The sequence below is a fragment of the Lonchura striata genome, chromosome 4A (assembly GCF_050655825.1).
Source record: "Lonchura striata isolate lonStrDom1 chromosome 4A, ASM5065582v1, whole genome shotgun sequence".
NCBI classification, from domain to species: domain Eukaryota; kingdom Metazoa; phylum Chordata; class Aves; order Passeriformes; family Estrildidae; genus Lonchura; species Lonchura striata.
In genome coordinates this window covers 385,931-629,723 of record NC_140742.1, presented here as the reverse complement: position 1 = coordinate 629,723, position 243,793 = coordinate 385,931, and the positions used below count along the sequence as shown (strand labels likewise).

At 47.0% G+C, this 243,793-nt stretch overlaps 1 protein-coding gene and 2 long non-coding RNA genes across 4 annotated transcripts; all 3 read right to left on the bottom strand.

The window, feature by feature from the left end:
* Positions 1 to 11,958: 11,958 nt before the first annotated feature.
* On the bottom strand, positions 11,959 to 115,319 carry LOC110476876 (uncharacterized). The gene is made up of 15 exons (XR_014952465.1): positions 106,183 to 115,319; positions 99,794 to 99,927; positions 97,348 to 97,434; positions 93,503 to 93,683; positions 92,367 to 92,573; positions 92,002 to 92,145; positions 80,116 to 80,273; positions 77,168 to 77,282; positions 74,115 to 77,029; positions 72,649 to 72,811; positions 72,050 to 72,100; positions 69,052 to 69,197; positions 57,197 to 57,296; positions 16,069 to 16,208; positions 11,959 to 13,337 (listed from the first exon to the last, which is right to left on the bottom strand). It is a non-coding gene; the product is annotated as an uncharacterized LOC110476876 (long non-coding RNA).
* A 4,120-nt stretch (positions 115,320 to 119,439) lies between these two features.
* LOC146763255 (uncharacterized) lies at positions 119,440 to 125,612 on the bottom strand. Its single transcript, XR_014952464.1, has 3 exons — positions 123,644 to 125,612; positions 123,180 to 123,353; positions 119,440 to 122,480 (listed from the first exon to the last, which is right to left on the bottom strand). It is a non-coding gene; the product is annotated as an uncharacterized LOC146763255 (long non-coding RNA).
* A 38,325-nt stretch (positions 125,613 to 163,937) lies between these two features.
* Positions 163,938 to 167,764, bottom strand: ZIC3 (Zic family zinc finger 3). 2 transcript variants are annotated; one of them, XM_085570669.1, is made up of 3 exons: positions 166,641 to 167,764; positions 165,877 to 165,989; positions 163,938 to 164,989 (listed from the first exon to the last, which is right to left on the bottom strand). In XM_085570669.1, the coding sequence occupies exons 1-3, from the start codon at positions 167,680 to 167,682 to the stop codon at positions 164,807 to 164,809; spliced, it is 1,338 nt and encodes a 445-aa protein (XP_085426795.1). In that variant the 5' UTR covers positions 167,683 to 167,764; the 3' UTR covers positions 163,938 to 164,806. The 2 variants fall into 2 exon arrangements, with proteins under 2 accessions (XP_085426795.1, XP_021397825.2); XM_021542150.3 differs by having other exon boundaries at positions 165,826 to 165,989; positions 166,641 to 167,755.
* Between the last annotated feature and the right edge of the window lie 76,029 nt (positions 167,765 to 243,793).

Here is a 243,793-nt window from a genome sequence, read left to right as displayed (position 1 = left end):
TGTGCTGAGCCCGCTGGCTCTCCGCTGGGCTGGGCACTGCCAGGGCAGGCAGAGGGGCTGCCTCTCCACTCACCTCCTGCCCGTGCTCTTCCCAGTTGCCAAAACCAGTTTGCTGGGGTTTTTCACTCTCAGCGGGTACCACTGAGTGTCAGAAATTGAGCGCTTTGCTCCTTTGGTGGGTTTGTATGTGCGCTGGGGTTACAAATGCAATCCCTGTTCTGTGACCACACGTCACTGCACAAGTAGTAATACATAACTGTGCTGTGAGAGGGCTTTCCCTGACATGTGAAATTTATTTATTTATTGGTAGAAATCAAAACAAACCACTTTGAAGTGGAAATATTATTGTGCCCTTTAGATTTTACTTTGATGAAGCCTACAATACTATTCTTGTTAACCATCTGTTTAAACCTTAATTAAATGGTGTTGCCACATGAAAAGCAATCACATAATCCTCTATAATACAAGGTTCTGTAATTGTTCCAAAATAGAAATACTAAGTTTTAAAAATTATGTCTCCTCTATCACCAGGACTTGCTGGGGTTGTAAGTTACTTTTAATTTTATTTGAGGAAGTACAAGTTGTAATGACTCTTTGTGTGTTTATTATAAAATATTTCTGTGTTGCAAAGAGATCTGCAAATATGAATTGCTTTTTCTTTGATAAGTGAGTGGTTTCAAATTATTATATATTTTTTTAAGTCTTAGCAGAAGTGATACTCCACAACTGGACCATCTCCTTCTGCTTTTCCCAAATGCCAGCATTCTTCACCCCATGCAGTGGCTAACAGAGAAAGAGCCTGGAAAGGCTCATCCAAAGGGACAAAGACTATTCCCAGTCCTCTTACTCCACCTGCTTAAGCAGCTTCCTCCCACAAGGACTCATATTTAGGGACTTTCTCAGCAGAGGTGCACAGAAAACATTTTGAATAACTCAAAATAGGCTTCCAGTCTCTGGGGATGGAAGTAATTTGATTCTCAGCCTCTTCTTCAGAAACTGCAGCACAGAAATTTGAAGCCAACGTTAAAGACAGAGCTTACCGATTTAAGTGGTTTTGACTCCAGGTTTTATCTGCTTTTCTAGAAGTACCCCCAGGCAGAAAGGTTATTCCTTTATTCCACGGGAGAAGAAACAACATATCATTACCCTTCCTTCCATTTATTTCCTGGAAATAATTTATGCCAGTGAGTCACCACCTGCGAGCTTAATATAATCACACAATTTGCCACTTGGCCTTTTCCAAACAAAACTCAACTTTGTGCAACAACAAATCTGAAATACATTCTCGTCTCTATAAAAAAGCCCCCAGCTTTCTGAAGCCAAGCCAAAGTTATCTCTATTTGTCCTCCTCCTCTTCCAGGATTCTCATTTGAGGCTAACTTAAGAATTTTGAGTCAAACCTTGCTCTCACTTACACCCACCTAGAAACACTCCACCACGCCACAGCCTTGGCCAAAGCAGCAGGGCTCACAAAAGGAAAACCTGGGAGTTCTTGGTCTGGGGACTCGGCCGTGGCACACCGTGTGTGAGCTGGCCCTGGGGAGCAGGGAGGGAGAAAAGCACCTGAGAGCAGAACTGTCCCTCCCCACAGCCCCTGTGTGTCCCCAGGCCACAGGGCTCCTGTTGGACAGTGCCTGCTCTCCCTGGCAGCACCCAAGCCCAGGGCTCCTTCTGCTAAACAGAAGCAATTCTGTGGCATTTGCCTGAGGGATGCCAAGACAAACCGCGAGATGCCTCTGTGAAGAACACAGCTGCAGGGAAACCCCTGACAGCTGCATGTTGCTGCCTTCTGCAGCAGCGGAGCAACAAAACGAGGAGACCTCTCCCTCCCAGCTGCTCTGGGGGTGCTGTTTGCAGCCCAGAAATCTCCCAGCAGCGTCAGAAGGGAGCAAAGCATGGCCCATCTCTGGTCCCACCACCGTGCAGAGCTCCTCTCCACGTGCACAGGGAGCAATTCCTGCCTCCAGAGAGACTCAGCAGTGAGGATGGCCTCCGAGCCTCTGGCGAGCAAAGGCCAGGCAAGGAGGCTGTGCCAGGCCCTGAGTGAGCAGGCCGATGTCCCTGGTCTGCAGAGCAGCTCCTGGCACAGCCAGGACGGGTCCCTGCGGGTCCTGTGCCTCCTGCTGCCCTGAGGAGGTGCAGACACAGCCGGGGCGAGCAGGAGCGAGCTTTTCTACCTCAGCTCTGCGTGCAGGTGGAGGTTTGCACCCAGCATGACAACGTGCATGCTGAATTTCCACACCAAAAAGTAGCTGTTTGATGGAAACTGGAACTGCTGACAGCAGTGGCAATAAAAAGCCATCTTAGTCACTGAAATCACACACTGGCAGGCTCAGATCCTCACACTGAGCAAAGCAACCATGACTTGGAGCTTGCAATGGAAGCAACTCTGCTTCCTGGAATGGATTCGTTTTCTTCCTGGGATTAAGTCAGCACCCAGAACATGTGCTAGAAAAAGTCCAGTTTATGAGAACAAAGTGGTCACTTAGTAACACAGGATAATACTGTAACCCTGCTTTAAAGTGCATTTCTAAATGGAACCACTACAGTTGAGCCTTCAGAAAATGCAATATTTTCTCACTACAATGCCCTGGAATCACTGAGTTAACTTCAGCCATTATTGATATTCCAGTCCCATGCACACCAGCCTGTTCAAGCTGGCCTGGCACAAATTTTGAAGCATCATGCCCGAGCCAGGCTAGGGAAAAACACCCACTCCCCCCAGAGCTGCCCTGACAGCCAGGCAGCCACAGTGCTGTCTCAGCTGTCCCTGCTGCAATGCTGATCCCTCAACCTTGATGGTACATGGAATATGATTAAAAAAAAAAAAAAACAAAAACAACATACTGGTGTTTACAGAAAACCCTCTCCTCAAGGCACTGCTAAAACATCCAGACCTTAAGGACACTTTTAGGTCTAGGAAAAGCAGGGAAAATGTGTATTTTCAGCTGCAATAACCACAGCTGCACTGCAGAGTGCACTGCCAGCGCCCTCGGAGCAACAACGGGCTTGGGGCACTGCTCCCCACGTGAAACACACCTGAAACACACCTGAAACACACCCGAAACACACCCGAAACACACCCGAAACACACCTGAAACACACCTGAAACACACCCGAAACACCTGCTGGGACACTGCTCCCCACCTGAAACCTCTGCTGGGGCATTCCTCCTCACCTGCTGCCTCCAGGGGTGCCCGTCCTGGCAGCAGGCTCAGAGCAAAGGAAAAGTCATTTGGAAAAGCCTGTAATTAGCCCTGGAACGTTTTGGTACAGGATATTCTGACAGCCAGCCACACAGAGAGGCTGACAGAGAGCTCAGGTAAAACATGAGTGCATCTCCACTGCAGCACCACGAGCTGCCCTAAGGGCAAAGGCCACCCAGGAATGCCTGAGCCAAAAGAGCTGAGAAGAGGAAGGGGAAAATGAAGAAGGGGAAAATGTGAATTTATAGACAAGTTAATTCTTTTATTTTTTTAAAGATCTTCAGGTAGTGACTTGGAATTGCCTTTGCTGTGAATTTCTTTTTTTTGTACACTGACCCAGGGCAGACACTGAACACACGGCTTAGTTGTAATGAGGATTTGTTTGAAGACACTAAACAAGAAATTCTCATCATTATGAAACTGCTTCCATTCTGACACAGAGACAGCTTGCCTGAGACTTACCTCATAGAAAATGTAAGATTTATCAGCTGGGTTTGATCAGTATTTGCTGTTCTCATTACACACTGTAATCATGTGTGCAGATGCAATTCTAGCTGTGACAAACACTATTCAGACAAACACTAAAAAGGAAAATTTTCTAATAATTTTCATAATGGTTTCTAAAAAGCAGAAGCAAGAGAGACAGTGATGGAGAGGCTGGGATAAGTAGGGGAAGTCTGGCTGGTCTCCAGGACAGCATCCCAGTGTGTCTGTCACAGTCCACACTGCACGTGCAGACAGACAAGGCTGCTGCCATCAGAGGGTTAAAAATCAGCGGGGCTGGCTAAAAGTGAAAAAAATAATTCTCTCAAATAATAGTTACCAATTGGGATATTTAACATCCTTCCTCTCTCGTTTAAAAGAAATAAATAAAGCAGAGAAGCACGGCTGCCATGCTGCAAAGGCTCTGGGGAGGCAGGGGCGGGCAGAGGATGGAGCAGATCAATCTGCATCCCATTATCTCACCGGGAGGACTTGAAGGGACTACAGAACATTTCCATTAATCTTGTGTGCCACTGCTCCAAGTCACCCCAAACCACACCAGGACAAGATGAATCCAGGGACCAGAGGGGAGGGGAGATGGGCCAGATCCCACAGCCAGGTGTGGGAAGGGAAGGAGACTCAGTTCCCATGCCAGGTTCTCCCAAAGGTTTGCTGTGAGTGACAAAGGGGGCTGATGGATGAGAAAAGCACCTCTGGCTGCCCACCCTTCTGCAGGGCCAGGAGTCAGCCCTGGCTGGGCACAGCATCTCACCTTGCTGATTTAGCTGGCCACAGCCACAGCAGGTTTTGTTTTACAGCCACACTGAGGTCTGGGTGCTGTCAGCATCAGTGCAGCCCCTGGGAGGATGGGCTTGGCTGGGTCAGCAGGGCAGCATTTGGCCCCTCAATCCACAACAACACTAAACCTCAGCAGCATGAGCTACCGCTGCCCCAATTAAAAATAAATCAATCTGCACACACAGCCCCCAAAAATGAACTAACTGTGCCCCCTGGGCTGCATCCTGACTAAACCTGCCACGCTTTCAACACACAGTCTGCCTCTTTGTCTGCAGCTGCCACAGTGTGAACTGCCCCAGGTTTGTGCCTCAAGCCTTGCTTCTATCCCTGTGCCCTTGGCATTAGCACAGAGACGTAGGAAAGGTAGCAGTATTTGAGCTTTTTCAACCAGAAAATTTCTAGCTGTCCTAATTTGGGGCTGTGGGTAGTCAGCAGGAGGAGCTAGGAACAAAAAAAAAAAAAAAGAAAAAAAGCCCAAACAACCCAGTGGAAGAGTGCTACCCCATAAAACAACGCCTGTGTGATGCTTTCAGTTCAAATCCAGTCTGACATTAATACTTGTTTTTACTTCCCTAGAGGAAGCCAACATGCTGAGGGCTCACTGTATAATACAAATTTGGAGGTTTGTTCGTCAAGCTGGGTTGGACTTATAATGGGCCAGAAAACTGGCACAAGTAGTGAGCTGTAAATGTTTAACTCCAGTAATGTCAGGCCCCAGTGGCAAAGGCACCAAGGAGTCGCCTGGCCCAGAGACACCCAGGCTGTCCTGTACAGATGCTCTTGAAGGAAATGAGAGGAGTCAGAAACAAGCACACATGAAAGCAGGTTCCGATTCCTGGCATCATTTCACATCCCCAGCATTACAGGCTGGGGCTCTCTCCAGAATTCCTGCCATGTCCTTGCTGCTGGGGAGCTGAGCAGCATTTCATAAGCCACTTATTCAGGTAATGCTGTCCTCCTTTGTTGTGGAAAAGTTCTGGAAGGGAAGTCTCAGCACCCCTACACACACAGCCCCTGGCACTCTCCCCAGCTGCCCCCCAGCCTGCCCACGGGCAGTTTTTGTCCCCTCTTGACTATGAGGAACTCTATGGAGACACCCCAAAATGACCAGGCACCAGCTGCTCAGAGCTGGCCCGTGTGGGATCTCAGCACGTTCATTTCCACGGCATAAAATGCACCAAAGGCAAAAACTCATTTTTTGTTACAACTTGGATTTTCCTTTCTGGGGATTTTTTATCAGTAAAACCACAATTTTTAGTATTGACATGAAATCCAGACACAAGCCACAGTGAAGACAAAAGATCACAAGAATATGGCTTTCCTCATTCACTTGAAAGCAATGCAAAAGCACCAGTGGTAAAGTTTTCCACATCATTCCACTGGCACAATTAGCCAAAGTTTTAATGCTCCTCATTAACAGAAAGCAACAAACAGCTCATATGGAAATTGTACTCTAAGAGCTGCAAAATTAAGTTAAATCCGAATAACACTCTAACAAACAACTTCAAAAATCATGTTCATCCTTGCCACTGAAATAATTACTGCACCAACCAATGGGAAACTCCTTCCCCTCAGTAACCATGGAAATATTTAAAGGTTGCCAGAGCCCTGCAATTATGGATTTCCCAATAGTTCCCCTTGTGATGTGGGAACTCAGTGTATTGCACACGGAAAATCAGGGCTTCCTGCCACTGTGTGAAAATGCACTTTAATTATCAAACAGAAAGTGATAGCTGATCAAAGACAGAAACCAGAATCACTCAAAATCAATATAAGACTGCCACCAGCTTGTAGGATGGGTGTTATCTGCCTTGTTAGAATCACACAGAGCCACACACTGTGTCTATTAAAGGTTGTGAAGCCAGGCAATCCAATTCTTGTGAGTGCAAAGCTCTCAAGGTTCTGGATTTGGGCGAGGCTGTGGCAGCAGTGCCTCCGTGCAGCCCATCAGACCTTGCTGGAGCAGGCTCGGGGCAGGAGGCTCCAGCAAGACCCCTTGGGCCCTGCCCAGCTGTTGGGGCTGCTCCCCTGGGCACAGGGCATGGAGGAGAACGCCCCGAGGATGGCATGGGGACTGTGGGAGCTCCCAGGTGACAGGAGGTGACACCTGTGACCAGCACGGAGCCCCCAGCCTGTCCAGGGGAGCGCAGCCCGTGCCGGGCTCCTGCTCCTCATTTCCCCACCTCTCTGGTGCTCCCCTTCCTCTCTGGCACACACTGGCTCCAAGGCTCTTCTCCCACATCAAACCTCTCTCCTTCGTGGTCCCTGGTGCCGGCACATCCCCACCCTCTGGGCCCTGCAAGTGCCACCGTCTGCTTCAGATTCAGCCTCTCCACCCCCACATCAGCTCCTGCCACCAGCAAGCCTGGAAAAGCCACACAGGATCCCTTATTCCATCCAGAGAGAACCTTCAGAGGAAAACCCTGCCTTCCCTTTCAAGCAGCTTCACCTCCCCAGCACACAGAGCTCAGCCTCACAAAGGCAGCCCTCCCTCCCTCTGCTGCACGAGCAGGCTCCACACATTCTCGCAAGGAGATGATCAAACCAGGACTAACACAGGCACCTGACAAAAGAGGGTGCTGGAGGAGTCTGCTGCCATCAGAGGAGCAGCCCAGCCTCCCCAGTGCTGCACAGAGGAGAGGAGCTCCCCACCAGCTCAGCTCTCCCTGGCAGCACCGACCTAGCTCCAAAGCCTCCGTGGGGCACACGTGGTTTCTCAGCATTAAAATCTCCATCAGGCTCAGCAGCTGCTTTAGAAAGCAATGCCAATCTATGTATTATTTATCTTTGACACTTCAGATCGCTGGAGTTAAAAGCACTTCCCTCAATTTCCTCTTTTTTCTTGTGCTCCTATCATTATTCCTGGATCACTTTAAGTCTAATGGACTCTGCATGTGCCAAGTGAAAAAAAATCTCAAGCATGCTTGATATAAAAGTTGCCTCTCTGTCTTTATAGGAAACCATTGTTCCACAAATCCTTTAAGTGCTGGACTTTCTATCTCTAGGAATATTTCTGGAGGCAATAGTGCTGCATGTTAGGCAGTACATACAAGCAGCATTGATCCTCCAGCTGACAGTCCAATCTCTTTCCCAGCTTCCCTCCCCACAAAAAGCTCCTCAAACGTGACAGTGCTGAGTTACACAACAAAGGGAGAGCGCACATCTCCACAGAGGCATCTCTTCCCTTTCCTGCACAGCTTGCAGTGCCTGAGCCCTGCCTCTGACAGGTGTAAATCAGACTTGAGGGACCCCTGCCCCTGCACAGCCAGCACTTCAGTCACTGTTTCAGCCTTTTCCCCAAAAAGAACACACCAAACCCTTTCTGTCCCAAAGCTAATTCACTGTCTGGCTGATGTTCTTCTAAAACTTCAGAGGTGTATATCAAAGTCACCCTTGAGGGAATCTGCTTGTGAAGTGACCTTGCTGGTCTTTTTACTTTTTGTTGAGTCACCAGGAGACCCCCTTGGCCAGCACCAGCTTCTGCCCCCACAGGAAAGCACCACAAAGTTCACAGTTCCCATTTGTTCCCTGGGACACTAGAGACATGAGACACAAAAGGGTGAGCTGGTCAAGAGCTCTTCTTGCTCCACGATGTCCCCGACTTCACAACAAGGCTTCTCCTGGGGACAAACCTCGCAGAGACGAGGGAGACACGTGATTTGATATGGCAGCACATTCCCCAGGGCTTCCTAAGGGCTAGGATTGTCCAGAAGCTAAATCCTCCTGGAACCACTAAACACAGACCACCAGAGTTTGGAAACTTGGTGGATGCTGACTTACTTCATCTACTGTCTGGTCAAATCTTTCTGGACATCAGCAGACTGATAAGATGCTTGCCAGCAGTGTTATTCCATAAAATGTCCTGGAAACATGAAAATCCTAGGTTTCCTGCTGAAGTGAGATGGTCTCTGAATGTGCAGTGTCCTACACAGAGCAGCTCAGCCCTCAGCCTGCAGCTCTCACACCGTTGTTTGTGTTCATACTCCAGGAAATGAAAAGACTTTCGTGCTTGACAGGAAACAGTGATTAGAGAGCTGAAAGCAGCAGGGCTTGTAAATGTGGAATTAAACCTTTATTGAATTTGAGATTATTTTGCAGTAGGAAATCGCACAGGTCTTTCATTTAACGTGCTGATTACAGGTGACTCACCTTTCCAGACAAATCAGGGTTTAATCAAATTATGACAGCCTAAAGCAACAACATTGCTGAGCTGAAAATGTGGAAGAGGCTGTAAGGGACAGACCCAGTGCAGCATCTCCCACGGCACACAGTGACCTCACAGTTACCTGCTCATCCACCCTCTCAGGGTTATGGTCCAAAACCTGGATCCACTTAGAAATAACATAAATATGGCAAGTATTCCAAGAGAATAAATAAATAAATACATACCACACCTACTGCCTATCTCAAAGCTCTCTTTACACAAGCAGGAAAGGGGGCTTTGATGGTTTAAGTACGAGCACCTACTGCATTGCCATTACAATGCCACTGATTATGTGGGTAAAGAAACCCTGAGCACAGATAATTACATAATTACATAAAGTAACATTCCACAATGGGACTAGGAATGAATTCTTACACTGGATTGGTATTTAAGCCTTCAGGACCACAGGTACTTTTGTGTAAGCACCCGAATCCTCCCTTTGTTTCAGCAGGACAACTCGCAGGCTTTATAGGAAGCCTGTTGTGAAGGGTTTGCTTGCTTCAGTCCCAGCAAGTGTCACTTTAGTGCCGAGATCCCTCAAGTGGCCCGAGTGCCCTGGGCTGCAGTGCTGCCGTGCCTGTGCCAGCCCTGCTGGCACCTGGCAATCCCAGGCTGCTGCCACTGCCAGCACCCTGACAGGCGGTGCCGAGGCTGCCCAGCAGCGTGCTGAGCACCCAGACACAGGGACTGCCTGGGACAAAGCAGAAAGCCCTGCTCTCCTGCTCTCCTGCCAGGCTGCAGGCTCTTTGGCACGCTGCAGCCTCAGCAGCATGCTCTCCTGCCCGGAATGCAGCGCCAGCAGCTGAGCTGCAGCTCCACTCCTGCAGCCCTGCAGGTGCTTTGCTCTGGATCCTCATTCACACACATTTCTAAGTCAGATTTCCAGTTCTGATCCGCTACAAATACTCCTCTCCCACCAAAGCCACACGGTACAACTCGGGATGTACAATTAGTAAAAGAAGGAAATAGTTTTTCATGTTATATAAAAGAGAGAGAAAAGGAGTTTTCCTCAAAAGCATGGAAGGGACTAAGCCTGATAAAATTGAATCTAGAAGTAAACAAGTAAGCAAAATCTTGGGTACCAGTTCCCTGAAGACAAGGTAATGGAACTGCATAAAACTCATTCAAAGTGAATCAAAAACTGAAATAACATATTTCATTTAGTCTTGTACAGGAACACAGCCAAGTGTCACCAACTGCTGTGCCAGTAAGTTCTTTGAGAGGGTACACTGGCTACCAAGAATTCTTATTTTTCCCCTTTTCTTTTATCGACAGGGATCCTGGGCCTCGGGACAGCTGCAGAAGGGCAGATTTGGAGATAAAGTGTCATCTTGCTCTGACATCCTGTCACCAGTCCTTGGCGGCTGAAGGTGGTTGGGTCTTGCAGGATCCCACTTTGCAGCCATACAGTGGGACAGAGGAGCTCAGCCCTGGAAACAGCCTCAAGGGATTCTGCTGCTCCACAAACAGGAAAACACAACTGGCTCTCTGCATGAGCCTGGGTCCAGGAGCATAAGGGCAGATTTCTCCATGGGACTGACCCAATGAGCCCAGCAGAGCTAGAGCAGGAGCAGCCAGGAGCTACAAAGGGATGATGTGTACATCCGTTTCTTGGCTTAAAATAACATTTGAATCTTTCTGTGTTTTAGAATGATTGCTAAAGTTGTGGGGTTTGGATTTACTGGCAGTTTTATTTGCCTGTAGCAATATACCATTTAAAGACCAAGCTGTAAAGAAATGTATAAAAAAGCCCTTCTAGAATGTAAGGTAATTGGAAAAGCAATGTTCTCCTTACCAAGAAATAATTTTACAAATGGAACCCATATTTCTGTAAATAAACATCTGCCTTCTCATTAGCTTCACATCAACCTATACTGAAATATACATCAGAGGAGTCTGTCAAAGCAGTCACAAAGGAAAAGCAAGAGCAGAGTTTAAAAACAAAGCCTTCAAAAATCGTTATGCTTTTCAAGTCCAAGCAGTAAATAGGACAGAATGACAGGAGAATTGGCAACAGAATCTCACCACTTAAAAAAAAAATAAATTTTAAACATAAACCTTTTGTTTGGCCAACTGTCCACAAGTGGTTTGCAGGGAAAAGAGATAGACATGAGATTCTGACACACTGTAAAATCACATCCCTAAAAAACGCAATCAGGAGTCCCAAACCAACTGTCAGCCAGCAAACGAGCCCAGCAGACATGGCTGGGGGACCACAGAGCAGCCCGGGCTCCAAATGTTTTCCTTTCTGCTTCTTAGAGCAAAGCATGAGTCTGGCTTCTAAAAGAGCACAGGATCAATACCAAAGAGAACATAATTAGAAGATATTAAAAAAAAAAGATAAAAGAGTAGTGCTTGGAAGCAGAGCACAGTCTGTCCTTGCCAAGCAGGACTGCGAGTCGCTGCTGGGCCTGGTGGCAGCAGGTGACATTTCTGACATCCGTGTCTCGCTCCATGGGGCTCATGGCAGGGCACGGAGAGGGGCTGGCTCCGTCCCAGCCTGGAGATGAAGGAACACTCTTCTCACAGGGCTGATGTCCCTGCTCTGTGACATCCACATCCCTCCTGGCAATTCCCCTGTCGCTGCTGGAGTTCCCTCCTACCCAGGATCCTACTTTCCCTCTGGATGCTGGCTGGGGATCTCTGGAGCATGGTCAGATACACACTGCAATTTACACTAGGGGGAACTACTCCCCCTTAAGAATCAGATGGGAGGATATGGGGGATGCTCTGCTCTGCTTTCCAGGAAAAATGGCTTTTGGTGATCTGCCCCCACAGTGCCCCAAGCAGTTCCCTCTGGGTGGAAAAGCTTGCCAGAATAAACAGAGTGCTCCAGTCTGCTCCAAGAGGGACAGAGCACGAGCTCTGAAGGACTGCTCTGATGTCTGACATTCTGCATGGCCTGGCTGGGAGAGACCAGCACTGAACTGAAAGGTCTGCCCGAGTTAAAAACAAAACTAATTTTAAAAAGCACCCAAACCTTCCCTCTCTAGCCCCAGCTATTCAGAGCTTTCCTCATACAGCCCTGCCCACGGTGAAGGGGCTCGTGAAGAAGCCCTGGGGAGAGGAGCTGCTCCACTCCAAGGTGCAAAGCAGAGCAGAGCTCAGCCCAGCCCCGTGCACGCTCCTTGGGGCTGGAGAGCAGCTCCAGGCACAGCCAGAGGAGCAGCTGGCAGCCTCCTGCTGTCCCACGGGGTCCCTGTCCTATGGGGTCACTGTCCCACAAGGTCCCTGTCCTATGGAGTCCCTGTCCCACGGGGTCCCTGTCCCACGGGGTCCCTGTCCCACGGGGTCCCTGTCCCAGAGGGTCACTGTCCTATGGGGTCTCTGTGCCACGGGGTCCCAGCTCAGCAAACTGCAGGGAAAAATCCCAACTTCTCTTCTGAGCAGCATGTGCAGGTGGCTGTCAGACAGAAAGGAGGTTCATCCTGGGACGTGCTCTCCAAGATTGCTGCTCCTTTCCTCACAAACAACTATGGAATAAACACATTTCTCCTCCCTATATTTTTCCCCCTACTTGGAAGAAAAAGCAGAAAGGCTTTTGCAATAGAAAGAGTTCCTTCCCATTTTAGCAGCCCAATTTTTTAAATAAGAATGTTTCATGCCTATTTACCCTTTGGTGATCCTTTAGCAGCTGCTCTGTCTGTCCCTTGCTGCACTCACAGATCCCCTTCCATGAGTCCTGCTACACAATTTTTAGCTAGTGAGCTAAAACAGTTTTCCAATACCACACAAATTTGCCTTATTTTAATACTGTATTTACTTCCTTTGATTGCCACTGCTTATATTCTTTAAATTATCATTTTTTATGAGCTCTGTGCTGGCTCACAAAGGCTCAAACTCCACTTGGGGATGCACTGTTCGAGAGGAAGAGCAAACTTCAGCCCCACAGAGCGTCAGGAGGGGATGAATCATTGCACATACCAAAAATCAAAAACACAGCTCACATAAGACTCACAAGTGATGCATAAAAGATGGAGTTCAAATCCAAAATTGACTAAGTAATTTGTGTTGACGCAGTGTAGTGAGAGCAATCTGTTGCAGAGAAAGAAAGCAACAAAGCTCAGAGAATACTGGGGTGGCCTGAGCCAGGAGGGGAAGGAATGGCCACCCAAAGCCATCATCAATCCCATCTCCTGGAGCACCCCAGGGCTGAATTTATTCCTGCCAGCAGAGACAGCTTAGGCAACAAGCAGCTGTGGGAGACACTCGGTGTGCAGCATGCCCGATTACCTGGGTATTCAGCAAGGCCAGCTGTGCTGCTTAATCCTCTTTGCTGAATATTTTAAACGTTTAAACTGACTGGAGACCAAAAGCAGAAACAGCAAACCAATGAGCTTTCCTTCCTTAGGCCTAACCAAGGAATGAACAATATTTTTCTCACCTGGAAGATCAAGAACAGGATGCTTGGGAGTCCTGGTGGCAACTGGAAGCTGTGGAGAGCCTGGCCCCAGGCTCTGTGCTTCAGCTTTTCACAGATCTTCAGATGAAGCTGATGTTTTCCCACCAGGTGGTTTCATTAGTCCAGGCAGATTAAGCACAGCTTTGCAGAGTTACAACTGGATACCTTGCAACTTGTCCAGGATGAAATGTCACAGCACACCTGGAATCACCACTGCAGATGTGCATCTTCCTGCAAGCTGTTCCTGGCAAGGAGGTGATGGACAAAGCAAAAAGTGAAACCTCTTGTGCTGCTCGTGGCCAGCAATACATTTTTGTGGAGGCAGTGAAGTGTTTGCTTTACATTCACTCATTGTTTTACTGATTACATGCCAGAGCAGCTAAAATCTCAACCACTTCCCCAAAGAAAGACCTGACCTTCCGTACAATAACACTGGTCACACAGAGCTAAATTAGAAGAGGTGCAGCTGTTGGAAGAGCAATATAAAAATGCAGACACTGTTATGCCAGCTGCCCATCACACACCCTCCCAGGGAGGCAGGAAGGCAAAGAGCTGCTTACTATCCCTGTGAGCATGCCTGCAGCTGGAGGAAATCCCATATCATGCACTGATTAGATACACAAGGATTTGGGAGGGAAGTGAGAGGCATGGAAGGATTTTGATACATGGGCATTGTAAAATATTAGTGATATTAGGAGTGCATTCTTTGTCAGTATAAAGTACACAGCTCCTTTACATAACTACATGAAATACTCCATTATTCATATTTTTACAGCTAGATAAATATTTTAATCCCTGTTTACTGCCAGTAGCTTTAACAACTGCTTTCTGTAATCCTGTTATAAATCTCACTCATAATACATTATATCTGATGTAAATTCTGAGCTTTCCACTGGTACTTCCAGTGATTCCAGATCAGTCCTGGTGCTGGTCTTTTGAAGCCTCACTTGAGGTGACATTGTAGCCTGAGACTGCACCAGGATTTCAGGCAGAAGTATTGCCAAGAACAGGCACCAAACAGCCTGCACAGGCACCTCTGACTGCACAGCAACAAAACACTCGGAGCTCTTTAAAAGATGCCTTTGTCAGCCAGAAGGCATAAACGAGTCTAAGTTACCCAAAGAACTTTCTGCAGAGCTTTTAAGCAGGATTTCAATGACTTCAAAAGAAACTAATATACAAATACAGTGTGTTTACACTCTTGAGCTAATAAATTCATTCCTTCGAGCAGTGTGGCCCCAGCAGCAGCTCAGGACGACAGCAACAGGCGGCACCAGAGGCTCTGTCAGAGTTTCCCACTCCAGGACTGTCAGGACAAGCCTGTCCATCCACCCCATTACCCACAGGGAGCTGAAGAGCTTCAGTGTTTTCACAGCCTGCTCAAACCCCCCTGACCGATGGGGATCTGCAAGGAGAAAAGTGCTCCAGCCCCGGTGAACCACCCCAGTGGAGAACTTCTCTGCAGCCTGCAGGACACACACAGCTGGGACACCAGCAGGCTTCCCACAGGCACAGAGACTGACAGGAGCAAAGCTTGGGCAGCATCACATCCCCAGCTCCAAAGGACCTTTGTCTCCTTTTGTCCTGGCAGCAGCAGCTTTCCTTGAAAGGCTCCAGGAGAGACTCGAGGGCTGCTGTGGTTTAGGGGCTCTTTGTGCCCTTCCCGCACGGAAGCTGAGCTGGTCCCCTCTCACTTCTGCCACATTTCTGTAGGCATCTGAGACCACTCTCAGTTCTGCCACATTTCTGCAGGCATCTGAGACCACAAGGACCCTGGAAAGAACAGGATTCCTTGGGCTCTTCACAAGGTACCTGGAACCCCACAGTGGGGCTCCCTCAGCATCTCACTTGGTTGGCTTCCACATCCCCTCCTGAGGCTGCAAGGGGCTGCAGGCTCCTGGAACAGGCCTTGCTTGTGAAGCCACTCTCCACTCAGGTGTTGTAAATGCAGGAGAACCGGTGGGAAGGAATGATGGTGTCTGATCCACTTCAGAAGGCTGAATGATTTCTTTATTATAACTATACTATAATACATTAATATACTATTTAAAGGAGATACTAAAACTACAAACCTACTTTTCTAACTACCAAATCTAACTCCTCACAACTCGTATCCCTCTCTGAGAGCCCAGCCCCAGGTGGGTTGGATTGGCCACCAGGCTCAAAAAATCCTCACCAGAATCCAACCAAGCAATCACCCCAGGTAAACAATTCTCCAAACACATTCCCCATGGGAAAAACAAGGAGCAGAAATAGAAATGGTATTCTCTTTCTCTTCTGTGTTCCTCCATGAAAAATCCTGAGAGAGAGAGAGAGAGCACTGCCACACCCAGGCCAGCATTAGTCCCAGGATCCTGCCTCAGTTTGTCTCGGCGGAAGGAGCAGGGCTGGCGAGTCCCTGGCGTGGGGAGCTGTGCAGCTCCCAAGCTCCTGGCACCTGGAATGGTGAGGATGGCACCAGCAGCTGCTGCTTTTACTCCCAGAGCAGGGCAGAAAGTGCACGAGCCTCCACTGCAGGCTCTCTTTGGGCCTGGCTGTTGCTGTCAGTGAGCAGAGAGCTGGCAAAGCTTTGAAGCAGAGGCTGAGCACACATCATACATTGGTTATCTAATTCGTTACCATGAGTAAATTTAGACCTTCATCTTTTTGTTGTTAAGGTAAGATGGAGCCAACTGCAGAACTGGTTCTTTTGAGCCTACAGGAGTTTTCCCTGTGATACTAGGAAGAGCATTTGCACCCTGATACCCCAGAGTGGTGTCCCAAAGGCCACGTGTGCCACTGGAAGGGTCCCCATGGCACAGATACCCCTGGATCAGAGACTGGTAAAACTAGCACTGAATTAACAAACCATTTGCAATGCCTGTCAGGAGCAGAATAGCAATCTATAACATAACTGCCTCTAAAGATGAAATATTTTGGTTACATAAGAAACAAGAAAATAGAATAATTTTCTGTCATTTTGATGCTTCACTTACCACCGTGATGAATCGAAATAATTGCCTGGTCCAGCATTTAGTATGACACTAAATGCAGTGCTGGATCTATTGATCCTTTACATGAGCAGCTCTTTGAACCTCCAGCGAGAGCCTTCTTGCATCTCCTCACTTCTTGCATTCTAAATTGTAGGAAAAAAACAATTAAATGTAATTTTCTGCCAGGGGGGCTGCTTCTTCATGCGATTTTTTTAATTAATTCTTGCCACAGTGTTAGTGCTCAGGCTGGGTTCCTCTCATCATTTCAGTTACTGGTGGTGGTCTGGAGAAGTTTTTAGCACATGAAAAAATTTTCCATGAGGTTGGATGGAAAGACTGCTGAATTATTTAATGCCCCCAGCTCCAGAAAGCCTTTAGAGGGTTGGTGACCTCTGGCTGCTGGCAGACCAGCACCGAATCCTCTCCACTTGGGGTTTCTCCTGTGGAAAACGTGCTCCTGCAGGATCTCTGTGTCAGTGCCAGCTCCTGGCAGCCCTGGCTGTGCTCAGTGCCAGCAGAGGTGCCCGGAGAGGCCCCAGCCCAGCATCCCCAGCTCAGACATAATTTGGGTCCTCACCCCAAATTCCAGGAGGATCCTGCCTGCACTCCTCTGCACCATGAAGGCCTCTCTTATTCTAAATGTTTGAGCAGAGACGGACGTCTCCGAGTGTGGATTTTTGATGTGCTAGGACCTCATCAAAAACAAGAGATGAAAGTAAAATGATCTCTGAAAGCTTTGATTTTCCAAGTGTAATTTTCATAGCAATCACAGAGGGAGGAAACTGCTTGATTTGAAAATCTGATTTTGAGATAACTAAAATAATTGCCAAATAAACACAGTGAGAAATCGGCAAAGAATATTTCAAAAATCAGTGGCCAGAACCAGAGAAATGTGCCTCTAACAACACTGCAAGAGGAAGGTATTGATTGCATTAGCAGTGAATGATGTTGTGCAGCTGTACTGGTTTCACTCTAAATACCTTATAAAGTACTTACAATCCAGTCAGGCAATGTTCATGCTTTAATTTTTATCCAGCTCTGACTTTAAAATAGCTTTCCCTCAGAAAGAAAATGAAAATATTTCAGAAACATGGTTTGATATACAGAAATAGTAAGACAAAACTCCTGCTGGAGTTAAAAGCCCCAGTGTATTAAAACCACAGGGAAATCTCCTTTGAAGGACTTGATATCAAATCAAGGGTTGAGGCTCCTGTGGACATCTCAGTCAGGGGTGCTGGCTTGCTCTGCCACTTGGGGCCAGCTGGGTCAGCAGGGAAGACCTGCAGGTTGCAGTGAGGGAAAGAGCCCTCACCCAGACTAAGTGAGAGCACATCTCCTGGGAATTGCTTCAGGAGTCAAAGGCACATCAGCTGCTGTGCTACATGTTGGTCCTGACACTAAATTTTCCCAAAAATATAATTTTTCTCTTCTTACACATGCCCTGCCACCTCTGGTGCTGCTCTCTCCCCTCATTTCCTGCCTTTAAACCTTCCCTTCCCTCACCTGGAGTCAGCCCCCTGAGCAGCACCTCAGGAGGTGGGCAGGTCACAGGGCGGCACCTGTGCCCCTGAGCCACCGGTCACACCCAGGAGGAGTCACCCAGCCTCTGCCAACACAGCAGCTTGAGAAAAACAGGGAGAGCAGGGACAGAACCAGGGACAGAAGGGACAGAAGGGACAGAACCAGGGACAGAACCAGGGACGGAACCAGGGACGGAACCAGGGACAGTGCTTCCTGCCACCGGCCGCATAGGAAAGGGACAAATCTTTGGGTATTGGAGGCCCGGCACACGGGAGGGGGTGAAAGATGATGCAGCTGGACAGAAAATCGCTAAGCGTGAGCGATTCTCGGCAATATCCATCCTGCCCCTTGCTCCTCTCCGATTTCAGCAGCAGAACATCCATTTCTGGGCATTGCTCCACGGATGAGCAGGCTGTGGGAGCCTGTGCATCGTGCAGGAAGAACAGGGTCTGAAGGCAGCGTGCTGGCCACATCCATCCGCTGCACTCCCACTCCTGGCAGGTGGCAGGAGGCTGTTTGGCTCCGGGGTCCTTTCCAGAACCCCCAGCACACACTCATCCTCAGCCCCTCGGAGGCAGGAGCCTGCCCAGGATCCCCTCTGCCAGCAGATCTCACCTTAGCAGGCAGGTGAGCCCAACAGCCTTTCCTGCCAACGCCTGGAGCTGTGAGCAACCTCCCGTGACACAGCTGTGTGCCCTGGGAGCTCCCAGGGCTGCAGGGAGCAAGGGGAAGGCTCACAACAGTGACAAAATATTCTTGCCATAACAGCAGCCAAGCTGCCCAGTTTCCACAACACCCCAGTGCTGCAGAGGCAGAAGGGTCAACAAATAACCCCTGCAAAAAACAATAATGGAAGTTCTTTATTTTCAATGACACAACAGAAAGTGAGAAGACTTTCCAATAAAGCAACAGAATCCTTAGGTTAACAGAGATTAACAGCAAAGAGGTTTATTAAGCGTGAATCATTTCCTCCTTATTGTCCTCAAACACATTAGAGTGTGCTTTTCTTTTTTCTAAGCCAAATGTGTATCTGGCATTATTAGTTTCCTCCTCCTCTCTCTCTCATTTGGTTTTTAATTAGAGCATAGAGGGGGAAATGCAGATTGGATATGAAGAAGAAGTGGGGAGAGAGAATAATAATTTGAGTGTTTCAATTATCACTGCCCAAGATGAGCCAGATTTCTGCGAGGGTCAGAGCAGCTCCAAGGCACAGCCAGCCCTGTACCCTCAGGGCTCTGCCTGCCTTTGTCCTGGTGCAAAGCCCTCCCAACCCTCGGCCTCACCTGGACCTGCAGGTGCTGCCCTCAGGGGGGTTCTGTGCAGGCTGGGTGTGCCCTCCTGGCAGCTGCCCATTGCCAGGGACCCTGGGCGTGCTGCAGGAGCCGTGCTCCAGCCCCTCACACCTGGGACTGCTGTGGGAGGCTGTTTGCTCTCCTGAGCTCTGGTCTCTCCTCACAGCCCTTTCTGGCTGTGGCTCCCCAGCCTGGGGATGAGTACACACCCCAGCCCCTTGCCCCTGGCTCGGCTGCACTCTCTGCACCACATCCCAAAATTCCAGGTGGGCCAGGGGCTTTCTGTGCCTCCTCTGCCCAGCCGTGCCCAGAGCAAGGGACTCAGCACGCTCAGGAATTGCACAGCACCTGTGAATTTGTCTCAGCTGTGGACTCAGAGCCACACAGCCCCTCAGTCACTCTGGGGCCTGTCTCTAATTGCACATAAGAGAAACCCAGACTGCCACAGAAGACGAGAACTTGTTGTTCCTTCACGTGTTTAAATCTCTCCCTGTTTTGGAGAAGCCTGAACACCTTGTCAATCCTATTAAATACAAGCTATACAAGTTCTGAGGCAACAGGCTTGCAGGAGGTAATTTATCTCAAGCACACAATTCATTTGAAATGGCATTAATATTTCTCCCCACGGGGAATGGTGCAGCTGTTCTCACCCACCAGTCCCTGTGTGCTCCCATCTCCCAGGGAGGAGCAGGATGTGACCTGGAGCTGTGCTGTGCCCCAGAGCCCAGTGCCCACTCCTTCCCCACACAGGTGAAGCTTTGCTGGCAAAACCCCAGAGCAGCAGGGTGACTTAAACTGCAAGCACTTGCAAAATATCTCACTGAACTTTAGGAAAAAGTAGAAAAGGGCTCAGGATTACAAAGAACATGTTTGGTTTTCCAATCTGCAAACAGAAGATTGGAAAACTTTTCCCTTGGTTGCTTTCCTGTTACCTCTGCAAGTGCCACATCCAGCTGGGAGCAGCAGGGACAGCTTTTCCCTGCTTAGCACACAGCTACAGGGTAGGAACTTTGTTGGTATCCCTGTTCCCTGCATGCAGGTGGGGAGGGAAAATGTGGCAGAGACAATGCAAACCTGCTCACTTTCCTTTCTGTCGGAGTAATGGAGACTTCTGACTTAAAAAAATAATAAAAAGGAAAAAACACAGAGTATTCCCTGGAAAGCAATAACTCACATCCTCCATTCTATGCAAGCTCCACATGCCAGAAAAGCTTAATGTCAGAGCTATAGGACACACCTTACCCCAAAGCTGATGCAAGAAGCAGAGAAGCAGGATTTCTGCTAACTCCAAGTCTTGGGAGAGTCCCCGAGTTCCTGATGGCTCAGGCAGTCAAAGGAAGAGCTGGGTTTGTGTTAGGAGCAAGGCTGTGAAACCTGATTTGTGCTTTCCCCAGCCTCAAACCCAGCTGAGTGGTGCATGAGCACAGCTGTGCTGTGATGTGCTGGAGGTGACAGCAGCACAGAGCTGAAAGGTGCCTCAAACACGGCCAAAGCCTGTGGTGTGAGAGGAGCAGCAAGCAAGGAGCAAGAGCCCAGAGCTCATAACCCCCTGACCCTGCTGGGTGCTGCAGGGAAGCAGGGCAAAGGGAGTGTCCTGCCCTTCATCCCCATCCCCATCCCCTCCACTCTCACAGCTAAGGCTGCCTTTGGAAGAAATTTCTAGTTTTAAAAACTAAATAGCTGCCCAAATCAGAAACCTGCTGCCCCCCTGAAGACTGAACTGGGTGGGAAGCTCCCACGGAGGGCCTGAGGGCACAGCAGGAGCACCCTGGCACACAGAGCTGATCTGTGGCACTGCTGTGTGCAGCTCAGCCAGGGAGGGCTCACTGCCAAGATGCTATCTTCCACCATCCCCTGCATGCTTATTGTCCCAACCCAATTTCATTTAGCCTTTTGACTTGTAAATGAACAAAGCCTGCAGAATTTGTGAACCAGAGTTTGCCCAGCAATAGCCCTCATTTTCTATGAGAAAAGGCTTAAAAGCAAACTGTAACATGATAGGAGGACCAAAAACCCAGACACTGCTGATGAGCAGGTGCAAAGGGAGAAGTCTGCAGCATTTGACAGACAAAAAGTCACTCATAGCATTATAGTCTGAGGAGTATGAAGGCACTTCAGAAATGCCAGAGCATGGTCTGGATGCATTGTTCTCTGGAGGTAGGTTTGATGCTTTTCTAAACAGAATAATTTTTCCATGTAGTATTTGGTACTAATGTGCAAAACAGAACCATCACACTGAGAGCTGAGTCTCAGCACTGAGAATTCCTCCTACCTGTGACCTTCTGGTATTCTGTAGGTGATGGAAGAATAAAAAAAATCAGAAAGCTCTCACCACCCCATGCTTTAGCCATGGACCCTCTCCTAAAACTCAGTCCCTAATCCCATTTATTCAACTTCCAGTCCAGCCAGTGCAGCATACATTCAAATATTGTTCTGCTTCACTGCTCTTATTCCAGCAGGGTCCACTCGTTCCAGCACCACTATGAAATGGAGAGACATGAACTCAAGTCCCTGTCCTGCAGATTTCCTGTGTGTCTGACATTTCCTCTCAGACACATCCCAGAGCCTCAGTTACACAGGCAGAGCAGAGACTGGCCCAAATTTCAAAGAATGGTTGTTATTTGGTACATGAGCATTTGCTTTACCCAGTGTGAGCTGGAGGGGGGTGGGAGACAAGGGGCTGCCAATGCATCTGCTGGTTGCATCCCACTGGGAAAAGCTACATATGGCACACTCTGATTTGAATAACTTAATCACAAAACAGATTCCTTTTCTAGTTGCAGGATGGGCTGTTCAAGACAACTGCTTTTCTCTTAAGGCTCCCAAGTCTCCTTTGGAGAAGCAGGGAATCACAGCCAGGAGCCTCAATCCCCAGATACGTAATTATGCACGGGGAAGGGGCTGCTCTGAGGCAGAATTGCACACGGGCTCACAGTCACTCTCCTGAGCATCCCAGCACAGCCTAGTGCCAGCACTCACCCCACCTTCGAGTGCCCCAGACCAGCTGGATGGGGAAAAACACTGCTCTGAGCTCAGCTGCCCACAGCTGCCTCTGCCCAGACAGCCTATGGTCCTTCATGAGCTCCTTCTGGATGGGTTTTCTCTTCCATTCCTGTGACTGTAAGTGTGCCCCCACTGTCCCCTGTGCAGGGCCTGCCCCTCTCACAGCCCAGGAGGGGCCAGCCTGCCCATCTGCAGCCCAGTCTGGGCATGGGGCTCAGAACCCAGCCTCCTCTGGGGATGGAGCTGGGCATTCCTGCCAGCACAGCCAGCACACCCAGCACGGCCGGCACACCGGACACACCCAGCACAGCCAGCATGGCTAGCCCTGCCCGCTGCCCGCAGGGATGCCCAGGGATGCTCAGAAGTGCCCAGGGATGCTCAGGGATGCCCAGGAACACTCAGGGATGTTCAGGGATGCTGCCCACGGGGGCTCCCAGCAGCAGCAGCAGCCCAGCTCTGACACATGGCCCTGCTGCCTCCCTGGAGCCGAGACAGTGATCTCATGCTCCAGACTCCATGATGCAAGTGCTGAGTGAACCCAGCCCCACGCTGTCAGTGCAGCAGTTAAACACTTCACTGGCACTGCAATTCACAGTGCATGGCTGCACTGGTGTGCTGCACACCATGGGCAATGCAGGAGCCCAGCTCTGCAGAAACTGCACCTGAGCAGCGACTGCAGAGCGCAGTTCGAAGCTCAGGCCCGACTGTCTGTAGAATTTTGTGGATTTCTGCAGAACAAAACCAAGTGCTGTTCCAGGGAAACACGCCAGTTACCTGGCATCCTGCGCTGAGCATACACTTGGAGGTGAGGAATGAAGCTCCTGCTAAAGCTGATCTACAGCTCCAGTTTTTACTGAGCCACCCTGCAAAAGGCAGCAGCAGTAAGGACTGACCTCTTCTGGTGACTCTTCCTCTGAGCAGCATCTCCTCCAGCGAGGTCAGCCCTCTCTGGAGCAGGGGACAGAGGCAAGCTGTGCTTTGCTGGGCCAAAGCCCTTCATGCTCAGCCCGGGCTGATCTGCTGCGCTACAAACCCGGCCAGTGGCTCCAGCGCCTGTGTCGGTGGGAGAGGTGCCTGTGGGAGCTAACACTGCAACTATCATTACAGAAATGTTCAAAAGGAGCAGAGAATTTTAGCACCAGCATTAAAAAAAGCCAACAGCCTATCTTTTCTCTCTAGAGTTCACACAATGAGAAAATATCGTGGTTGCATGTATTAATACTCAGGACAAGCCCAAATGCGATCTGGTCTGAACTCCTATTTGAATTACCTTTGGTCACCTTCAGCTGGCTCAGAAATTGATTGATTTGGGGATTCTTAATAGGGAGGAAAAGAGGCACTGATTTCATTAAAAGCTTCAGTTTGCTTTCTATTTAAACTTTCTATGCCTTCATTTTTAAAATAACATTCCCAAAAATTACTTTTCCCTAAATAAAGTGTTGGGGTTTTTTGCTTGGTATCAATCACTGTCTTGTTATATCACTAGGGTTAAAATCTAGTGCTTCATTCTTGGTTTGAGACAGTGGTCTGCTGTCATTTCTAAAGAGAAATGTTCTCTTTATGGAAAGAGCCCTGATAACAGCTCAGCAAAGACAGTTGGTACCTACCTGGCTGCACATGGAATTACAGCACCACATCCCCCATAAGCACAGCGGCTGACTTTGCTGGCCATCAGCAACTCCTGGGACTTTCCCCTAAATCCTATTATTCTGGCAGAGAAAAAATTTGAGAGGGAAGTTTTCAGCAGCACGGCATGTGCATAAACACAGCTGGCAGAGGCACCCAGCCTGCAGCCCTTGCTGTGGAGCAGTGACCGTGGGGACAGTGCCCACCCTGCCCAGCCCCTCTGCAGAGCAGCAGCTCGCCCCGGGCCCCAGCACGCACCCCAGGGACCCTCCACCACCTGTGGGCACTCAGCCCCAGCAGGGCTGGTAAAACGCTGCCAGTGACGGGGATGGGAGGGGAAGATGCACAGCACCGAGACAGCAAGAAGCAAATCTTGAACTGAGGTTTTTCCAGAGAGAGGAGCCTCAAGGAACCCTCCAAGGAATCTCTGCTGCTGTACTTCCTGAGGGGCTGGGAGCCCGCAGAGGGGCTGGGAGCTGCACAGCAGCCAGGCTCCCAGGAGACCCCGGTGTGCTCTGAACCCAGCCCTGCTCTGCTTGAGGCACTGGGCTCTGCTGGGCAGAACTGCCCACCCAAACCAGCCCTGCCACTGCTGGGAGCCTCACCCACTCCTCTCGGGGACACGGGGAGCCCAGCAGGGCTCAGAGCGTGGGGAGTGCAAGCAGGGACCAAAGCTTCCAGCAGACAGAGTTCATACTCAATACTTACTGAGCAGTAAGCTCTTTTCTTTAAGGAAAAGAACTCCTAGGAGAAGGATGCCTCTACCTCTCCCATATATTATCTTGTAAAGCACTACAGACATTCACACAAATTTATTTCTCTACATTAAACTCCTCAAGACATTGCTTAAGGGGAAAAAATCCACACAAGTAAAATGGTTACATTCATACATTAAACATAATGCAACACAATGCACGTATGAGATGCCTGTGAAATATTTATGTGCACATTTATTTTCTTGTAAATACCTTCTCCATTAAGATTCTGGCTTGATCCTTTGTATAAGATGCCATTTTTCCTGTGAAGTGCAGGCACTGGAGAATGGCAAATATAATTTTTCTCTCAGTTGAGAGGATGACGATGATGCCCAATACATCAATGAAATTCCAGTCTGTGTTAGCATCACTGATGGAAAAGGAAATTGGATTCTACTGGCTAAGCCATTGTTAATGATTTCACTTCATAAATACACTTAGGCTTCATTATAACTTCTTGCTATTGGAAATGGTTTAAGCTTTGGGGAAAATATTCCTGGAAGAATTAATTACCAGCATGGCAACTTCTAATATTTAAATTTGTTTATTTTTTGCAGGTAAGAGACCTCAAACCCAGGCTTGGCTGGACATCAAACCGGTGCCATTGCCTCAACCTCCCTGCAGCAAATGGGGCAAGTTTTCATGGGCTGAATTCCCATCTATGGAAGGGCTCAGTGCTCTGTAATTTCCCAGAATGAAACTCTGGATTTTCTTCATTAGTCCTGAATAGCGTGAGCTCGGGCTGCACCACAGCTCCTGATTACAATGTGGTTTTGAAGCAAAGCCCTCAGGGCAGCACCTGTGCCCGCAGGACAGGGGTGGCAGTGTGACACCACAGCAGAGATCTGTCCCAGCACGGGTTATTCTTCCTCCCTGCTGTCCTTCCCTGCTCTGACCCGAAGCCTCCACGGCTGCTCCTCCTCCCAGCTGCCCAGGCTGACTGGTGGCAGAGCAAGTTCTGTGCTCAGATGGCAGCAGCAAGTTCTGCACTTGTGCTGAGAGCTCCATCTCTGTGCTGAGAGCTCCATCGCCACCCCGAGAGCCCCATCTCTGCCCCCTGTTAAACAGGGGGGAAATCAAGGGTGGCTGAGCAGGGAGTCAGAGCCTCTGCACGCCTCCCACCAGACATCCCACACGGGGCAGATCCTCTGCTCCCCTCTGCTCACAGCCCGAAGCTCCTCCAAGCCCCAGGGCACGGTCCCTGGAGGGCTGAGATCTCCCTGGAAGAGTTATCCAGCCCAAACTCCAGCCTGGCAGGAGTGCAAGCCCCTCTAGTCAACTGGAAAATGTTAAATAACCAGACAAGACACTAAGGTAAATTCAGTACTAGCTGGAAAATTGAATTGCCCAGCAATATGTTTTATAAACAAATATTGACCTCCTAAGGCATTGCTCTGGTCAGAGCCTCTTGAGACTCCTTGGGTTTGCACCAGAGCCTGGCAAGGGTCAGGCTCCATGCTGGAAGTGCTTGAAGGGAAAAGTGGGGAATATATGGTGCAGAATTTCCCAGCACAAAATAAAGTTTCATGTTTTCTACCCAGCTCCACAGGAGAATTTTCAGTATTATGCATTAGTTGAATTTTAGAGTGGTCCAAGTAAATAGATCACAAATAGCAAAGGAAATGTGTTTCAATAACACAGGTGTCCACATGAATATATGCATGAACCCTGACACATATTTTTATTTTGCTAAGAATTGAAAAGTTGCCCTCTGGCATCTCTCATTGTTGTTTGCTGTAAATCTCAGATGAAAACACAAACAGGAAAGGACACAAAACTCATTGGTAATCCTGAGGAAACACTGCATCAGCCCAAGAGGCCAAGATTACCCAAGTCTGCCCAAAGCATCCTTGTGCCAATAATTAAGCAGCAGCTGGACAGCTCAGAATTGTGGGGTGACATTCAAACTGGACATCCCAGAGAGAGACAACTCAGAGTCCGAGTAAATGCACTGTATTTGTGCAGCTGAATCCACGTGTGCATCCCCATCAGCACCTGCCTTAGCCTCTCTCCTTGTCCCTGTCACCTTGGTCATCTCCCCCTTCTCAGCCTCTCTCAACCTAACAGAGGGAGCTGCAAGGTTTATAGGCCATGTCCATATTATATGGTCATTTCTGTCATATTTTGCTCTAGATAATCTCTAATCTGCTTCTTTTGACATTCCCTGCATTGTGTCTGCATTAAACAGAATATGGCACCAGAGAAAGTGAAAAAGATGGTATTTTAAAAGACAACAATGACGAAACTATTTGTTTGACAATGCAGAAAGGAACAGAGTTCTAAGTTTCCCCAAAGAATTTCAACTGCTTTGATTACAGAACAGCATCTGGATTCCCCATGGAACCATTGATCTGATGGGAATGTCAGATGCAAAGACACACCCAGATACACACGACTCTGCACTCAGCCCAATTCAGCCCCTTAGAGCTGGGGAGTCCTGGATGCTAAATCACTCCACAACACTGATCCATCAGACCAGCGGCTCCACTTGGCCACGGTTTCGTCCTGTTTGGGAATTCACAGCTCGGCATAGCTTGCCAGCCTGCCATTGGCACAAGAAATCCTGTATTTGTCTGAGCAATGGTCAAGAACCTCACCTTTACTGGAACAGAGTCTTGGGATGTGGCCAAGCAACTGGCTGTAGCTCCCAGGCCTTTCCAGACAAGAGGATGCTCGTCCTGCTGCACCCCATGCCTGCACTGCGCCTTCAGGGCCTGTTCCCACCGATGCAACCAGAGGTCAGGGGGTAGAAAAAGAAGGCAACTTACTCTTCATCACTTTCCACACCCCTCCTGAACTGCAGTGGAGCCGAGACAAAAAGCAATTTGAAATGCTTTAAAGCAAACGCAGTTTTAACTATGAGCCACACATTTTGGCCACAAACAGCACTGGAAAACCTAGTTCCTTGAGGTATCAGACCACAGCTAAAACTCCCCATGAAGTATCTGCAGAATAGCCTCACTACCTGTGTTTTGCTTCCTTCTCTGTTTTACAGCTCTTAACTCCTCTGCCAGTGATACTTGCTGAGATTAATTTTCAAGCAACAAAGAGCTAATGTGCTCTCTCCTCAGCTGGGCAACCACAGCTCCCTGGTCACGATGCCTGTTTCCTCTGCATCAGGGAACTGTGCTACAAGGAAGAAAAGTCCTGCTCTGCAAAGCAGCAGCAAAGGAAGAACTCGGGGAGCTTTACCAAATCAAACCAGCTTCAATTTCTGCTCTTAGAAAGCTTGTGTCCGCCAAGGTTGCTGTTTATTAAATAACTCACTCTGCTTGCTCCACAGAGCAGATGCTCCTTTTCAAACCCTGCATTTCCTGAAGATGGAACATCCTCACCTCTTACCCACCCTCCCACCCTTCCTGAGTTACTCAGGGAGCCCAGCCAGGCTTCCTACAATCACCACCGAGGTCCTGATACCTGCCCAGGCTGATTCCAAACCGGGTTGAGCCCTGGAGCTCCTGCAGCTGAGGGTACAGACAAACTGCCCCCGCTCACTGGGCTCTGCCGGGGAACGCTCCTGCCTCTGCCCACATGGATCCCTTGCCCCACTTGGCTGAACGAGCCCATCAGCATTACTGCCTCTGCTCAGGCAGCCCAGTGCAGCTGGAAAAGGGCTGAATGCTGGTGAGAGCTGCTGCGAGTGCCGGGCAGGAGGAGCTGGGTAGGTCTGAGGAAAAGCCTGTGAGCAAAGGGCAGAGAACCGGCCAGGACACGACCACCACGGGACAGCACTGCTGCCGTGCAGCGCCCCGACTAACAGAGCAAAGCCTCCTGCCACGTCACAACAGCAAGACTGCATTTCTTTTGCTTTTTTTCCTTTTGTTTAGTAAACTTTCTCCCCCGCAGAGGAGCAGCTCTCTGAAAATTCTGTGTGGCCGCCTCTCGCAGCACACACAGCACCAGCAGCCAGTAATGACCAGCCCTTTAATCCCAGCATGGGCAAGGGGCACGAGGGCAGCTGCGCAGGCTGGCTGTGGGAAGGAAGCCCAGACACAATGTCAAACAGCAAAGATCTGCACAAGCAATTTAGCAGTAGTTCAAACATCTCATTAATTTAATTTATAGGGAAAAGCTGTCAGCCTTAATTTTAGTTAAACACTGAATCACAGGTGAACCTTGTGCCTGTGAAAACTGCAGAGAAAAGCTGCTCCGTTTTCTCATCCAGCACCCAGTGCCCTTATTAACCCATGCCAGGAAGGTGGGAAAAAGCCAGCACAATAACTTCCTGGGAAGCCCAGAGTTTTCTAGGCAGTGGCACATCTGCAAGCTCTGTGTTTGCAGCAGAAGCACAACAGCAGCTGTGTTTCCACAAAGCCATGGCTGGTGGAGAAGCACAGCGGTCACAGCTGAAGGGTGGAAGCTGCTCTCCCTGTGCTGGCTGGAGGAGCAGGTTCTGCTGCACAGGCATTTGCACGTTGCAGGTTTTCCAGCTCCTCCTTCATGTGCAAGATCTGTCAGTTTGTACCTGCAGCACAGGTGGGGTTACAGGACCCCTAACACCTCCTGTGCTGCCCTGCTAACCCCTCTCCTCTAATTCGGATGGGGCTGGAGCGAGGGCTGCCCTTCTGCTTCTCTCCTTGCTAAAGGAGAGACAAGGCTCTGCACAAGAAGGCTCCCAGCCTGTTTTCTGGGGCAAGGCTAGCCAGCAGCTCCCAGGGACAGACAGGCTCTTACTGGAGAGCTGCCTGCAGCTGGGACTGGGAGAGACAGGAACTCGAGCACCTCCCTCTCCAAGCAGCTCTTGCCCAAACTCCCAGCAGGCTGGGTACATCCCCTGACAGCAGATTTCGTTTCTTCAAGCCTCTCCCTGAAAGTGAACCTGACCAGGGGGGATGAACAATAAACAGACTGTAAAAAAAGCAGTGCCAAGCTCTGGTGCCAAGCTCCTTTCCCAGGGCTGGCTCTGCAAGCAAACACCCTCCAGGATAAAACCAGGAAGGATGGCCCTGCCAGTGGGGGCTGTTAGCATTGAAGTGCTGCCAGCACAGAGGTTTCTGCAGCTGCCTGAACTCCCCAATGCTTTTTGGGCAAACCAGCTGGAACACAACCCCATCTGCAAAGTCTTAGAGGAGCCAGGTGTTTGTGCCCCTGCAATGTGACAGAAAACTATTCTTCCAAAATTTAAGAAAGCATGGCCTTTTCTCTTTGTGTTTGTAGGCCTGTGCTTTGGAAGCAAGGAGAAAACAGAACACATTTCTCAAAGCTGCTGTTACTGCCCCGGGTCAGGGCAGGCAGCTGCTTCGCTGGCATGAGCAGCCTGGTGCAGGGAGGGAGCGAGCCCCAGCACCAGCCTGGGGCATCCCCTGCCTGGTCCTGCCAGCTGCACACCCACTGCCCAGGGCAGTGCCCCCTCCACTGGTACTGAAATCTCTTCTGCATTTCAGCCGGGTGGGTTTTTCCCGGCCTCCTTACTCAGCGCTTTGTTTTAAGAGCTCATCCTCCACAGTAACTTCATAGGTTTCTATTCCTATTCAGGAGAGGGAAGGGAGAATCTAATAATATTGATGAATAACCAAGCTCTGCTAAGAAGTCTGCCTTTAATTTAAAAAATACCTGCTAGAAAAAGTAAAAAGTGTGCGTCACTGCAGACTGTAACAAACACAGTAAATGACAGATACGGGACCACGTTCCAGGCACATCATCAACATCAGGGAAAAACAGAGTATTGCAGCTTCAAAGAGCAGGGCAGCCTACAAAACAGATCACAGAAAGAGACACCCTGACAGGTGAGCCCTGCTGAAAAGCACATTTGGCCTTTCCTTTGAACAAACACCCACCCATTTCCTGGGCTTCTATTACGTGTGGAGATCCACCCACCGAAGCGTATTGGAACAAACAACAGTGGCAGGATGAGGCTTGCAATGACTTTTGGGCTGGTTGCCACATGTCTTTTCCATGTGATTCCTGCTGGTGACTGAGCCTTCCCATCGGAAAGCAGTTCAGTCCCTGCCCGACCAGCACAGCAGTAAACTCAGGCAGACCCAGGGCAGGCAGCACAAGGGGTTTGCAAAGAACTGCTCTGAAGCAAGAGGGGACCTGATAAAATGGTGATGGAAGGAAAGAGATGCTCAAAGGGATTTCATCAGAGTTCACGTGGGAAGAGGAGAAAAAAGGCAATAAGGGGAAACAATATTAAACTGCAACTGACACCTTTTGGTGTGACTGCAGAACTGGTTCTTTGTTATCACCAGGAGCAACATTCAGTGCTTGGACTACAGCAGGGAGCTAAAGGCAGCCAAACAGGCCGCTGGAGCTTTGAGAAAATACACAGATCACTGTGGCAGTGCAGGGACCAGAGCACGATGAGGAAGGAGCTCCCCTGGCCAGGTGAGCCCCAGGGCACTGCAGGGACTCCCCAGCACAAAGCAGAGCTGTGGCTCTTCTGCAGCAGCCCCTGCCCTAAAGGAGCTGCTCCTTTGGGTGCAAGAAGCACCAATTTCTGCCATTAACTGGATCAGGCACAAGGCAGCGGATGCAGGAGCTGACAGACGGGTTTCTCCTGCAAGTGCATGCCAGGAGACATAACTAACACGGAGAATGAAGAAATAAGAGACTGCATTTTTAAAAATTATTTCTACATTTCTGTTAAGTATTCCTCCTCCATCCTAAGTGGAGGGAAACTGTCCACCCACAAAGCCCCTCCTCGATCTCTGGCACTGCAGCAGCAGCAGGCATTTGCTGCACTTGTGTGTGGCAGATGGGCATTTATTGCCCTGGGCTGCTGGGAGCTGCTCCAGCCCTCCCAGCTGGGGCTGCTGGGCTGGAGCACTGGTTCCATGCTCTGTGTTCAGCCAGGGAAGGAGCCTGCTGCTGCCTCTCCCTGCTTCCACAACGAAGCACAGACCAGGAGAGGATTTCTGGGTGGGGGAGGACAGCTCTCCCAAGGTGGAGGAAATGCTAAAGGGAAAAAAGCAATTTCCACGAGGTGAACAGCAGCAGTGGAGGTTGAAGAACGCCAGTGAGGAATGCAGAGCTGTCAGAAAGGCACAGCTTCCTGAGGAAGAGCTGCCAGAGCTACCCACAGCTCAGGGAGCAGGGCACAGCCTGGGCAGGGGCAGCACGGCCAGCCTGGCCCCTGCAGCCCAGCTCAAACATCCCCCAGTGCCAACTGCAGCAGGCCTGGCATTCTCCAACATCAAGGGGAGAGACTGGAAAAAAATAAAAATCTCTGGCATAAAGGAAAGAATAAGAGAGTGATAAATAATACATAAAACAAGAAGCAGATAGTTCTTGTAGCCTTTTAAAATAACTCTTACGTGGGTATAATATACCATAAATATCAAAGCTGCAGTGCAGCCCTTATACGACAAGTTCACAGACTAGTCAGAAAACACTTTTTGAGATCTGAATCATGGCCACTTATATATTCACTTTTATTAGGCAAAAAAAAAAAAAAAAAAAAAAAAAAAAAAAAAGAGAGAAAAATTAATAGCATCTCTCAGCAGAAAGTTATTTCTAGTCTTCTACTTTGCAAAGGGAACTGTCATTTCACTATTATGGTGGGTGTAATGGCACATGCTGTACCGACCATATGTAATCAGAGAATTAAATGCTGGCTCAGATATGAAGACATAATGAAATACACACATTTTTTTAATGAGAAAAATGATTGAAAATAAAACCCAGTAGAGTGAAAAACACAGATGTCTCTGGCATGATAAAACTTCCTGGACATGTAGATCCTAAGTTGCCATTGTTGGAATTACTTAAGACTCTTTTAACTACAAGTTGCTACTGCCAACTTTTTCCCCAAAAAAGGTTTGTACGAGGTGTCAGGCAAGCCACTGTCGGTGGGGAGCTGGGGAGGCCTGGGACAACCTGCCTGTGACACTGGAGACTCGTGCACAGGTTGGTTTGGGGTGCAGCCCCCGCAGAGGGGATGCAGTGCAATCTCCAATCCCAGAGATTGGAGCTCTTTCATCAAGGAAGGTCCCACTGAAGCAGAGTGCTCCTGGCTGGTTACATCAATCCAAATTCAATCAGAGAGCCACATCAGACACAGCCCTAAGTGCCCAGCAGGAAACCTTGCGCTCTTGGGCTGCATTTCCTGGCTGATGAGAGAGGGTGCAGCAGGAGCTGGCAGGCAGGAGCTTGGATGCCCCAGTGCCCCTTCTGCCCCACCATCCCCCCGGGCACAGGCATGGCCCCAGCCATCCTGCCCTGCTGGGGCAAAGCTCTGCCAGTGCTGGGTGCTGGGTACCCTCTCCCCAGCCGAGCTCAGTGCTCAGGCACCCAGGGCCTCACGTCTCCATCCTCGCTCTGCCCTGCCCCTCGCAGCCCTGGCATCAGCCGGGCTGCTGGGAGGGCCAGGAGAGCCAAGGCTGGGGAGGGAGAGCAGCGATGGCACTGCCCCACAGCCTGGCACCTGCAGCAGGAGCTGCTGCAGAGAGCTCCTCAGCCCCAGGGCTCCGAGGTCATCCTGGCACTGCTGCCCAGGCTTGCTCTCTGCACCAGCCCCTGGCACTGCTCCCCACAGATCTGTTGTCTCACCTTCACCCTGGAGAAGAAGGGTAAAATACAAGTTACGTCCATTTCAAAAGGGCAGAGAGGAAATACAACAGTACCTATTTTTGGCTGCAGAACTCTGATTTCTAAGCTAGTCATAAAATTTTACCACTTCAAAGGGGTTCCTGGAGGGGTGTTCTTAGAGGAGCCTGAACTCGTGGCTAAAGCTGCCTCTGTCTACCTATCACAAGCCACACGTGGCTTCAAAGTGCCTCTGAAGCAATCTCCAGGACAATGTAATTCATAACTTCACATTAAATATTTATATGACACTACTCTGTACTCTTTTTGGTTTAATTTGTCATTAGAATTTATCCCAATGTATCAGCAAATTTCTTAACACTGCTGGTCCCCTTTAGTAGGAACCCTGAACTAAACAAACAAACAAACCAACCTGTCTGCACAGGCCACTTCATGGGACCCAAACTGCAAAATCCTGCCCTGACCATGCCAAGGAGCACGGGGAGCAGGAGTGGACTTTGGAGCTGAGATCAACTCAGCACACTCATTCCAGGCAGGAGAAGGATTTTTCAGAAATTTGATATAGAGAAGGACAAATGCAGTTTCCAAAAAGGAGATTCTGTTTTTGCAGTCTGAACTATTAGGTTGGATTTTTTTCCAGAACACTTATGATGTTTCAAGTTTAATAACAGCTTTTTTTAAGCTATAGGATTCAGTTTCCCGATTAAAATGGAAGGAAAACGTTAGAAATTACAGCATCACTGTCCAGTCAGACCTGGCACTTGGGTTTGTTGGTGTGAGTTGAAATGAAAAGCAGCACAAGACATTTTGGCAACTGCAAACCATTTTGCAGATTTGTGGTTTCAATAAAAACACTGTTGTGCAAGGCAATTTCAGTTTAATCTGTCTCTGACAGGCACAAGCACCACTGGGAACAGGACATGGACACTGTCTCACACACCCAGCAGTGTCATCTATAACTGGGAAATTCATCAGATGGGGAAAGACAGGAGCACACTCTGGTATTCCTGCTGGAGAACCTGCAGGCAGTGGGGAAAACCCTGCCCCGCTGTGGGTAGGGCCATTTGGGAAACTGAAGCCATCCACCAAGTTTAAGCACCATGTTTTCCGGAGAAAACTCTCTTTTCCTGGAGCATCAGACTGAAAATTCTTGAAAGGGAACTCTGAAGTGACAGAGCACTGCACAAAAAGCCCAGGTGAACGCAGGAAGAAGAGATGCTTGTGCAAAGCAGGGCGAGTGAAGGAGCTCGGCGCGAGGCAGGGGCGGACCGGGCTCCAGCTGCCTCTCAGGAGTCGGCAGGTGCCAGAGCTGGAGCCAACAGCTCGGGAGCGATGCTGGGCCAGGGCACAGGGCCGGCAGCCAGAGGCAGGGCTGCATTCGGCCTTGGAAGAGAATCTGCTTTTCCCCGTGCAGCTCCCTGCCCGTGGGAGGAAAACGAATGCCGAAGTTTCGGCAAACGCCCACCTCTAGCCTCCCATCCCCAAAAGGGAAAAACAAGCCAGCTGGGAAAAAAGCTCTGTGCTTGATGAGGTGTAGAGGCAGTTTCATGCAGACTAGCCGGTTAAGATAAATTCAATAAAGAGTCCCTTGTCTCTTCCACACCCTGTGTCGTTTGTGCCATATGTATTTATCCTTTGTATCTGAAGATGAACTTGTGGTGTTGAATTAATTACTCCAATTTAGTTTATCATTTCTAGAGTTCCCAAAGAATAGTCCCCATCACCCCTCTGTTCTGGCAGAGTCAGCAGCAGCTCTCTGCTAAGGATTTCCTGGTGAAGGTTTGAGTGGTTTGGAATAATTCCCATCACTCTGGATTTATATATGTTGTTGTAATCACACACATTTAATGATGTTGGATATTAAAACAGGAATTTAACATACTTGGAAGTTTCTTTAAAATTCAATTAGATACCATTAAAATATTTATATATTGGGTGCAAGTTTTCCTTCCCAAAGGGGTCTTTTTTACAAATGACTGTAACAGCAGTTGTGGGTCACAGCAGAGTCTGCTGCATTAATTTCAGGGCTTTTTAGCATTACCAAATTAAAATAGAAAATTATTGACTCAGAATGACACGAGTAACATCCAGACTGTTAGCATTCACAGCAGCGAACAAGCTGGGGCAGGTGGAAAAGCAAATTCAGAGTAAAACGGGGACCAAGTGCCATCTCGTGGCTCCACAGGCACGGCACAGTCACGGCCAGGGTGGATCTGAATGCTGAGGGCATCATTGCTGGGATTTAAAGAAATCACTCTGCTGCCATCCCTGCCGTGCTCTCCCTTTAGGAGGTGTAGATTTACAGCTTCCCTGGAGCTCTGGCTCCCTCCAGAAGTCCATAAAACTCTTCCCACCCAGTTCTTGCAGCATAAATTGTGCCCGTTTTGCCACAGGCAGCACAGGCTGGCACTGAGCGCTGAGCCAGGCAGGGGCTCTGCTGGGAGCAGGACCCTGCAGGGCTCCCTGAGCCAGGCTCCAGCCCAGGAAAATCAGAGTTTCTGCCCTGCACTGCTGCCCGGGTGATAGTCCAGGTACATAAAGCTTCTCAGGAAGAAATGTACTATCTATCACCTATGTTCTACTCTGTTCATCTGCAATGATTGCTTTTTAAAATATCTTCTTTTGGTGGACTCGCATGCAAGTCATCTCTCAGGCTAAGACTTCTGAGAGACGTACTGGGATGGTAAACATAGACCATCAGCTTTGAGAGCCAAGAAAGGTGACCTGTCTATTGCTACAGGCAAATCAAACTGGGAAAGAGTCCAAGGAGGAGCACAGAAGGGCTTTTAACCCAGATCAGCAAGCTCTCCCCTTTCTTCCTTGCAGAGATGGAGTCAGCCCAGACCCGAGATGTGTTTCAGCTGAGAGGAAAGGTGCTGTGGCACCCGTGTGCTCAGTTTCCAGAGCAGTCCAAGGGCTAAGTCCCACAGTTCCCCTGCCACATAACCCAGAATCATCCTTCAAAGCAGGGAAATTCTTTAATCCATTTTTTACAGGTAAGAGGCAGTCAGAACCAGTGAGGTGCTTTTAGGGAAGGCTCAGATGGAGTAATTACTGCTAAAATTCACCATCTTCACCTTAACCCTGCTGACTTCAGTTTCACCAGGTCCCTGGGGAACCCGTCGGGGCTGCCAGAGCAGTCCAGGTTTGAGCCAGGCACAGCCCAGGACCCCCAGAGCAGGGCAGTGTGTGCAGATATCCCCCTGCATGTCCCAGGGGCAGAGCGTGCCCAGCCCACGGGAGGCACTTCCCCGTTTCAAAACTTGATCAAGACTGCCACCTACTAACATGCAGCAGAAATTACTAAAACGTTTCATGTTTCCAGGCAGAAACTCACAGAACAGAAGACAAAAACCCCCTAGAACTGCACTTGTAAAGTTGTTTAACATGAAAATCTTTCTTTTTCTCTTAGTTTTGGATATGATACTCTGCTATACATAACTTAATAGTCCCCTTAAGGATGAATAAATTCCTCTTTTTTTCTCTTCTAGCTAGGACCCAGCTATGCATGAACCACTTACATAGTCATTCTTTGAATCTAAAAAACAAGCATTTTTGTAACTGAAAGATTTGGGGTTACCTGGAAAGGAGTTTTCCCACAGGAGAAATCAATGCAGACCTCTGGAGCCAAAGTGGATGCCCTGACCAGAGAACTATCCTTATTTTATCTTGTGGCCATGTGGAAAGAATTGGCTTCTTGTTAAGACAAGATACAGCTTTTGCATTTGGTGTTCAGCTGATGATCTTCAGCTGTCCTTGCTCAAGACTCTCCTTGCACCAGCTGAACCAGTGAAAACTCAGGTTTGCAGACTGGTATTTGGGTAATGCCTGGACCCACAAAGAGTTTATGGGAAACAAAACTCAGCTCTTGCACAGTGCAGACCTGGAGCTGCTGGAGAGGGTCCAGAGGAGGCCACGGAGCTGCTCCAGGGCTGGAGCCCCTCTGGAGCCAGGCTGGGAGAGCTGGGGGGGCTCACCTGGAGAGGAGAAGCTCCAGGGAGAGCTGGGGGGGCTCACCTGGACAGGAGAAGCTCCAGGGAGAGCTCCTACTGTTTTACACCTGAACTTTGATCTGTTGTCACTAAGTTTGCACTGGGTCACTGACAGCACGGGAGGAGCAGTGCCCAAACCAGACTCCATCAGCTTTACTCACAAGCACGCCACTGATTTTTCGTCTTGTTCTGCCATGTGGGACTGCAGAAGAGCACAGGGATTTTTAAAAGGGGCACTAGATTTTGTTCTGGTGGCATATGAAGGGTTCTGTACGCAGTCACTTAGAGGCAGCGTCCCTTGGTGCCAGCTGGGCTCGCTGCAGGTGTCAGCAGGGCTGCGTGGGCAGGGCACACACAGTGGGGAAGGCTCCGGAGCCCGGCAGATGCTGCTTTGTGTATGGAGTTTGTGCAAACGCCCACTTGGATGCGGCTCCTTTTATCCTGCACATACATGGGTCCCTCCACCTAAAGCCAGGCAACTGCAAAATCGCAGGCAAACACGACCCCGTGTTTTGGGGGAGCTGGCTGTGTTTGCTGGGGCTTCAAACAAAGCGGGTGCTGCTCCCCAGCTCCCCCAGCCAGCCTCTGCAGTACAGTTAAACACTTCAGCCCAGGCTGACACAGGGACAGAGCACAAAGCACTCAGAAGTCTCACTTTTGGGCCTGCAGCCGGTGGAGCAGAATTCCCAGAGGGGCAGGCATTCTCAGGGTGCCTGCAGAGCAAATTTCCGTGCTGTGCAGAGTTACCCCGGCTCCTCTGCGGGAGCTCCTCCACGCAGGGCAGGCAGAGCAGCCTCTGCCCTCCCGTAAGTGCCAAAGGTACACAAAAGGTGACCACTGCCAGAATTAAGAAGTTGAACTTTACATTTTTAACTGGATGCACCAGGGAAAACCGCAGCACCCGTGGACTCTGAAAGGATCTGGCCTGGCTAAAGGTGGAATACCTCGGTGAGAGTTTCCTAGACGGGTTAGTGAGAAATGAAGACACAAATTCAGGGAAAGGATGAATACAGCAACTGCCTTCATTTGCTCCAGTGTCCTGCATTTGACATGCTAAACTGAGTTACTGTAAAAACCTCCATCTTTAGTTAAACCTCACTATTTAATCTTACTATTACCATCCAATTATAACCACTAGTCAACACTAGAGGGATACCATACCTTTGCCCTCTTTCTACTGGCCTCAAAATAACACTTCAGAAAATAGAAAGCCGCAGCTTATTTTAAAGCTACTTCAAAAATAATAAATTTAATTGCACATTCATAACTGTATGGGTGTACAAACAAATGCATATTCACACATACACACTAATTCCTCTCACATGAGCAGGAGCTTTTCAGCTGACTTCAGTGGGGACAGATGACACCAATAAGGAAAAGCCACCCATTCACTGGGGAAGGAAAGCAGGAACTTTCTCTGGGACATCTTACTGCCCATTTTAGACATTTAGCAGTGCTCCCATATTTTGCCCATCCCACATGTTAAAGAACATATGAAACATTACCCACAGATGCACACTGAGAGGCTCTGACTGACCGAGACAACCTGAGAGAGAAGAGCACTTAAAGCAGACTAAAATCACTTTGAACAATGTGGGAAAACAGCTGAACAGCTGACCTAAGAGTCAATTCAAATGTCACTGCTGTCACTAGGAATTTCTCCAGTGACTTTGTAGCTTTCAATGAAGTCTCAAGCCTATGAAATGAGAAATGGAAGAGACATTTCTGGTTTGCAGAAACCCTCACATCAACTCCACCAGAAGCCTCCCACAAGACTTTGCCAGCAGCTGGTACTGCAACACAGACCATAAAAGAGACAGCATCCACCTAATTCCCAAGTATTTTCCTCAGCAGCCCTCTGTTTCCTAAAAATTTCTTCTCTTATCTCTTTGAACTTTTCTGAAGAGTTGTACTCAGTACTCATCCATGCTCCAGCAGTAGATGTAGTCCAACATGTTCATACCATTTATGCAGTAAAGGTTCTAGACCCTCTATTCCTTCACATGCAGACTGTCCCAAAGGCTGTGTACTCATTAAAAAGGAAAAAAATTCATTTATTTCAAATCCAGTTCTACATAATTCCAATTTAGTGCAATCTATATTCAAGCAAGCATTTAAATATTCTATTAAAATGGATCCATCATCAAATATCATGGAATCCAGCAAAATAATAGCTAGCATCTTAGTGCTAAGCCTCCATCAGAGGCACACCGGTGCCCTGATACCCCCTTCATTTATTTCCAATTCTGGCACCTGTAACCATGGCAACGTAGATGGAAACATTTCAAGCAGAACAGAACTGACAATCACAATAACAGTGCAGAATACCTGAGGTGGGGAGCAAAGAGGAGAGGCACAAGCAGGTAGTTGTTGAAATTAAAAGCTAATGACAAGAAACCAGCTGGAAACAAATGCTGGCTCACATGGCCATATTCTCTAGGCAGATGCATTTCTGCAAACCTGGTCTGTTCCGTCTTATTTGCTGTGGAAAGGGAGGTAAAAGAAATCTTTTTTCAGCAAAGAGTAAAAGTGTGAACTCTAAAAAGTAAGTTGCTGCAAATAGAAAACAAATGTTTATCCGTTGCATGAACATCCAGGAGTACTCAGCACTAACCCATGAAAAACAAGTATTTTTTCCAAAGGCAAACACTCACAAATGTGCTTCAGAGAAACACTATCCATCAAGAAAGAAAGAGAAGTCACCTTTTAAAGAGATTCTAAAAGAATAATTCCATTAGCCTACATCAAAGAACAGGTTTGAAATGAACATGAGTTAATAAACCATATATGTGTAAACTGGGATAACTTCCTAGACATTTAAGGGAACTAATTAGCATTTGAATGCTGTGAAGCAAGAAAGGGAAATTCTATCTTTAAACTGTAACAATCAAAACTAGAAATGAGATTGACCTGTGTGGGAGAGCCTAGCAGGATGCAGCTGCAAGGTTAGCTTCGAAGGTTTATGGGGCTAGAGCTGAAAAAACACAAAGATCAAGGCCATCACGAGTCCTGCAGGGAGGGCTGGGGGTTTTTATCTCTTACCCCGTGAAGCTGAATTTAGAGAACAGAATTAAAGAACAAGAGCTGGACTTGTATCAGCCTCCCTGTTGCAGCACCTCACAAGCCAAAGCTGTGAATCAAAACCACCAGGAATTCAGGCAGCAAGGCTCCCTGGGAAAAGGGAAGAAAAATAAGACAAGACAAAAGCAAAGTTGATATTGAACTAGAGAGTCAGGAGAAGGAGGCAGAGCATCTGGGGATTGCTGTGCAAGGAGCTGCAACCTCCAAGAAACCAACACGAGCTCTTTCACCAAACCTCACCCTGAGATCTCTGACTGCTGCCTAAGAGGCTTCACTCACACTCCAAAACTGCATATTTCATTTAGCCAGCTCCTTTTAGCTCCCTTTTTCCTTCATCAGAAGGAAACATAAAAATCCTGCAGCAGGTATTAGGTAGGATAAATCCCATCCTTGCATGGGAAAGAGTGGAGCAGGCAGAAGTGGCTGCAGGCTGTAAAAAGGGCTGAACCCATAAAACATGTCAATGCACACAGAAGTCGGAATTTCCAGGATCAGGCTCTGCAGCCAGTTGTCCCTTTTCAGTGGCATGTGCCTGAAGGAGGATGGAGAGTCTGGCACTCCCCCACTCCCTCTCCCTGGGCTGTGATGGAGGAGTGTGTGTGCTGTTCTCCTGCTGGGAGCAGCTGCATCCTCCCAGGGGATGCAGGAGGAGACCCCTGGGGCAGGGCACCGCTGGAGAACCAGGGGCAGCCACGGGGCCTTACACACACTGCACACTGCAGGGGGGGCACACACACTGCACACTGCAGAGGGGGCACACAGCAGAGCGGGCACACTGCACACTGCAGAGGGGGCACACACACTGCACACTGCAGAGGGGGCACACAGCAGAGCGGGCACACTGCACACTGCAGCCTGTACACTGCACACTGCAGCCTGCACACTGCAGCCTGCCCACTCTGTGCACTGCACACTGCAGCCTGCACACTGCAGAGCACTGCACACTGCAGCCTGTACACTGCACACTGCAGCCTGCCCACTCTGTGCAGCCTGCCCAGGCTCTCGGCTGTCCCACAAGGCTGCCCCCACAGGTGCCAAGGCCAGGGGGACACCGTGATCCCCTCGCCTCTGCTCAGCCCAGCCTTCCTCCCGGGGTCCCCAGACCCTGCTGAACTATTTGTGCTGTCACAGAATTTTCTTGCAATATCTATCCTGTCGTGAATTACAGACTTTTAAGTGCTGGAAAAGGTACGATGCCCCTTGGGATGCTCCTTCAATGGTTAATTAAGCTCGCTTTAAAGCCAGCCTCCTTTCTTTCTAATTTTCGCTGACTTTTTCCATTTCTAGTTACACGATCTTGTTATACTTTTAACACAGATATAACAGGTTTTCTATCTTTACTCGGGTGCTGACAGACCAAAATTTTCAGCTTTACATTTTTTCAAAGAATCTAGTTAATGTTCCAACAAAGAAACCTTTTCATTTCAATAAAGAAAACCTTTTCATTTCAAAATCCCATTAGATCACTTCTATAGAAAGATATCCATTTATTCTTAGACTCTAGGAACTACAGCAGTGAAACCATTTGCATCCAGTGTTCCTCTATTTTTGTACTCACTTTCACCTAAAAGCAAAAGTGTGAAAGTCTGAACTCGCTCTGGATTTTGATTTCACTTCACACCTTCAAAGCTAATTAATTATAATTTGGAGTGAAATGGCATGTTTAACAGCTATAATGAAAATGTTAATATACTGGCTTAAGGAATTCTGACCAGGATGCAAGCTGTCAATCAGATAATTATTTAGTTTATTTTTTAATTTTGCAGTGTCTGCCACCCCAATCTAGGAGAAAAAGTTCATATAATGAGAATAATACTCACTAACCTCAAATGATTTGGAGCCATGAAAGCAAAATGTTTTATCTCAAGTCTGACTTCCCAGAAAGTAAAAACAAGATAATATCTCAGAACAAAAGGTCCTTGAGAGTCGAAAATGGAACAGTGTTCATTGCCACTACTTCAATTTTTATTTTTCTCCCTTGTTTTCACATTGGCTGGGTCATCTGGAGCATATTCATTTTGGTGTGCACCCATACCCCCGGACCAAGATACAGCAGGGGGAGGGCACTGAAGCTGTGTCCCTGCTCCTGGAAATCCTCTGTGTCAGGAGAAAGCAGAAGGCAGCAAGCCCCACTGGCCCTGGCCCACTCCTGCAGCAGGGCTGCTGTAAAGGCAGGAGCAGAGCCAGGTTATGGCTTGGCAGCTGTCCTTCTGTTCTCCTTCTACCTGTGGAAATGTTTTATAGGTTTTTTTATTTTAAATTCATGCTTTATGATTTTGGAATTAGGGATGAATCCTATTAGGGAGACAAAAGGCTCCTTGTAGTTCATAGCTGTCTAATAGTGTGAGAGATAGAGACTATTATATTTGGTACAATATTTAGAGAAAATAATCCTCAAGCGCTAAAGATTTGAGGGATTAACAGTCTGAGTGACAGCTGAGCTCTATCCCTGGATTGTGCCACAAAACCATTTGCCTCCAAGTTGAACATGTTCCTCACTTTCACCCGAGTCAGCACAATTCCTGCTTTTATTGCACTCGGGTCCCCAGGGAAGATCAACAAACTCATAAATCCTTATTTCATGGTGGTTTTCAAAATTGTCATGTTATTTTCATTTCTGAGATTTGATATGCGCATTCCTCCCTTTGTGAAGAAAAAGACAAATCTCCTGTATAAAATATACTACATTTTTTAAGTTTCAAGATTTGATTAAAGAGATCTGAAACTGTCCATTTTCAATAGGAAATGATGTGAGGTGGGCACGCATGCAAACACGTCCACGCAGGATCATCCAGCCCTCCCCAGCACTGCTTGCAGAAGTGCTGGCTGGTGGCAGAGCTGACCTCGGTGTCCTCGCTCCCCAGCTCCCCCAGCAGAGCTGGGGCTGGCCCCGGGCTGCGGAGGGCAGAGCAGCTCCCCGCAGTGAGGGGCTGGGAGTGGGACAGAGGCCCCAGTGCTGGGAGGGCACTGCCACGGCTGTGCCATCAGAGCTGCCCAGCCCGGGAGAGGAGATGAGGAAGGAGAGGAGATTTCGTGGTTGCCATGGCAGTGGCAGCATGGGGCCATGGCGGGAGAGCAAGAAATATTCACTGAAAGCTTATTTGTGTGGTTCGTTACAAAAAAAATCTGTGAAGACAGCTAAAATAAATTTACAATTAATCTTTCCAAGATCTCCATACTTTGAAGACACAGAAACACACAAGTACCAGCACACTGGCAAAGTGCAGCTGTGCTCCAAGGTGTGTAACTTTGTAGAGACCAGTGAGGTTACAAGGTTTTGTCCAAAAGGATCTTAAATTAAATATCACAGTGTGAATGTGTTCCTTGCTGTTCAAACTTAAGAAATTACCAGAAGAGGAGAGTTGCTCCAAGGAGCAGTGTCAGCCAGGCAGCTGGCAGAAATCACCCGTGTTGTCCCAAGTGGGGACATTTACTGCCCTGCACAGACATCCTTGCAGGGAAGCTGTCCATGGCAGGATGGTTTTGCCATCTGTCTTCCCAGCTCCCAGGTTACTTCCAGGTTTTGGCAAGGTAACACCCACCTGCAGCTCCTGGGCCACAGGAAAGGGCTTGTGCAGAACATCCCACAGCACCAGGAGCAGCTGGGGACGGGGGCTGCCAGCTGCCCACAGCCAGCTTGCTGGTGTTTTGGGGGATACACAACCAGGAGATGCTTCCAGAGCAACAGCAGGGCGGGGACAACTGCATGAGATGCTACTGCAAAGGGACTCCTGTGGGCATGAAGAAGATCCAGCCTAAACAGAAAAGCCTCCAGAAGGATTGGGGATTCTCTTGTGAGCCGAGGAAGTACCAGAGCCTGTGGGTGACTCTCACTACTCACAGGCTACTTCCCTGCCCAGCATTTACAGGGCTCACTGCTCTTAGTTGTGGATCAAATCAGGATTTTGATGAATAAACCATAAAATTGGATGTCTTCAGGGTAGGACCAGAACTCAGAGCTGTCCTCTCTTGAGGCAGCATGAGCAGCCACGGCACAGAGCTGGGAAGGGGAGAACATCCAGCACTGCCTTCTGCCCAGTGCTCTGCACATCTTTGGGGTGTCTGTGCATTACCCATCCCCTGCAGCGTGAGCTGGGGGATTAAAACGTGCCCTCAGTCCCTGGCAATAGATAATGTTTTCTTTTCCTTCCTTAAAATCTTATTTCAGCCTTAATTAGCTCACTAGCCTGTTGTTCAAAAGCTGAGATTTCCTCTCTGGGTTTTCCCCTGCTTCAGTTCAAATCACATCTAAAGACAGAGCCATCCTTTCATGAACAGAACCATTTCTTTTGCTTGCATTGCCAGCATGGTTAGGCCCTTATCAAATCTCTTCCCCACTGTAACATTTCTTTTCAAGGTAGCTCACTAACCCTTACCTGTTTTTCACTCTTACCTGCAAATAGCAAAATACCATCAACTGGAGAAGATAATTCCTCACTTGTGAAAGTGTTATTTTTTTATTCTATGATATGGGCAATACAAATGTCACTCCAAGGCAGGTTGTATTAAGTAGTTTCATGTCACATGACACAGTGTGAATTGACACATGCTGTGCTGTTGTATGAGATCTGGGGTTACTTGTTTGAAGAGACTTTTTTCTTTTCTGTTTAGGAGAAGATGTTACGTACTATAGATATTACATGATCCGTCCATGAGCTAAAAAATAGACCCATATAAAGGTATAATTTGTGACATTCAGAGCAAAATAAAACCCGCAAATCATTGCTTACTTCTCATATAATACTGACAGTCAGCTTATTCCTTACAATTTATTAAAGAGAGCAAAAATAACGTGAAGAGACTACATCTGTTATTAAGTACAATTAATGTAGAAAAGTAAAACAGAAATCCCCGTGCCAAACTGGATTTGGATTCCAAATGTCAAACTAAGCCAGGGATCACCTTCATTTAGCAACTGGTAGTCACTCTGAAAAACCTCTTATAAGTTTCAGCATTGTATTATTTTTCAGCAAGCTATGGAAAAGCCAAGGACCATCTCTGAGAGACAGAACCAACCTCAGCTCCTCTGGAATTAGAGCGGCACATCCATGATTTCCCTGGCACATCCCAGCCCATTCTCACCCCAGCACATCCCACGTTCCCGGGACGCCTGGGTCTTACCGACAGCTACAGAGCCCGTGCAGAAGCTGGGAGTCTCAGGCTGCCATAAATTCAAAGCACCGGCACTGGAACCTCTGTGCCGCGCCCCAGCTGCTGGATTGCCGCAAAGCAATCCAAAGAACCCTCGGACTGGAAACCCCTCCGAGATCGCCCAGCGCAGCCCCGGACAGAGCCGCGGCTCTCGGGCGAGCGCCCGGCCAGGGCGGAGGAGCGGCGGCCCCGGGACGGCTCCGGCCCCGGGGCGGCTCCGGGCTCTGCTTTAACCCCGGACAGCCCCGGGCTCTGCTTTAGCCCCGGACAGCCCCGGGCTCTGCTTTAACCCCGGACAGCCCCGGGCTCTGCTTTAACCCCGGACAGCCCCGGGCTCTGCTTTAGCCCCGGACAGCCCCGGGCTCTGCTTTAGCCCCGGACAGCCCCGGGCTCTACTTTAACCCCGGACAGCCCCGGGCTCTGCTTTAACCCCGGACAGCCCCGGGCTCTGCTTTAGCCCCGGACAGCCCCGGGCTCTGCTTTAGCCCCGGACAGCCCCGGGCTCTGCTTTAACCCCGGACACTCCGGGCTCTGCTTTAGCCCCGGACAGCTCCGGGCTCTGCTTTAACCCCGGACAGCCCCGGGCTCTGCTTTAGCCCCGGACAGCCCCGGGCTCTGCTTTAACCCCGGGTACCTCCGGGCTCTGCTTTAACCCCGGACAGCCCCGGGCTCTGCCCTCTCGCCCCGGTACCTCCGGGCTCTGCTTTAACCCCGGGTACCTCCGGGCTCTTCTCTCGCCCCGGTACCTCCGGGCTCTGCTTTAACCCCGGGCAGCCCCGGGCTCTGCTTTAGCCCCGGACAGCCCCGGGCTCTGCTTTAGCCCCGGACACTCCGGGCTCTTCTCTCGCCCCGGTACCTCCGGGCTCTGCTTTAACCCCGGGCAGCTCCGGGCTCTGCCCTCTCGCCCCGGTACCTCCGGGCTCTGCCCTCTCTCCCCGGGTACCTCCGGGCTCTGCTTTAACCCCGGGTACCTCCGGGCTCTGCCCTCTCGCCCCGGGCTCTCGGCTGTGCCGGGCTGCCCTGCAGAACAGGGCGAGCCCCGCGCTCCCTCACAGCACCCATCCCTGACATCCCGCCCAGCTGGGCTCGGGCCGTTGCATTTGCAAGCAAAACAAACTCTTACTTTCTCAATATTGGCTCCTTTATTGCCGCCTCTTATAGCTGACAACACGGGAAGAACTTCATAAAGAAAGTCTCATGATAGCAGTTATTTATTATGCAAATGCTCCCTGCCATGGCAACATTGCATGCAGTAGTTTGCTTTATTTGCCCTGATACATGCATATTCAAATTAGGGCTGCATACATTGTGGCTACACATTACAAAGATTTTGTTTTCCTTGACACTTACAGGAGAACTGCAATTAATACAGCCTGTTTAAGCAGACAGCACACAATTAGTTATCATCCATTTTCAGACTGGAACTCTAGACTAAAAAACATGGAGCTGGCTTCTTATTCAAAAGGAAAATACATCCAAACTACGGGTTTTCAAAGACACATTTAACTCACAATGGCCAGGATACTCACTTGGCCCTTAATGTGAAATGGAGTGTTAATTTTTCTCTGTCACCTCTTAATTGCTTCCTTATTATACCGTTCAAGCAGTTAATTGCTAGACTGAGTGAAAAAGTGGTTTCAAGGGAAAGGAAATGCCACAGCATGAAAGAAAAAAAAAAAAATAGAAGCAACACACTAGTGTAATTTGGCCTGATATAATGTTAGTTGCGGTATTGCCTTTAATGGTAACTAAAAAAATTAACAGGAAAAGCTAAACAGTTTTCTATTGCCAAACAGGCAGGAGCCATGTCAGGAGATTTGGCGATCAGCAGTTCCTGGGATCACACTCAGGGACTCCGTCTATTCCACGGACATGACGTTTGTACTCGGGAGATTTCTTTCTGCTCCACCCCTCACAGTAAGGAGCCTTTATCTATAAGTTCGTAGTGCGGGCCCTGCTTCTCAGGTCCACCTCTCTCGCTGTGCTCACTGACGTCCCCGAGCTGCCCAGAGCATCCCGAGCTGCCCAGAGCATCCCCGAGCTGCCCAGAGCATCCCCGTGCCTGCCCAGAGCATCCCCGTGCCTGCCCAGAGCATCCCCGTGCCTGCCCAGAGCATCCCCGAGCTGCCCAGAGAAGCTGCCCAAAACATCCCCGAGCTGCCCAGAGCATCCCCGTGCCTGCCCAGAGCATCCCTGGCATGCCCAGAGCGTCCCGAGCTGCCCAGAGGAGCTGCCCGGCTCCCCGTGCCTGCAGGCTGGAGGACCCACCCGCAGCCCCCCAGGGCCGCTGTCCGCCGCTGCTCTCGGAGCTCTCCAGAGCCTCCTGAGCAATCCCGCGCAGCAGACCTGAAGAAAGAACCTTCAGCCATTCCCCTGCCGGCCCCGCAAGCGCCCGCAGCTGCAAGGACTCGGCGGCAGCGGTGCAGCACAGCTGGCAGCGGTGCAGAACCGCTGGCAGCGGTGCAGCACAGCTGGCAGCGGTGCAGAACCGCTGGCAGCGGTGCAGCACAGCTGGCAGCGGTGCAGCACAGCTGGCAGCCGGCTCCCCTCCGTGCCCAGCCCAGCCCCGCGGGCACCGAGGCCGCTCCCGGGCACCCGAGGCACAGGGAACGGCCGCGCTGGTGCCACACGGGGACAGCAGGTCCCCCGGAGGCAAAGGCGAGAACCACAGGCCTTTATTTAAACTGCAAGTGACTGCAGGCTCTAGGGGCAATCTTTGCATGACAGTGCTAGAATTCGTGATCAGTAGTTTTCCTCCCTCCTCTAATTTTTATTAGAGAATAGGAATTATTAATGGAGGAAGGAGACAGGACATAAAAAGCAGATACCAAAGATACTGTTGCATGGTAGATTTAAATATGCACATTAATTCATAAACCAAGTGAGTTAAATATTAATTTTGAATTAATTTCCTAAATGTGACTTCCCAGTGGACAATAGTAAAGAGATGATCCAGTTATCAACTTGTGCTTATTAGCATTCAAACATGCTGATTAACTCATTAGTAAGACTACATTTAAAGTCATCCCTTTTGTTTCCTTCTGTAAACTGTTGGTCTTTCATTTATTGGAGGAGGAAAATACATTTATTTAGGACTGAAGAGGTGAGCCAAATCTGACTAACAAACTTTATAGGACATAAAAAACATCCCCTTTCATTATACAGGAGTTCATGAAGCGGCACTGTCATCTGCTGAATCGGGTGGGTGAAAAGCATGTGCCTGATGGTGTTGCAGTTTCACTGGGAGAAAATCCCGAGTAGGACATATCAAAGCAAAAATCAGCTTTCAGCCAGACAGATCTCAGCACTGCACAGAGTACTCCAAAGCAACATCCCTGAGGTCAGCCTGAGAGGCTGGTTCGTGCAGCTCTCCCCGTGTCCTGGGCTGCTCGTGGCTCCCGTGGCACACCGAAAACATCCCACTGAACCTGGCACAAAAATACCCCCCTGAACTTGGCACAGAAACACCCCCCTGAACTCGGCACTGAAACACCCCCCTGAATGTGTGGCACAGAAACAACCCCTGAACTCAGCCCAAAACCACCCACCGAACGTTTGGCACCATTTGGCACGTGTGATTTCCCAGAGCTGAGACACGAGGTTTGGGCACAAAGGGAGGAGCAGGAGTGAGCTGCAAACCTTCACCGCCCGCAGCTGCCACCTCCAGGGCAGACGAGCACGACAGCCCGGACAGAGCTGCAGGACCAGGCCCTGGTGACACCGCTGCCACCTCGCCCCTGGTGACACCGCTGCCACCTCGCCCCTGGTGACACCGCTGCCACCTCGCCAGCAGAGCCCAGGCACCACTTCCAGTCCACAGAAAAAGTGAACAAGGCCAAGTTTGTTTGCAGGACTTCATCGCTCTCGGTTCGGGCGCACCGCTGTGCTGGAAGGGCGAGGAGCCCCAGCAGAGCCCCAGCAGAGCTGGCTGACATGCGGGGAATAGTTGCAGAGGGTGTTTGCCACTGCACAAACTTTCTGGCACGTTTTAGTCACAGACAGAAACCCCAGCAGAAACCTCAGTTCATCATCCCCACGTAGCCAGCAGTGGAGAAGGGACCTGTCCTTGGGAGCCAGAGTCCACCTGTGGTGGGAATGACTGACCAGCTCCCACAAAGCTGAATTAACAACAGCACCAACTCCATTCAACAGGCAGAGTCAAAATTTTCTCAACTCAGACATCAGGAAAAAGTTTCAAAACTGGATATTATTTTAATAATTATTTCAGTGTTTCTTTAGTATTTTATTTTACTATCCCCCTTAGAAATTGCATAATAAAGCTTTGCAGTGCCCAGAGATTTTCACTTCTTTTCACAGAGTAATGCTGTGTCTTGGCCACATCTCAGTGTCTTCATTGCCTACCTGTTTATCCAGCCTTCACTTCCACATAATACATACACTTCACAAGCTAAACTTATTTTATTCTGTTCACTACTCTTGTGGAATATTTAATAATAGAATGCTGAGGCATAGAATAAATTAAATATTCTACCACAGATAACACAGGCCATCTCTCTCCTCTGGCCTTCTGATGTCTTTGTGTTTAAACACACAAAGGAGAAATTGTTAAAACCTCCTTGAAACACAACAAGAAATATCTCTCTCCCACTGGTATAATCAACAAGTCTTTAAATTTCAGTCTGAACACACCAAAAGGTCTCATTTTGCAGAATTCCTGACACCTTTCTGTGAAAACATTTGATGTCCATACAATACCTAAGTATATGTATATATTACCCCCTATGCAGCACCTTGCTGTTATTATAGTATGGTAGCAATCTCTTTCTATATTTCTGCCATTTTAGAGGGCATAAATAGGTTTTCTGAAGAGGATATAATTAAATTGAACAACCCGATGTCTTATTTTCATACAAATCCATTTTATTAAACTGTCTGTTTCCATTCTTGTATATTAAGATTTTTACCTAAATCTCTCTCATTTTTCTCTTTAACTTCCAATTTGTCTTTGTTTAAGGATACTGACAATGTCCTATGTAGCCTTGAAATCAATTTAGTGAGACAGTCTCTTTGTATAACAATTTTTCAATCTGCTACATTTGCATTTCTATACCTTCTTTTAATTCACAAAGAACAGCATGTCTTACCCAAAGGAAACGGGAAAACTGAGCTCCAAGAATATTAAAATCTTCTACAAATTGGTCAAACGATTTTAAATGCCCATCCTTAAACAAATCTTTAATACAGATGGACCCTTTTTGTTGCTAGGTTCTAAAGGCTCATTTTTAATACAAGTGGAAGGTCCTCATTATAACACAATAGAGTTAAGGGAGACAATTTCTCATACCAGCCCATGAATTTATGCACTTTCCCCACATTTTACAGACTGGGAAATAGTTGTTAACATAATCTTTTTCTGTCACACCATTTTAATGTATATTTTATGTCTGTGTTATCTCTCAAGTTCAAGTTCTGCATATATAGATCCTTGGGAAATTGCCCTTGTCAGGTCCTTATCACTTAGAGTTCTGATGTGTTAATCCCACTCTCCTGTCACAATTCTCACAGATCTGCTGCATCCTATTGGAGAAAGGTTTTCATTTAGCTTCCCTATACCTTCAACTCTACTACAATCTTTATCAGCAAAAGAAATAGTGTCCATTTCTCTTTACAAAGTTTACATTTCAACTAAGTAAATAAAAGAGTAAAATAATAGTCACTCACATAAAAGAAAACAGTGAAGTATTAGAAAGGGCTAAAATGTTAAACTGAAGTTTGCTCTGCAGGATTTGGAGCATGAGAGATTTAGATTGCACGAGGCAGAACCACTCAGCTAAACCCTCTGATCTCCCCAAACACAGCCAGAGTGTTTAGAGAGCATCAGTCTGAGCAGGACTCTGAGGCTTCTCTCTGATATGAGGAGGAGATGCCTCTCCCAGTCAGAGAGCTGCAGGACAGCTCTCATTTAATAATCATGATAAATGATAACTAATCATTTAGGATGAATTAACCTCACTGAACACTGGGCTGTGGAAAACCCAGATGTCTGAGCTTTTTGACTGTGATTTCTCTGTTTTCATGGAGACACACAGCAGGGCTCCCACCTAATACAGGTGAGATGAATTTCTCTCTGGAGGTGAGGACCTGAATCACGAGCTTAGACAAAGTGCCAGACTCTTAGCTAGCTAAGCAAAAGTGGAAAAAACCCTTTGTCCCATGGGTTTGCTTCCATTCATAAGTCCATCACTTCTGTGTGACCACCTGTGGCATGTGTACTGTCTGAATAAATAAGGCACATCCTGAGAACAAAGGAACAGCCTTGAACTCTGCTCAGTTAGTCACTGTGTATCACAGGTAAAGCTACAGACCAGGTTTGTGTAACAGTCCTGCTGCCTGGACCCAAAGCTGCAGAGCTACCATACCTCAGTGAAGGTGAGATGTGCAGCTCTTCTCCTCTAAAAGCAGCAAAACATCAGCAAATCCATGGCAGATGGGAAGTGGAAACACCAACAAGGCACCAGTAAAAAGCACTGAGAGGGCAGTGGTGCCTGAGGAAGCTGCTTTGACACCTTCCTGCCAGAGGCTCTCCCTGCCTGCACACTGAGCATCTCCCAGCAGAGAAGAGACCCAGGGGTGCTGCTCTGCCAGCCCCAGGGCACGGAGCCCAGGGGCTCAGCACGGCTGCCCCGGGGTGCCCAGCTCCCAGGGACACGCTGCCCTGCCCCCAGCACCACTGCCAACACAAGCGGGCAGAAGAGCACAAAACCATTTAAAAGCCACACAATTCTACATGCAACTTGCTTATTTCCCTCCTCTCCATCTCTCCCCCTCAGAAAAGCTGAATATCTTCTTTGAGTGGTGTTTGTCCGACCTATTCCCACAGGTTTTTCCATCACAAAAACACCACAACTTCCTGTCTGTATTTTAACACTTTGCTTTCCTTCCACTCATCACCAGCCTTGCCTTCTGGCTTCCATTAGGCTGTCAGATTTTACTTCCCCACTCCAGCCCTGATGATTCTGCAGTATGACCAAACTAAACAACTGGGGCAAAATCCATTCCACTACTGTTCTGCTAAAGCCTACGGATTTACTTTAGGATTGAATTTGCTCTTCTTATGTGACAAATGGGGGATTCAGAAGGAGATAAAAGAAGAATGAAAAGCAAAACCAACCTTGATGGTCATATTTTCTTTAATCCACGAGGGCCACTAGATGAATGCATGCAGCCAGCCTGACAGTGCTGCCTGCATTTAAACACGGGTGGGTGTAAATATAGGTGAGGGCACTAATCAGCCAGGTGGCTACATGTTACCCTGAACACAAGCAATTAACTACCAGGGCAATTTTCTCCCAGAGGTTAGTTATTTCATAGCCAATTAACCAGGCAGCTTCACCCCACTTTGAACTGTGTGTAGAGTAAGAGCCATGTCTGCATCTGGACCTTCAATAGATTCCCTGTAGCTTTAGCCATCAGCCCTATTCATCTTTTTCTAAAGTAGTTACAGCATCCACCTGCCTTTCAGTATTTAACTCCTTCATTTGTAAAGAAGCAAGCAGAACATTTGAACAAAAAGATATTTTTATCTTTATAATAGGCAAGGCAATTTTAGCAGTATATGTCTATGAAACTCAGCATTCAGCCTTGTGTAGTGTCTTCACACAGTGAAGTGAAAAATCAGTGAATGCACTTTATTAAACATACACAGTGTCTTTGGACAGAGAAATCTGTGTTCCTCCGTGTTCAGCATGTGGCAGGTCCAGGGAAGACTGAGTGCTCAGGTGGAGAATACATCCAGTTAACACAAGCTAACGCTGCACTCTCTTGATGTAAAGCATTAATAATATAATTACACCTTAAATATTAATAGAATATGCAGAATAGCTCTGAACAGATAGTATCACAGGCTGTGCATGTAAGCAATATCAGATTGTGCTCCCAGCAGAAACATGACAGCGTGACAGACCTGGGTGGGCACACCCTGGGCAGCCCTGGGTAGGTGAATCCCGGAGGGAAGGGGAATCCCAGAGGGTAGGTGTATTCCAGAGGGCAGGTGAATCCCGGAGGGCAGGGGAGCCCCGGAGGGCAGGGGAGCCCCGGGCAGGTGAATCCCGGAGGGCAGGGGAGCCCCGGGCAGGTGCAGGGATGGAATCAGCTCCGTCCCTGCCCTGCTCTGCCGCCGGAGCTCTCCTGTACCCTCAGGTACCGCACCGTGTCCTCGCAGCCCACACCCCGCACAGGAGCAGAGCAGGGCTGGCACTCCGATTGTCGCGGTGGTTATTCCCGTGAAGTGTGTCCCGCTGGATGAGGTCCTGCCAGGGCGGCACCAGCCCCACTCCCGGTCACAGGAGCTCCCTGTGCCAGCTGTGCCCCACCAGGACCTGCCCAGCTCGTCGCAGCCCAGCTGCAGCCCCAGGGACCCCGCAGCCCGGGAGAACACGAACCTTCCCCGGCTCGGTCCCGCTCCACCCGGAGCAGCCAGGGCCGCTTCCATGTCCCGGTGCTGCGATCGCAGACGCATCCCGGACCCGGGAGCTCAGCCTGAACCTCTCCTCAGTGACAAGTAAACAGCCGAGCGTGGAGTTACAAGAACTACAAGGTCCCTAACTGTTGTGAAATTCTCTGAGCCTTCCTTTGCATTCTTTCCTGGAGATTGCAGTGTAAGAGAAATCTCAGGTACTTTAAGAAGAAAAATCTACCCTGTGAAACAACACATTAGACAAAGACCCACATTCTCCTTCCATAAAGGGATTAAGAGATATGATGGAAAAGGAAGTATCCCTTGGACTTTGCCATTTCTAGGTTGCCAAGTTCTTGATGAAATAATCATAAAAGCAGAACACAAACATAATTCTGAATAAAATCAAATAAAATAGTAAAAACACAAAAAAATGAGCAGCGTTTCAATAGCTGCTTTTCCCTCTGGACACATTAATAAATTGAAAGAGATATTTAAGTGAAATTTCTCTATTTATGGTCACGATTATCAGAAAAGAGATGGTTATAATTTGGCTGCATCAATTCCCATCTAACCCTGCTATTCTCTGTGTATCTCTCAGTAACAAGACTGTCATTTTAAGTTTTATTTATTTACCAGACAACCACAGTATTGTCTGACATGTAATAGAATATTTCCATAAATTTTATTTGCTAAAAAATAGCAACATAAAACGTAAGGTTTTTATTCTGCTACAATAAGTAGCAAAATATCAAAACTAATCAAACCCATGCTGACAATTAGGTAGATAAAAGTCTGACAATTCTGTCCACTACAGCTACAATTATTTACCTAAGAAATTTATCAAATGCACAGTAAGTTACCATTTAAGTTTAGGCAGAGAATTGGAAAATATATGCAAGCTATACAGTTTACATTTTAAACTTAGCTGTTCCTAGAATGCAGAGGAAATGAAGGCTCAAATTCATGACCCTCCCACACTGCAGATTGAAAAAATATGTTGTATCAAACATCCACATAAATTATAAAAGCCCCTTTAAAATGTCAAGTATAGATCCTACTGTGCTTAGGATGTCAGCACACCTCTAAAAATATGGAGTGATGAGGCATGGATACAATTTATAGCGGAAATCAAGCACGCTTTTCAACTTGCACGCACAAAAAAAATGTGATAAATCAAATAAATCTTCCCCTTTTCAAATTGAAGTTGAACTGCGACTGTATTGAGTTCACACAAATTCTCCAGATTAGTGATATCTGATTACAGTATTTAGGGATCCACAGCTGTAATGACATATTGCCTTTTTTTGTTGGGTTGTTTTTCTTTTTCTTTTTTTTTTTTCTTTTTTCTTTTTTTTTTTTTTTTTTTTGACAGTAGGATTACAAAATTTAATCCTGCAGTTTTAGAAGAAAAATTCATTAGTTGAAATCATCGGTTCAGCCATTTGCATTAAATGGTGCTGAATAGAAAACGTTTATTAGATCAGATGGGACACCCCTGATCTTTGTAACAATCAGTAAACCAACACTTTTGGGCTGAGCCTGCAAAGATAAATACCTTGGCACTCTCTCATTGCAAACAGAAAAATCTGGTTTTCTACGTCCTAATGTGGGACTAAATCTGCAGTGTTCCCTCTTGGTTAGTAACAAATTCCCAGAGAGCTATTTTTTTTAAATGAGCAACAAATATTTATAAAATCATATAGTTTATGCTGAAAACTTGAGGAACGAAAAGGAAGAGTGGGATGGGATAAAACACAGCGCTGTGAATTAGCACAAGTGAACGTGCAGTGTGGTTTCCACGCAGAGGAAATCCGTGGACTTCCCCAGCGAAAGGCAAAAAGCCTTTGCTCTGTGGCCGTCTTGCAAACGGCTTCAGCTGCAACAGCTCCAAAGAAGGAGGCAGGTTAAGGGAGAAATCATCGGGAATAATGCGGTTCTCAGGCACTAATCCCGGCTTTTCATGGCCGCGGCTCCGCCGTGCGCTGCCGGGAGCCGCTGCCCGGAGCCGCTGCCGGTTCTCAGCTCGCCCCGAGCTCTCCCCTCGGAAGGAGCCGCCCGGGATGTGGGGGAGCGGCCTGGGATGTGCGGGAGCCGCCCGGGATGTGCGGGAGCGGCCTGGGATGTGCGGGAGCCGCCCGGGATGTGCGGGAGCTGGGATGTGCGGGAATTGCCCGGGCTGTGCGGGAATTGCCCGGGCTGTGCGGGAGCGGCCCGGGCTGTGCGGGAGCCGCCCGGGATGTGCGGGAGCGGCCCGGGATGTGCGGGAATTGCCCGGGATGCGCGGGAGCAGCCCGGGATGTGCGGGAACCGCCCGGGATGTGCGGGAATTGCCCGGGATGCGCGGGAGCAGCCCGGGATGTGCGGGAGCCGCCCGGGATGTGCGGGAATTGCCCGGGATGCGCGGGAGCAGCCCGGGATGTGCGGGAGCTGGGATGTGCGAGAGCCGCCCGGGATGTGCGGGAGCAGCCCGGGATGTGCGGGAATTGCCCGGGATGTGCGGGAACCGCCCGGGATGTGCGGGAACCGCCCGGGATGTGCGGGAATTGCCCGGGATGCGCGGGAGCAGCCCGGGATGTGCGGGAGCTGGGATGTGCGGGAACCGCCCGGGATGTGCGGGAATTGCCCGGGATGTGCGGGAACCGCCCGGGATGTGCGGGAACCGCCCGGGATGTGCGGGAGCGGCCCGGGCTGTGCCCGCGAGGTGGCAGCCTGGGATGGGATCTGCCTGCGCCGCTCCGCCTCCGCACGGCCCCTCTCCAACGACAGAGCCCCAGGTAGCAGAGGTGACATTTGCTTTACATTATGATACACACTAATTAATCATTAGCGATCCCAAAAGTATGTCGACTAAAAATGCTTTGCTATGGCTCATCACAGTAGGGGCTTTCAATATTGATACTGTTAGGCACACATGTGCTCCGCGGCTGGTTGTTATATACCCATGGATTTAGTGTTTCGGGCTACAGAATATCTTTTAAGTGCTGCTAATTATTGTTTGCTAAAATGCCTTTCAGTCGGTAATGAACTTAACGTCTTGTACTTTCTGCGATAAACTCTGGAGGTCACAAAACGATCTGACTGGGAGATTAAATGGGAGCTTTACAAGCCAAAGCTGCTGCAAAACCGACTGGAACTTTCTGTGGCATAGCCCAGGCTTTTTGGAGGGGCTGGTATTTTTGCAGCCGTGTTTCAGTCGCTGTGCCAACAGCCGGGGGCCAGCCCCCTTCAGCCCCACAAGCCCTGGCACGGCCGAACAGTGCCACAGCACGGGGCACTGCAGACACCAGGGTTCTGGAAAAGGTGATGCCTGACTGCACCTCACATGTGACCAAAGCTTTGTGTCACTACAGCGGGGACACTCGGTTCACCTCTGCTCCCAGGGATGCAGCTGGAAAACAGGAGGTGATGAGGAGTGTAGGGAAGCTCACGTTAATAAAGCTGGACAGGAAGGTCAGGAGATCCGAAAGCACCAGCAGCTCTCAGTCCAGCCTCACAACTTTCAACCCTACATTAAAGTACCCAGGACAGACAGAAAAAGGAGGCAAAGGGATGGACCTTGGTTTCAACTGAGTATAAGATGGGAATTTTTGGAAAAGTAAGTGCAGACCTTCTCCCTGGGAACCCTCTTCAGTGGCTGCAAAGCTGCTGAGCGGTCTCGTTTCTTCAGCTCATCACTGCTGCCCAGAACAGCCCAAACCCAAACATCCCTGACAGGTCCTGCCTCAGCACTCCCGCTCTCAGCAGGTCCATCTCCAGTCATCCTAAACAAACACCCTCTCTAGAGAGAAGGATACGTGCTCTTACCTTAGTGTCATGGTTTGGGAGTACTTCAGCAGATTCTTTTAAATGGTAGAGGATGTCCAGGTGCACACCAATGAAGGGAATCACAAATGGTCATGATGTTCTGTAAACCAAAAAATCCCGAGTTCTAAAACAGTAACAAAAGCCCTTGTTTTAAAGAGAGCCAACCAAAAATCACATTCCATGTTGGATGACACCATTCAAAGCATCTCTGGGGGTCACCTTACCCCAGGCTCTTACAAGAGAATATTCTGAGTTGGAAGGGACCCACAAAAAACCTCAAGTCCAACTCTTAAGGGAATGACCCATATGGGTGGGAATCAAACCTGCCACCCTGGTGTTTTTTAACATTGTGCTCTTGCCTGAGCTAATCTCAGGGTCTGCATTGGATGGCAGCTAAGCTGTCTAGAAAATTCTGTTCTAAGCAAAAAAAAAACCAAGCCTTTGAATCTGCTGGTGCTGCAAGACAAATATTGAAAGGTGAGCACAGGCTTGTGCAAGGTTATGAACTGGATGTCGATGATGCTTCTCCTCAGGGAAGTGAAGATGGAGCAACCAACAAACATTTGTTCCAGGACTTTTCTCTACCGTGCACCACCCCTGTGTCAGAGGGACTCATGCCAGCCCAGACTCAATTGTTCCCACCTCCACCAATGCTCTGGTGGGCCCACACTCATCTCTGCTCTCTCCTGTAAAAGCTTTGGCTCTCATCCCAAAATCCTGTTCCTAATGTGAACAATTTGTTGGCGCAAGTCAAGGCTAGGTCAGCATTTAACAGCTAAAGAATGGCAAAACCATTATTGGTCTAATGGGTCAGGAAATTAGTCCTGTTCAAGTAATGTAACTATATTAAAAACACAGAAAATAAAATAAAAAGGATAACGGGGAAGTGAGAGAGAGGCCAAAAAAGAAAAAAAGGGAATTACGAGTTCTGTGTGATTTCAGGACCTGAGATTTTAACAAAAATATCAAATACCACTAAAGTTTTGATACACCTGTGACAGTGGAGATTTACAGTTTACTTGACTTCTTTCACTTTTAGTCCCACTAATGCAGTTTGGAGATTATATAGAATAAATAACCAAGATTATAAAAAAATAGGACTTGTGGGATTCAAAGTCCCTGGATTCACAGTAAAGCCCTTCCCATGGACAGGTGATTTCTGAAGGGGTGAGGCACCATCACCTGCAGGACCTGCAGAAATCCTGGTCCTGCACTCTGATGTTCCAGGGCTCCAGATGTTTGCAGCCCTGCAGACACCAGCTCCCACCCATGTTTTTTCTGAGCAGAATTTGCTACAAGAGCATGGAGGAAAATTTCTTCTTTCCCCATGTGGCCACTGTCAGGGCCACAGTGTCCACAAAGCTCTGTAGCCCTCAGACACATCTGCATTCAGCCACTTAGATCTGCTTGTAATGTTTCTTCTTAACTAGCAACCCTCTAAAGATTTTCTAATTCAACAACGAAGTACTCAATATTTTGGCAGTTACTGTGCATTCCAACACACTTTGCCCCTCTTATTGTCAGTTCTTCAAAAGTGAAGAGAAAGAGGTAGTCAATGTAGAGCATTTTAACTGCTACACCAGTAGGCTTTCAAGCTCTGTTTTAAAACTTTAGAATTAAACCCTGCTCTATTCTCTCCCTCTCTCATGCCAACCATAACACTTATTTAAAATTCCTTCTTTTCCTGACGTATTACAAGTCTGAAAGCTCCCATGGCAGTTTAAACCTTGGCATCTTTTCAGCAGCCCCCTGATTTATGAGCTTAGGGTTTCTACATTCTAGCTGCTTTACACTGAGGCTTGAAAATGTAGCAAGAAAATAAAAAATAAATAAAAGAGAGAGCTGACTTCTAGCAGCGGGATAGTACTCCTCAAGACGTGCCGATTTAGTTCCCCTCTTACTTGTGAAACAAATGGTGTTTTATGCTTAACACAATCAGGACCATTCTCTATCTGTTGCTTTCTAACCTTCCCCACCTGTGTGAAACCCAGCCAGAGCTTAATGAACATACTTGGAGCTGTCTGGACTGAATTAGTCCCAGTAGGAGTCACCCTTCAGGTACTCCACAGTCTCTCACGGCCGTGTAACTGCAAAGGAATACAAGAAACCTTTACTCTGGGGCTAATTAAATAAAGGTTTGCCTCTGCTAAGTGCATTTTTTCCCTTCCAAAAGCAAGTAATGTCTCATGTGCTGAACTATTTTGGAAGCATTTGCAATTATCTTGAAAATTTGGGAAGACGATTTTGGCATGAAAATGGGGGCAGAATGTGATTTTAAGCAACATTTGTCTTCCGGTTTTAAACCTTCTTTACTTCTACCTATCAAATTATTACAATAATTACCTTGCAAATATAAGGCATTACCAAAATAATGTTTTTTTCAAAATTCACATACAAAATTTTTGTTTTTACTATTCACACCTTAAATTTGCATTTTTCCACTTGAAATTCTAGAAAAATTATCTTTTTGGCAGCAGATTATTTGAAATGAAATTACAAGCTGGCTACTTTGACCATATTTCACATCCCAGACAGTAAATATTTAAAATGTTATGAAGACATGCTAAAGTGATTTCCTTCATGCTAATTATCAGTTGTAGAATATTGTTGTAGAGAAGTAATTCAGCAGCTTGAGATTGCTTCCAAAGTACCTATGGTGGGATCTCTAAGTTGGTTTATACACTGAAATTTCAGCTGCTGGCTTTTGTTCTTCTGTCTGATGTATGAGACAACTCCATATGGTTTCCAACCTGAATAGCACAAAATTTCCCTTAAATTAATTGGAGTGTTGATATGAAGCAGGCATATTTTGTTTTCCAGTCTAGCTTAGACCAAGAATGAGATCTCACTGGGTTGCAACCAAGTGGATGGCCAAGCATCCTCAGGAACGTTCACAAAAAACCCCAAATTATCCGAGTTGTCCATCTGCAATTCCCTGATGATGAGGTTGGGCTGTGAATCCTCCCCACGGTGTCCAGCAGCACAGCGATGAGTCCAATCTTCTGCACACACCACGGGGGCTCCAGCACACTGAGGAAGCCTCAGTGCTCAGCTAAAACAGGGATCCGGAGCGTTAAAATTCCCTGTTTATCATCAAGAAACACAAAATGCTTCCTCCTGCTCTTCACCATGAAGCACCATCAGGACTGTTTGCTGAACTTCTTCTCAAAAAGAGCCATGCCAGCTCCTTGCCTTGGAGATAAAGACACCAAACTTATGCCATGGCAGCGTCTGCTCTGGGGCAGAGAGGATGCTGAAAACTGTATGACCACAGCCCAAAATATTCTTCCTTGTTTGGGAAAGCAGAGGATGATGCAGGGGGTACTCCACAGAGGATGCTGAATCAGATCAGAACATTTAACAAAACCTGACAAAGCACAAGGGCGTTATTTAAAGTAGGAAATGGGCAAGCCAAGCATACAAGGCAGAGAGAGGCATGCAGTCAGCTGTGTGTCAGTAACAGGATCTGAGATGTTTGTCTGTCTCCAGGAATCGAGACACCCACGGGAAGGATCTGTACCAGCCCTAAATTAAGATACAGAACTGGGAAAGAGACAGTCTTCTCCATGGTCACTCTACCCAGAAATTCCAGTCCTTGGTCTTCTCTACCCAACCAAACCCCCAAACTCTACCTGCAGAATCAGCTCTCCTACTCAACCCGGCCATGATGAGCAAATGCAGTTTTAGAGAAGTGCACTGGATGAGGGCAACATTCATTGGGCTGTAGAGCCCTTTGAGGAACTGCTCCATTTGGATTATAAATCAAGATAACTGTTGGAAGTTACCTTTCTTGCTTAAAAAAATACCAACAAAGTGCCCCTTTTCCAGTGAAAATGACATGCAAAGTTGAAGAACTCACTCTAGCTGAATCACTAAGTATAAAGGGGCACAGTGTAATTAAGTTCAGTGTCCTTGTGGGAGGGAATGCAACAAAACCTAGCACTGTGACATTAAGCTTTAGAAAGGGGATTTAAAAAAAAAAAAAAAAAAAAAGGGGGGGAAAAAAAAAAAAAAGAAAAAGAGGAAGCCGGTCAAAAAGGCCCTGAAGTCAGAAGTGAGGAAATTAAAATCCTTCAACTCAGCATGGAGGCTACTTAAGCAACCATAATAGAGTCCCAGAAGGAATGCACAGCTTTTCAAAGAAACACGGAAGGCAAGAAAAATAAAATTAGCATGGGAAAACAGCAAGGTTCAAGAGGTTATTTAAGCCAAACAGGTAGAATTCAAAAAGAAGTGAAAACCTATCTGAAGGGAAGGAACACAACTCATGGAAGGTTCTCCCCATCATGAAAAAATTGTTCAAAATTGTGGTGACTGAGAAATGGTTTGGGCTGAGGGAAGGGGGGGTGTGTGAGAGAGAGAGAGAGAAAGAAGGAGAAAATAATTAATGAAAGTAAAAATGAATAACTGGAAAAACTGATTTCCAGGATACTCCAATGGGTAATAACAGTGTATAAGGTGATTGCAAAGAAAAATTAGTTATTTTTCATCAGCGTGTAGGCCACTGTGATACAAACTGCCCCAGGCAATGGAGTCTAGGACAGACAGAAGGGTTAAAAAATAAAGGAGTGGAAGAAAAAAATGAATTGGAACCCAAGAGATCCCTGAAGCCAACTGGAGCAGGCGACTGCTCCCTAGGGTGGTGCAGCTGGGTGCTAATCACAAAGTGTGATTTCCATGAGCCCACATGGAAAATGGAGAAATTCCTGCACTCAGGCACTCTTTCTACCTCTTCCATGCTGCACCAAAAGCCTCTTGATGTCTTGTGCAAAGCAGAGTGACCTGTGGAAGTGTGAGGAGCCCTGCAAGCTGCGGGAATGCCTCCAGGACGGAATGGTGACCCCAGCTGGGCTCCAGCTCCTGTCCCTCCCAGCTGCACCCAGCCTGCAGCACAAACACACTGCTCAGCCTCAGTTACCTGTGTGGTCCTTTAGGTAATTGTCCTCTGCATCATTCAACGGGAGAACACAGCATTTACTGGATTACTGGCTCTGCACTGCCTTAAAGACACAGCTCAGTGCCCTGGGAGCCAGCTGCACTGTTGCAAAGCAACAAGCAAATATTCCTCTTCTCCCTCCCTTTTTGAGCTCCACAAGAAGGTACTTTAAAAGAAAACAGAAATTGTGGTGCTACAATAAAAATGGAATATATTTTACATCTTTTATGCAATATATTTGGTGACCCAGTCACAGAACCAGAGGTGGCCATGGCTCGTTAGAGTGCCTTGTACAGGCTCCAGGTGAAAACGGTAAATTATCTTTCCATAGGCAAAACAAGGGTGTTTGGGGCATGGGGGGTGTTCATGGTCAAATATTTATTTCTACAATACTGAAGGACTGACTCAGCGTGTGCCCAGCTGCAGCACATGGCAAAATCCTGTGTGCTTTCTGCTCTTCAGAAGGCACACGCCCTGAAAGACACAGGAAAAGAAGGGAGCAGAGTAGGAAGTGGCCACAAGCCAAGAGGCGCCAGCACCTGGGGCAGGGAGAGGATGGCAGCTCACACTGCAGAGCCCTGCACAACCAGTACAGGTGACATCCTCCAGCCAAGCAGCAGGAGAGCCCCTGTGCCTGGCTGGGATACACCAGAGCACCCAGAGCATCACGCTAAGACAGAGAAAGAAGCAGGAACACAGAGAAAGTGGAGGAGATGGAAAACAGCCCCCTCCAGTGTTTTGGAACTGGATGCTCTGAGAACCTTCCCTTTGAGCAAACTGCCAGTCAGGACAGAGCTGTCCTGGGATGGGGATCACCACACAAGGGGTTGCATGTTGTTAGTACACACATTTACGCAGTTGCTGTTTCATGGTCCAAATGGTGGCTTTGCATGAAAACCACTTCGATGCTTGCATGTGCACATGGACCCAAGGACAAGGAACCACACTGGCATTCACGGATAATGACAAAGGGCCCCAGTACAAAGGCACAGAGACCAGCTGGTGTTGAGGACGACAAACCTGACTGCCTGATAACCCTCTAGAGAGAGCTGCAGGTTACCTGTCCAGCTCCAGGTCAAAGAGAGCAGCCTGACTGACTTCGTAAGCTGTGGTAGATCCATGTTAGGGCGCTAAAGGAGGGCAAAAATGACAAACAGTTTATCTGGGAGACAAGGCATGTCCTCCGCCAGTGCATGCAACTTCACATCCCCTCATGTCATCTTCCACTGATAAATACTCAGACACGGGTACTGTCTGAATGAGGAACTGTCTGGGCTGACATTTTCACATAAGAGCAAATGGGTTTAATAAGGACTCACACAAAGAAAATTTGGAGCTCTGTGTGGCTAAAGCAAGCTGTCTTTGACAAATATTCCTGGCTACCACTGCAGCACATGTTGAGCACAAAAATGCAGCAGCTCAGGCAAAAGGTCCCTCCAGCCCAGCTTGTCCCAGGAGCAGCCAACAAGAGATGTGCTGCACAAGGGCACAGCCACAGCGAGAGCACTGGGAGGTTTCACGCAGAGCACTCCTCCAAGACTATTCCTGGGGAACTCCAGTGGCAGAGTTTCCAGCTGTGGGAGGGTTTTTCTCCCAGCTTTTCCAAAGAAGACAGGTATCCCTCAGTCCCATCTACTGTCTGTAGTTCCAGCAGTCACCAACACAGCCCTAACCCCCAGGGTATCACCAAACAGCAGCAGAACCAAGCCTCAGATTGACCCAGCTCACACCTCAGTGTCCTGTGCTTTTGTCAGTGGCATTTCTGCTCTGCTGGTTGTAGGCTAAACTTTACTCATGTTTACACCACATAAAAGAACTAAAGGAAATTACACTGGAATTATATAACTGTCAGAAAGCAAAGTTTAGTTCTAGATTACATTAATTTTTTTATCAATCACATAACTTGCTATCAGCTAATAAACTCATTCTGTCTATACTTATCCAGAGCCAGGAGCAGGCAAAGGTTATTGCAAAGTATCACTGAAAATCTGTTTGTCCAGCTTTGGGTTGGCTGATTTCCACGAGGAATGCGTTTAGTTAATTGAAAAGGTTTTGCTTAAAGTTTGCCAGCAAGAGATCACAGAGTTCTAGGCAACACATACTGTGAGTATGAACTCCGTTCAACCTTTGAAATACCTCTGTGAAGGCAGGAAATTGAAATATTGTGCTATATTGGCAACTAAAGAGTCATTTATCATCCATGCTAAGTTTGGAGCACAGTGGACTGATTTTTAAACTCTGAGGGTCCTGATTAACAATTGCAAGGTGTGTTTATATAATCCAGATTATGTACTGAAATATGCTTTCAAGAAGAATATGAGATAATCAGCAGCTGTATCCACCCTCCTATTTGCCTAAGATCAAATTTGGCCTGTGCTCAGAGGCACAAACACTATATTAAAACACAGCGGAGTTAGACACCTACTGACAACAGCAAGGAAACTCACAGTTAAGGGGGAAAGCACGCCATATGTTCTGCAGTACCTAGGCACAACAGGGAGCATTCAGCTCATCATTAAAGAGGCACCCAGTTGTGCCTAGGTACTGGAGAACATATGGAACACTTCCCTGCTCATGTCTGAATTTCCTTACTATTGTCAGCTTATGGATCAAGCTTGACTTTTTACTTTTTTTTTATACAGGCTGCAGGGGACTATTTTTTGTTTTAAATATAGAGTTGGGGGATTTTTAAAAGTAGTTGTTTAGTTTGTGATATACCATTTTAAATTGATAATAACAGCCCCACAGACTGATAATTATTACAAAGCTGATTATTATTACAATACATAAATTATTGAAGTCAGTTTTCAAGAAGAGTTCAGGATCACTGAAACCATAACTTGTAAAAATGAAGCAGGGATTCGCTCAGGGAGTTTCTGGACAGACACCTATAGAAGCTTACAACAGGCAGGACTAATTGGCCTTACTGTATCTGAAAAGCAGTGGTTTTATTCTATACTTCAGCCCTTCCCTCTAAGCTGTCTCAAGGTTTTAACTGCTTAAGACAATGCAATCAATCTATTGCATCACAACATTTATATTTTAATTAGCAGACTGTTAGGAGTCCCCAGCTGGAATTGCCAGGCACCATGCTTCGTAGTGTACATCTATTTATGAGATCCAAAGGGCTTATAGTCAAAGCTGCTAAGGAGCTAAAAGAGAAAAGATAATGGTTATTGCTCTCATTTCAGAGCTAAGCAAGAATGGACTGCGACTGGGATAAGCTGAACTGTGCAACACCTTCCACCTTGAGCATCCAGGATGCAACTTTCTTATTATTATTGCATTTTAAAAAGTAATATCATCATAAAGATAGAATCAAATCAAATTATATGGTATGTCAATTATTTTTAAGAAATCACATAGAGATCTGGTATCAGAAATTACTCCAGTCTCATTAAAACGCATATCACTTTGGTTCTCTCATTCAAAATACACTGAGGAGAAGAGGGGAGGAGTGGGGTTTGTACAAACACTAAGTCCTGTCAGATCTGAATTACTGTATGATCTCACATACGTACTGGATAACCATAGTTCTCATTTTCCTAAAAAACAATGTGAAAAAGTAAGTTCATCTCCTTGCTTTGCCTCCCAAACAACCCTCTCTTCCTGTCTCAATATCAGACTGTTCTTTCAGTAAAATAACAATAATAACGATTTTTTAAAATTTGGTATTTCGGAAATGTAAGAGTTTTCCATTTTTCCCCACTTTGCTCAGAAAGAGACAATTCTGCAGACTGAGTAGGCCACCTGTTTCCTGGCCCTATGGGGTGCCCAGTGTACTCTAAGCACTGCTGCTTACGCTGTTTTTACAATTTAGGACAAAACAGTGACATGAAAAAAGTCCTGCCCAGCCAAAGAGGAAGCTGCCCAGGCCCCTGGCTGCACTGCTGCCAGCTGGACTCCTCGGGGTCTCTCCAGAGCCTGCGGCACCCTGGGGTGGAGGCCGAGGAGAGGAGGATGAGGAGGGGGCCTGCCCTGCCCTGGTGCCTCTCCCCTCTGTGCCCCGGCAGGTCCCAGAGCAGTGCCTTGCAGAAGGGGCATTTGGGGGGCTCGCCCTGCCCTGACCCCCATGGGGCTCACCCCGTTTGGCAGGAGGCAGTGAGTGAAAGCCAGGGGAGAAAAGTCTCTGGTGCCTGACAGAGCCACTGCGGGGGCAGCAGGAGCTGTCCTGGCTGGAACCATCAGCAGCCAGGAGAATGCAAAGGGAGAGATTTCCCCAGGACACTGCCCGGCCTCTTCCTCCTCAGCAAAGGCAGGCTAGGACCTTGCATGTGCTGCTTTCAGCAAGCCTGGACTAAACCTGAGCGAAATTCACCCCACCTCCCCTGGTCTGCTTAAATCTATGAGAGCTGTACTCTCAACTCAATCCATGCAGAGAATGAAGGTAACAATGAGATTTAAATCAAAACAATGAAACAGCTCAGTCACAGTATTGAAACTCATTTAGGCTCCCCCTTCAATCCTTAAATCACCTTCCTCCCCCTCTAATAGACTATTAAAATGCTGTTATGATCTGGAAACAAAGTTAATTCATATTTGTAAAGGTAGTTTTAAGCAGTCTAACAGGTTAAACAAGAAGACTATACATATATATACTAAGCTCAGTGAGTTACCTGACTGTGCTGACATTGTCAGGGCTGTGAGGATCCCCGGCAAGCTCAACTATTTCATGAATTTGCATAAAAGTTAGGGTAGAAGATTTGTGAGAAGAACACTTGCCATAAGCAGAAGAGACAAAGGAAAGTGCAGAGAGCAGTGTTATTACACTCAATTTTCTCTGCCAGCCTGCTCAGCGCTCCTGGGAAGCAATGCCTTTCCCTTTTTTTATGTCCTTGAGAGAATGGATACAATACAATTCAGATTTTAATAGTCTGTTGACCTTGACTACTCAGTTATTGTCTTCCAGAAGTTCACAAGAACCCTCCACTGAAGAGCTGTGGAGCAAACAGGTTCCCCTTCAGTCCTGGGGACTGGCAGAGTTCCCCAGGGAGCTGCAGCCACTGCTGTGCCCAGGGCACAGGACAGAAGGGCTGAGGGGCAGCTGGGGAAGCACAAAGGCCCGTGCCCTCTGCTGCTGAAGGTTTGTCTGGATCTCAAGAACCAGCTCCACCAACCTCTCCTCCTCAGCAGTTTGCTCTGACACAGCCTCGGGTGGCAGAGAGTGATGTGATGTGATGTGATGTTCCTCACCCTTCACTCTGGCACTCATAGCTAGAACTGGGTTTTAAAGAGCAAAGGAGGCTGACAGGACCCCTCACAAGAGCTCTACCTTCTTTAATCCTATTTCAGAAAGTAACAAAACTCACTAATGACTCCAAACCATGGAGATGTTCCAATCACTACCTTTTTTACTCCATTTCTGTACCATTTTAAAGCGTCAGTAAACCCTTCCTGAATGCCTGCAATGCCCATGTCAAGACCTATGTCTGTCTCTACAGAAGCACAAGCCAGCACTGGTCCAGCTCTGTGGCTGGATCCCATCTCTGCACCAGGCAAACAAACAGTCTGGAGCCCGGGCTGCACACCCAGAAACATCACAGCTGCCAGGGAATCCATTCACAGTGATTAAAAGGTTGTGGTCACTCTGCAGAAAACCGTGCAAACCTGGGATCGAGCCCGCTGTGCTGAGAAGTGCCAGAGGCTCCTGGCAGCGAGCACAGCGCAGGGGACGGGAGCTGCAGTGTTCACAGGGCAGGGGATGGGAGCTGCAGCGTCCTGCTCCGCGAGGAGCACACAGCTCCTGCCCCAGTGCCACCGGCCTGGCTGCTGCAGGGAGCAGGAGCAGCTTGTCCTGGCCTCCAATTAGGCAGACAGAAGTTACATCAAGTAACAGGGCACAGAAATGCGACCTCTTGTCTGATGAGCTTTTCCAAACTGCCGGTCATCTGGAAAGGGTGTGTGCAGGCAAGGGTCACAAGTTTAGCAAGGGCTACACCAGCAGCAAGGCGAGGCAATAAACTATAATGCAACAAGTGCAGATATTAGCTCTGTCTACATTTGAAATCCTGAAACAAATTTGCTAAAGATTTAGGGCTTCATTAAGGTCAAAAGGGTTATGCTGTAGTTGATAGGCACATTTGTTTTATTAATTGAGTCATAAGTTCTGGCAGTCTGAAAATAGATTGCAAAACACGCATCAGCTGCTTTTGATTGCCATGAGAGATCTGAAAACCTGCCAGTAAGTCTGTTTGCAGCTCTTAAAAATTCTGGCTTAAAACCTGTTTTAAACTATTAACAATTACTTTTTTTTTTAAGCATGCAAAGAGGGAGGGCAAGATAGAGAAAGAGAAGCACATGTTTTCTTCAGGCTCAGAGCACAAGAGTTACTGATGGAAGTATCCTCCTCTCAAGGCTGATTATTTTTTAGACAGCCCAAGCTCTCCCATTCCCTGGAGTCCCCAGCCTTGGTGTTTATCATCTCATGCAGCTCTCAGTGTGTTTTAGAATGAAGAACATTTGGCGAGCATCCTGCTGGAAAAGAAATGTGCAAGCAAAAGAGGAAGATGTCCCATCTGCATGCCTTGTTTTAAATCTGTTGAGCATACAGGACAGGAATACCAAAAGGAAGCAGTGCAAAGCACTCGCTGAGATCTGCCCCAAATACGTGTCAAAGCGCCACACCAAAATACAGAGCAGCTGTTTTCCTTGCACAGTCCCAAGCCCAGAGTGATCATGTCACAACTCTGAGAAGGTTTCAGCCATGCAGAGAGCATTTCATACGTGAGTTACTTAAGCTTCAAACCCAGTGAGCCTCTCTTATTACCCCACCACAGCACTGGGATGATTTGTCAGCTGCTCTCCTAAAAGCTGCCATAGCCAAAAGTGGCTGGAAGCCTGGCAGAGCTGCTCAGTTTGCCCTCCCCTGACAGAGCCTTGACTCATTACAGTTCATGCCATGACATAAAAGGTTACTGACTTGGCACCTTCAATCCCCCAACTGCAGACTCAGCCTTTGAAAGCTGCTCTCCCAGCCCTGTGCTGCTGTTTGCTTCTTCTGCGTCCACATCTCATTTCAGTTCTCCTGCCGTTCGCTCTTTTTGTCTTTAGCAGGCCAAGTAGCTCCTATAGGAAGACAAAAGTTGGTTTGCAAATTAATGCAAATTACTTTTTGGAAATAGACTTAAATTTTGGTTCCCCGATCTCAGCACAGCTTCAGGATGCTCTGGGTTCATACAGAGCTTGCATCTGGTGCTGGCCTGAGCAAGAACCAGGCAAGAGAACCATGCACACCAGCTCTTGCCTCTGGCACCTCATAAATGACTTCACACTGCATCTGGAAGTGCACTATCTTCCAGCACATCTGCCAATCTCACAATACAATAAAACCAGCCATCAGGTACCTCGGGTACGCCAACATAAGCTGCTCCTTTTTTAGCATTTTTACTTATTCTCACAGCCCTTGCAAGCAGCAGTGAGCTGCTCCCTCCTGACGCTCCTCTGATCACACAGAGCTGAGGCACAGGAAGGCAGAAGAGAACAGGCAGCAGCCAGCTCCTCATGCAGCCAGAGCGCTCTCAGGAGCTGGGACACGGCTCCTGGGGGGCAAAATCCACGCTCAGCTCCTTGTGCCCCTTTCCAGAGGGACCAACTCACTCCCTGAGCAACTTGTAAATAAGAGTGGAAGATGTGAGCACGGGAAATCTGGTTGGAAGCCAGAGCCTGGGGTGTCCCTTGCTAAGGACTGTGACACACCCTACAGGAACCCACAGCTCACGGGTTTATTTAGCCAAAAACAAGGTTACTGCCTTGTGAACAGGACGCACCCTCAGGCTACCCCAGCTGTCCCCACAGGACAGCCAGGCTTCGCTGAGCCAGACTGGAAGGATGGGATTGCCCTGGGGAACCCCCAGGATTTTGGGTCCGTCCAAGATGGTGCCTTCTCCTGAGCACCATCCCACATGTGCACACACCACCTCTGCTGCCAGGGGCTGCCCAGAGCAGCACCCAGTAAGACATGGACCACATAAACAACTGCTAAAAACACACATTTAGCCCTGTCAATCGCTCAGGCTTTAAAGTCTTTTTCTGTTATGGATGCAAGTCAATGCTAAATTCAGAATTTTCTATCTAGGGGTGACAGATGTTATGGTTCACCTCTTCGGGGGTTTTTTAAACACACTGAGTTTTGATAGCACTGCTCTAACCCAAACCATGCCTTTCTTTTCATTTGGGGTCTCCAGTCATCTAGTCATGGCTCTCTTGAGTAGATGATTGGAGAAAGAATCATGAATCAAGAATTGGAAAGTCAATGAAAGAACTCTTGCAACTGGAAATTCAAGTCAGGTTATGAGAAAGTACAAAAACATTGAATATCAGGTTTGGCTTAAAACAAGGAAGACCAGGAGAGGACATGTGCAGCTATTTCAATTCATAAAAACCTTTGTGGGACTCCTGAGTTCTCACTTCTCCCTTGATATTAGGGCCCAAAGCCACTCCATCTCTTCAGGCTGCTGTGCAGGGCAGGATGCACAGTAAGTGGGACATTAGGAGGGATTTATTTATATTACACAAAAATGATGCTGCTTTCTCAAAGACTAGAACCAGTGTACTTTGTATAAAGTCTGGTGGCAGGTAGCAGGCTGAAGGACAAGCACTGGCATCAGCAGATGAGCATTTGGGACTCTCAGCAAGCTCTCCAGGGAACAGGGTCTGCTTGGCCTGCCCTGTGCCCAACAGCCCCCTTTGGAAGTAATTTGGATGTTTAAATGGCATTTGAAAGTGGCTTTGCATTTTTTAACAATTCCTGCCAAATTGCACATATTTATTTCAAGCCTGCCCAGTGTTTGCTATTTACAAATACTGCCATATATTTAAAAGCCAGAATCACTCCCAATTAGCTCAAGTGTTTAAGAAAATCATCATATATTCTGGATGATGAAAGATCACAGAAGGAGGTCTCCTAATGGATGGCAGGTGTGGGAATGAAAGCATCTAAAGACTGCGAGCCAAAATCTAAGAAGTCACAGAATATCATAATTCACTTTAAACTGCACCTAGGTCACAAAGTTAAACAAGACCTTTGGCTCAGAAAATATTTAAAACTACCACAATTTTTATAACAGAAAAACAAACAAAAACTCCCAAAATTCTGATTCTTTATAAGAAGATATGCACATGGAGGATAAATAAATAATAAATATAAAATTAATAAACACAAGATTGAAAACCACAGATATTTTTGCCTCTGCTTTCAGGCAGCTATAAAGAGTCTTGATAAGCTCTAGATCCACAAAGATATCCTCAAGTTTTGTTAGAAAACACTGAAAACCGGGCAGGTTAACACATAATTGAAAGTTTGCTTCCCGTATGCATTGTAGTAACAAAATTACTTCTAAGATCTCCAAACACATATGATAATGCAAAATAATATCTGTCACAAAAATAGTAAAATCAACAGTTTAGCTGGATGAAACTCTCCCGCTTGGACTCTCATTCAAAGGACAATGATCTGTGTTTTGGATAAGCTGTATTTACAGCTCAGGTTATTGCACTGCAAGGTGGTGCTCACAGGCACCCGGTGAAGGCTGCACTGAGGTACCACAGCAAGATGTCTTTTCTTCCAAACTCCCACGTCGAGTGCAAGCAGTACATTTTCTGTTTGTAAATGTTCACAGTTACTGTGAAAGCGGGGGAAATTAAAACTTGCAGATGCTTGGGCAATCAGAAACAATTCCCAAATGAGGTATGAAGGCAGAGACAGGGATGGGGAAATGCTCGGTCGCTCCAGAAGCCAGGGCAGGGCAGGAGGACGCAGAGGATGGGCAGCCCTAGCCTGAGGAAGAAGAAGATGGGCAGCCCTGGCCCCAGCAGGGTGCTGAGGGCTCTCAGCTCTGACCTCCCTAACAGCACCCTCCTTCCCCTCCAGCCCTGTGCAGTGGCAATTATAATTATCCAGGCAGATAATTGCCTCTCACCAGTTCCAGGGGCACGTTCCATGCCAATGTTCTGTGCCCGACTGTCCGTACCTAAGGCACAAATGCAAAAGGAGGATTCATAAATATACTTTTTATTTCCTAAGAGCTGCACCACAAATTCCACAATGCATTCATCTCATACAATCTCAGGGTATTTGTCAAACAAGATAATACTAACCAGAGCCAAAAATGGTATGAAAAACCACTGGTAGAAGGAGATATGACTCACATTTCTAGTAGTGGATCAGTTGCACTGGAATATGTTTTTGATCAGAACTTGGTACCAAAGCTACTGTGGCTGCTGATCACACAGAGATAGTGCTGTATTTTAGTATGTTTTTGAGAAAAAAACACCATTTCAAAGGGAGTTTTCTTTCTCCATAGGAAAAAAATCAAAGCAGCCCCAGACACAGTCACCTCCCTCTCCAACACCCGAGCTCCTGCATGACACAGTTCTCCCCTTGCTGCTTGCTCTGCTGAGCTCATTTTGGGTAAGGCAGGAGTAGGGCAAGGCAAAAGCACCCGAAGGGCAGCCAGAGCAGAGCCCTGAGCAGCTCCTGGGGACCTGAGGCTGCAGGACCCCTGACATCCTCACTCACCGAGCAGCACGGCGTGATCCCAAAGGGAGCAGGGCGTCTCCTCTTGGTTTTCACACAAACTTTATTAGCTCCCACTCCTCAAAAAGGAGCCTATGGGCACATTAAGCCACCTGCAGTATAGCTTGTTTCGATTAATTTGCATTCCTTCAGTCATCCTCTGCAACTAAGTAATTTTAAAAAGAGAAAGACAAAACAAAACCTGTGTTGTGTGTTAGATTCTAGAAGCACTTCTCACCACAGCAGAATCAATAAAGCAAAAAATCTGTCATTTCAATTTCCACAACACAGATAGAAATCTCTGAAGTTTTGGATATTTTTCCCCAACCAAAATGTTTATGTACTGATCAGAGGAGGTCCAAGTTATGCTGTGAGAAGCCATGGTATGTGGCTTCAGGCAGATCTGAAGAGGTGAGGGATACAATCAGCAGGTGAAACCCCAGAGTTGTTCACCTCTAGGACTATCTTTAGCCTGGCATATTGATTTCTGTTTCAAAAGAATTTAAAAGCTGTGAGTACAATTTTCAACTGACAAATATAAAATGAAACTGTTTCATTTTTGTTTTATATTAGACCATCTTATCTGTCTTTTGAGTATTTGTTTCTCTCTTTAAAAATAGTGTTTTGCAGTTGTGATGGGTATAAAGATTATTTCTAAATAAGAATGGACTGGGGGCAGATCACAAGCACTTCTGCTGCCACTCATTGCTGTCCTCAAGCAGAGTCACCAGATTTTTCCATGCCACATCTGCTGAAAAGATGCTCCCAGGGGGAGCACAGCAGTAGATTTAGAGTCACACCAGCCTTGATTTGCAAATTCTAGTATAAACCAGAGACACATGAGAGCATGTTAAAAGATCCCTTTTCTTTAAGGGGGAAAAATTAAAATAGTAGAGTGGCTGGTCAGAACATCCACAGTAATGTTTTCAAGTCAAATGAAAAAAAAAAAAACACATTAGAAATAAAAGTGCTCAGGGTTCCTAATTTGCAGTTTGTAATAAGCCAAGAGGGGCATTCAGCATTGGCCCTGAGAAATGCTCTTCCCAACCTTTAGGACAAATCCTTCTAGCCCTGCTACACAGAATCAGGCTTCAGAGGTCACACACCTCCCAACAGTTCCCCCAGATCTTTGAATCAACAGCAAATCCACTGAAAAAAAAAACCACTTCACTGACTTCAATACCTAAATAAGGCCCAGAAGCCCAGCTCTGAAAACCTTTGAAATAAATCGTGGCAGTGAACTTCAGCCCACACCCAGCTGACATCTGAACCACTGAAAAACGAGTCCAATTACACCCAGCTCGGCAGCCAGACAAGGCAGCTGTAAGAATGTATTGGCCTTTTGCTGCCACATCCAAACCACCTGAAGGGGAGGTCAGCAGCCCTTAAATCAGAGGAAGCACTTCCAGTTCTCAATAAGTCAGAGATGCAGCTGAAATTTCAGCCTTGAAACAAAATATTTGTCTTACCTGGGGGTCACCTTGGCTGAAGAGCAGCAGTTGCAGGAACAGTATTATGTCACCTGGAGGCTGTGGCAGGGTTTGATGTTCTCAGTCTCTGCTCAGGAGATGGATTGAGGCATTAGCAGCACACCCAGGCAGAGCACCAGCCCGCTCCCATCCCAGCACAGCCCGTGCAAGCTGCCTTCCCACCCAGCTCCCATCTACCAGGGTGTGCTAAGAGTTCATCCTTCGGCTGTTTGCCAGTCAAACAAAGATTCCCTTTGATTCTAAATTACTTACAGTCTTCAATTAGACTGAAACAACTGACTAGAACAGATTTTATAAGCAACATCGTGGCATTAATACACTGACTAAATAAAATAAATGAAAGAAAGCATCTTGGTTTGGCTACTAAGAGAGAATCTGTCTGCAGCAGCATTTGCAAAGTACTTTATTTCTTCTCCTTTGGAACTGATGCACCCTTTCAGGAGCTGTAAGGTTGAGAAGCACACACCATCACAGTCGTTTTGCCATTAGTGTGCCCCGTGCCGAGAACAACAGCGATTATCACCTTAGTGGAAGGTGCTCTGCCGGTGTTAGATTTGCTCTGACCTCTGCCATGGACAAAAGATGTCAGATGGAGAACTCTGGCTATTGTGTCACCCAAGCAGAAAAGGCCCAGGAGCCTTTTCAAACACACTGGTGTAAAGCAGAGGAATTCCTGTCTCTTCCCCCTTGCTGTGTCACTCTAGAACGGGCTAAGCAAAAGGTCTTGCAGGATATTTCTTGGGCATTTTCCTAGCCCTGACAGGAGTATCATGATGAGCTCCACTCAGTTCTTCACCAATCTCTCTTCAAACCCTCCAAAAATGAAGTACACATATAGATGCTGCCAAATCAGCCACGTCACATCTAGTGAGGACTCCAATCCAGCTGGGCAGTGCCCAAATCCTAACCCTTAAATTCCACTTCAAAGAAACCAGGATTCACATCAGAAAGCATGCACAAAAAGTACATTAAGTGAAAGGATCTGCACACCATTTTCCTTTGCTCAGCACCACAAATTACACCAGCCCCAGCAGTTTCTGTCCAACTCTGCAACACTTACTATTTGCACAAACAGATCTCTACCACAAAAGTCTTACAGTCAAACAATTGCAGCGAATCTCTTAAAGCCCCAGAAGCCCAAGACTGCAGGAGCACAGAGAAAGCCACCACCATGCTCATCCTCATCTCATGCTGCAAGCAGACCAAGTGCAGACCTCAGTGTGCTGGAAACGCCTCCCTGGGAAGGCTGATTACCTTAACTCACTGATGGTATAAATATCATTATCTGCAATTCAATCAAAAAGCAATCAAGGCCTGTTTATTAGTGTATTTTAAAAAGGCATTCGGAGCATAGGTTGGGCACTTATTGAATTTAACTAGTAAATAAGATTACAAGAATCAAATAACTGCTCTTGGGAAACAGCACTTTGTGGCAAGGAGTGATTTACAATCATTACCAATTTGAAAAAGAATGAAAAGATAAAAGGAAAACATCAGTGGGAAAAGGAGCAGCAAGCCATTTATTTTCGCTTTTTTAAGAGGATTTGCTATCAGTGTGCAAACACCACGGCGGATCCCAGGATGGCAGTATTTCTCATTGCAGATGTGTGCCACAGGACTGGTCTCCTCAGTCTCCAAAACTGCTTCTAATATTCTTCTTGTTTGGATTGTAACTTGACCCATACCTTCCATTCATGTTTTGTTCACATATACCTTTTATGCTGGATGACTTTACTTGTCTTCATCACCTTGGCAAGTCAAAAGGGAAACATTTTTAAAAGCTGTGGCATTACTCAAGCTGTGAGGTGGGAAACCCAAGAGAAGCAACATCTTAAAACATTCTGCACAGGGCCAAGTAAAAAGTCAATAAGGAAATACCATAGGCTGTTTTTAACTTGCTGAAAGTGTGAGACAGCTGTTAATTTCCTGATCACTCATGTGGAAATGGTAAAAATAATTAAGAGCAAAGACTAATCACCAAATCAAAGCAAATACTAAATAAGCAAACTTGCTTTCTAGCCTCAAATCCAGCGTGCAAATGAGAAGTGGTATTCAAAGGTTTAGTCTTTTGATAATTTAAAAGTACATTAAAAGAAAAGAAAGATCCAGTCTATGGCTGCATCATGTTAGAACATCAGCAGCGGGAGTTATGAGAACAGCTGGATTCACATGGTCAAGTCTGGAATAAAAAACAGAGAATGACTTTAAAGTCAGAAATAAGTAGGGTATGAAAATAGAAAGTGTACAAGGGAAAAGCAAATTCTGCCCTTTGCTCATATCGTATCCTGCAAAAATGCCACTGCTGCTTCTGAGCTGGCGGTGTTGTGATGCCAGTGAGGAGTGCGAGGTCCTGGCTGGCCCCTGAAGCCTTGTGCCCAATTTGCTGTCCTCACTCAGAGCTGGGTTGGTTTTAGAGCTGCCCAGGAGGCACTAAAGCTAGAGATGAGGAGAATCCAGGACCCCCTCTTTGGCAGGGAGGTGTGCAGTCCGTGTGGGAAGAGCAGAGGTGGGACGGGCACGGTGCTGAGCCAAGGAGACAGGCACAATGCCAGGCAGCTCCAGTATGTGCCCCCTCCTTTTCTGCTCGTGCCCATGGCTGTTCTTTACTACAAATGCCCAGGTCTGCCTCGGGCAGGACTGATCCCACCCTCCCTGTGCAGGCAGCCCCAAAGGGCTCCACTCCAGTGCACCAGCAGCACTGGAGTGGAGCCCTTTTCTCAGGCACATAGAAAATGGGTGTTTCTCCTCCAGATTGTCCCAGACTCTGCAAGGGAGCATCTGACAGACAAAGAAGAGAGAACTGGGATCTTACCTATTTTTATAAATGGATTGGAGGAGGAAAGGACAAGGCCAGACTCTTCTCCATGGTGTCCAGTGAAAGAGACAGGCAGTATCTTTCAAACACAGCAATGTCCAAAATACAGCAAATGTCATTTAAACATAAGAAACCTTTATGTAAGAGTGATTGATCACTGGAACAGAACACCTAAAAAAGAGGACTCTCCTCATCCTTGGAGATATTCACAACTCACCTGGACACGATCCTGGGCAACCTGCTCCAATTTACCCTCCTCTGAGCAGGGATGTTGGATGAGATGATCTCCAGAGACCTCTTCCAACATCAAATATTCTTCTACCTGAATGCAACTGCATTAAAGTAAAAGAAAAAAAAAACCTCAAACTCTAGCTTAGTAATAGAAAAACAAAAATGCAATTCAGCAGGCATCACTTTATTCAGGATATTTTTTTTGGAACAGCACGCATTTTACTGCACGCTTGGGAAGTTCTCTAGAAAAGCAACAAAAGTTATCTTCCCAAGCATGTGATTAGAAAGCCAGATATTAACCCAAATATTAACCCAAATGCTTCCTACTGGGAAGCTTACATGTTTAAGTAGATGAGACTGGGGAAATAAGGCTCTTCCAAACTTTGGGATGAAACTTTCCAAGTTTAGGTTGGCATCCACTTTTTGGCATTTGAACCTAGTTTAATTACTGATTCCAAAGGACAGTTTCTAAATATTCATCATTTGGCCACATCCCCACCATCTCTATTCTTTCTTTCTCTCTATCTCATAGATACCATCTCATATCTATCCCAAAAGCTATGAGAAACAGCTTTTGGTTAAAAACAAAGATAAAAAATTCTGATGGTTAATTAAGAACATCATGGAAGTTTTATGTAAATAGGTTCTTTTTGTATCCTATAAAATGAGGGGAAATTGTGTTTTTTGTTATTTCTATCTACGAATTCCTATTGCTTTTTTCAGCCCATCCTAGAAGACCAGAGACCACATGGATCCTGTTTTCCTGCAAAAGACAGTGGGCTCTTTTTGTTAAAGCAGGCACTAAAAGCTGCTACTTTTTTAAACAAACAAAATTCCAAAACAAACAAACAAACCCCAAAAACTCAACAAAAACACCACCAAATAACCCCACCCCATCTCAGATAACAATCTTAGACATAGAAATTTCTGTGAATAAGGTAATAGAGAGACGTGGCTGTGGAAAATAAGTCAAATTGTTTGCTTGACTTCAACCAGGTCCAAGGTTAATAAACTGAGAGCAATATTTCATTTCTCTCAGCCTACTCTCACTTTGAGAAAAGAGGCTTTTCATGCATATCATCAGGATGGCACAAACACCAGGGAGAACGACATGGGAAATAATACAGCAAAGTTTTGAGTGATGTCACTACACAGAAAAATTTTTATCTGGAAAAGTGATTGAGGAATTCCAGCAACAGCCCAAGTTCACTTCAATGAATTCCAAAAATATTTGTATAATTTTTAACACATTTTGAAGAACAGCTACTACAAAGCAGACAATTGTACAAATGTGTTTGCATAGAAAGGATATTATTTTGAAAGATTTTGAGTTCTTTTAACAAGTAATCTAAATATTTTTAAATTATCATATATTCAGATGGCTCCAGTGAGCTCCATAACTTCTCCCAGGATTTGGCAGCTAAAGACCTGAGGCTCAGCTTCTCATGAACTCATCGCAAGAGTTTTATTCTTTTGTTAAAGTCAGGGTGCAAGAATATCCTTAAATAACTGTGACATCTGTAGGAAATACAGAAAGATATATTTCCATGTACTAAAATGAAGCATTGATAAATGGTTTAATGAATCAATTATATTTCAAAATGGACTTCTGTTTTGTTTTACATTTCCTTCCCTTGTAAACGGCGTGCCAACTCCAATCCTTCACTCAATAAATGATTACTAAATGAGTGCACAGTTACAGGCACGCTGGTCTCTATGACAGGCCATACTTAATCACCACAGAAATATATAATTACACCTGTCAACCTCATCTCATGCAACTGATTCAATAACTAACTATGTCAGCAGTGGGCTAAGCTTCAAGGTCTCACTGTGTGAAAATACTCATACATGGCTAAACATCTTGGTATTTTAATTGCCTGTCATAGTGCCAAGGTTCCTATATTGTACCTATTTCCACAGCAACAGGCTGGAATGAGTCAAACACATTTAATAACTGCAAAAAGGTGAATTTTTAAGCGTGCAGTTATTTTACAGCTCTCACAGACAGAGCAGGGTATTCTGAAGACATCTGGAGATGTGGTTGCATTTGAGAGAACAATTCAATTTGTGAAAAAAACTTCTGCGGGTGGACTGTACGTGCACACTGTGAAATAAAACTCATCAGAAAAATCAGAAAATTGTTTCTAATTACAGCCACGGGAGAGGTCAGCTCCTGCCTGGAAGTGTACACACACGCAGTGTGATGGGACATCTAATCTCAGCGCACCAGGAGCCACTGTGACAAACCAGCTCCATGGAGGCTGCAGGACTGAATGTGACGTTTTGTGCATGCAGCGCTGTGGGTGGCTGGCAGGGAGGTGCCCTGCAGGGCTGTGCCGTGCCCAGGGGCCAAGCCCAGGCCAGCCCAGCAGCAGGAGCAGCCCCAGCCCCGCTGCCCTCACTGCTCCTGGCACAGGGACACGACAGGGCAGCGTCCCTGGCGCCTGAGCTCGGGGCACAGCAGCACCAACACTGGTGACCAGAGCTGCCAGCACAGCCCCGCGCGGCTGAAACACAGGCAGATGCTGCCAGCTGATGGGAGAGACAATCAGCTCCTCAGGAAACAGATGTCAGGCAACAAAATATCTGGTAGAAAACAATAATGTGGAAAATGAGAAGGTAAAAAGGCAGAAGAACTGCCCCACGCATTGCTAATGGACAGTTCTGGAGGCTTCCACGATCTAGGACTTTAAAATCAACAAATGTAAATTCTGTTCACACTTTCCCTAGCACAGAAAAGCCCTCACCTGCGTGAAATTTCTATGCAAAAAGTTAAATTGCTTTCAAGCAATTTGTAAGCTCAAATATGCATGGAAAAAAAGTAAACAACATCACTGAGGAGATCCTTCTACCCACCAGCAAAGCCGCAGAACACAAGTGGGTGAGAATGCACAGATGTTTAATTAAAATGAAGTGACACATCTCCACAACCTTCCTTACTCTGTAGACTTGTCAGGCTATATCCTTCCCTTCTGATGAGTGGGCTTCTTCAATTCTTCTGTGTTTTGGCCGAGTTCAGCTTTATTTCTTAAATATCACCACAAACTGGAACTCTTAAACGTAAGAGAAAAGGTGCAACTCCAAAGTCGCTATAGAAAAAAGAAAAAGCAGTGGTAGTTTTCACCTACAAACAAATACTTATCAGTCAAATGATCAAGAAGAGCATAGCATGGCAGAAATATCCACCCTGACTTATTCCTGCATGATTTGATGTTGCATGATCACAGGAAGCGGATGGAGGGCAGATGTTAAAGCCTATACACAGGAAATACAGAATACAGAACACAAGAAAATAGGAAAATAAACCCACTTTGACTCTTGCTTTAATTTACTGTAAATAAAACACCTCCAAATGCAAAACAGATAAGTGGGAAACACCATTTTTTAAAAATGGGGTTATTATGGAACTCATCCCCAAAGACAGGATTTTATAAAACAAAAGAGAAATTAAACCCTGTAAAGACTAGCAGAACCTCCAGTTTTCCAACTTAGCTCTGAAAAGGAGAATAAGCCTGGTAGTGCCAGGGAAAGGAGCCTTTCTGTTGAAAACTGGAGCAGCAGAGCATTTATTCATAGCAACGTTCAATGGCCAGATTGAAGTGGGATTTCTCACATGAATCTTAAAACTTGGAGACATTTTCTGACCTTTTGGAAGGAGGTTCTTCCTAGGCACGTCTGGACCGGAACGGCCAGCAGGACACACAGAGGCACCCTCAGCTCCCCAGTGCTGACCCCGAGGAGCACACGGGGGAGAGGGAAGGCTGCAGATGCAGGGGGAGAGGGAAGGCTGCAGATGCAGGGGGAGAGGGAAGGCTGCAGATGCAGGGGCACAGCAGCACAGCTGTCCTGGGGGCACTGGGCACCTGGCCGAGCCCCAGCCGAGCCAGGCACAGGGGCTGCAGCACCCCTCTGCTCGGGGTGACAGGGGGTGCCTCCTGCCCCCCAGCACAGCCAGTACTGCCCGACACATAGGACAGCTTGTGGCTGAAGAATCCAGCAGGTTTTCAGCTGGACAGATCACCCTCACCCTGCTGGGGGGAGCAGCAGCTGCGCTGTCCCTGCTGAGGAGCGAGCCTCAACCACCACAGCCCAGAGGCAGGCACGAGTTCCCCTCCCTACATTTCAGGGGAGTGCAGCTGCCACCGCAGCCTCGCCACGCTTTCCTGGAGCTGTCCAGAACAGCAATCTAGCATATATTCCAGTTTATCCTTGGAGAGCTCAGCTGGCCAGAAGACTTCCCAAAGGATGTATTTGCCATATCCTTTCAAAGCTGAGAGGCCAGAGTAAGAATCAGCTCAAAGAATTTTACAAAGTCTTTTATACTCACCGTAGTACTTGAGAAACAGGAAGGGTATCAAAGCTCTAAGTGGTTCATAGCATAGATGATCCACAAAGTTTCATTCTAAAAGCCTTCCCTCCACGCACAGTTACTCTCTTCTCTACCCATTCATCCCCACAAAACTCCAAAGCAAAGGCACTCATAAAATCTTTATCCTTTTTCATATCTGCATTTGCAATGGAAGGTTTGCAGATTTGCAAGAATTGCTTTTCTGATCAACCTAATTTATTTTTGGTTTTGCTAATTAGGCTCATTTTTCCCTTGCAGCTAAAGTAAAGCAAAAGGAATAGCTACTGTTCCTTTATAAACAATGAAAATATAAAAAAACTGAAGTTCAAAATAACAATTATTAGAATTCAAGTAAAAGGTTTTTCCAAAGATAATTATACATTTCAGGCACTGTTCAGAGAGCAGTGAAGCTCGTGAGTGAACAGCTGAATGAAGCAGAGCCCAGAGCTGGGCTGGCACAGAAAGCTGCAGTAAGGCTGACAGCAGCTCAGGGCAGGCTCTGCCTGCCACGTCCTGGGCAGGGAGAGGCAGATAAGCTGCCTGATTTGCAGGAGCACAAAGCTAGGTTGCACCAGACAAGGAGCAGCCCCAAGAGCTGCAGCTGAATTTTCAAGCCTCAGACAAGGCCTAATTCAACTCCCATTAAAGTCAATGAAAGCCTCCCATTGATGACAGCAGTGGTTGGATCAGGGCCACACTGATGTTTACTGGAAGCCAGATACAAGGTCTGATTACTTTTATACTGCTACACATCAGATCCTTATTCACTCCATTATTTACAGGCTTGCAAACAAGCAAGAAATTCTGATCACACAGTCATAGAGACTCCATTTGCATCCTTGATTGGCATGATGAGAGCTCAGAGAAGGGTTTGAATATGTATTACACAGAGCAGCAGTGCACAGAACCTGCAGGATGCACTAAAGCAATCAGGCAGCATGAAGAAATTGAAATGGAATTCCTTGGAGAAAGGGATCATTAAGTGCTTAACAAGCATCACTCCGTTATATCTGTTTTAGTGATGTTAGCATAATTTTAATTGTTACCATCCAATCTGTTTTGATAGCCTTGGAGTTATCAAGATGCTAAACATTTTACGGTGACATTTGAACAATCAGGAAGATTAGCTGCAAAGCCCTCTACCCGGTAGCCCAGTGCCTGTGAACAGACAAAAAGGGGGATCTATTTTCTGTGTGGAACAAAGACAAGACAGGCAGATCAACACAATTAAATATTAAACAGAAGTAATTACATAGGCAGCTAAGTAATAACTCAAACACCCTGTATTTTATTATGCATTTCCAAGTAGCCAATTAAATTATACAACATTGTGAATGTGCCTGGCATATCCTGCTGCCTGGTAGGTCATTTAGCCAAGTTTTACTTCTAGTACAGAGAATCGGACTAAAATTTATTCTGAGCCAAGGAAGCATGCAAGATAGAGGGTTCTGCTTTGTCTCAAGCTGACAAAAAGCTGTTGTTCTTTCTAGGAAGTCCAGAAGTCCTCGAGTTCTGTCTAATGCTAAGGGGCAGGCTCAGAGCCACTCAAGGTGATAACTTAAGCTATGACACGTGTGGCAATTTGCAGCCTCAGCCTCACACCCAGAGATCAGGGGCCAGAGCAGCACACAGCAGCCCCTACCTGCATGGAGACACTCTTCAGAGCAGGGCTCAGTGCGTGCCAGGCACAGAATGTATCAGGGCTTCATGGAACTCCAAATGGGCTCGTTCACTTGCTCTAAAATTACACACCTGCTAAAAGTGTTTGCTGAATCAGGGCCACATAGGCTATTTGCAAGTGATCTGTAATTAAATGCAAACTAGTGCTCCCAGCAGAACAGTAGCAACTAATAATAATTATGATAAAGCTAAATATTATCCAGAAGAGAGGAAAAGGACGTAATTATTGCCAAATGAAATATGGCAACAGTAGGGTTTTAATATGCTTCTAAGAAAAGCTTGCAAAATCTTTGGCAGCATAAGACTGAGACTTCCATATGGATAAATAAGGATCCAGGCTGAAATCTGACAAGTTTTTGATTTCTTTAGGGAAAAACTTAGAACCTAGCAGCATATACTGCCCTTCAATCAAACAATACTGTGATCTAACCATTTCCACCTTAGCAGCTCATCTCTCTGATGAAACCGTAACTGTTTTTAGTTATTCAACTCATGTCCATAAATGGATATTGGAAAATAATCTCTCTCAGGAAAAATTGTATTCTTTACCTATGAGGAGAAAGAATAAACTTGAGATTTGGGGTTAATCTGATTAGTCAGGACATTGTCAAAATCAGGATGGCAGAGCTTAGAAGTGCCCTGTTAAGTCAGGGTCAGACTAAGGACCAGAGGATCTGGCTTCGTTCAGCTCATCGAGGTCAGGCACTGGCCTTTGTCGCAGTCCCACAAAGGCAGCAGCCCCTTCTGTGGGGACTGGCACAGGCAGTGCACAGGTAAAGAGCAGACACTCCCAGCCTGGGCACTCACCCAGCACCAGCTTCGCTCCTGACAGCAAACGCTCAGAAGCTGCCAGCTCAGTACTCATCAGGAAACCTGAGCTGCAAGCCTCATGCTAACTTGAAAACAGGAATCACAAAAGGGCCCCCATGCAAGGGCAAAGGTTCAGGGAGAGCTGCTGGTCCACACATTCCCCAAGATTCTTACAGGGAAATCTCTTCTATTGAGCAAATGCAGTCGCTCCTGTCCCTCCTTCAGATGGACATCAAGGGACTCTGCTGAGGTGACAGAACCTACTCTGTAGCCTGGCACCGCACCTCTCCACTGGTGATGGGGCCCTGAGGAAAGAAACTATCAAATGCTATGAAGATTGTCACTAAGAATTCCCTTTTTTCAAGTTCAGGCAGTGATGTTCCTTTCTTTTACAGTAACCGGTCAAAGTTCTGATTCCTGCTGCCAAAGGGAGGAGGGCAGTGTGATGAGTTGAGACCCCGGTAAATCCACCTGTGACACAACATTGCTTTCCAGCCCTCTGTGGGTATATTCAGGAAATTTACTGTAAGAGTTTTCAGGCAGTTTCACAGGCACTGACACTGGACATTTGACCAACACCAAAACACCAGTCAGTGTCTGACTTACAGGGCTAGGCTCCCTCAAAAACATGTGCTAAACATATTACTTATAAATAATTGAATTCAAAAGGGTAGCAAGAGCTTCATGAGCAAACACAGCTTTAGAATAATTAATAATTAAGAAAAATATATTTAAATTATGCTAATGTACTACAGGAGGACTCATCTTTGAACATCTAAGGAGAAAATTAACTACTAATTGGGCATGTTCCTTGATCTACCTAAAATAGTTCTGGGCTGCACCCCTGGCAGCAAACTGGAAGCACCAATAGCCTTGACAATAAGTGGAACTTCCAACAATATTTTTGTGCGTGTTTGAGGAAAAGAGTAAAATCTTTCAAAGGCTGAAATACAAGAATGTAGTGGAACATCAAGGCTAAAGATAAAGGATCTGGGATGCCATAGAGAACAGTAAAGCCCAGAGTTCCGAGAGAAGAGGTGCTCAGGCTCAGCTCCTGCAAATCTCATCCAAAGGGGGCAGAGACAGCACAGCCAGAAAAGAGCAGTTCTGGAGGGGAAGGCCACCACAGCCATTTCCTCAGAGACTCTCATAGCAAACCCTGACTGCGCTGACATCTGTGGAACCTGCCTGACGTTTTTCCTGACATATTCCTGGAGATGGAAGGAGAACCCAAGGGCTGTGCAGACCATTCTGCCACCCTAGGACAAGGAGTGCAGTGTTTCCTGCCTGCATCAGTAAGAGAAACTCAGGACCTGAAACTGCTTCCTGGATGTGTGGGTATTTTAGAAGCTTTTTCTTGAGTCATATTTCTTATAACAATTTTGCAGCTACTCCAAATCACAAACACTTGAGCAAAATCTCAAGAGTGCCATTCAAAAAATGAAACCTTTTTAATCTTTTCAGGGAGATAATCACCTTAAGTGGTTAATAACTTCATTGTTTTAGAGGAAAATGGTAAATACTTGTATCCTGAGAAAGCTTCAGAGCAAAAACACTAGCTAGAAAGAGTAAAACCAAAACCAAAAGAGTGAAATTATCCAGTCTTGGTGTGAAAAGCCTGAAACATTTTAAAGATTAAATAAGTATTTCATGTTATTATTTTTAGCTAAAGAAAAACAGCATTGTCCCTGTTAGACATTTCAATTTACTTAAAATAATTGTGCCTCAGTAGCTTACAAAGGAGTGATTACATACAATGTGACAATTGTATTACTTACTACCCTTGACATCACTTCAGTGAGGGTCACTCTAGTTAGATATTTTATTTGCTATAATGTCCATCTTCATCAAGCTATTTTTGAAGCAAAATGAAAAATCTTCAAATCTTTGTTTCTTTGTCTTTGTAAAAAGAGGGCCCTGTTCATTGTTCCCTTTAATACTTAGCAAATTTCCAGAGCAATTCACAAAACCCTTAAAAGAAAACGGCATGCAAGAGAAATTCAAAGTAACTCATTGAAATCATCCTTTTCTCACTTTCTTAGTCTTTTCCACTGTCAAATACCCTGCCTAAGTCCGGTCTCTGTCAGAGAGGCAAAGATGCTTTACTAACAGTATCCTCATAAATATTCTTTGCTTGAATGAATGAGATGAAGGATACTTGACATTTAAATGTTTCTTACAACTTCATTTAGAAAGCAACTCTCTGATATCAAAGCACGCCTCCATAGTTACACATGAAAAAATTACAACCTTCTTAGACTCCTCCCTAAGTGCCTCACCATCAGAGATTCATCACCATTTCCTTAAACGCACCGTGAACCAAGTTGTATTTGCCAGATCAGAACCACCCAGATCACACTGCTGGGAAGGACACCCCACTGAGCTTTGGTGTCTGTACCTTACCTCCAAACCCCAGCACAGCAGCAGCTTTCTGCCCTGCTCAGCCCGTGGGGAGCTGTAAATTGTGACACTACATGGGCTACTGGGGAGTGGAGGAAATATTTCAGTGAAGTCACACATCGGCCACCTCCTCTGCACTCTCAGGCTGACCTGCAGCACTGCTCACAGGAGCTGAGGAGAGACAGGGAAATTCAGAGGCCTCCCCACCCTGCACAGGTTCTCCAGAGCAGCAGAGCAAGTATGCTCCAGAGCAGCTTTCCAAGAAGTGTTTGTACATGTACCAGAGGCTGATACAGATTCCTACAAAACCTGAATTATCATTAACACTTTCATTAATTTATCTATAGATTGGAGGTCTTCCCAAGTACTCTGAGACAATGAAAAAAAATGTTAATGCACTGCATTAGTATTAATTGGTTGTTATCATTACTGTTAATAGTACAATGTGTCTTCCTGCTATGTATATTCCTGCTTCTCACATCAGCATGAAATAAGCTCCAGTATGGAAATGTCATTCTGCAGATCTCAGCACAGGCAGGCTGACCTCAGCTCTCAGGAATTAATGCAGAGCTTTAAAGAAAGTCACACCAGAAGCATATATTACTTTATGGGATTCTCTGTAAAATAACCTATCCCTCTTTGAGGCATGATTTAAAGACAGAGCCCACAGGACATAAATCACAGCTTCTAAAAATACAAACCCCTTTAGGACATCACTCCTTAATGGCATCAAAATCTTCACAGGAAAAGACACCTGCCCCAGTGACAGGGAATAATCACCTTCTCCAGAGCATGTGTTGGATGCCTGCTGGAGTTAGCAGGTTCACAGTGCCAAGCTCTCCTTTGGAAGAGAAGACAAGTTTCAAAATGCAAACCAAAAACCCGTATTTCCTCAAAAAAAAAAAAAAAAAAAAAAAGTAACTTTTGAAAAGGTTGAAGTGTATTATAAAGAAAAAGGTGCACAAAGGTCTCACACAACTCCCTGGAAAAGGCTGCCCCGTTTTTGCACCCCAATTAGCAATGCAGTCAAGCCAGGACATGGGAACTGGCTGCTAACAGCCATCGTCACTTAGTGGCTTTACTTCCCCAAACTACTGGTAAGAGACAGATTCAGAGTTAATTTTATGGAAGAGGACCTTCTCCAAGTTCCTTTTGATAATGCACTAGGTCATCAGGTCTCTGAAGCAATAAACAATTTTGATTTAATGTTAATTTTCTTTCCCTTCCTACCAAAGTAACAATGCCATCATACTTAGGCCATTTTCTCTGGTCAACAAGACTTTCCAGCCACCATGGAAGATGTTAAAATGTTGATACAGTTTCATCCCAAATTAGAATATCTACAGTTTACTCTATTTTTTAAAATTGACACTTTATCAGGCTTTTGATGAGCTTATAACACATTGCTTCAAAGTCTTTCTTTCCTCATCCCATCCACACTCTACTTAACATTAGAATAATTTTACAGAGTATAATCCATGTGCATCCACAGGGCACAGAAACAGAACACTGAGCAGAAAGAGCACAATTTGAAAAAATCCCCACAGATTTTGTCAAACCAAGATCATCTTACCACAAAATGCCTGACACAATACCAAAACCAAGCAGAGTGTTACATATATTAGTATAAGAACTGGACAACATGCAACTCAAACCAGAGAACAGATCTGGCAGAAGCTTTCTCCTTCCCTCCAAACTGACCTGGCTCACCAGGGCTCTGCTCTGTCCAGGTATGACAAATATTCACCTTTCAGTCACCTTTCAGTCACCTGGCCTCCAACACTTCCAGGGATGGCTCATCCACAGCTTCTGAGGCCAGCATGTTCCAGTGCCTCAGCACCATCACAGCTTCAAACTTCCCCTCCCCTTGCCCTTTACTGAAAGGCTTTCAATTCCAAAATAACGATCCAATTCTTAAAGAGAAAAAAAAATTACATTGTCCAGAAAAGAAAGCATCTCAGTTAGATGTGAAGGCAGATGCTCCCTGACTGAGGCTGGCCCAGGGCAGAAGCTTGTGCCTAGAGCCTGGCAGCTCTGACGATGAAAGGCAGAAAGGGAAGCTACTTGTAATACCTAGCTTGGACCATGAATGACATTCCTCTCCCTGCAAATTTCCCCACCCATTTGGCAAATGTTGCATTAGCAGATGTTCACGGACACTGCAAAGTAGGTGGCTTTTCCCATATATTTTTTATGCTTTTGTGTGGTGCTTTTTTCTGTTTCTTCATTTTTGCAATTAAACTGCTTGACTTCAGAAGTTATTGGCACACAAAGAGCACCAGAGATAACAAAGCCCAAAACAACCACATGAGGTAAAAACAAACAAATAAATAAAACTTGTTGTATTTTGATTTCCCAGCTGCAAGTGAGAAGGATATTGGTAATGCTTATGAAAACATAAATAAAGATAAGAACAGTCATCCAAAAATGTGTGTCTCAGAAAAAATACCCTAAAGATACTACTAAAATATTCTGGATAATAGGGAACTGCCAGGTTTTACCCATGAGCAGCACTAATCCTGGCAATGTATCCTGCCCTCAGCCATCCCAGAGGATGCTCCTCCTGTGCACAGAGCCAATGCATGCACAAAACTTCCTTTGGAAATGGCAGCCTGGTCCCAGCAGCAGTGAAATTACCCTGTCAGCAGGGCTTCTTCACTTGGGTGCAGTATCTCACTGACAAAGCTCTCATGCTCCACAATCCCACTCTGGTCTGATTGTCATAGTTTCAGAAATCTCTGCAATATGCTCCTGGAAGGGGCTTGACATAAAGCAAATGGAATCAAGCCTTGGATGGGGAATTGTCCCAGAAAGCATCCATTCTAGACATTGTACAATCCTGAACCAGATGCTTCTCAAAAATGCTTTCCTAGTGGCACAATTCACCTAATTTCCCAGTCTCATTTAAGATCTCACACTTCTTACAAAGTCTAGAGAAGAAGGCAGATGCCTTTGTGATATGTCAGGGGCTTTATTTGTCTTGTGGAAGCTTCCCTGCTGACTGCTGAATACTCACATGTATCCAAAAGTAGACCTTATCCCCTTTGATACAGGCTAAGAAGGGAAAAGAGGCCTCATGAGAAATAATTTCTTATGTGTGCCTTCCTCTCCTGCCAATATTCCAGCTACACTTGTCCCATTTTCCCTTGGACTAGGCAATAAAGACAACTGAAGTCTTCAACCTAACAACAGTGCCCTTATTTACTCACCATGATGCAAGAAAGGAATAAAAAGGAGGGAGAAAAGATGGGAGATGGTTGTTGGAACAACATCTGCTAGATCTAGGAACAGAGAGCATGTGCACAGAAATAAAGGCCAGATACTCATTTTCAACAACCAAATATGTAAGCATGGAAAAATCATCAGGATTTCACAAGTTAGGATTCTTCTGCACTTTTACACCTTGTTATTGTTACCTGACTAGGTGGTATCTCTGCAAGGAACAAGCCCAAGATGTGCCAGCATGGAGGTTAGGGACAAATGCTCTCTTTGCCTGCAGCAGGGCAGTCCAGCACCTGGCAGCAGCACAAGCACAGCTCAGAGTGTGTATGAGCACCCACCTAGGCTAGGGCTGGAGACAGCCTGAGTGACCTTTCCACAGAACTTCCCTTGCAAAATAAAATGTGGCAGCATCCTGGCTGGAAACTGCAGTGCCCGACACCCCTACTCAGATAACAGAGCACAGGTAACAGCTTGTCTCACCACCCTTCACCAAGGCCTGCAACAGACACAGTGCTTTTAAAGCACTTAGCACTGCCCCTCCAGACACCACTGCCACTCTAAAGCCCAGCACTCAGCTCAAGTTCACATAATTCCCTAAGAACTGTATCTAGCCTGCAGCAGAGAGCTACCAAAGAGAAAAGTTCTTAGCCATTCCCTGCTCCCACGCTCCCTCCTCAAATTAAAAGGCTGTGGCAAACATGGAATACAAACAAATTCCCCGTGTTCAGTGGCACACACCACATTTCTGTCCATTATTAGATGTGACAAACACGAGAGGGGGCAGAGCAAAGGGCAGGACACTCAGCGATCTTGTCATACAAAACTTCTCAAACATGCTCAGAGCAGTGTGGGATTACTCAAGGCTTCCCATGCAGTGGGTCAGCAACAGCAGACGTGCAGCAAACAGCTTCCAGGGAAACCAAGAGAGAGCAAGAGGGAAAAAAAGCCCTAGACACATCCTTTCAGGCACCTGGCACACATCAGTGTGTCTTTCAGGAACTGTTCACCACTTTGGTCTCCTTAATATCACATCGTTACACTAAAACCAGCCCACTGAGAGAGATTTTGTCAGGTGCAGAAAGAGGTCAGGCTAATGACAAGAATTTGGGGACAGAAAAACCTTCAGAAAAAGTTCTCCCAATCTTTTCCATCACATGTTCAAGATAAGAAAACTCTGCTGGCACATCCCATTGACATCCTGCTCCCCAGGGCACACTGCAAAATGGTTTGTGTTGGGGCATTTCAGCCCTCAGAAGACAGAAAGCAATTCCTGAAGCACTGCACTGCATGCAGCATCCCCCTCTACCAAACTGCCTTTCCTAGAAATGCTGCCCCAGGCCTGGTGAGTACATGGAAATGAAGTTTCACCACTCAAGAGGGAGGGAAGGCAGGCTCTCACTACCCCAAGCACACATGGCTTCTCCAGACCCAGGTAAGCACCTCACACTGTGCTGATGTGCCATTGTTTTGTTTTTCAAGCATCTTCAGAGAGCAGCTTTCCCTTGTGGCAGCTCTCCTCCACAGGCTCTGTTCTCTTGCAGACAGAAGGCTGCTGCCTTTTTGATCCGGAGGCTGAGCTGAGGGGGTTAGGGGAGGGGGATGCAGTAGGAATTCCTCCACCCTAATGCTATTGGTTTGCTTCTCAAGATGCTCAGCAGCACTGCACGGGATATCCTCTGTAGCAGAGGCTCTCTTTAAGATGATATCCTCACTTTCTTGTGTGGCCTTTATTCCCCTGTTTGCTTTCCTCGGAGGGTGAGAAGGCTGAAACCGATCCCGGAGCATCCCTGCCCCCAGGGCTGTTTTGTCCCGGCTCGCACATCAGCATCTCCATCCTCACAACTTTAACTTATGGAAACAGGTCAAACCACAAAAACTCACACCTACAGCTGGGCTGTATATAGATATCCAAGCAGACAGAAGCCACACCGAGCAATGAGTGGGAGGAAGTGGCCAGAGATGTTTGCAGACATTATTGCCTCTTTTAGACACCAAGCAGGGATCTAAATAGATCCAACAAATGCAGCTGAAGATCTGTGTGGCTTTACATGGGAATTTTGTGGTCATCAAAGCTTCAGATTACCATTTCAAGGGGAAAGCAAAGTAATTATTATAGTTTGTTACTAATTTGCAAACAGCCAATTTCCCACCATACATATTAAGAGTATCCTGAAGACTTGCACAGCCTCGAGAGGAATAAAAATCATATTATAGTAATAATACGGGCAAATTACATGTAAAACTGAGAGAAAATTATGTTTTCAAACACTGCATTAAAACCTATCAGGAATCAGCCTCCCACCCAGCCAAATGTCAGGAGGGAAGAAAAGACTAATTCAGCCCCATTTTATACCCACGTGAGCCAAAAGGATGCTGAATGAAAAGACCTCCTTGTACCAGCAGCACTGCACACTCCTGCAGTTCATCCCAAGTCTTGCAGCAGCTGGAGCTTCCAGGAAGCCTCAGAACCTGCAGGCACGTGACTCACCCAAATCTAGGCTCTGTACAAAAAAAGAACATGTACCATAAAAATAAGTTTCCAATTCGCAGTTGCAAATAAAACCTTGAAATAGGCAACACAGTTGGACCTAAAAGCTCGTAAACATGACAACACATGCAAAAAAAAAAAAAAATTAAAAATAAAAAACCCCATCCTCATGAATTTTCTGAGGTATAACTCATGAATTTTGAGCACTTAAGGCTGGCAAATGTATACAAACACCTTGTAAAGATGCACAGCACGTAGGTCTCAGAACTCCCACGTCAGAGATACCACTTGGACTCAAATAACCAGAAAGTGGCTCCTTTTCAGCATCCACCCTTGCACAAGTCATTGCCAACCCGTTAAGTGCTGCTGTTGGCAGTGCAGGCTCTGGTACAGGTCCCTGGTTGAGCTATTCCCAGCAGGCATGGCATCCCAGCCCTTTCCCTGGAGAAGGAAAAGAACCAGCCATTCACATAAGAACACAGGGCTTTACCAGGGAGCACCACTGGGAAAGCCCAACTGCACTCAGCAATACCACATTCCTGAGTTTTTCAAAATGCAGCCACCTTGGGGGACACCCAGATTCCTCCTCAAGTTTGATGAATAAGAGGAAGAGATGATAAAGGTCTGTTTTACACAGAGTTTCTGTTCCTAGCCTAGACTCTGTGTTTTCTAACAAAATCCCTTTTTGTGCTTTCCCCCTGCTGCCACTCCTGCAAGGAAGAGCTTCCAACAGCCATCCCTGAAGTGCTTCATTGTTTGTCTTCAAGCCAGCCTTCAAAGCCACCTGAGCCAGCATGCAAACAAACACCTTCCAGCACCTAAACAGCACCTTTCCTGAGAGACATCCACAGACCAGCCCCTTATCAGTCCCTCACACAGCCCCATCTACAAGCCCTTGTCTTGGGCTCCCCTTGGAAGTGGTCTGAGGATAAAACCATTTTGTTTTGTTCTAATGCATTCCCTGACACCCTGGAGCACAACTAAAGCTCTTTGGCCTCACAAAGCAAGTACCAAATTCTAAGAAAATGAACCCATTAAGAGTTAACCTGAATGTGTGTAGATCCCCTGCATGTGTTATTAATAGGAACTGAGAAACTCTCTTGATTTCTTCTGTTTTCACAGACACATTTTAGTTCCCCGACTGATCTATAACATGACTTCATAGAATCATAAAATGCTTTATGTTGGAAGGAACTTTAAAGGTCATCTCATTCCAACCCCCTGCCAAGGGCAGGGACACCTTCCACTATCCCAGTTGTTTAGAGCTCCATCCAACCTGGCCTTGGACACCCACAGGGAAGGGGCAGCTCCAGCTTCTCTGGGCAATCTGTCCCTCACAGGGAAGACTTTTTTCCAAAATTCCATCTTACCAGCCCTCTGGCAGCTGGAAGCCATTTCCTCTTGCCCCGTCACTTCTGAAAAGTCCCTCTCCAGCTCTTTCGTAGCCACTTTAGGCACTGGAAGAGGCTCCAGGAGACCCTGGAGCCTTCTTTTCTCCAGGTTCAACAATCCCAACTCTCTCAGGAGCTGGGACACATTACCATGACCTTTCTAAAAGAAAAGAAAGAAAATAAATCTGAAATCACAAAAATAAACCATCTGAGCCAAATACTATACACAAGTGAACTCCCCTGATACAGCTGGTTATTTATATTGATTTGTCTGCAGGAGTAGGACATGGCTGCAAGAAAATCCACATTTTATTTTGTCACCTCCCATGGAAAATTTTGCTTGCAGGGCCTTAGTTCATTATTCCCCTAACCACTTATGAGACCTAGCCCACCTCTCAACAGATTCATCTTCAGTCTTACAGAACTCTGTTAACTCCTCAGTGAACAATTCAGCCACCTGTGAAGCAGGGACAGTACCTTGGTCATGGCTGTTAGGAAGGTAAATTCATCTCCATTTGGGATATATTATTTAAGGATAAAACAAAAAAAAAAAAAAAAAACAGGGGAAAAATGCCACTGACCTCCTCCCTGTTTTTTTTATTCTCTTTTTAAGTGGTGGCAGGAAGATCTCAAAGTTTGTAAGAGTGATTAGAACTATGATGGTATACAGAACTAATAATGATGAGCAGTTTAAAACATATCCTATTCCTTCAGCTCAGAAAAAAATTATTATGACAAAAAAAAAAAAATACAGCAAAGTGAAAAAATGTCATCATTGAAATAAACCATGAAGATCCCAACATGGCAAGAAGCATACATTTGGAGATATCATTTATCCCCTAAAGCTAAGGCTACTGTATAATAAAGTTAAATTGCTTGCAATTCTTCCAAAAGACAACCTGTTTCTTGGAGGTATCATAACAGTTTGGGATCCTGCAGTTGCTATGGCAACTACTGCTGCATCCAACAACAAAGTATTGTGTGTAGTCACATAAATCTGCTTAAGTTATATCTGCCCCGAATTTCCAAAACTACACCAAGTTATGCACCCTTAAAAATAAAGGAACATAAACTGAAGAAACAAATTTCAACACTGAACACCAGTGCACAGAAAGCACCTTCTCCATAAACACTGTCTTTCAGGGCACAGTCATCATGTACATCTTATGTCAGATTCTTGTGAACCATTGGCAAATACATGTATTTATTCAAATAAACCAAAGTGTCTTAGGATGACGTCTCAGGACAAGAACACAAATGCATGACCTCTGTGCATGTTTTGACATTAGTCTGGTAACACAATAGGCTTTCCCTCTGGCATTTGGTATGCACTTGCTGAAAAAAAAAAAAAAAGCTTTAATAAAAAATAAAATGCCCTGAGATGTACCACTTTATCATTGTAGATCTTTCATCTCCTACCTCCGAGAACCACAACCTTCCAGGGAAAGCAGACTTTATTATTGTAGCCCAACCACACAGCAAACACGGTGCTTATGCCATGTAAATAATCTCACCAGTGCCAAGGCCCTCCATTTCCTTTTCCAGCCCATTGCTTTTCATAAAGGGCTTCCTGCAGGAACACAGATTATTTGCAGTTCGTTTGCATACTATGGGAGAAGCTCTAACACACTTCTTAAGTGCTTCATTTGCTCCAGTTGCTCGCTTTATCTCAGCAGGGATAGCCAGCATATGAGCCAAAGTCTTTCCCAGATGAGAGGTATCTGCCAGCAACCAGCTGACACTTTCTTCAGTTTAAAAGATTACCTGTTTTTTTGTGGTAATACCTAAGCACAGATCTACTCCAAAAAGACAGCAGCAGAAAACCAAACCATTTCTCAAAGGCAAAACAATAGAGATCACTCGGGAGTGAAGCTTGGAGACTGAAACAAGAATCACAATCTCTGCAATGCTACTGAGATTTGAACATTTAGTTCATTAAATCAGGGAAAGCCAACTCATCATTTCTGATTTCCCCACAAAATTCCTTTTATGTTTTGCAGTTAAGAGAAGCCGCATCATTCACCACAGGGGTTTCTAACAGCCTAAAACCATCTGTACTAAAACAGCCTGGACACGCTGGAGTCCCAGAGTCCCAGGCAGTGACACTGCAGACTTGAGGAAGGAGGACTCGTGGTCTCAGTGGTGACAGCACCTACTGCTCCTGCTCACAGGCCCAGAGGAGAGAGCAGAGCTTCCCCTGCCACCTCCCACCCGGATGCACAGCCACGTGGCAAAGTGCTCACAAACACACTTGTGTACGAAAGCAAGCGCTCTGTAGTTCTCAGATTTGAATTAAATGGCTTCACAATTTATGGAAGAGCAAGAGAACCCTTCTTGAGTATATATGACTGTTGGAGTTTATGTTTTTTGGAGTGGGTGTCTCCTTTCTGCACTGGGATTTTAGCTGTAGGAGCTGAAGGAGAATAGTGGAACTGTACTGAAGACACCTCTTCCCAGTTAACCAGCAGCCCAGGGAACAGACCAGTGAAGCCAGCGGCGAGCCCTGCCCTCCTGAAGGCACAGCTCCCTGGCACAGCCTGAGGCAGCGCTGCAGTGCTCCCTCTGACACACACAATGGAGAGGAGCTTCACCTTTTACTGCTCTTCCACCGCCAGCACACAACGAGATCAAAGACTGGGGTTTATTTTTACATTTTTATTACTTTTCCCACCCCTTTGCTACTACGCCGGCGGCATTTCCCACCCCCAGCACTGAGCCCTGGCTGACCCCACAGGGATGCTTATGCCCAGGAGGGCAGAGATACAGTTGCTATGGCAACACTACCTCCAAATTTTCTGGCCTCCATGCATGTAAGATATTAACCTTATCATTAATTGCCAGATGAATTTCAGGGTGGCACACAGAAAATGACTTTTAAGTAGATTTGCAGAGTAGTCATTCTGACAGGCAGCATTTCTGCACATCAGGGCTCTTCTCCTCATTACCCCACCACTTGACCCACAGTGCAGAGAAAGGTCCTTTCTCCCTCCACCAGCCAAAATCCTCACAGGAGTCTCTGCGAAAGCCTCCTGCTTTCCTCTGCCTCACAATCCCATCCAAAGCAGGGACCACCCTTCTCTGTGGCCAGCTGGAGGCACCATGCAGGGACAGGGTAGGCCCACACTGTCACCCCAATCCAGCCAGGACAAGCCTCTCACAGGATCACATCCTGCAGGAAATAAATCCCACCACACACAGGGCCTGCCCTGCTTAGCCCAAGAGTGCTTCCCCAAAAATCTGTTATTGCAGAGAGCTCTCACAACAGGCTGGCAAAGTAATAAACCAAATTCTTCTTCCTGCATAAGGATGCCATGGAAGGAGAGCTGTGACCTGTCCCCTTCAGCTCCTCACAAAGCAATATAAAACCAGCCTCAGCAGCACCTCACCCCCTCCCACCAAAGCCACTGGTCAGAGCTACTGCCCAAAACCACTACGAGAGCAAACAAACCACACACCTCCTGTTGATCCTAAACCTCCTGGAGCATGTGACCTCACCAAAAACTTCTTGTTTTCAACATTCCTCAGTATAGAACTTCAGAGATTAAACACCTACCCAGACCCCAGGGAGCACTGTGCAGAATTCCTTGGGCTTGTGGACTATAAAACCTGAAAATTGATTTTGCTGGCTCTGTAATTTTCTTGACCATTTCCAGGAGTGAGAATCAACCACTTACCTTTTCTTTTTTTACTTCAGCCACTTATTATGAGCACATGGGGGAAGGAGAGAAGTGGGAGGAATCTATTTTATTTCTCGGCCACTTAAACTTGTTTATTCTAGAAAATAGTATCCAAACACATTTTCCAAGAAAACAGCATGACACTACCTGCTATCAGCAGCAGGTATGGAGAGCTCTCTTCTCAGGAACTTTCCATGGGCTCGCAGAAAGACCAGCATCTACCAGGAAAGGAACCTGAACCAATATGAAAACAAGAATATGTAAGTTTATTCACAGTTACAATGACCAGTAAGTCCTCACTGAACCATTTAAGTCTGCAAGGTTAATGCAGTATTACATAAAAAGCATTTACATTCATTACTTCAGTGTATTCCATGTATTGTTGTATGCATAAAAATCCACATGTTCAACCAAAAAGACCATTCAGGAAACAGAATTCACAGACAAGACTGGGAATTCTCTATAAAAAATAAACATCTCAAGTGTGTTGAAGGTAGACAGGCCACACCAGCTTAAAATGTCCAGGTTCAAAGGTGACTCTCTAGAGCTCTCTCTGGGCACTGCCAGTTTTATTCTGAAGGAAACAGAGGACCAAATGGCAGAAGATACAGTGTGTAAGCTGGTTAATGTGGCTGCCTCTGTTCCCATGTTTGTCTGCCATCACAGTAGACATTTCCTACTTCTGGGTGTTCTGGACAATAAATATTTACAGGAAGGTCATTGGAACATGGCAAATCCTGACAGAAGGGCTGCATATCACCCCACAGGGGGATGGACCTAGCAGTACATGGGATGTGCAAGATGCCCTGAGAGGCAAGGATGAATTCCCAGAGCTCTGGCTGTCTCTCGAGCTCATTTGTCCAGCCTGCTGCTGTGCCCTGGCGTGGCAGCCTCTGTGCTGCCTGCACACAGAGCCAGCAGCTCTGCCATGCTGCCACACACAGCCTGTGCTGGCCCTTGGCTCCTCAGCCCGGCTCAGGAAGCCACCTGAGCACGACCAAGTGGAAGCAGCTCACTCTCCAGAAGGGAGCACAGGAGGGAGGGAGGGAAAGCGCCGGCATGTCCAAGGGCTTCCCTTCCACGGGTCCCTGCTGAGGCAGACAGGATTCAGCAGATCCCCAGCAGGACTGGGGCCCTTCCTCCCACAAATCTCCACAGTCAAAATGTTCTAAACCCTTTGTCTCACGTCTCTCTCACCCTTTGCCCCGTGCAGACACATGATCATAATCCTCTTTCTCTACCACCCTCCTTGTACATCAGTCTCCTCTTCCATCACAAACCTGTTCCAAGAATTGTCCTTCCTAAAACCCACGTGGCCCACAGGGAGAATGCTCTGGAGCTGACCCCAGAAAAAACCTGGGGCAATGAACATAGCTCTGCCTCCTTGCAGGGGCTACAGTTGTGATGTGTACTCTTTCCTTGTGGATATACCCACTAACCTGTTTGCCGTTTTACACAGCCATATAATAACCACCGCAAGGATTTTTCTACAATATCCTCTAAATCCTCTCACATCTGCCTCCTGCTGAAATACTGCCTGTCCATGCAGAGACACACACTTCCTCTGTCCTGTCCTACTGCTGTAGTCACTTGGACACACAGACTTCAGTTACCTGCAAAAATAGAGAAACAGGCACTCAGTCCTGTTTTAAATAATGAAATATAGATTGCCCAAAACCCCCACGTTTGAATGACAGTCTGAACAGTACTCCTTTCTCAGCCAGCCACTGCTTCCTCATCTGTAAAATGGAGCAATGGCACTTCCTGCATCTGAGCGACAGTGTTTGCAAACATTAAGAAACGACTCTGCAAAAGCCAAAAGGGAGTACTCTATTTGCATGCAAATTAATGTAAAAAATTAATCCTCACGTGGTTCCAAAAACACGATGCATACAAATATATTACTGCAAGCCTAAGAAATTTAACTTTAGAAATGTAGCCAGCTGTTTTCTACACTGACTGGGGGGAGGTGAGGAGAATCTGACAATGCACCTTCCTTTATTTAACTGTTAACTCTTTATTCTAAATCTAATATTGATCCTTAATTTTCTATCAGCGTTTTGACTGCAAGAGAGCAGGGGACGAGCAGGAGTGGCAAAGACAATCCATTTATTTCATCCTTTCTTCACTCCTGGGGTCAGCTACTCCCTCTCTGAATCAGTGCTAGACCTGCTTGAATAGCTGAGAATGAACCTTCCACAAAGTGTGGATTTACTTTTACTAAATCCTCTAAGTATTAAAGCTCTTCACACCATTTGGTCTTGAAGTGATGCAAGAGTGAGGTGTGGACACCAGTGACAATAAAGCACCATCTGGCAAAGTGAACTCCAGGCAAACAATGACAAGCACAAGTGAAAAGAATTGCAATGATTTCCACAAACATGTGAAATACTATAAACTGTGTGACTTAGCAGCTTCCTCCTCCTCACAAGTAAATAAACATGTCTGCAGAAGGCTGTTTGGTTCTGCCTTTTATATGAGCTGAGAATACACAGAGACGACCCTATTTGCATTCTGCTGTTAAAAAAATATATGCAGATTTGTGAGCAAGGGGGGGAAAAGGGCAAGAAAGAAAGAAAAAATAAGAACTAACCAGACTTCACTTTTTCTTGGTTCTTTACTGTCAGGGTGATGTACTGGAAGTCTTTATTTCTTTCAGCTTGGGCCCCTCAGTAGTTCATTCTCCTTCCAGCCTGTTCTCATGCCTTTCTTATCACCTGCTGAGGCCTTGATCATGGACAGAGCAGACAAGCAGCAGGGGACAATTAGAGAGGAGTTCAGACTTTGATCATTTGACCATATGTGAATACAACAGCTGACCACATGTTTTAAAAGACAACTAACTTAAAAGTATTAAAAAAATCACAAAGCAGGCATAGATACTTAAATTTACATTTTAATTATCTGGCACAATGGTGCATTCAACTTTGCAGAATATTGAATTTTTCTTCCTAAATGTACACATCTCCAAAAGGAAAATCAGCACTTTAGTGCTTCTCTGGAGCCTAAATAAGCACAGTATCATTAAAATAAGTACTTGGATGATTTAAAACATAAACAAACATATCTATCTAGTAACCTGCATTTTGTACTGACAAATAAATTCACAAATAATTTCTATCCTGACGACAGCCCAATTTAAATAGAATAACACTGTATTACTTTACCTCTAAAAATATCATGTATTTAATAGTACACAGACATATGGCCCTGCACTACTTACACAAGTGATTTTTTTCCCAGAACCTCTCTGTTAGCCTTTAAAACTTAATACAGAAATACAACACGATTTAAAAGCTCAGCTGTTGTAGGGATTTGGTTCTTATTGCTCAGCTGCCTGTTTTTTCTTTAAAATTTTTTTTTAAATCTTAATTTACTCAATTGTTCAATCTTTGCTAAATCTTTAAATTATCAAAGCAAAAGGTCCAGTTGCGAGCAGTTTAACCGCAGTCACCTGACCCCAAATACTTGGAAAATCACTGTTGGAAATTTCTGTATACAATAGAAGAGGTATCATCATTTGTGAAGATACAACATCCACTTATCTTCCGCACCGACCAGATAATTAACATATTCATGAAATGGCTATTTACTCTCAAATAGGAGGATAATAGAAAAATAACACTAATTGTTTTGACAGCAGTTTGTTTAGGAGTTATCTGAGGCAACAAATGGCTCTTTTGTAGTTGTGAAAAGGCAGAAATCCTCCTTTCTGTAAACACTTCTGTCTTCAGCTCTCCTTCCTCCCCAAAATTTGGATACTACCGAGGAAAAACTGTGGAATCAGTGAAAGGAGAAGGAGGATTTAAAAATTAAATGGTAGTTAGTTTTCTTTGGATAGCAATTGTTTGCATATTTTTATTATAATGGAAACCACAGAGTACAACAGCATTCTGGAAAATGCCGTGTTTTGCAGCGTACAAGAAGGGCTGTACCACATGCTGACTGAACAAAACAATGGTACTAATGGGCCATGAAGGGTGTGTACAAAATATTTGAAGAGGCTCAGGCTATTCCAACACACAGGCTTATTTTTGCTTCTCTGACTGGACCATAAAATGCCTTCTTGTTGGCCCAAGGTCCAAGGAAACCTCTCCAGTCCTGGAAGCTTATCAAAAGGAAAAAATAATCAGTGTGGGTTTTGTCTGCAGCCACTGGACCTTTCTTGCTTGCAATATTGGAAGACATTAAAGCTAATCAAATATGAATTATCAGCAAATTTGCCACTTGCTTTTCAGCCTGAGGCTAAGAGGTGAGCAGCTGAGGGTTTCTGGGCTTTCCCAGGTTACCCTGCAGAGAATTTGGAGTTGTTTTTAAAGCCAAAGTTCACCTCCTCAGCACCATACAATAGCTTCAGCCCTCCAAAGCAATTGTTCTCACTGAGAATCTTCCTGCACCTAAGGGCTCTCTGTAATAAAATATGGATGCAGTATTAATTAAATATAGATGCAATTTCCTCCTCCTTTCTCTCCTTAGCTGCTATCACGAGCACTAGTGAGGCGCCTAAGGAAAGCCCTGCTAACGGGAGCAGCTGCCACGCTAATTGGGCACCGTGCTCCATGGCCGGGCAGGCCAGCGAACAGCCCCGACTCCCCTCGCCTGCTCCAGCTCCGACATCTCCCCTCGCCTGCTCCAGCCCCGACATCTCCCCTCGCCTGCTCCAGCCCCGACATCTCCCCTCGCCTGCTCCAGCCCCGACTCCCCTCGCCTGCTCCAGCCCCGACTCCCCTCGCCTGCTCCAGCCCCGACTCCCCTCGCCTGCTCCAGCCCCGACTCCCCTCGCCTGCTCCAGCTCCTACTTCTCCCCTCGCCTGCTCCAGCCCCGACATCTCCCCTCGCCTGCTCCAGCCCCGACATCTCCCCTCGCCTGCTCCAACCCCGACATCTCCCCTCGCCTGCTCCAACCCCGACATCTCCCCTCGCCTGCTCCAGCCCCGACATCTCCCCTCGCCTGCTCCAGCCCCGACTCCCCTCGCCTGCTCCAGCCCCGACTCCCCTCGCCTGCTCCAGCCCCGACTCCCCTCGCCTGCCCGCAGCCCCGACTCCCCTCGCCTGCCCGCAGCCCCGACTCCCCTCGCCTGCTCCAGCCCCGACATCTCCCCTCGCCTGCTCCAGCCCTGACATCTCCCCTCGCCTGCTCCAGCCCCGACATCTCCCCTCGCCTGCTCCAGCCCCGACATCTCCCCTCGCCTGCCCACAGCCCCGACTCCCCTCGCCTGCCCACAGCCCCGACTCCCCTCGCCTGCTCCAGCCCCGACTCCCCTCGCCTGCTCCAGCCCCGACTCCCCTCGCCTGCTCCAGCCCCGACTTCTCTCCTTGCCTGCTCCAGCCCCGACTCCCCTCGCCTGCTCCAGCCCCGACATCTCCCCTCGCCTGCTCCAACCCCGACATCTCCCCTCGCCTGCTCCAGCCCCGACATCTCCCCTCGCCTGCCCACAGCCCCGCTCCATGCCGGGCCCAGCTCTGCCTTGGGCACAGGAGAAGGCCCCACCAGCAGGACAGGGTAACCCCGACCCCCAGCAGGCTTTGGCTGAGCTCCCCACGTGCCGCAAGCCTTGTCTCTGTGCTGAAGACACTGCTAATGGGTCACGTTTGCAAAGCACTTGGAGATGTACTTGGCAGCATTGCCATCTTTGGGAAAGGCTAAGGGAAAGGCACTGACAAGGAGCTGCCAGAAATTCCTGCCCCAACAGACAGTCTGCTCCCAGTGCTTCAGCTAAACAAAGCAAATCCTGAGCCCACGGTGCTGCTGGGCCCATCCCCACCTTGCAGCCACTGAAAAGAGGGGACCAACCCCCCGTCCAAGAACAGGAAACCCAGCGAGCAAGAGGGAAGGACCCTGCCACTAAAAGATCCTTTGCTTTCACTGGCAGACTAAGAGGATTCCAACCTCCCTCACCCGTCCTGGTTGGGCAATTTGACAGAAGCTTTGCATCTGAAGTTGCATCACAAAAATATTTTAAAACAACATTGAAGAATGAAGAGGCCAAAACAGGAACAGGACATGACTAGGACCTCATATTCCACTGGCTGCAAGACTCATGTATGAGAGGGGAGACCCATCTTCCCAGCACTGCACTGTGGCTCATGAACCATTTCTTGTGATACCATTTCCTGTACCATTGGAGAGCAGCCTTCCTCCACACCACCTGCTCCCAGTTTACCAATTACCATTTAATGCCCTCCATCTGTACAATGGCAGCACTGGTACTTCCTGACCTCACAGGTATGCCTGTGTGTCTGCATCTGTGAAGATAAATATATTAAAGATTGGGAAGCATTCAGGCCCTGGGCCAATGGGAGCCATATAAGTGCCAAAGAGACTAAGACAAATGAGGGCCATATAAATAGATGGCTGGAGAGCTGCAGTCCCGAGGCTACAGGCAAGAAAGGGGCAGAGGCAGAGACAAACCGTGGGAAAGAGCCCTGTTTGAAGTCTCTGACAGAGCACCCCAGTGCCAAGGAACACGGAGCAAAGCCCTGCTCCTCACACTGAGAGCTCCATCAGGAGGCACCCCAAGGAGGAAGAGGAAGGGCTGTCAAAATAAGCCCAGCTTTAGAGCAACAGCTGATAAGGGAGCCTGGTGACATGCAGGAGCCCTGCCATGGCTTCTGCAGAGGTGCCAGAGGTGTAAAATGGCTTTGGCTCCCAGCACAGGTCCTGGGCTCTCCTGGCACCACCCCCAGCTCTTGACACAGACAGTTCAGGCAAGGAAGCAGGGACTGAGCAAGCAGAGGAGTCCCCACTCGGTCCATGACACACGGACAGTCACCAGGAGCAGATCCACCCCTACCTGCCTCTGCATCCCCAAAACTCGGTGGACTTCAGTCTCCAGCTCTGTCAATCCCGCTGCGAAATGCACTTCATAAAGTGCCATAAATCATAAAACGCATCTCACCCTCAGATCCACTGCCTCTTCTGCAGCTACTGAGGAGGAAAAAAGGCACCTGGGAGAAATCTGGCCCACAAAGGTTCACAAAAGACTGCACACAGCGCCTTACTGGCAAAGAAAGAAAAAAGAACAGAGGAAAGGTAGAGACTGTAAGAGGTTACAGGGAAAAGCAGCAATATCCTTTGAGAGCTCCCTGAGCTTTTCTGCCTGGTAAGCTTTGGGGATCTCGCTCAGCTTTCAAGAAGGCAGCAGCATTTTTCAGGGGAAAAAACCCCGTAACATGGAAGGGACACAGATCCTAACCATCAATATAGTTATAAAGGAAATAGGAAGATTTTGCCACAGTGGGTCTGCAAAGCACCTCCCAAGACTCCAGCTGGTTAAGCCAGGGGAGAGACCAAGAGAATCTGCTCTCCATTTCTTCCATGGAAAAGAAGAAATCTTTACCAGGAGGATCTGTCTCCATTTCTTCCCTGGTACACCCATACACTGCTAAAGCAACACCTCCTCTTGGCTTTATTATTTAACATTTATTAAGGCAGCACCCAGAGGCCCTCCCAGATCCTCAGTAATGTACAAACACATAGATAGTTCTACCCCCCAAAGATATTTAAAAGCAAACCACAGAGCACAGCAAGGAAAAGGGAACAGGCAGAAGGGTAGGGACAGAAAATACCTCTTTAAATTCAGAGCAGCCAAGAGCAGAGTCACAGAGCTGATTAAAGGCTGTGGAGATGCATTTCAGTGAGAGAACTCTGTCTAATTAGCTTATCAAAGCCTAGGTTCATGCACACCTCTGCGGGAACCAAACTGTGAGAACAGTTTCCCAGTCTAGCAAAGGCCTAACAGAAACAGAAGTTAAACACAGCCTGACTGGGCTAGAAGTCGCTCAGCACAGGTGACAGCGAGGCAGACCCATCACTACAGGGTTTTAATAAAGGCAAAGCAAATGGTTTGGAAAAGCACCCTTATTCAAACAAATTCACTCATTTCAGGAAAATCCTGTTGCCTGTTTGGGAGAGGTGATCACAACAGAATTAAACAGCTTTCCCTGCACTACAAGGATTAATCAAATTGAAAAATATTGAATAGTGGGGTAAAGGATGACAAAAAAGTACTACAATGCAGCAACAATACATATTAGCTCCTGTTTATTTCACAGGGAGAAGGAAGAGATTTGTATATCTCTCCAGAGTCTTAAACTGCCCTAAGATAAAAATGAAGCCCTGCAAATATTCTATACAAGCAGACTGCAATATACTGATATTTAGTTTTTGCCTGAGGCTTTAAAGTTTGCAGCACTGCTATGATCCCTAAGTCTTCAGTTAAAACACTCCCTCCATTCTCAAAAAAAAAAAAAAAAAAGAAAAAAAAAAGGAAAAAGAAAATAAAAGGAAAGGGAAGAGATCGTAAGTCACTGAAATTGATATGGATGCAAAGCAGAGAAAGCTATTTCTAGGAAATTAATCTTCCCTTTTGCTCATCTCAAACAGACTGATGTAACAAAGCCAAAATTGCATACATCCACCCAGGATTATGGAGTAGTTTAGGAACCAGATAACCCAGAGATTTTTCCTGCAGGGACTCAAGGGTATCAGCTCTCAGCTCTATCCAAAATCGACCATAAATTTGAGGAGAAATTGAAACTTGGCTCTTTTCCCTATGTTTGCATTTTACAAAGAGAGGGGGGGAACGGGAGAGAAAAGCCCCAGCTTTTGGTGTTTGTTCCTTGCTGGTTTCACACTTTAGAAAGTTGGACTAAAAACAAGAGGGCAATGGGAGCTGTCAGGCTTCCATCATCGCGTCTCTGGCTCCTCCGAGTGACACACCGACAAGAAACTTCTGGTATTGTCCAAAGGAAAAAGGGGGGCAGAAGCTGCAAGCAGAGCTGAATCGGAGGGAACTGGCAAGTCCTGCCAGCAGGAGAGCCGCCCCCAGAGCGGAGGCTCCGGGCAGGGCCGGGAGCGGCTCCGGTGGCACAGCCGCCGCTAGAGGAGGGCAGAGCGCCACCGACACGAGGCCACGCTGCCCGCGGCTCTGCGAGACAGCACCGCCCCGGGCCCCGCAGGCACACCGCGCTCCCTCTTACCTTCTGTAGTTTCGTAACGCAGGGGTCTCCTCAGTATTCATGAGAGTCAGTAGGAGCTGAGGGAAATGACATGACACACACACCCCAAGACATCTCCAAATTTCATTTAAAACCTAAGGGATCCCAAACCCACGGACATCACTTTTAGTCATCACTAAAAATGTTAAATCATGATTCAGAGAATTTCAGCTGCAGAAATCAAGCATCTGACAGTCAGAGTTACCTATTTTTCTTTTTAAACAAAAGCTGAAATTTTTCATCCCTTCTACTCATTCCTATAATCCCCATAGAAAGTCTTCAAAATATGAGCTGAATACAGACTAAAAGTTGACAAACCAAGACAGCAGAACAGCCTTCAAAAAGACTCCAATTTAAACATAAAAGATAATCTTTCCAGTTTTAAAACCATCTCATCATTTTCATCACTAATTTTCAAGGGTTCAGGACTGCTTATTTTGTTGGCAAGTTTCTGGCATTGATGGAACAGAAAAAAAGCTATCCTTTGAAAAGACAGCAACACTGCAGAGCTCAGCCAGTTTCAGAGCCATGACTTGTTTACCTATTGAGCATTCTTAGAGCCTTAAAGGGGCAGAATGGTTTCGAGAGGCTTCAAGCCTACCTCTCTGAGCAGTACATTTCACTGCACCCCGCTCCATCCTGCTCAGCTGGAATTCCAGCTCTAGCCACGCATCAGCTCCAGCAGCCTGACAGACACACAGGCACAAGGCTCACCGTGGCTGCAGCATGCAGCTCTTCTCTGAGGACAACTGATGGTTTCAATCTCTGCAGGAGATGTTTGGATGGAGCTCCTGAATAAGGGCTACTGCAAGATGCACATCAAAAAACAGCTAGTCCTGGAGCTCCGCTGCAATCCCCAGAAAGGGAAAACTCCCATGGGAATGCCTTCAGAATTCAGCTGGAGAGAATGGGAGAACACGCATTGTCAAGTAATAGTCAACAGCATGAGTAGGCACTGTGCATTATGCCAGCTACAAGTCTAATTATTTATGTCTGTACACAAGACCCACACATACAAACACACACATGCAAATATACATTTAGGGAGAACAGATTTTACTTTTTGGCATTGCATGTCCTTCCACAGTATTTTTCCATTTAGGAAGCTAAGATACGATCTTCCTATTCTTTGTACAGCATGAGTTCTCTGTTTCAAACAAAGAACAAACAAACAAAGTCTGTCAGTTGTGAAAGCAAGTCCTTCTTCTGCAGCAAATATATCAACTCCAACCCACAGTATTAGACTGAAATTTCAGCAAAAAGCAAATAACACACATATTCTGATGCACAGTCTACCACAGGCAGTATGCTGCGGCCCTAAACAGAAAACCAAAACCAAACAAACAAACAAAAAAAAAATATTGATAAGGCAAAAAAACTTTTCAAAGCATTGACTTTTAAAATCATCTTAGAAAGTAAGTTCTTCCACAGCCTCCAGAGTGTTTTCTCACCTGCAATATCAATCACAGTACCTAGAACTCAAGAATTAGGATGTAGCAGAGCACTACTCTGGAGCATGACATTTTAACACAATGGTGGCCATTTCTGAGCTTAAAATAAGCAGTACTACTTAACAGTAAAATAAACTCTACAGGCTCTTCCAAATAGCTCCATCAACTTGGATTAAATAGCATACATTTCATGTGGCAAGAGGTACACCATATCCAGTGCTGAACTTAGCTATTTTAAAAATTAATTAGGCAATTATACACATGGGGAAACTGTTCTAGTAATTTAGCTGCTTAATCAAATCCCAGGTACCAAATTATGGACCTGATCCTGCAGTTCTTATTCAAGTCAAACTCCTATTGATGTCAGTGGGAGTTTTGCCTAATTAAAGATCAGGACATACACATGTGCAAGACTGCTTTTAAACTGCGGCTTTGAATTTATTCTTAGGAATATGAATATGGCTCTGAATCCCAAATCGTTGCCTACAAGTTTCTCATATGAGACTTCGGGTGTATTTATATATATTTTTCCTAAGTCTGGCTCAAATTAACTTCTAGGTAAGGTCTGGAGATTTAGCTAAAGAGTCTTACAGGGCCCAATGGCAAACTGACCTAGTTTTGCAATTTTATTTTAAAACCAATGAAATACTGCTACAAAACAGGGAGCAGGTTGCAGGCATATCACCTACAAATCACACACAGCTGCAGGAGCTGGGTTTGTGTTACTGCTTGAATCAGTGCAGTCCACACAAGATGTCTCCAAGGGGTCAGCTGAGCGTGTTCCCAAAAGAGTCTGTCCCAAACAAAGGTTCTGGCTGGTGTGCCCAAGTCTCTGCCAAACAAGCTGCAACATGAGTACGCGAGGAGGAGGATTTGGGGTGGAGGAGTAAGGGCAGTGTCCTCCCTCACGTTCTTCAGTCCCCACCATCCAGGAGCCCTTGTGAGGTGCCCCAGGCAGGGGCAGACTGGGCTCTGGGGTTGAGAGGGAACTGCCTTCACCCCTGGCTGCTCCTGCTGCTGTTGATCCTGAGGCATCAAAGCCAAGGCCTTTGGAGCGGCTGTACTGACAGACTGCTCATCCTGCCTCTGCAGATGCCTTGGTGATGTGTCAAGGGGCACACTGAAGCATCACAGGCTAGGAAAAGGTAAACCAAAATCAGTCAACAAGCAAGAAACCTGGTGGAGCAGAAGATTACTCAACACTGACAGTTGCCTGGTTAATATTAGATGCCTAAAGGGAAATGCCTGTCTGTCCAAAAAACATGGGAGTGGGCGTATACCCCAGATCCCTTTTGCTCAGTGGCAAGGAAGAGCAGGAAATGTTTTTTTTCCTTTTAAGCAAAATAGAAACAACACTTTTCAGCTGGCACTGGGTTGTCTGTGCACTTGCTAAGTTACGCCTTCAGAGAAGGAAGGACAAGACCTTGTGTGTGTCAGAAGATAGAAGGAAATCACAATTCTGTCTAATATACTGGAGCAATTGACCATGAAAAGGTTACACGTTAGGAAATAATTATCTCTAGACACAGCTACTGACAAGGTCAGTGTCCACAAGGATTATTTCCTGCTCACCCAGTGCCTGCTGCCTGCAAGGGAGGTGGGTCTCCCGATGCTCCCAGCGCCACGTTTCACTGATGCTAATGGCACTTGTGCACTGAGTGGCCCAGCAGCTGAAGCAGATAACCAGGAGTGAAGGGGTTAAGTGCCTGTCACAATAGAAACCTCTGGGGGCACTTGACCTTTTCACATTTTTTATTCAGGAATGAGCATCTTGTGCCTGTTGGAGGAAGTTCATCTACATTTGTCCTCATTCTTCACCCTGCTTGTGTATTGTCCCTTCCCTTCACTCAGTGCCCCCAGTGTCCCATTAAGTACCAAGCAACCTCAGTTGATGAATACGAATTTAGAGCAAAGATTGAGGGGGCACAAATACTTCACATTGATCAAGTGACTTACAAGGAATTTAAACATATTCAAGGCATATGTTTCTGCCAAATAGCTTCCTACACATATAATACTCACCTGTCAGTACTTTGGCATGAAGAGGAAGAAAATCACAGATAGTGAACAGAAGCACTATGCTACCTGGAGCAACAGTCTGACAAGAGCATTAAAGATGTTTAAATGCTAAAAAAAAGACTAAATCACAGCACTGACTTTCACATGCTAGGGAACGTGCCACAAGAGAAGGCGCAGTGCTACCTGCCCTTGGTCTTTCATTCAGCAGCTGAGACTGTGAATTGCTCTGTTCCAAGAGGGAGGGGTCTGCAAACCTCTGGTTGCAAATCAGTCAAGGGGGATAAATTCAGAATGAGTTTGTCACTGTCTATTTCATTTAGAGGCAGATATTCTAAAAAGGTGCAAGCAATATTCAAGACCTTGATCCTGCTGGGATCAAGGAGAGTTTTGCATTGGCTTAAATAAGAGCGGGCTCTAGTCTTAGAGCACGTGTGTCCAATTTGTTAATGTTTTGGGTTCAAATAAAAAACAAATCTCAAGTCTTCCCGGCATGGGAGTTTCAACCACATTCTTCCACTGGGGGAGAGCATCAGGGCTTAGACAAGAAAGAGTTTCTGAGTGATCTAAGTGAATGGTCCTGAGGAGACTGGCATTACTGTGAGCTTTGAACACAACTACAGAGGGTCTTTTATAGATGTACTCCAGAGGGGAGATCCTTAGATGGGTCCTTTAATGCCTACCCCCATATGCAATCCAGATGAAACTCTTTATCAGATGGGGCCCGTATCTGCTCCCATTAAAAGTTCTGCCACCGAATTCAGTGGGAGCAGATCTATTTGTCTTAGATGCTTATACAGCTTCCCTCATCTCAGTGCCTTAAAATAATTACCCTTCGTTCTTTTAAGTCTGAGGAATACTATTTTCTCCACTTTGCACACAGAGCACAGCCAGACCAGGTGACGTAGTTACATGTCACAGGCATATCCAGGTCAGGAAATGGTCTTAACTCCAAGTATCCCAAACCTTAGACCAAAGTACTATTCCACATCTTGTCGCCACCCTTCTCAAGTGGAGACATACAAGTCAGATTAGAAGAGCCAGTTTCCTTTTCTTGTTTGGACAAGGAGGAACAAACCCATGTGAGAAAACAACATTCAAGTATCTCTCACTTCTTTTTTCAAATAAGTTTTTCCAATTTGTCTTCTGCCACTAGTGGATGAACAGCAGTCAGCCCCTGGCTGCTGAACTATGCTGTAGTTCTAGAAAATATCCTTCACAACTTATATATCCCCACTGGCTGCTTTCCAGGACTCAGCAACCCATCCCAAGATAGAAGTAGTGCTCCAATAAACCAGTAGGTATAATACCAGCACTCTAGCAAAATTTCTGGGACCTTGAATCACTGTCCACTATGTGCCTGAGGTAGCAGGTAACTGCACTGTCACCAAACTGTCCTTGAAGCACATCCACAAAAGAGCTTTTGGGAAGATGCAGTGCAAAGTAGAAGGCAGGTCTTGGCCTAGAACAAGAATTAATTGAAGACACCTCAAGCTCACACAAGAATGTTTCCTGGCAGTGGATGCTGCAAAGTCCCTGAAGCGCTGGAACGCTTTCAGAAAGATCCATACCCCACTGGCAAGGGACAGGTGTGCTCCTGCAGCCACCACTCACTGTCAGTCTCCCCCCTCATCCCCAGGGATGTGTTCCAGGGCAGCACCAGCCAGCAGGGATGAGCACTGGTACTGCAGTACCTTGTTTGCTCCAGGCACTCTTGAACACCAGCCAAGCCAGCCCATGCCATGTGAGCACACCTGCACGTGGGAGGTGTCTCAGCAGCCTCCTAGAGAGGTAGCAGCATCCCCTTCCCCGGCAGCTTTGTGTCATCCCAGTCTACAAACCACCCAGCCCCTGGCTGCACCTGACAGCCACTTACCAGCATTCAGCCCATGGCTGCTTGAGGACTAAAAAGGGAAACACTGTGAAAGCAAAATCACCTCCCTGAATATTAGTTATTACTTACCTTCCTGATAGCCCCTAAAGGGCTCCAACTGGGCTTTACAACCATGCCCCAGAGTGAAGGTTGTTAGCACCAAAAGGAACTTGGGAAGCAGAGGGAGAAGAGGTCTCTGCGAGCACTCAAAGGAGAACCCAGGTTCCAATTTCCAGACTAATACCCTGCCCAATAGCTCCCTATCCATTTTCAAGAGTACTGACCCAAATACATAAATGAAAGCACGTGTGTGTTGTTTATTTCCAAGTATGAGTGGCATGGTTTCCCCTGGGCTCCATGTTTCTTGGAATTATTTGAACTGGAAACCAATCAGCCTGTATTCACTATTGATTTATTTTATCAAAATCTCTCATCCCTAAAGTAACAGTGCCTTTCCATGCCTCAGCCTGCTGTTTAGTGACACAGTAATCTAAAAGTTATTGATCACTTGGGTCTCTGCAGCCATAACATATCTTTCTAAGTGCCTTCATGTGGGACTATTTGCAACACAAGTACATAAACGGCAGTGCTGCTAATAAAATCAGCAAAGACATTAATAGAGATGTAACACTTGTGTTGTAACACAGCATGGACAAAGGTCAGTGGAGGCCAGCATCAAGAGGGAACAAGTAGGATCATTATGAGAGAAGTTTAATTTCTCTTTGAACACCAGAAAGGCCACAAACAAATTTTAGTCTAAACAGGAATCCCAGCCTGGACATGGACTGGTCAAACTACTCCTGACCTGAGCAGCGGAGTGTCAGTGCTGGAGACACCAAGATGGTCTCATTCTGCTACAGCAGCCACACTAGACTTCAGTCTACCTGTAGTTCCCAACATCCTGCATACCTTCTGCTTTCCTGCAGTAGCAGTCAGGGTCAGTGCACCCCAGGACACAGGACCAGAGCAAGGAAGGTGTGGACACCTCACGGGAGAGCTGCTGCAGAAGTGCCGAGCACTGCAGCTGCTGTTGCCTTGATGGATGTTGTCAGCTGCAGTTTTTTCACCTGCTTCGACAGAGTCATCAACGTCAGAGTCCCAGCTGATCTGAAGCCAGACAGCACAGCTTTCCAGTGGCCTGCCACAGTGCCACAAAGAAGGAGACCGTGTTATTTAGACCAGGTTCTGTTTCAACAGAAAGGTCAATAGGTACATCAAATTCAGCCAGGAACAAGGTCTCCAAGAAGGACACTCTAGTGCATTACCCCAGCTGAGACATTCTAGGAGCTACAAATTTAAACAAGAAACTTGTTGCCCACCCCAGAGATAAGGTGTCTGTACATCAATAGCTACCAGCATGTGCCACTTCACCCAGGCAAGCTACAGTGAACTGTGCCTTCCCTGCCTCCTCCAAAGAGAGCCAAGATGTGCTTATTTTATGTAGCACAATTCAGCTCTGCAGCCTGGCCTCTGTCTCACGTGGCAGTGCTGTCTTCATGACCAGAACAGAATTTCCCCCCCCACAAAATGAAATCAATCATGGGAACAGAACAGCTCTCCCTGACACCGCTAGGCAGTGAGCCTGCAGCCAGCCATGCTCAGGAACACGCTTCCAGAAGCAGCTTTCAGGAAACATTTGCAACCATTTAAATTTCCCACCCAAGAAGTTTTGCACTTGTCAATTTACCTTATGCCACAGGTTTTTAATTTAGTTGTATGGGAAGAAACTTTATATGCCTCAAATTTTATATGTTAATGCCAGATGTGAACACAATAGCATGTGTTCCCTGTCTGCCTGCTGCACTTCTTGGGAAAGGATGCTGTAATGCTGCAGCTCCTAATACTCACACAATCAGCAAAACACTTGCCCCTCTTCTTCAGCAATTCCCCCAGTGCCCTAGGGAATTCCAACTGGCAAGACAATCTGCTCACACATACTTTCCAGTTTTCTGAGCACAAAATATCCCTGGATGCAAAAGGATTAAAGACAAAAATTTGATTTGCTAATTACAAAATATAATAAGGAAACTGCTGAACATCATGCACTGTCTATTGCAACATGAGAATGCATTCCAGCTGCTTCCATGTATAGAGAGGGTGGAGATTATTGATCCAAAAAGCTTTTAAATCAATGAAGGTGGCAGAGCTCTTTCTACTACATAGACCTGAGACGGACGAATGTGAAAAGATGCAACTTCTTTTGATTATCATAGTTCTGCTTTAAAACTAGGAACTCTTTTGCACATTTTACTGTTTGGTTTGGTTGTTGTTTTTTTGTTTTTTTTTTTTTTCCCAGAAGTTAAATATTTTTGCAACTCTTATCAGTTCTTAAAGTGTAACTCAATACATGATACACGTGTTTGTCCTCCTGGACTTCCAGCACTCTTCCAAAAGCATCCCTGAAGACAAGGCATACAACTCCAAATTCTATGACTACTATGAGGCATAAAAAATAGCATTATCTGTTAATGGCATCAAAGAGTTTGCATTTGTTAAGCAGTGAACAATATTTTCTTGTTAGAACCACTGCCCAAACACTGCTGGCACTGGCACAGCCATCTTCCCTCAAAGCCTGGCCCAGAAGAGATGGCCAGGCATAAACTCTGCCTTGCTCAGGCTCAACTCTCATTTTCATCTTGACCCCTTAAGGAAGAACTACCTCTACACATTCCAGGGAAAGAAGACGTGTCCTGGGGACAGGCAGGACAGCTGAACAGGGAGAGAAGACATCTCTTCTGGACTCAATCTGTGTCTGCCACTGGGCACATGCTACTGCCTTAGCCTCCAACTTCACACTCTACAAACCAGTTCATTTCTAGGTCCACCCTAACTGGGACACCTGCCCAGTTGGGAAGCACATGTGTTTGCCCCAACCAGCCTGCTTTGAGCACTTGCTCAGCATTATAACCCTCAGCAAAGCAGGGGGAGAAGGGGCCCAGGGCAGCTCAGCATGGCAGTGCAGAAGCCACGATGAGGCCCATTTCAGTTTGATTTGTTGCGGCACTCTAGATGCAAGATGAAATCTGAGAGATGAAATCTGAGCAATTTCTTGCTTCTCTTCTTTCTGGACAGTTATTAACACTATAAAGAAGGCTGAACAGTGGGGCTTCCCAACTCCATTATTGTCAAGGCCTATTTCAAAGGCAGTGGCTGAAATGCCCAGTGCTGCCTTTGTTGATCCTGGTCTCAGGTCTCCATGTTCACTTCTGTCAAACCGCAAGGCTGAGCAAATTAAACATAAGCTTTCTCTGGAGGGGTGGAGGAGGGGGAAACAAGGACAAGCAGTCCCCCAGCCTATGTGCCCATTATGTTCGCCCACTCTCACATTCCTTGTGTAAAACCAGGGGAGCAGAAAAGCCACAGCAGTGCCAGCTCTCGTGCCCGAAGCCTTGCTGGGCACCACTGTGAAGCCAAGCCGTGGCTGGGCTGTAAGGGGGTGCTGCAGCCTGACCGGTCTGCCCTACCTGCCACCAGCCCTTCTGATCACACAGAATCACACAACACATGGGCTCTTTATTTTCCACCTGCAGGGAGGGGCTATTTGTCCCCAAGACCCGTAACAAGCTTATTACAGACCGTTTCAATTCGAATCGACTGTCAAGAAAAGGAAGTGGAGAAAACGCATTAATTAAACGGCTTTACTCATGCAGAAAAGCTGCCAGCATGAGCATTTTAAATTACCTGGGCACACCTAGTGGATTTGCATTCCCTTGGCACAGCTTTGCTCTGGCCCACAAAGCATCATCCACTCCATACCTCCATCTGAGCAAGGAACAAAAGAGACTGACAGCCCAGCACCACCTTCCCTGCTTGGGGGCCAGCGCCCTTCCCGAGGGATTTTGTGTCCGTTTATGCAGAAACCTTGCTCCTGCTAGATGCAGGGACAGGAAGTTCGGATTCTTCTATAAAACTAAAGACCGAGGCAAAAAGAGGCCTTCTAGAAACAAAGGAGGTGGACCAGTGCCAGCAGGGGGGTAACTGCATGCCATTGTTAAATATTAACATAAAATAAAGCAGTAGAAATGGATGTCCATCAACAGAATTAGAAGGAACTAAGAGAGTTTAAGAACAAAAGCTTTCCTTATTTAAATTACGGGAGATGAAAAACAACTGGGAACACAATTTATAGCACAAAGTACAAAGCTACAAGTCTGCTAAATGGAATTATATTTCAAAGTACGTTTTCCCCTACATTTTAAACTAAACATGTACAATTATTTTCACTAAAATAAAACTAATGACAATGTAGCCTTTAGATGTTCCATCCCTTTCCTCGATTGCTTTCATATTCAGTTCATCCCTTTACACTAACCAAAGAGTTTGATTCCCTCATTCAAATAAAGGTCAGCCTTCAGATAGAAGACTAAAGCTTGAAGAAAGAAAACCACTATGAGCAGATCTTTATTTTTAAAAATTACCTCTTACTCTTAAATTCATGGACTTTAGATTGCACTATTATATTTCTTTTTATCACTTCTCTGCACAAAGGAAGAGTGGAAAAGCAGCTGACTAATTAACTTCACTATTTGTCATGTTTGATTTGTACACTTAATCATGGCAGGGATGCTTAAGAGTAAAGATATTTAAAGGTATTCAAAAGTTTACGGTTTTGGAGGTTTTACCCTGCTTGGGAAAAAGAGCAACAGTGCTAAAGGGCAGCAGGGTCCAACACTAAGGCGATACCTGCATCCAGGCTGGCTTTGCAAAACCACCTTTTATTGCGCTTTTTGGCCACAACATCCTGCAGGTGCAAGGGCCCCTCAGCCGAGAGCCGGGTGGTTTCGCTCCGCTTCTGCCGAGCTGCTGCTGCTGCTCGGCTCCTCGGGCCGGGGCAGCAGCTCCATCCCGGCAGCCCGGGCACGGCCCCGCGGAGCCGCGGCCAGGAAAGAGTCCCGTTCCAGGGGCTCCCAGCACTGACCCCACACCGCAGCCGCCCGCAGAGCTGCCTCTGAAGCGGCCCCCTTCTCCCAGCTGAGCAGACCCTTGGATCAGCAGATCCAATTCCGCATCACAAAAGGCTTGTGGCCAGCCGAAGGTCACCGCTAATGGTCGCTGCTTAAGGCCAGGTAATATTCAAAAATTAGACCGGAGAGGTTTTCAGAAAAATCAGAATGCTGGCACAGCTAACTTTATCCCACCTTAACTTTTCCAGCAGGAAAAAAGTTCAAGACCTAATTCAAACATCAATACATTACATTTCTTAAAGTTTCCCTCTAGTACAATTTTTATACTTAAAATATATTTAAGAGCCAAATGAAACCTTTTTGTCTTGGTAAAAAAATAAACCTATTTCTTTCAAAACAAAATGTCTTGCAACTCCTTGCTGTGACAAACTTTTTCTGGTTTAGCTCATCTCAAAAATCTCAAAAAATATTACTGTTTCAGATGTCAAATAATTGCCAAATGAAAAAAATTAAAACAGCTACTTGGGCAGATCTTTTTAAAGCTAAGGACATATTTCAAGTGTTCTGGGCTGCAACAAACTATTAGTTTTAATTCACCTAAAAAAATTTACCAGTTCACCAAGAATTCACAGAAAAAAAGTACCAGCCCCTGCTAATGAGCTATAAAAAACACATGCACATATAAATTAGTTTATATTCTTCTGCCAACAGCCTGTACCAGATGTTTCAGAGAAAGACACAAGAAGCCTTGAAGTAGACAGATGTGAGATAATCTGCCTCCCACCATGGGTGTTTTCCTAATCCCTGAAAGCAGAAGCAGAAGTTGAGAATCCTTCCAAAAACATTGCAGCAGTTTCTGTTTGCATTAGCTGTTCTTGAAGACAAAGCTAGCAATGACAGCTTTTACAAGTTCTGTTTTCAGTTGCTTACAGTTTTGCAAAAGTTTGGACAACGTTTCATGCCAGGTACATTTTGGATTCAATTTTTCAATTCTCTTTTGATAGATTCTGCAAGAAATAATAACTTTTAAGAAAACAATTTGAGGAATATACATCATTCCACAGGCATTATAACAAACTCTTGCTGACTGCCTTAAGGCACAGATAGCTTCCCAACAGAATTGTCCCTTACATTTCAGCAGAGAGATTTCACTGGTGACAGGGATTTCACTGTGCCTTTTACTAATTTAAAATAAAGGGAAAAAAAAAAAAAAAGAAGGAAAAAAGAACCACGTTTGGCACATTTAAGATGGCACATTGGTGCCATCTTAATTGGTTCAGCCTACAAAAAGCTAAATGCTAAACAAACACCAGTTTTGTTTAAAGTAAGTCTTATTCCAGCCTATTTTAAACAGATTAGGAATTTATTAAGAACTTCGTTGAACCACTCCACACTGTCTTACAGTTTGAAAGTGGAAATATACATGCAGAAAATTCACAAGCAAGACCCATCTTGCCAGCATCTTTTGGTAAAGGCCAGATGTTCAGATGCTGAAGTATTTGCACCCACAAAATCTAAAGTTAACGCCTAAAGTTTAACTGCAAGAGAACAACACAAAGTGGTGCAAACATAGTTATTAGTGTCCTGAAAGAAAATAAATTAAAGAAAAAAGAAATCTAACTCCCAAGAGATACTTGCCAGAAGAGAGACCTTGTTAAGACATTTCTAATTGGTTATTTTTACAAAAATAACTATGAAGTATTCAGTATAATAATTCCAGATATAATGGGCTCAACAAAAAGGAGAGGTGCCTTTTTTAAAATAAATGTATTCTATTTGCTTTTTATTTGGTTTGTTTGAATATTAATTTCTTTCTAAAGTCAATTTTACAGAAGTTTTTTTATGGCTGAAAATCAGAATTCGCAACATGAACATATGAAAAGCTCTTTAAAGGACTGGATTCTTGCTGTATTTCTGCTACAGCCTGCAGCCTATACTCCAGAGAGACAGCAAAAATCTCACCATAACCAGGAATGCTTTATTAATAAATAAAAGCTTTCCTGTCATTGAAAAATATTTTCACCACAAAAAGTAACATATTTTCCATTCTAATGTTGAACATTCTCTTCAACACAGAGATGTTTTCCTCTGCGAGAGCCTTTAGCAAGATGCACACAGTGACACATCTGCTCAAGCACTGGGGAAACCACCACGGCCACCTTCATGTTGAGGCACTGCAGCACTTCTGCCCCAGGAGCTCCCATGGCCAGGATGGGACCAGTCCAGGTAAAACAGGTACTAGAACTCAAAAATGTTGAATTTTATTCATCTGGACAGGGCAGCAACTGCCTTGCCCTGCCTTCCCCTGACTGTGGCATTGAATCGTCTGTTCTGCATAGAGCATGAGCACATCTGGCCTGTGTCCTCCTGAAGGATTATTAAAGGACAGAGTCCAGAGCAGGTGAGCATGAGCACATTTGGCCTGTGTCCTCCTGAAGGATTATTAAAGGACAGAGTCCAGAGCAGGTGAGCATGAGCACATCTGGCCTGTGTCCTCCTGAAGGACTGGTAAAGGACAGAGCCCAAAGAAAGGAATGAGCTGAGCTGGGACTGACCAGGGGCATGGGCACTGCCAGGGAGTGAGGCCCAGAGCGAGGGAGGACATGGGTGCACATCCTGCACCAGCCGCTCCTGAATGCTCCCCCAAAAGCAGGGAACAACACATGGGCATGGATGAGCTCATGACTGGTTATCAGCCCTGTCACCTACACTGGTTATCATTCCAGTTACCCATCCCTGTTACCCACACTAGTCACCCATCCCGGTTACCCACCTGGGTTACCCATCCCAGTCCCCAGCCATGCCGCCCCCCAGAGCCGCTGCAGCGGAGGATGTGGCGATTGTCCAGCTGCAGGGGGGAGCACCCGCAAGCAGGAGGGGATCCCCGGGGGTGCCCAGGGAGGGAGGGGATCCCCATGGGTGCCCGGGGAAGGAGGGTATCCCCATTGGTGCCCAGGGAGGGAGAGGATCCCTGGGGGTGCCCGGGGAAGGAGGGGATCCCCGGGGTGCCCGGGGAAGGAATGAGTTTAACAGTGTCCAGAAGTGATGCCAACCCCACTATCACTGGCTGAAGCCGAGATGGCTCCTCTGAATTACCACCAATTTTCCACATGCCTTCTTTCAGGTGGGTACCTTTTTTTTAAACTCTTTTTCCCTGGCTACGTTTTAGAGTTTATTGCTGATTTTCCACTTTGTTGCTTAAAAAAACCCACAAACACTGTTACAAGACCATAGCTAAGCATCTGCAACTTATAAAACATTTAAAAGCTTTACATTTAACCTATCAATTGGCAATAAAACATACTCCAACACAAATCCACTATTTGAGACAGATGTTTGAAATATGAATGAATGTTTGAATATTCAGTTTTAAATACTCATGATAAAAGAAGCTGCAGAGACATGCCATTGATCTAATACTTGTTTGCACATTCCTTAGGGCTATGCATGAAGCATAATGGGATTTCTATGTTACTAAACAACAAAAGGTGTAAAAATGCCTTTTCAGTTGCAAACTTTGTTCATTTATTCCTGTGGCAAAAGAATGCAAATCTCAAGTCATTTTTTGTGCACTGACATCAAGTCTTTCTCACACAAAAAGTTCCTTAAAGAAACAAGAAGAAAGTTCAGAATAAAGTCATGCTTCCTCCCCCACATGTCCCTGCAAAAGAAAAAAAAAAGAAAAAAAAAAAAAAAAAAAAAAAGAAAAAAAGAAAAGAGAAAAGAGAGAAGGAAATGTCACTTAACCCAATTGTACCTGCCAGCTAAAAGCAAAGGCTAGTTAAGTGGGTGACTCTAAGCTATTAGGTATGTATGTCAGTAATAAACATGGGTTTGCAAGATCCAGGCTAAATATTTGTGTGGTTAAGCCTTCCATATTTCCACTGCAGGACTTTCTGCCCCAGCCCGGGGGTGAAGTGACAGAGCCTCTTCACAGATGCAGGTGGCAAAGCAGCTCTACATGAAGGCAAATGACAGCTGGTAACTTATAAACATGACCAAGAAGATACTCTTAAATAAAAGCACCATTCCCTGTTCATACCTCTAGTTTTGGTCTTTTCAGCCTTTCATGTGTAGAGTAGGAGAGGAGCTTTTATTTCCACAATGAAATTGAAGATATTTAAAATTAATACTAGAGCAGGAACTGAAAGAATGGGGTGGTGGGATGCATTTTCAAGGAGTGTAGGAAAACAGTGTTAATGTCAGAATCAATCCTTGAGCTATGAATAACTTAACTTCAAAGCTGATGCTAGCGTTGACTGAGCATCCTATGTCTTCCAGGAAGATAAAGCCACATATGTAGTCAAACCAATGTTTAATTCAGATTATGCAGAAAATTACAGAAACTTGACTGGAGCCAATTAACTAAGCTTTCACTGACTGATAAAAATGCCACTTCACATCCTTTCTGTGTACAGCAGGGAACAGTTTGAGAGTGCTACAATTCTGAACCACATTTGCTGACCAAACACACTTTTATGCTTAACACATCAACACCAGAATTTCAGTTATGACAGTTGATATTCTCTACCTTCCCAAATGGGAAGAATCTTTACCTCTACCAGGAACAAACCCTCATAAGCCTATATTGACTACGTAGAAGTACAGAGAATATTTTCCAGTGAAAAATATCATTTCTGTAGGAAAACCTTTGGAAAATGCGAGATACTTTGCTCAGGGACTGTGCAATGACTTCAAGGGCATGTCTGCTCCCAGGCTGACTACTGTCATTCAAGAAAGAGGCCAACTTAGGCCCTGTTCTTGCCCAGGGCCAGATTTTGGTTCACCTGTGATGCCCATGAGCCAGTCTGCCCAGGGCCCCACCAAACAAAGAACAAGGACAGCTGTCTCCCAGCTAATGTCCCTGTGAAACATCACACCTCAAGAACCTGCACTAAAAAGCTGAGCTGCCCTGACACAAAATGTTTATGATGACTCAGAAAAGTGCAATGAAACATGCCACACTTCAAAATTTAGTATTGTAACTCCATTGAGTCATGTATTTCCAAAATAACAGTTGCTGGCATTGTTAAGAGTGAACACAAAAGTATCCCTATGCAAGAATTTACAGTTAACCTACCTTAAACCTTTTGGGATCTGATTCCAAGACAGCCAAAAATTTTACAGGTAACTGATGAGGGACTATAAAAGGCTACAAGCTGGCACAGCTACACGGCAAGACAGACTGGTGACCATGCTGTGGGTGGCAATGATAGCATCTGAAGCCTGGAAAAACATCCCTTTATCCCTGCAAGGAAGAAGACAGAAAATTACACTATTGATTGAGTTCAGCTGCGAGTCTTCCAAAAGCCCTATTTCTACAGGGCTGGCCCCAGTGCTCCTTCCCAGTTCCTGAAAGATCTATTTTCTGTGTGCCAAAAGCAACTTCATCCCTGCCCTACACCTTGCCCACCCGTTTATGCAACTGCAAGTTCTTTGGGGTGAAAGAAGTGCAGGTGATGCCTCATATGGGGGTGGTGCCCCTTTAGGAGTGACAAATAGAAAGAAAAACTGTGCAGGAAGTAGCGAGAGCCTGAGAACCCTTGGAAAGAAGCAAAGTTGGGAGGCAGCTGTATCACCCTAAGTCTAAGCTCTGCCACTGGTATCACACAAATGGCATGCAAGCAATGATAGCTGCCTGCACTAAACTTCACAACAGACAGCCAGGAGTGGAGGGAGAGAACAACTGAGCTACTTCCCAAGAAATTCTGTGATTTTCCAGCTAACCATGCAGCTGTAAAACTTAAGAGTCCAGGCTGGATTATGCAATAAATCAATACTGTAGGCAGTCAACACATTTCAAAACACACTGCTGAGCTTTCTGTGGAACTTTGTCTTCTTTCACCCTCCTGTCCATTCTGTCACAAGTTTCAAGGCCTCACCGCTGCCAGTCTCGAGGGGCTGGCACTGGGCAGCACTCACTCCTCGGCCATGCAGATGCCCCGGTCCCCTCTCCTGGCACCGCAAGCCAAGAGAGACGGACAAAGAGGAGAGGAGCATTTCTTCAGAGCTCTTCCTGATGGTCAGCGTCTGACTCTGTCCGGGGGGATAAAAGGGGAGCGGATAAGTCTGTTGTTGTCAAGATGGAGAAGAATGCTTAAAAAGCCTTTGAAATAAGCAATTTCCCCTCTCATCAGTATCCTCTTGACTGCTAAGCTCCCTCCTTTGTCCCTCACCTGAATGGTGATCAGCAATGCATGATTGGCCAAGGGGCATCAGCAGAAGTGACAACACCAGCCAAAACCAGTGCGGGAAGGAAAGGCTGATCTCTAAAGCCCTCTCTGCCAGAATGGCAAAGCATGACAGCTTCATTTGTCCCACCTGTTTAGGCACAGGATATAGGATTTGGGGCCGCTCCTATTAGGCATCCCATCTCTGAAATGAATCAGAATCGAATGTGCAGGTGCCAGGAACCCCACTGCCAAACAAGCTTCCACCCTACAATCCTAAATTATATTTTTGCTTCTGTCCTCAAGGATGAGCGTGAATTGCCCTTCCACTCTGCTCGCTTGCTGTCCTCAAACATCCACACTGCAACCAAGGAGTTTCTTCTCTGCACAGTGTGCTGTACCTTCTGGTCACATTGGTCTTGTGTTTCACCCAGCTGGCACATGCCTAACAGCACCCTGAGCTAATACGGAGTTAAGGATCACCGAAAATCAGTTTCATTGCCATAGAAAAAGAGGGGAAAATTTATTCTTTAAAAAACTTCATTCCTCATTAGGGATAGCTCACCTGTGATACTTTAACATTGTTGTTGAACCTGACTGCATGAGGAAGAGTTCTCCAGAGTTGATTGCCATGTAGAGATTCTTCACTAATCCACCTCCATTCACAGAGCATAATCACCAGTGTGCTACCACATTATTTCTGAAGGGCCAGACTCCCATCTTTTAGAAGTTTTAGATGCTAGAAATAAAGTTTTAGAAAACAAGAAGGGAGTACAGAGAGTTTAAATAAAAGCAAGCAGAAATTAACAGGGTCGTTACTTTGTGTGTGTGGTCATTTTTCCTGGGGAAAAATTATATTGAGACAATTCTCTGAACAACAATGCCCTAACAAAGACATCGCATGTTCCACCATTTGCTCAAATAATTACACATCATTTAGATATTTGTCTTCTATCTCAAGGCATCACAAGGGAGTCTTAGCTTTTTGAGCACATGCAACTGCCATTAACAATAATGAGAGCTACTCACATATTCAGGATGGACAGTGCCTCTCTTGGGAATCTCTGCATTTGTCATACCTCATCTGGGGAAACAAGGGAAACGCAACAAAGGCAGACCCTAAGTCAAGGAGGATTCAGACACTGCCGTGCCATGATTGATTCTCAGCATTTCTCATCGGTGATTGCTCCCCCAGCTCCTCAGGAAACCTTACTGGGATGTTCCTCACCGTGCTCCAGAGCAGCACACCTGTCTCAAACTCCCCAGAGCTTCTCTAGCTCCAGGCTACACCACCAGGCAAACCCACATTAGCAATGAGTGAGAGTCATTTCCTGGAAATCCTGTTTCTCAAATTCACCTTGGTGGATTGGATGCAAATTTTCAGGTGGTGGATTTTTACTTTGGGCTTTTCCAAGTGTTGTGCCCACTAACAAGAACAGCACAGCAGCCAGCTGGGTTTGCTGGCAGCTTCTGTTAGGGCAGTGTCAATCAACATCATCCTCCTCCGTGGTGCTGGTGCCTTGAGAACTGACATATGCAAAGGAGAGCAGAAGTGTGAATCACACAAGTGTGGCAGCCAGGTCACACTGAGACTGTGCCAGCAGATATTTAACCCCTTCTTCTCCCCCTCCTCAGCCGTGTCACATCTGTAGCGTTCTGATCAAACTGCTCTTTGCAGCCATGCCCATGAGCAAAGTGCATTTCCACGTGCTGCAGGCTTTATTCCTGCTTGCAATTCAGCAGGAGGTCCAAGAGAGGACGATGGAGGCGTCACTGCTGAAGCAGAGGACTGGTCATCAGCGGCTTTGAGAGCTATAGCAAATTTTCCTGTTGGGAATTAAACCTTTTTCACTTTTGTTTCAGCCTCCAAAACAGCGACTGCACTACTCTCAACCCTCTGAAGGAATGCTGAGAAGGCAGCCATTCTTTCTGAAAGGCATTTTAAAAGCAGAAATGCTTGTTAGTTTTGTGTGTCTACATTAGCCCTTCTGTCATGTCCCTTCCCATGTCTCTCCAGTCCCCTGCCTTTGTTTCACACCCAAATGCTTTCAACTTCAGCTCACACCAGTGGGGCTGATAAGAGCACTCTCCCCTCAGCAATCAAGTCCAGCAGTAAAATTCATTTAGCTTAACCAAATCAACAGAATTTCAGTGGGACATTTTAAATAGCTTAAGTTACAGGCTCAACCTTACAAACTGTTATATAATTATCACAATTTTTCATTTTTATCAGTAGTCTCAGTGCCCAGTAGATAGAAACAACACTGACTTCCAGGGCTGCATCTCCCAAATCGAGGGCTGCTCAGAGCAAATCCCTCCCTCCAAATGCCTGCTGTAATAATGTGCAGCACTGCCTCATGTCCTAAGGAGTCCTTTGCTGACACAAACTGCTCATCTAAATATACCCGTTTTCCATGGCCAACGTGGTTAATAAATAGTGTTTCCTTTATTTGTACCATTCCATAGGCATTATGAAACCTGGCAAAGAACTTTCTCCAGAGCAAAGTTAAGCCAGTTCTGGTAAAGAACTTTCTCCAAAGCAAAGTTAAGCCAGATTCATGCTGCTCCAAAGTGCTGATTCAGCTTTCTGGTCGTTTATCACTCAGAGGAAGACACCGCTGTGCAACTGAAGAGAACAGTCCAGGACACTCCAAAGAAGAAACGCAGTATTCAAAAAAAAAAAACCAAAAAACAAAACAAAACAAAAAAAAAAAAAAAAAACCTTACCTTCTTTTTCACCTGTTATCACAAAATCAGAGCTTACTTAAAAAAAAATTATTTCAGAGGAAAACGGCGTCCAAGATCACAATGCCATATTGAATTCTTTCCCAAGCTCAATAAACTATGACTTATAAAACTTGTAAAATCTTTACTAGACTCAAGACAGCTCCACATGTGTCTGTGGCAAGAAGAATGGAACCTTTTGCTAAGCATGTGCTAAGCATTGCCTCTTGGCTGGAACAACTCTGCCCATCCCAACACAGGTCTCACGCTGCCGGCTGCAGTCTGGGGCTCTGAAGCTCTGCCCTGGTGCAGCCCCAGCGCTGGGTGCTCAGCCTTTGCCGGCAGCACTGCACGGGCACAGCTCCCAGGGACTGCAGCCCAGCCGGGCACTCTGCTCGTCCCGGGCGGGGAGCGCGCCGCTGCCGGGCACAGCGAGCACCGAGAGCATCTCCGGCTGCGCACGCTGCTCCGCCCGGCCGGAGCCCGGCACCCGCCGTCGTCTGCAGAACTTCCCGAGAGCAGTCACAGGAAGGAAACGTGCTTACTTGTGGCTGCATCAGCCATTAAACATATCCCACTTGATTCCCTGTAAAAGATTATTAAGAATGATCTCTCCTTAACCCAAAAGGCATTTGCTCTTTTGAAGCCATCCTACAACTCTTGATTCCCAAGAGCAGAAGCATCCTGTGTTAATACTATTTGGAATAATCTGCTAAAACATGGAAGTTACAAAAACTTTGCTTGCATTTGCTCAGAGCAGCTTTTTAGCTTTAAGGAGAAGCCGGTGATTTTGAGCTGCAGAGACGCAGAACAAAGTCACTGATGTTTCCGTAGTCTGCTGAGTTCCATCTCCAAGCACAACACTTTATAATAGCACAGGACTGGATCTGCTGAATGGGAAGTTTGCCCATCACACCTTTAAGACGTGCTGGTCCTGACTTGGACGTGGGAGGAAGTTGTACATCTAAGACCAGCTGAATGCCCCACTCTTTTATGACAATCTCTCCAGCTCAATTCTATTTCCTACTCTAAGACACTTAGGATCCTAAATATTTATTTTTAAAAGTCAGATGTGCCACAGAATGCTTCCCACTTCTTGTGAGCACAAGAGATGTTTTCTACCATTAAATACCTTTTTTAAAAAATTGTTTTTTCTTCTGACAGTCGACCCAATGCTATTTACAATAAATAGACATTTCCCCCGTTGCATCTCTGCACAGGCTTAACACTCTTAACTAGTTAACTGTTAACTAGTCTTATGGATTTGACTGATTTTTGGCAATAATTTCTTTCCCCACATTGTAAAACCTTATATTTTCTGAGGCTGTCCCTAACACTGTAAAATATTCTATAGAACCCAAGTAATTTACCTTGGAGTACAGCAATGCTCAAGATGGTCTGACTTGTCTTTAGCATGTGGTGCACTATAAACCATTAATATAGAAGCAATTCTCACTGTATATCACAAGCACTTTCCCTTGCTGGGGTGGATTTTTTGAAACTGGGAAGTCTTCTCAACAACCTACACAAGGAGAACCTTCAGGAAACTGAGCACTGTATCACCATATTTATCCTACACCTCCCTCAGCTCAGATGGAAAGAGGACAGAAAGACAAAAAAGAGTCTGCTTTCTCACAAGCCAAAAAAAGATCTCTCACATCTAAAAGAAAACAGTAGGGCAATCTGGGAACTCCAGTGCATTAGAAGATGAAAGATAAATTGTGTTCTGTGAATGTCACACATGTTGTTGTTATTATCTCTAAGAGGAGGACCCCATTGTGCTAAATACTACACATGCTCAAGCTAACAGGCTGTTCCTGTCCCAGAGGCCTCATAACCCAAGAGCAGCAGTATTGTTGCCTCCTTTGTATGAAGGGGAAGTGGGACACCAGAAGATTCAGTGACTTGAACAAGTTACTCAATGAAACAGCAGATCTGAGAACTGAACCCAGATCCAAGTCTCCTTGTCATGATTTAATCCTTACAGTGTTCAAAATCAATTTTAGTTAAGCAGCATCTAAGCTTCCAATTGGCACCCATGATTGTTTCTCCTTCTACAAAAATTTTGATTTATTGTTCATTCCTTCATTGATTTTAGATTCCTGTAAAACTCATCTTTAAGATATATGTCCAAAAGATACAACACAGCCACAAAATGGAACATTTCTACAAGCAGATTACTTCCACATTCAAATTCAGAGTACTGACATCTATCTTTAAACAGGCAGTTCAAAAAAAAAAAAAAATACACAGAAAGCCCCCATTACATGGAAGTACACACAGTAGCAGTATTGTCCTTCACAGGTGATCACGATTTTGTCCTATAACAATACTAAGAGAGTGATTATTATGCTGCCCATGAGTGCAACGTTAAGAACTGAGGTGCTCAAAACTGACTGAAAAATCAAGGTAGTACAAACCAGGAGATGGGTACCTAAAAAAACCCAACCCATTAGCTATCCAAGCCAGTGGCTTTAAATTCCTGCCTAATTTCATATATGAAATTACTGGTGAAATCACACGCTAAGTTACCTAAACATTTGTCTATTTAATATTTGCACCTAAATCGGTATTTCAAAAATCCTTAAAGTGTTTTCTTTTCTTGGGAAATAAGAGAAAAAGGTACTCTAAGTCTTAAAACAGAGTGAGGAGGGATGTATGTTTTTTGGAGGTGCACAGAACAATATTAGAAATTCTATACATAAAAATAATGTGAGAGCAAACTCACTAGTGTAGAGAAGCTGAAGAGATGCACACTGCGGAACTGTGACCTTTAGAAGAGTTAACTGGGTCTTATACAAGAGCTGAGGTAGAAGAATACATTTATAAGGCAACGAGAGAGACAGAAAGCTCCACCCTGGGGAGCCATGAAGTTTGTGCAGGGTGAAGAAAATTTCTAACGAAGTTGCAGCACTTTGGGACGGGAGAAGAGCGATCGTCTCGCCAAGCTGGATGGCTCTGCCGGGCTGGAATGTCCTCCCTCGCAATCCAAGGCTTGCGTCAAGTGCAGCAAGCTCTTCCAATTCTTTTAAAGACAGTGTTGGCAGAGTGAATTCTGCTCCCATCCAGTGGGCTTTGCAAGGCTCCGTGAGACAGCACTGGGGTTTGTTCTCAGGGTGATGAGACCGGGCTCTGGCCGCGTTCTGAGGGAGCTGCTCAGAAAAGCTCACAGTGCTGGAGGAAGGAGCAGAGGCCTCCAGCAGAGCAGATGCTCCTGGGCTAAGCTGGAGGTCACCACGGGGACCAGAGCAAAACTCTCACCACGTCTGAGAAAACAACACATTCAGCTCTTTAGAGAACTGAATTCGTCCTTCTGGAAGAGACACTGGGCAATGCCTCCTGTGCAGCTCATGGGATGAAATGGAGCAAGAGCTAAATCAATACCAGAAACTGAGATTACAGTGAACATCTTGGAAGTGCATGGCCGTGGACTGCTCTTCTCACCAGCAGCACCAAGCAATTCTCCTAACCCCAGTTTCAACTCACTGAACTCTATTTGTTCTTATTCTTTTCTTTGCCTCAAGAGTGCATTTATTTCCTCCTTTTTACAAAGAAAAAAGTACATAGGGCTACCTAATGTTGCCAGATGCTGTATTTGACAAACTGGGAATAGTAAAATTATGTTGAATTACTGAATCGGCTCAGAAAAATTTCCCTGTTTATGGCTGACATTTCAGCTTGGTCTCTTCAGACAGGTTTCTGGCTTTTCAGCAAGAAACCCTAAACCAAATATTTTCAAACACTACCTCAAGAAAATGAAATTTGCAGAGTTTTTCTTTGGAGAGGTCTTCTTTAAAAATAATTTTTAAAAACCCAAGCCAAAACAACAGCAAAAAAAAAGAAAAAAAAACACAAAAAAACCCCACAAAAACCCCCCAAAACCCCCAACAACAACACTAAGACCCCAAACAATCAAACCCATAAAGTTTGTTTTCTCCTCTTCAAAAAATAGACCATTTTCTTGTTAAATGGTTTCAAGGACTAGCAAAGTAGGGAAATTTCAAGTAACTCTAGACAGTAGTACTAGGAAAATCACCCTTCCCATGCAAATTTCTCTCCAATATCAGCAACCCCATATCTTTATCCTCCATTGAATGAAAGTACACGTGGAAATTAACAGAAATTTCTGCCAACATGTTCCCTTTCTCCAGGGAATGCTGCAGCAGCTCAAAATCTGCCTTCACTGCTGAAATGCTTCAGTTATTATTTGGAAAGCAACATGTAATTCCTTCATTGCCATGTTTGTGAGAAAGATCTCTCTCTCAATCTTCTCCTTGCCAATATATCATCCAGTGTTTAGGAGGGAAAATAAATAAAATAAGAGAAACATTGCATTCTCCCCAAGGAAAGTCAGATCTGGGACACTGAGAGGAAAAAATAATTGGTCCCATTATTATCATTGTGTCTAGCTTTACACTTAAGGGAGAAATATGTCTGAATAGCTGGTTCCATCAGCAATGCAGATAGAGGAGAAATTCCCACAGTGTGAGTAAGTCTTCACACGCTTAGGGAACGTGACCACACACAATACACATGGCAGTGGAGAAGAACAAAGCAGCCTCAGGAAGTGTCCCTGATTGTTTCGGCTGATTAGGGACATATGCCAACAAGCCTCGAGTTGTTGAGGGAAGCTTTGCAACTTGGGAAGGTCAAATTTACATAACACAATTAAAGATACCAAGTTGTTTGGGTCCATATAAAACTCACATTCAGAACAATGTAAGGTACAAGTTTAAGACAATTTAGTTGTTTCAGACCAGTTCAACCAAGGGAGAGCTTTATCATTCAGGTTGAATATGCAGGGAAGAGGTTAAAAGTTGGTTACTAATGTAAAAAGCTAATTTACATTAACACCATCCACTTGTTTTGGAATCAAACCACACAGACTTCAACTAGTTCCAGCAGTTTTAGAAAACGGCATTAAACCAGCATGAACATCAGGCCTTGAAACAAAAATACTGCCTATTACTTTTTTCAAAAGTCACCACACAGACCTAAATATTTTTGGATCAAACAAACCACCTGAAAAATAACTGCACTGCAGTTAGCAGGAATTTGCCAGGCTGGTGCTCTTCCAACAGAGAAGCCAGAACTGCCCATCCCAGGTGTGAAGGCTCAGTCTCCTCAGTCCCAAAGGCTTCCCTGAGCTCTGCAGAGGGGTGCAGTCTGCAGCTCTGCTGCGGATGGCATCACTCAGAGCATCACCTGGAGATCAGCACTGCAGCATCACCTCGGTGCGGGGCCAGCAGGGCCAGGGGATGCCTCGAGAACAGCACCTCCTCCAGGACTGCTCCTGCCCTCCTCCCCAGGCAGCCTGCCCAACAGAAAGGAACTACATTTCCCTGCAGATCGTTCAGACTTCTGCAGAGAAGCATTAAAAAGAGCCACGGTGGTTTAAAAAACCCAACAAGATAAACTAAACACGGTACTTGGAGAAAAATGTAAGGCTTCCTGTAAATTAAACTGAATCTTTTTACATAATAGATCGCTCACAGCTATTTGTAAGGAAGTGACAAAGCTGCTGCAGATCTTAAGACATTGTAGCGAGGTTCACAGATGCAGTTATGTAAATATTTTCTGACAACTCAGCTGCTACCGAAAACATTTTTGAAGTTATCAAAAAGAATTTAAAGTATTTTCCACTCTAGTCATTAAGGTTTTATTTGCAAAAAGGCAGTACTAGAAGTGTTAAGCAGAATGATCCCTTCTGCAGAAGGCACTTGGTCAGGCAGCAGCTGCCACACAGGGGGTCTGTGAGCCCAGCGCTGTGCTGGGGGACAGGAGGGAGGGACAGGAGAGTGTGACACTGGGGGGGACAGCAGGGATGGGGACAGCAGGATGTGACTTTGTGGGGACAGCAGGGATGGGGACAGCAGGGATGGGGACAGCAGGGTGTGACTTTGGGGGGACAGCAGGGCATCACTCTGGGGGTGCCCACAGCCCACACCCCCGGGTGATGCCTCCCTGCAGGCTGCTGCTGGGCCAGGATGGGTTCTCATTCTCTGAGGTGCCAGAGGTGACACGGTGCCAGCTCAGCTCCCAGGTGTGCTGAGGGAGCCCTGCAGTCAGCACCCAAAAACACAGACAGCAGCCAGACCTGTTTCTGGGCATTGCAAAGCAGGAATATTACACAGCCTGGCAGTGCTCTGTTAGTACATGTATTTTATCTACTGTCACAAATGCATCACCATTTAGCTGTAGTTGCTTTTGGAGCTTATTTGGCTTTTGAGACATTTGAACTGCATAAGATTTCTTCACTGTTAAGCAAATACAAGAAAACATCTATTAAGTTCAGACTATACCAGTTGGAAACAACTAAAAGCAGGCCATTAGAGGTTTGTTAACTCTCTAGTAATCCTCCAGGAATCATTAGTGGACTCACCAGCTCCTATTAGATTCTGTGTTTGAGTCTTGGGTTTGAGACAAAAAGCTTTGTGAAGACATGTCAACAGACAGCTTTCCCTACTGGGTGCACATCCAAGTCACCTCAAGCATGCAAGACATAATATTGTACTGCTAAAGTCAGCAGGAATTCACATTATTAAAACGAGCTCCACCAAATTCCGTTTCAGGTGGTAAAAGAACTTAGTGCTTGTGACTTGATACCACTTGTCTGGGTTTTGCCCAAATAACACCCTTTGAGGGGGAGTAGGGGCATTTAGGGGCACAGGATGGGACAAATCTTCATTTCTGAGGAAGATCAGGTGATAGCAAATTGCCAGGAGACCACATCTGAGGTACAGAAGCTGCTTGACAGCTCCTCAACCATGTAATTCATTCCTCTTCTCAGAGCTACACAGGGCAGATCTCACAGCACAACAGATCTTCAGGGCAGTCTGCTTTCAGAGATCAACACCACATTGCACTTAGGATGCTCAGAGAAGTGTAAAAGACAACTGGACATATTTACAGCACCATCTTCTGACCAAAGCACCCAATTTAAAAAAAAAAATCATATAGTAAAGAAAAAGAAATTACCATGTCTGTGTACTCACATATTAACCCCATTCATACCCCATTTCTGCAAGTTCTTGTTAGTCTGATAGAATTAATAAATGCCTTTTTGGCATTTATTAATAAAGTTGGTTTCTTTAAATTATGTGATTTTTCTGTTTGGTTAAGAAGTATTATAAATACCCTTCAACATATCAAGCAGGCCACACAGTCCTGGAGACATGAAACAGATTCTTCCCTCCAGAGGAAAAGACACATTTAAAATTAAGGAATGGTCCATACTGGAGCACACTCTCTCCTGACTATACAAAGGAGTGTAGGGAGTTTAACCCTACAAATACCCGCAGGTTTTCCTTCTGCTGTCTGGACACAGACATAAACCATGAATATAGAGTTTGAGAGCTCTAGCACTGCAGCTGTGGCACTTATTTTCTATAAAAGAACACCTTTATATGCTATAGACCATCAGTAGCAAAAACTGCAATGGACAGAACTCCAACTTCCCACACACAGCTGGGACAAAATGCTGCTCAAGTCCAGTACAAAACTCTGTGCCCCTGACTTCAGTGCTGCCTGGATTTCACACTAGTTCTGCAAGGGTTCTCATTTTTGGCTGGCAAGATTTCAACCCTTTTTAATTCCCAGAAGCTCAACCACAAATCCCTCTTCTCCTCCCACACAGCTGCACTGGAACTCCCCAAGCTCCTCCAGGCAGCAGAGCAAACATCCTTGGGAAGACACAGGGCTTTGCTGCAGGAGATCCCCACCTCCTCCGAGCATCTTTCAGCTTCAGAAAGCCCCATCTGGAAAAATCTTCAAACTGATTAATCAGAGACACCCCCTGAGCTTGGCCTTTCCCCTCCAGCTGTGTATCACTGCTCACAGCACTCACTCCTGGCTTTTCCTGCAATTCAGCCAAGGGAGCACAGCCCTGGCACGAGCAGGACGAAAGATCTGGAAGCATGGGCCAGAGTCTGGGCCAAAGCAAAGGACACAGCACTGGACTCAAGAATCTGCAACAGCCTCACGAAGTCACAGCACTGAGGTCTAACTTGGAGCCTGATCCTCCCCCAGTGGCTGTTTTTAAAGAAAGCAGACATTAAAAATAGGTAAAACAAAACTGCAGTGACAGAAACAAGATATATCAAGTACTGTCCAGCCAAAAAATTAAGAACCCTCCTTTCTGGTGTCCCCAGGTGGCTTCCACATACAGAGCTTATCCCAACCATCTGGCTATCAAACATGGAGACAAGACAGCAACAGCCTAAGGAAGGATAGATGTCAGAGAGCCACAAAGCAGCCTTTAACAGGGCAAATAAAAGGATGAATGCAGGCTTTTGAGAATGAAGTGTCACTGTGATTGGAAGGAGAAAGCAATTTAAAAACTCAGGGAGGTTTTCAAACTAGGAGCTTCAAAATACCAATATCCACAGACTCTGAGGATCCTTTGACAAACCTGCAGTCCCAGCAGTGTGAATGACTGGCATGTCAGGGGTCATGGGCACAGCACCAGCAGCAGGAGCAGGAACAAGCGAGCCTGAGAACGCAGTGCCACATCTGGTATAACATGACAGACACTGCACTGGTTTATAGCAGAGATCAGCTCATTCCAGCAGCAAACGCAGCATTAGCAGCAGGTCATGGAGCAGCTAAAGCCCCATGCTGCAGACTGGCCGTGTGTTTCACACACAGACACCCCAGGGCTGTGGAAACCCTCCCCCTTGGCCAGTCTGCCAGGGATCAGGGACTCTGTGCAGCTCAGTCTGGTAGAAAAACCAGAATTCCCAGGGCTTTTTTATTTCTGGCCAATCTCATTACTTTTTACTCATGGCGCAGTCAAGTCTAGAGAGGTTTCAGTCAGAAGCTGGAGCACTAAACACTGCATAGCCTTACACTTCCATAGGAAAAACCAGCCCTCGACCCGAGCACTCACGTCCCTCATATAAGACAGTCACAGAGTCACAAAATCTTTCCTGAAGCCTAGAGATTCCTTAGGGACAAGAAGATGAAATGAGTGTATAGTTCAAATGCACAGGCAGCACAAGCTGTGATACACAGAGCCAGCTCTTAACTATTTTGTCCTGATCAGGACAGGGCTCCCAGATCAACCCAGCATGAAGTTCCCTGGGCACCAGCAGGAATTCCTCACCCTGTAACAACACAGTGCCACCACGGGCTCCAGCCCCTCACTGCTCCTGTGCCACACCAAGGGCCATTCCTTGGCATGTCCCTGCTTCATCCTGAGCCACACACAGGAGAAAAAGGCAGCAGGTTTTCCACCCTTGGTGAACATTCTGTCCCTTGAGGGATTTCCACAAGGAATCTTATCTGCTGGTAAGGGTCAGCCAGCTTGGATCCCACCATGTACTGTTACTAACCATGTGAAAGATCCCCCAAAACTTCCTTTAAAGTATCTGCTTCACATGTGTTACACCTTAAGGCTCCCATCAGAGTCCAACATCCAGCAGGGAGCTGCCGTAACACTCACACAACAGGACAGCAGAAGTCACTCTGTTTGAAGCAAAAACAGGTCCCAATTACAAAGGGCTCCCAAAGCAGAGCATGCAGCAGTTCCCAGGGTCAGACAGTCCCAGCTCAGCCCGCAGGAGAGGGGTGACACCGCAGAGCCCCAGCAGGGACCCCGAAGAGGCCAGCACAGCACCACGAGCCCGCTGGGCTCCTGCGCTGGCCCGTGCCCTCCTGCTGCCCGGGCAGCCCCCTGTGCCCACGGAGAAGGTGATTAGCCCTTCCTGAGCCCTTTGCAGGCTGCTGCCATTGATGTGCCCCACAAATGTATTTCACTTCACTTGCCAAAAACATACAGCAGCTACAGAAGAGGAAGGTATCTTTCAATAGCTCCTAAAATGACTTTTGCTCCTTTCCCTAAAAAGCTGCAACACAAATTAGGGCAGAGATGGGCTGCTAAGGGAAGCTCCTTTGTCCCTGTTATGTTAGAAGAGAAAAATAATTGTTGGCTTTCCGTCAGCCAGCAGGAACAACTGCTGTGGTGCCATGCCAAAAGGATTTGCACCTCTCTGTACTTCTTTGTGGACAGCTATGATCTGCTGTTCTCCGAGTCAGTGTTTCTTTATTATGGCATGTATCAAAAGAGCACCATTGTTTAGAATATGCTCCTTATTTCACATTGGAAAGGGAAAATGATAGGAACACAGGGGCTCAAAGTTTGGAAGATAAAAAGGCAAACACAAAAAAGACAGTTGTCTTTGAGCTTACAAGCCTCTGACATGTCACAACTGTAAGCACTGAATCATCTCCTTGGTGTACCTTATGAACCACATTCACTTCAAAAATAAAAATAAAGCACCAGGATTCTTTATGTCTTGACAAAATGTGCAGTGCCTGGCATTGAGCAGTGTCACATTATTTCCCTTGCAGGTGACCTGGGAGGGGTTTTCAGAAAATTGATTTCTGTTTACTTTCATACGTTTCTTTACAATGGATAAATAAAGTCTGAAGGATCCTCACCTCCCTCAAAATCTCTTTCTGTTCTCACTCACTGCCCTCAAACTACTTTATTTCTCAGTAGCACCAGGAACTCTGAACAGAGAGCCATCCCTCTGTGTTGACTGGTATCATGCTGATATCGTGAATTTTACAAGTTTACAAGTTCACATATTGTGAATTTTACAAGTTTACAAGAAATAAGTGCTAGGAGCACCTAGCCCAAATGTACCTTACCCCCAAGCAACTCCCCCAGTCACACACTTGCATTCAAGCCAAGTCAGCTCTGCCATCCCTGCCCTGCAGCTGCATAACAAGGTGCACAGCTTATGCAGGTGCTGCTGGCACACAGAGCTTCATATCCACCCCCACATCCAACTTTTCAACAGCCTGGACTACCCCAGGCAGGGCACTAGGCACAGCACAAACCTCTTGGTTTTCACTGGGAGTGACAGAGCCAAAAGGCTCCTGCCTTTGCTTCCAAGCAAGAGACATTCCAGATGTGTTTAAGCTTCAGCAACACACTCAAATCCACTGACCAAGAAGCTGCCTGTCCATGCTGCCAGTACAGCTCTGGGCACAGCACAGGGGCACTGCTGCCCATCCATGCTGCCAGTACAGCTCTGGGCACAGCACAGGGGCACTGCTGCCCATCCATGCTGCCAGTACAGCTCTGGGCACAGCACAGGGGCACTGCTGCCCATCCATGCTGCCTGTACAGCTCTGGGCACAGGGGCACTGCTGCCTGTCCATGCTGCCAGCTCTCCTGCTCTGGGCACAGGGGCACTGCTGCCTGCCAGCACTGCCCAGCCCCAGCCCAGCAGTAGTGAGTGCAGAGCACAGCCCCAGCACAGCAGGCAGGAGCTGCAGCAGAGCAGGGCTGGGGCACTGCCCAGGGCTGCCCACGAAGCGTGGCAGGACTCCCCTGGGTGACCGGCTGAAGGAGTTCGGAGAGCCACAACAAAGCCCAGAGCACTAACTATCTAACTGGTAATTACTTTCTGGTGAAGACTGAAAAATGGGTCATTAAAACCATATTAAACTGTTTTCATTAATACAAAAACCTGATTTACATTTTTTTCCCACAGAGCCATTATGTTCCAAACGCGCTGCACGGATGATTTATTTAATCACAACCACATGGAATAGCAATTTTAAGGGCCTGTGACAATCACTTTTTTAACCAGAAAACCTGGCTTGCAATAATTGTCATGTTTTCTGTTAGCCACCCTTCCCACTGCTGTCACAAACCTCTCCTTTCCAAACACTGCCTTCCCAGTTGCACACAAAAGCAGCACAATCCACTGATACAATTAATAACACTGAATATTTAGGTCAATGTCAGTTCTATTAATTTTATCTCTTAAAGACTCACACATTTTCTAAACAAGTCTAGCCCTTTGGGGGGTTAAACTGTAATTTGCAGTCTGGTTGTGAGTCCCTATCACATAATAGATCAATTAGGTTGAACACTCTAGTATATTAATATTATTCACACATAGTAAAGGCAAATATGGCTAATTACTGTATTACAATATTGCCTACTTTTTGCAAATATGTATTAAGGAAAAGGGGAGTTTACTACATTGAACTATCAAATAAAAATATCTCGATATTAAACTGACAAGGAAGGTGAATGCTTGTATTAATCCATCTTATTTTACCTAAATTGATATCCATTGGAAAATCTCTTTGTCATTACTAATGTGCTGCATGTGTAGAAGAGGCTGTATCACACGAAGAACTCAGCATTTCCCTTCAAAGCATGGTTTGCATGTCACGGCATTCTGTGAAACAGTAGTGAGATTTCTTTAGCCATAACTATTAGCTTTGGTTTTGCACTTTCCAGTTATGAACTACCGGTAGGATTTCCATGACTCCAGAGAAATGCAGGTACTGATCCAAGTCTAATTTCTGTGCTTGTCCCTGCAAACTCGCATGGCCAGAGGGTTTGTCTCTGTGATTAAATTAATTGAATTCAGTTTTTAAACTACCCAGTTAATCAAGATTGGCACAACAGCTAACTGGCCAGGAAACAAGGAAGAGTCGTGGTCAGCATTAAGTTTACCAGAGGCAAGCTGAGGTGAGCCTGAGCAGGATTTGTCCTTGTCTGCTTTCACTAATTAGCAGGTAAGAGTTAATTCATCCATAGGCTCATCATAAAATGGGACAAAAAAAAAGTACTGTAAGAAGTCACCTAGTCTGCCTTGAGGCACCGTGAAAAATTAGTTTAGATGTGACTAAATATCCTAGCAGAAACCTAATTCTGTTCCTTGTTCTGCCACTGATCTGCTGTGTGAGCAAGGCAGCTCCTGTCTTCCCCGCTGTGGAGATTCCCTGGCCCCATCCCCTGCAGTTCCCACTCCAGACCCCAAAGGGAGGAATTCCCCTCCCTCCCTCCCTCGCCTGGCATGGCACAGTGGGGCTGATGGAGCTGCTGCTCTGGGCATCACTGCACTCAGATGCTACACACTATGAGGAGCAGAGGCAGAGCACAAATTAAGAGGACGGCTGTGCTTAGTGCTTCCCTAATGTTTTGCACATTTGAATTTTCCAGCAACAGCTCACAAGCTGTGAATTTGCTAAAGTGGAAACCAGGCCAATATAAATAAAGACAGAACTCTAAATGCTTGGGCTGCTGCAACAGAAGTCTTGTATGAAACACCTGACAAAAACATAGAGATTAATTTGCCCACGTAACAGATAGTAAATTCAACAAAAACATATTACTTTAAAAAAATAAAAGGAAAAAAATGTGTCATTTCTTCCACCCTGCTGCAGCATATAGAGCATCCTGGATCTCATGATCATTCCACAGGACACAGGTGAAAAACAGGTTCCTCAGCCTTTTTAAGAGCACACAAAATGTGTTTATGCTGAGCAGCTACTCACCCCAGGAGCCAGTTGCTCCGGGGCAGTCCCTCAGCACACGAAGCACGCTGGTGTGCGATTATTTACACCGTTCCACACACGTGCACACTCCCACGTACAGGAAAGAGGCTGAGCCATGGAGGATGCAGGAGCCAAAATGCTGATTTCCTGTCTTGGGCTGACATCACTGGTGTACTATTTGCTATTGGAAACCTCCTTGCTTAGAAGCATTTCCCAGACTTCTTGCATCTCTTCTCTGCAAAACTTGGGAAGACAGACTATTCTCAGGTGATCCACAAAATAAAATGCTCCATAATTGACTCTGCTAAGAGCTTACACAGCTGCATGAATTATAAATTATTATTTCTGCCTTGAAAAGTATTATTACATAGTCTGAGACTACCTTAGTCTTTTCCATGCCTAGAAATGTTCCCAGCTAGAGCTGCTTCACACATGTTGCTGTTTCATAAGCAAATCTCATTTCTTAAGTGGGTCATCAATACTTTGGGTTCCCCTTCTCACCTCATGGGCCCCTAACTTCAAATCCTCTCTAGAATTTTTTAACTGCCAAGTTGAAGGAATGCATAACCAGAAACATCCAGATGTTGTAAAGGATCCAGAACGAGAGTAACAATGGAGAAAAATTTCCTATTTGCTTACAACAGAATCAAATTATCTCTGTGCTCCATTTACCAAAGTCAATTATTGAATTAAATCTGTTCCTTTTGTTTAATAGGGCAATCTCAAAGCAAAATCAGTCTCTCAGTTCTAGGAAATCTGTGCAAAGGACCACTTTTTTTTTTTTCCCTTGGTTGGACCAAACTGTACTAATCAATAGTTTAATTGCATCATATGGAGCCAACACTTGGAATAATCATTTTGACAACAGCATGATCAGCAATAGGATTGTTCACTTCATAGTGCCAGAAGTTCCCAAGAAGCCAGACTCAAACAAGTCAAAAGAACAACACTTAAATATGCCTGGAGCGAGGAGGAGCTCTGCAGGAGAAGCTCAAACACGAACGTGAGGTATCTCCCCCTCCAGCTGCCATCTGGAGTGCACGGTCAGGGCTGAGCAAGGCAGAGGAGCTGGAGCAAACGGCTGGAGGAGCTGGAGCTGACTTATTTCCACCAGGGAAATTGCAATCAGCTCTGCCAGAATTACAATTTCAGACAATACCTGCTCTGCAGGGTACAACAAAGGCGTTCCAGAGCCACAGCCTGGATAAGGCTTCCTCATACCACAGTCAAAGAACTATTAAGCTTGCAAGTTTTTCCCTTGGCTATATTAATTTATCTATACTTCACCTATTTTCCTTCACTATTTTCAAATAAGGGGTTTTAAAGATTTGCCTTTGCTCTGTGCTGCATATTATTTTAAAGTACGCACCAATCATCAACAAAGCATAATTTTTAAGACTCCAAAGGATCCAGGCATATCAAAGGCAACTTGCACAGAATAAACAGGAGACAAATTTGGAGGTGTAAAGCAGCAGAAAAATTAACACTCAAAAATGAAAGTGTAACATAAGGGTTCATAAGGAACTGTAACAGTTAATACTCTCTCCCACCATTAAGCACATCAAGAGTGCTCTTTTCCTAATGAGTTAACCTCTTATTATTCAAGTTTAATGCGGACATATATTTGTTTAACCCTATGGCCTCAGGAGTCAGAATTTCCTGGTGTTAATTATATGGCATATATTCACTCTTTGCTAGCAATGTGAAATGACAATTTCTGCCAAATCTTGAAACCAGAAATCTCCAGCAAACCTCAGCCTGCCTGACAGAGAAATACACCTGAAGGCTGTAATACCCCTTGGTTCCTGTAGCCCAATACCTGCAGGGCAGTGGACAGCAAGCTTAGCACACCTCGTGCTCCCTAAAGCCAGCTTGGGCTCATGTCCATCCAAGAGGCACCAGAGAGAGCCCGGAGAGCAGGGCAGAGTTACCTTCCCTTTGGCAGGGAACACAAGTGAGCCAACAGATCACAAACAGTGCAGAAATTGCCCCTGGGAGTTTCCATTTTAACTCAAATGTGCGTGGAAGTGGCTGTGTGTGCACAGGACACTCTGCTCTAACAACCCCACCGAGCTTGAATTTGTGTTGTTTTGTTTGTTGTTTTGGTCTTTTTCTTCAGGAGGCTTTAGTAGGAGGAAGAGCAGAACCCATCCTGTAAGAGGATTTCCAGCAGAACCAGAGTGCTGCTTTAAGCACTCACCAGGGAATGGCTGTACAACCCCAAAGGACAGGAGAAAGGGTATGCACATATCAGACAGTGGAAGCTGGGGAACACATGGAGCCCCGCAGAAATCTCCTCCCCGAGCTTTTGCACATAAAAGCAGACATTGGTAAACACAAATACCTTCAGAGCCAATGTTACCCTGGTGGTTCATTGGTCTGTTTACTGATCATGCAGACCCAGAAGAGCATGAAGCCCATGATAGTAGCATGGCATATGAATTTACAGGACAATACAAAACAAATTGTAGCAGATCCCCAAAAGTCATCTCCTCCACAGCCTTTTGGACCACTTATTGTAATCCCAAAAGAGAAACATTAAGTCACATTTTCAGGGTGGAAGTAGACACACAAATATCCTAATTCATGATGCAAATCACTGTTTAAACAGAAGACAGGTGTCTTTGGTGCCACTGATTCAGCATCTCCCCTCCACCTTAATTCTCTGCTAGACCTGGGCACTCAAAAAGAAGGAGGCTATTTGCAGCAACACAGCAGTTAACAAGAGGCTGAATTTCCACTTCACAACATGTCTTGAAATGACAGCAAAAAAGAATGCTACAAAAACAGGAACTAAGTCCAAGTGCCATGAGTACACAACACCACAAACCCTGATCTCCTCTTGATCAGGAAAAAAGCTGTACTTAACTCTCTGGAAGTTAAACTACACCCTATGTCTTTCTTTGCCATTTTAGGCTGCAGACAGAATCACCCAGATGGCATTTAGCAATAGAAATTTATTTCTCTTCCAATAGATGGAAGGTGCACACACAAGCTCTTTTCAATCAAATCACGGAGGTGTTCCTAGGCCTGGAAAGGGAAGACTCCTCCAGAGTCCCACCAGCAGAGCAGCAAGTCCAGGGGGCACCTCCTTGGGAGGGTCACAAGAAGTCAGTGTCCTTCCACCCACACACAGATCAGCTGAGCCTACCATCACCCTACTACTGCCATCCTGCTTACTGCAGTAATAAATATATCAATAACTAACAGTAAGTTAAGGTGATCCGCCCTTTCTCTGGGGAGTTTGGTAACAAAACACGAAACCTCGCAGAGCCATTGTTCTCCCATTCCACAGACAGGGCACCCCATCACACCCAGCAGGGAAGTGCCTCCTCCAAGGGCCCTGAACAGCCCAGCAGCAGGAGAGGCCAATGCTGAACACACCAGGCTGCTCTTCACTTTGGGGGAAAAACACCAAGAGCCAGGGCTGCCTCTGCAGCCACCTTAGAGCAGTGATTGCTTCCAGAGCTCTCCTGTGAAAGATGCATGTCCCTTTTTGCTGTGTAAAGACAAGATTTTTGGGGTGGCAGACAAAGTCAAGCAAAAGGGGAAAGTGGTTATTTGTGAATAACCATGCAGCCATGCATGGCTTGTGAACCATGGTTAATTCAGTACCCACACGTGCTCATTAGAGCTATTCATGCGCCTACTGCAATCGGCTTGTTTACACACTTACCAATGACAACGTTCAGATTATTTCTTTAATTAAGAAAACCCCTTCATTCATTGGGACTATATCACCAAAACTCCTTTTCTGGGGGGAGAAAATTAGTATTTACAGGAAGACAAGGAGCTGAGCTAGTCACTACAGCTGTCAGTTGCTACACGGAGCTCATGCTTCAAGGATAAGGAGGCCCAGGGAACCAACACCAGATGCCTCCACCATAAGCAGCAGGAGACAGGAGTGTAATGAACCAGCTCTCAGTTATTGACCTGCAGGGAAGAAGCTTCACAGCAAATCCTGTGGCACTCACTCACTTCTGAAGGAATCTCCTGTCAGGAGCAGGCCCACAGCAGGTTTCTATCTGGCCCTGGTGCTCCTGGTCATTCCCGGTGCCCTACCAACGTGGAACCTCAGGGCCTTTGGGACCTCAGTGGCTGCGTCTCACAGCTCCCCCATACTCCCCACACCTCTCTGAGGGGACGTGTGCCAGACCTCATCACCAGGTGTGTCACAGCAGGGCCACTCTCCTGCTCCCACCAACCCCTCTGAGCTTGGTACTGGGCCCCAGCTCCCCCAGACCTGCTGCAGATGCTCCCCAGAGGGCTCGGCTCAGGACAGTGCCCTCCAGGAAAGCAGCAGCTGCAGGGCTGCCAAGGAGCTGCTGGGAGCCACCAGAGCCCTGCGGCCACGGGTGCTGCTGCCAGCCCCACACAGACACCTCAGCACCAGCACCGCTGGCCTGCCACCACAGCAGAGTTCAACAGCTGACCTCATTTTATCATGGCAATAAAACCATTCCTTACAGATCTTGTTAAGATACCAAGCTCACAACAAACCCACCTCCAAGTCAAAATTATCATCTGATTATCTCCAGTCCAGCCAGAGCAAGACTCAGCTGGAAATGAGCAACTGATTAACAACTGGTTAACTCCACCAGCATATCCCAACCTCCTCGAGTTCTATCAGTGGCAAGCCATGAGACATTATTTCCCAGGGGGGATTTTAACATTGTTACCATTTTATAGAGCTAAAAAAGACACATTAATAAAATGCATAATTGAAAGTTACCCCTTTTACTAAGAAGCTATACAATTTTTAAAATGTCTGTCCTAAGTATTTCCTGTATTCTACAGTTATAACTCTTTCCTCACACAAATTTTAAACTGACACATTAATCAGTGCATTTGCTTGTAGCTATTTCTGAATGCATTAAATTAATCTAAGTTACAGCATCTGACTACAAAGTATCCTACAGATTACTTCTATGAGTTTGCCAAATACTTCCCAAAATGCTGCATGAAATAAGTACCTAATAAAGAATATACTCTGAAAAAATAATATTTATCTATTTTTTCCAGCTCAATTCTTCTCTGCACTTTTTTCCATGCATATTTCCAATTTTCCAGTATTCATCTGAAAATCCACTTTTCCCCTTGTTTAAAATTAAACCCTCAGCTATTGACACAGAAGAGATTGGCTCACACTCTCAGCAGACTGTAATAATAAGTTGTTGAAAGAAGGAGCCTTGTAGGAGCCAGTGTGAACTCAGGCTCCCGGCACTCGGAGCAGGAATATGAGCAGGAATACTCCAGCCAGCCACCAGCAGCTCTTTGGTCTGTTTTTTCTCCACATTACCCATGGTATGTTCTACAAGCTAAAGAACAGAACAAACTAAATCACTTACTCCCTTTCCCCGATCCCTTTCATTTCAAATTTGTACTCCTCTTTGATGCTGACACAACTGTCAACAAACGGAGTAAATTTCCTTTGCAGCTTGGGCTCAACAGTAAAACATCCCCTGACTGAGCAAGCCTCTATTTGTCTCTAACAGAGCCACTACCCCGAAGACTATATCCCCAAGGAGTGAGCCAGAGCCCTCAGAACACCCTCTGGAGCAGACGACTCTCTATCACTGAGGATCACATCCATCTGCTGTAGAGCCAAGCGCTGTCAAAGCCTCTTTGCAGGTGCTGGCAGGTGCCAGAGTCACGCTGCACACATATCTGCACCAGTAGGTCAGTAAAGACACTGAAGAAGCCCAGCAGAGATGCCAGGTCTGCAGCTTGGCCCAGAGCAGATGCAGCACTGCCTTTCAGAGTCAGAGCTGACTTCAAGAAGCACCCTAGACCTTTAACTCCAGCCCCCACACAGATATTCTGAGTTATTTACATTTTAAGTATCTGTCCCAAAGTACCCATTCCTGGGATAAAGGCTTCGCCTTTGCATGCAGTTACACATATATGCTCCACTTAAAAATCATCAAGTAGGGGCAGAAAATCTAGGAAACCTTTCTTCCCCTCCGCAAAGCAGGAACTTTGCACTGAAGGTCAGCTGCTTGCTCAAATATGTGCTGCTGGCACCCAGCTCTCCAGATGCCAAGGTGCTGCTCCTGCAGGAAAAGGCAAGAGCTATGTGAAAAGACAACATACGCTGGCATTTTATTGGCAGAGCAGAACAAATATAACCCACACTCCACAACAGAGCAGCACAGAACAGTGCTGCTGCTGCTCAGTGCACTCCTCTCAACGCCAACAGTAGCTCAGCCATCCTCCAGGGTGGGATTAAGTCTCAGTTCTAGATAACTAGCTCAAGGGAAAAGCACTGAAAGCATGCATTGCAGCTGGAACCATAAGGCAGAAATCGAAAACTATGGGCCAAATTCTGCCACCTTTATTCAACCCTCTTTCCTCCACGTCAGGCAAGCACAATCTTGTCCATGAAACCTGTTTGCTGCCCAGCAGATCCTTGGTGCTGGACAGCCAGATTTAGCAGCCACGTTTAGACACAAAAGGGGATCAGTCTCCAGGCAGGAGCGCGCAAGGGCACGTCCAGCGAGGCAGCCCAGCTCTGATGACACTGATGAAGAAGGCACACTCGGAGGGGTGAACCAGCAGGAGACTGAACCAGTGGCACTGGCCATCAATGCCAAGGGCAGCAAGAAGAGTAGAGGCCAGCGAGCAGCCCAGCATGAGAAAGGTTAGCGGCTGTGGACACTTCAGTGCCCCAGATGTCAGAGCGGATCAGGGCCGGGGGTAGCGGGGCTGCTGGGTCCCAGGGCAGGGCTGATAACAATGCGGGGCACAGACAGCGCAAGGGCTGGTCATTAAAGCTTGAATAGGCAGAAAGGAAAAGGAATCTCCTAATCATTTCCTTCAGCCATCTCAGCTCCTCTCCCATCCTTTCCCCCCTCCTGGCCTTTTGAAGATGCTTGCTAATAAGTGTTAACGAGTTGCCTGACAAAGGAGGAGGGGGAGGGGGAAGACGCTACCAAGGAAGAAAAGGGACCAGACAGAGGTCTGTGCATGCCACGGCAGCTTCTGGATGCAAAGGATCCCCGGGACAGGACCCTCACTCCTGGCAGGCTCATTTCAAGCTCTGACCTCTCTGACTGAGCTTTTAAATTATTTTTATTTATTTATTTTTTCTGCATGCCACATGTCTCCTTCCCTTTCTTGCCGCCCATTTGAGAGATGCCTGCAGCTTGCACTCGCCAGCTCGCCACTATGTCAGTGCTACCATCTTCTTCAATTCCACCACTTGTTTTCTTTCTCCCTCCATTTCAGCCCTCTCCGACGTGAGCCACAACACAGCTGCACGCTCTGAAACACCCTGGGCTGCCCTGGTGATCCTGTCGTTCCTGCCACAAGAACTGTCCCAGAACCCTGGCAAAAGTCCCACAACACTCTGCATTTTCCAACCACCTCTAGAGCAGCTGCTCCTTCCACCTTGGAGGGTTCACCATCTCCTTCAGATTTAACCCTTACAGCCTCAAATGCAGGTACTCCCATTCTTGACAGCACTCTGCCACCACCCCAGAGCTCCCTGTGGACACAGGATGCCATAGCCCTCCACCCTCCAGGAGCCACAAATTCCCGGAGTAATCCACACCACTCCTGCTCTGGAGCAGCAGCTACAGAAGATGTAGGGGAAGGGAGAATCAGAACAAGTGTCTTTTTCCATAGGAGAGTTTCTCTCAGCTAGCTTCTGCAATAGCTCCATTCCACGGTGGCCAATCTGTCCTCTCAGCCAGGAGCTGCAGCAGCAAAAGGAGATGCCACAGAGCTCGAGGATCACCACCACACTGCTCTCACTGCAGAGAAGGGAGACCTTCACTGCAAAAGCAGCACCTCTTTGAGAAGCACTAGCAGGACTCTGAAGAAAGTGCAAAACAGAGTTTCTCTCACCTAAATCTGTAGGAACAGGCTGAGACACAACTCCTTACAACCAAAGGCCAAAAGAGCAAAGCTGCCTCTCAACAGACCCTTCTGCTGAGACAGTCTTTTCTACAGACCCCACCCCAAAGCAATCAGCTCATTTCTCCCAGCTGGCCCATCCCAACCTTCCTACAGATCACTACCTGCTGCACAGGCCTTGCTCTAGGGGCTCATTAACTCCTTCCCTGCCAGCCACTGGAGGCTTGTCTGGCTTGTGGCACATCCCCATCAGTATTTTTTCTTCCCAGTGCCTCTAGAATGGAAAAGGTCTTTCTCTGCCTCACACACATATGGGGCCTGTTCCACAGAAGGAGGTTGTCTGGCTGTTCACCTCATTTGGAAAATCACTGACCTCATTTATATTCCTAAATTCAAATCCAAGCTTCCAAACGTATGAAGTGGACCAAGTTGAAATCTCAGCCCTAAGGAATCTCCCTCACCAGCAGCTGTCCTTATTGACTACTGACCTCTTCCCATTTCTTGTGCCAGGAAAGAGAAGGCAAGGCAGCCTCCCCCCTGCTCTAACAGCATCACGAGGTATTGTGCCAGCTGAATCCAGCCTCAGTGGTGTTACAGACTAAATGAATTTAATCCATAACTTTGTTTCCCACAAAGCACTACTGAGACCCTCAACATATGGATATGTCTTAAGGAAGTGATTTTCTGAGAACAATAGGGAACTTGAAGAGACTGACAATGCCTCTTTAGTGGTTTGGCTAGCACAAGGAGGTTATCAAGTTGTCCCAGGGGAAAAAATAAAATAAAATAAAATAAAATAAAATAAAATAAAATAAAATAAAATAAAATAAAAACCAAAAAACAACCCACCAAAACAAAACTGAACTAGATACATAATTTCTGAATTGCCAGAAAACAATTGATTTAGTATCTAATCAGATAATTGTGGTTTTACTCATTCATCCTCAATTCATCAAGAAAAGCAGTTCATTAATCTAAAGAACCAGGCATAAAATTTTTATATTGACTACTCTGTTTTATTGCCAAGCCTACTGTATTATAGTTCAGTTTTATGTGCATTATAATAAAAAGCATGTGTGAATTCTCATCTTCTAAAATAGTTGTGCATCCGTGTGGTTTGAGTTAATGCTTTTGAAAACAGTCTCCACATGATGCTATCTGCAAATAGAATCTGACTATGATAAAACTTTAACTCTTAAGATGTGGTCTAATAATATATTGTGATAAAAAGAAATCCATTTTCAGAAAATGGACTTTGCCCATGTGCACAAAAATATTTTAAAAATATAAAACTTCTAAGGAGACGAAGATCAATTCACTGCAGCATAAATTTCACCTCCACCAAGGAGAAAACATACTTCAGGTACTACAGCATGGGGGAAAGAAGTGCAATCCCAGCCAGACTGAAAGGCTGCAGTGAGTACATCAGTAATTAATCCTCATATCTTACCCAAAAAGGAAAAAAAAATACATTTTGTCCCAGGTACAGGTTAATACTAATATCCAGTTGCTTGTGAGTACTATATACATGGAAACTGGAAACGTGCCGTTGGCAAATGGCAGACTTAATCTCTGTGTTCTTCATATATAATGAAGGCAGCAGTTGCAGGAGGATTATGCAACAAACATTTGTTCCCATTTTCCTGAGTCTGTTTATCAGCAGTAAATATCAGCAGCGGAGATAAGAATAATATCCACTTTGTATTTTTCAGGACACCATCAGAGAACAAGACCTCCTGCAAATAATGAAAAGAAGATGAGGGTAAATGAAGCTCTAAGTATTTGTGCAACATAACATTCACATTACTTACGTGCTGAGAAAGGCTGAGAAAGAATACTTTTGTCAAATTCTGGGTGGAATTTAACCATTTTTAGTTCCATATTTTTTACACCAGCTCTGTGCCCTTGGAAGATGTGTTAATGCACGAAGTGACACGCTTATAATACTCGACCTCTGTCATATAAATAGCAGTGATACACCATCTTCATTTGCTTCATGCTAACAGGTGCTACCAGCTCCAGCCTCCACCAAAGGTCAAGCACAGCTTTCTTAGAAACCCTGAGTTCTATTCTGCAAATATTTCTTTTTCTGCTGAGGTAGAATTGTTCAACAATCATGTCACAATATGGCTTATCATTAGAACAAATTACCCAGTCCATTAATTACACAGCTATCTTTCCATCAACTAATAAAAATACCCCAAATTACACACACATAATAGGTAACCTGTTGTTGCAGCACAGTCCAAATGAATGGTGATGTAAAAAACGGCAGTGTAACACCCCTGGCCCTCCTGAAATTAAACCGGGATGCTTTTGGCCAGTTAGTCTAAAGAAAACAGTGCTCTTCTTGGGTGACTGATCTTTAGTGACAATTGCTAAGTACTCTGAAGTTGCTGACCCTGCCCTGCAGGGACGAGAGCCCTGCTTGAATTAGTATTTGTGTCCAAGCAGGGGGACTGGCTGTTGCCTCCTGCCCCGGGTACAGAACCGGTACCGAATCATGACCCCGATGAGCTTCTTTGGCAGCAGCCCCTGAACACTGCAGCCACGGCCGTCCTTGAGCCAAACCTCTGCTCCTCAATGTTCTTCACATGTAAAACAGAGAATCCTCTCATTAAGAACCAGAACCTGGAGCTTCTCGTTCCCACGAGAGACACTTGGGCTTTTGGTCTGCACTGGATCACACCCTGAGGCTGCAGCTGTATTTAGAGGTATTACATCTTAGCAAACCATCCATTGCACAGTGACAGAAACTGCAGTTCCCAGTGACATCGTGTCAAAGCTTCAGTATGCTTCAAGTGACTCAAAATGACACTCAGCTATACAAAACATCTTCAGAACATTTCATTTTCATAAAAGAAATAGCTAGAACCATGCAATCTTTTGGGGGGGACTTCTTTGTTTGTTTCCAACTCTTAGACTTCATTATTCCACCCAAACAACTGCTAAAAGGAACCAAATGTTTCATATGGAAAGAGGCACAGAAAGCGAATTACAACCACTAGAAGAATGGGTACCTCATGAAAAATGAGTGTATGGTTCCCCCTGTGACAAGATATAAGAACTCCAGCAAGCCTGGAAGCCCTTCTGTCATGTCTGCTTACTTCCACTGCGTCTTGTGCCCGCCAAAACATGTTCCTCTTTCACACAAATGGGAAATCTTTACTCTTAAGTGAATCTAGGGCAGTATCTAATGACACAGCCAAGCAAGCCCGGCACTCCACCTTCCACAGACTTGCAGGAAGAGGCGCAGACAGACAAGATAAGTAGCTGAGACTCACCACCGTGCTACTGCATTAACTCTTCCTGACAAAGGCTGTGCTGGGTTTAACCAACTCGGAGCGGGCAGCAGGAAATGGGGCTGCCAGCATATGCCCTGAGGGATATAGCCAATGTCTGACAAAGACTGCAGCCCATACCAGATCTTTATTCATGGCACTGGAGCTTCCACAGAGGCAATGGAGAAGCAATACCTTTGCCGGATGTTTTCCATCTGGGCTCCCACTGCAAAGGCACACGAAGAAAACAGGCTATAGCCTATGATGGCTCCCATGTTTTTCCCCTTCCAGCCTCTCTGGCGGAATCCTGCTCTTATGGTTTGCTGTTCACAATTACGATACAAATTATTTGTGGGTGTGCAATTCAACCAGTCCACTGCAACACTTGTTTGAGAGGATTCAGTGCTGACAGAGCATTATTATGCAGAGCGGTTGGAGACCTGCATCATACCTGGGCAGTACAAATCAGCTCCATCAAATACCTGGTTTTGGATTGGTTAATAAGTCTATTCATCAAAGCAAGGGCCATCAGGAAGATTTAAGCATATCCATAAAACTAAGCATACATTTAAGAGCTTTACTGAATACATGTCCCTTGCAGCCTTGTGATTATCATGTATCTTTGCAGAAACAAAATGTTAATGAGTATTCCTCAGAATCTTTTTTGCTTCACATTAAAAATACTCTTTGTGCAAGTGTTCCCAGGAGAACAAGGAAGAGAGCGTGGAGATTTCACAGCTCTCTGAAGGCTTTTTATACAGCATTCATCCTATTTTATCCAACTCAATAGCAGCTTCTGCTGCAACCACAAGTATACGTCACCATCACTACTATCCCCTAAAAAGGCAGATATGGATTCACACTAAAAATGACTGTGTTGAAGACAAATTTGGCTGAGTATCGTCATGTAAAAGAGACAAAATAGACTGAGTGGGGATTGTAAAAGAAAAACAGTGGGTCACCAAGAGTACAGGCAGAGAATAAGAGCGGAAAGCCAAATGCCTTTAAATAAAGTCCAATGACAGTCTCAGATAGATATCACTTTTGAGCTGGTTTGGAGTGGGAACACAAAATGACTCCTGAGGTTTTGCTGACTGCAGTGTCCAGGAGCTGCTGCATCTTCTGGGTGAAGACACATAATTGCATCAAAGTAATTTCTGTTTTCCATCCTAAAAAGAAACAATCTACATGCCCCAGGTTTTGACTAACCACCTGATTTGATTCGAAGGCAGTGAGGCTCCAGAGCAGGCGGCCAGAGCAGCTGTTTTTGCTCAGGGAGCAGAAATTACATTATGACTGCAGTTAAAGACACTGAGGCCATAGAAAGTCTGTGTCTGGACTTCAGGTTCATGCTCACACTTCAACAGGCTCCAACACAAAGCTAAGGACATATGGTGTCCTTGACTCCAGCAAGTCAAGTTTCACTTGACAGTCAGTGCTGTGACACCATCCTCCGGCACTCAGCCACATCCTGGCACTTTGCAGCTCTTCTCAGACATTTGGGTCCCATAAACAAACAGCAACTTTTGTTAGCACTGGCTGTTGGAGGTCCCTGGGGAATGCCTTCCACCACCCTTCCCACGGTGAGCACCCTGCATTTTCCAGCCCCCCATTCAACAAGGCCTTGACTTCTAGGCTTTGGGCTTGAAATAATGTCCACAGCTTCCCACTAATTTCTCTGATAGTCACTTGGAGACATGCACCACCAAAGCAAACACTTTCCCAAATACTCCAAGGGCTTTGCATCATCTCCTGACAAGCATAAAGAATAGGGGAGTTTGAAGGTCAAACTGTGCCCTCAGAAAGAGTGACCACCTTGCTGTGATCATGCTGTGCAGGCAGCATCTCTCCACATCACTTCTCATCCAGTCCCAGTGGTGAAGCAGCAGATTCCCATTATTAGCAGCTCTCCAAAGTATAAGAGACAAATTGCAGCCTGGCAGTAATTATTAATGAGAAGAATATCTTTTACTATCAGATTTTTGTTTATGTGGCTAACAGGTTTTGAGTAATCTCTCAGCCAAAGGCATAGACACAGGTATTAATGCAGCACCAAAAAGCGCCTGTTCAAACCAGGCACAGCTCAGACCCTAAAGGGCACGGGCAAAGCCACCAGGCCTTGCTGCACAGAGCTGCTTCTTGCACCCAAGGACCCCAGGCAGCTCGAGCACAGCCAGCACTGGAGGGATTCTGCAGTGCTTGTTTGCTGTGTTCTGTCACTCCCAGAAGCCAGGGCTCGCACTTCCCCAGCCTGTCTCCTAACTGCGGGAGCACGGTGCCCTCCTGAGCCCTCCCCACCCTTCTCTCAATGCCCTAAACTGACTGATGGAATCAGATTTGTGGAGTGAACTCAGCTGCTTTTGATCTCTATTCAAGGTGCCATCAAGGGATCTTAATAGGTAGTATCTTAGCAAATGCTTTAAGGCCTGAAACCGTCATTAAAGAAACTCCTGATTCTCACACTTGTCTGAAAGAATAGAGGAGCAAGCGGGCTTCAAATGCCAGTTGACAGATGGGAAGACATATGGACTATAGGATTGCTGATCTAAAGAGTCAGAGCCATGGTCAGGCTGAGGAAACATACATCTTTATTTTGATGTTGACCTCAAAGGGAAGAGGTCTGAGCCAACAGAAAGGGGAAAGGGCAGAAAATATCACAAGTCTGAGGCCACGATTGCTTTGAACTTGAAGACAAATAACACTAAACGGTACCAAGTTGACAAAAAGGCTTCTTGACACTCCGTGTCTACAAATTTAGCAGTCTGACCCAAATAGCTGCTTGATGCATTTTCAGTAACGAGACGAGTAGGGATCAGTAATGCTGATGCAATCTCTTGTGGCACCCAAGAAGTTTGTCATTTCTTCCAGCTCCAGATATTCACACAGCTCTGGCATGGAGCAGGACAGAGGCACGAGAGGGCATTTTGGGTTAAAGCCCTCATTATCCTTCTGCCAGTCTTCGGAGCCACAGAGCAGTGGATTCCTGCAGAACACTTCTCATTGAGTCCTGTATTTGTTTCCCTATTGGCTCTCTATGGAAAAACGTACAACCACGTCCCAAGTCATTAACATTACACATAGCATTTTCTATAAAATTCCCCCTGGGACACTTAACTGTGTTCCTTTCCAGCACTGAAGAAAACGCTCAGGATAAAATTTAGACATTTGGAGCCTTCTGCTGAATTTAAATGGCTGCGCAAGGAAGCCATGAAACAAATGAAGGGACAGATATCCTATTTTCTTCCCAGAATAAAAAGCAGGGCCTTTTAGTTCACTGTCTTCCTTCATGTTGTCTTTTTATCACAAGTGTGCACTGATGACACTACTTTAATGCAGTCTGTTCCAAGAGATTAAATTGAATGTCTATGTAGAGTTTCAGGGCTCAGCAACATAGCATGGCAGCTTCGTTTCACATCTCTGGGACACTGGGCAGGCATAAAAATAATTGCAGACTCAGAAACGATCAAGGAATGTATCCTGGCTGCAACAGATGCTGTATTAAAAGGAAAGACAAAAGCCAAAGTGCATAATGAATTTTAAAAGATTTCTTTATCAAACATGTCATTTGTTTGAAGGACTGAATTGCTGGCATCAGATGTGGCAGATGAGCTTGTTACCAAAGTGAAACATGAGGACTGCTATGCAATGGCAATTGATGAGTCAATTGAAATCACTGATGTTGCTCAAAAGCTCATCTTCATTTAATATGTCAGTGGTCAGAAGTTAACCAAAGACCTTCTGGTTTTGTTGCCACACAAGCAAACCAAAGGCTACAAAACATGGTGTGCTAGCACTGAACCTCAGAGGCCCGAATATACTTAATGGGAGCTGACACTCCAACTACACTTGTCTGTGAAAAATAATTTCTGACAGAGCCCTAACAACTGAACTCGGGCTCGTGAGCATCAATGCCTTGTCCACCAAACCATTCTCTCAACTACATTAAAATCAAGATATTAAAATGGCATTAGATTACCAAGAAACACAGTTGTTTGTCTAAGGCTGACACCAATTATTTTGGTTTATTATTTCAGCACTCTCTTCATGTTTTTGATGGAAATAGTTTACTAAATACTTGGGTGCTTTGCTGGTTGATAAAAATACAACTAATTCTTGCAAAACAAAGAAAACTATTTTAAAATTCTTTCCTCCTCCAAAACAAAAAACAAAACAAGACAAAAACCCAAACAGAGAATAAAGCAAAAAAAAACCAAAAAAAAAAAAAAAACCAAACCCAGAACAAAACAACCCCCCTGCCCTCAGAAAAACCTCAAAACAACACAAAACCCCAAATATATTTCTTCCATCCTTCCTAGCCATTTTCTGGTTATCTGGACTAATTTCTTTGTCTTGATACAACAAGCCTAAATAATCTTGGAAAATCTTTATGAGTTGAATTATTCTACTGTAGAAATCCAGAAATATAAAGCAGAAAGTGTGACTTCATACAAACCAGGTTTCAAGACAAGCACCCATCTGGATTTTTCACTAGAGAAAAGAGCAAATGGACTGAGTGTAAAATCTCTCTCTGGGTCTTTGGGACATGTTTTGAAGATTTTAGCACAGACAGGCAAGTCTCCTCTGAGCTTGGTAAACAACCCTGGCCAAACTTGCTGAGCATACGCAGGCAGATTTAACTAGTCAGGAAGAGCTTTCAGCAGGGTTTGCTCTATGAGCTGCACAGGGACTGCTTTTTCTGCCCCAGCATTCCCACCTCCCCTGCTGGCAGGTCAAACGGGAATGAGAGGTTAGCAGCCTGGAGGGCTGGGGCTGGCACCCACAGGGCTGACCCGACAGCAGAAGTTGCTCTGTGCCTAAAGAGACAGAGAGCAGTGCTGTGCCTCTGCCCATGACCAGCATACAGTCTCAACCCAGCTGCAGCACCATGCCTGGTAAATGCTCTGGGATGTGTTAAAAATGAGGCTTTTCTAATAGGCTAAAGATGACAGACCTCAAGTTGTCATATATTAAAATGGTGCGTAAATTCCTTCCTCTGAGTAACCAATAATGGGACAAAAATCCTTGCCAACTCCAGTCCGTCCCTCCTGCCAAGGATTGTTTGAGCTCAGCTCATCCTGAGTGCCCCCATTGGGATCCAGATATAGATTAACGAAGTTTTGAAATGCACAAGGGCCACAATCATGCAAGGCTTGATCCAACCCCGACTGGAGTCCATGGAAAGGTCTGCATTGACGCAAGTGGATGGAGCACAGCACCACCGCTCCTGCTGCTAAGAAGCCAACCCCAGCCCCTTTGCCAGGGCAGCACTCACTTGTGGCCTGCAAGAATGGGGGCTAGTGGGAGCCACAGGGGAGCAGGAGGGCAACAACAGCTCCCTGAGGGCCACTCTGCCCCCGAGCCCGGTGGGCACGAAGCTGCTGGCAGGACGGCAGCCCGTTCTTTCCCCCGCACAGCTCAGGCCCAGCTCGCTGAGAGATTTGCCCCCATCCCCACGCCAGAGCCCCGGCACAGGAATGGCACCACGGGTGCCCACGCACTGCACCCACAGCAGCGTGGGAGCCAGCAGCATCCCTCACCCCAAGTGGTGCCCAGGCACTGCACCCACAGCAGCCCTGCAGCGTGGGAGCCAGCAGCATCCCTCAGACAAGTGGTGCCCAGGCACTGCATCCACAGCAGCCCTGCAGCGTGGGAGCCAGCAGCATGGAGCCTGCAGCGTCCCTTACCCCAAGCACCACACACTGCTTCCCGCAGGGCAAACCCTGTGCACGTCTCCAGAGAATCATACACTTTTGTGGGGGCTCTGCCTGAACAGCCTGCAAATGCAAAAGGCTCAGCTGGATGTATTCACACACAGGGACAAGGAGCAGCTCCTCACTGCTGCACCAGCCTGGCCGCTTTTCACTCCACTATTCCTCCTCCGCCAACCCGCATCTCTTTTGTTCCTCCGTTCCTCATTCCCACGTTTCTGTGCTGCCCTCCCACACATCCCCTGCGCTACCCAACAGCCTGCCCTTCTACACTCTTCTCCAAGTTTCCTTCTCAGCCATCAATTCTTTGGGATTTTCTGCAGTCAGAGGAGAAGGAATTGAAATTGGAAATACCAGCCCTGGGGCCCTCTCCCCTTAACAGTCTCTGGTACTGGTATAGAGCTCACAGAAGACAGTACCAAGCCAAGGGGGGCAGCATTCATGCATGCACTAGTCCCCAGCTTGGGGCCTTCTACTCTATAACAGCAATAAAAAACTGCCCATTCAAGTCCTTTGTCTCAAAGATTTCCATCCTGGCTACAGCAAGTGCAGATTTATTGGTGGGAGCAATTGCAGGAGGAATAGTAAACAGCGTGCGCGTGCGTGCGGATGCACCAGCGCATCAGGGCCGTGCCTCCACCAGAAACTCAGCACAGCCAACATTAAGTACGGGACTAATATAAAATGGGTTCTCATTTGGCACCTGATCTCACGAGATCCACAGCACAGTGAGAGCTGGTGGGGAGGCAGGGATGGGCAGGGACCCAAGAGCTGGCCGGGTCTGAGGAGTCAGGCACGGCCTCACCACGCACAGGGAGGCACGGCGTGGCCTCCGCTGGCTCCCAGCCTGCTCACACGCAGGCTGAGCTGCACCTGTGTGCACCACTGCCTGCCTCACCGCTGCTGAAAGGCGCAGCACAAACCAGAGTACAACCCACACCAAGAGCCTGCCACGGGCAGCGCCCAGGCTCCCACCCCAAACCTCCCGCCGCAGCCTTCCACCCCTTCCACAGACACACAGAACTCTTCCACGCTTGTTGACACCTCAAAATAATACGTTGCTAATGATGAAATCAGCAGCCCCATCTTTTGTTACTTCTGTTGGAATTTTGATGGAGAAAGGATGGTAGACCATGACTCCAAGCTCATTGAGTGACATCTTATATTTTCTAAACCATTCTCAGATTTTTCATAACATCCAGCAAGCAAGCTGCTGACAGATCAGGATGGTTGCCTGTTTGTTGGGCAAGAAAATTTTGCGATTCAGTAGAATACCAAATTTGGTAGAATGTCTTCCACTTTGGTAGAAGATATTACAAACAACTGTGCATTTTAACACGTTTTCACATTACACATCATTCATTCTGAGGGGGGGTGGTGATCGCTCTGTGCAGACAGCCAGCAACGCTTCCAAGAATGAAAATGTTCATTGAAAGATAATGAAAAACAGATATTTAGTAACATTTTCATTTTGCATGTTTAAATATTTATAACTATGTTCATAAAACCACATGTTTGCTCTCCTAATGCTCTAGTGATTTTGTTTATGAAATGCAGTATTTCTCCAATGCCCCTTCCTTGCGTCAGCCTCTCCATGGAGCATGATTTAGTCTCGTTGCTGTACTGACAACCAGTTTTTTGTAAAAGACTGGCCAAGATGAAGAAAACTAACAAAAAGAAGAAAATGCATTTTCGAGGCATTAATGTTTCACTAATACAAATGTGATTTTATACTTTGTAGGGGGCATTTATGGCAGTTTAATTTTTTCAGTGCAATTTATTGTCAATCTGGCAGGGAACTATTTCTTACTCTACAGCAAAATTACAAAATCTAGAAATATAAGTGTGATACAACTAAGGTACTGATATAAACTATTCTATAGTATTTTTTTTCCCCTAGCTTGGATGAAAACTAAATAACAACAAAGAACTTTGCTTGAATACTACAATTCCTCAGGTTTGTGTTACAAATTTCTGGAGTTTTGAGTTATAAATTTTTATAAAGCTGATCGAGTGGATGTAGTCTGAAATTGGGACTTTCAGAAGAGCACTCTGCAGTTTTCTCCTCTGTCCTCTGACTGCAGACATCATGACTTAGCTTACACCATGGTTTCGTGTTAAACACACAGAGGCTGCCAGAGCTCAGTCCCAGCAGCACCCCGTGCAGGACCCAGGAAGTTCTTTATCAAATCATAATTTTAAAAATGCCCCATGTCATCTCATAGTTTAAAAAAAGAGCTAATGTTTAAATTAAAAAATTATTCCTCTTTTTAAAAAAAATATTTCCAACCAGAGATTTTTTTTAGAGGGAACTCTTCTGAAATCAAGTCCTCAGCAACATAAAGTGAACACCAACGGAAAGGGGCTTTTTTATAACCTCAGCCCAGCATCCTTCCGAGAAGGTATGGGGAGTGTCTTCAAGGCACATTTTCAACTCCTTTGGTCTTTGCCTGCCTTCTTCTGCATCAGCAAAGAACAAAAAGGAAACAGAAAAAAAGTAGCAGATTGCAATGACACATTGGTATCTCATTTTAAAAACAAAATGAGTGCTGCAAAGCCATTAAAGTAAGACTTCTCCTTGTTGTATTATTTTAAAATACTCCTGTGGGTCAGGATTAAAAATTAAATATATATTTTACCACAGCAGTTTTGCTAATTTTTACAATGTTTGCAAAAGCCTCATTTTAAACATTGTAAGTCAAGCTCCAGAATCATGAAATTACACAAAAAATCAAGCTCACTTTAAAAGACTTTTTAAAGTAAGTTAAGTGCCCCTTTGGCCTTGAAGTTGCCACCGGGGGAAAAAAAGGCAGCAAATAAAATCTGCATAGTGAGGCTCTAAAAAATAGGAGACAAAGGGAAAAAATTGTCCATTTTCTTTTCTTTTACAATCTTGTAAAATTGAGAAAATCCATTTCAAGTGCACCTGGCATATGATTTTAAAACAATTATGATTCACAGAAAGTCCTTGCAGCATCTCCTTTTTAGTGAAAATAAAAATATTGCAGGGAAATGAAAATTCTGGGGAACATCTGCCTTCCTCACCAGGAGCCCTTGGACCAGTGAGCAACCAGAGACATCTCCTTGCAAACTCTGCACTCCACATGACTCAGAGAAACTTTAGTCACATCACCTACTGCATGAAGCTTTTTCTCTTAATCAAAGATCATATGTGACTCCAAATTAAAATGCTTCTGACAGTTAAGACCGAGTTTCACTGATCTCAACACAAGCTTTACATTTTTTCTTGAGTTTACCAATAATCCCTGAAAAGCTCAAGTCCATGGATTTAATAAATGCAAACAAAAGAAAAATGTTTATTTTCAGTATTGGAAACCCTAAAACCAATAGCATTCCACTAACACAGGTAAAAAAACAAACAGAAAAAAAATCAAAATAAGGACAAAAGCAAACAGAAAGAACAGCATCTTTCTCAGAACAAGAATTATGCTATGTACACTACAGAAAGCGGCAAAAATACTTTAAAAATAACAAACAACAGATCTTGCACTGAAATAACGTCTGAGTGGAGCTGGGATGAGTTGAAAGGCGGCAGAGATGAGTAATTAATTTTATGTCAGGCAAAGGCTGCGTGCCCGTGCCCGTGCCCGTGCCCGTGCCCTCCTCTCAAGCCGTTGCGGAGGGAGGGCATTTTTTGGGGGCTGCTCTCGGCTGCAGCCAGCCCCGGGCAGGAACCGGCGCTGCCGTTTCCACCCCGCCATGCCCCTGCCAGCCCCAGCTGCCAGGAGGGCACAGCAGCCCTTTCCCTGCCAGGAGGGCACAGCAGCCCTTTCCCTGCCAGGAGGGCACAGCAGCCCTCCCTGCCAGGAGGGCACAGGAGTCCCTTCCCTACCAGGAGGGCACAGCAGCCCTCCCTGCCAGGAGGGCACAGGAGTCCCTTCCCTACCAGGAGGGCACAGCAGCCCTCGCTGCCAGGAGGGCACAGGAGCCCTCGCTGCCAGGAGGGCACAGGAGCCCTCGCTGCCAGGAGGGCACAGCAGCCCTTTCCCTGCCAGGAGGGCACAGCAGCCCTCGCTGCCAGGAGGGCACAGCAGCCCTTTCCCTGCCAGGAGGGCACAGCAGCCCTTTCCCTGCCAGGAGGGCACAGCAGCCCTCGCTGCCAGGAGGGCACAGCAGCCCTTTCCCTGCCAGGAGGGCACAGGAGCCCTTTCCCTGCCAGGAGGGCACAGCAGCCCTCGCTGCCAGGCCCGCGCAGCGCGGGGAGCGCTGGCAGCCCGCGGCTGCCTGGCTCGGGCTGCACACACAAACCCTGCTCCTTCAGCAAACCCCACCGAGGCTGCATGTCCCTCCTGCCTCCCTGCACACAGCAGCGGGCAGCGGCCGGGAGGGCCGGGGGCTCTGCCAGCCCTCGCTCTGCCCTGCCCTGCCCGTGCCCAGAGCCTGCCAGGAGCCATTTTGTAGCTGCAGAAGCCCACAGGCCTAGGCTGGACTGCACCATGCTCTGAAACACCATAAAAGCAACAAAACGGCCCTAATTGTGCACGATCCTTGATGAGCCTCGGTCAGGCTCTGCAGCTTCCCCAGCCAGCAGCACCCACAGGGATTTCCCGTGGCTGCTCTCACTCTCCCAGGCCAGGATACCTCGTCCAGCGAGCACAGGAATGAATCCTGGGATTCATTCCTGGCATGCAGCGTGCAGGCTGCATCTCCCTCAAAAGAAACTCCATGTATCGCTCGTTTCAAAGTCGAGCCTTGACAATTTCAAAACTGCCGCTATTGAACAAGCTGCCAAAACAAAATCATTCAGCTAAACTATTTTTTTTCCTAGCTCTTTTTATTAAAGTTTCTTTTCACACAAAGATTTGAAATGCAGAAACATTACCAAAGTATCAGCTCAAAGAAAACGTAAGCAGCACACAACCTTCTTTTCTGAGAATAAAATTAGCATCTAAATATTAAAATATATCTGCACCTCTTCTGACAACTGCCTCTTCTGGACTCTGCAGAGGGGTTTTCCATGACTTGAACACAACAGATGTCTGTAAAGCCATCCTAAACCATCTCCTATCAGGTCTGCAGGGCAGGTTGTTGCTTTGCCATTCTCACTCACCACTGTAAGCTCTTACAAAAGCATTTTTACTGCCTACAGTTATGTTCAGGTGAGCAGGCATTAGCAAGACGGATTATATTTTTATCCCATACAAACAGCATAGAAAGGTTAACTAAATATCTTAGTTCAGGGGATGTACAGATCAGTCACTACAATACAAACTTTTTCCTTCTGCATGCTCCATTATAAAATTAGATTTCTCAAAGAATACAGGCTTTCTCTGGAGTTTCACCTCTTCAAATAAGGAGTGCATCTCTGCAGAAATATTTTCCTTACAGATGATCACAGTAACAAGCACAAATAACAGGGATGGTTTAGCAAAAAATTGTCAAAGTTACACTCAGTTTAAAAAACTGGTGTTAGGATATGATGCTTTTAATCTCAGAACATTATATTAAAAACAATAAAATGCAAACACACAATACTACAACCTATCCACTGCTTTGGAGCTTTACAGCAAACAGATTTGTTATAGAAACTTAATTTCTGATGCTGTAAAGCCGAGACACTTGAACACAACCTGATCAAAATGCCTTCGGGACTCTGCCTTCACACATTGTGCAGCCACTACATGCTAATGGCAGGCACAATGCTTGAAAACAAAAATTTTTTTTCAGAGGATTACACCAGACACAGAGACAGATATGCAAAAACAATGACACCAAAGGAATCAAAATGTTCATGGCTCATAAAGCATGGTAGGGATGGAATGGCTCCAGTTCATCGCCTGCCCCTGCTTAGATTCCTTCTAGCACAATGAATCAACATTACCCCTTTAAGAAAACCATCCCGAGTTGTGTTTATCTGGGGACAAATCCACTTAATCCCACTCACACAAGCAAGCACAGCAATTTCAAGAGAGCTGCTAGTCTAGGAGAGGCCAGCAGAATATATCCCCTGTTTGTGAACAGTCCTGGGATTCTTCTGGGGTGTGACACAAGTCCCATTTTCATAACACACTAGAAGATGAGCTAACAGGACACCTGCCCTGTCAGTACTGTCCTGCCCTCATCAGCTCTGTAACGTTTTTGTCCAAGCTGTAAGCACAGGTCAGCTTTGAAAATCATAAACTGTCTCTCCCCAACTCACAAAAGCAGCCTAAGACATCCAGGAGAGAGGATCTTTCCCATTCCAGAACTCTCTGTATCTCCTTGCAACTGGTGAGGGTAAGGAACAGGGACTTTTTACCTCTTTTTACAAAAAAACGTCTTATTTGTCCATGAAGGCTGAAGACCAGGCTGCAGGGTGAGACAGCCCTTCTCTGGCGTCACTCCCCAGTGTGAGCAGCAGCAGTCAGCAGGGCAGAGGCGCTGGCACCAGCACCCACCAGAGCACTGCTCCACCATCAGGAGGCATGGTCCTCCTGCCCCACCTCAGGTTGCTGAGCCCTGCGCTTTGCAGGCGTCTCAGAGCCAAGCAGGTCCCCAGCTCTTTCTATACCCACCCCGAATCCATGGCTTAACCTCATACCAGACACACACATAGAGCTGCACCTGCCCAACCCATGCCCCATTTTTGGAGGGCTGCAGACCAGCCTGGGGGACCCGGAACCTCAGTGGGGTGCAGGCCACAGTTGGCTCCACTCTTCTGCAAACTGGCTGCAAGCCCTGTCTGAATAGGGAGGCCCGAGGGTGGGGGACTGGATGTAACACCAGGGAAGGCAATGAGCCAGGATGCTGGTTTTAAGTCTCGGCTATAAAAATGGCAGGTCAGCGCTGCCAGTTGAAGGAAGCACCTGCGGGGGCAGGCAGGAGTGCAGCTTTGCCAGCAAGGCGCAAAGCCCCTGGGACCAGCCGGAGACGTTGTGGGGCCACAAGCAGCCCTGTACTGATCCTCCAGCGGGGCCGCTGCTCCAGGATGGGAGACGCTACATCTCTGGCCACGGCTCCCCAAGCCGGGACGCCCCACCACAGCACAGGCCCCACCCCGGGACGGCGTTTCGGCCCCACAGCAGCGGGACCCGTCCCGAGGCGCTCCCGCGGAGCCCTGCGCGCCCGCGCCTCCCCGGCTCCGAGCAAAGCAGTAACGAAACCGAGCCTACCGGCACCTTTTCCGAGCCTGGCGCGGTCCGGAGCAACGCAGACACGACCCAGGTGTGTGTCCGAGGCGAGCCCGGCGGCCCCCGGCGGCTCCGCGGCTCCTGGCCCGCCGCGGTGCGGAGCGGTCCCGCTCCGGCCGGCCGGAGCCGCGCCGGCAGCGCTCCGCGGCCAGCCAGAGAAAGACTTCACGGAAAAAGAGAAGCACACATCCACGTCTAGCCGGGACACCTCGAAGAGAACTATTTTAAGGGGCCAGTGGGGAGCTCGGGGGACGTTTTTGGTTCTTATTTTTTTGTTTTAGCTGTGCAGATGCAGAGGCTGCAAGCCACCTTTCTCCTGTCCTTTTCTGCCCAAGAAACCTTTCTTCTTTTTTTTTTTTTTCTCTACCTTTGGGGGAAGGAGAGGGTAAATTTGTTCAAATGTAAAATTTCAAAGCACGCAAGGTTGAGCGGGTTGCTCGCCCGAGCAGCCCGTGCCGCAATAGGAGGGGATGGACCACCCCTCGTCCTTCCGCTGTGCCCCAGTCAAGTTCAAGACGGGCTGGTCTGCGGTCTCCGCCGGTCAGCAAAGGAGCGGGGCCGCAGTGCGGTCCCTGCCTCGCCTGGGCTCAGCCCGCACTGCCGGAGGAGGCTGCGGAGCCGAGCGGCCGGGCTGGCCGCGCCCCGCCGGGCACCGGCCGTCGGCGCTCCCGCCGCTGCCCGGCCGGCCCGCCGGCCAGCCGCCGCCCTCCGGCCAACCGGAGCCCCGCCATGCGCCGGGAGGAGCCGTTTCACCGTCGCTCTGGTTGCTTGGGGCTCCTGTGCGACGCCGCGAAGTTTCTCGGGGGACATGTTCGATCTCGATGCCTCTTCTCTCCTGAAGACGGGAAGGTTTTTCCGCATCCTAGTCAGAAATAAAAACAGAACAAAACAAACCAGACGATAACGGAGACAATCCTGCCCGCCGCGAGGTCGCCCCGGGACCCCGCGGCAAGCAGCCCGCTGTCGGCGGGCCGGTCCGGCACGGGTGCGCAGCCCTACAGCCCGCGCTGCCCGGTACTCACCGGGTACTCACCGGGTACTCACCGGGCACTCACCGGGCACTCACCGTCGGGACCGCCCCGCTGCCCCCGTGGCTGCTCCAGCTCGCCGGCGCCGTGCCCCGACTTCGGCCCGCTCGGGAAGCCGCCGGGCGTGCAGGGCTGGGACAAAGGGGCAGCAGAGAGCGGCGGCGAGCAGGGCGCTTCCCCCGGCATCACCGGCTCCAAAACAACGGCCCGGCCCCGCTGGCAGCGCCATCCGGGCCCGCGACGGTACCCGCGACTCCCCATGCCCCGGAGGAAGTCAAAAACGGCTCTTTCCAAAACAATAAACTTTTAATGCTAAGGCAGTTATAACCAAAAGCTGTACAGAGTTGGATTTTTTTTGTTTGTATTTTTTTGTTAGAAAACAATTTTTTCTCCCCCATAAATATTGTTCAGTTCCCGGCACTTTGTATCAATAATTAAATTACGAACGATAAATATGGCATCATGGGTATGTATTTACAAAAAAAGTTATTACAAAAAGGCAACTGTTATACTAAACGTCACAATCTGGGCAGAATAAACACCACATCCTCATCCTGAAAAATACTGACCGACCCCATCAGACGAGAATACATTCACATGTGTAATGCTTGGAGAGAGAAGGAGAAAGAGAAGAGCAGAGAAAGAAGCAGCAAGAGAGCTAGAAAGGAAAGTTCAAGACATAACAGGACTTTGGCACGGTTTAAGACTGTAAGTTTAAACAATCACCACTAAGGCGAAGGAGAATTTTCATCCTCATGTCAACATCCCACCGAAAGAAAGAGAAAAAAAAAAAAAACAAATTAAGAAAAATAAAATAAGTTGGGAATTGGAGGAAGAGAGACTCAGGCAAGGGGGGGGAGTGAAAACCAAAGAAATGACTGAGACTGAAAAAAATTACAAAAAAAAAAAAATCTAATCCTGAGAAAAGGACATGGCTAGTCCAGCGTCTGGGCTTGCAAAGAAATAGTAATAATTATAATATAATAATAAAAGACCCCCCTCCACATCCTGGCAGTCAAGTAGGTGTAGCACTATGCGGTCATCGGTGTGGAAACTCTATTTCCGTGGGAGCGAGCTGCAGTTGGCTTGGTTTGTCCTTTTTTTTGCCTCGTTCCCTATGCATTTGGTCCAGTCTGTGGCCGGGCAGCAGCTGCCTTCACACATACCACTCATTAAAATTGGGGGGCAGTCCAGGGTTATGGCCGGGGTTACTCTGCAGGGCGGCCGGCGGCGTTTTAGTGGAGTCCTTACTGCCGGCGGAGCCCACCGCAGGCGGGGTGGAGGACTCGTACCCCGAACTGGCTGCAGGGGAAGAGTCCGACCCTTGGGATTCGTGCACCTAAAACCAAGAGGCAGAGATGGGAGCGAGCTCGGGTCCTCCAGCACCCCGCGGGCCTGCTCCTCCATGCCGGAGGGACACGTGGAGCAGTGGCCGGGCCCTGCCTGGCAGTGGGCAGCTCACTCCTGGGGCAGCGGGCAGCTCACTCCCGGCCGGCGGGCAGCTCATGCCCGGCAGTGGGCAGCTCATGCCCGGCAGTGGGCAGCTCACGCCCGGCCGGCAGGCAGCTCACGCCCAGCTGGCGGGCAGCTCATGCCCGGCAGTGGGCAGCTCACACCTGGCCAGTGGGCAGCTCACGCCCGGCCGGCAGGCAGCTCACGCCCGGCCGGCGGGCAGCTCACGCCCGGCCGGCGGGCAGCTCATGCCCGGCAGTGGGCAGCTCACGCCCGGCCGGCGGGCAGCTCACGCCCGGCCGGCGGGCAGCTCATGCCCGGCAGTGGGCAGCTCACGCCCGGCCGGCGGGCAGCTCACGCCCGGCCGGCCACTGAGCATCGGCAACAGACGCCTGCCGCGGCCCCCGGACACTGCTGCAGCGGCCTGGCCGGGGGGCTGCGGCATCCCAGCACGAGGGGCTGCAGCCACAAGCCGGGCTGCACTTGCACAGCCTGCCCGCACCGAGCCCCGCTCCACAAACCGGGCAGCGCCTGCACCAGCGGAAAAGAAACTGCGCCATTTCCTCGGGCTGTGCTCCAGCCACAGCCTAGACAGCGGGGACGGCTCGGGCCGTGCTCGGAACAAGGAGCTCAGCTCTGCTCCGGGGGAATGAGCCCTGAGCACACCAGCGACTGAGCATCACTGCTCAGGGAGGAAAGGGCTGGAGCACCGGCGTGATTTACCTTCATGTGTTTCCTAAGTGAGCTGGGGTGGGTGTAGGATTTGTCGCACACCTTGCAGATGTAGGGCTTGTCGGAGGTGTGGACGTGCATGTGTTTCTTCCTGTCACTGCTGTTGGCGAAGCGCCTGTCGCAGCCCTCAAACTCGCACTTGAAAGGCTTCTCACCTGTGAAATTTAGAGAGGGTGAAGGAGGGCCGTTCCTCTCTCCATCCTCACCCGCCTCCTCCAAGGACAGCATCTGCCCTGCTCGCCCCACCTTAGGGATGCACAAGCACCACAACAAATGAAGGGGAAGATGGACAGCAAGATTTGTTACGTGTCGGATAAATTTGGGTCAGGCTTTATGACTTTTAACTCACCTCCCGCCAGGCCCACGCTGGGCTCCAGCAGGGAAGGCAGCTGGGCGAGCTTGGGAAAGGAGAAGACCTGAGATAAATTCAGCGGCTCGGACAGCTTTACAAGACCTACTCGAGGATACAAGCCAAAGTACGTTTGCTTCCAGCCTTCCCCCTCTCTTCCCTCCACCCATGCAGGAGGGCTGAAGGAAAGTCGGGGCTGCAAATAAAAATACTTTGACAAAAGTATCGCCGATTTAATTAGAAGAGACGCCAATCAGGCCTAAAAATAAGAATAAAAAAGGAGCGGAAGTCACCGAAAACGAGGTTTCATTTGCATTTCTATGGTTCCCTCCGCTCCGGAGGCCGAGAGCGGAGGCAGCGCCGCGCAGCTCACACGCCGGCCGCCACCGGCCCGGCCCGTCCCGCAGCCCCGGAGCCCCCCGTCCCGGGCGGGGGAACACACGGACACGGGCCTTACCTGTGTGCGTCCGCTTGTGAATCTTGAGGTTCTCGGAGCGGGCAAAGATCTTGCCGCAGCCCGGGAAGGGACACGGGAAGGGCTTTTCCCCCGTGTGCACCCGAATGTGATTCACCAGTTTGTATTTCGCCTTGAAGGACTTGCCTTCCCGCGGACACTCGTCCCAGTAGCAGATGTGGTTGTTCTGCTCCGGCCCCCCGACGTGCTCCATAGTGACGTGGGTCACCAGCTCGTGCATGGTGCTGAAAGTCCTGTCGCAGCTCTTCTTGGGCCGGCTGAGCTGGCTCTCGTCGAGCCACTTGCAGGACAATTCTTGCTTGATGGGCTGGCGCATGTACCGAAAGAAAGCGCCGGGGCCGTGGTGGTGGTGGTGGTGGTGGTGGGCCGCCACGTTCATGCCCATATTCATATTCATGTGGTTGTAGTTGTGGAACTGGGCGCCGGCGTAAGGGTCCGTGCGGGGGCTGGAGACGGCCCGGTAGGGATCCGGCCGCCCGAAGAGGTCCCCGCGCAGCCCCAGGTGCATCTGCCCGTTGTCCACGTGCCCGTTGGGGGACGTGTGGCTCGGGCTCTGCTCGTGCAGCCCCGGGAAGAGCAGGTAGCCCGGGGTGTCCGGGATGCCGCCGGGGCCGTGCAAGCCGCCGGGAGAGCCGCCGAAGAGCCCGTGCTGCGCCGTGCCGGAGGCGGCGTCCGCGATGCCGGAGCCGCGGTTGCGGAACAGAAAGTCGCGGGTGGAGTTGAAGGCGGCGGCCCCGCCGTAGGAGGGCACCTGGCCGGCGTGGTGGTGGTGATGGTGGTGGTGGCCCAGGGCGCTGGCGTAGCCCGGCGCCTGCGGCGTGAACGCCGAGCTCTGCCCGGCGGCGAGGTCGTGCGGGGCCGCGTTCAGCTTGAAGGCGGCGGCGTGCGAAGAGTCCCCGAAGGGGCCCAGCCCCATGCCGCCGGCGGCGGCGTCGCGGCCCGGCATCTCGTGGTGGCGGGGCGCTGCGAAGCCGCCCACCCCCAGCGCCGGGAACTGCGGCCCTCCGTCCAGCAGCATCGTCATGGGCGCGGGGCCGTCGGCGCGGCGGCAGCCTGCCCGCCCCCCCCCCTCCTTCCGCCCGCCCCCAAAAAAGTACAAAACCACCCCAAAACGCACCCCCACTCCGCCCCCCGCTGCGGGCAGGCGCGGCCCCGGCCGCGGGCGGGCAGCGAGGCGAGCACCCCACGACCGACACAAAAGCAAAACAAAACCAAACCAAAAAACAACCAAAAAAAAAAAAAAAAAAAAAAAAAAGAAGAAGATAAAAACCCCAAAACCAAAACCCCAAAAGCCAAAGCAGCCACCCGCCCCCCGCGCCGCGCCGGTCGGGCCGGGCGGCGCAGCAGGGCAGGAGGCGCGGGGCGGCCGCGCTCCCGCTCGGCGCCGTCGGGGCACTGCCGGGCGCCCGAGCGCGCCTCGCACATAAACCGAGCCCGGGCCGCGCCGCGCCGCGCCAATGGGGGCCGCGCGCCGCCCGTCACCTGACCCGCCGCCCGCCGCCCCATTGGCGGCACCGCGCTTGATTGGCACGCGCCCCGCGCCGCCGCGGCCGCTGATTGGGCGCGCGCGCCCCGCAGGTAGAGCGGGGGTGGCCGGGGGGGCCCGGGCGGCGGGAGCGCCGCGGAGCCCGCGCCCGGCCCGGCGCGGCTCGGCGCGGCTCGGCCCGCCCTGTGCCGCCGTGGCCCGGCCCGGCCCGCCGTGGCCCGCCGTGGCCCGGCCCGGCCCGCCGTGGCCCGCTGTCTGCCGCCGTGTCCCGTCGTGTCCCGGCCCGGCCCGCCGTAGCCCGCTGTCTGCCGCCGTGTTCCGCCGTCTGCCGCCGTGTTCCGCCGTCTGCCGCCGTGTCTCGGCCCGGCCCGCCGTGTCCCGCCATGTCCCGGGACCCGTGTGTCCCGCCGTGTCCCGGTCCCGCCGTGTCCCTGTCCCGCCGTGTCCCGGTCCGGTCCCGCCGTCTCCCGGCCCGGACCCGTGTGTTCCGCCGTGTCCCGCCGTGTCCCAGTCCCGCCGTGTCCCGGTCCGGTCCCACCGCGTCTCGCTGCCCGTGCCCTGCCAGCGCCGCCCCACGCCGCGCGGGATGCTCGCCCTGGGCGGCGCGGCGGGGCGGCGTAAAGCCTCTGCAAAGCCGCCGCGTTGGTTCAAAAATAAAATTTAATTAAAAAAAAAAAAAAAAGGAAAGCTAAAGCCGAGGCTGTTTACAGTTTATTTCTGTATGCATACATTTATATATAATCATATATACTTTATATATCTGTTTCAGTTTTCTATTCATTTTTACCCTTACTGAGTAAACCCGAGAGCAGAGCCGCCCGCTCCTGCCTCTCCGCCTCGGTGCGCAGCGTGCCCGGGCCGGGGTCACCCCGCCGGCCGAGCCCAGCCCCTTTCCCCTGCCCCGTCCCCCACCCCCTGCCGACCCGCGGGGGGCGGCCGAGCAGCGCCCGCCACGGCGGCTCCGAGCCGCTTTCTTCCTGCTCTCGTTCATTCTTTCTCTTTCTTTCTCTCTTTCTCTCTCATTTTTTCCTTCTTCCTTTCTCACTTTCTCATTTTTTCCTTCTTCCGTTCTCTCTTTTTATCCCCTTTCTTTCTTTGTTTTTATTATTTTATTTTTTAATATTTTATTTTGCAAGGGAAATGTTCTGCCTTGGAATAATTATCAGTTGCAGACAGCGCTATAAATCCACTCATTTTCTGTTCTGGAAAGCATTTGCAAAGAACTATAGGGAGCAAGAGTGAAAATAAAAGGCAGAAAGAAAGATGGCTGTAATTGTAATATCCTGAGGTTTGCTGAGCCCCCAAGTCTGGCTATTGGGCAGGTCTCAGGCTCGCCGCCGGCTCTCTGCAGGAAACGTAAAATCTGATCAAGTTCAGAGACGCATTGAGAGCCCGCTTCAAGCAGCGCTTTATTACCGCGGCCCTTTCACATTCTTCCCCCCAATCAGCCCCGGGAAAGGCTTCGTCTTCTTTATTTTAAGGATTGCAGGGGGCGAGTAAAAGAAAAATTAAAAAAAAAAAATAAAAGTAAGAGAGGAAAAAAAAAAAAAAGAAGAAGAAAGAAAGGGGACAAAAAAAAAGCCACCGATATAAAATCTCCCCGAGAGATAACACCAGTGCCCGTCAAACACTCAAATTTCCCAGGCCACAGCCGCCAAGAACAGTCCCAAAGTTGGAAGGTGAGTCCGCCGCTGCCGTTAGTGCACGATGGCAACAGAGCAGAAGGAGGGAGCGCGGGGACCCACCGTGGCACCCACCGTGGCACCCACCGGGGCACCCACCGTGGCACCCACCGGGGCACCCACCGGGGCGGTCGGGGCCGCGTTCTTGCTCTCCCCGCTCCAGCCGCGGCTGCTCGCGGGCGGCGGGGGAGCCGGCGGGATCGCAGCCCTCGCCGCGGCTCGGCCGGGAGCCCGGGCGCCGGGAAGCCGGGACAGGGCCAGGGGTAGCCGGTCACATCGGCCCCCGGCGGCGACGCGGCGAGGCCCGCAGCCGCCTTGCTGCTCCGCTGAGGCTCTACCTGCCTGTCTCCGGAGGGCTGCGCCGGGGTCATTAATTATATTTACCTCCCGCACGTGTAGGGTTTTCTTTCTCGACAACAACCAACCCACAATAAAAATTAAAAAAAAAAAAAAAAAAAAAAAAGGAAAGAAAGAAAAAAAGGGAAAAAAAAAAAAAAAGGCCGTGGGGAAGGGGTTGGAACTTCAATTATTCCCGTCAGCTGAGCGTCGGGGAGGGCAGAGCCTCTGAAGTCGCCGACCTGGAGCGACCGAGGGCGACTGACCCCTGTTTGTGCAGAGGCCTCACGTGCGGCATTGTGTCCCCCGTGGGTGGGACGCGCCTCGCCGGGCCGGGCCGGGCCGGGCCGGGCCGGGCCAGTGGCGGTGGCGGAGCGGCGCTGCCCGCCCAGGTGCTCACACCACGCGGGGCTGCGGCTGCCCCGACCGGCGGGCGTGGGAAGGGAGGCGCGGGTGTGGGCTGGGAAACCCTCCGGCGTGGCGAGAAAGAGCGACTGTGGCTCCACAGAGGCAGAAGATTTAAAAAAAATAAATTTAAGTTGTTTTCCGCCTAAAAAAAAAATCTCATCGGCAATGGCGCGACGGCGGTGCTTCGAGAAAAATATCCCGAGGGGCTGGGATTGGGGAGAAAAACGAAATAATCGTAATTTTGGACGAGGAATATCCGTTTCGGGACGGCTTGCTGGCCACAGCCTGCCTAGCAGCTGTGTATGGCGGATTGGGCTACATCAATTAACCTATAAATCTTTTTATACGTTTCCCACTTCTACTCTGCCAACTTTGCCTGGGTGTGTGCACCCGGCAGCATCCGCACTGGTGTTCTGTCACTATTTGCACTCCGTCGCATCCTGACTGGAATTTGCCAGCTCGGGGAGCAAAAATTGTATAAAACGAGGTGGGGTTTTTTTGTTTGTTTGTTTGTTTTTTTTTTTTTAAAGGCATTGTCTGTGTAGCCTATGATCGTTTTTCCCTTGCTGAGCTTTCGGAATATGTGTGTATATATATATATATATGTGTGTGTGCGTGTGTGTGTGTGTGTGCGTGTGTGTGTGTGTGTGTGTGTGTGTGTGTGTATGTATGTATGTATATAAAAATATGTATTTTATACTTTATTTTATAAATTCAGTAATTTCCATTTTTATTCAGTGGTATTTCTGGCCAAACTCAATTCATTTTCCAGAAGTCGGGGTACCTCTCATCTCTTCCATTTAAAATCTATCTCAATTGCAAACATGCAAACAACAACAACCGTAAAAGTAGTCTCCAGGCTCCCTTTTCCCTCCGTGCTCCCAACGTGTGGGGAAGGCAAAGAAAGACCCCGTGCTTTACGTCAAGAACAAATATTGTGCAGTTCTCCCACCTTTTTGGGTTTTTTTGGGGTTTTTGTTTTTTTTTTTTTTTTAGTTTGTTTGTTTGTTTGTTTGGTTGGTTGGTTGGTTTTTAGATTTGTTTTGTATTGTTTTGTTTGTTTTTTGTTTTCCTTTTAAGTGTTTTTGGAACTTAAGAGCTGCAAAAATTTCAAATGCCCTGGGAAGCGTTGGGGGTCCCTCCGTGCCCAGAGCCCGCCGGGACCTCCCTGCCGGGCTTCCCGGGGATCCCGGGGATGAACGCGGCCCCGTCCCAGCACCCCGGCGCGGTCCGGAGAGCCTCGCCAGGAGGAGACCGCGAGGTCTCGGGCCTCCAGCGCAGGAGGAAAACGCGGTCCCCAGCGGGTGCCCACGCTTTATGGCACATTCCGCAGCGGGCCAGGGGCAGGTGAAGTTTCAGCAACGGCCCCAGGAGCTCCAGATCGGAGGCTCCGTGGATTTCCCTTGTGCCTTACACCGAGGATGCGAGGAAAAAGCAGAACAAACCCGGGATAACAGCAACAAAAGTCCCCTCGCGCTGAGCTGAGAGACGGCGGCGAGGGGAATATTCCATCCACCCTAAAGAGCTTTTAAACCGCGCTGTATCGCGGCTAAATGAATATCCTTAACAAGCGTAAAGACAAGTAGTTTTTCTCCTGCCATAAACATATTGCATCTCCGGTGTAATTATATGCAAACCAGGAGCGAACGAGACATTTCCATTGTAGCTGTCACTCAGCGGAGGGGGAAGCACATGTACATTTGAACTTCAGAGATCTGGGCTGGAGTAAACAGGTCTGAACTTCGGCAACGGGAGGGGGCGAGGAATATCAAAGGCCAGACGGAGGCAGGCAGAAAGACTGGAGTGGCGAGGAAACGTAGGTGCCAGCGGGCTCCCCTGCACCCCGTGGAGCCGGGCCGACACCGACGCTGGCAACCTCGCCCGGGCACCAGGGCTTGTTGCTCGTTTTGTGGTGATGGGGAGAAGTTTCCCCCCTAAAATGAAGATCACCGTTCAGCTGCGTGGAAAATATGCATCAGGCTCGGAAGCGAGTGGGAAAACCACGAGGACTGGTTCAAGTGCTGCAGAAGAAATTGTGTCCTGTCGCCCAAATGGGGCCAAGGCAAACCTAGGAGCAGGGAACAACGGGTGCCGCAGCCCTACGGGAAGCTGAGGAGGCTCCCTGCGCCTTGGGGTGCCCACACACCGGAGTCAGCCCAGGAAAGGCCACAGTCTGCAAGGGGGAAACACCCACCCCTCATCTCTCCCATCCCCTATCCCTCGCTAAGCCATCAGGAGGAGGAACAGTGCAGACCCGCGAGCGGACAGCGGGGCAAGCCGGGGCCTCGGCACCCCGGCCCGGCCGAGAGCATCCGTGCCCTCCGACCGCCCCCTTGAGAACCCCCCCGCGCCTCCGAGAAGCAGAGAGGGTGGGGGAAAGCGGCGAATATCTCAATCAGCGAGGAGGTGACCTGTGACCCGAAGGGTGGCTCTATTGTCCCGCTGTTGCGGGGGACACAGACTTTAGGCAGCCTTTCTGCGTGACTGAGCTCTGAGGGGCAACCGCAAGCCCAGGGCTCCGGGGAGGCATCCCGGCCTCGGGCGTCGCCGGGCCGGCATCATCCACCGGGGCAGGGCCGCCCCTTCCCCAGCGTGCCGAGGCCGCTGCCTTTTCGCCCCGGCTGTTCCCGAGCCCGCGCCCGGAGTACGCGGCCCTCTCCTGCCCTGGGCCTTTCTCCGCGAGCCGGGCGAGGCTGGGCAGACCCTCCCTGCCCAGTGGCGAGCACCGGTGAGACAGAGAGGCCCCGATGGGTGACCCTGGCCGTGCTGAGTTGGGGTTTGACGTGCAGAGATTATCCCAGGAGCCGCTGGGGATAAAGCCAGAGGAAGAATGAGGAGGGGCTGTCCCGGGAGGAGCCCTCGCCCCCATTCCTCAGCCCGCCGGCCCCACGGGCGGAGCGCTGCGGCGGGGCCGGGCGCGGGGCGGCGCTGCGGAGCGGCCGGGGCCGGCCTCGACGGCCGCCGGGACCCCCGGGGCTGCGGGCGCCGCCCCCGCCCCTGCCCGCGCACGGACGGGCCCCCCGAGCCCTGCCCGGGAGGACACGGGGCAGGCAGACGTGGGGCTCTGTCCCGGTACCAACCCCGCTGCCGCCGTGCTCGAGACCCGTCTCTCCCCGGGGCCTCGCAGCAGGTGTAAACACTGGCAACAAAGCTCCTTTCCGGGGGCAAACCGCCCCTTTTGAACCGGCACCTCTGGGGGCTCTAAACAGCGGTCTCTAGCTGCTGGGGTCAGCCCCGGGAAGATGCCGAGCTCCGAGGAAGCGTATTCAAGCCCATCCTGGCTACCCTGCTCAGCCTGCAGCAGGTCCCAGGCGGCTGCGGGGACAGCCGGGCTGTGTCGGGCTGCAGCGCTCTTCTCGTGGCCGGGAGCCCCAGGAGAGAACGTGGTGCTTCCTCTCGCTTCCAGCCCCTCTCCCTCAGCGCTGGGCGCAGCGGCGGCCCGGAGCTGCAGGGTCGGCAGCGGGAGTCACCGCTCCCTGCGGCCCCGGGCGGGGATCCGCCGCCGGCCGGGACTGCCCCGAGCGGGGCCGCTCGGTGCTCGGGCGGAGCCGGGGTCTGAGGGGCCGCAGGTGGGCCCGAGACCGGGGGTCGGGTCACGCTCATCGGCGGGCACACCGGTAGCGGGCACCGTGGGTGTCTCCCGCAGCCGGCATTCCATTAAGACGGGGACACGATTTCGCCAGCCCCGATGATGCGTTGGAACAAGGTGTTGAACGATTTAAAGTATTTTAAACAATTAAAACGACGATTTTCCGCTGCTCATCTTTTGCCATCCTCTCTCCGGCCGCATCGCCCAGGGACTCTCCCCCAACGGCCCAGGGTTTCCCCCAAGGTGTCGGGGAGAGGACCAAGCTCCCCTTCTCTCTCCGACCCAGGACACATCCCCGACGGTCCCCTTGGGTGCTCTGCTCATCCCTTTTATCTCCTGTGTTCTTTTCCTCCTGGGGACAGGCGGTGCCCCCGCACAGCTGTGGGTCTGACCCGCTCCTCCCTTCGCCCCTGCCTCACTCGTTTCGCCAACGAGGGCAGCACTCCGGCGGCCCCTCCAGCCCGGGCACCGTGCTCCCGGGGGAACCGGGCTCAGCCCTCGCTCGCTTCCCTCGGTTAAACAGCCCTGCAATAGGAGCCGCTTTCACCGGCAAAACCCGCTCGAAGCTTTGGGGCCAAGGCGGGTGAATCACAGCGGTGCGGAGTGGGGGGAGGGCTTCTGCCCCAGTGTCCGCCTCTGCCCGGGTCCGGCTTGGCACCGGGGTGGTTCATCCCCTGCCTGTGTCCGGGGGCTTCGGGGACAGCCAGCTCTGTTCTTGCTGCCGATATCCCCACCCAGACGTCCCCTCGCGGGTCTGACTCCCTCCCCTGTGTATTTTCGCTGTGGAATACCCCAGGCCCCGCTCTGCGGGACGCGGGAGCGCACCCCGGGCGCTGGGGGCAGCGACGGCCCCCGCGGTACGATCCACCCCCCTGTGAACGATGTCCTTGCCACGGGGTGAAAGACTCGAAGCCTTTTAAAGGACTTATATTCCCCTGGCCAGAGAATCAGTTCCGTACCGAGAACCTAGTCGGGCAGAGGCGGGGCAGATGGCGGTGGAAAGGTGCGTCAAGTGATCGAGCCCGGAGGGGGCAGTGCCGGTGGGAGGGAGGGCATGCGGCAATCTGGGCTTCGATGAGGACCGCACCAAAATCAAAATCTAAAAAAAGAAAAAAGAAAAAAAAAAGAAAACAGAAAGAAAGAAATAAAAGCGATCAAGAGACAGAAACAAGATAAATCCAAAACGCAACCAAGCAAAGGGAAAGCCCCATCGCAGCCCTTCAGCTGCGGCTCCCAGATGAAGGCAGCTCAGTGCCCTCGTTGCGTTTCAATTCCCTCGGCAGGGCTGCGAGCCCGCGGAGCCGGCGGGTGAGCGATGCGGACAGGCTGCGGGCAGGGCTGCCCGCCACACTCCACATCCTCTCAAGTTTTCAAAGCCAGGAAACAGCCATTTCCCGCTACCTTCGCCCGTTCCCCAATAGATTTCAAGGAGTCCACGTTTATTTTAAAAATTCTTCAGAGAGCCGTAGTAAATTGAGTTTGCTTGTAGCTACAAAGGAGAAAGTTAAGCATTTGTCTATGTTGTTGTATAGGCAGTCAGTTGTTTTAATTAAAGGGTGGGGATCCGTGATATATACACCAGATAAAAGCAAATGCACAGAATAAACTAATTAAAACATTGCGTTTGGAACACATTTTATTTCTTTTTTTGATCTTAGTTGTGTTTTAAAGAAATGTCACCGCACTATAAAGCAACCTTATTTCCCTTATAGTGTGCGGCGCTTTTCAAAGGCTAGTGTGATATATTTTAGAAAAGAAATCCCGCTGTGAAAGCTTGCGTGTCTTCTCTTTACCAAACTAAGCTCTTGTCAATCATGCCAAGGCTTAACCAATCACCAAGTCCCTTTTTGGAAAGCGGCTCATCCCGCTGTGCTTTTATATATCACACCGCAGCATGTTTAGATGCATTTTGACTATCACTTCAGGAGCGGTGACTGATGAGAGCGCAGTTACAGTACCGGCTTCCCCAAACGCCGGAGTTATTAACAATTTGCCTGGCTATTGTGTGCGTGTCTTTCTCTCCCTCCTCCCTTTTTCCTGTCTCGCGTTGCCTCTATTTGTCATGGACACGAGGATGCAGGGATATCGGGACCGGGGTGGTGGCGGGGGATGGCTTTCCGAGGTGCCCATCACCTGCCTGGGAAGGGGTGACAGGATGTTTCGTGGCTGCCCAGCCGCGGGGAGGGAGAACCGTCGCGGCTCGGGCTCTCCCCGCGGCACTGCGAAGAAGAATAGGGACCCCGCACCTTGTAACGTGCTCGGCCTTTCCGCGCCCGGCTGGGAGAGTCCCGGTGCGAAGTCGCCGGGCCCCGGAGCCGGCTGTCCCCGTCCCGCCGCTCCTGAGCCCCGCGGGAGCTCCGCAGCCGGCGGGGAAACGGCAGAGCACGGCCAGGTGTGTGTCGCGACATGAGCCACACCGACACGGATCGCGACAATACCGCCTTGTGTTTCCTCTCTCCTGTAACGCGGAGCCCCGAAATCGTTGCAGGGGCGCCGCGTTTACCTCTTGATCCCAGCAGCAAGGGAGGGAAAAAATAGACATTTCTTCTTTTTGCTAAATTTCTAGACCCTAATTGAAGACAAGTGGCAAATGGTTTTTATTAAAACCCGCCTCCAGTTCCGGGCGTTTCCAGACAAACTGTGCAAACCTCTCCGGCATTGCGCACGTACAGACACATCCAATATTTCTCTGTTCAGTAATGTATCAATATCATCTGGTTTTGTATTTCCAGGCTCAAATTTCAGGGACTCGGGTGTGCACAGATCTGCCCGGCGGGTCCTTTGATGTGACCATGGCAGACACCACGGAAAGGGGAGTCGGGAGGGACGGCCATCCCCGACGCCCCTCCGCTTTCCCAGACGACCTGAGCATAAAGACTGCCGATGCACAACGTATTTACAGAGATCCCCCACCTTCCTCCATCATTTTATTTCACAAGATTTCGCACTGCTCGTTTGCAGGAAAAGACTGCACCTTCTCCCCAGACTTTGGGGTCTCGCCACGGTCATTGCGCGGGTTTGGCTGTACCGGGAGACACGAAATTATTTTGTCGTTTGCCTTAAAAACGGGGCAGATGCGGGCATTTATTTTTATTTTATTTCTCGTTTAACTCTGAGGCGGCAGCGGCTCCTGCATTATATCCACCCTGAAAAGAGAATTACAGGTGCAAATGGACCTGTGGCTTACTGGTGCAGGGGAAAAAATTAAATATATATAATAAATATTTTATATTATTTCAATACCTGCCACTTTGATGCGGGGAGCCACCTCATGCCTTCCCATTTGCCCTTGCAGGAAGAAGCTCTCGGGCATCCTCAGGCATCCGCGCTGTTGCTCCGCATCCCGCGGAGCCCATACTGCTCCGCCGCAGCAGGGCCGGAGAACCCCATAAGCCCAGAGCCACCCCATCCCAGGACCCCGGGAACGGCGCTTGGTGGAAGTGAGGGGCCAGCAGGGAATGCTGCCGGCAATGCCACAGCCCCTCCTCATCCCGCAAAGGGGTCTGAGCAGTAATTAGCATTTCTTTTTTTTAATTTCCTCCACATCAGGCAGAGGAAAGGTGTCCCTTTTGTCCTACATTTCCGCCTTTCCCCCCAAAATTTGTCTCTTTGACGCTCCTCAAAACCGATGCTTTGAGCAGGTCTCAGCCCTTCCGGCCACAGTGTTGGGTCATGAGATGGGACCACGCAGAGCCCCACACATGTGCCAGAGCTGTTGTTGCATTTCTGGGAGACTCACGCTGTTCCTCCCTCCCCAAATCTCTTCCAGAGACTTTGTGCCCCATCATCCGAGTGCCAGAGGGCAGAATTGGAGCTGGGGCTCTCTGGGAGTTTGGGTAGGAGCTATGCTGAGAGAAGGGGGCTGCAGGGGGCTGCAGGGGCAGCTGGAGCCCAGTTTTTGGGGACAGGAGGCCACCTGGGTGGGCACGTGTCCCAGGGTGCTCTCACCCATTTAGGACACCAAGGGCCCCGGGAGTGAAGGGCAGTGCACTGATGTGGCACTTGGCAGGCTGGGGCTGAGGGACAGCTGCCCACGCTGAGCAGCAGCCCCGCTCGTGTGCCAGCACCAGTCCCAGCTCAGAGCCTGCCGTCACTTGCCTTGGATGGGAAATATTGCCATTGCTGCCACTCCCAGGGGCTCAGCACAGGCCTGGCAGAGGTGCTCTGCCTGCCCAGGGGAGCAGCCCTCCCAGAGCTTTGCTGGCAGAAGGAGAAGGGACACTGCGGCAAAAGCACCTGACGGAATGGCAGCAAAACAGATACAGGTGCAGGTGCCAGGAAAGCTTTAGCACCTGCACAAGCCTGCCAAAGACATAGTTATTGGGTCTCCAATACTGAAAAGATTCACTTCAAAACAGTTTTCAAATATTGCTGTTTCAAAATGCTTGATCCCTCCCCATCCATAGCTTTGCATTTCCTGAACCTTCACAGGGCAGAGATACACTTACTTGTCTTTACCTGGCTTTTCTTCTCTAAATAATTAATTTAGCAAATGTTTTTTTTTTTTTTTTAAAGGCAATCACCAAAAAAAAAAAAAAAAAGGAAACAAAGCCAAAAAACCCACCTAAAACCCAAAGGTAAAAATAAGCATGCAAAACTAACCCAAGACGTGGCAAGAAATAACACAAGATAACCTTTAGCCCAAAGCCCAAAGATCCAAGCAGTAAACACAACATTAAAATGAACCTCCCCAAATTCAGGAGGAAAAAAAACAAAATCCAGCTCATAGTCAGAACTAGAAAACCTTAGAAATGACCATTTTAACAGCTCCCTCCCATGCTGCCAGGAGGGCACTGTATGAGTGTCCTTTGCTACTGCTGTGGCCCCCTTCCTGCAGCATGCAAGGTGAGAGGTGGCCGAGAGGGAGACAGAGTGCACTGGGGTGGGTGTCCCCCTTGGTGTCCCCCAGCTCTGCAAAGTGCAAGGTGCTCACCCTAGACAGGGACACAGCACATTTGTGCTGCTGCAGTGCAGCATTTCACTTCCCAACAGCAGCAGAAGTATCGATTCCTCTAAAAGGTAGGATTTGGGCAGTAAGGTCTTTAGCACATTTTTCCACATGAGAAGTTTTCCACCTCTCCCCTGGTGCAAGGTTTGGGAAGAGAAGCAGCTCACAGCACGGCAGCTTTCCCAGCTGCCAGGAACTCACACTCTCCATCTTGGAGCAGCACCAGCCACCGCTGGTTACCTGTGAGTTACCCAAAACTCCCCATGCAGCACAGGCAGCTGCTCCAGCAGGGAAACTTTCACCGGGAGGGACACAGAAACGCCCAAAAGCAAAGCTTAAATACTTTTGAAAAAATCTCTGTGTCAAATACTTCAGAGAAAGCCTGATGATGCAAGTGCAGCAAAAGCAGGGACTGGAGTCATGCTGGAAGTGCAGCTGTCCCTTCGCTGTTCCAGCCAGCAGCATTCAGACAATGCTGCACTTTCCTACTGCACACAACCATCCCCTGCAAATCTCGTCCCATCACTTCCCAGCCCAGGCTTCATTTACTCCAGCCAGTGGTGCCCCTCAGCTGCTGGCAGCTGAGGCATCGCTGACGTGCTAACCTAGGAGCAGCACGGGCCTGATTTGGCTGCTCTCAGCCAGGCTGGGGGTCAGAGCTTAAACAAGAGTAAATCCCCCAACCCCACACTGCCATCGAGCTGGGATGATCTGTGCCCATTGGCTTTAACGAGGATTCAGCTGGAGGAAAGCAGGGAAAACATTGGACTGGTATCTAGAGAGATGGAAACAAGATTTCTAACTTTACACTGGAAATTATATCCATTTCTCATACAAATTTTGAATTTTCAATAGATTAATGTTAGATTGCCTTCTTTAGAAGTGTAGATTTTCTTGCTGAAATCATTTTACACACACTTTTAGACCGAAGATAGGAACCCAAAACTTTCCAAGTCTGTCTGTCTGCCTTGGACAGTGTCTTAAGGAACAGCATGGCCATGTTGGATTTTTTTTTCATGGGGTGAAATAAATTTGGGGTCCTCAAATCCTCACTAGGAAGATAATAATGTTGAAATAGTGCATGGCCTGAGCTCTCCAGCCATTCCCAACTTTTGCTGATATTGGTGGCAATTAGATGCATAAATACCTTTGGAAACAGGGTCCTGGGGCCCAGAGGATGAAGCTGAGTGTGCTTTAAGTCCCACTAAATCCCAGGCAAGAATGAATTTTTTGGAGGTGCAGATGTTGGCCTTATTTAGCCAATATTCTACAGATGCTGTTGTATAGTTCTGATACGTTTCTTCATAAATTCAGCATAATTCTGTATTTTTTATTGAACTCCAGAGAGCACACAGAAAGATTATTTGGGTTGGAAAGTTTTCAGGGTATGAAAGCAAATTATACTCAGAGCAACTGTGGTATCACTATAATAATATCTATAATTATAATAATTTCCACCTTGAGAATTCAGAGCTGCATAAAGCAGCAGCAAAAAAATTGGTGTTTAGAATAGAAACTTGGCACCAAGTTCTTTCTGCAGATGCTGCAAAAATCTGCACACAAATCTCACCACAGGACTAGTGCCATTGTTTTTAACGGATTACATTTTATTAGATTTTTGAAGAGTGTACACATCATAAAATGCATGCAGGAAGTACTGCGTATGTAAAACACAGCCACATTAATTATGAAAGCTAGTAAATGAATCATACATTACTGCAAATATATTATGCATTGCTTACATCTCTTTGCCGTGGCATGTTTGCACGATAGAAATAGAAACTAGAAAGGAAAGTTGGTAGGAAAAAATGAGAGAAAAATAACATCAGTTGAGGAGGCAAGAAGAAAGAGGAAAAACACAGAGGGAAGATGTGATACCAGCGTGACCTTATTTTTATATGAAGTCAAACTAATGACCCTTGTGAAGTTTGAGTACCTGCGTGCTGCAAACCTGTGAGCCAGGGAATTCACAGGGTGATTTCTCTGACAAAGATATGGGTGATTTTAATAAGAGAATCAAATGGTCTATCTCACACAGCATTTCTAGGGCTTGTGTATTTCTCTTTATCCTTCGCACAGTCATGTGCCTGGTTACAGATTTTAGCAGAGTTAGTGGTATATTGTATATGAGGAATGAACTGGCTTTTTATGATGATGACTTATTTCCTGCCAAATTTGCTTTAAGAAACCACTTCAGTTCCATGCACAAGACTTCATGTTGCTTTGATTTATTGCCCAGGATATAAACAGGGAGCTGTCTGGTTATAGAGGAATTCAGAGCAAAATTAAATTTTTCTCCTATAGGAATAGCACAACTATTTCATGCAGCCAAAGCCAAAACACATTATCTTGTCTGTAAGACTCTCACTGTATGTTCATATATATTAGATGGGGAGGAGATGCACACCATGAGTCTGCCGAGATAACACACACCCAGCTCAACTCGCAGCCAAATCACGGTGTGCTGTAGGCTGTGGATGCATCTCAGAAACTGCAGAGCAGGCCCCTCAAATATGGGAAAACACAAACTGGGAAAACACAAACCCTCTGGCAGCCCTGAGCTCCGTCCTGCACGCGCTGGGGCTCCTGCTGCCTCGGAGCCTGGGGAAGGGAAGGGAAGGGAAGGGAAGGGAAGGGAAGGGAAGGGAAGGGAAGGGAAGGGAAGGGAAGGGAAGGGAAGGGAAGGGAAGCTGCCTGCGTCCTCATCCCGCGGCTCCCGGCTCTCACCCGCCTCGCCCTGCTCTTGGCTCCCGACTTTTAACAGTGTTAAATGGCACTGAAACAGCCCACTCCCACCTGGCAGGGGACTGTTTCAGTACCATTTAACACTGTTTGGCTCATATTATTAAAATTGCAAGGAAAAATTCTGGGATGTTGGCTGCAGGAACCAGGTGGTGGTTAGCACACCATGCTAAGAGCAGTATGTGTCCTAGGGAGGCAGGGGTGTGGGCTGGCACTGGGCTCCATCCCTCCATCCCTCCATGCCTTGTGAGGCTCTGGTGCAAAACCAGAGCTCTGCTACCTTCTGTCTTATATTTCCACCACCCTAGAAGCCAGTAAGAAAAATAAAGCCTTTAGATGATTTCCACTTGCTCCAGGCAATCTAGAACGTTTGCCAAAGAATTACATAGAGGCAGTATTAAAAAACAAGGTTTTCTCTGAAGTCTTTTAGACACAGAGGTTGCAACCAACACCCTTTCTGGCAGGCAGGGAAACCAACCTACCATCAGGACCCCATTTTGTGACTTACAGAGACTGTCAGAAAAGATCGATAGTTGGCATGGTAACAAGCTCATTCCCCAAGAATAGAGCTCCTTTTTATTAAATTTGGCTGGCTATTGATCAGTTCCTGATCCACATATCAAAACATGACAAGCACTTAATGACTCACAGATTTTTATTGAGGCAAATAAAAAAATAATAATATCATGAGGCAGCTGGGGGCTGCTGTCTGCTTCGGAGGGCGGCTGCGGTCGGGTCTGGGCGCAGCGCAGGTTGCAGGGATGGAGAACGAGCACACGTGTGACCTACTCCTAGGGCAATTTTAAAACCTCCTTTGCCCTGCCATGGAGGTCTCTTAGAGCAACATCCCCACCAAGCAGCCTTGTGCTGCGTGGGATTTTATCCCTCTTCCCCACTTGCTCTCCATGTCTCGCTACCATCTGCTGACAGAGAGGCTCCCTCCCCACAGCTCCAAGCCTCCAAACCCAGTGGTTTCCCAAAGGATCCATTTTGGACCTTGGAAGCTTTCCCTCCCCAGCGGGTTCCTGGTTCCCAGCTCACCTGCAGCCTGCAGGCAGCACAGCTGCCTCACACTGCAAGGAGGCGACTGATGCACTCAGCCCATGCAGATTTGCTAATAGCAGGACAAATGTTTGTGTTAAACTTATTTATCTTGGTCCTCCCAAGCAAGGCTGTTTCCTCTGCATCCCTAAGCACATGGCCAGAGCCTGAGCAGCCGCTTGGCCGTTCCTCACAGCAGCCTGACATCCTGGGGGCTCACACAGCTCTCATTTGCCATTCCAGAGGAGAGGTAGCTCTGCTGTGGCACAGTATAAACCCCTCAGCCTTCCCACTGGAGGGATATAGTCCCTCAGCAAAATGATTCTCCTGTTCAAATTGCTTTAATGTGCATTTACATGAGAGATAATAACAGCTCCAAAGGCTTTTTCCAGACTATTAAATAATACTCACTTAACAGAGTGTCTGAATTCATGCTGAAATGACAGACTATAATAATCCAGTCATATCTATCCCGCACACACAGCTGACTATAGAGGCTTAGAAAAACTGCAAGAGGTATTTATTTGCATGATATGGTGTATGATAGCTAGTTTTTTCAGGTCATCTGCTGTGACTGGTCTGATACAGAGAACTTGCTGCAAGAGGTCTTTCTATCTCCCTCTATCAGATATTTTAAGATGAGAAAAAATGCATTTATTCCCAAGCCCTCCTTCACTGTGTGCATGGCACCAACATGGCAATGTGTGGCAATCCCTGATGCGGGTGTTGGTGCATTCTGATAATGTGTGTCCTCTTCAACCACAACAGTTCTGCTCTGCACTAGCAAAGCTGGGCACAGCCAAGTCCTTCTGGAATCACTGAGCTTAACACAGAGCAGCTTGTGGGCATCTTAAAACCTCCAGCAGATGAAGCATCATACAGCAATACCACCCTACATCCTCTACAGCCAGAAGTACTCATTCTGCTTTGCAGGTGGGAAGCAGAGCCCAGTTCGCCCACTTGCAGCCCCACCTGAACAGATCTCCACATTGCTGATGCTCAAGGATGTGCACACCCATACCAGTATAACCACTTCAATGTGCACTGCTCTAACCCACATTTCTGCAGGACCATCACTGTTCATCGCCTGGGCCTGCTGACACTGCTGGAGCAGCCGCCTGAAAGGTCACAAGAAGACAGGTCAGGCAGCAGTGGCTGTTTTTCCTCAGGCTTTCAAGAGAAAATAATGCCTAGAGAGCAGAGCAGCCCACTCTGTACATGCTGGCTGGGGATGACAGAGTGCCCCAGGTCTGCAAAGTCACAGACATCCTCTGCCTCAGAACAAAGGGTGAACTTTGTCATCACATTACTCATGTTTTTTTCCAGATGCTCAAGGAACAGGAAAAAATCAGGTTAAATCAGTAAGTGGACAAGAGAAATTCTCTTTGTCATCACCTTCCTCCAAGGGCAATTTTGTAGGAGAAAGAAGAGTGTTGCCTTGCCTTTATGAAATCTTAGCAAATCCTGCCAGCAATTCCACTGAAAGAGCATCATGTTCCCATTTGTTCTCTATTTTAGATTGCACTCCCCATCCTGTCCTGTGTGTTCAGCACAGAGAACATTTAAGAAAATTCCCTAAGCAGCAGCCTAACACCTACAGGCAAACACTGCCAGAGGGTATCTGGAAATATATCAAATCCATCATGTCACCTAGCTGCTCCTGAGATCTGGCTGTTAGGACTGGGCTGGAGTCAGGCAGTGGAGCAGCGGGCACTGTGTGCCTTGAGATCCAGCAGCTGAGCTTCCAGTAGAGCCTGGCAGCAGGAGGAGCATCCCAAACTGCGGGTGGCTCATCCCCACACAGGCCCCAGCTACCCTGAGCCAGCTCCTGCCCAGCTGCAGAGCCAAAATTCAGCCCAAGGAGGTAACTGATCCTCAGGTAGAGAGCTGCAAAACACGTTTCCCATTGACCGCTTATACCAAAGACCTTCAAAATTACGTCAGGAATGTCAGCGCTTCCTGCTTGCAAATCAACGTCCAATTATTCAAGCGGCCAGTAAAAATTCCAAAGGCAAGCTGTGGTGCATATCTGCAGGAATCAGCCACTTGCCACTTGGAGCTGCCGTGGATGGATTTAAAAGGCCTCTGCCCCGCTGCTGGAGCACGGCGCTGCCACGGCTCTCCGGCGCTTCGCTGGGCACTGCGAGGGGCAGGAAAACCCCACAGACCCACCCAGAGCATCCCCAAACCTCGGGGTGGGCAAACGCAGCCACGCCAGAGCAGAGCGGAGAGACTTAACAGCCTGGTCTTGTGCTAGGGCTTAGTTTAAGTTAGAAATAACATCTCTTTCTCATCTAGATCATATTAGGATTTTGAAAGGGCAGTCACGCAACTTCCCCCGGCAGTTATGGCAGAACCGTGCTCGGAAATGAATGGAGCTCGTGGAAGCATTCAGGACCGAACAATTGGATTTATAATTAGGTCTAAAAAGGGAAGAACACTGAATAAAAGCAGCACAGCCAATTTTAGAAGAAAAGGAAGTTCTGGATGGAATTCATTGGGGTAGAGCACTGAAGTGGAAATGGAAAGTGTTCAAAGATAAATGAGTTTAGGCCTAAGAGTTTGCTTGACATCTAGAAAATGTACTAGGAACACAGTGTCAAGAAAAGCTAACGTGAACAACAAAGAAACACAAGAAGTGAGAGAAGAGAGGAAAGAGCCATAAAACTTTGGGACAACAAAGAGTTGCAATTATAGAGGGAAATGTAATGAAGTGTAAAAAATCATAATGAAAGCAAAGATAGAGAATGAAAGGATGATTGCATATTTGCTTAATGCACATCGGAGAAGTGTCAAAGACATGGGGAACAAGAGGTCACTAAACAAGAAAATAAAGCCTCTGGAGGAAAGGCACTGAACTTTTTTCTTTAAATACAGACTTATTTGCTTGGGATTTACCACTTGAAGGCCAATGACAGAGGCAAGCAACAGAAATATTTTCCTAAGGGAGAGAAAAAAATTCCAAAGAAAATGAAGCTTCTTTTTTCTTAGGCAACTGATTCAGCAATGCAGTCTGACCCAAGGCAAAACACTGGGATCTAACAAGGGCTCAAAAATAGAGGGAAAACTTAGTCTACACAGCCCCTAAGTTAATATTTTTTTAACAACACCCTTTACTGTCACCAGGAGTCCTGTCTCAAAGTGACTCAGTTTTTGTAGGACCTCTGCATCGAGAGGGAGATCTCAGAACTCCTGTGTGGGATTTCTGTAATAGGATGAAATTGGTGCCCCAAAAACCTGCCACATCCCACTACAGCATTCCCCAGTAATATTACAGCAAGGGAGCTGCACACAACAGGCTAATGCCGTGGCCTACAAAACCTTTGTACCAGGTCCAGATCAGCAGTACAAAGTGGGATAAAAGCCATCCCGGATTCTCCTGTGGGGGTGTCCTCTGGGCTTCACTGCCTCCAGTACTTCTGTAGTACCAGAGTGTGCCAGCTACGGGGAAAGATGAGCTCTGCTCCTGAATGAAATAGTTACCCACCAATATATCCCTTTCCCAGCACGAGGTGCAGCTGTGGCTCTGCATTTGCAGATCTGTGGCTGGCTTTTGAGTCCAGCAGAAGGAAACAGCCCTTTCTATAGAACTCAGGGCTTCAATACCTTTTTCTGCCCTGAAATGAGCTGGGGGTTCTGCTCCATGGGGGATGCTGGGACAGTACAGCACCAAGGGATGGGACCAGCACCCTGCAGGCAGCTTCCCAAACCCATGGCATGGGAGGAGTCAGCAGCTAGTGGAGACCATGGATGTTCTCCAGCGGATGACTCCTTCACAAGCACCAAAGAGAAGCAGGGATTGGACACAAGGAATGACTCCTTACCTCATCCATATGTCCCAGTACTGTCTGTATGTCCCACCCATTGGTGCTTTCTCATCCCAGGTGAGGGACTGGGATCCCCAGGGAAGCACCAGGTGCTCCTGGACTGGCCCAAACCCACCCTCTCCTTTGGGATCTGCCAGTGCCCAGTGGGACCAGTGACCTCAGAAATGGGGCTGAGGAGGAGCTCACGGTCCAGGACACCCATGGAAGAAGGAGAAAAAGGAATGGAACAAGGCTGCCAAGTGCATTTTCCCTGAAAAACCCTATGAACAGCAGAGAGACACCCTGGGAATGGGATCCTACTGGTGCATTTATCAGCCAAACGATATCTAGACAATTAGTAGTTTTCTTTAATTTAGGACTAATTTTGTCCCACCAGTTTAAATTAAAGCCCCCAATAGGATAATTTCCTCATAATTGTAATTTTGTTACAAGCTTTTCATTAATCCAATCACAACTTCTATGATATTATTTGGCAGCTGATTGAGACTACAGGAACCACAGGGGTTCACACACATTGTCTCATTTCTGATAAAAAAAAAGAGTAAAATGAGTCCAATTAAAAATTCTTTTAGTACTGTCTAATATGTGAAACTCCCCTAAGTCAGGGCTGAAAAATCATCATTCCAGCCACGCAGCCCATCTGTGGGTGACAGCAGAAGCTACATGCTAATGTCAGCCATCCGTAGGTGTCTGCCTGTCTTTTGAGCTGTCTGTAGCAATAATATATTTAAGCAAAATTGCCAGGGTGGAAATATTCATGTTTGGAAATATTTGTCTACGGCTTTGGGGAATTTTCTCTGGAGTATTTTGGTTTGATCTCAAGGCTCTCTCAGCTCCCTGAAGTCTTACTCAAAGCATCCCAGGCCATGATGCAAATATTCAGCACAGAGCGATTCCCTGAAAATCTCATATTCATAGCAAGAAACGGAAAAGAGAGAAACCCAGTGGTGGAAGGGTCTTGTGGCAGTAATAACACACAGTGTTGTCAGATGGGGAAGCTTCTGACTGAGATGCGCTAATTTGGAGGGGAAAAAAAAAGAATAGAAAGCAGTGGGATTTTCAAGTGAATTCAAGTCTTAAAAATTGTATTTTCTTTAAGTCACATGCAATCACTCCTGACAGAATTTTTTCAGGCACGTTGAAGTGCATAAGAGAGGTGACAGAAATCCCTTGAAAAAAACACAACAAAGGAGTCAAAAGGAAAAATCAAAATTAATCTAGGCTGTATAATAGAAATATTAATGCCAAGGGTATCTGTTTCCTTCTTCTCTATGAGCAAGAGCCCCCAGGCGTGGAGGGGCAGCTTCAGCACTGGGGACAGGAGGATTCCCTCTCCCCTCTGTGTTCAAAGCTGTGGCTCGCCAGAAGCCACACCATCACCAAATTCCAAGACCAAAAACAATGGCCTGCATCTTGTGTTTCGGTCAGGCAAGACCCACCTGGAGACACCTGAGAGGGCAGCAGAGGTGCAGGCAGGGGAGGGCAAGAGCCAGTGGGGCATGGGGGAAGGGGATGACCAAGGAGGCACAATAGAAATGCAGGTTTTTCCCCCCAGCAAACAATATGCAATGGCAAAAGGAGGGGGACAGGCACCAGAACACTCCTGAAATTGGGCCAAACATGCAAAATGTTTCTGGAGGTTTAAAATAAAAAAAAAAGAAAGAGTGTCTTTCAATAAAAGAGATATTCTGTATGGACATGTCAAAGACAAAATGCTCCCACTTCCAACTTCAGTGCTGCATTTGCCTTTCAAATTGACATCAGCCCAAGTGAGAAAAAGAAAAAGGTTTAGAAGAACCCAGAGATGAGTCCCAATGCATGGTTTGTCCTGGATGAAACCCACTTGAGTTTGCCACACGGCCTTTGAGCAGGTCAGGCCAAGCTGCCCACCAGCGGGCCACGCAAGACCCCAGAGAAAAAAAACTCCTAATTTTCAAGTTATTGCCACCCCAGGCTGCTGAGAGGAGGAATGGGGCTGTGGGTTTTCCCCTCTGTACACAATTCACCTTTATTGAAAGAAGCTGGCATCTGCACCCTTCCATCACCCACAAACCCCTCGATTCCTAATTAGGTTCTCATTAAGACCCATACCTGCAGTGGCTAGATGCTAGCACAGTACAACTGGCAAGAGCTTCTAATCCTTTCCCAGCTTCACCTCATAGGCAGAAAACAGAGCTGAACAATGCTGGAATTCTGTGAAATAATTAAGCATTTGCTTCCTGTCCAGCTCAGGGATAAATCAAGACCCAGAAATTATTCCAAACATAAACAAGGAAATTTCTCTCAGAGATGTCCAACTGCTTCCACACAGGAGACCTAGAGTGTAAAGAGGGTAGAACAAGGGCATGTGAGGATTCCCATCTGTTTTCATTTCCCACATTTTCCTGTTCACACTCTCAGGATATTGAATCTTATTCCACTGAACAGCCCATCTGACAAATCTGACTCGTTCCAGTGGAAAGCAGTTCTGCCAGGAGAATGGAAGGTGAGCTGCCAGCTGTGGGGTATAGCTCTGCACTCCTGCAGGCCAGGCTCCAGCACGGTGGACAGCCCAAACCCCAGCCCAGCTGAGCACAGGGCAGCTGCCACACCCGAGCACAGCTGCACAGACCCTGAGGAGGTGGTGCTGCCCTCTAACGCCCCACTATGCTGAGCTGATGGGCGCAGGAATTACGGTTTTTCTATCTGAACAACATGTTTTTCTGGGATCTTTGTTTCTACTGCAGGTTAAACACATCAAGGCTTCCCTGCTCAGAAGTGAACATGGAGCAATTTCTGCCTTGAGAGAGGGTCAGGAGGGGTTACCTTCACACAGCAGCACTGCTCCTCTTCCCTGCTACCCCAGTGATCCAAGCAGATCTTTCCTTTTGTTGTAGCAGCTCTTCCTTTTCTGTCCTCAACTAGAAGGAATTAACTTCTACTGGGAGCAGCCAATGAGGTGCACATCAATAATTAGGGGTTCAGAGGCTTCATGCTACTGTTTCCCTACATCTCTGCCAACAAGTATAAAAAGTGCCCAAGAAGTGTTGAATTTCCTGCCATGCAGGGAGGCAACCAAGCCCCGTGTCAGAGGAAAGGAGTATCACGGTATAGATAAGGGGCAAACAGCCAGAGCAGTATGTGTGCCAGGCACCTAGACCTGAATACTGGGGATGTGTGTGATTTTTGGCTTGTGAGGTGCCACTGTGTGCTAGGATAGCTTAAAACCTGTGAGAATTTAATCCCAGCTAAGAGCAGGACAGCCACAGTGAGGTGCACGGGACTGTGCAGTTCTGCTGGATCAGAACCTGGGTGCAGAAAGAGGCAGCAGAGCTGGAAATGCAGGGTCAGAGCAGTTCAGCTCCATATTCAGAGGGGCTCCAGTCCTAGTCCCTGTTGAAATTAGTCTTTGCATGGATACTTACAGATAAATCCAGGACACTGCTTGTGTAACAATAACATTTTGCAGTATCTGGCATTTGCCGCTAGTTGAAGGTTAAGCAAACCATGCTTCAGTGGAGCATAAAATTGCTTTTCCTTTGGAACAAGCAGGGCATTGTAGTAATAGGCAAAACTGTACATTGTGTTAACGGCTGTATTTTCACATTATTGATTTACATTGTGTAATGCCATGCAAGACCTGCTTTCGATGATACGTGCATCTGTCAGATCACAATAACTGCAAAGGGCTTGGATCTGCTCGGAAAAATGAAGCGCTGGGGATGCCGGGGCAGATTCCCATCCATGTGCCCATCATGCCGAGGTGATGATTAGGGGGATGCTGTGGTAATGAGCAGGTCCCAAGTGTGCACTATGTAAATCAAGGCTGCCCGGGTCAGCTTCCACTCGCTGTGCACATCCAACTTTTTCAGCCTGCTTACTCTTGTGACAAGGAGAGCGTATGGAAATGCTTCCCTTGGCAGCTCCCTCGGCTGTTGGTGTTTCGAGGTATCCAAGGCAGATGGGCTGCATTTCTTTTCCCCTCTCCTTTCCAGCTATTTTCTGCAGGGGCCAGATCTGCAAAGCCCTGGCATAGGGCTGCCTACCAGCAGAGCAGGATGAGAGAGAGCCACCAATGAAGGCAAGGAGGGCTTTCACAGGAAACGTAATCACTAAACCTTAGAACAAGAGAATGAATAATCTGTGGCTATAGTGCTTTGAATTTAAGGGAGTTCACTTCAAAAACAGTGAAGTGTTGATATCAGTCGGAAACATTTTTTAAAACACTATGTAGTTACTGCAAAGCTTTTTTTTACGTTACTTGGCTCGGTGGTAAATTAGGTAAGCTTCCATTAATCTATCATATCTGACTTCATTGCTTACACTGTCTCCAAGTGCTGTATATTATAACAAGAAACAATAAAATAATATTTTTCTTCTGTTTTATTTGGTTATTTTAAAATTGATTGTCTCATTGCTCAAAGAGGAAGGACAGTCCCACATCCAGCTTGCCAGACTAAGAACTGATTCCAATTTTTTCCTTACTGATTTTCTGGCTTCAGGCAAGTCACATAGTCTCTTCACGCATTATCCCCTCCCAGCTGTAAAAAGACAGCCTTCCAGGGCCTGCAGAAGCCCACAGAACCCCAGAACAGAGAGACTGCCCTAAAATCAAACATCACTTAAATATTTGTCTAGGATGTATCAAATTTAACAATCAGAGGTTGGTTTTTTTTTTTTTTTTTTTTTTTTTTTTTTTTTTTTTTTGTCTCAGATGGTAGTGACAATTTGGAATATTAAAAAATTCATCTAAGAATCAGCTCTATCCAGATGGAGAGCCAAGGACATACCTGAGGTGAGGAACCTAGGGTGCTCAGACATTGCCAGCACCTTGACCTTCCATCCCCACAGTGACATGTTATGGCTTTAGACACCATCATGAGCCAGCAGGGTTGGGTCCAAAACGAGGGGAGAAGAGCAGTGAACCAGCACACACTGGCCATGCAGGGACTGCAGGAAAGGTGTTTCACTTTCCCTGAGTGTGCGCAGGGATCTCTGTGCTGTGATGGATGTGTTGATGTTTTCTGGTTGCCCTCCTCAGGCATGAAGCAGCTCAGCTCTGCCCCTTTGCCAGCACCTCACAGGGTAGATGTAATTCCAGGAAATTTCTTTTGACCCCAGCTAGCTACAGCAGCACAGGGACATTTTTAAAGCTCAGGCTGAAGCACTGCCTGTCTCCTGCCTGTCCCTGCCTCAATGCATTCGTACCCACTGTGTGCTTGTCACATTACTGAAATGGAAAACCAGAGTTAAATGAGAGCTTGTCTTTCAGTTCACCTTTCACTGGAAATTCGGCTGCTTTCTTTCCTTACATATTTCTTTTCCTTACTATCTCCAAGTCTTAATCTATTGTCTTTGTTTCAATTGAAAAAGTGGGGCACATTTTACCAAATTCTTATTTCACATAATCCAACATAAAATCAAAGATACAGCATTATCTTAGTTATTACTACCATGAACTGAAAAAAAATCTAAGCCAAGGAAAGTTTTCACTCTTTTATAATTGATTTTTTTTTTTTTTATTATTATTTACTCTGGTGCATTTGCATTGATTGATTTGAGGCTGCTCTATTCTCCAGACTTGCAAGTCACTAACAATCAAGACTTTAACAGTGCACATTGTTTAAAATGTTAGTGTCATCAACACCTCACAGAGACAGCGCAACTCTGAACTTGGGTCTCAGAAGGTAAAAATCTTTTCAGTTTGTCTTTAAATACTTGGATAAATCCCATTAGCTTTCTCCATACCATCAAAGCATTTGGAGAGCATAAAGCAACTGAATAGATAAAAAATGTATCTAAACACACTGTTGATCCCTACACAGAGATGTTGCTGACACTACTTTTGACCCTAGGAAAACATTTCACCAATTACTGATCAAATACAATACAGCTAAATTTCACTGCCAGCACATCATTTTGATAACGGGTATGGAAATTTTCCATTCAATAGCTATTCAGAAATAACTTAGAAAGATTGGTTTTCAGATTCTTCTGAGAATCCTAGAATAATCCTCTAAAACCACTGTGATGAGAATCCACCAACATTTTTCCCTTTGAAACAGGGTGTTCAGGGCAAGAGCACTGCCCATCCTGCAATGGATGTGTTCAGACAAAATATTTGAAGTCACTTTGTTGGCAAAGGACTGGGGGTTTCATACTCTTACATGACAGTCAAGAAAAGGAAGAGGCTTTAGCTCTCCTCCATCAGCTTGGCTTCTCAGGTGCACCTCAGTAACCCATCAAAATAAATTTTCTTCCTTTCTGACAAGGCAAACTTGCAACATTTTATCTCCGGAGTATGGAAGAAATGAAACAAACAAAATAAAGTACCTAAAATAAGCAATAACTACACTTTGCACTTCCCTGCTGCTCTGTGACAGCTGCTAAATGTGAACCAGGAGTATTTCAGATTGTTTCAATTTTATGACCTTTCTTGCTGCTTGGTATAAGGCTGAAAGGATTCACTCTTCTTTAGGGAAAGACACTGTTTTCTGATTTACTGTACTGATTTCATAGATGTAAAATTTGTTCTGACTGGAGGAGATGAAGCAGAGGGATTGTTGGATGATAAATATTTTCATTCTCTGAAGTGGTATTTAGATACCAGACATGAGCATAACAAAAGAGACCCCAACATGTCCAAAGCTTTCCTTTCCCCTTCAGCAGCAGAGTTTCTGCTCCATTATGAATTTCTGCTGCCCAGGTACCACAGAGCCCTTAGTCCAAGGAGAACTGAATTTCTCTATACTTTCATGTAAAGTGCTCTGCCCTTGTGTCCTCCTTGTCACCCCACAGCAGAGATGTTCCAGCTCCCCTGCCACACCCACCACAGTGGCTGTCCCCAAAGGGAGGCATGACCTGCCCATCTAAAGACAAGGGCAGCTACTGCCAGCAGAACCTTTCCTTCATCCCAGGACCAGGCTGCTTGTTTCCATAGGTAATTATGCAAGGGGTTAATTGGGAGCATTACAGCTTCCCCTGGGAAACTCAATTAAAGACCAGCTTTCCTCCCACAGGTGAGGACTGCAGACACACACCCAGACTGCTGGCATCACTGGTCTCTGTGGCAGTCCACTACCACCCCAGCATGGAGATGAAACAAAAGTGTCACCAGTGAAGCACCTGCCCAGGGAAAGGCTGCAGCACTACCAGGACCCACATGCTCCCAGTCCACGCTAAAATGGCAAAGCCATCTTCTCCCATCCCAAAACTGCAAGGTTCATACCCCAAGCAGTAGTGCATAGGGGTAAAAGAGGTAAACCAGCAAAACGCTGTCAGGAAAAACCTTTCTAACAGCTGCACACAAGTCAGTTTTCAGGCACAAGCAAATTCAGCCAAAAGAGCACAGGACAAGCATCCACCCAAACAGCCCTGTGCTGGCCGCCATAAACTCCCTACAGTTAGAGGAAGAACAAGCACCATAACCTGTTTCATAAGCAAAGCCATTTCCAAGCAGAGTGAATTGTTCACCAAACCTGCTCACAATAACACACTGAACCCCTGAGGACACAGAGAGAGGCTGCTGGCAGCTCAGGACTGCCCCTGGACAAGCCAAGTCTACCTGCACATCACTCAAAGCCAAGAGAGGGGCTAATTTGTGTATGTGCTATTTGCTCTGTGGCAAGGGGATCAGGAATGTTTTTGGGGCTGGAGAGGGCACACAGAGCCAGGCAGAGCTGAGAGAGGTGGCAGTGCTGAGACCCGAGATGGAGGGGCTGCATCCTCCTCTCCAGCTGCGGGGCTGAGCCCTCAGCAGTGAGAGAAGTTGGATGTGAGGAATATACAAGTCCCCCAGACCTTTGGGGTTTCCTTGCACAAGAGGAAGTGTGGCCTTCAGCAGCAGGACCTGAAAATCCTGGGCAACATTTCCAAGCCATGCTCCCAACCAGGCCAGAGGGGATGGGGCAGCCAAGGAGACCAACCTGCCCCAGCACCTGAGGAACCTTTAAACAGGTTAGGCAGCACTCAGGGCAGCCTTGCTGCTGGACTTTTTTTATATCAGCTTTACCTTCCAGACACAATCGTTGGCCTTTCCAGCTCAGTATTTAGCAACCTTCATTCATCCCCACTTTTCCCTTCCCTTACACTTCATTCCTTTTGTTGCTCTGTAATAAGACAGGCAACAGGGCACATATTTCTGCAGAACAAAGCATTATCATCCTAACTATAGTTTCCTAGTGTTTTTTTAACTTTTACCATTTTATTAAAAATAATTATCTGAGAAAAGCCATTTTTTTAAATCTCTACATTACTGCTCTAATTTCTATCTGAATCAAAGGAGGTATTTTCAGAGGCTATTTTATTAGTAAATAAATGTTGGAACAACTGCTCAGAAAGGATTCTGACAATCCTTTCCTAGCAGGTTTGGTCCTGCTACCTCTGAAGCGTGTAATGCTAATGATTTAATAAAATGTATGTGCAAACAAGGGCTTATTTTCAACAGCTTGTGTAAATGATGGACACATCCATACCAGGAGCATTGGCCTAATGGACCAAGGAGGAGATGGAATCGCAGCAGAATCAGGAGCCAAAGACTTTTCTTCGGCTGCCAGACTTGGCTCCCCTGACTCCTCTGAGGCATCTGGCTGCAGGCAGGTAAGACCATGAGGGTAACACAGCAAGGGATGATGATTTCCCAAGACAAAGATCCCAGCTGCATCCATTTGTACTGCAAACCTGCAAGACTCTGTTACTGGTGTAAACTGGAGGAAGACTGGCTCCACAGTCTCATTTGGCCCCAATGCTCCAAGTCTGATTTAAGCACAGACCACTACAGCTTGAAAAAGGCCTTCTGGAGTTTTTTGCATATGTACAATTCTTATCCCAAAGCTTCCCCCCGACTCCACTTCTCTCTTTACCCTACAGGCTTTTATTTAAAAGAGTACAGCCAGAGCATTGCAATTTTTTCATTTGAAAGAGATTTTTGAAATTTGTTTTATTTTTTACACTGTGAAAAACTTTAAAGTGTATCATATTCAGTCAATTGGCTTGTCACTTTTTTTTCAAACTTCCCCTCCACCACCTTTGTTAATTACCCACCATTTGAACAAGGGTCTTCTCCTGCCTTGATCCTGCCGTGAAATCATGATGCTATATTTGTCTTTCTAGCATCAAAGTCATTTCCATGGTCACCAACTGTGATGTCATAAACACATTTTTAATGGCTTGTTTACAGCAGGGAACAGAAGGAGAGAAGAGATTATGAGTGGAAGGAAACTCATATCGATACACAACAGTTTTAAGCACAACTGTGAGGCATAAGCATGAAGAAAACTTGAAGTAAAAAAAAAAATCTTTGCTGAAATAGCTTCTCTTTTGTAGTTCGTCCCAGCACAAAATTCCCTTTTAAAGTTATTAGTGAACAAGCAACCCCAATGGATTACTATTATGTCAGTCAGCTCAGAGTTGTGCAAGTTACTTTGTAAGACTGGAGGGAAGCAAATCCATGTTCCAGTCCATTTGGCTCCCTGCACAAACAAACACATACATCCCCAGAAACTCCTACAGAAGTGCTTGGGCAGGGCACAGGGCGATCTGAACACTGATGGCCCACAGTGGTACTTGTCTCAGGCCACAACAAGGATCAGAATTCCCCCAAGAGACATTTCAGTTGGACCAGAAGGTCCCTTTTTGTCCATTGATGCCACAAGTGGTCCTCCCTCAACATGGGAACTACCCCAGCAGTCATCATCCAGGACATAGGTTTCTTTCAGCAGAGAAGATGCCAGTTCCACCTTGAGCTTTTGGCTTCCAGAATAGCAGGAACCTTCAGGCTTTGTGACCCCACAGCACAGCCTAACTCCCCAAAAGGCCCAAAGCACTCCACTTCTGTCTGGGAGTTCACTGAGAGATCACTGGCTGATGATTTTGTGATAGCCCTTGGAGATCCCTGGCAGATGGAGATGGCTGTGGTCAGCCAGAGAGACCAGCACTGAGCACAGCTCTTTGGTGTTGGGATGGACCAGGCCCTGCTCAGTGGTGCCCAGCAGTAAGACAGGAGACAAGGCAGAGATATGCACAGGAATTTGCACCTGAGCATGAGGAAGAAATTCTTTCCACCACAGTGACTGAGCACTAGAACAGATTGCCCAGAGAGGTTTGCAGCCTCCCTCAACAGAGAGATTCAAGAACCCTCCAGATGCAGTCGTGTGCCATGTGCTCTGGGATGAGAGCAGGGAGGTGAGCCACTGTGGTCCCTTCCAACCTGACCCATTCTCTGCCTCTGTGAAACAAAAAAACTTGCTGCACTTTCTCAGGGGATGTCAGAAATGGCAAAAAAAGGGCTGACACACTCCTGGGTCAGCAGAGAGCTGCAAAAATCTCTGCTTGGAAAATATTTTCTATACTAGGGTCCCAGTTAGTTGCAGGGTTTCCTTGCCCTCCTGCCTGGACCACAGCCATGCCAGGATAGCCCCTGGGTGAGCCGAGCTCTGCACAGCCTGCATCTTCCTCCACACCCAGCCTCTTCCAAGCAAAGTCTTTGAGTGAAACTCATCCCAGAGCCTCTAGGAGGGAAGACTGGGGCTGCTTGAAGGTGTGGAGCCAACCATGGCACTCAGCTCTCTTAGAGACACGATGGCAAGGCAGCCCTGTACATGTGCTCCAAGGAGATTATCTCTCTCCCCTGCCCAAAGAAAACCCAAGAGTGAGAGGAGAAAACTCACTGCACAATGAACTTCCTAAATCCTCATCCCATGAGGAGAATGCTCTTTCCCCACACCAGTCCCAGAAGCTCTGCTGTAGGAAATCCTTTGCACCTCACACATGAGCGAGGGTACATCTCTCCATGAGCTCCTTTCCAGTGATCACCGCCCCTGGCACGCAGGAGCTGGGATTTCCCACACCCTATTCATTACCCAGGCGTGGAACAAGGGAGCCACCATTTTGCTGCAGTCCCACAGCAGGAATAAAATGGTGGCATAGATGAAAACTGCCAGATCAAATACAATCCAGTTGCCTGTCACCACCTGCAGCTCTTCTCTGCCTTATATGTAGCACTGAATTCTTAATCAGGTTAATATTTGATTTCTGGGTGCTTAAACAAACACCAAAAGAAAACCCACCACAAAAAAAACTCACAAAAAGGATATGATGCCATAACAGATGATTAATGCTGCAGCCACAAAGTGCCAAGATGTAAACTATGGATGTCAGTATTTACATTTCCCCCACAAAATGGCAAGTCTGCAGCTCTGGTGTTTTTTCACTACTGGCTCACCCAAAGCCACCAAGAACACGTAGCTTGACACATATTCAACATAAAAAGGCTCAATATCTTTTCTAGTAGCTTTTGGGAAATGTTACAGTGGCAGAGAAAGTCAGAAGTGTTCAATTAGCTGCCATTAAACAGCCCCCTCCCCATGTTACACCAAATTGCTGCTTAAATACTTTTCAGAAGGCATTCCTGGAGGATGAAAGGAAAGTAGGCTGGCATAGGGTTTCCAGGGAGGACAGTTACTGCAGATCAGACAGAAGAGAATTTGGTTTTTTGTTTGTTTGTTATTTGCACATATCCTCTGCTCATACACAGAGTAAAGCTATTCTAAAGCCAAGCCTAGGCTTAGGAGCAGTGCTTTTTCATTGCTTGATCTCCCAGACTACAGAAGTCCAGTCTTGTGAAAGAGCAGGTGCTGCCACTGCATAATAGTCCAAATTTAGCCTAAAATATAAATGGTGTCTCTACAACTCTAAATAGGGAAGCTGCTTCTGATGCATTGTGTCCCTGCTTCACGCTTTTCTGACACACAGAAATGCCAAATAAAGCCACAGATTTGAGCCCCTTGTGCCTGAGTAGGAGACTGGTTTGCAGATATTTGCCACTGCTTGCAAGACTAGGGCAGATTCTGACTGTATAGTGCATTTGCACAGAACAGTTCCAAGACACTAATGGAATTTTGGTTTTAGCATTAATCAGTGCTGAGGGAAAATCCACAGTAGAGGTGATCAGCTACAGGATGACAAGATGGACAAGGTGAAACTGCACCTTAATCTGTAGCACAGGCTGTGGAGATCTGGGTCCAGCTGAAGAGCCAGCAGGATCTCCCCAAGCTGGGCTGCACAGCCGCTCTGATCGGAATATCCAGGCTAGCACAAAACCCCTCTTTTTCTTCTACATGCTGCTGCCTTTGGCTCCCCCTAATTTTTGCTCCGCATCTTTTACATTGTTTCTTTGACATCCTTACATTGGACTAGAAGACTCCTAACTCAAGCTTCCTGACCCAGCCTTCCTTAAGGATTTCAGGAGAAGAAAAGAAAAAACTAATCTCAAACCAACAAAAGAAAGCTCTGGCACCAAGCAACCCTTCTACAAGAAACCACACACTTGGGTTATTGTCCCAAAATCCTTACCTCTCATCCCAGGGACACACATAATGCTTTTGGGAGCAAGTAAGAGCTGAAAGAGGCACAGCAGTCATTCAGGAGCAGGAAAAGTTGTCCCATTCTGCAGACAGCTGGACTTGCTTCCATTTTATTACTCACTTTAGTCTTGAACTTCCATATGCATCTACCTGCAAAGTGCTGGGGGAAAGGTGTGCTTTGAGGAGAGGCTTGAAGGAGAAGGCAATGGTGGAGAGAAGTGAAGAATGTCCCAGGAGGAGGCTATCAGTGATTAGACATCACCCACAAGTGAAATCAACTGCTCATCCTCAGCTTCTGTTTCCAAATGTGATGAAAACATGGGAAAAAGATACTATTTGTTAATGTTTGTTACAACAAAATACTAGAAATAATGTTTTTGAGCATTTGGTTTAGTAAATAGGATATTTGCTTAATCAAAAGAACCCAAAGTGTCAGTTTATTATTATATTGGATGTAAGATGGGATCATTAAAATTCTCCTGTATATTGAGCAGCACCAGAAAATGCCCCTCATTGGGCAGCTGGGCATTTCTACCACCCCCTGGAAGAGCAATTGGACAGGCAAAACTCAGTGGCAAAAACACCCCACGTTTTTGATTTCAAAGACAGAAGGATTAACACCCAAGTCATTAAACTAATAGCAACCATGAGGGAAAATATTTAATGTCTTTGCCTTGGCTTGCTGCATTTTTCTGAGAAAGCTGCAAAAGGAAATTTGTCAGAGGTAACAGCTTATGTTGCTCCTAGAGGCAGCCATCTGGGATGCTGAGATTAGTATTTTGGATTCCTATTATCTGAAACTCCACTGGCAGACTTTGCAAAAAGGTGTTTATAAATTCTGTAGTGTGGTTTAAGTAAAACTATTTAACCTAGGGACTAAGAAATATGTGTAATTACTGAAGGTGGATAATGCTCTTTCATTGCCATTCACCAAAATTAGTTTACCAGATATTATTCCTAAGAGGTATAATTAAAATCAACATAAAATCCAGAACACAGTGAAAATAAAACATTAGGAGATAATGTCTTTAAAATTACTAGTCCTCTGCACTGCAGTACGAGCATAATCACTCTGTGGCTAGCAGTGTTTGTTTTCCCAGTACAGGACTGCTTTGAGCTCCCAGGCCTCCCAGCTGAGCTGTTACTTTGCAGCCCATTGTAAGCAGCAGATATTTAATGACTCTCCAAAACAAACTCCTTCTCTAAATAGCAAATGAGAGAACTTCCCTGACTACAGGTTTTTGACACCACATTTGGTCTCTACTCCCTGAGTTCCCTTTGGAAGCAGGCTGGAAGACTCCATGGGTTTTGAGGTGGGTTCAAGTCTGGACCCATGTCCCTGCCATTAACTTCTGCCCTGGCAAAATGTCCAGGGATGAAAATGGGACTCCTGCCAGGGTTTTCTTCCCTGCTACTTAATGTTGAATCCCACATTGAAAAGCAGGAGAAGCATTTCAGAGCAGGTACTTGTACCAGATATTTAATCTTGTTTTCTGCTCCTACGGAAGACATAACTTGATGTTAGATGCCATCTCTCATTATAAATGTCTGGCCTTCCTTGTTAATGAAAGACTTTGTTTTCTTTTTGCAAATGTTATTAAGCAAAGAACAAACTGATTGTCTAAATTGATTAAGCAGATTCATTCCAGTGAAAAATTTATTATTTGTCTAGTTCATTTCATCAAATCAATTCAGAGGAAAAAGGCTCCATGGATTAAACTAATCACAAATATATATTTTAAAAGCCAGTCGTTTCTGGCAGGATACAGTTAGTGCAGTCAATCACTGAGAAAATAACTGAATTTGAAAGTAGCATTGCATTTCTTCTCAGAAGTGTGTTTGTTTTTTCTTTCAGAAAATTGGTGTTTTGGGGACAAATTCTTCCCCTGTTTGGTCCTATACATTCTGAACATGCTTCTGTGGGTGCCCAGGAGTCATTCTTGGGGAAAAAACTCAAAATACTTAGCTGGCATTTTTCATAAAACAACAATCATATACTAATTAGAAAGCTAGCGGTGATAGATTAATAAGAATTTCTGATTGCTTCAGTATAAACTCTTGAAAAACACCTATTCATAAAAATAAAATGTCATTAATTTATTAGGCTGAACACACACAATTCATAAGGCTCACTCACAACACAGATAAAGTTCCTGTATTTATTTTTTTGCAGGACACAGATGGAAAATCAAGCCCAGAATGCTAATATTCAATTCAGTTAAAAAGAAAGATCAACCACTGCATTTTTATTCCTCCAGCAAATTATAGACAAGCTTTGGACTTTTTGTGAATAGATATGTGTACACAGACACATATGTGTATTATAGATTTTTTCCCCACAAAAGTAACTTTGAAACCAACATTTAAAGAGTCTTTTGTTTATCATGTAGATCTTTGCGAAGATATTTGTCACAGAGGGCTTGCTAAAAGCCCCCAGGTCTCACTTAACAGATGATCTAATAAAAATAATTCTCTAACTTTTTCTTCTCTGTATCCTGTGAGCCCAGAGGTGCAGCAGCAGCATCACTGCTGAGATGCCCCCTCAGCATGGCCATAACTCTCACACCATTGCAAGAGTAAAACAAAGGTGTTGTGTACCCATTGTGTGTGCTACAGCCTGGAGACACCTCTACCACATTTCCATCTTGGTCTCAGCTTAGCAGGTCAAATATTTTCCTACCAGCTCTTTCTGTTCAGTCACACAGCTTTTTAATGATGCCAGTTTCAAGTAACTTCAAATTTACCCGTCTCTTGCTGAACTTTGTGAGAGCAGTTTTTGGCTGTACTCATGGCTCAGCACTCAGGCAAAGGTACACCAACAAACACTTGATAATTACAGCTCATTGGTCTCCCTTTCCTTTTTCAGTAACTTTTCTCTGAAAAGAAGGGGAAATATTACTTGTTGTGCCCACTGAGGGCTGAATTTGTGGGGCAGATGTTTGGTGGCGCAGTTGATGCCTTGTGCTTGCTGTCAAGTAGAATTTGGGGTCTTAAACAAAAAAGTTGTATAACAGCACAGAGAGCAAAGGCTAGAAACACTGGGGCATGAGCAATAGTTTAAAAGCATGCAGCACAGGCATTAGCAGCAAAATTCAGAAAGCTCACAGCTAAGAAGGAGAGATAAGCCTCATGTAAAGAACAGCATTGCAAGAAGAATTTAGTGCTTTGGAAAACACGACAGCAGCAGGTCTGAGGATGTCACCCCAGCCCTTCCTGCCCAAAGGGAGGTCTTCCACCCCCACCCCACCGGGCTGAGTGTTCCAGGTCTGCCAGCCCTAGGAAGGCTCAGGGAAAGGAACAATTCCCCCTTATGGCTTCGTGTGGAGCCCCAGGCCCTGTCTCCTCTCCCTGTGGGAGGACCCCCAGTCTCTCACCAAGCAGATCTGCAAAGCGCAGCAGAGGAGGGCTGGAGATGCTTAGATAAAACATAACCCATCAGGTTCACTGCAGGATTTCCTGCCAGGGCTCCAGGATGATCATGGAGATGACAGTCCCAGCAGCACCCACTGGTGCCCCCAAGCCCCCCCACACTGGGCACAGGACCCTTCCAACATCACCCACTGCTGTGCTCCCCATTGAGGCATTCAGGAGCTTGTTCTCTGGAAAAGCAAATGTTTTGATTACAGACTTTGACAAGCAAGCAAGCAATGAGAGTTGAGGAAACAAACAAGCACTCCCAATAACAGAAGTTTCCTTCAAAACCCTTGCTACTACTCTGGTGTGGATTTCCACTGTCATGTTCAGGTGTTTTCCCCGTCTTGTGCTGAGCTGGGGTCCACACTGACTGCTTCATGGTACCTGGTGCTCTGCTGTACCCTCGCTGTGCTGAGGGACTGCACTGGGGCACAGGGATGGGTGTGCCTGGGAGGTGTCCCTAGCACAGCTGGAACACCTGAAACAGAACACAGCCACAGTGGCCAGCGAGGCTCCCACTGGCTCCACATCCCAGCTTTCCAGGATGTGTCACAACAGTGACCAGGAACGTGCCATCTCATCACACCTATTATATCCTCTTGCACTGCATCCCCCTGGGTTCAAAGGATCCAGAGAAAATCAAACCTCAGTCCATTATTATCATTATGACTATTATTATTGTTATTTTATTTTTATGTTTCAAGTTTTTAAGCTGTTTCCACAATGTTACACAGCCTGACGTGATTTCAAAGGCAGTACCAGTTAGTCCTGGGCTCAGCACAGCTACTAAAGTGCAATGCCTCTAATTTGTGGGCTCAGAGTTAGCAAAGCAGCAGAACAGGGACAGATCAGCGACTGAGAAGTGAGAGCCTCACCTGTTTCTGAAACCAGACTGAAAAATCTGGCAAGAGATACCAAATAATTCCAGATGTAATGGACTGCTGACTGGAAGTGACAAAGTCAGAGGTAGAAGCCATTTCCTAGAGCAATACCGAAGCAGAGGGAGACAAGCAGCTGTCACACACCTGTCTAGGCTCCCTGGGACTCTGGACAGTGTCCCACAGCACATCAGTCCACCAGACCTGCCCCATGAAAGGCAAGAGGATGGGAGGATTCAGTCATAGGCTGCAGCTCACCATTCCCACTGCCAGGATGGCTGCTGCCAGAGATGCTGATGGGCCATAACAGGTATCTGATGCAATCCTGTGGGCTCCATTACTACAAAGTCAAGTCTGGTGTCAGTGGAGGAAAAGCAGATTTATTTGGGAATGTTTAAGTTACTGCCCTACCAGTTACCCAGTGACATCCATGATCAACTACTTAACTTCTCAGAGTGAAAAAAAATCTGCCTAAGTTATTTCATTTAAAACCTGTGTATTCACCATTCTGATTCTTTTTAGTATTCCAAGGAATAGAAAACACCTCTTGGGCACACTTGCCAGCTAAGCCAGCTTCCCTTTTCTTATGGCACTAAGAACCAGGGCACTCTTCTGGAAAGTGGGAGGGATGGAGCCCTTGGCAAGCAACACCCAGGTGTTCTGGGAGCTGTACACAGGGCAGAGAGGAGAAGCCAGCTCTGCCAGCTCCCAGTGCACTGCTAATAAACCTGCTGCCAGCTGGGAAGCAACACAAATTGGAACTGACAGAGAAATGTGACAAATTCATTATTAATAGCACAACTATTTTTTAATACGTAGAAGGCTGTACTAGATTAATAAAAACAGGCTTTTATATTCCTTCCTGACAGCAGTGATGCTGTGTGATCTTCAGAAAATCAAGTGCTACTGATGCTGGCTCTGGCTCTGGCTGGCATCGGGATGCTGTGGTGAATTCAGCAGGGACAGGATTTCTCTCCAGGACACTGCAACTCCTGCACACTGCAGAAGGTCACGCAGGCTGCCTCTGTGGCAGGCTGAAGCACTCACACAAAAGGTCAGCACATTGTGGAAACCCCCACACAGCTCCTCCTCGAGGGGCTCAAACCTCTTGGTGTTCATTAGAATCTGCCTTGTTTTATCTCAACCTATAGTGGGTTTTAAGGGAGATCTATTTTTTAAACAAAGAGCAACCCGTGGGGTGTATCAGAGACTTGCTCACCCACCAGAGTGGTGGGTTTGCAGAGCCCACCACTCTGCAAACAAAAACTACAGTACCACAGGTGGATTTCTGTTTCTCTCTCTCTCCACCTACAACACACAAACACGTCTGAACATCCACAAGCTCTCTAGCCACCTATATCTCAGTCTATATATATACATTTATAAACATACATATTTTTATTCTTACTGTGGGAATGTTTATCTCAGGTGTACAAATGCGACCCATCAGTGTGTAACATAAATACTTCATTTAACATCCCATTAGCATTTATTCCTTCTATCTCTGCTGGTTTTTTAACTTGTTCTCTTCAGAGGAAAGAAAGCCATGTCAGGAAAAAAGTATTTCAAGCAAATCTCAAACAGGAGGAGTTTAAGAAAAATGCATTCACTCACTCCTGTTTTTTCCACCTTTAAATCTAAGTATAGCTGCAGTGCACAGAGTACTTACAAATGACCCTATACAGTCTCAGAGGAAAATAGTTTAGTTCTTAAAAAAAAAAAAAAAAAAAATCTGATAACTGGCTGGGGTTTTTTTCAGCCTCCTTAGCATTTTCTGCCACTCTTGTGCATTTACCAGAGGCAGGTTCCATCAGCTTTTGCTGCTTTCCCCGCAGCCAGTACCAAAGGTCTCAGCATCCCCACACGGCATCCTGGCATTCCCGGCTGGGAGGACGGGGCAGGTTCCTGCCAGCCTCGCTCCAGACACGCGGCCACAGCCTGGAGCTCCCCGGGACAAAGCCAGGGCAGGGAAGGCGGCTCTTGGAAAACCAGATGTGACGCGGAGTTGCAGCAGACATTCCCCAGCCGTGCAAACGCCGCCGCGCAGAGCCCAGCCGCACTCCGCCGGCCCCGCTGCGGCGGGGGAGCCGCGCACCGCGGGGCTGCGGACGCGCTCGGCAGAGCGTGGCGGCTCCCGAGAGCAATCAGAGGCTTCCCAGGAGGGAGAGGAGCAATAAAGCATGTGGCAAGCTGTCACTGTGGGGGAAAAGGGGCAACTATGGCCCCTGCGAGAATTACAATTCGTGGGATTCAGCACCCGGCAAGTGCTGCCAGGCGGGAGCTGGGAACGCGAGGGGAGAAGTGTGCGGTGGGAAGGAGCCGCTGATGCGTGGTGTCTGTCACCTCTGTCACCTGCTGCCCCACCCCGGCCAATCCCCGGGCGGGCGGAGCGCTCCTGCGGCAGGGAGCCCGCAGAGGAGCCCCGCACACCTCGCGGGGATGCGCTCGGAGACAGCAAAGGCCGATTCCCAGAGTCTGCTCTGAGCCACCGACCCCTGACATGCAACAAACAGCAAATTCCGTACGTCCAAAGGAAAAGTTCCCACAGAAACTTCTTTCCTGACTGTTTAAGGAGAACGTAACGCAAAACAAGAAACATTTCAGGTAGGGATGGAAACACAAGAGGCTCCTACATCCCCACGGAGGTTCGAGTCTTATTCCCGGCTCCTGCCCCGTGTGCTCCAGCACCTCCGGGAGAGCGGCTGAGCGTGGCCCAAAGCAAGCTGGAAGATCTGACTGAAGCTGCAGTTTGCCTCTGCAGCACCCTGTCCATGTGCTCGCCGAGCCCACGCGGGGGTCCGGTGCAGCGGCCTGGACTGTGCCCGCAGGCCGTGGCAGTCAGGGCTGGACCCGGCGAGAGGGGACCCAGGACACGTCCCAGAGCGGGCGTCAGCCGCGCCGGAGCGCCGGGAGCGGGGCAGAGCAGCTCCCTGGGCCCGAGCAGCTGCAATAGAAGCCGGGCGGCGATGGCAGCCGCCTTGGGATCCCTGGAGCCGGAGGCGACCGCTGCTATTACCACACAAAAGCGATGCCGAGCAGCCGAGCAGGACAAAAGAGGTGGGGGGCAACCAGACAAGAGAAACGGGGGTGGAGCGAGACAAGAATGGAGAGGAGGAGGGGAGGGAGACACGCACACACACACAAAAATCAGAGAAAGGGAGCGACAAGGGGATAACAAGGGGGGAAGAGACCACATGGGGGAGGGCGTTCCTCACCTGGTCCGCTCCCTCCACGCTGCTCCTCTCACTCTCTGCTTGCCCTGTGCGAGGACGCCAGAGCAGAGAAGCAGAGCTTTGGGTTGAGCGCCCATATCCAAGAGGATTTTCCTCTTTGCCCATTTTTTGCATTGCTACTGAGGAGGCTGTGATCAGCAGACCTGTAAAGGGACCTGGAGTAACTGGGTGAGTTTCTCACCAACAGCCATATTCATCATTCCTATTCCAAAAAAATGCACCTTGGGTGATGCCATGGTCATCAGCATCTGCCTGCAAAACCAAAAGCTGGTCCCGGTTAATGCCGGGTCAGGGACAGGCATGGATCAGCTGACGTAAACAAACTACCTCTCTATTGACTCTCTCAACCCAGCCCCACTCCTCTCCTTTACGAGGACCCACCAAACCTGGGAGTCCCAGGAGCACTTCCCTCCTTCCTGCAGCCAAGCAGTCCTAGCAGCCTCACAGGTGTTTTGGGGACAGGGTGGCAGAATAACAATAAAACCCAGAAGAGGAAAGATCCACATTAGAAGATGCTGTAGAGCTAAAACACACATCAGCTTTTGTTTCCTGATAAGGCCTCTATAAATGACAGAGTAAATGACAGAACAAATTTAAAGCTCCCATCATTCTCAAGGATATTTGAAAAGCTCTCATGTTTCCAGTGTTTCATAAAACAAGAAAGTCAGAAATGGAAAACATGTTTTAAAAGTATGAACTTGCAGGGAATTCAATAAAAATGCACTTTTCTGACTGAAAAAGTATCTTTATCTTCAGGAATGAAAACTAATACTGGTGGCTAACATGTCTCAGGCTGGCAGCTCTGGCAGCTTCACGTTTGAGCTCCAGTGCCCCTCACACAGCACAGCAGCCAGCACTTCTCCCATCTCCCCCAGTCCAATATTCGTTTCAAAATGACTTTTTTTTGTTGTTGTTGTTGTTAATGTTCAAGACTGTATTATTTTTATTAGGATTTTTGTAGTTTTATATCTTTCTTTTTCCGGAGTACCAGCCCAATGACATTCACCTGCTAAAATAAAAAAATGTTACCACTTTTCCCTCTAAAGCCACTGCCACACTTCTGGCCATATTTCTGCTGGTTACCAAAGCCACCACGAGAGCTGCCATCACAGGAAGGCCCATTTCTAATCGCTGTGCTCTCTCATTGCTGCAGCACATGATTCCTCAATGCACATGGTCCAAACTTGATCCAGAACTGGACTGCTTCTCCTTGGACCACAGCTCTCCAGAGCAAACAAAATATCTGAAATGAACAAAAGCTGGCTGGAAGTAACTGAAAGTGAATGCTGACAGACATCTCCAGCTCTCCTTGTTTGACCCTCCCCACGCCTATGAGGAGAAGATTGATGAAAATAAGAGAGAATGGGGAAAGAGGGAAAAAAAGGAAGACGATTTATTGGAATGATCAGTAATGACTCACACACATGTTCAAAGCCTAAAACAAGGATCATGGATGAGTTAAACTTCGACTCCAGCTAGAGTTTGACTGGAATAAGGTTTTCATTTTCAAATACTAACTTGCATGTTGTTATTTTTTCATAGAGCTGGGCCCAACATCATCTCTGGCTTTCCAATAAGGCTTGAGCAGAAAATGTATGGGTGCAGGCATTAAAATGTTCACAACAGCTTAAAAATGTTTTGTTTTGTTTTGTTTTGCTTTAAAAATAAAAACAAAACAACCTAATAGAGTTGTTAGGCTTCAAATGTGCAAAGTGTTAACCTCCCCACAAAAGTGACTTGAAAGAAAGATTTTTGATCAGCACCAGTATTGAGATTAATTCAGTTCATATGGGTTGAGATAGCTGTGGGAGACAAAATATTTTAGAAAACTGTTGCCCAGGATCTTTTACAATTTCAATTTTCTTCCCCAACAGAATGATGAGGTCTAACCCACAGATGAGCTGCAAAACATCAGGCAGAAACCAGCAACAGGAAAAGAGGGAGACCAAGCCTCCTGCCTGCCACTGCACATATTCATATGTTGGGGCAACATATTTCAGGTGATGGGAAATCCTTTCATGAGCACAGATAACTCTCCAAATAGGCTCTGTAGTTTCAATTTGAATTTTTTTAATGGCTGCTTTTTGACTTCTGACACTGAGCATGATGGGAACAATACCAAAATGTAATTTGGGAGTTATAATACATGATGTGCTTTGAAATAGGAAAGAAGTCTCCATTCATTTGGATATAAGACCTGATCTGGGAAAGTGGAGATGGGTTGGGTATGGTAAATGTTGCCTCTGGGCTAATGCTGGAATCTGTCTCCTCTTTCACATTCTTTATCCATGCAGGATAACCTGGAACACAAAAAATTGAGTTTTCCCTTGCAGAGGTGTCTGGGAAGCAGTTTAGATACATGATTTCAAATGCAAAATTTTCTTTCCAGCCCAGGTCATCACATAGGAGCCAGTTCCTGAACAAAGTGGGGACAGTCTTCAAATCTTTCCCAAATTCTATCAGGATACCCTGAGTCTTTGTGATATGACCGAACATACATCATGCTTCCTCAAATTAATAATACGTCCCAGGAAAGACAGCTCTTGAATTCAGGCAATTTTTTTCCTTCTTCTTCTCTCTCTCTTCTCTCTCTCTCTCGCTCTCTCTCTCTCTCTCTCTCTCTCTCTTTTTATTTTTCCCTGTTGTCTTTCCGCTTCTCCTTTGGAAGGGGTGGGGGAGTCCAAGTGCAGCCCCCGAGCTGCCTGCCTGGCCACCCCTTGCCACCTCCCCGGCCAGCAGCCCTGAGCCCCGCGGCTGCCAGCGCCGTGTTTGTGTTACACAAGTGTCCCCTGAATGAGGAAAAATAACTAGAAGAAGCAAACATATGACTCTTCTCAGCACAAAGCCTCCCCACCTCCTCCTTGCTATTTTTTTTATTATTATTATTTTTCCTCCTCCTCTGGCGACATAAAAAGAGGCTGCGTCTGCCCCTGTTGAATGTAAATGCCTTTGAAGTGGAACTAATCATTTCAAGGATAGTTTGCGTTGTCCTAACAACGCAGTTGAATTGCGAAGCCCTTCTTTTTGTTGAAGATATGTTTTCTTTCTTTCAGCCCAACCTGATGATGATATACTGCTTTCACGCTCTGTCCTCTCGCATCGTAAATCTGCGCTGCCGTCTTCCCCGGCCCGAGCTCCCCAGGCCAGCGGGAGTCCGGCTGCGCTCCCCGGGGCCGGGCAGGGCCGGGAGGAGCCCGGCCGCGGAACCGCACCCGCAAAGCGGGGATTGCAGTCGCCGGGGAGGCACGGTAGCTGGCCCTGAACCATCTCCGTACATGCCTGTTCCTCCCCGGGCACCCCCCCGTTCATCACCTTCTGGGTACCCTCCATCCGCTCCCGACCAGCATCCTGCATCCCCAGCGGTGCACCCTTCCAGGCACCCTCCATACTCCGGGTACCCTTCACCCTCCCACCCAGTATCTCTCATACCCCTCTGGGCACCGCTCCATCCATCACCCTCTGGGCACCCTTCATTTTCCCACCCAGGCATCGCTTATCCCCATCCCCATCATGCATCCCTTCAGACTCTCCTCGCTTCCTCCCGCTCTGGGCACCTTTCATTCTCAGTCCCCGGCACCCCACATTACCCTGATGCTCCCCTTCAGGCACCCTCCATCCACATCGCTTCGGACGCCCTTAATCCTCCCCTCCACGCGTCCCGGATTCCCCGCGCTGCACCCTCCGTCCATCCCCCTCTGAATATCCCTCCTGGCCCCCCGGGCATACGCACTCCGCTCCGAGCATCCCTTCCCGGACCCTCCGGGCAGCCCCGGGCTGCCGCCGGCCCTGGCCCGCAGCTCCCGTTAATGCCGTTAGTGACAGAGGTCGGCTTTCAGTCGGGCTCTGACACCAGGGCTGCAGCGGGTGCCTCGGAAATTCGGGTCAAGCGGCGCGGGCTCGGGTTTCACGGTCAAGGCTACCGGGAGGCAACCTCGGAAATGCCCCCTGGATGGACGGACAGGCAGACGGATGCACCACGGGCAGTCAGCAGGCGGCTCCCCAGACCCCTGCCTGGACCACATCTTTTCTGAAGCACCTCCCTGCCCATCTGAGCTCTTCTGGGCTTGGAGACTTTGCCCAGCAGGTCCCATTCCTGCCCAGGATCTCTGTAGTGGGGCAAGTTCTGGGTTAATTCCCCCACAACAGGCATTGCAGTTAGACAAATTTTTTTGTTTTGGTTTATTTTTTGTTTTGTGGTTTTGTTTTGGTTTGTTGGTTTGCTTGTTTTAAGAACACAAAAACATATTTTATCTACTGCCTCCTATAAATTATTTACTACCAGGGCTGAGATAATTCCATTAAAGTCGCATGGTTTGCGTATACAAAATAGTTACCTGCGGACTCCTTTTGCCAAAAGCCACACAGTTGCCAGAGAGCAGGGAAGGATGGGGGCAAGAGGAGCTGAGGAGCTGACTGCAGGAGAAATGGGCCTCAGGAAGCAGCACAGGAATGGAAAGAAATGGCTCTGGCCCCTCCGTTTATGAGACCTTACAAGAACAGAAACAGCCACCTCCCAGGCAGGAGCTGGCAAAGGTCTGGGACCAGCCCAGGCTCATCCCTTCATTCTGCTGAGCTGCACCAAAGATGGCACAACACTGGCAACCAAAGGTGACAACACTGGCTACCAAATTCACCACAGGCTGTGCCTGTGTTTCCCAAGATGTGCCTGATTCCCCAGGAGAGCAGCAGGGTACCAGCAGCATTGCTTCTCACCTCTGCTGAGCTGTCCCCTTGAGAATCCCTGTCCCCACAGGCTCTGCCCTTCTGCAGAGCCACACTGGGATAGCATAAGGCACCGTGTCCCTCAGCATGGGCTGGTGAGGGGGCTTGGAGGTGGTTCCAAGCTCTCCCCCCGCCCCAGTGCCCCCTGAGGATGCTGCTCTCCCCTCTCCAGCTCCATCTGCCTATGGGACACCCAAGTCCAGAGGCTCAGCACCTCTGGCCAGTGCTCCCCCAGAGCTCTACTGGTGGGGACAGGGCTGCTCCAGCACCCACAGCCCACGGCCATCCCCGCGGGCCCTTTGCAGCAGGAGCAGCCTTCAACAACCTCTCAGGAGCTCAGCTCAGAGAAGATAAACACAGAAACCCGTGTATGCTCCCCAGGGGGGAGAGAGAAGCAAAACAGCGAGATAAATGAGAATTCCAGGTGAACATCAAGAAACTGTTTACCCTCAGAAAGTGGTACATTAGCAATCATTCTGTCTACAAGCATCTCCCTTAGACAAAACTCACAGATTTTCCTGTTTTATAGGGGAAGGTATGAAGATGAATGAGTCCATCTCTCTCCCCCTAGTATCTTTTGCCACCTCATGCAAGGGTGTTTGCTACAGAAGCAGCAGAGCACTTAGTCTTGTAGTTCTAAGTACTCAAAACACAAGTCTGAGAAAATCAAGGTGTAAAGAAGCTGGAAAGCAAACTGCCAACTCCAAACAGCCAGGGCTGTCTCTGGCTGAAATATGACATTTGTGCGGTACTGATGCTTCTGTATTTACATTAATAACTCAATCACACACCGGTACCCTTCCTGCATCTGAAGTTCTCTGCATTCCCCATCTGTTACCTTCTAGTCCACGAATCTCAATCCCTTCCAGGGAATGCAGAGCCTATGAAGAAAGGAGCAGAAATTGCCACTTGCTATTTCGCCATCAGAAGATGTAAAAATGTTTCTAATTGGTGAACTTGAATATTTAAGACTGGCTGTTTCATTTTATATTTCAGGAGCCTTCAATGCTTCTCATCGTGTTGGCATTGGGACAGCTCTGCTGAGATGGAAATAAAGGAATTATGTCCTTCTTGCATGGATTTGGTCACACTTTGTTGGCATTTTCCTGCTCAGATAGACTTTGCTCAAGAACATTAATACATTCTTCACACAGCACTTCATGTATAAAGCATGGCAAACCTGTTTTACTATATATTAAACCAAGGTGTTGTTGATTAGTGTGGATACACCAGGTTCTGGCCTCCCAGAAGGCAGGAGGCAGGAGAGGTCCTGCTACAGCAGTGGGGGGTTGTGAATTCTCTGGGCTTGACAGCAGCCTCAGAGCAGCTGAGCAGCAGATGCTCCAGCATTTCACCTTAGTAGGCAGACACAGCCCAGCCAGAAGTGCTTCTTGGTTGCGTGTCTCATCTCCCAGGACTTTCAGTGCTTTTAAAAGTCAGATTTAATAGCACTGTTTGTAGAGGAGACACTGAGCAGGCAGCCTTTCCAGCTCCTCTCAGACACGAATAGCCACACTCCAGGCCGAGATCTTCCCTCTAGAACAGCCCAAGGACGCAGACTCCATCCTCACCCATCTGCAGCTGCCTCTGCCTGAGGCACCAGGGAGTATGGGGGGTTCAGGTCTCCTGATTCATAAGCTAAGCTTGGAAATCACACAGCTCTTTCTGAAGAATGCATATACTTCACTAAAAATAACTTCTTGTTTCTCCAAATCACATTTTTGACCCCAAAAGTGGAGATTCTAATATATGGCCCAGATCCTTATGGTAACCCAAACAAACCTCAAAGATTGCCAATATCATAGAAGCATAGAATGGGTTGGAACAACTTTAAGGGTCATCTAATTCCCACCCCCTGTCATCAGCAGGGACACCTCCCCCTAGACCAGGCTGCTCCAAGCCCCGGTATCCAATCTGTCTTTGAACACTTCCAGAGATGGGGCAGCCACGCTTCTCTTGGCAAGCTACTCAAACAGAGTTTGAGCCAAGGTTTCCCCTGGCTATCAGCAGGTGTGCTGCAGAGTCACTGGTTCTGTTTGCACCAGCACCAGATCAAGTCCCAGTTTTCCTAAAACAATAAACTTAAAAAGCAGTTACTCAATATACCTCTGCTTTCATTTCAAAGAAACTTCATTTTTGTACATATTTTGAGTTCTTTAGCAACACTACCTTGGTAACCATAGAAATTTTTTATGACCACTGGCAAACCCACTACTTTTTAATTACTGTCCTACCCAGCTGCTAAGCAAGTGCTTTATGATATAACAACAACAACAACAACAACAACAACAACAACAAAAAAAGTGTGCAGGAGTTGCCAAAATATTTGAATAATTTTATTCCCTCTACATCTTGAAAATACACACAAAACAGCTCCTTTTACCATGCAAAATGGTGATGTAAAATATGCATATTTTTCACCACATGTGCTTTTGTTTTTCCTCTTTCCATATCATCTTTTCCAAAACTATCCTGCAGGGAGCTTGAAATTCTCACTCAGCTCTTCATCCACTCTTCCTTTATTAAGACAGGAACAGGCAGTGTACAAAAAAAAAAAAAATCCTCCCCAAAAAAGGAGAAAGCCTCAACTTGAAGTGTCCTGGGATAAATTTTAAAAGGTTTGTAAGACAAAAGAGTGCCAACAGCATGTAGCATGAGAAAGGCTTAATACTCAAAGAAACACCCTTCAAAATTAATACATCTGATGGAGCTGCAAAAGCCTCTTTAGTAGCAGCCTGCCTGCATTAACAATTTTGGACAGCCTGGTGCCTCTGAGACTCCACTGAGCAAGTGTTTCAGATACATTTTCTTTATGATGCTGCAGACTGTCAATCTTTACATAGCATCAAGAATAGATACTCTTAAGAAAATATTTTGTGAATAGCCATAAGTAAAACTAAAAACAAATAAGCCTAATTAAAAAAAAAAAAGAAGATTTGATTATTCTCCCTCCTTCCCTTCACCCCCTGCCCCCTCCTCCCCGTATTAAAATATGGCTGGATTCTGACCAGTGTTAGTGATCCAGGACACAACTCCACTGAGCATATGAGACTGTGAAATATCATTGCAGCAGGATATGAAAATATTGCCTGGGGGTTTTATGCTGAAAACGTTTAACTGGATCTCAAACCTTAAAGGATGATGTTCTTCCTCCCACCAGAATAGTTGCTGAGTCAAAGTAAAAAAAAAAAAAAAAAAAAAAAAAGCACTTTTTAAATGCAGTAGGAGAGTCCTATCTGAACTTGTATTAAATGACGATGTGTACACAGCGATGCAGCTCAGCTCTGCCTGCTCCTGGGGCAGCCTCCATCTCCCCGGCTGCAACTTTGGCTCCTCTACCTCTGCACCCTCCTGAAGCAGTGGTTTGCAGCACCAGCCTCTGGTGAGACACTTTAAATCTCATTCTTAATATTTTTTTTAATCTCTCTTTATTCAAACAGTCCCAGCTTGAGATAGCTTAATATATTACTACGCCTGTCAGAGAGATGGTGAGAATAATACGAGCAAAAAGGCCGGGCTGCTCCTGGCCGAGGCTGCGGCAGGGAGCACAAAGGAACTGGCGGGGGCGAGGGGGGCACGGCGGCATTTCCGCTCCTCTACCTACCTACGTGTCTAATCGCTGCTGAAAAAGCTGCGGCCGGGCTTGGACACAGGGCAGCTTTGAAGTGCTGAGCATTGGTTCCCCCTGCACCTCTGACAACGCCGGAGCCGCTCTGCCTACGCCGCACCCCCACCGGCATCCCCACACAGCATCTCCCTGGCTGCCCCAGCACCCCCTGACTGACTGCCCAGCATCCCTGCACCTTCACCCCCTGACTGCCCAGCATCCCTGCACCTTCACCCCCTGACTGCCCTGGCACCCCCTGACCGCCCCAGCATCCCTGCATCTTCATCCCCTGACTGCCCAGCATCCCTGCACCTTCACCCCCTGACTGCCCTGGCACCCTCTGACCACTCTGGCACTGATTCCCACAGCCCTTCCTGGGGCTGCCAGGGTCCCCACCTCTCCAGGCTTCTCCCCAGAAAGCAGCTGCTGAGGCTGGGCTGCTAAGCTCTTCTGCACCTTGCATGGGATGCAGAGATGCACCCACTGCAGGGTCACATCTCTGGGGAAGGAGAAGGGTCCCACAGCCAGGGGTTCTGCCCCACTGGGATACTGAGATGAGATTTGGGAATGCTACATGCCTGATGAGAGCATGCTGTGTGGCAGAATCCTAAGGGAGAGAGCTCAGGCAAGTCTGTGGCAGGGCAAGGAGGATAAACAGCGTCATGGGGCCCTGGGGCCATACTTGGCAGAATGAGAGGGGCTGTACTGGCCTCCCATGCCAGCGGCTGCTCAGAGACATTCCCTGTGGAGAAGTTACCTCCCCCACTGAAACCTTTCTGAGACATGCCAGGATGCTCTGCATTTTTTCATATAGGAAAAATTATTTTCCCTGTGTATCTCATATTTTAGCAGGCCCCACTGTTATCTTCAAAAGCACTACACCAGCTTACTCAAAGAAAGTTTCTGACCATATCCCAGCTTATTCTGAATCAACTGGGAAAAGCCTACATCCTCTAAAGTACCTCTAGAGGAATAATTCTGGGTCCTAGGTGAGCTGTAAAGGAGTAGCCAGGAGAAATGAGCCCAAACACCTCACCTGTGGCATACACAGAAGTTGTTTCCAGCTTTCTTGCTGCCAGGGGGTTTTGTGAACTAAAACCACCAAGACAAGAAAGTGATGGTGTTTGATGAAGGAACAGAGGCACCACGCACCTCACAGCAGTGACAGTGCTGGCAGCACTGGTGCCTACAGGAAAGGCTGCTCACGCTCCTCTCTGCACCCAAGCTCTGCCCTGGCTTCTGTCCGAAGGCTTCCCCAAGGTTTTTCACTGGGCATTACAAATTTCCAGCACAAACAACAAGCAGCAGCTTTGGACAGTGGACAGTCCAGTAACCTGAACCCAGTGCAAAGATCCCTCTTGATTTTTTTTTTTTATTTTTTCTTTTTTTTTTTTTCAAAAGAGATGTTTTAATAAAAAAACACTGTGCTTACTCAGGTACCCCCAGCAGAGAGCCAGGGTCTGGCCTTGTCTACAGCTTTCCCCATCCCTTCCCTCCTGGTCTCAGGAAGGACGCATGCAGGAGTGAGGTCAGGATCAGGCTATGAACTGTCAAAATTACAACTCACATAATTCTTCCACATAATTGCAAGCACTTTTGTACATGAGGAATGAGTGTCTGAGTTTACTGATGAAGTCACCCTGAATCACACCTGAGCATCATCTGCACAGGATTGCCTCAACATTCTCTGTATTTTATCATTTCTTTAATACTCTATGAGAATTATAAGCTAAAGAATTTACCAATTAAGGCAAATTATAGAAGCACATGTGGCTTAGTGTAAAAAATTTGCATCATGCTATTGCATGAAAATGTTTAATTAATCCACAGATTTTCCAAAATACTATTGTATTAAGAAAGAATTTGTGGCAATTCTGGTGGCTTCCTTAGTTTCCTGTTCCTGCTGAAATGAGAGCAGCAGCAAGGCTGGATTATGTGTCCCTCCACCCTGACAGCACAAACATGCACACATCACCCTTTCATTCTGCCTAGGTAGCCAATGTTTCGTGCTCTGGGATATACCTCCAACATCAGGAGGCTGAAGGAAAAAAAAAGCCACATCCCTGACTAATGTCTAGCATTGTCAATCTATTTTTTTCTTCTTCCCAATCAAAAAATTAGAAGCCAAATTCTTAAAGCACTCCTCATAAATACTTTCAAAGGTGAAACAAAGATCAAAGCAATATACAAAATAGCTCCCTAATTTTTCTTTGTTTTATTTGTTTTATTCAAGCATCAGAGGGGCATTGGGAGGCAGGCTGTAATGATTTTTAATGATTCTGTTATTCCAATGTATCCCAAATATTTCCCTGCATTTTATTTTTAATTGTTTTCTATTATGGGGCAACAAAGAGCCATTCGTTCTGCCTAGCAGAAACCTTAGTTTTGATTAAGCACTTCTGGTAACCATTTAGGGTGCTAAAATCTATCATTGCATTTAATTATCCTTGTTTTTTATAGTCTCCTTTATTGCTCATTAAATTACTAAAGATGCTTCTGCGGTTTGTTCTTGAGGAAGAATCCAGCAAGAAACATATGCTGGTGAAAGGTTGCTCAGATTTCCACAGCATCTGAAGCTGTCAGCATAAATTCACTGATTTTGTTTTATCAAAGGATAAGCAGCTGTTGTAAAACCCTGGCACTTTGGTCACCAAAGTAATAGTCACATAAAAGAGGCCTTTCAGGTACTGGGTGTGCTGAGCAGCATTATCCCAGAGTTCAAAACATTTGGACTACAATTCAAAGCTAAGCAAATCATTTTGGCTGTGAACACGGATGTGAAGGTATTTGTTTTCCCTGGGCCAAGCCATCTTGGCGCGTTTTGCAAATAACACTCTGAGATCTGCAACACCCCTGGGGGTGTGACCAGGAGTCCCCCGCCCTTCACCTCCGAGCTTCTGCCGAAGTACCCAGATGGGAGTGGGAGACCTTGAAGATGCCGAAGCACTGAAAATACTGCCCACTGTTCCCACACAACATGAAAAATGTTCCCAGAGGAGCAATAGCAGCGTTCTGATTGCACCACACCTGCAGATGCCTTGGACAAGCATCTCTTGTGCTGGTCCCATTGCCAGCTGTAGCCCCTGGCTGACCACAAAACACGGTTCTCAAACACCGCAGAAGAGGTGACCATTTGGGCAGAAACTCCATTGGAAAAGGACGAAGTCAATTTAGATCACTGTTACTCATTTGTAACTGTTTTCCCCCGACCTCCTCATGCTCACTGCTCCTTGCTTCCTCCTGGCTTGCTGGGGCGGAGCTCTGCCCCTTAGAGATGCTGTGGATGGGCGCAAAGCGCCAGTGCGGCAGGCGGACCCGCGGGCGGAGCCGCGCTCGGCGGGCACGGCGCCCGCTGCAGACGCTCCGGGACGCGCGGACACACGGGCACGCCGAGGCGCAGCGAGCTCAGCGCGGCTGGCTGCGCACACAGCGAAGCACAGCGCAGCGCAGCGGGGCGGGCAGCGCTGGCAGAGCCCTCGGCCCGTCTGCCCTCGGCCTGTCGGCTGTCCGGCCTGCCCAAGCCCTGACGGCTGCGCGGGGTTCCTGATCTCGCTCCTCGCCCGTCTGATCACGCTCCCCAGCCGGCCGGGTTCTGATCTCTCAACTACTAATCCAATCTGCCCCGCAGCTGCTCCGGGACTCTCGTCTGCCTCTTCAGCCGCACCACGCCCGCTGATTTCCGCTGGCTTCCTCGAGCCCCCGGTGTCCCCTCAGCTGCTCCGGCCCGGACCCCCGCTGTCCCCAGGCACGGACAAGGCCCCAGCTGCGGACCGGCTCCTGCCCAGCCCTGCCCGCGGCCGGGCGCTCCCAGGGCTGGGCAGCACACGGCCGGGGACAGGGAGACCCCCAGGCTGGCCAGGTCCCTGCCGCGGGCTGACTCCGTGCCCAGGGCAGGTCCCAGCGCACGAGGAGGCTGCCAAGGAAACACGTACACTTGGAGAACATTTGCCGTGTGAGAGCATTTGGGCCCCTAAAATCTCCATGCTGACTCCCATAAGCACCACATGGATGCAAAATCTGGACCCTGTAATTTATCCACATGGACTCTGACACCCGTAATGTGCTGGTACACTTCAGTGGGTGGCAGAGAGAGGATGGGCTCCTCGCTGCTCTTCAACAGAAGCTGCATCTCTGCCAGAGTCCTCCACTGGTCTGATCATTACAAAGAAAAAAAAAAAATATTTGCAAAAGATAACCAGTATTTTCATGCTTTTTCACTCTCCCCGGGGGCAACTTTCCCATTTTCAATGCAGTGGGGAGTCTCACATCCACAGGACTCCAGAAGGAGCGCACAGAGCAGAATCACAGTGAGTTCACAGAAGAACTCCATGGGTTGGATCTGCACTACCACCAATCACTGTCATAGCCATAAGCTCTGATCCAGCACAGGCCAGGAGGAGAAGATGGATGTACGGATGAAGTGCTTCTGTGAAGAGGCCCTCTTTCATTCTAATGGTGTGGACACAAAGGGAGTAGCATGCCAGGCTGGATCATGGTACAAAGAGTTATGCTCAGCTCTGATTACAACAGAAATCTAGGCAAGTAAGGACTAAGCACTGGTATTTTTGTTTCCCCAAAGACAGTCATAAATAAAAATATTATCCTGCCATAAATAAAAATATTTACAAATTATTTCACTTGGGCAAGGAGAAGATCCAAGCAAGCAGGGAGGAAATGGGAAACTGAGAGAGGGAAACAGAGGAAGCAGCATCATTGCTCCCAGAGAAGCTCTCAGGAGCAGGAAAGGACCTACTCCATATCATTGCCTTCTGCACTGCAGGCAGATAAACTGCACAGCTCCAAGGCCAAACAGTGGGCAAGGAGTTATCTCCCTTCCCAAGAATATTTGCCTGCTAATCACAGTGCATTATCAGCTAAAGCAGTTTCATAATGAAGCAATAAGACCCAATGAAGTTGATGTTATCATAGGATAATTGACCATGTCAGGCAGCCAGATGCCTCAAGGCAAAAGCAAAAGCTGTTTAACATTCCAGAAGGTCAATCAGCAGATAATGTCCATTTCCTCTGAATTTATTGCCACCATATTGGCCATTTCATTGAAGGAGCTTTCAGCAATTTCATTCCTGATGTGTATATACTTTTATTCGTGCTTCAGGGTTGTAACAGCACTTAAAAATTTCTGAAGGTTTTCAAAATAAAAAAGTGAGACAGTTTGACTATGGGCTCAGAGAAGCCAAGCTCTGAGGAAGCAATAGTTACTACAGGAGCTACAACAAATAAGCTTCTGAAAGTCTCATCTTGATGAAAACTTCAGGTAACCCATGCAATTACTGCTGTTCCAACCATCAAAACAAATCCAGGTTGTGCACAGAAACCTGCTGCCAGATGGTCACAGTAAGAAAGAAGCCACTGTGCCTAATCCAGTGCCTGTGCCTGCCATGCACAGAGTTGCAGGAAGCGGGGGAAAGTGGTCCAGCATCACCCTCACCCCACCCCGACGTGGGCTGCGATGGAAGAGGTGACATACCTGGACACATGTCCCAGCCAAACGAGCCCATCACTGGGATGTAGGGCACAGGACTCACTGGGCTGAGCTCTGGGCTGTGCCACCTGCAGGACCCAGCTCTTGCTACAAACACATTTCTTATTCACACACATTACCCCATGGCACTGGTCTCCTTCAAGCTCTGGCTGACAGTAACCACCACGGGACAAGCTCTGGCTGAATCGTTCCCATCTCAGGGTCTCTTCCAGCAGAGCCAGGGCTGCACTTTGCAATTACCTGCTCCAGCATGGAGAGATTCTCTTGGAAACAGGCACGCATAGAAAATGGAGAGGGCACAGCCAAAAAACACCCCTATGTAGTAGTGCAAGGCATCTGATCAGCTTAAACAGCTGTAACCATCTATACAAAAGCTATGTTCCCTCCAACACAGGTAAAAGGGAGGTTGCCTCACTGAGTGCCTGTCTGGCATTTTACAGCAAAGAAAATAAGAGCAATGGAACTTTTCTGTGAGATGCACAAAGCAGGGTAGGACGTGTCCCCAGCCAGCTCTGCAAGGGGAAGAAACTGAGGCAGGGAGAAAATACTTGCAGTACCTGCAGGGAAAAGGAGAGCACATCCCAGCCTGCTTCAAGGTTGTGATACCATTAAGTACAGTCACATCCCTTCAGAGAACTTAATGGCTTATTGATAATGTGGTCATTTCCCTTCCCATCTGCAAATGAACCGGTTTTCCCTCAAAGAGGTTCATATACTGGAATAAAGACAGAATTTCTTTTGAGAAGATCTAGGTTACACCATGGCAAACCTGTCTAGGCCAAAACAAAAAAAGAGGTGATAAGACTAAGAACAGGTCTCTATTCAGAGGGATGATCCTAGCATGTGGAACCTGCTCTGGACATTCTGCCCTTCCACTGGCTGCATCACACATGTCTGTCTTCAGCCAGACACTTCCAAATCTGCCCAGTCCTCCCCCTGTACTTTTCAATGCCCATCACCTCCAGCAGCCCATGCTCTGGGCCTGAGCACCTTTGGAGCTGGCATGCCCAGAGCCTTCCCCATACACCATGGGCATCCCTTCCCCTCCTGCACCCACACTTTTGTCTGGCTGGGAAAAGGCTGAGAGTACAAGGCTTTCTTGCTCCTGACCCTATTCTGCTAGCAATAGCTCATGATGGCCTCCTCTGGAAATCCTGACCTTGCTCAGGAATCCTGCACAAACTCTCCCTTTTAAAACAGATGACTGCTACCATGAGGTTGGACAGCCAGCTCCCAAGGGCCAGCTCCAGGCAGCTCCTGAGGGTCTGTACAAGCCAGAAAGAAGATTTCTTATGGCAGAGGCCAGAAAAAGGGCTGCTGCACCCAGGAGCCTGACACACCCCTTCCCTTGTATATTCCATGTATATTTTATCCCTTCCTGATATCAACAATCTTGAGTGATCCAGAAATTCCTCCAGGTAAAGCAACATAGAGGCTCTAATTCAGCATGGAAGTTGGATTTTCTAATTGTATTAGGGATTTATACACTGAGTTAATAAAATACCATATGGCTCTTTTAATGCAGCCTGGCTTTTCCTTGGCAGGCTGTGTAAGCTGCTAACAGCAGACAAGGTCATAACATGTTTCCTTATCACTGCTTTATGTTCTGGATCCCAGGCCAGCTTTTACTGCATGTCATCCAGCAGACAGATTGGATGTACTTGCTAACCTCTTGCCTTCCCAAAAGGATTTTCATTCCCAAATCCCGTGGCTGAAGCACCACCTCTGGGTTGTCTTCAAAGCTATTACTGCACATCTGGGTTTAAACCTTCCAGTCAAGCATTATCCTGAGGGAAAACCATATTTTAAATATCACTTCCAGTTTCCATTCTGGCTCACAGGGACTCAGGCTCTCCATCCTTCACCCCCCCTGCATATCCTTGTCAGAGCTCCGGCCCAGCAAGCATGAGGACCCTTTTTGTAAGAAGGTGCTCAACCTCTGTGGATCCCAGGGGTATGACTTGCACCGAACTGGCCCAATAAAAATAATGAATCCACTCATCCACTCATACATAGCCCTTCTTCTGAGGTCTACAGTGGTTGGTTGGCCTGCTCAAGGTCATCTGCTCAAGGTCATCACCTTTCCAGTGGTGGTACAAGCCTGTGAACATGTGGCATTTCAAACTGAACACAGTTCTTCTACCATTTCCAAGTGCTGCCAGTCAAACCAGATGGAAATCAATAAGGTTCTCTTGTTCTCTTCTCCTTGTTAGCAATTTCTAAGCTGACATGATGCACATCAGTCCAGCAAACAACTTAATACAAACAACCAGAAATGCAGACACTGCAGGAAGTCACTCAGCCTAAGCAAATTTATTAAATAGATCAAATAAATCTGTGAAATTCATGGGCTGGCCCAAGAAAAGGGAGCGGGTGGAGAAAGGAGGAGACTGGCTGGCTTTCAACTATACCTCCAAATCTCTCCACCAGCTCCCCTCCAAGCCTACCTTTTCCCACCAAAGGCCACACAACGTGCCCAATAGAGGGGACAACACAAAGGCTGTGAGTGCAGCTGCCCACATCAGGTTTCCTGTGTAAACTCCTGCTGGCAGCTGGATGTTGTTTTTTGGCTTGGCTTCAGCAGCCACCATCATTTCACAGGAGCAGAGCCCTGCACTCTCTTAAATTAACCACCTCAGGGTCTCCTTGCTCAGTTGCACCCCGTCTGTCTGAAGGGCAGAAGTCATGTATAGGAAATTCTCCAGATTTCCAGGAAAGGGAAGGCGATCCTTTTTTTTTCCTCAGGGAAGCAATCAAGTTTAAAGTCTGAATACTCAGTCCAGAAGCAGTTTCTCACCAATACACTCCAAGTACAGAAAATAATGACAAAGGCAGGGAGCAACCATTCTGTCACAGCTGCATGACCGGCTCCCAGTCAGCCCCCTGTGTTAACCACATACATTCACTTCACAAAATCACCACAGAAAGCTATAAATGATGCATGAAAATTAAATGAGAGAACTCCAACCAGGGCATGAATCCCAAGCCACATGGCTGGGTTGGGCAGAGGGGCAGACAAAGCAGAGGCAGACAGAGCACTATGTGCTGGGAAACCAAAACAACCTCCCCAGCAGTCGGCTTTTGAAAACCAAAGCTGCGTTTCAGAAGGTGGTTGAAACAGCATCAGTTTGAAAGGTATAAGTATTCCAGAACATGAGGAAAACCAGGACACGGCATGTTCAGGGAGACCACCCCCAAACTGAGATTAATTTTAAGGAGAGGTGTTTTCCTTGGCTATGTGTTCACTTATGCACACCAAAAGCCCTGGTGCAGTCATGCAGCTGCAAGCAAGGATGGCACACAGGACACAAGGAGTGGCACACGGGACCCAAGGGTGGCACACAGGACCCAAGGGTAGCATACAGGACACAAGGGTGGCACACAGGACCAAGCCTAGGCTGTGCTTTGCCACAGATGCTGCTTCATTAGGATTGCACATGGGCTTAGTTCTGTGCCCCATCACTCCTGCTCCTTCTTCACCACAGCCATAGACATTTCTGCAACAGCACTGCACATAAAAGCAGGAATGTGGGACATTTCCAGAGAGATACTGTCATCCTACCTGCTGCCCAACTATTAGAAATAAGCTGGACTTCCAGGATAACCCTCCCAAAATTAGGAACTGCATGTTGTATCCATCCCTCTCAGAAGGGCTGCCAGCCCAACAGAAAAGCACCTGCTTACACTGGGATTTAGATTTGCTCATCAGAGCAGAACTTGCAATTGAAAGGGAAGATGGAAGAAGAAAAGCCAGGAGATGGTCTTCCAGGTTTGTATTCTTTAGCATTACATGTGCAAATGGCTGGTGGACAACCTGTTGTCTCCAAAGGCTGGACAAGAGAGTGTAATTCAATCCAAGTATCTTGTGTTTGCTTCCAAACCTTGGAAAGCCTACAGCCAGCACCAGTTCTGGACAGAGGACATCTGCAAGCCTGGAGCTGTGAATATGTTGCAGACACAGGATTCAAAGAGATGTCTAAGCAGGGGCCAGAGAAGCAATGAGCAAATCTTACCCACAAGAGCCTGGGATTCCTTCCACAGGCACAGCTCCCAGCGAAGCCAACAAGCTGTTCTCCCGTAACATCTGCAGAAGGAAATTGCTTTAATTGCTCTAGATACAATAGCCAAACCTTAGACCCTAATCTGGCTGCCTAATACTCTTGCTCAGTTGAAAATAACTCTTGTGAAAGCAACCAGCTGGGATGGAGCTTATCAGGCAGCAGCATGAGCAGGACAGATCTCACCCCACAGCCCGTGCCCGGGGACCCTGCAGGAATCCCTGCTGAGGAAGGGGAGCTGTTGTAACCCCTGACGACCTCCAGAACTCCTCTCTCTGTGTCCATAATGAACTCCCCAAACTCCCTGCCTGAACACCACCTTTTAAAGAGTAATGTTTGCCTCATTCCCTAAAATCTGTGCAGGATGGCAGGGCAGGGTTGGTTCAGCTGACTCCCCTTTCCCTCCTGCCCCTTGTCTGGCTAAAGGGCGCAGAGGGCAAACCCCATTTCTCCCCACATGCACAAGCCATGCCTAGAAGGGGCAGCACAGCACTCAGCTGGCTTCCTAAAAGATGTCATAACATAAACGATAAATATCGATCATCATCATTTTGGATTCCTGCTGACTGTGTAACGTGGGTGACAGCCAAACATTCATGGCCAAATCTGCAGAGCCTGGAGTTACACATCCAAATAAAGAGCCAGACTGTCAGGGTTCTGCCCACGATGCCTCCCAACAATAACAGGAGCTGACTATTAACAGAAGACAAAACACAATGAGAAAATGTGGAAAATGTGTGCACATCCAAACAGCAAGGCTGCTTTCTTCAAAGCCAAAATATTGATGTCGGTACCAGCTTTAGAAATTCCTTAACCCTTCTGTTTCCTATGTTGAATAAATCAACTGTTACCAAAATGATCACGTATGTCTGACATGCAAGAAGACAGCTCCACGTATGTAAGAAGAGCAAATAATTTTTAAAAAATCCATGTAGATTTTAGGGTTTTCTTTTTGTCAACAATATTTTCTACAGAAAATATATTCTTATAAGGACAGTATTTATGGCTCCTTCAAGTATCTTTTTTTTTAAACCCTCAAGATATTTAGTTTTCTTTAACCAGTTTGTGTAATATACATGTGAATTGTCTGGAAAATAATCAGTTGCAAAATAACCAACATATTTTGATTTTTGAGCTTTTTTCCCATGAAGAGTATAAATTCTCAGCAAACTCTAACTCACAAAGAAAAGGAATAACTATTGTGAAACAATTTGCTTTCTGACCATTTTTAAATCCCTCAGAAAATGTGCTGAGCAGAAAAAAACAACTCAAAATCACAAGCCAGACTCTCATCTTGGGAAGTAGATTAAAACCAGACATGCCAGCTTTATTTTTGTGTCCCTTCAATACTGATTTTTGACTTCCTTTAGCCAGAGTGCTCTTTAGCCTCTGTCCCAGTCCCCACATGTGGTTACGTCGGTCCCAGCAGCCACATCACAAGCCATAACCCAACGCATTTGTTCTCAGCTGATGCAACACATGCCAGCATACAAATGGCTTCAGCAAACACAGCTTCCCTTTGGAACAAAGTTCTTCCTTCACTGAACACAGCGCAGCTTGAAAAAGAGAAAAGAAGCTGTGTTTTACTGGCTCATTGGGAAGGAGGTGCCAGATCCCCATGTGCTGCAGGCACTTTGCCTCCTTCCCTGAGCCTCTGACTTTTGCTGTCCCAGTGCCACTGGCTGAGCTGTCCCCAGCCTGCCTGCCTGCGATGCTGGCACTGCAGTCAAGGGTTTCAGGGAGCTGCCTTGGAATTCACTGTGCTATTATTTCCAAACATGAGAGACAAGACATGTAATCTATTTATAATTTTAATTATTATTATGCATGTTATTCTTATACTTTGACCTATTATTATCACCATCATTATCATTCAACAGAGGCACCTCTTTTTGGTCATTGCAAAATCCTAGACAAGAGGTTAAAGGTTTTACAGACATCCCCACAACACTAACTCCACCAAAATATAAGCTATTCCAGGACTCATCCTCCATTTCCCATTCCATTGGAGAGAGATGGGTCAGTCCAGCTGCATTTCTGAAACAAACATCTGAAGACATTGAGGAAAGGAATGTTGTACACTGACTCAGAACTGTACAGATCTTTAGACAATTACTGGAATGTCCATGCTGGCTCTGACATGAACACTTCACTTGGATGCTGGGCTTTCTGCATGGGTGGCCAGTGCCTCAGTGATTTGGGCAGCACTTACTTTGCCAATGAGATCCCAGTGGCCCAAGCAAGGCACCTTTCATGTCTCCCTCTCTCCCTTGACTGCAGAATGAGACAGTTGAGGTTGCTCAGCCTGGAGAAGGGAAAGCTCCAGAGGCACCTTTTTGCAACCTTTCATACTTGAAGGAGACCTATAGGAAAGGTGAGGACAAACACTTCAGCAGGGCCTCTTGTGACAGGACATGGCATAATGGTTTTGGACTAAAAGGGCGTGATTAGATCAGCCTGTGCAGATGCATGCAGGGCTGAGTTGAGCCTTGCACAGCGGGGCTCCTGCCGTGCCAGGAGCCTGGGAGTGCTGTGTTGGACCCACTCACCCCTGAGAACCCTGTGTGTGCCTGCTCAAGCATGGAAAACTGCTTCCCTAATTGCCAGTTACAGATTTACTGCCACTGAGTGGAGTGCAGGGCTCCTGGGACAGCAGGTCCCCGTGGGCAGCAGCAGAGGGACCACAAAGGTGACACAGCACCCCGAGGAGCTCCATCCCTGGATGGACAAGAGGGGGATCAGTTACCCACAGCTGTACACAGCACAGTGCCAGAACTGGAGCATCAGCAAGGCTGGGTCTAGAGGCTGTCTGCTACTCAGAGATCCTAGTCTCTTTTGATCCAGCAGACCCAGACTTTTTCTGTGCACAGGCACAGCCAGAGCCCCTCTGTCCATGGAGGCTTTAATCTCATGCTAGGACAGAAACAGGCCTCTTGGGACAGCTCGGACTGAAGATGTTGACTTTCAGATGATCCTTTTTATGGTGGCAGCCATCAATTTCAGTGCTTTGGGGGTTGTTTTTGTTTCACTTAGCTTTTTCCAAGAAAATATTAGCAAGCAGAATTTGTGTAGTAAATGTACCTACAGGCTTAAAGTGAAGACATTTAAAATATAAATAAATCAAATTGTAAATATATTATAATGTACATTTAGGGCCTGATCCTGTGGAGATTTACTCCTGAGAATAATCCCTGTCCAGGAAACTGCAGCAGTGCCTTTAAACTCAGCCAGACTACCTGGGAGAGCAAGTGCTATCTCATAAATACCCAGCAAGGGGAGGCTCAAATCCTAGGGTGCCTTAGCCAAGGTGTAAAGAAATTTTGAGAGAAATTTTCGAGTTCTCATGACCTTTGGAAGTGTTGGTAACTTCTGGTGATATCACATTCTGCCCCCACAGACTGCTGGTCCTCAGCCATGGTCCTACCTACACAGACACATCCTGCCCCAGCAGCTCAGCGGCTGCCTGATTTCCATTCTGTTCTCATGGCCTTGAGGTCTTGCTGCTCCTTTAACTCCACATCTTTCTTCTCTGTTCATAAAAAAAACAGTCTGATAGTGGACAAAAATCTACCTTACAGTTTTTCACTGAGAATGGGAGGACGTCTGTTCCTCACAGTTCCCCGGAGAGCCCCTTCCCAGCTGAGCTCCTCAAACAGAAAGGCAACTCTCAGGCAGGACCAGGTATGTTGGGCATCCCCACAACGCAGCATCACACTTCTGCTGTTGCATAAAAATACAAAAGTAGAGCCAAGGCTCTCTGACAATATTCTCACAAGCCACATTTAGATCTAGCAGAGGAGACACAGACCATGCAGTCCAAAAGACTAAAACCAGTGAATGGCACAAGGTTATGAAAAATAAATTCAGCACTCCAGAAGAAAAATATCTGTACCTTTCTGCTTCACACAACTATCTTGCATCCTGGAACTCATCAAAGCAAAGTTGTTGTGAAACCACAAAAAGAAAAAGGTATTTGTTCTATATTTTGCCTTTTTTTATTATATTTGGGGTGAAACATCCCCCTCTGCCTGTGCTGCAGCTCTGGGCTGGATATCCCACACTTGCTGCCCAGCAAGAACAGGGATTGCTCTGCGAGGAAAGCCAGCACAGGGCAGAGGGGAGGAAAGCAACTGTACCCTGCACCCAAAAAACAGATATTCTGACCTAGAACAGGACCCCTGGGCATAACCTTTATGTTTCTTTGATATTCATTTTTCTTGATCTTGGCAATTCCTTTTTCTGCAGCTTTGGGTTTGGTGATGCACATGCACTAACTTCTGCTTTGGCTTCCAGGTAGAATTACAAATGTGTCTTCTTGAAATATTATCGAGTCTGGAAACAAGTTTTAGTTTTGTAGGGAAAGTTGTCTACTTACTTTCTTCTCCCTGGTCTCAGTGATTACAGTTCTGAATTTTTTCCACAAGTTACGTTTAGTCAAGAACACGGTCCTTTGGTTCAGATTTGTTCTCCACTACAAACACTCTATGCTGCTCAAGGTGTGGGTTTGTCACCTTTGCTACAAGAAGTGCAGGCAGCAGAGAGACCTACTGAGCTAGATAGTGTGTGAAAAGTAAGGAATGCAATAAAAAAGTGCCACTATTCTGAATTAATTCTGAAAACTTCATTGTTAACTGATAATTTGCAGCCACAGGGTTAGAAACATCAGTGGAATAAATAGATACACCACAGCCTTGATGATTTAAAGCATAAATTCTGTTTTCAGTCTACCTTCTGATGCAGGGCAGACAAACCAAGCAAAGGACTGTCCATGGAATGGACAGCCCATTCCACGCCAAAGGTGTCACCACCTCCAGCAGCTACGGCTCCATAAAACCACCCCAAACACTTGTCCTGGTGCTCCTGTGTCCCTGGTTTGGCACAGCAGTGGGGAGATGTCCCTGCTGTGGTGCACTCCATCTGGGAATGGGGCACCTTGAGGCAGGAGTGCTGCCTCGATGGGCGGCAGGAGAGCTCAGGGCACTCTGACTCCACCATCAGCAGCAGAGCTTGGGCTCAGCCCCGGCCCTCTCCTTGCCCAGAAATACATCAGCCAGGCATTTTGCATCCTCTCTGGTGACTTTTCTGGCTCTCACATCTGCAGAGTGCAGAGCCTGAGGTTTGTGGTGGTCTGGCGCTGCCAAGGTCTCCAGTCAGGCTTTTCCAGGTTTGTTCTGGACTCTCTGACAGGCGCCTGTTGGGCCAGGAACAGCGAATCCTGTATCAAGTATTAAGTCCTGCTTAAACCCCAGGTTAGTTGTAATTTATTTACTGCTTGGATTGCCTTCTCTGTGCCCTAAAACTAAAACAAGAAAGCAATTATTTCTGTTTACAAGACACATGATTTGGCAAGATCAAAATATTCTATTTTGCTTTTCAATAGTCCAGTGATTTCATGTCAAACCTGTGCAGAAGAAAGTAATATTTTTTTTCTTGCTGGTTCTGAGCCCAGAAAGTGAATAAGGACTCCGAAATAAAGCCCAACAGTGTGCCGGGGATGTGTTCAGCACAGCGAATTCCTGACTATCACTGCACAACGCAGGCAGAAACCTCACCATTTCTGGCTTAAGAAAGGGTGAAATTATGTAAGGCTGGTTCACCCCTTCACACCACATGTCCTTTACCTAACATCTCAAGAGCCAGCATAAAAATTTACTTCACCACTAGGCAGAGTGAGGACATGATGCATCCGAGTTTGCCAACATGACATATTTATATACTTCAGATTTTTTTCAAGACACATCATGAGGGCAGTAGCCATTTGGAAGTTCCAGAGATGGTTCTTGCAGATACAGCACATGAGAGTGAACCTAGCAAGGCTCTTGGATCTGACAGTGAGGAATATTCATTTGCTGAACATAATGCACAAAAAGCACAAAACTGCCTTGACTCCCTGCACCCCTAGTCCAACCTTCACACCCACCCCTCTCTGCCTGGGCAGTCCTGCACAGACAGCTCAGCCCCAAAGATCACAGCACTTGTAAACTGGAAAAAAGCTGCTCATCTGCAAGGGAGGGCAGCTGACCAGTGAATCAGCTTCTGGAGGGACTGTGCAAGATTATTTGTAGTGTTGGCTCTTTCCCTAAGGAGCACTTCCCTTTTATGACAGTGGAGTTGGAGGTGATGAAGTCTCCTGGATGAAGCCTTTGGTTCTGCTGTGCCTGACTGGGAAGTCAGACTGGGAAGTCAGAAGGTCTAGTCCCAGCCTGAAAAAAAAAAAAAAAGCCTCTTAAAGAAGCCAGTCAGAGATGCAATGATACTGTTTATTACCCAAGGCACTTACAAGTGCCCAATTACTGCATACATTTGTAAGGAGAGAAAATTAAATCCAGATCCCACCTTCAGATTAGGAATTTTCCAGCTGCCAGTCCTTTCTGGCCTCTAGGATGCCTCTAGGAATCCTGCACTGCCTCAGCAAGGGGGGAAGATAGCAATGGTTGCAAAAGACCCGGTTTTGGTATCACATCTCCTTGAGAGGCTGAACTTCCCTGTGGGTTCTTCTTGCCCATTCCCAATTGAAAGAAACAACCCATGGCCATTCAAGTAACAGAAGCAACACCACTGTGTTATTGACATGACCAAATGTGCAACTAAGTGAAGGTGAATTTCAAATCTTGTCATTTTGATTCAGAGGACATCAGTCACCTTAGAGGAATTAAAAAAAAAAAAAAAAAAAAAAAAAAAAAAAAAGAAGAAGAAGAAGAAATAGCAGCCTGCTTTCAGGTATCCCAAGAGGAGGAGCAGAACAAAACTCATCAAGTGAATAATACACTTAGCCTCAGTTTTAATTTAAACCATATTTTAGTGTCTCAGCATAGCAGGAATTCCATAACTTCATTCCAGCTCACATCATTGCTACAAATATTTCTGTCCACATTTTACATGCAGCTGTGCAGTGGTTGTGTTAGCAACTCCTGTGCTGGAAATGGCTGGAAAAGAACCTGATCTTTACAAAGCTGTTTCTTTTGACTATTTCTTCTAATTCAGCCCAAATTCTAGGTCTAAGATGGAAAATACTATTAGTCATCAAAATTACAGTTTTATCAGCAAATCAATAACCATAACACAACTATTCACTAAGAATGAGTGGCAAGAAATGACTCTGCAAATGCATGAGCCCAACACAGCAGAAAAAGTCATGGAGGCCAGGAACACAGATGCACAAATAAAAGATCACTAAAATTCCTAAAACACAGAAATAGAGGTTTTTTTGCAATATTCACAAGTATTTCAGTCAGAAAGGTTGGCTTTATCCTAATTTGGTCAAATAAGCAAGGAGATATGCACCAGCCTGCAGTGCCATCAGGCAAAAATATCTAGGGGGAATATCAGCATTTTTGGCTAAAACTCACATGTTGGAGAGTGGAGCTTCAGAAATGCCCTCCACAGTGTGCTGGGTGTATGGGAGAGTGGATCAGAGCATTGCTGAACACAATGTGACTTCATTGATGGGGACAGTCCTGTCACAGGCAATGGCAGGCACAAAAAAGCAATTTAGTTATGATCAGGCTGTACAGATGTGCAAGGGGGTTTTGGTGACAGAGGAGCAGAAATTACAACATGCCCAAAAAATGGCTGGCAGTAAGCATGTGTCATTTCAGCTTATTTTCCCCAAAATTTCTCTTTAGCAGGGCTAGAGACAAGTTTCAAGTCACCAGGAAAAATTAAGTGTCCCAGAGAAGAAACACCTTCTCAGGTACATGTGATATTTCAGAATCAAAGAATCATATCAATGTCCAACCTTGCCTAGCTCTGAATATACAGAGGCACTTTGGCAGTGATGCCCAGTGAGAAATCACTGAGTACTATAGGCAGAGGATAAAGGAGAAAGAGAAACCATGTAATAATCAACTGTCAGGTTGTTAAAGAACAATACAGGCAGAGATAAAAGAGAAAGGTTTGAAAGCTTTCAAAGTGAAGAGGCAGAACACATTATTTGTGTTTAGTTAACTAGATAAAAAGCACACTGGACATACATATTTGATTTTCAGCTGGACTGAACTGACAAAGCAATAAGCCTCAGACAGACGAGTCACCCCCAGCAGCAGCAGCAGCAGCAGCCCCCACAGGGTGCAGGGGTGAGCCTGGGTGGAAAAGGGGTGTGTGGGCTGATCACAGCCCCGAGGATGGTTGGATCAAAATGCTGAAGACATTTTTCTCAGAATTACTGCATTTGGGGCTGCTAAATGTCTCTTAATGTGTTTTAGCTGCAGGCTCTCAGCTGGCAGAAGGCAGGAGCAGGCCATGCATTGCAGCCACCCTCCTGAGGGTCCCCAGATGCCTGAGTGGGCTCTGCACAGGGTGGGGGCTGCAGGGAGCCCACGGGGGTGCTGGGGAGGGCAGCAGCCTGCAAGTGGGAAATCACACAATGCTCAGCTGCCACACTACAGGACCAAATCACTACTTTCCAAAGTAGTGATTTAGTGCCGCTCCACCCCACCAGATATAAAATCATTCCACTTTGTTCTCAGAAGTCCACACTGCCCTTTTCATTTAACACAAGTATCCCTCTGATCTCATGTCAGCAGGGACAAAAAATTTGCTTTCAAGGACTAGTAGAAAAATATATTTCAAAATAAAACAGAAAGAAAGATATTAACCAGAGGAAGGACAGAGCAATTTCACAAAACCACTGGAAGGGGTAGAGGGATGTCCCCTTAACCAGAACCCAGGGGTCCTCCACCAGGGAGACCCGCTCTCCAAAGTGCTCTGCCAGCCCTGTAGCTCACTTCAGGATCCCATTTCAGCCTTCCTAGCATTCCTCACCATATTTCTTTTTCCTCTCTTCCTCCCTGCTGTCTTAACCACCAGTTTCCTGTCTACATTTGAACTTGACTAAAGAGTTTTCAGTTGAATCATAAATTCATCAGATACCAAGGTCTTGATCACCCTGAAACTATTAGCTAGTCTGGGTCAGATTTGTCAAATGGTTTGGGCTGGAAACTATGTGTTCAGTGATGGGCAGGGGGATAGAATTGCTTCATGTTTGAGGCAAGTGATCTGCAGCACACAGATGGAGGCCATGCACTCAGCCTCTCTCTCTCTCAGAACTTTTCTTAGCTTTAAAAAGTAGGACACATCCTATGGGAGCCCAGGAAACTAACAGCAGGATTTCCAGAGAGCCTGGGATCAGGTAAAGGGCAGATCTGCACACACCCCACACCTCAGGTCAGGCTGGTTAGCAGGCAAACCTTTGTGTTGGAAAAGTTCCAGTTGCCAGAAAAAGCTTTAGAAGCCGTGCAGAAGGAGAGGAGCAGTTCTGTCCCTGGGTGAGGAGAGCAGGAGTCCAGGGACTGGGACTGTGCTCCCCCAGAGGGTTCATTTCTGACAGCAGGGGAGGAGTGCCTGAGGAGAAGGCACCTCCCCAGGTGGCCCTTTTTGAATTTCTGACAATTAACAGAGAGCTCAGAGCTACCAAGAGGAGAAGAAAGAAGAGCATAAATTACCCTGGCTCATAAGCATGTTGTGTTGTGCAACACAAGGAGGATAATGACATTGGGAGTGTCTCATTTTGTACTAAATTTCCCAATTCCAAGGAAATTAACACCACCAGCTTTCAGCAATGCAAACTAACCCAGAGGACACCCGGTGTCCCCCATCCCTGCTAGGGGCTGCTAAGTTTGTACAGCCAGTGCAGTTATCAAGAAGCAAAATCATATGCAAAGAAATCAAAGCCAACACCAAAACTAATGCTTTTTGCCATCTGCCTCAAGTCTCCAGCATTTTCCTGTGCAGCAGAGAGCACAGCAATTCCCCACACCACATCCCTTGCAGCCATCCCAAAACTTTGTTAAAATTCACTGCAATATTAGATGCTGATATAAGTGTGGATCACAAACTCACCCAGGCTTTCCCATCCTGTGTGGGCATCCAACATGTCAGAGAGTCAAGCCTATTGGGAACAGGGTATATCCCTGTGGATACCAGTTTCCTGTCTTCTAGGGTACAACAAAACTACTCTCCAGTCCTTCCTGGTGTCCCCAAGCCTCCATGATTTCTGAATGAAAGAGGAATTCACATGGTGGGTAGATTTAGCACTAGGGTGATGTATTCCCAGTGCACCCCAATCTGTGGTGGGGGACCCACATCTGGCTGCATTGCAACCATCAGCAGATGTGGCTCCAGTGCTCTCTGTGAAAGCCAAGTGTTGTGGGGTTATCTGCAAAGGCCTTGTTTTATTTTCTGAAGAGAGGGAAGAGGGTTACAACAACCTCCATAGTAAGGAGCAATAGTGTTGTCTTGACCTCGGTATTCCTGACAGCAGACTGAGGATCTGGCTGATGTTGGTTTTGCTTTGTAAGACCTTGATCTGCTCCTTTTCTGCTGACAGCCTGGATGGGAGAGAGTTTGGAACCACACAACTGGGCTGCAGGAGTCTGGAAGGTTACTAACTGAAGGGGGAAAATGCTGAAATCCACAGAAAAGTAAAGGGAAGCTGCAGGGAGAAGAGGCACATTTTGCTAATTTATTTTTTTACATTGCAACAGCTGTGCTTACATGAAAAGGGTCATTAACTGAAGATGCACAGAGTACCAGCACGTCTACAGAGGCTTTATGCAATTTAGGAGATCACTGCAGAGTACAATGCAAGATCATTTAAAATTCACAAACAAATACTATAAAACACCTTTTGTAGGTATTTTAATGGTCCAAAACAAGTACTGTGTACTACTCGATTGATGCAATTTTTCCTTTTTACTAAATCCCATACGTAAAAATCAATCTGTTCTTTTTAAAAACAGAGACTTTTTTTAATACGCTATTTTAAAAGAATAAAGACAGCTCCCACTGAGATGTCTGTTTAAAAGTTCAGTACATTCTGCTGCCTTATTTTATCTAGCAATGATGAACTAAAAGAACACTGAAAATTCAATCATGATGGCAATAATATTTGAAAAGGCTATAAAAAAAAGAATTATTTAGGTGGTAAGAAACATATTTTGCTGAAATTCTGAACTCTGTATTTCTGTTTCATTACATGAAAAATAATATGAGCCCTATGCAGAAAATGTGTTTGGTGTGCCACTTTGATGGAAACAAAACAGCCTTTTAAGAGCATGGAGAAATGAAAGGTGATTTTTAAAAAACACAGGTATTTACAAAGATCCACTTACTCAGTGCTCTGAATTGTGCCATTCCCCCTCTAATAGTTTAGCCATCTCTTGGATAGTTTGCATAAGTATGCATTTATTTACTAATCTTCAAAGAGTCCCATTTTTTCCTAGCTTTCCACTGTAGTCATTAGAGGTCACAACCCTGTAGGAAATATGGGCTGCCATGGTAACACAAAATGTCTGCTACAGGCTTAGTGTAATTCCTCCCTAATAGAAAAACAACAGCAGCAAATCCTGCCTTTGATAAATGGGCTTATGTGATGTAAGAAGCTGCTACCTAGAAAGGTGTCTATTGCTCCAAAACAGCTCTAAATGAAATAAATGTTATTAAAGGAAAAAAGGGTAAAACAAACTCGTATGTCATTAAAATAAAAGAATGTGACCAAGGTACACAAAGGAGAACATGGAAATAATCCATGTGCATCTGCAGTGTCTCAGTGAATGCAATGGGTGAAGTTTGCAGGGCATTGTGCTGCAGCCCCTCAAACTGCTCAACAACAAGTGTCTTCTGAACTCCTCGCAAATGTTTCTCATCACAAGGAAAAAGGCTGCATTTATATGTGCCTGAAAAAGCAAAAATTCATTAGGAGATCGTCACCTCTCTGACTACAACAAGGAAGCCTGGCATTCCCTGCTTGGAAATTCCTACAGAAAAAAAAATACATCTGGTTCCAATAGATAACTAGCGTTTGGGAGGGAGGAAAAATAAAGGTCTATTTGATGTGGTGGTTCATGGGAATTACTATCATTTCAGTGAAATCCCACCTTACCAGCAGAAGGGTCCTGGTGTGACTGGTTGACTCACCAGGGCAGGTATTTTGGAAGGGCTTTGGCCATCCCTCACAGCCACACGCTACCTCACCTTATGCTTCCAAGTCCTGCCTACCACTCCCAGAGGCTTCCATCTCCTCTGTCACCTTTCTCCTACTGAGTTCACACATGAGGGGTTGGTTTTCAATTCTTTAGCCAGGGTTTTCCCCAGAATGTTTTTTTTCTGTGTCATTGGTACCCCGCACCCCCAGTTTGCATCCTGTACAACGATCAGGGGGTGCTGCTCGAGGGGACAAGCCCTTGGTGTGCCTGCAGCAACACAGACCCACCCCTCAACCAAATCCTGTTTCTCGTTGCCTTTTGTTTACATTCCTCCAGCCAGTTTTCAGTCAGACAGCAGCAGGCATATCTCCACCAATTCAAGATAATTTTTCAATTAAGCTATTACATTACCTCTACTCCATTCCCCAGGATGTTTGATTTACTACCCCTTTTTTATGTTGTTTTTTGTTTGGTTGGTTTTGTTTATTTTTTAAAGGACTTAAAAAATACCATTTCTCTAAAGCAATCTGTTGCTCTTTCTAGTTAGAGTTGGTGCTCCCATTGCTTTAGGCGCCCTCTGCCAAAATGGGAAATTTGAAATTCTCAGGGTTTGAATTGCTTTGCAGCAAGACAGAGGCTTCTGAATCCCATACACCCAGGACACCCTGCTTAAGATACCCCTCTGCAAGGGGACAAGAGTCTTCTCCTCAAGACATAAGTCCCTGTGATTGCCTGTCAGAGGGTCCTTCTGTGCTTTAAGCCTATGCCGAAGAAGAAACACTGAAAGCATAATTAATACCTGTGGGTGTTAATATATCTTCCCTTGCTTTAGTCTAAAAAGGCAATTTCATCTGCAAGTTCTGCTTTGCCTATAAGTTTTTCCCCATATACTGCTGGGAAGACACTGCTGGTAGTTCAGAAGCAAGTCCTTTACACACCCATCTCTGCATAACAACACTGCATCTGGCAATAAAATTCAGTGCTCCCAAAAAAACACCTCTGATGACCCACAGTGTAGATGAAACATGGCATGTGGGGAGGTTTGGATTGGATATTGGGAAGTATTTCTTCACCAAGGTGATTGTCATGCATTGGAACAGGCTGCTCAGGGCAGTGGTGGAGGCGTTTAAAAGATGTGCAGATGTGGCACTTGGAGACATGGTTTTGTGCTGGGTTTGGAAGTGCTGGGTTAGTGCTGAACTCTTAGAGGGCTTTGAGGGCTTTTCCAACATAAACAATTCTATGTGTTCGGGTATGGGGGAACTATCCCATGCCAAGGAAAGTGGCTGAACTGATTACTCCCACAGCAGGAACTGACAGATGTCCCCAGACACAGCTGTCCAGGCATCACGTGCTCACTACCTGTCTCCAGCTGCTTTCTGCTTCTACAAAGAATCACAGAATCATTAAGGTTTGAAAAGATTTCTGATGTCATCAAGTTCAATCACTTATGTATTACTCTAAGAAAGTGGAAGATCTGAAGCAAATTCCATAATTCCTTTCACACTATTAATGAAAGTAAAAGCTCTCCTGTGCCACCTCATGCCACCTCCTCTCCCAGCCAACAAGGAGCTCCCCACATCTCCATCCAGCTCCCAGCTGACTCCTGCATCCATGTGCAAAACCTAACCCAGAGGCACTACATGGGCTGGAGGCAGTCCTGGGGCACCCGAGCTCTGCATCCAATGAGCAAACCAAGCTCCTCTATCAGTGCAGTTTGACTTAGACGCACAACTGATGTAATATTGATAAAGTACAAGGAAACATGAGACTTAAATCAGTCCCACACACCCTCCTGCACAGAGCTGCCACACAGCATCACAGGGCCTCCACCAGCACTGCTGTCCCACTGCAAGTCCCTGTGTGGTGCAAATCACCATGGCAGGCAACCACTCTGAGGAGGAAGGGCTGCTGCCTCTCAAAAGGTACTCAAGTGATTTATTTTGACAAGTGTAGCTTGGTTTTAATAATCAATAATTCTTCTGAACAAAGCATCTTCGATTAAGTGGGCTGTAGTCTATTTTGTAAAAGTAATGAAGTTGGAGTAAGAGGATGGTTTGTGCAGTGCTCTGCTATTAATCACTGCTAATAAAATATAATAAATAATAATATAAAATAATAAAAGTTGAAAAATCACTGCCAATGAAAGTAGAAAAATTATGGAATTTGCAGATAAGCAAAGTGCAAATGAGTGAGGTTTGGTGCAGAGGAGATACTTTCACTTTGTGCTGAGAACAGATATAACAAAGCACTCGACCCCTTGATTGTATTTTCCAATCCTACATACATTGGTTGGGCTATTTGGGCTCTGTTGATACAACAAAGAGATCGGCTGCTTCCCAGAAATTGAGCACTACAGTTTATAGCCACAGAGGAAATGGAAAGCAGCTGCATTTTGGAGGAGAAGAAATAGGTACTGTTTACCCAAACCATGGCCAAGTCAAGAGAAGTCATCTTCTTCAGAGCTCTGTGACTGTCATTTGTTTGCACCCACACAGCACCAATGGTGTATTTGTCACCAGCTGATCTTCAGCCTGATTTGCAGGCAGCCTCCTGTAGAACACAGGCCACTCATGGGGCAAAACAGCACATGAGAGTTTTGCCATGTCCAGACCCTTTAGAAAGCACACAGCCAGTAGCAGAGATGGTGACACACACACAGGATAGCTCCTGCAGGTGAGCTTTACTCCTGCACGCTGCTGTAACCATCCAGAGCTGCAAGAGCAGGGAGGTGGTGTCCTGCCCCAGCATGTGGCAGCTTCCCAGGACCTCCTGCACACACACACCATGGTTGGGGTGAGCCAGCTACTCCTGCTCTCACAGCAGCCAGTGTAAAGCAGTCCATTGCCCAGCAGTGACACTGTATTCCTCCTGCAGCCTTGCAAAGCTCTGGGACTCTCCAGCACCCCAAGAGGCAAATCAGCCCAGCTGTGGCAATACCAAACTGGCAGCTTTCCTTGTTCCCAGGTGGGAAGTGATGAACACCACACATCCCCCTTCTCCAACCCCTAGTCCTGTTTTAGCAGCACTATCCACAGCTACAGCCATGGAGAGAGCAGTAATGCTGGTGCTGAGGCAAGCAGGAATTTCTGCACCATTTATTATGAAAAATACGTGTGACAGTTTCTCTGAAAGCTGTTGACTTCAAAGAGACAGATTTGCTCCCAAGCCACAGAAATGCAGTAACACCCATGTGATGGGTTTTGGTGGCCAACACAAGATAAGAGGAGTGGCATTTGTGGTAACCACTGGCAGGGAAACCTTTGCACAAAGGACGATACCAAGAGGTCAGGAACATCACTAAACTGGTGTAATTGCTCTATTTTTTTTTTTTTTTTTAATTAAAACAATATTTTCTATCAACACTAAAGAATTTTGCTGAATTTCTATCTACTCTTTTGAAGGCTGTTGCATCACATCACTACCTTAAATTTCCATATTTGTCAATGCAAAATTATATTCTGTTGACATCAAAATATCTGGAGAACACTAGCTGACATTTCTGCTTGCAAGTGTGTTTGGGGAGCATTTATACATTTATTTGCCTGGAAGAAATATGGTTTTAACTGACTCTTGAATTGTTCAGTTTTCAGAAGAGATTATCAAAACACTGGATGAGAAGCTCAGCACAAAGCTTGGAAGGAAACCAGAGCAGAATTATCCTATAGGAACTGACCTCATATATCAAATCAGACCTGCATGTAACATCCCAAGTCGTTGCTGTGCCATTTGTATTTCTTTGCATCACTTTATTCTTCAGGGAGCGGGGGGAAAGGGCCACTTTTTCAGATGAGCCTGGCCACAAAAGCTCCTCCCAGTGTAAGTTGTTTCGCCTGGGAGAGCTCGCCCTGCAGCAAAGGAGGCCGGAGGGGAAAGGCGGACCCTTCCCCAGGAGAAAAGGCTCCGGGGCTGCTGCTGCCCCCGTGCCGAGGTGCCGGGGCTGCCGAGCCCTGCCCAGCCCTCCCTGCCCGCGGTACCCGGGGTGCGAGCTAGGCAGGGCAGCTGCCCCGTCCCCGTGTGCCTTCCGTCATTTCTGACACAAAAGGGGAAAATGCAATGCTGCACCATGCTAATTTTCAACCAAAAGAGGGTTACTTTGGAATAAAAATATTTCTTTTCAAATCCTTTCCGTCACATTTTACTTCTTATGGAGGAAAAACTAAATATGAAGTTACTTTTTCACAGTCTAAGGACCAGCCATCGCATTTACCAATTTCACTATGAGACAACAGAACATTTTCTTGCTCTGCAATCCAGCCAGTTTTGCTATGACTACCACTTCCTAGTGCCAAAAAAGAGGAGGGGGTTTGGGGGGAAAATCACCTGTAAAGAATTAGGTAACAGAGTGTGAAAGGTCTCTGCTACTCAGGAAATACTTACCGCTGGATTTAATTACAGATTGCAACTAAACCCCCCTTCCCTTTTCACTTTTTTTGAACTTCAGACATACAATAACATGACATTTATTGAATGTGGTAGTGTTGCAGTGCTTGTGATACTAAAAAGCCTGGAGAACGCTGTTGCTTACAATAAACTTAAAAAGTATACGTTATACACAGGATTAATGAGAGCTTTCTGGAGAAAGCACGTTTCATCCGTCTGCATAAGGATGTTACAGAGAGCAGAGGCTGCGGGGAGTGGAGCCCAGACCTGCCCAGGTGCCAGGGGCTCCTGCCAGCACCCCCCAGCCGCATCCTGGGGGCAATCTGCCTTTTACAGCCCCAAACTCCCTCCCTGCTCCCAGCACAGCACTTGGCTTCAGCCAGTCCCTCACACATTTGGTCTAAATTGCATATTTTCCTCTCAGAATCTCAGCTGAGATGAGTGGTCCTGATACAACAGTATTAAATGTCAAACGAGCAAAAAACAACGTGCAAAGCCAATGCAACTCTGCATTTAATTTAGGCAGTGTCAAAGCAAGGAGCAGAAAGGAATGGCAATTTTTTTTTTTTTTTTCACATTTTTATAAAACCATCAAATCCAGCCCATACTTGAGGCTCCTGTCCCAACCACCTCACCAGAACCCATTTTTTCTCTCATTCTGTGACAATATTAAGTTAATCAGCAGTAAGCAAAAAAATCCAGCAATAGCTGCCTACATTTGACTCACTAATTATACATGAAAATGTTAAAATTTTTGCTCTGCCGTGCATGTAATTTGCCAATTTTGGAACAAGACATTAGGACTTTATTTCTAAATGCATTGATTAAATTGTGTCTCTGCTTTTGCAGCCAGAAATACAGCAGCTTTCCTCTCTGTGTAGGTAATGAGGCATCCAACGCCCTGGAATTCATTTAAAAATTTGTATTCCATCATAATTATCTCCAGTCAGTGTCCATAATAAAACAATTTGTTATAGATCAAACACTGTGCATACAGATACATGGATTTGCTATCGTGGGTATCTCTTAAACTCACAAAAGGGAATAAAACTCAGAGTCCAGGCAAGAAATCTGTTCCCCAGAAGGTGTTATCCTGTCAGTGCTATGGGGTAATTTACAGGATCTGCCACATATAGGAGCCTGTGGCTTGACTTTTTTTGGCTTTTATGAGCTGAAGAATAGAAGCAGGGTCACTGGAGAGATTAAGTTTCCTTTCTGCACTAACATTAGGCAGGGAGACAGAGAGACACGGCAAATAAGTGCTCTGCTCTACCCTGAAAATTAAAATACAGCTGGATTACGGCTCTAATGATGCCGGCTTTTACAGGGCTCATGGACTCCCAACACAGCCATGGGCACAGAGGACTTGTATCCCTTGCGTTTAACCAAGCAAGGAATTGGAAATTGTTTTCTTGCCTTTTTTGCTTCTTGATTAGCTTTTTAACAAAATAAAACACTGCTCCCGTTCATGCAGAGCACAATGGAAATCAGCAGTAAATTCTTCTGCTGATATACTTGTCTGCAAGAAGCTGGGTTCAGTGGGGTACCAATGCCAGTGGAGTAGCAGGAATACAGATTTTTCCCTTCCTCTGTGCTACAAACAATACAAAATTCAGGTGATAATTTACTCCACAGTGCAGCACCCAAAGCAGGAGCACAGGTCCTCCCACTGCTTAAAAAGCACACACACAAGGGATAAGGAAAAATAAAACTGAAGGCATATTCAATTTTCAAATCTTTTCTTTTGATAGGTTATAATTGTAAATCAGAGGGGAAATCAGATTTCAAATTCTGCCTGCACTTTTCTTGCATCTGAACTTTTGATTTACCCAAGTAACATGAGAGCAAAGAAGCAATGTTTGCCTCTATGCCTCTAAAATGACGAGATAAAACCTTATTTTATAATTACAGCAAGATATGTAGGCTAAACTAAGAAAATTTGTTGTTTATTATTTTAAATCTTATTTTCTCTCTCCATTTCCCAAAAAAAATTAAGAAATTTTACATTGCAAGTCTATTCTAGAGCAAAATAATAATCATTGTGGAAAGGGAATTTAACCTGATAAATCAGCTTTCTGCAGCTCTTGATTGAAGTGGTTCATGTTAATGTTTGAATGAGTTTTCTTTACCTGCACATTTTTGTTAACTGGTTTAATAAATGATGGCAGACCTTTAAAACATGATCTGAGCTGTACAGGGTACAGCAAAACAGAGCAGCAGAAGGTAAAGGCACAATATTTTAGTGCTTTTAATAGAAAGACTCTAAATTTTAAAAAATTATTATTATCATAATCATTAAATAAATAGCTGAAGTTTAATATTATTCAGTGGTTATTTTTCAAAGTAAACTGCAAAAGCAGAAGGAAAACTTTTAAATCCAGAAACTATTTTGAACCAATTAGTTGGAAAAACTAAATTAAAATATTGTACTAATATGCCCAGATCATGGAGTAATTTAAAACTGCAGCAAAACTGCAAGAGGAAAATTAGACAAAAAAATGACTTTTCCAACTAAATTCTTGGGGATCGTTTACGGTATTAAAGTCTCTCTTCTTTCCACACTTTCTTACAAAGCATTTGCTACCAAAACATCAACAACTCTGCATTTCTTGGGAGGTGGTTGACGGGATCAAAATGCCATTTCTTAAACCAGAGAACAAACCAGGTTCATGTCCTGCAGTTTTGTAGGTGTTGTTATTAAATGATGGATGGATAAGACAAGTGTACTCTATTGTGAACAAATTGTGAGATAGCAAAGGGATAGTCCTATAAAAAATAATACCACATTATTTATATTTTAAAAGTAAATTTCACAATTTTGTATGAATAGTTGTATTTAGGTATCTACTGTGTTTAACATTATTGCAGAAATCTAAACTAGATATGTAGATTCTGCTGCTTTTTTTTTTAATTTGGATCCATAGAAAATACAAACTAATTAGCCACATGTATCAAAATTATTAATGTAATCTCAGCTATTCTGTTGACTTGCATTATGCAATATATGATCCAA

Coding starts and splice junctions, on each gene's coding strand:
- ZIC3 (XM_021542150.3), bottom strand. CDS start 167,682: ATGACGATGCTGCTGGACGGAGGGCCGCAGTTCCCGGCGCTGGGGGTG. Junction 165,990..166,640: donor TCACAAGCGGACGCACACAG/GTAAGGCCCGTG, acceptor TAAATTTCACAG/GTGAGAAGCCTTTCAAGTGC. Junction 164,990..165,825: donor CACTTAGGAAACACATGAAG/GTAAATCACGCC, acceptor TCTTGGTTTTAG/GTGCACGAATCCCAAGGGTC.